Source organism: Muntiacus reevesi, chromosome 3 (assembly GCF_963930625.1).
Source record: "Muntiacus reevesi chromosome 3, mMunRee1.1, whole genome shotgun sequence".
Classification (NCBI taxonomy): Eukaryota; Metazoa; Chordata; class Mammalia; order Artiodactyla; family Cervidae; genus Muntiacus; species Muntiacus reevesi.
The window spans coordinates 157282554-157569841 of NC_089251.1; the positions used below are offsets into that span (position 1 = coordinate 157282554).

The 287288-nt window shown below is 52.7% G+C and overlaps 2 protein-coding genes across 3 annotated transcripts; one reads left to right on the plus strand and one right to left on the minus strand.

The window, feature by feature from the left end:
* Nucleotides 1-58539: 58539 nt before the first annotated feature.
* On the plus strand, nt 58540-62026 carry LOC136164141 (uncharacterized). The gene is made up of 4 exons (XM_065928939.1): nt 58540-59281; nt 59328-59738; nt 59809-60530; nt 61922-62026. The coding sequence occupies exons 1-4, from the start codon at nt 58540-58542 to the stop codon at nt 62024-62026; spliced, it is 1980 nt and encodes a 659-aa protein (XP_065785011.1).
* A 35-nt stretch (nt 62027-62061) lies between these two features.
* Nucleotides 62062-216065, minus strand: SMOC2 (SPARC related modular calcium binding 2). 2 transcript variants are annotated; one of them, XM_065930971.1, is made up of 13 exons: nt 215777-216065; nt 168426-168597; nt 158536-158642; nt 157438-157537; nt 144681-144728; nt 141669-141719; nt 140153-140227; nt 107936-108122; nt 100384-100466; nt 71386-71485; nt 69313-69587; nt 65920-65957; nt 62062-63560 (listed from the first exon to the last, which is right to left on the minus strand). In XM_065930971.1, exons 1-13 carry the CDS (start codon nt 215858-215860, stop codon nt 63543-63545), a joined length of 1338 nt encoding a protein of 445 aa, XP_065787043.1. In that variant the 5' UTR covers nt 215861-216065; the 3' UTR covers nt 62062-63542. The 2 variants fall into 2 exon arrangements, with proteins under 2 accessions (XP_065787043.1, XP_065787042.1); XM_065930970.1 differs by having other exon boundaries at nt 141669-141752.
* Nucleotides 216066-287288: the final 71223 nt, after the last annotated feature.

Sequence of the window (287288 nt, forward strand, 5' to 3'; positions counted from 1 at the left end):
AAGTGCTGCACTCAATATGCCAGCAAATTTGGAAAACTCAGCAGTGGCCACAGGACTGGGAAAGGTCAGTTTTCATTCCAATCTCAAAGAAAGGCAATGCCAAAGAATGCTCAAACTATCACATAATTGCACTCATCTCACACGCTAGCAAAGTAATGCTCAAAATTAAATCCCCTAATATCTAAAAGAGATGACACTTCATGACCAAGTGTTTCTTCCCAGTGGAATGTACACAAATGGACACACTAGTGTAATCATCGCTGAGATCAGTAGACACAATATTTCTTCTAAACTACGAAGTTTCCCTGTGCCCGTTTCCAGTTGGGTCCACCTCCAGTGGAAACAAGTTTTAGGACTTTTGTACCATAGATGAGTTAAGTCTGATCTTGAGCTTTGTATAAGCTCAATAGGTACCCTTTTATGTCTAGGTTCTTTTAAATAATTATATGTTTGTCTCAATAGATTCAGAAAAAGCTTTTGACAAAATTCAATCCATTCATGATAAAAATCCCTCAACAAAATAAAACCAACTATGAGAAACCTACAGTCTAACATTTTTATTATCATTATTGTTAAAAAATAACCTTTATTCAGCAAAATTGACTGTGTGTATCATCCTGTGTTTTGGCAAATGCTACTGCCATCTCATTGGAACTGACTCACTGGAAAAGACCCTGATGCTGGGAAAGATTGAAGGCAGGAGGAGAAGGGGACGACAGAGGATGAGATGGTTGGGTGGCATCACCTACTTGATGGACATGAGTTTGAGTAAACTCCGGGAGTTGGTGATGGACAGGGAGGCCTGGCGTGCTGCAGTCCATGGGGTTGCAAAATCACTCACGACTGAGTGACTGGACTGGACTGAACTGAACTGACTACTGCCATCTTGGTACCATCATAACCACATTTAGCAATTCAGTACCCAATGATTTCTTATTACATTGTAAGTTTAATAATATAGATGTATTACTTATAGAAACCTCAGCAAACACAAACTTGAATGTAAGGAAACAGTGCCAGTATTATGTAAAAGCTTTACATAAAAGCCAGCGGAAGACCTGCAACTCTGATGATGTGTATTTTGTAATGGATACACTGCATATACCAATGGTGAGGCACTGTGTGTTTTCTTCTTAGGATCAGGAAGACAAGGATATCCTTTCTCATCATTTTTATTCAACATTATTCTGAAAACCTTCCTATTGAAATAAGGCAGCGAGAAAATATAAAAGCACAAAGATTAAAAAGAAAGATGAAAAAGTTTTATTTGAAGAAGATAACATTGTTTATCTGCAAATCAGTTACTAGAATGAAACAATTTCTAGGGAGTAAAATGCAATTATATTTTATATATACTACAGTGAAACTATTGAAATATAAAATGAAATGAACTCCATTTACAGTATCATAAAACATAAATAATGAGGAGTGCTTACTCCTTGGCAGGAAAGTTATGACCAACCTAGACAGCGTATTAAAAAGCAGAGACATTACTTTACCAACAAAGGTCCATCTTGTCAAGTCTATGGCTTTCCAGTAGTCATGTATAGATATGAGAGTTGGACTATAAAGAAAGCTGAGGGCCGAATAATTGATGCTTTTGAACTGTGGTGTTGGAGAAGACTCTTGGGAGTCCCTTGGACTGCAAGGAGATCCAACCAGTCCTAAACGAAATCAGTCCTGAGTGTTCATTGGAAGGACTGATGCTAAAGCTAAAACTCCAATACTTTGGCCACCTGATGTGAAGAGCTGACTCATTTGAAAAGACCTTGATGCTGGGAAAGATTGAGAGCAGGAGGAGAAGGGGACGACAGAGGATGAAATGGTTGGATGGCATCACCAACTCAATGGAGATGAGTTTGAGTAAACTCTGGGAGTTGGTGATGGACAGGGAGGCCTGGCGTGCTGTGGTCCATGGTGTCACGAAGAGTCAGACGTGACTGAGTGACTGAACTGAACTGAACTAAATTGAACATTTAGTGAAATACATGCAAATCATTTATATTGACAATTTTTAAGCAATGCTGAAAGAAATTAGAAGAGAACTAAATAAAAGGACAAACATGCTATGTTCATGGATTTTCAAACTCAATATCATTAAGATTTCAATTGTCTCCAAATTGATCTACAGGTTTAACTCAATCCCAGGCAAATCCTGATGGACTCAGAAACTGATGAGTTGATTCTCAAACTTATTTAGAAATTTAAAGGACTTAAAATAGTCAAAGCAACTTCAAAAAGAACAAAATTGGAAGTCTCACATTAAGTGATTTCATAACTTACTACAGAGTTCCTAAATTTGAGACAATGAAACTTAAAGAAGCTCAAAGAGAAGAGAACTCAGTCAACAAATTGTATTTCACCATCTGGATGAACATGGAGAAAATTAACCACAACCCCATCCTTAGAGCCCTACAGCAGGAATTCAGGATGAGTCATAAAAGCTAAAACTGTAAATCTTCCAGAAGAAAACAGAAATATATTTTTATCCTTCAAATTAGAGAAGGTTTCTTAGAATGGATTTAAAAAGCACTACATGTAAAAGTCAGTCAATTGGACTTCACCAAAACAAAAAACTCCTACCCTGAATGGTATAATTAAGAAAACAAAAAAGCAAGCCAAAGACTGGGAGAAAATATTTGTAAGGCATATATCTGACAAAGGTCTCATGTTCAGTACATGCAATGAGTTTCCACAAACAGATAATAAAAAAGACCCTAATAAAATGAGCAAAAGCCTTGGACACTTCTCAAAGGAAGATGTAGAATTTGCCAATAAACCCTTGAAAAGGGGTTCAGCATTACTCATCATCAGAGAAATATCAATTAAAATCACCACATGACACCATTCCACTAACCTCAGCATGGCTAAAATTTAAAATTTTGAGAGACCAAATGCTAGCAAGGTTGTAATTAACGGGAATTCCTATGGACTGCTGATGGAAGTCTAAAATGGTTGCACCACATTTTGGAAAGCCTGCAAAAACTTCACTTGTTATCTTTTTATTTCCCTTAAAAAATATCTGTCCATAAAAAATCTTACACAAAATGTGATTCATAATAGCTCCAAACTATAAACAACCCAACATCCATCCAATAGATAAGCAAGTTGTGGTATATTACACGATGGAACATGACTCAGCAATAAAAACTATTAACTGGTTCTCAACTTCTTGTTTGAATCTCTAGAACATTATACTGAGTGGAAGGAGGCAGAAACAGAATAGTTTATATTGGATGCTTCCATTTGTGTGAAGTTCAAAAGCAAGGAAACCTAACCTACAGTGATGGCACTCAGGATTGTGGATGATTATGGAGGATGGGGATGGGCTTCAATTTAAGAATAAGAATCTTCTGGGGTGACTGACAGGTTCCATATGTTGATTGGAATGGCGATTACAAATGAAGGCATCATTTCCCTGTATGCAATTGTATCTCACAAGTTGAAGAATAATACTGACAGAGCGTTTCTACTTAAATTGGACAAACACTTCTTTTATGATCTGAAGTAAAAAACATAATGGAAAAACACTAGGCAAAGAAATATGACCTAGTAGAAAAGGAAGAAAAAAGTTCAAGATTTTTCACAACAATTTGGGAAACTTATTTTGCAGGAAAAAATCACACTGCGATGATTCATGACTTCACTTTTATTACCGCCACATTGAACATTACAGAAAGAATAACATTTTAACAGAAACAAAACGTTCACCATATGCAGCTGCCCCACAGAATGACCCCGAAGCGTCGGGGTGGTTTGACCTTTGATGCTTTAGTTGACCTGAAATTCCCACCACGATTTATGAACAAACCCATAGGCTTGAGGTTTTCCAGCTCCTCCGTCCTGCAATTCAACTGCCCTGTTTAATGGCATCAACCTCTTTCTACACTCGTAAGAGGATTTATGGTGTCTGTCTGCTGATATTTAAGCCCTGCTAGTTCCTGAGTCTGCTTTATCTGAAATGAGAGGCATGCTAGCTGCTGCCCACCTACTAAATGGGAGAATTCCATCCCGTATGTTTATGGACAGTCTGTGCCCACACTGCACAGCATTTTCTTAGCTTCCATTTCCATCCATCTTCATGTTGGCTCAGGCCCTGTGGAGTCTGGGACCTAATGTTCAGCCTTCGCTCAGTGACGGGGATCTTACCTCTGCCTGCTGGTCTGTTCAGGTAGACCGCCGAGTTATGCCTCTTCTGTCCCCAGTGACTGGCTCCAGCCTCAGTGAGTAGGTCTCATCCTCAGCCCCGGGCCCCCGGCCTGAGCTGGGACCCGAACCCCCACTCAGGGCATCGTTGGTACCATGGCCGGCTGTGTCCCCGCCCTGACTCTTGCCTGCGGAGAGCGGCCACAGCCATTCACCTCCTCCCTTCTCACTCTCTCTGTGCTGGGCCACGGCGAGCTGGAGTTTCCGCTTCTGGTTTCTTCCCAGGCGTGCTTTCCCACCTTTCCCATAATCTGGGGGAGCTAATACCCTAGCCTTTCGAAACTGAGGCTGCCTGAACTATTAACATGTTGCCCACATCCCGGTAGGGGGCTTGAGGGAGTGTAGCAGGTGGGGAAGCGAAGAGAGGAGTCTGGCTTTTCCAGTCACCGTCAGAGACATCCTCGGGTTCCCATCTGCATCATCAGCCCCAGCTGAGCCACCAGAGACCCCGTTCTCAGGGGTCCCTCTGCGGGGAGCCTGTTTCCGCAGGCGAGTGTACACACACGAACAGTCCTGAGTTCCCCTGGGATGCACTGGCTGTGAAGGGTCCTCCGAGCTCCTCGTCACGTCGCTCAGGGCCGGTACCTGACGGGTGCTGCTTCATCACGCTCGTCGGAGATGGAGACTCAGACCTCCTTAGTGGGCGCCGGCCAGCCACGGCGGTCCCGGCTGGGCTCGGACAGGCCTGGGGTACCCTATGGGAGCCCACGCCCTGGGTGGGGAAGGGCGGGACCAGCCCAGCAGGAAATCTTCCCTGCCCCTCGTAGCAACAGCCACGGAAGTGTCCCAGGCTCTCACAGGTGATCTGTGGGCGCCAAAGGCAGCAGCTCCGGGTGTTACGGCAACTGGAAACGAGCAGCAGCTGGTGGGAACCTGGGGCGACGGGATCTCCTGGGACGCGGGCGCAGGAGAGAGGCCACCCTGGCGTCATGAACACCTGCCAGGAGGGATGGAAACTGATCCAAGGGGCCGGAGGGATGTGAGGGTAGACATGGCAGATTCTAACCCTCAGGTGTGATGTGTAAGGCTTTTGCTTTTGTTTTCGTCTTGCTATCACCTAGGAATAACAGAGCTGAGGGGCGGGGGGGTTGATATTTAACCTTTGACAAAAGAGAAAATCTCAAAAATCTGAGTGCAGATTTTTTTTTTTTAAACGCAACTTACAAATGGAACCAAAGGATTATTTCATTTAGAGAAATATCTGGGATAATGGTTACAAAAATGAATGAGGTGATTAGTGCTTATCTACAGATATCCAGACGTAACTTCATAAACATGAAAAATCAAGTGCCACATGGAGTTTTTTTTAATTACATTACATAGAATCCATCTTTCACTGACTATTTCTATGTTGATTGAATTATTAAGATTAATAAATCTTACATGAAGCTGCAATTCTCAGATAGTATGCAATCCAAGACAACAAATAGTGGTTAAATTATAGATGCCAATTTTGACATATAAGGAGTCACGAACGAATTTTATATATTTGATTTAGAAAATAAAACATGATTTGAACATTCAAACTGTCTGTAGAATTTTTTAAGCTGCTTAATAATCTTCAGTAACAATCTTTGTCCTTATCTTTTTTATCTCAAGATAATAAGATTTGAACTTGAGCTTATAGTAACTGTTATGAACTATCAAATGAGATATATATGTTAAACTCGGAGAGATTAAAGGAAAGTGTTACTTTCATCTAAGAGTAAGGATTCAGCGTGTAGCGGTGTTTGAGATGATTCTTTGAGAGGGTGGCTGAGGCGAAAGTTACAGAGCAGAAGTCACTTTGGGAGGGTGGAGCTCAAACTTGGAAGTCAAAGGATGCTGTGAGCAAGGATGTGTGTGTTTGGGGGACAGAAGCGCAGAGTGGACAAGCAAGCGTGATCTGGCAATCGTGAGGGATATACCTGTGTGCTGGAAAACCTTGGATTCGAAGTATAGGCACTTAAGCGTCATATGGTAAACCAACATCTTAAGAAGCAGGTAAGCCATCTCCAGACTCTCTTACCTGTCTGCTGGCCTCACGCAAAGAACTCAGAAGCTGTGAGGCTAGAGAACCACACAGCGGAAAAAGTCAGGATGCCAAGCACCGCATTAATAAAAGATCCCACCAGGGCGGGAAAGAACTCTGAACTGCCAATTCACTATTACCAACTTTTTGTGACAACAAAATTTTATTACTGCAGCTGCCATTACCCAACCCAACATAACACAGTGTTGCCTCACGCTCACAAGAGGGCTGCCTCAGCTCCAGGCTTCTACACGTTACCCACGGGGAGATGGAGGATGGGACAAAAGGCTGAAATGGACCTGCTACCTGAGTCTCCCCTGCTTAAACAGGTCTCTTGGGAGGACCAGACCAGTCATCACTGAGGAAACTGATTACATGGGCGCCACATGCTGCAGGAAATTTTTCAGCCTGACACGTTACCTCCCCAGATTCAAGATTTGGTTGGATATAGACCAGAAAACTGACAGTGTTAGCATAAAAACTAACATATTTACCGTTGTTTTCCCATCACCCCCTCAAGACCCAGGAAGGAAATAGTGTGAGTAAATCACAAAGGTAGGTTGAAGTCGTTGGCTGAGACGCAATGAAGACAGGCAGTCAGAGGGTGGGTGTCTTGCCCAGCGCAGCGAAGTGGCGATTTGGGGCGCTGTTTCCCTGATTAGACTAAGAGCAACAGGAGGTCAGGGGCTCTGCTTGGCTAGGCTCCTCACTTTTTCCTCCCTCCCAACAGCTACTAAGTTTGAGAGAAATAAAGAATGAATATGTAATGAGCAAATAGCTGGTGAATGGAGAGGAAATACAGATGCAAAAGACACTGTGAATCACAGCTGCGTGAGTGGGCTGAGGAACTGGAGCGATGACCGTGGTGCACACGCCCGGCCTGCATGACTCTCTCGGCTCTTTCAGTTACTCAGGACGGGGCGCCCCAAAGGAGAAGCAGGCCCCCGGACACAGCGGACGGGCATCACCAGCCCTTCTGCAGTTCTGTCTCCTGTCTGTCTTTTTCTCTGCAGCTCGGCTAAGCGGCCTCGTCTCTGAGCCCAGCCCAGTCCCAGAGATGTCTACACCGTCACACTCAGCACTGGATCAGCACCCGGCTGGGTCTCCAGACTTCAGCCCGGCAGGCAACTGATCTTCAGACAGGAGGAGTCTAGAGAGAAGACTGAGGTCTTCAACTGACATCTCTCGCCTCCAGCTGACTGTGGAGATAGAAGGGTACAAGATCACCAAGGAGAGAAGGAACATGGTCACAGCCTTGGCCACGTGCAGGGTGGTGGATTAGAAGCAGTCCTCCGCCTCCGTGCCCGCTGCATGGCCATGGTCAGCTGTGAGCCACAGTTAGCTGAAGCCAAATGAAATACAACTTAAAATTCAGCTTCTCTGGTGCACCGGACACATTTCAGATGCTCAGTCTGTCAGCACGGGTGTGAAGCATCTCTACCATCCCCGAAGGTCTGCTGTAGAGTCCTGGCTTCACAGACACCAGAGGCCAAGCCGCTTCCTGCATGCGTGGATACTGTCCGAGTCAAGAAGGATGAGCTCAGGATTGGGCTCTGGGATTTCAGGGGTATTTTCTAGTTCCTCCAACAGGAGACACCTTGAGAATCCCTCTTCTCACCCTATACCGTAAACAAGCAGTTGTTGAATGGCCCTTGCAGGGGCCTTCAAACAGAACCAATGCAGAATTCTCAAGAACAACAAATTCAATCAAGGCAGTATTCCCATGAGCTGCAACCTCAAACTTGTTTTTAAAAAAGGAATTTTGCTTTCTTTTAAATTTGGGTTTGATTTTCAGTGGAGTCACAGTATCTCTGCAGCAGGAGATCTAACCTACTCACTTCCAAGGAAAAACTACCGAGTCACTGAGCCCTGAGTCATTGCCAGTCTGAACTTGGCTGATTCAGAGCTGCGCTCCTGTTTTTCCTCCCAGGGTGTGAGCTGTACGTTCCGAAGGGGCTGTGTATCTTCTGTGTGTCTTCAGGTAAGACATGTCTGGTTTGCTCCACTCCTGGACGCCACACAGAGGAGTTCACACTGCCCGGTCTCTGGTCATCAGCCTCCACTTCGGCCAAAGCTGCGAAATGTCCTTGATGGCCGTCCCCCCGGGCCCGGGAGCCCCCCGGTCACAAGCAGCGACTCTGCTGGCTCCTCTCATCTCTCGGAGGGCTAGAGCGGGTCTGGCCCCTGCAGCAGGACTGTCTCGGCTCCTCTGCCTGGACCCCTGTGTCGCCCCTTCTGTGCTGAGGGCACCCAGGGGGACGGAGGGGCCTCCCTGAGCCCTGCTTCCCGCTGTCCTGTCCTGGGGGCCTCTGTCCCCCACGCTCACGACCAGGGCTCCGCCGCTGACCGCAGCAGGGGTGGGAGGCAGGACAGAGGGGCCGGGCCGCTGCTCAGCCTCTCAGCCTGGTCCGAGCGCTCTCGCTGCCCCGGAGGCCTCCGCTTCCTCCTGCTCCTCTGCTCCAGGAAGACCGACCTCCGAGGACAGCAGGGCAGTCTGCCTTTGTGACCCGCATGACCTGCACGCTGCCCTGAGCTGCGTTCCCAGGTTCACCATGAGTCTCTTGGGATTTCAGTCATCACCTGCCATGGTTCTCAAAAGCCTGTGTTGGAACCCAAGGGTAAGAATCTGACTCTCAGTTTTGGAGGCAGTCATCCTGTGTCCTGCCTTCAGTGAACGCTTCCCGAGACCTCGGCGGCAGCCACGGACCAATCCAGGGAAAAGGCGATGGAGGGAGCGGAGGGGTCCGGGGAGCAGATGGCGCTGGGACGTGGACTTAATCAGGTTCATGCCGACCCCCTCTGCTGCAGACGCCAGGCTACTAGTGATCTCTCTGCAGGCAGATTTGTGCAATAGCACTTTGCCTTGTAGCCTCTGGAATAACCGGCATATTTTGTAATTCTCTTAGATTATGGGGATCTCTGATGCTCTCTGTTCTGACCAGAAAATTCTCCTAACAGTTGAGTGACCTGCTCTGCTTTTCTCTGGGTAGTTCTTCAATTTAGGCTAGAAAAGAAATGTCAGGGGCTTCCTTGGTGGTCCAGGGGTTAAGACTTACCCTTCCAATTCAACAGGTACAGCTTCGATCCCTGGTTGGGGACCTCAGATCCCACGTGCCTAGTGGCAAAAAAAATCAAAGCATAAAACAGAAACAATATTGCAACTAATTCCCTAAAGACTTTAAAAATGGTCCACATAAGAAGGAAATCTTAAAAAGAAATTTCAGATGAGATTCAAGATATAAGGTAATTATGGGTTCAAGAGATTCAACAATGTAAATTGTTGACACCCTCATATGGGTTTCAGTTTCACAAATAATAGCATCATTTTGTACTCTACATATTCTCCACCATTTCACCCATATTTTCTTTATTGAGAGTCTAGTTTAGCAACTTCAAAAATGCTGACAAATCAGTACTGAGAGTGAGAATTGAATGCATAGAAATTCATATATATCCATACCCACAAAGACAGAATTGTTCGGATTCCTCTCATAACAAACTGCTACCAAAATCATAATCAAAGCCTAGTAAATGTCAGGCTTGCTATGTTGCTATATATCTTTCCAACCTGGCTTTAGTCAAGATAAACAAGAATTATTGCTCAGATGACTTCTCAGAATCTTCAGACTTGGTAGAAATGACAAACATGACTAATATATTAAGAGCGTATTTGCACAGAGTGAGAAACTCTTTTTGAATCAAGAGCATCACTTGTTCCTCATGTCATAGTCGGCTAGCTCTCATGAACAGTGTAGAGAGGTGGGTTATTGTACACATTTCAGCTCTGGGCTGTGGGGAAAGGAAGCAAAGTGAGCTTTCTTTAATAACTGGCATAGATTTCACAGTTTCCAAAAGCAAAATAACTGATGCATAAACATTTTCAAAATAGGGTTTTTGTGTTTTTTTTCCAGCAGCGTGATGCGAATCATCGGGCAAACCACACCATCTTCTCCTCCATGGCCACATGAAGTCAAAGCACCTTCAGGGCAGACTCGCAGGTCATTCTTGCTTCCCTCAAAATAAACAAGGAGTCTTAGTTTTATTTTCTCTAAGTGGTGATCGCAAAGTCCTTGTCCAGATGTTCCCCTTTGTAAGAATTAAAATGGAAAAATTTGATAAAAGCATATAAAGACTCTTGAGTATTCCCATTTGCTGTTTTTATTATTAAAATATCATTAAAAACAGCAAAGTGGATATAAAATAGCCAAATGCTCTTATCGTCTCCATAGCTATGAATAAATGCTTTATTCAAGTTGATGTTTTGAGGACATAAATTAACTGCATTTTGATAACAAAGATAGTTGGCTTTCTCTTCTCAGAGTGTATTTAGTGGATCATAAATTACCTGTTCTTTCTTCATCAGAAGAGAGTAAACTATTGTTACAACTTTCTTCATTTCTTTTGGGTTTATATGTTAGAGGTCAAATCATGAACTTATAAAACATGACCTGAGGTGCTAAGGGGGCCTGTGAAGATTTTAAATGGAATCCACTATAAACGAAGATACAATAAAACTCCATTTTACCCATGTGTCAACAGTTAAAAGCTCTCATCTATATTCTCTTTAAATTTCTATGTATATTTCATCTTTATAATGCTTTTTTCTTTTGTGTAAGTTTTAGGAATTTGGAAACTGGATTTTCAAAAAGACATAAAGAATATGTGCTAATAAAATGCCTTCAGTCAATAAGGGGAACCTCATTTCATATAGTTAATAGCTCTAGTCTACACACATAGCAGATTTGTTCTCATTTCAGATACACAATAAACCATATTCATAAAGCTCTTGGAACCTTACCATCACTAGTTGTGACCCATGAAGAAATAAAATCCTCCAAGGCAGGTAGGACCACTCGTACAGTGGCAGCAGAAGGCATTTGGGGCCACACAAATCCTAAGTATAATATTATAGACACATTTTCCAGTCTAGTTCAGTATTAAGCCTTCATTTCACCCCAAGACGTTAATAAGTTAAAACTGAGAAATGCCATGATTATCACAGAATTTCGAGAATGAAGCAATTGGTTTCATGATCATCTTTAAATGAGCTCCCAAGGTCCCTGACTTTCAGGAGTGTAACGGGCAATTTCTTCAGCCATCCGATTATATTCCATCACTCACCTTACAGTGTTTTCATTTGTTGGTCATCGCCACAGACGATGAGCCAGAGGGGATAAAAAAAGAAGCGACTGAGTCGTTTACTTGCCTCAAAATCAAACCAAATATTTGTTTGAGGTTCCAAATATTTAGATAACGTACCCACTAATTTTTATTTTACTTCATGTTTTGCACATCCTTTTCCAGAGCCGAAATGCCCTTTCCTCCACTTTATTTATTGATTTAAATGTCTTATGTAAAAGTAAACAGAAACAGATGAATTTTTTTTTTAAAGAAAACACTTTGGTTCTTATGTGCCCAGTGAAAAGCTTTATTTTTCTCACCTTTCAAATATTTTTCTGTATATTTAGTTTTCAGCATCCCAAGTAGGTTGCACGGTTTGTTTGAGTTTATTCTGTTTGTGGTTCACTGAATTTTTGAATATATAAATTTTTGTCTTGAACAATATTTGGGAAGGTTTTAGTTGTTATTCTTTCAAATAATTTTTCTCCAAACATCACTCTTTCTGCGCCCTCTGGCTCTCCAGGGCTGTGAGTGTGAGGACTTTGAGATTATTCCACAGCCTCCTTAGACTCTGTTCATTTTCTCCAATTGTCTTTTCCTCTGTCATTCTGATGAAATGATTTCTATTCATTGAAATTTAAGTTCACTGACTTTTCACTCTACCTCCTATGTTCTACAAGCAAACCCATCCATGGGATTATTCAATGTTATCTATTGCATTTCTTAGTTCTAAAATTTCCATTTCATAGCTTCTCGTTTTCTCCTGAGAACTTCACTTGTATTCATTTCAAGAGTGTTTACCTTGATCTCAAGGAGCATGGTTATAGTAATTGCCTTAAAGTCTTTCTCTGATAATTCCAACATCTGGGTCACATTGAAATTGGCATCTGTTTATAATCTTTTCCTCTGAGTGTTGGTCTTAATTTTCTGGTTCATTGTACTTCATATAATTTGGGACTGTATCCTGGACATTTTTAATACTACACTATGAAATTTTGAATCCTGTTAAAATCTTCTGGAAAATATTAAATTTTGTTGCTGTTGTTTTCACAGGAAATCCACTCAGTTATCCTTCCCAGCTCCGGGGCCCCACTGGGCTTTCCTTTAGGGTTAGAGTTGCTTGTGAAGGTCTATTCATTCAGTACAGCAGAGACAAGAGAAGGAAAAATAAATAATAAGGATTTTTCATACTCTTCAAATACTGGGTCCTTTTTTGTCAAGTTTAAGTCCTTTGGCCAGAAAGACAAGCTTTCTCTTAGATTTTTAGAGTCTCATGTCGTCATTACCGTCAGAGCGCAAGGAATTGAACTACCAAACAAGAGGGCCAGGAGGAAACAGTGATAACCAAAGAAAAAACAACAAAAGGGGTCTTTTCCCACATTCAGTGCAGGGAATCCTCTTCCTGGTCCTTGGAATTTGTCCTTTTTGTTTGTCTCAAAAATGCATTGTTTGTTTCTGCTGGACAGTCCCTAACCCAGGTAGCCTTCAGGGCAAAGTCGGGAGCTAAAAGAGGAAACTCAGCCAGCAGGGCTTCTTAAATCCTGACTTTTCTCCTTAGAGGCATGGCCATTGTTAACATCCAGAACCCTGGGGCAGTTGCTTCTGTTTTAATTGGTATTTGTATGGTAATTAGGGCTTCTCTGATGGCTCAAGGTAAAGAATCAGTCTACAGTAGAGGAGACCAGTGTTTGAAGGCTGGATTGGGAAGATCCTCTGGAGAAGGAAATGAAAACCCTCTGCAGTATTCTTGCCTGGAGAATCCCATGGACAGAGGAGCCCTGCGGGCTGCAGTCGATGGGATCGCACAGAGTCAGACATGAGAGATCGAGAGAACAGCAGCAGTGGTGACCGGTATGAGAGGCAGGGTGCTGGGTGCTGGCTCCCCGGGAAGCAGCAGAGGTTAACTTGCTGGAGACATTTCAGGTCTTCATGCTCCATAAACTGATTGTATGAGTCGGATGAGATCTGACTGCTTCCAGCTAGGGGTGTGCATTGCGAGAAGACCCAGTTTAGATGTTAGATCCTGGAGAAGATTAGTAGGGAAGTCCAAAACTAACACTCCTCCAACTCCGGAACTTGACAAGGCGTGTGCAGATGGGGTAGCTGAGAGTAGAAAGCATTTAACCACAGACCTGCTCAGGAGATGCCAGGGAGCTTAGTGTTTTCAGAGCAAATGTAAACGTGAAGCAGGCAGGCTGCAGGGTGCTGGCTCCCCGGGAAGCAGCAGAGGTCAACTTTTCTCATATTTTGAACCGCTCATGTAAGGATTATGTCTTGATAATGAATTGCAGTCAGGATTAAGTAATTTATTTATTATTATAATGATTATCAATCTGTGAATCTGCTTAAGATTGACCCAAGTTTTAATTAAATAACATCCATTCCATTTAATTCAAATTCAAAACAGTGACTCTACCTCATTTAAAAAGTATCTAAGAAACTTGAATTTAATTACCAGATGTAGATAACAGCACCTATTTTTTAATGAAGCAATCACTCAGAAATCTGAGGGAAAAAGTAGATCATTTGATTCAGAGTTGAATAAAAAGCCAGATAAAAGTATAAAAGTCTTCAAAACTATGGGAAGATGATAAAAATTATACTTCTTTTCAGATCATGTAAAATGAAAAGCTCCTTTTAGCAAAAATTGCAAACATTTTTTGTAGCAAAGCAATAACAATGATTTTTCTTTTCAAAATGTAAAATGATTGCACTTTATAATAGAAGAGAAAGCCATTCCCTTTGTTATGCCCGATGTCCGAATCCCCGAGCGGGAAGAGAGAAGGCTTCCAAGGCAATGCAACTCGCAAAAAAAGGGAAGTTTATTACTGACTCGAGCCATGGCCTTCTGCCTCTGCCATCACAGTGGTGCAGGGTCAGAAAAATCCCTGAGCCCAAGCTGTTACACAAATTTATAAGACATGCATAATCAATTAGTAGCTGGCTTAAGCGGATTGGTTACATGTTTACAAAGCAATTCTATTGGTACAGACTTTCGCGGGCTTTCTCAAACCTGGGCTTTCGCGGGCTTTTCAGCTTTCCCTTTGTCTCTTACTGGGCGCATATTGATTGGCTGGCTTCAGGTTACCTGATGGGGGTAGGGAATCTTACCATTTCGGGGAAAGCTAAAACTTAGGTCCAGGCTGCCTGTCATGGAATTAACCCTGGCAGCCTCACACCTTCTCCAGGGGATATTTCCAATCCAGGAATTGAACCCAGGTCTCCTGCATTGCAGGCAGATTCTTTCCCCTCTGAGCTAGGGAAGCCTCCTTATAACAGAAGGGAAAGAACAAACAGATCGATATTTAACATGATAAAGTTTTAACTTGATTCCTAACACAGAGGAACCTCTACGGCCCTGTGTCACTGCTGGTTTGGCTGCAGCAGGTGTTACAGAATCGTGTAGGGAACTGTGTTTGTCATCAAAGCCGTGGGCTCCATGGCACACCTGCCCCCATGGTAGACAAGGGTGAAGACGGAATCTGTGAGGCCAAACGAAACACAGAGCTATTCGTGTTACAAACACAACATAGAACACAATCCCGTTCATACGGGTAGCAAACCAGGGGTCAGGATCTGCAATCAGTATTCCAGATCCAAACTCACTGAATTGAAAAATGCATATTTTAATTGGTCTGTGTGACAAAATAAAGCCAAGAAATGCTAAATCTAGTCAATGTTAAAAAATTACCATTCATGGTTAAAATCTATTCTTTCTGCTTTTAGCTTTTTTTCCCGCAAATGAAACAAGATGATAGTGGACTGGAGTAAATCTCTTTTAAAAGTTTCCTTGGCAAATACATCAAAATGTGCAATTGGCAACTGCATGTTTCCAATTTCAAATTTATTAGAAAATTCTGAGTTCGTGAAAATTCTAACCATATAATGTATTTCAAACTAAGACTGATCTCAGTTGACAGCATGTCTTTTTAGTTATCAAAATGCAAATGCCATAACATTATTTCCACTGTATTCTGTAAGTAGAAACTCAACTACACACACATTCTTCTGTACTATGAGTCGGACATTTACAACTGCAGCCCATTCCTGCACTCCTGGGATGACCTTCAAACTTGCCAGAGGAAGAGCTCAAAACCCCTGCACTGGCTTTAAATCACGATCACGTTTTCCAGAGAAATATTTTTAGCTTCTTCCAAAAGATAATGATCACTTTCTTAGTAGAACCGTCTTCTCCACTTAAAAGAATGCCACGTAACCACTGAAATTCCTAATCAGAAGATCAGAACCTTAAATCCACGTATCCATTTCTGAAGGAAATGTGGATTCATTAAAAAATCCTTATAATGACCTAGATTTCTTTCTAAAAGGCAGATCTGATAGGTCCTTGAATCAGCATGTCATTAGACTTGTAACCCTGGCTTTCCCCCCATTGCCTTAAGTATGAAAACACTGCAGAATTCTCCGCAGTGACAGAACCCGGTGTGACCGGGTCACCAGCAGAGGACGGACTCCCAGCCCGGCCTGCGGTGGGCTGTACGTGGCCCCAAGCTCACTGGTGAGGAACCACGGCCCCCCAGTTCCTCCAAGACTTTGCCTTCATTGTGCTGCTACTTTTTAAATCAATTGAGAATCTAATAAAGACATGGACAACATATTCGGACTCTAAAGGAAAATTTTAGAATCGCTGAGTGTATTTATGGCTTCCCAGGTGGCGCGAGTAGTAAAGAACCTTCCCGCTAACGCAGGAGACATAAGAGATGCGGGTTCGATCCCCGGGTGGGGAAGATCCCTGGAGGAGGAAATGGCACCCCACTCCAGTATTTTTGCCTGGAGAATCCTGTGGACAGAGGAGCCTGGTGGGCTACAGTCCACAGGGTCACAAAGAGTCAGACACGATTAAAGCAACTTAGCATACACATGCACCCAGGCACAGCGTATTTTAACTTCAGAGTGAATGCGTCTGCTAATGCTGATTGCAAGCCTGTAACTTGTGAGAACTGAACAGCTGAGAACTGTCTGCTGGCAGGAGTTGGGGTTTCTGAGGGCTGTGGGGGTGTCTGGGGGGCCTCCTGGACCTGCAAGCTGATTCTGAAACCACTGCCGCTGGACTTCGGTCTTTGTAATTCGTCACAGTGGGTCTCCCACCTATCCAGAGGACTTTGCGTTTTCAAAGGATGTACTCAGAGAAGTTTCTGGTGTAAAAATGGAGAAATGAATTTAATTTCTTTTTTTTTTCCCCCAAAGCTTGCTCATCTTCATTCAGCCACATCCATTTTGCTTTTGGGCTTCCATGGAATGTAGGTTGAACTGGAAAATATTTGTGGTCAGTACAAATATGATTTTATTGGCATAATAAACAAGACGTCCACCAGGAATGCTTTGGAGCCGTCAGTGTTTAAACTGCTCTTCACCAGGCTTTTGCCTACTTGAATTTTATCTTCCTTCTCAGCCCCTCCTGACACGTTTGGCTCGAAACCCCGGGTTCCTTTCCATCAGTGAAGTTCCTCCTCTCCTTGTAGTAGGTATTTGCTCATTTAGATTACAGGTGGTGCAGTGGTAAAGAATCCGCCTGCTGAGACAGGAAGCAAAAGAGACGTGGGTTTTATCCCTGGGCTAGTGAGATCACCTGGAGGAGGGAATGGCCACCCCCTCCAGTATCCTTGCCTGGAGAATCCTGTGGACAGAGGAGCCTCGTGGGCTGCAGTCCACGGGGTCACAAAGAGGCGGACACGCCGAGTCCCTGCGCACGCGAGCACACACATTTGGATGAGACAGCTGATGGCAAGCCAGATCTGAGTATCACCTTAGAGAACACAGCAGCTGAGACGTTCTCCTGCACGGGCGTCTGTCCGCTGCGCGGTCACGCGTGCAGAGTCGTTCATCTTCTTGCAGGCGTGCAGTGCCATCCCAGCCTCCCCGTGGACCAGAGCCGGGCTCCGGGGGACGCAGGCCTGGGTGCCGCTCTGGGTGGAGAAGGTGGGTCTGTAAGGAGATCTGAGTGTCTATGGTCACCCTGCATGGGCAGAAGGCCAGAAGGCCTTGCACTGGGGCTTGGTAGGCGGGGGGAGCATGAAGCCAGGGAAAGGAGAAATTCACAGAGTTCTCTGTGCAACTTTCTCCTGCCCCTGCTTGAAGCTTCATGGCGATATACGTAACCATTGAGGTTTACTGATTGGTGCAAAGCAGGAGGACAGGGAACTTCGCACTGGGGTGTGATTGGTGGGGACAGGCCTGGAGGGCCCCCAGTCATAGCAGCCGGGCGGTTGGAGCTGAATCCCCTCCGGTTCTGAGGGGCTGGAAGAACGTGGTGAAGCTGTGGTTAGTGATGGACGGGACGACATTGGCTGCAGGCTCCCGCGAGGCCGGATCCTCCTGCCCAAGTGGTTCTCCCTCAGGAGGCTGCTGTCCTTTCTGCTGCTCATGGGGCCCATCCCTTAGGGAATCCCCCGATCCCGCTGGTCCAGGAGACACCTTGCTTCTCTCATCAATCTGAGTCCCTGGGTTGGTGGTAGGATAGCTGACAGGGGTCAATGAACTATCTCATCAACAGCGCCAGACGTGCTGCGAATTGAACTGTGCTCCCAAAACCTGTGTTCCAGTTCAGCCCCCAGGACCTGGGGCTGTGGAAGCAGGGTCTTTGCAGAGGTCAGACGAGGTCGCTGGGGTGGGCAGGCCTCTGGCACACCCAGTGTCCTTATAGGAAGAGGAGATCAGAACACAGACAGGCACGGGGGGATGACGCTGGGTGAAGAGCAGGCAGGGCTGGAGTGACGGGCCGCCGGAAGAGGGCCACGCAGGGCCGCTGGAAGCTGGCAGGGCAGGAGGAGGGAGGGAATGGACGCCTCGGGGTCAGACCCCTCACCTCCTGAGCTGCAAGGGGGCAAACCCCTGTCATCCTGAGCCACTCAGTTATGGTATTTCTTACAGCAGCCCCAGGAAACCGGTACAGGACGTGAACATCGGATAGACGTCTGGAGGGATGGGGCCGGAACTGCCCTGCGTCCTCCTCTCCACTCACCCACACGGCTTCCACGCTCCACGCCGAGTCACTGTATTCATCTGGAATAATTTTCAAATGCTGAAGTTACTGGCAGTTTGCTACATTTTGTTGTGTTGTTCAGTCGCCAAGTCATCCGGCTCTGTGACCCCATGGACTGCAGCACGCCAGGCTTCCCCGTCCTTCACTATCTCCCGGAGCTTACTCAAACTCATGTCCATTGATTCCATGATGCCATCCAACCATCTCATCCTCTGTCGTCCCCTTCTCCTCCTGCCTTCAATCTTTCCCAGCATCAGGGTCTTTTCAAATGAGTCAGCTCTTCGCATCAGGTGGTCAAAGTATTGGAGCTTCAGCTTCAGCATCAGTCCTTCCAATGAGTATTCAGGGTTGATTTCCTATAGGATTAAGTCATTTTTTTGTTCTAAATGTGCATTAAAAAGTATGTGGACTTTTTCTCACTTGGTAGAATAAAATGTGTGTGTCTAAGCACATTCCAGACGGTTGAAATTCTTCTAGTAACAGCACTATTTGTGACTGTCATGTAATATCCAACCAAAGATCTTTTAAAACAAATAACTGGAGATGTTTATTGAACTAGTAGAGTTTGGGATCTTTTCCTTCTCATGTGAAGTACATCTTTGATAGGATTGGCACTTTAGACCCCCCTGCACCCTGACCCCGGTTGCGTCAACGAGACTGCAGATTTCTTGACTGAAGCCTCTGGACTCCAGCGTGCACTGATCTAGGTGATTAAGAAATTGTTTTCCCCTTAGTGTTAGACTGGGGCTTCCCTGGCGGCCTAGACAGTCAAGAATGGTGTGATCCCTGGGTCAGGAAGATGCCCTGGAGAAGGGAAGGGCAGCCCACTCCAGTACTCTTGCTTGGGAAATCCCACGGACAGAGTGGCCTGGCGGGCTACAGTCCATGGAGTCGCGAAGCATCAGACACGACTGAGCAACTAACCCACTCAGCGAAGACTAGAGTCTGCACAAGTGTTTCTCACTGACTGTCACTTATTTTGAGTTATAAAAGGCAGACTTATCTTTTGAGCCCATGTATTTCAATGGAGGTTTCTAGAATGCTGTGTTTTGTGGGAGCTCAGAGAGCACTGAGCCAGGATGCGTCTGGTTCTCGTTCTGAAGGTGATCGGCAGGAGATGCTAACTTCTCTGCCTCTTCTTTAAACCAGGAAAACAGCAACCATGAAATTTCTCCTTTCTCGTCTTAAGAAATCCCTGTTAAAATAAACACACCTCCAAACCCTGCAAACACACAGAACACCAGAAATCCCCAGGAGGGATGGGTAAGTCAGGTTCCTACCAGAGACAGAGGAGAACTGAGCTGTCCGTCAAGGTCAGAAGAGGCGGGACCCGGCGGGCTCTGGGCCTGGTGGCCGAGACCCAGGTGTGCGTGGCGCTGGGGAGGAGCGGTGCCCAAGGGAAGCGCTGAGAGCAGGCCCTCCCCTGGGAAGCGGGGCGCGACCGAGAGGCCCCTCCCACACCGCAGCCTCGGTCGCTGGTCGCAGCCTCGCTCGGGGCAGCTCCTCGGCCTCGGACGCAGGCGACTGTCTCTGGAGCGGCTGTGCTGCGGCTCCTGTCAGACAGCAGTGTTCTGGGTCCCTGCCTCCTCCTACAGGTTCTGGCCTCTATCTAGTTCTGACCAAGGAGGTGGGTGCGATGGTCTCTTCTGCACTTCTTTGCAGAAGAGGAATTCTGCTTAATGTGTCTCCTATGTTTATAACCTTTTAAGATGATTGTAAAATCATCTCATCGGATCTAACCAATTCCAGAGGTGATTTCAAAATATCCTGCAGTATTTTGTTTCGCGTTTATCTCAGTTCGGCTGGTGACAAAAGCAGCCACAGCCGTCCGAACGCCCCAGAAAGCGGCTCATTTCCTGCTGAGCTTCTGGTCACCTAGCTTGCTTTCCCGTGACTGTTTTAACCACCCCCTCTCCTTCCTGCCTTTTCAGCACGTCTTTCTGATGATCATCGGCTTTGTCACAAGGAGAGACAGCATCACAGAAGCTGCACTCGTCAAGGATGGCCCGGGCGGAGATTCTCAAGGACGACACGCCTAAACATCCGTGAAGTGTGTTTTTAAACACCTGGAGAGGTGAGGCCGGAGGAGACAACTTTGTGTTTCTAACTGGTCTCTGGGTCCTTCCCCACAGGACGCCCCACAGACTCGGAGCGGACTGCGCAGTGACCACAGGTGACTGCGAATTCTCAGTGTGGTTTGCAATTACAGCTCTTAGGAGCGGACGGCACTGGGGGGCTCAGAGCCTTATGATCCCCCCTGAAAACGAGGGGTGACAGAGCTGCTACTCCCGCCCACCCCGCCCAACAGCAAGGCACTCAGCATCCTTTACACTCCCTGGGGAGGGAGGACACGCACGTCCTGTTTTGTTGGAGCCAGAGCCAGAGAAGGAGAAAGCGTGAAGACAGCCCCGGGAGTGAGAACTAGCGTGCCTTTTGTAAACTGACCGGCAGCTTGTGCCGCTCAGGAACCCCTTCTGGCCAAGCCCACCACCTGCTGCTCTGAAGAGCTGCCCTGCACAGCCCCACTCGCCCCGGCTGGATGGGAATGAGGACGTGCTGACTGGTGACCCCGCCTCGGTCCCTTCCAGGTGGAGCCAGGCTCGTCCTGGCTGGGCAGGTGGAGCCCCCCTGCCCCTCCTCAGGGGCGGCCCTGACCGCCCACCACCCTGCCCCACAGCCGTCTGCAGAGCCCCTCCACCCCTTCTATTTAGTTCAAGCCTCAGGCCCGGGTCCAACTCTCGGAGCCTCTGAGCCCATGCAGGGCAGGCTGACCCCTGGGCCCCATCTCTGGGGCTGTGTTTGCGTGAGAAATGAGAAAACTCACCCTCTCGGCACAGCCTGAAGCTCTTCTCCAAGTGATCCTGCCGTAAGCCCAGGCCCTCACCCCTCCCAGCGCCGAGGGGGGCATCCATCAGGAGCAAGCCTCGTGCCCTTCACAGGGTCACCAGACCCCTGGGGCGGGGGTCTGCCTCCGTGAGCCAGGAGGGGCTGTCAGCTTGAGGTGAGACCAGGCGCCGGCATCTCTGACTCTCATTTTCTAACAAGCTCAATGGCTGTACTTGAGGGGACAGTTGTATTGAGACGACAGACACTTGCAGGGGCGTTTAAAGAAGAGATAGAAACCTGGCCCCCGGCGGAGCATCATGTGGCTCCCCCACGTCTCATTTCCAAGCTGCTCCCCGGGCCGGGCCCTCCCCTCCCAGGACCCCAGGTCAGCTGGACCCCACTGCCTGGTCACCACCCACAGTTGGCCTTGACTGACTATACACAGAAGAAGAAATATTAAGGGAGCAGGGGAAAAGGGTGACCGAAATGGATGTGTTTGCTTTCTTCCACTTAAATCATATTGGGTTGAGGAGAAGCAATTATGGAAAACAGCAGGGAAGCGAGTTTTTCTTGTAACCGTTCCCATGGTTCTCCGAATCCCCCCCAGAGGATCTGGCGGTCCCCACAGAGGCACAGAAGCTGCTAAAATCCCGGGTGGTCTGGGTCCAGCCTCGTGGCCCCCAGCGTTCTGAGAGTGACTGCATGTGTGGCTGTTACCAGCACAATTTGGGGTTTATGTAGTGTGGTTTAATTCACAAAAGAAAATTCCTTTAATCAGGCAACAGGAATGCTGTCCTGCTCAGAGTGCACCAGGGGCCCCTCTGATGAGCCCGGTCGTGTCTGGGGGGGTGGTGGACCCCTTTCCAGGCCTGCCGTAGACTGGAGATGCTGCCGTGGCCACCATCCCTTCATGCCTTCGCTGTGGGCCAGTCCCCTGGGGACCCGCTTCCAGCGGGAACCTGCACCTGCATGGGGCCCCCACCAGTGCCCCCACGGGTCCCCAACAAGCAGAGCCGGTCTCCTTCACGTGGGATCAAAAGCGCTGCCTCAGCTCCCCCCACAAGTGCTGGGAGGCAAGGGGGGTCTGCCTGGGGTCAGCGAGGGGTGGGGTGCTAGACCTGCCCCTCCGGGGGTGCCCGTGGGCGCAGGCCCCTGGCCACAGGGCAGCGGTCAGTGTCAGCTGCCCCTGGGGACCTGTATCAGGTTGCTGGTGCCTGTCGGAAACACGCCCGATGGACGAAGACGCCCCTGGCTCCTGGGCCGTGAGGGCGACTTACCAGCATGCTGATGGCCTCTGAAAGGGGCCGCCTGCTTTGTGCTTGTCGCAGGTGTGCTCCAGACAGGTGCTGCCCCGCAGGGGTCCTCGGGGGGCGACCTGTGCCCTCCGGAGGGAAGGCTGCCCGGACGGTCCTGCAAAGTCAAGGCAGGGGCGGGACACGCACGGTTCCAGGCGACTCTCTGTCGTTTCCACAAAGAAAACGATTTCTCCAAAACCTTTGGTTGGTAGGATAAAGGCAATGACCTACTTTTCTGGTAGGTAAAGAATAATGATGATAATACAATAAACAGCAGACAGGAGTAACAGTGGCTTCAGGACTGGGGTTCACACAGTATTTGAAAGCAGTGGCGGACAGCAGAGGGAAGCGGGTGGGAGGATCCTGCAGGAAGGTCCACTCTCCCCAGAGCCATCCATCCGAGGTCTCGAAGGCACGAGGACATCTAACTGCCACCCACTGGTCCAGGAAGAGTTCCCTGGTTGTCAAGATTACGTCCATGTTAATTAATCTCTCAAAGACGGGTTTAGTAAAAGAGATTAGAAGTTTGCACTATTTTGTTTAAGAAGCTGAAGTTTTAATAGACAAAAGCCCAACATTTTAGACTCGCTCCTGTTTGGATCTGCCTTAGGGACTAGGCTTAGCGCACGCAGGAGGCAGGGCAGGGTGTGGGGAGACGCACTCGGGCCGGGCCTGGGACCCCAGCCCCGGACACGCACCTGCCCTCCAGGGGCTGCTTCCGCGGTGCTCTCAATGGACGCACGTGTTGCAACACTTTGGGCCCAAACGAGTGTCCAGCGGAGGAGGACGTGCTCCTTTGGTTCCCTCCCTGCCTCCCCAGGCTTTGTCCATCTCTGCGGAATGTCCACACCTGAGAGCCTGACCCTGTGGGACATCTCAGCTGTCAACGCCCTCTGTCTGCCCAAGAAGGGGGCCTGGAGATTAGGAGGTTATCTCAGCGTCCCCGTCAGTCGTGGACACTTGGAAGCAATTACACGACCAGCACGGTCAGGGAAGGGGGTTGTGAAAAGTGTGCTGGTGGCAGGCAAGGCTGTGTGGGCCCCTGGGGGAGGCAAGGGGACCCCAATGCCTCCCCGTTGCAGAAGGACCCCGATGGGCAGCAGTGGGTGACGCCTGTGGACCCTGACCTGCGACTGACCAGCTTTCTGACCGACTCTGAAAGGGGACACAGCCCGGGGGTCCCCGCTGCATCCTGTGTGTGCCGGGGCAGCTTCCTCCCCTGAACCTCAGCGTGTGCACTCCTGCAGGACACGCCCCGGGGACACTCCTGCGCCCTTTCCCCCCGTGTGACCCCAGAGGGCTGGCCTCAAGCCTCACCTGCATCAAAGGGGCCTGAGGACTGTGCTCAAAACAGGATCCAAGGTATTTCCCCTGAAGCTTCTGAGTGACGTCTGCACCCAGAGATGGACAGGCCTCCCAGCACAACTGCCGCCCCAGAGCCCCGCAGGGAAGGGTGCCGCGCCGGCAGCCAGAGGAGAACCCTGGGTCCACCGTGCTGTACTAAGAGCCAGGAGAAGGTGCCTGCTCACCCAGGGACTGGGACCCCGAAGTGGCGGGGCTTGCAGCCCGAGCGTCTGGGGTGGGAACCGGAGACCATGAACCAGGCCGTGCGTTCTCCCTGGAGGTCGGAGGCCAGCGGCCCAGCCTGCTGCTTCCTCCCTCACCCCTGCAGTTCTGGGCAGTATCAGCGGCTCCGAGGCCCCCGTGGACACCTGACCCCGTCTCTGCTCCATCTTCACGTGGTGTCTCCCTGTCCCGGCCTCCACACCTCTGTTTGCAAGGACGGGGGCTCAGTGGGTTGTGCACTTAGCTGCTCAGTCATGCCCAGCTCTCTTCTGCCCCGTGGACCGTAGTCCAGCAGGTTCCTCTGTCCACGGGATTCTCCAGGAAGAATTCTGGAGTGGCTTGGCATCTCCTTCTCTAGGGGTCTTCCCAACTCAGAGGTTGAACCTGCATCTTCTGCGTTGGCAGGCAACTTCTTTGCCACGGAGCCACCTGGGAACCCCGTTTTGGGCTATGGCCGCCCTAACAACCTCACCCTAACTTGACTCCCTCTGCAAAGGCCCCATTTCCAAATAAGGCCGTGTTTCTGGGCTCTGAGGCTCCCGCCGCCACACGCCTTTCTGGGAGACGGATCTGTATCCCAGCACGTGTGCAATGGTCCTGCCCTCCAGCCACGGTCTCAGCAAGCCTCCCGAGTCCTGCACATGCCTGTCCCAGAGCAGTCTGAGCTTCTGTTAAAAACAAGGAAAAATATCACAGAAGGAAGCACGTTTGTTCTGCAACGTTTTACCTCAAATCTCATAAAGGACAAAACGATGCAAAGGAGCTGAAATGCTCCGTTTAGCAGTGATTTGTGTGAGATTTTGAGTTCAAACTTTTGTGCAAGAACATCTGACTTGTGGCCTTTGACCCCATAACACTTTCAGGATTCGAGAAAATGACCATCAGTTTTGGGGAATTGTGCAGAGTCGGCCACAGCACTCCCTGTATTAAAAGAAACAGAAACTTACGAGCTCGACAGCGGAACGGGCCGCCCTATTACGGGGTAACCACAGATGGCGCGGTACTGCTCATGACGCAGCACTGAGAGAAAAACAAACAGTCCTAACGTGTGTCTGCAGAGTCGTCTGCAGCGAATAAACACACGCACGTAAGACCTGAAAGAAAGCTCACCGAGACGCCAACCCTAGTGCTCTCTGGGTGGCGCAAACATAAGCCATTTAAATTTCTTCCATGCACCCTCCTGTATTTCCTTAATTCTCTACAGTAAATAGAAATTATATTTATATAGAACAAAAAGGCAGGAAACATTATTTCAAAATAAATACCGGTTATTTTCTGACAGCCACAAAGGATGGGGAGCCAATCAGAACAGCTTTGCCTTTGATGGCTCTTCAGGACACGCCCATTCTGGGACCGCCTGGGAACAGAAGGGCCCCGATCCCACGCAGGGGAAGCCAAGTTGGGAAAACTCAGCAGGAAAGGGACTCTGGAGCCATCTTGAAGCACTTTTTCGTTGCGTTTAAGGGTCGCCTGAGGGCCGTGAGCCTTGGGGCTGAGTGACAGCGGCGTCTCCTGCGGCAGAGGTGACAGCGCGGTCCCGGAGCCCTGCCTGCCTTTCAGGACCCTCATCTCAGAGCCGGCCTGCGGGTGCCACGCTGTGTGCGTCTCCCTGCGCGCACGGAAGGCAGAGCGCACGGGGGCGCGTGGAGCAGCCGGGGCGCCTGGAGAGGCGTGCTCAGCCGTGGGACCGGCGTCCACACCCTCTGTCCAGCCGGCTCTCCCCTCCCTCAGTGCTGCCCCAGCTCCGGGACGACACGCCAGCTTCAGCGAGCAGCTGGAACATCCCCATGAGCCCCGGAGCCCGAGCGCGTCCCAGAGCGTCTGGGGCACCTCAGTCCACAGGGGCCCGCTGACCTCTCCAGCGCCGAAGTCCACGGGGCTCTGTCATTTTCTCACTGAAGGGCTTCCGTCCCCTCAACGCAGAACGCAGAGACTGGAGCTGGGCCTGGGGGGGGCGGAGGGAGGGCAGGAAGGCCGGCTTTCGTCGGGGGGTCAGGGTCTGCGTGACAGTGAGACCCTCCCTGCCCCAGCCCCCATCACTCCATAAAAAGGAAACACTCCAACTCTGATCCCCAGCAATCCGGCCACTCACCACTGTAAAAAAGGATTGTATATACAAGTAGACAACTGAACTATCTTGACAATGTGGGCAAATAAATCTTGGTTGTTTTGAATTCCAGGCTTGTTCTTCAACTTCGTACAGAAAGGTGGTTTTCTGAGATTCAAGGGCTGACAGTGCTGCATCTAAGGGCCAAGAGAATGTTGTCTCTGGCCCTTTTCTACCAAAATGTATTTTTCATTCACTTTTTTTTTTTACTTGTCCCATTATAATTTAGAAGTATTCTCAAACACCCCTAAATCAATAGAGTTAAAACAAAATCAAAACTTCAAAGTGAAAACCAGGGTTCTCAGTTTTAAAAACAGAATTTTATATGCCTCCTTCATGTTTCACATTTGATTTAAAATAACAATGTCACACAAGGAAGTTACAAGGTCTGGAACCTCAGCTCCTGGGGTTCTGCTCTTGGACACAGCTCTCTGCGAGTCTGCGACGGCTGGCATGGGGCACACCATGCACGGTGTGGGGAAAGAGAGTAAACTTGTTTGACGCTCCCTCCTCGTCATCTCCATCGTCAATGCCATTAACAAGTGCCAACCACTTACCACCTGAGCCTCACACTTTCTGCGTAAACGCAGACGCTTAGAAAGGTGAATTAGGGCGGCGAGGTTCTGCAGCCACTGAGACCTGGCCTGTCTCTCCATAACCTAGAACTGAGCCCCTCGACAACGGTCACCCTGCTGGACGTCACCCACTCGCGGCCAGGAAGCCTCCTCCTGCCCAGCGGTGTGCTGTGAGCACAAGGACCAAGCCAAGCAGGCCCACCGCTGCTCGCGGAGGTGATTCTGTGCAGTCAGGCGCTCACTGGGCACGGTCCTAGCACCGCTTGGACTGTGAGTAATGGTTGAAAACTGCTCCTCCAAATCCTGACGCCTCCCTGGGGACGCTGCAGGCCTGGGCTGCTCGGGGTGGGGGGCAGAGAACACGTGGGGGCATCCAGCCCCACCCCCTCTTCAAGCACTCCCTCCTTGGGCTTTCTCCCTGGATTTAGCTTGGAGAGAGGATATCGTGGCTAAGATGTTTGAGAAACACTGGGACTGATGGTTTTCAGAGTTGTTTTTTATTTTGGGATTTGATCATCGTGTAGTTGGTTTCTTAGATGTCCAGCAGCACAGGTTTAACATTCTGCCAACCACAAACACCCACGCTGTTCTTTAGTCCGCCACGTGGCCGTGAAGGGTCCGCGGTGGACGTCGCTCTGATCTCGGTGACACGGCAGGAGGGCTCGGAGGCAGAAGGGACACACTTGGCAGTGGACCTCGCAGGGACCGGGGCGGACAGTGGTGACTGAGGTCTTGGTTGCCTGGAAGAGCCTAGAGGGAAGAAAAAAAATGTTTCCCTCTAGAAAACTGTGCAGACGGAAAATGCAAAGCTTCGGGTGGTCTTTGAAACGAAAAGGCCTGCAACGAGCAGAGCAGGGAGAGACTAGAAATGGGCAGGAATCCACGGCTCTGGCCAGAGGCTCGTCCGCTCACCAGGGACGACGGGCCTCGGTGGAACTGTTTTCCTCCGGCCTCTGCAGCCTGGTTGGTGCCCGCAGACTCTCCTCTTCCTGCTTCCAAGGCAGGTCCCTGCGGACCCCTTGGCCCCAGTCTCTCTCACCCAGCGCTCTCCTCCTCCTGGCGGCGTGGTACCGCTCCCACCCGCACGGGCAGCTCCTCCCCAAGGGACGTGACGCCGCCTCTGGATGCACGGTGTGTGTTCCGCCCTGAACTACCCGGGGGTGGCCACGAGCTGGGCTGAGTGCAAAAGGAGGAGGAGGCCTGTCCTCTCCAGCAGACGCGTCACAGGAAAGTCTTTAGGCCGTCAAGGCCCCTGAAGGTCCCAGGGCATCTGTCCCAGCCGGCTCAAGGACTCTCTCCCAAGGCCACACCTGTATCTGTCTGCCTCACATCCCGCAGGAGACTGGCGCCTGGCACTCGAGTCGTTGCCTGGAAGACACACGCAGGAGCGCAAGTCCAGGCATCCATTGGGCAGATTGGAGTCAGGCCCCTCCCCGAGCCACGGCCGGGCCACCTTGCCTCTGGGACGCACTGTCCCCAGCTGTGAGCTCCCCCAGCCCCAGGTTTCCTGGAGCGCAGTTGCCCACACAGGGAAGAAGCTGCTAGACAACAACACATGTTACCTGCTCTGTCCTTGTGGTCCAAGTCCCTCCCGATACCCAGGAACATCACATAGCTCCACAGAGCCGCGTCTGTTTGCAGACACTGGAAAAACGTTTGGAACATAGAGCTTTACCTGTTCTGAAATTTCAGAAACATATTTATCTCCAAACCTGGTGTCTTCAAAGTCTCATTTCCATGAGAACTTGCAAGCGTGGACCTTGTCCCCTCTTGTACCTCTTCTCCCCCGGGTGTCCCATGTCCTGGGGGGCTGCGGGGACCAAGCAGATGGGATGGCTGTGGACCTCTGACATGTGTCCTGGGGAACGGTTTCCTCCCCTCAGAAAACCGCAGCATCTGAGTGCTGAAGCCTGGACCTTCTCCAAGACATCGCGAGGGCGGGCGGCTGTGCCCGGCTCCCTCCTGGGCCAGGCCCGCCCGCGGAGCCCTGCAGGCAGAGCCACCCTGGCCAACCCGCCCTCTGCCCGAGCCCTGCTCACGCCCGTCCTACTGAGAGACCACGAGGCCCGCGCACCCCAGCAGGGCTCCCCCTGCGGCCTTGGGACTCCGTCTGCCTCCCACACCCCGTCAGCCACCCTGGACCCTGGTGGAGCCAGGCTCGCCCTGCCCCAGGGCCTTTGCACAGGTCGTCCTGGGGCCTGGAGCAGGTCTCTACCAGGACCAGGAGCTGCAGGGAACGCGGCATGGCTACCCGGGCAGGCGTGGGGGTGCGGGGAGCGGGGCCAGCCCTGGTGCTTCCGTAACCAGCACCCTGCCCCCGCGTCCCTGCCTTCGCTGCTGGTTCTCACCGGCACCAACGCATCTTGTCTGGGACGTTGTCGGTCCTTCATTTCCAGCGTGTAAGCTCCTGAGGGGAGGAGAGCCTCACCGCCTCCCCACTGCCCAGGGCGGGAGTGGAGCGTGTGGGCCAGGAATCCGCTGACTCAGCAGAACCCTCACCGCCCCCACGCGCCCCTCACCAACCCCACCCACTGTGGCTTCCAGCCCACCAGAAACTTGTCTTCCTGTGGCGTACAGACTCACAGAGGAGGCACAGCCAGAGAGGTCCTAGAATTCAGGGGTACCTGATATCTTTATAACCAATAACGAGTAGACGCTTTTCATTACACAAGGAAAATGTATAAACTGCAAGAGTCTGCGCTGCAGATGCAGGCGACGCCAGCCGAACAGCTCTGAGCGGCAGGAGCCAGGACCCTGACGTCCGAGCCTCGCTGTCTTTGAGGAAAGGGCTGACTTGTTTCTTTAACGTCAGATGATCCCATGGATCTTGGTCAAAGCCGTGATTCAACAGCTGACCTTCAGGGTGTCTGGACTATTCAGAAGGACACTATTTTTTTGTACCAGCCCTCTTTTCCAAGTTTATTTTTATTTCAAAATTTTAAATTATTAAAAGCGATCTAATTGCTGGATTTCATGTCTCGCCTCACGGGGTTTGCTGATTCAAGACTAACTTTTCCTGCCTCCCCAGCCGTTCAGCTTAGAGAGCGTTTGGCGCCTCTGGAGAGACAAGAATTTTTCCTAGACAAGGTTTTTATGGTTTCATTTTGTAACATTTAACTACATGCTTGATGAAGAAACCACAAAACCTCATGAACCTACACGCAATAATGTCAGATGAAATCGCTGATTTTGTTCTGGGCTTCAATATTGCCAGATGACTTCAGTCAAAACCATGCAAATTAAGACAAAAGCTAACCCGGGGACCAAATGGAGGGTTTGGAGACCCCACCGACTGGTGTGGGGCTCCTCCCGCCACCGCCCGGGACCCAGGCTGACACGGCCGCGCTGGCACCCCCTTCCCAGAGACGAGCCGGTTCCCGGCCACCGTGTGGCCCAGTGGAGTCGCAGGCTGTGCTGTGAGGTTAACAGAGATCTTGGTTTCATAAATACTCTGAAAAGATGAAAAACCCAGCAGGCGGCCTTCCCAGGCCCAGCCAGTCTCCCACCCAACACCCCCGCAAGGCTGGCCCAGATTCGCTGGGGGTGAGGCCGCAGCGGAGGAGCCGCCCCGACACTCTTCTCAGATACGTGGTGGACACCTTCCAAATGCCACAGCCTCGGTGGAAAGGTCACCTTTGAGGATGAAAACTTCGCTTACTGTCCCTGTGAGGAAATGGAACTTGGAGGGCATTCTGGTCTCCAAACAAGTCAGCAGACAGGTTTCTGAGCAAAGGCTCCAGCCCGACGCAGAGGCGGTCATTAGACCAGTGACCCTGGAAGGACTCGGGGCCCAGGGCGAGAAGGGGGGTGCAGACGCGCGTCACCTGTGACCCGGGCGTGGACGGTCCACCTGAGACGCTCCCGTTGCTGCAGGAGGCGGGCCCTGCGGGGAGGAGCCCTACCGCCCCCATGCTGGGGGCTCTGGCTAGATCCCCCATCTCACCCCTCCTTGGCTCCCCCACCTCCATACCCCTGAGCCCCTGGGAGAGTTCCTGAAATCTCACTTCCCCTTGAGGCTCAGACTCGAGTTCCTCCCATGAAAGTCACCTATCAGCTTCACTCTCTTACCCTGAGCTCAACAACCAGCTCCTTGGTGCCTGACCCTTCCCAGAGCCCTTCCCGCCGGCTGCCCGGTCTTCCCGCCTGTCCTCCTGGGGACCCTCCTCATTACCAAGGACAGAGGGAGGGGGCAGGAGGGCAAGTGAGGACAACTGATCTGAGACTGACTGGACACACGGGCGTGGGCTGTCCGCCTTTGACACGAGATGGTCAGCTGTCTGTCTCTGCTTTAGTGGGCTTGAAAGGGAAAAGGAAAGTGGCTCAGTCGTGTCTGACTCCTTGTGACCCCTTGGACTATACAGTCCATGGAACTCTCCAGGCCAGAATACTGGAGTGGGTAGCCCTTCCCTTCAGCAGATCTTCCCAACCTGGGAATCGAACCCAGGTCTCCTGCATTGGAGGCAGATTCTTTCCCATCTGAGCTACCAGAGAGGCCCAAGAATCCTGGAGTGGGTAGCCTATCCCTTCTCCAGTGGATCTCCCCAACCCAGGAATTGAACCAGGGTCTCCTGCATTGCAGGCAGATTCTTTACTAGCTGAACCACTGACCCCCAAAACCTGCAGCCTGTGCTGGGACCCGGGACTTCAAAGCACAGACAATCAGGAGGCAACTGTCAGACCAAAGGCAGACTTAACTCCAGCTGAGCCCAGCTGGAGCCCACCTGGAGCCCCCAGGAAGAAAGCCCTCCTGCCACTTGGACCAGATCACAGTGGGAGAAGCTGGCAGGGCAGAGGGTGAGGGTGGGATGGTTCATCCTCTCAGTGAGTCAACCTGCCCATTGACAGGTGGCGGGGGCCTGAGAGCCAATGAGAAAGCAGGGTCCCCGAGGCGCCTCCTGAGGACCCTTCTCCTGAGGTCATCAGGGTCTGCTTCCAAGCCACCCTTCGGGTCTTCTCAGCCCCACCCCGGAGCACCCGGGCCGCATATAGCTGTCCTGACAGGTCCTCTTGAGTGATGGCTCCTGTGTGCAGACCCAGGGAGGCCCTTCCGCTGTCCTGTCAGAGGCACCGGGATCTGGGTTCACTGATGGGGAAGATCCTGGGTGTCAGAAACACACATGCACACACACACATGAAATTACAAACACACACATGAGCACACACACGAGCACATATGCATGCACACACCACACACACATGCACGCACTCTACACACACACATGAAACTACAAACACACATACACGAACGCGCACACAGGCACATATGTATACACTACACACACACATAGATGCACACACACAAGACCACACATGCACATACACAAGTACACACTACACATCACACACCCATACATGCGCACACACACAAATGCACACATGCCCACACATGTACGTGCACACTCACATGTGCACACGTACACACAGAGACATACACACATGAACATGTGTGCGTGCCCCACATGCATGTACACACATGCACACCCACACTGACACATACACAGACACATACATGAACATGCGTGCACACACGTGCACACACACGCTGCTCAGCAGAGCTGCCCCTGAATGCTGCCCACTCCTGCGTTGCCCCCGTGCCGTGCGGGTCCTTCTCAAACCTCTGCACTCCTTGGTTTTCCAGGAAAACACTTGGTCCCAAGATCACCGGCCGCTCTCTCGCCAGCCCTCCGCTCCCACCTCCTGTCCCAGTCAGTCCCCTGAGAGGATGCCACACACAGGGGGCTTGCCAACAGCGGACATGGATTTCTCACGGTCCTGTGGACTGGACGTCTGAGAACACTGTGTGGGGAGATGGAGGCAGGAACCCCTCCTGGTTCATAGACCCGAGCCCCCAGGTGGCGGAAGGGGCCGGGGAGCTGCGCATGGTCCCCGTGAAAGGGCCCTGACGCCATCTGTGGGGCTTCCCCCTCCCAGCCTCGCCACCTCGTTCACGGACCATCACCCAGGGGTAGGGTTTCAGCACAGAGGCCCCCCCGCCCTGCTCTGCCGCCTGTGTGTTTCCCGAAGCCCTCGGCCAGGACTCCCTCCTTATGACGGCTCACTCCTCTCACTGCTCCAGCCTTAGCCTCAGGCTTCACAGCATCACAACACGCCATCTGTGCTCTATGGAACCGCTGTTAACTTTCTGATTTTGAACTGATTGTGCTTTGTTTTTGTGAAACAGCAATGATATGAACTTATGACAAAACAATAAGCCTAAAATAATGCACAAAAAATAGCATGAAATAGTGATGTCAAACACATGTCCGCTGTCCTAATAAACGTCAAAAAAGAAGCTGCAAAGAACAAGATGCGCAGTAATTTCATCTCATAATTGCAAAAGTGCTGCCAAGGTTCTGGTCCAAAAATAATGTAACAGTCGGCCTTGCTGACCCTGTTTATCACAAATACCTATTTGTAGAGTTCTTCTGACAGCCCACCATTGACCAGCATGACTTCTTTCCTATAGCAAAAATATTAAATCACAAATATAATTCCAGAGAGGCATGTAATAGATAAACAAAGAAGCCATAGTAAATGAAATTAGAGTATGATTTAAGTAGCTGGTATTATGATGAATTTAAATGATGGGTATAGTTTAGCAAGGGTTCCTACTAAATATATACCTAGAAATATGCTAATACTCTAGACATTAAACATTAAAAAATTTAAAAAGCATTTAACGTGTACTCTAATTTTTTCAATTACTTTATTATTTTTTATATTGAAGTATAGCTGATGTGCAATATTATGTAAGTTACAGGTGTACAATATAGTGATTCACAAATTCTTAAGGATGCTCCATTTATAGTTACCGCAATATATTGGCTATATTCTCTGTGTCGTACACTATATCCTCGTAGCTTATTTTACACGTAGCAATTGGTACCTCTAATCCCCAAACCCTGTCTTGCCCCTCCTCCTGCCCCTCTCCACAAGTGACACCGGATTGTTCTCTGTGTCTGTGGGTTTGTTCCTTTTTTGCTATGTTCACTAGTTGCTGTACTTTTTAGAATCCACATGTAGACAATTCCATACAGTATTTGTCTGTCTGACTCGTTTCACTTAGAATAACACCCTCCAAGCCCATCCATGTTGCTACAAATGGCATTACTTCATTCTTTTCTATGGCTGAGGAATATTCCACTGTGTGTGTGTCTATGCACCACACCTTCTTCACCCATTCACCTTCTGATGGACTCTTAGGTTGCTTCTCTATCTTGGTTACTGTAAATGATGCTGCTCTGAGCATTTGGACGGATATATCTTTTTAAGAGTATTTTTGTTTCTTTTGGATATACGCAACCAGGAGGGGCGTGGCTAGATCATGTTAGCTCTATTTGCAGATTTTTCAGAAACCTCAATGCTGCCTTCCGCAGTGGCCGCACGAGCTCACCTTCCCACCAACAGTGGGTGAGGGCTCCCGTTCATCCACATCCTCGCCAGCGTTTGCTATTTATGGTCTCTGTGATGATCGTTATTCTCACAGGTGTGAGAGGATGCCTCGTTGTGGTTTGACCTGAGTCTCCCTGGTGATTAGCGATGTTGAGTGTATTCTCACACGCCTGTTGGCCCATCTGTATGTCTTCTCTGGGAAAATGTCCATTCAAATTTTCTGCCCATTTAAAAAAATTTTTTATGCTGAGCTGTTTATCCACTTTGGATATTAACCCCTTCTTGGTCATAAGATTCACAAATACTTTTTATGTATAATCTAATTTCTAAAAGTCAATATTTTAAACCCCAGCCGTAACAGCTAAATTGGATGTCTCCAATCTCTACTTTTTCTCATCATCACCCAAGACCATTCCAGCATTTAGTTACTAAGTCTCAGCATTGACAAAAAAGGAAATTTCCAGAAAAGTGCATAGCATGAGATGTGTTTACTTATCTCCTTAATTTTGCTGAAATTATAATGCCATTTTACTCATTTTACTACAGAAAAGTTCCCTCTTCCAAATTCCTCACTGGGAGAGAAGCCATACATATACCTTATTTATATCCTGCAAGCGTCGTCATGAAAGGAAACTTGTCCTGGAAGCAAGCAGGGTCTTTGAGATGAGTCTCACGTGACTTTGGTTACTTCTGATCTCCTCCCCACCACATTTTGCAAAGATTTGAGAGTAAGCTTGGAAGAAACACGTTTCCTACAACAAAGCCTGACGTTTACATGTCTTCATGCACCTGCTCTGTTGCTGTTGTTCAGTCACCCAGTCATGTCTGACTCTTTACGACCCCATGAACTGCAGCATGCCAGGTCTCCCTGTCCTCACCATCTCCCAGAGTTTGCCCAAGTTCATGTTCATTGCATCAATGGTGATGCTGTCCAGCCATCTCATCCTTTGACTCCCTCTTCTCCTTCTGCCCTCAATCTTTCCCAGCATCAGGGACTTACCTGCTCTACTTCTTGTTAAGTCATCTTCCAGGTACCAAGACGGGGTCCCATCCAGAGAGATGTCAAGGCAATAGCCACCAGCAGGCATGTGTGCTCAGACACACAGGTCAGCGGTGAAATCTCACTTCTATCCCAGAGGGTAAGCTGACTTTTATTTATAAAATGGTTGCCTTGAAGGGTACAAAAGGGTTAAAATCTTCATCCTACTTCTAGGAATTCAAGGTGGAGGAGGTTTTATTTCCTCTGGGTAAAGACTCCCCAGGTGGCTCAGCAATAAAGAAGTCGCCTGCCAAGCAGGTTCGATCCCTGGGAAGGAAAGACGCCCTGGAGGAGGAAATGGCAGCCCACTCCAGTATTCTTGCCTGAAGAATCCCATGGACAGAGGAGCCTGGTGGGCTACAGTCCATGGGGTCGCAAAGAGTCAGACATGACTGAGTGACCAAACCACAAAGACAAACAAGAAATCTCTAAACACAATCGTGCAACTTCATGACCTAAGAAACACCTGCATTCCACATGCAGAATCTCATGTGTCCCCCACTCACCTGTTTGAAGATGCTGGGTAAGTTTGCAAATCATTGAAATCATAGTTCATATCACAACTAAGGATCAGGAAACTCCTCCAGTGGAAGCATTAACAAAACTCCTTGTGATGGCACATACGTATATGAAACTCTGCTATCCACTCAAACCTATTACTTTGGATCTTTTTTAAAATGGCAAATACAGAATTCCCTTTATAAAGTTCTGTGTGCAAATGCAACTGGAGAAAATTTGCAAGTTAGTAAGACCTAATAAAAGCCCTTAATGAAATCACCACTTCATGTCTCAAAAGTATAATAGCAACTCTTAATATAAACTCTGTTCATAAGAATCTATCAGAAAATTATTGCCCACAGCGAGCAGCAGAACACAGGAATGTGAGTTCAAACAGACCCACAAATCACTTCCGACATACTTGCACTGTGTCTGCGAAGATTTATTCGAGACTCGGGTTGAAGGTCCCAGGACACAAGGACAGACTTAGCATGAGAAGGCCCTCATGACAGAATATGCAGTGACACCCAGAACTGCCCAAGCTGTTCCCCTTAAGGGCGCTTGGGGACCCTGACTTCCAAGGAATGGGGGTGGGTGGGCACAGCCCCGGGGCCCCCATCCCGGCCTGGAGAGACGATTCCAGACTCTGAGTATCTGTGGCAAGCCAGCTCTGTGCCGTGATCTGACGACGTGCCTCCTTGGACCTGCTCACCTGCTCTCTGCCTCCTGTAAGCGCAGACGGTGCGTTTTCTGCATTGTCCTGGGCGTCTGCCTTCTCAACACATCGGTCAGGATGAAATGAGGTCATTTAACGGGCTTGGGGGCATATTCAGAGAAGAACAAGACCGAGGGTTTGATGCACTTCTCACCGTGGACACCCTGCTCCTGGTCCCTAGGAGCACCCTCCTGGGTCATCGGGCTGAGAGCTCAGCACTGACCTTGACCTTCGTACACTGGACCTGGAGCAACCGGAAACTTACAAAGCGAGTGATGCTTTAGCTCTTGCTCACCAGCATCAGTCTTTGCTGAGGATCCAGGTTTGACTAGATGAGTAAATGTTCTCCACAGACGCGCAGAGGGTTTTATGAAGCCTTAAATACCCAAGAGCTGCTGCCTGTGCGTCAAGCAGGAGAGTCCCCCAGAGCAATCTCCTGAAAATGCAAACTGCGGTTCCCGTCCTCCAGCTCCTGGGCTTCAGGTTCCCTGCCCGTGTGTCCACTCGCCTTCCTGAGGACTCTGGGAAGAAGTGATGTTCACACTCTCTGCATCCAGAAACACACGTCTAGAAATGCTGAGGAACCATCCTGGGGCCGCTGTTGATGACCTATGATTATCATAGCCAAGGTTCAGTCCCAAGTTGGTCCTTTCAGGGTTTCTTGGTGACAACACAGAGCTGCCTGTGACCATTTGTGATGCTATTTTTAGTTTGCTTGTTCACCTTTTAGAAACAAACCATGGTCAGAATAAAACAGTCCTTTTCTTAGTAGCATTATGCAGTAGCATTTTGTGTCACTTACTATGTGCTGTGCTTAGCCGTGTCCGACTCTTTGCGAACCCATGGGCTGAAGTCCGCCAAGCTCCTTTTGTCCATGGGGATTCTCCAGGCAAGGACACTGAAGTGGGTTGTCATGCCCTCCTCCAGAGGCCACTTACTATAATGCAGGGACAGCCTGATGGTGATTAAAATGCGAAGTTTACAATGAGAAGAAAGGTCTCCTCTGCCCTGGTCATCCGGGGCAGAGGAAGAGTGGCTTTTCAGTCTAGTCACGTGGGTTTGGTTACCAGGACTGCTTACCTGCCTTGGGACAGGATATAACTTTGCATTCCTTACAGAACCCTACAGCTTTCTCATCTGCAACAGGCAGATTCATTTTGGGGGTACGTCCAGAATGAGGTACCACAGGCCTACTCGTCACAGTGCCCATGCTGGGTTCCCGTCGCTGTCCTCAGCTGCCCTCTGGGATTTCTGCAGCCAGAAAGAACCTGTCATCCTTGCTTTCTTTGGCATTCTCACCCTGGCTGATGGGTGTTTACAGAGGTTCTGAAATGTAGTTGAGCGGGGAGATAGGCGGTTAGAGTGCTGGGGTGCAGTTTTTTGGGCAAAGACATGCTAATTTGGACCAAGAAATTCCAGGGACTGTACTTTCCCTCCAGACACACAAGAACCCAAAACTGTGCTTCCTCCTTCTTGCCTGCAGGGTCCACAGCCAGGGGAGGAGCAGGCTGGGTCCCCAGGCTGCCCTCCCCACTGAACAGAAAGCAGCGCACCTCTGTCATGGGTCCCGGGGACCTAGGTTAGATGTGTGAGTGCTCCCTGGAGGGGAGGGGGAGGGGCGTGGGGAGGACGGGTGGGAGACATGGGGGAGGGGCGGGGAGTGATGGGGGAGGGTGGGGGAGGGGACGTGGGGGAGGGGTGGGAGGAGGGGTGGTGGGGGAGGGGAGGGGTGGGGGACGGGTGGGAGGAGGGGTGGTGGGGGAGGGGAGGGGAGGGGTGGGGGAGGGGTGGGAGGAGGGGAGGGAAGGGGGGAGGGGAGTGGTGGTGGGGGAGGGGACCTTAGCAGAGAACCCCCAGGGAGCCTCAAGGAGGTTCCTAAAGGGCCTTTGGCAAAAGAGCCAGGGACAGGGAACACTTGACATCCGCTTCCTTCTTTCTAAATGTCACGGCTGTGCTCGAGGGGGTCACTGCAGGACGGGTCACAAGGCGGCGTTTGTGGCTCCTGCGCCGAGACCTAAGACAGCGAGGTGCCACACAGGGGCTCCTGGGCTCCGTCCACCTGGGCGGACGTCGGCGGCGGGGAGAGACGAGGCCAGGCCGCCTCACGCGAGAACACGCCGCCTCACGCGAGAACACGCCGCCTCACGGAGAACACGCCGCCTCACGCGAGAACACGCCGCCTCACGCGAGAACACGCCGCCTCACGCGAGAACACGCCGCCTCACGCGAGAACACGCCGCCAGGCCTCTCCTGGCCTCGCGGAGAGGGAGGAAGGTGAGGGCCTTCAGCGCAGGCCCAGTCCTCGTCGCAGGGGCCGGCCGGGACTGGCCAACGGCGGCATTTCAGAGTCGCGGCCGCTGGGCTGGTGCCACGTGGGCCGCTCGGTTTCAACCTCAGTGGGGATATTTACAGAAACGGGCGAGCGCTGAAACCCGGGGTGTGCGCGTGTGTGCGCGGGGGCAGGGGGTCCCTGTTGACCCGACCAGCCCCCAGTGCAGCCGAGGAAGCTGCGGTCCTGCCCGGCGCGGAAGGCCCGGCCCGCCACCCCCGCGGGCTCTGCCCCAGCCCCGCCTGACTCTGGAGGTGGGGGCGTGAGCGACTGCTTCGCACACTGAAGCCTATTGCCCTGTGCTTTATCGCTCAGCTATTTCAGAAATAAACATCCCAAACCCAAATCGTTCTACTCTAGAGTGAAACGTCCGTCTTCACGGTGGACAGAGGGGCGGGGGTGGGCCTGTTGGTGGGCCGGGCTCCACTGCTCGCAATCCCCAGGGAGGGTCCCAGTTCAGTACTGGTTAAAGCCCAGTGCTCGGACCATTCTTAAAGATGCTGACGTCTTAAAAATGGCAGCATAAAGTGACTTATCTCTTGGTTATTCCCACAGTGCCCTGGCTTCTCATCCTTAAAATAGTTCTGTGCGTCCAGTAATCTCTCCCACACGCTCCTGACGATGACCTCGTGGCTGAGCAGGGCTCCCCTGCGTTTCCCTCCCTTTGGGGCTCCCAGGCCGAGGCGGGAGAAGCAGGAGCCGAGCCAGCGGCCGCAGGGGGCTCTGTCTAGGGAGGCTGAGGACCAGCCCTGCTCTTGCAGGAGCTCCAAATAAACCCTCTCCTTGAAAACCAAGCAGCGCGGTGAGGCAACCTGCCCCGGCTCCCCGAAAGCCAAGAGCGGAACAAAAGGGTGCATTGATTCGAGCCCAGAGCCTGCTGAGTGTGCAAGAAGGCCACCTGGCCACACCCCAGCGTCTCCCCAGAGCCCCCCGAGCCAGCAAAGTCAACGCTGGGAGATAGTCAAGTGCATTCAGATTCCTGGGGCGTTGTCAAGGGCCGAGTGGGCCGCGAGTCCCGGAGTTTCCAGCCCCAGGGAAACACTGAGCTTGTGTTCATCTCCTGGTGCAAAAGCACAGCCATGGCAGCTCACACCCACCAAGGCTTATTCTCCAGAATGAACAGGAAGGAGGTGCCCTACTCAGCGTGAACGGGCCTTCTGCTGAATTTTGGGTGCCCTTTGCTGTTTTACAAAGTAACTGCCTTCATGACAGTAACCCGGCCCTCACTGCCTTGCAACGAGGCTACTTCACTGTGAGACCTTGGCTTAAAGAGGTTAGAACACTTGTTCAGGTCGCTCTGACTGCAATGAGGGTCTCAGATTTCAACCCTGACAGTGGCCTTAAACAGAGAGAGGAACGCTCTTGCCCAAAATTGCAGCGATGAATTTACCAAGGGAATCATTGTGTTGCCTCCAAGTTCTATCATTCATCTGGTTGGTGCCCGCCAGGATCAACAAGGCCAGCTGACTCCTTCGAGAGGCCCAAGTTTCCTCTGAAGAAGCAGGTTATATTTTAGGGAATCTCCTCATGAGAAAAAGCATTTAGAAAAAGAAACCAGACTCCAAGTAAAATTGGAAATGAAATACTGGGGCATAAAGCACTGCATGACAGAGTTAATCCCCCTACGGCACTTAGAGCTCCTAAAATGTGATTAGAAACAAGACAAATGGCCCCGAAAATAACGGGCATTCTTTGTCCTTTGTTTGACCAATAGGCAGCCAGAAAAGCGGGTCCCAGGAGCCAGGCTGGCAAGAGCTGGGGAGTGTCTCTCCATAACTGGAAGATGGATGAGCTGTGAGGAATACCATGCAGCTACATTCACGGTTCCAGTGACGGCAGACTCACACAGAGACAGGGACCCTGCGTGCCCGCTGATGGTGACCCTTCTGTAACAAACAGACCGGAAGACCATGGGAGCTGCCGTCAGGGGCTGTCAGCTCTGCAGTAAACCGCGCTTGAACATCTCCAGAGTTTGCAGGAATTCTCCTTTTTGGTGGGTGCGTGCATGCTAAGTCACTCAGTTAGATTGACTCCTTGTGGCCCCATGGACTGTATGTAGCCTGCCAGGCTCCTCCGACCATGGAATTTCCCAAGCAAGGATACTGGAGAGGAGTGCCATTTCCTACTCCATGGATCTTCCTGACCCAAGGGTCGAACCCGTGTCTCTTGTGTCTCTTGCATCGGCAGGCGGTTCTTTAATGCTCTGCCACCCGAGAGGCCCAAGCAGCAGATCATTTTGTTTTTTTGGTCATGCATTGCAGCACGTAGGCTCTTAATTCCCTGGCCAGGGATCGAATCCTTGCCCCTTGCATTGGAAGCCTGAAGTCCTAACCGCTGGACTTCTGTGTGTGATTCTGTAGTATTTCATCACATGGACGGATTCATGTCAGCACGGCCCTAATCAAGATGCTCACAACAAAGCGCACAGCTCATCTTTTAGGGGGGTTGTGTCCATGTTTCCCAACTAGGGAGACATCAAGGAAAACAAACCTCAGAGTGAAGCACGAATCTGACCCCCATGGAACCAGAAGGGGCTGGAGTCCGTTTCTGAGCACCAGCAAGTGGGTGGCGGGTCGGGGCAAGGAGGCAGGAGGGAGAAAGAGGAGACACGGACCTTCTTCCACCTCATTGTTTACCTGAAATCAGTACCTTTCCTTACTTAAAAATACTGAAACCCAGGAACTATATTCAATACCTTGGAATAACCTATAATGGAAAATAGTCAAAAATACATACATATTTATATAGATATATATGTATAGCTGAATCACTTTCTTGTACACCTGAAAAACGACATTGTAAACCAGCTACACTTCAATTTAAAAAAAAATGGAAACCCAACAAATAAGAAGTCAAACGAAGAGCAATTATTGAAAGGAATGAAAATTTCCACATGGGATCACAAGGCCGAAGGTGGAGGGGTCATGGGAACTGCCCAGAGCCTCGGGAACCTACCACGTGGGGCTTCTCCCACGCTGGGCATCTCAGCAGAAAGTCTCTGGGGCCCTGAATTCAGAATTCCAGAGTGTTCCAGGAAGGCATCTGTACTGCAGAGAGAAACAAGAAGAGGAAGCTGTTTTCTCGGGGGGCTGCTCTGAAGACAGGGCTGTCCCACACCCCCCCCCCCAATGAGCCCGCCGCCTCCGGGCCCCCAGGCTGAGAGAGTCCAGGACACCAGCTCACGCTGTGTCTGCAGGGTCTGTGCATTAGTCTGCAAAAGCAGGCTGTTTCCCTTTGTTCTGATCCAGCCGTTTGTCTTCCAGTTGGGTCTGTAGGGGGCTATTCCTCTGGGGAGGCAGAATTGGTAATTTAGCCAAAAGTCCTGCCGGTTCCTCCCTCAGCTCTCGAATTTCCTTCCCAAAACCTGCTGACCCCTCTGGAGGAGCCCAAGCAGGTGCTCACCTGAGACAGAGGATCCGGTGTGGCTACAGGGGTACCTCACCGACACGCACGAGCCGTAATTGCAGCATCTTGAACTGAATTGAACTGGGCATTAACTAGGTGCATGAGAAATTATTTCATTTTTCAGTGAGACAAGATCGATACAGTGACTTACCCAAGTTAATTAATCACTGGCAGAAAAAGACTGAAGTGACCTCCCCCACAATTTATCTTCCTCTGCAGGTTCCTTCTATATGTGGACTCTGGGATAACTACAGTGCTTATGTGAAAAACACATAGAGAAGAAAAATATATTTAAGAGACCAAGTGTTTGCAGGGCAACAGAATGAAAGCAGTTTTGTAAGTAATAATTTTATTTAAAAGTTGTAATTATAAAAAAAAAAGTTGTAATTATTTATTAAAATTCATATTAATAGCATTTCTAGAGTAGTTCTTAATATCTGAAACTCATTTCAATGAACAATATTTCTATTGTGCATAGGATGTACAATAGGATTGTGCAAATGATGGTTCCTAATATTACCATCAGTACTTGGTCTCTTTGGTTCTCCGCTACACCTCACTTTTAAATCCTATTTCTTGCCAGCCAGCTGTCTGCCTCCAAGCAAAGCAGGATGCTTCCCTGTCCCCCACTGGCCTCTGGGGGTCCTACATGCAAGGAAGAGCGCAGTTGTCCTGAGACCCCCGGGAGCAGAGCAGGGCCGGGTCCCAGATCACACCTGCCATGGCCCCGGCCCAGGCCCGCAGGGACCATGGACAAGGTCCGTGGACAGAGTTCCTACAAGACATGCAAATCCAGTCTGCTGACTCAGGGCGCATTTTAGTCACATCTGAGCCAGACTGAGCTCAGAAAGACAGGCTCGGGGAGAGAGCCAGGCCCCTTCTGACAGTCTGAGTATCCAGTGCGCAGACGACAGTGTGTGAAACCTGAGAACGGCGTTAACTGCGGCCTCTCGCTACACGCTGCCCACCAGTGGCCTTGCCCGCTTTTCCCATTAAAGTGTGTCTCAGCCCACCGTATAATCCTGTGCATTCACCTAGAGCACAGAGGTCTCAGGAAATGAAGAAAAAGCAAAATAAAGAAAATGCATGCAAAGATCTTTTGAGTAAAAGACTGTTAATAAACATCAGTGGTTAACATGTCTATGTAATCTCTCATTCTTTTGAACTAAACTTTTTCTTAAACAGTGATAAGGAATTCTATTAGGTGAAACTGATGGTGACTAGTGAAGGACAGACAGGAAATGCTCCCCGACTGTGAAGCCGACTTCATGCTCCTCTTTGCAGCTCCAGGAGGTTTCAGTATGATTTTCATTAATGAAAAAAGAGACATTAATATTAATAGGTAATATTTATCGATGCTGATGATTGACAGTCATTCTATATTTCCCTCTCTTTATGGGACAGTTATAAAGGAACATTTCTGAAACCAGAGGACAGAAGGGGTTAATGTTACTGTAAAATTGCTTTATATATATATATATATATATATACACATACTGTATCTATATTATATATATATATATACCATTTCCACCCTCTGGGTGCAAAGATTTTCATTCTTCGAAAAATGTAAAAAGAAAATCCCCTTTCTTTCCCTCATGTCAACTCTTGTGCTGCAGAAAATTTTCTACTAAAAACTGCAAACATAGGTCCCCCACATGTGCCCCTGGTGAGGTGACCAGCCCCATTCTGAGGCAGGAAGGCAGTCTGTGGTCTGCCCAGGAGACAGTTACAGGGCTTCTATTTCTGTAGATGTGACTTTCAGAGAACCTACTCAGACGCGTTTCCATATTCAGGAAACAGCACGAACAATGTGTACTCAGAGGCGGCCTCACTCACGAACCGTATCCACACTCCCTCCGTGGGCTGGCCGAGCCCTCCCCGCCACGGCTCGGGGACCGGGAGCCTGGAGGACACAGAGGTCCGGCAGGCTCTGACCCGGGTCCCTGTGCAGCACCAGCTGCAGGCTGAGAGAAGCAGAGGATCTCCAGAGACCATGAACGGGGCTCAGCAACAGGACGGCAGCAGGGACGCCCCTCTGCTGCACCCCTCGGGGGCGACGGTTCTCTGACTAGGAGACAAGCCTGCGTACCAAGGGGAGGAGCTCTCGAGGGGAGGGAGGCAGGGGCTGTGGGAGATGAGACGCAGACAGAATCTCAAAGCACAGGCCCCCCTTACATCCTGAAGGCCAGTTTGAAAACAACTCGAAAACCACTTGGTAGCTTTAAATTTTTTTTTTTTTTTTTTTTTTTTGGTAAATGATCTGAAAAGGATTTAAAAACACATGTGTTTAAGATCCTCAAAGAGGCACAGCAGGAAAGGGCATAGCCTAGAATGCATAGGAGCCCCAGACGAGAGGACATATCTGCATCCAGGTGTGCACCCAACACCTGAAGAAGCAGGCATCTGCAGCAGGCAGAGGAGCTGGGTTTGCACAGCTCCCAGGAGGATGCATCCAGCCTAGAGCTTTCCTCAAGTATCTTTCAGTAGAGCCGCTTGAATGAGGGCATTTTCCAGGGGGAAAACCCTGAACTTAGTCCCTGCAAACTGGGGTTGAAATCATTACTACTGCAGGCACCTAGCAAGAAGAAAACTGGCCCAGAAGTAGTGAGACAGCTGAAGAAAGCAAGCTGAGCAAAGTGACAGCTGGAACCTCTTGGCAAAGCTGTTGTTGTGTGTGTTATTTGCAGAATATGTTAGCTGTGAGTGAGTTGCTATTCCCTTCTCCAGGGGATCTTCCCAGTCCAGGGATTGAACCCAGGTCTCTTGCATTGCAGGCAGATTCTTTACCATCTGAGTCATGAGGGAAGACCTTATTCGCAAGGGCAGAACTTAGGTGTCAGCAGGGCCACCTCCCTGGAAGGTTCCAGGCCCTCTGCCGCTCTGGTGACCCAGGTGCCCTTCCATCGCCCCGTGGGGCTCAGCCTGTGTCTTCCTGTGGTCCTCCCACTGCGTCCATGCCGTAAGCACATGGGAAACCAGTCATACTGTGTCGGGCCATGCGATCACTTCATGCTGACTGCCTCTGTTAAAAGCTGCTGTCCATATGATCCAAATATTCACAAATGATAGAAGGAAAATCTTTCCACTTTCCTAAGTACTGAGGGTTAGGAATTCAATATTCCATTTTGGTAGGAAGGACACAGTTCTACCCCCATTATCCCCCTTCATGTACTTCATGCTTTGCCTTATATTTTACTTTATCCAATGTTATCATTGTCAAAGCAGAGCTTTGTTATCACTTTCCTTCCACTTAGTTTCAAGCTAGTTTGTGTTTCTTTATCTTATTAATGGTCCCCATGAGCAGCATAAAGCTGTATTTTTCATTCAAATTTTATAAAAACGCTATTCAATATTTCAAAAAAAAACTTTCATGTGTTATATGAGGTAAGACAGCTCCATTTATATTTATTGGGATTACCAGTGCAATTGGAATCATTTTATCCCGCACTTTACACTTGCCTTCTTGCTCCTTCTTCCAGCTTGCTTTGGGATGGGGAGTTTGTTGTTCTAGATGCTCCTGACAACACCACATCCCCTTGTTTGCCTCGGTTGCTTTAATCACCACATCTATACCCATCTCCCACCTTGAGGGTTTCACCCTGTGTGTCTTTGATTCCTCGACTTCATCTGAAGCTTTTATTTATTTTATGTGTATGTTCTACTTGCACTGATACCCTAAGGTATCCATCCTTTCCTAATGCACTAGATGTGTTTTATAAGCTGTAAAAAAGTTTTATATTGGACTACCTTGACTGAGGAAGAAATGAACCTTTGACAGAAGGAAAAGTATCCCATAAACATTTATTAAACCTAAATTAGCCACACTAATTTGTCAGGAAATGATAAAAGAGCCTGCCACATCACTTTTCAGTCTTTATCTATCAGCAGCTTTAGCCACTACCTTTGAGAATCTTAATGTACCTTCTCTAACTGGAAATATGAAGTCATGTAAAACTGGTTTATGTGTCCACAATTCAAATTTTCAGGATTCATTTTGGCCCGAGTTAGGTAACATCAAGCGGTAAATAATTTTTAAGAACTAAACACTCTCTAAACACTGCTTTATTTGCATGGCCTACAGGGCATTCAGTAAATGCAATAACTATTTTTCTCCCTAAATGTTTTCATGATGTTTTAAATACTTTGGATTTACTAAATACTTGAACACATTTGGTTAATCAGTATCTCTCTGCCCCTTAATCTCTAAATGCAAGTGGGCTTTAGAGGAAATTATGACTCATATGTTTCTAATTCCTATATTCGTACTGAAACTTATCTAAATGTTGCTTTGTAATACTTATCTGATGTTCAAGAGTTTTTGAACTTTTAACTGTTTTCCCAAAGTCAAGACCTTATGTTTGGAAAAACAATTAGCTGGAAACCCTACATATTTCAACTCTGAACTCATAAGGTTTGCAAGGACTTTTATACATGAGGAAATGTTATTCTCTGCAAATAGCTGGGGATTAAATCATTGAATTCCATTTTTCCTCGTGGGAGTAGGTAGGGACCAAGGGGATGCAGTGGGAGGGGAAGGTGTGGCAGGTTTTTGCTAAGACTGGGACAGAATTTCAGGAGATGGGAGTGTGAAGCTGGGGGCCCTCTGTCTGGGCCTCTGGGCCCTGGGGTGGTGGCCGGTGGGGTCCAGGGGGGTCCAGGTGGGGTCCGGTGTGGGGGAGTCCAGTGGGGCTGGGCTCGGGAGTGGCCAGGACGGTTTCATTTCTTTAGTTCGGTCTGATCTGGGTGCATCGGGTCTCAGCTGTGGCACGTGGGGTCTTTCTCTGCAGAGCCTGGGCTTCTCTCGAGGGTGGCTCTCGGGCTCAGCAGCTTGCAGCCTGACTGCTCGGTGTCCCGTGGGATCCCAGTTCTCTGACCAGAGACGGAACCTGCGTCCCCTGCAGTGCAACGCGCATCCTTAGCCCCTGGACCACCGCAGAAGTCCCTGGACCGGGGCCCTGACTGGGTCTCTGCAGCACCACGGCCCTTCCAAACAGTCTTCGTGTTGGGTTTGAAGGGCAGGTGCTGCTTTTCAAGATGTAAGCGGTCTGGATAAACGAAGGCTTGGAGGAGTATTACAGACTCTTCTTACAGGAGAGGTGTGTTTCTAGTTCCTTCCCAGCCGTGGAGAAGGGCAGCAGGCTCAGGGGCTAGGAGGACTTGAAAAGCTTTCTTTTCAGTTGCCCTTGAACTAGAATTCCTCAGGGAGGCCTGGGCTTTGGAGGAGAAAATTAATGCAATAAACAGCATTTATAAAGGTGCCTCACACACAGAGAGGGGCTTTTCCTCTTCCTCTTTATCTCTCCCACGCACACACACGCACACACACGTCTTACTTCATGTAAAGAATCAGGCAGCTTCCTCTCCCCGATCCCCACGGGGTCCTGTTCGGCCTCCGTGTCTGTCTCCTCTGCACGCTGCGCTCACCGCCCTTCCAGGTGAGCCGCTGAGGAGCTCTGTCCGCAGAGGTGATGGCTGATGGTCACCCGGTCTCCCAGGTGGCTTGTCCACGTTACCCTGGACACCCAGAGCAGGCGGCCACAGGAGAGACAACGGGATGAATCCTAGACCCCCGGTGCGTAGCTCTGTGAACCTGGGTGAGTAAACCACACACACAAGCTCTGTCTCTCCTGATTTGAAAAATGCTCTTAATAACCCTTATCTGCTCCGTTTCAGGGTTGATTTTGCTGAATTTTTGCAAAAGGAAATCATAGACTCCAGGGCTCTGCCAACGCCAGGTGACACCGCACTTTCGTCACCGGAGGCGCCCCTCCCGCCGCCGGGCCCCTGCCCCCCACCCCCCACGTCACCCCACTGGACGGACGGAGGTAGAGGTCTCTCTGCAGCTTCAAAGGGCGCCTGGAGTCAGACCTGCCTGAGGATACGTGGCCCCCACACTGTAGGTGAAGCGTTTGCTCTTAACTGACCCGTGTAAACTCGCCGGTTTCTGGAAATTGGTCTCAGAGGCAGGGTTACTCCTCTCCTGCCAGGATGTGCCTGGGGCTTGGTGATTGCCCCATTGGGGCGGCTCTGGACGGACCTGAGCACAAGCTCCCGCCCCCGCCTCGCACAGACTGAAGGCGGGAGGAGAAGGGGACGACAGAGGATGAGACGGTTGGGTGGCATCACCGACTCAATGCACATGAGTTTGAGCAAGCTCCGGGAGTTGGTGATGGACAGGGAGGCCTGGAAGCCTGGTGTGCTTCAGTCCACGGGGTCACAAAGAGTCAGACACGACTGAGTGACTGAACTGAACTGAATACACAAATACACACACATATACACACAGATACACAGACATAAACACACAGAGACACACATATATGCACACATCCATCCATGCACACACTATCCGTCTCTTTCTCTGCACGACTGTGACTGGTGCAGAGAGTAAGAAACAGGTCGAATCTCCACTGAGGGACCGCCTGCTCCAGGTCGCAACCTGGACAAGACGGGGGCCCCCTTGCTGGGTTGATCTTGATGGGTTCACAGCAGAGACTTGATGCATATGTGAGGACCAAACATGAGGACAAAGCGTAGACCTCACGCTCGCCTGTGGCTCCTCACGCAGGCCAGGAGCAGGACGGGGGTCAGGTGTGTACCTGAGGACCCGCGGAGGGCTCTTGTCAAATGCTCTCAAAACCACCCACTTTGAGTTGCAGGGAGTGGTCTCTGCTCCACCCGTGCCCTCCCCAGGCTCGGGCTTACCCTGCAGGAGCCGCAGGTTCACCTCTCTCTCGAGGGGCTGGAACATCATGGGCCGCCCTGCAGCAGAGAAGCAGGAAGGCCCGGACGTGTGGGAGCCGTGGGCTCCTGGGGACCCGTCCCTGTTCAGACGTGTCGGCCTTGGCTGGGGCTGGGGACACAGGACTCCAGTCAACGGCAGCTGCTTCGCTGACCTCTGGGAGCCCGGTCACAGCACACCCTGCTTTGCAACGTGGGAGAGCGGGACACAAACATGTAGGAGACCCGAAGGAGTGGCAAACCCCAGGGTGGATGGGTCAGGAGTCCAGGGCGGACCGGGGCCCTGGCTTGGTGATGCCTGACGCTCCCTGGAGATGAAGGTTGTGCGCGGGGCGGGCAGCTGGGCGAGAAGGAGCTTCTCTGCTCTGGCAGGAGCCCCTGGCCTGAGCCCCCTCCTGCTCTCTGACCTCACTTACATCCTTGGACAGAAAGCAGACCCTGCCCCGGCCCCTCCTGGCTGACCCGGCCGATGCCCCACCCAGCTCAGAAGCGCAGGCTCTATTCTTCACGAAGACCTTCAAAAGTTATTCTGTCACTTCAACTCTGAGCACCGTTTTCTGATGGAGATATAATTGTTCTGTATGTAACTGCACACAGCACTTAACTACATACACCCTGAGCCTGACCTAAGTACATGGCAGACCCAGACACTTTTTATGGGTGAATCCCCAGAGACATTCCCTAACTGGGCAACATTCCCTAACAGACCCTTCCCACCACCAAATCCTTTCACCTCTTTAAAAGAAACTAATGCGACCTTGACTCCTGCCATCTGATGGGAATTCTGTAGCCCAAGCAGAGAGTGAGTACAAGAAACCAGTTCAGAAGTGAGCGCTTTAGCTGTGTTTGCCTTCAGCCTAGCTAACCTCTCTGGCGCCCAGCTTTCTGCACGACTTGTCCTTGCCTCTTACGTAAATGCTTCAGTATAATGTCAAGGCAACAGAGAGTCCGACATTACTATTTCACTGCTGGCTCTGTAGCCGGGCATGAGAGCATTTGAACATGAAAAGAGACCTAAGAAAAATATACATTAATGCTCATGTGATAATCTAAGCCGTATGCTTCACGTTTTACATACATGATTGATGCTAACCCAAAGCAAAGTTCCATTTAAAACAATTGCAGCTGTCAATGAGCACTCATTTCACATTTGCATGTTTTAAAGGATTCCAGGGCAGTGGAATATGGAACTCATTGTCTTATAACCATTTTCTCTTGTGATCCCGTAATGCCGTGTAGCTTTTGAAATAGCCACAAGAATGAGTTTGCCCCGGGATGAGTCACCCTGGCCTTCAGGCTCACGCTCAGCCGATTGTTTTATGTTGGAGATATTACTGAGTCACGATGGAATTACATAAATTATATCTGGGGACGCCTCCGAGGACCACAGGATAGTCAGAGTTTGAGCTTGATTATTGTCCCCGGAGGGGAGGGGAAGGAAGGCCGTTACAAATCCGTGATGAGCTGATGCTCTTGACGGAGCCCCCCGTTTAACCAGAGACAGACGGCTTCGCTCGAGTCAGGCGGGATGAGGACTCCATCCACACGAGATGCTAGGTGCCCTGGATCCCAGCGAGGCCAAGCGTTTCTGGCCACGCAGGGTGGGCAGAGCCACAGGCAGAGAGCCGGGTCCCCAGGCCCAGGGAGCAGGTCCCGAGGGGGCCCAACATGCGTCCCCAGGGAGTCACGGCTCCTGGACTGACCGGACACGTGCCTCTGACCATCTCCCTGGAAACCAGACCAAACTCGGCCGAGAAAGCAGGGCCTGTCTTCGCCTTTCTTCCCAGGATCCCGCCAGCTCAGCTCTGACCTGACTTCCTAACCTATCACCACGATGAAACCAGAAGGAACCTACAAGGCTCCTCAACTGAGATGAGATAGCGCAGAGAGAGGGAACTAGAGTTTCATCAGGGAAGAATTTTGCTGGGATGCTGTCAAACGATGGGCCTCTCAGACCTCAGTCTCTGAGTGGTTGGTTGGTTCTGAAGGAAGGCAGGAGTCGGACAGGCCGGGGAATGAAGGCAAGAGAAACATCATTGACTCAGACAACATCTTGCCCCGGAGGCACCGGGACCCTTGATTGTCAGGGACCCCAAGCACAGTAGGCTGTCCGTGATGTGGCTGGCTGTTCAGATGCAACAAGGCTCCAGCGAAAGGACTTCTAACAGGGTCTATTTGGTAGAAACGAGTTATGTAGAACCTTCTGCTTTTAGGAAATAACTACTTTTTTAGCTCTGTTGCTGTTGTTTAGTTGCTAAGATGTGCCTGACTCTTTGTGACCCTGTAGACTGCAGCACACCGGGCTTCCCTTTTCTTCACCATCTCCTGGAGTTTGTGCAAACTCATATTCATTGAGTCAGTGATTCCATCCAACCATCTCATCCTCTGTTGCCCCATTCTCCTCCTGCCTTCAATCTTTCCCAGCATCAGGGTCTTTTCTAGTGAGTCAACTGTTCCCATCAGGTGGCCAAAAATTGGAGCTTTAGCTTCAGCATCAGTCCTTCCAAAGAACACTCAGAACTGATTTCCTTTAGGATGGACCGGTTGGATCTCCTTGCAGTCCAGGGGACTCTGAAGAGTCTCTCCAGCACCACAGTTCGAAAGTATCTACAGATCGAAGACTTCTGGGAATCACGACTGAAAAAAAAAGAAGATTAAAATGCACAATTTGCTCTTTCCTTCACCATTGAAATGTTTACAAATTAAATAAATAAAGCCACTCTATCAGGCAAACCTTTAAAAAGTCTATTGTCATAGGGAATGAAAATTTTAAAATGTGTTATGAAATTAGGTTTTGCTTAAAACCTTTGGACATAAAACTTACAGGGAGAAATTCATCAGGGGTACGGTTCAGATTTCCTCATTCGGTTGAAATCTGCCATTGACCTGAAGATAAATGTTGGTTTCTCCTCCAGTGTTTCGTGGAGCGTTCCCGGTCCTGCGTGGGGACCTTTAATGTAAACAGTTTGTCTCTGTGGAAGGGAAGGGCTGAGGCGCATCAGTCCGGGGGTCTCGAGTGCTCAGGACGGCGTGCCGGGCAGTGAGGGGTTTGATCCGGGTGCCGGTTCCGGTCACACACCTGGCCTGATGTGGTCTGCTGTCCACACTCCGGTCCACTCCCCATCAAGATTGCCCACTGGCGCTTCCTTCTGTCCTTGTCATGACCCGCAGACCCCGCTCACCCCACTGCTTCAGTTTGCACCCGCTGCGTCTTCACCTGACCCTCCCAGGCTCACTTACTCCTCTCACTTCTCGATGAGCTGACCTCCACATGGTCCACTTAGGGAACCCGCCATGGGGGGACTGTCTGGGTCCCCTCTCCCAGGTTCCCATGTCGGAGACTTCACCCCAGCGTGACAGCATTGGAGGGGTCTCAGCTAACTACAGTGCTGTCAGGACTGAACTGGATTGCAGGACAGCCACGTGGGGTCCCGGGCGTTTACTGGTGAAGCCCCACATGCCTGGTGTCGGGAGTGCTGTGAGTAATGACAGTGCAGACATTTTCTGGTTGTTTCATGTTTTCCTGCATCGTCTGTGATAAAACAGGGATGGATGAAGAGAACAGGGCAGAGTGGAGAAGCAGAACAGTCAGGTGACAGAAAGGGGGTGAGGCCGGTCAGATGGGCCCAGACTAGATGCAGAATCAAAGAGGCCTGCAGCTAAGGGGCGGGGCTGATGAAGTTTGTTTGTGAAAACAGGGAGACCATCCCAGGATGAAGAAGTGAGTGGGTGGGAAAGCAGTGAAAGGGGATAAGCATGATTTTTCATGGTAACACTTGGGCCACACGAGGCACCGTGCTCACCCATCAATCAGCCAGGCAAGTGGACAAGCTCCAGACACCCCCAGACACCCACTGAGTGCCCCCAACATGCCAGCCTCTGCTTTGGGAGCTGGAAACTCATGAGTGAGAGGGGAGGAAGCTCTGCCCTCCTTGACTTCTGATCAGGAGGCAGCTGAGGCCATGAGCGATAAACACACACGTCAGTAAATGTGCACTCTGTCCTGAGGAGTTGCTGCTCCAGCCCACGATGCTGCGGGGTGGGGGGGGGGGGGTTAGGGGAGGGGGTAATGTCACTGATCGCACACCCTCCTGAAGAGGAGACCCTCCTGAAGAGGAAACGCTCCAGGCCCATGATGCTAGGGGGTGTGTGTGTTGGGGAAGGGAGCGTCAGTGATTACACACCCTCCTGAGGAGGAGACGCTCCAGACCCGCGATGCTGGGCGGGTGGTGGGGTCACTGATCAGGGAGTTAAAATCATGAGCTTCTGGAGGAGGTGGCCGTTCACAAGACCAATGGCTCTGAAGGCCCCACGGTGGCCCCAGGGGGGTGGACATGAACCGAGGGTGATGTGGTGACCACAGGGATGTCCCCGCCCAGGAGCAGCGTGGTGGCTGGACCAGAGTGGCTTCACCCAGGTGGGAGGAACTGTCTTGGGCTCCCCCGCCAGAGGGGCTGAGGGCTTGCCTCTCTGACCGGGTCTGAGGAGGTGTGGACGGTGCTCACGGCTGGTGGGAAGAAAGCTTCCCGGCCCAGGCCAGCCAGTCCCAGGCCAGCCAGACCTGGCCTCACAAACTGAGCCAACCCTGAGAAAGCCATGTTTCCTGGGTCCCGTTCTGATCGTCCGGTGGAGACCCAGGGGGAGAGGGGAGGACACGCACCGGGGCTTGGAGGGAGGAACTCCCCGGACCGCCTGCTGGGGCCTCAGGCCAGAGGGCCGACTGGCCACAGGGCTCTCCTGCCTGTCCCCCTGTCCTGCCCTAGAGTGACTGACAGCGCCCTCACTGAGCTGGGAGCTCTGTTCCCTGGACGTTCCCCAGACAGAGCTCTGGGGGCCTCAGAGATCAGGACCAGAGGAGGGGCCGGGGTGAAATGGGCTCTTCTCAGCTGGGAGCCCTGTGAGTGGAGAAGAGGGTCTGCCATCACGGGAGGGAGCCAGGCGGCAGGGAGGGGACAGGGGGCCCAGAGCCGGCAGGGGGAGGGCAGGACCCCCCACCCACCCACCCCGCCACCAGCAGAGAGAAGGACGTTGGCCCGGGGGCCCAAGCGTGGGGAAGAGAAAGGCCCGTTATGGCCTTGGGGTGAGGAAGTGGCCAGCTGGACTTGTGAAGGGCGCGCTGGGTGTCAGGGAAGGTGGGGGCTGGAGGGGTTGAAGGTGGGTCCAGATTTCCTCCTGGAGGAAATCGAGGTGGAGGAGACACTGACGGGCCCAGCGTCATCGGAGGGGGACGCCACGTGGACTGATTTTCTCATCCCCAGGTACACCTCCCTGCCTGGGCCCCGGCACAGGCCCAAGACATCCGGGTTCGCTCAGCTCCGGGGTTCCACCTGGCAGGGCTCACAGAGCATGCTGCAGACGCTGGGGACGTTTGTAGGTGGGCGGTCCTGAGGACAAACCAGAGTCTCTGCCCTGAGCTGAGAGGAGAGCTAGAGTTCGAGTGAGGACAGACAGAAGAAGTCTGGATGGGCGTGGCAGGACCAGAAGGCCATTCCCGTGGTTCCCTCGATCCAAGAGGAGCAGAAGCTGTGAAAGTGGACTTGAGGGCTTGGGAGCCACCCGTAGGGATGGCGGGGTCTCCGAAACATCTGCAGCAGAACTAACCAAGGAGGAGACAGGCGTGAAGGGGCCTGGGCGGAGGGGACTGGGATGTGGCGGTCGAGGAAGGCGTGCAGTGACTGGGAAGCAGCTGGCATCTCCAGGAGTCTCAAGGTGGGACGGATGGCAGAAAATCAGGGCCTTCCTACCAGAGGAGGGAGTGGAGGGGGGCGTGTAGACAGGACAGCACTGGCCCTGCCCTCGGAGAGGTTGCCCTGTAGTCTCCTGGGTCAGACATTAAAGCTCTTCTTTTCCGGGGAGGATGCTGATGCTCAGAGCTGCCGGGAATCCTGCCCAAGCGCACAAACTCCTAGAGCAAAGCGCGAGTTCAACTCGCCCACCCTCCCCAGGTCAGCGGCCCCTCACGGGAAGGCCTTGGGCTCCCGCTGCTCCTTCTAGAAAAGGGCACGATTCACCCTGAGCACTGGGCACACACGAACGGAGCTCCGCTCTGCCCCACGTGCGGCTCTAGAAACGCGACAGAGAAGAGGACATCACGACTGACGAGAGAGAGGCAGGCGGAGGACACCGGGCCGCGGGTCCCCCCGGGAGCGCCGGACAGGACCCTCAGGTCCGAAACCAGGAGAGGTCGTGTGGCCACGGTCCGCCTCGGGCTCAGATGCGTGGGTCTGGCTCTAAAGAGGAAGCTTCCGAGTCACACGTGGCTTAATGGATTGACCATGCATCCAGTCTGTAATCAGATAAGGGTCTTCTGGGCCCGCGGCCAGAGCATAGCCACCTATGGGCTTTTCAGCAGCCTGGAGGTGACCGGGTGGCCAGCTGGGACTAGTGAAAGGGCTCCCTCTCCAGGTTTTAATTATGTGATCGATCTTCATTTTAAAGTCAACATGTGTTTTATCAACAAGATGGAACACAGTCTCCATGCCCCACTCTCCCAAGAAGAAACTCTGGAAAATGTACATGTTTGGCATTTGAGAAAAAGATGAGTTAGTCTACATTTTTTCAGTCATGAAAACCTAAACAACATGAAAAATAGCAAGCCCGCTTCAAATTTAGTAAATGACATGTTTGTGTCTGAGTTAGAATATGAAAAATAGAAAAATCAAAAGACGAGAGTTGTTGTTAACTAAGAGAAGATTATGTGAAGAAGAAGATAAGTGAAGACAATGGAAATAAACTTACTGAGAAGGAAACATTAATCATGAAGGAGGTTTTTATTTGATGTGAACTGTGACCTACAGACAATTCTTTGCTGAATCTGAGGTTTTCAAATGGTGGCCATCGTGACCTGATTTAATTTCGTAAGTGATGTTATTACAAATATGATCTATGGTGCCTAGAACTATATCCTGTACTTGGCATGTGGATTTTCAAACTTAAAAGGAGAAATAACAGATGGACGTGTTCATCTCAAAATTTACAAGTAAAGGAATTCTCAACAACCCTTAGGGAGCTACAGTGAATTACCCTTAACTCCGCAACACAAATGCAAATAAAAACAGCACATTTGGAAATGATTGGTTTCGGGTTTGGGGGAGAAGGTGGAATTGTTCACATTTGGGTGACGGAAGAGTCAAACTGATTTACCAGTGCGGAGATTCTTTTCTGAGGTTAGACTTTGTGGTGTGGCAGAGGCTGGTGATGGTGACGGGACTTGGAGGCACCGCAAAGAGAGTGCATCACTCCTCGCACGCTGCGGGGCCGGGGGTGGGCGCGGATCTCTGAAAAGCTTCATCACCAAAGTTGCCAACTATATCCTGCTCATATTTTCCTTTCCCTGGAACATGTCTTGAGAGTAGAAATAATGACAGGAGATAACTCATTTCTCAAGATTTCATTGGATACACATATCTTCCAGGCAAATACATGAGAAAAAGTAAAAAATAACTGGCAGGAGAGTTAGAGAGAAAGGGATGAAATGGCAGACAGACTCTTACATCAAACCTATTGATTATTCAACATGTCGCTGGCATAACGGGACAGTTTTCATCCAACCCAGCAGGAGTCGCTGGGCCTTTCTCGTGATCCCTCCGTGCTGTGGTGAACAGACCTGCCCTCGTCACCGGCTCTGCTTCGAGGAGCTGAAGGGACAGACACGAGCACACTTAGGCAGGTTCCATCTCCCAGGGGCAGCGTTTCCGGTTTGTTCCAGATCAGAAAATGTCAAGGACTGTGGGGTCACCAGAAGGAATAGCCTTTCCTTACGGGTATGAACATCAGCGTTGCTATTAATACATTCTGCTTTCATTTTATTCCTCTTTCCCAAGCTGGGGGCGGGGGGACTTGCATTTAAGGCTCAGGGAGCTTAGAGTCGGGCTTCCCAGGTGGCGCTAGTGGAAAAGAACCACCTGCCAATGCAGGAGACGTAAGAGATGTGGGTTCGACCCCTGGGTCGGGAAGATGCCTTGGAGGAGGGCATGGCGACCCACACCAATATTCCTGCCTGGGAAAACCACAGGCTGCGGAGCCTAGCAGGCTACAGTCCGTGGGGTTGCAAAGAGCCAGAAACGACTCAGGTGGCTGAGCACACACACACACGAGTGATAGAGTCAGTGTCAGAAAGCCTGGAAGTCGTTGGCAGAAGCCACTCCAGGTCACATGCGCTCCGCTCAGGTTCAGCACCACCAGCCACTCTTAATCCCTTTTCAAAACACACTTAAATGATTTATTTTATCTTACTTCTAGAAATATATTTCTTTTATTATAATTGGGCTCAGTTAATAACATTGCTCACCAAATTAGAAAGACCATTTAGATGAAAAAGCAGAGTTGGACACATTTAAAGTAATGAAACAGTTTTCTGGTCTAATATTCAGAGCATCATGAATATGCAAATTTAAGCTGAAACATTCAAGGTGGTTTCCCCAGGGCACACTTACAAGATCTTAAGAAGGAGTAAAATGACACTTCTCTGAACTACAACAGCCACAGTAGACTGGAAAGGCAACATGTGGGCCGTCTGGTTGGGAGTATAAAAATCCATCTTTTTAAACAAAGAAACAATCTATTGACTGAGCATAACTTCAACTGACGGAAATCAAATCTTTGTTTTGAAGGTAAAATATTAATAACAAAGTGTGTGAAATCTTTCCACTATGAAACACACATGAATTGAATTAACTGGTCAAGTTTATCAGAACTTAGCAAGCATTCACTTGTCCAGAGAAAATAAGCAGAAAGGGGGCATTTATTTCACATAAACTATGTAAGGTGGAGTCAACACCGCGAGCCGCTCAGGGTCAGAGGGCAGACGGGGCCTGTGGAACACTCCCTCCCGCCCCCGGCAGCCACCCTTCCATCCCATCCTGGACAGCAAGCGTCTAGCTCAAACTCTGAAGAAGAGATGCAAAGAAGAGATGCCAGTGGCCAAGGAAACTCAGCAGCTGTCAACTAAATGGGACTCGAGTCAAATAAAACACAAAACGTGCTGCATGCCTCTGCCCTCAGTCGTGTCCAGTCCCTGGTGAAAATACTCACTCTCTGGCCGGTGCCCGGGACGAGAACTTGCTCTACAGAGAGCAGAGCAGGCCCAAGGGGCCCGGGAGGCTGAGGCTGGGGACCTGCTCGGAGCCCAAGGGCGGTTCACAGATGCGAGCAGACAGGCCACAAGATGAGGTTTGAAATGTGCTCAAGCAGTGGGGTAAATCACACCGTGCTTCAACCACGGCCACGCAGAGACACACCCCCAACGGCCCCTCACCCTGGAGCAGGGGTGAGGCACGGGCAGGCCCAGCAGAGCCCCGCCAGCCCAGCCAACGTGCAGAGGGTGATAAGGATAGACGAGGGTAGGGCAGACTGTGGAGTTTTGGGGTGGTTTGCCTTTGGCTTTGTAGTAAAAAAGTAGCTATTGCTTTTTAGAATGAAGAAATACAAAAATGCCCAAGCATCTAATTAATCAAGAATGCTTTACAAATTTTGGCCACTGTGGTATGTGCTGTGCTCAGGTCACTCAGAGAGCCACACACAAAGAGTCTTATCCAACTCTTTGCGACCTCTGAACTGTAGCCTGCCAGCTCCTCTGTCCATGGGATTTTCCAGGCAAGGATACTGGAGTGGGATGCCATTTCCTTCTCCAAGGCTTTGTGGTAGTATATGGTATTAGGGAGAAAACCATCATCATAATAGTCACCACCACCACCATCATAGCCATCACCATGATCACCATCATGATCATCACCCTGATCACCATCATCACCGTCATCATAACTGCCACCATCAACACCATCACCATTATCATCACAGTCAGCATCACCACCATCATCACCCTGATCACCATCACCCTGATCACCACCACCATCACCATGATCACCATCACTATTATCATCACAGTCAGCATCACCACCACCACCATCAACACCATCACCATCATCACCATTATCACCACAGTCAACATCACTACCATCATCACCCTGATCACCATCACCATCACCACCATCACCATCATCATGATCACCATGACTATTATCATCACAGTCAGCATCACCACCATCATCACCTTGATCACCATCACCATCATAGCCATCACCATCATCACGATCACCATCATCATCACCACCCTAATCACCATCACCACCACCATCATAACCACCACCATGATCACCATCACCATCATCACCATCATCACCACCATCACCATGATCACCATCATCACCATCACCATCATCACAGTCAGCATCACCATCAGCACCATCATCATCACCACCCTGATCACCCTCACCACCACCATCACCACCACCACCATGATCACCATCACTATTATCATCACAGTCAGCATCACCACCACCACCATCAACACCATCACCATCATCACCATTATCACCACAGTCAGCATCACTACCATCATCACCCTGATCACCATCACCCATCACCCTGATCACCATGACTATTATCATCACAGTCAGCATCACCACCATCATCACCTTGATCACCGTCACCATCATAGCCATCATCATCACCACCATCACCATCATCATGATCACCATGACTATTATCATCACAGTCAACATCACCACCATCATCACCTTGATCACCATCACCATCATAGCCATCACCATCATCTCGATCACCATCATCATCACCACCCTAATCACCATCACCACCACCATCATAACCACCACCATGATCACCATCACCATCATCACCATCATCACCACCATCACCATGATCACCACCATCACCATCACCATCATCACAGTCAGCATCACCATCAGCACCATCATCACCACCACCCTGATCACCCTCACCACCACCATCACCACCACCACCATGATCACCATCACTATTATCATCACAGTCAGCATCACCACCACCACCATCAACACCATCACCATCATCACCATTATCACCACAGTCAGCATCACTACCATCATCACCCTGATCACCATCACCCATCACCCTGATCACCATGACTATTATCATCACAGTCAGCATCACCACCATCATCACCCTGATCACCATCACCCTGATCACCACCACCATCACCACCATCACCATGATCACCATCACTATTATCATCACAGTCAGCATCACCACCACCACCATCAACACCATCACCATTATCATCACAGTCAGCATCACCACCATCATCACCCTGATCACCATCACCCTGATCACCACCACCATCACCATGATCACCATCACTATTATCATCACAGTCAGCATCACCACCACCACCATCAACACTATCACCATCATCACCATTATCACCACAGTCAGCATCACTACCATCATCACCCTGATCACCATCACCCTGATCATCATGACTATTATCATCACAGTCAGCATCACCACCATCATCACCTTGATCACCATCACCACCATCACCATCATCATGATCACCATGACTATTATCATCACAGTCAGCATCACCACCATCATCAACTTGATCACCATCACCATCATAGCCATCACCATCATCTCGATCACCATCATCATCACCACCCTAATCACCATCACCACCACCATCATAACCACCACCATGATCGCCATCACCATCATCACCACGATCACCACGATCACCATCATCACCATCACCATCATCACAGTCAGCATCACCATCAGCACCATCATCACCACCACCCTGATCACCCTCACCATCACCACCAACACCATCATCCCCCTGACCACCATCACCATTATCGTCACAGTCAGCAGAAGCAGCACCACCATCATCCTCCTCCTCCTTCCCACCATTTTCACTACCACCATCACCACAGGCCCACGAGCTTCTTACTTTTCCCCCTTACTTTCTCTCCAGTTTGGCTCTGTTGTTTATGTGATCTGGGGTCTACTTGGCAGCTTATGATGATGTCAGTCATTTCTTCACATGAGTTACAAAAATGCTGACAACTTCCATCTTGATAACTTTAGAAAATCCTGGTTGTGACTTTCATGGGCGTGATTTATGAGTTGGTCAGTGCACTTCTAAATAATCTTCCACTTGGAGGTTTTTGACAAGGAGGCAGGGGAGCATTTTTCAACATGAGAAGGCGGGGAGGGCTTTGGGGGAGGGAGGCATCTATCACTAAAAACAGCTGCACCAGGTACGTAAGGGAAACAATTTCTGTTTTTCATTTAAAGTCTTAATAGTTAGCAATAAGAACCATCTGCCCCAGCCCTGGCGTGTTGGCCCACTGCCTCCATGGCTCCGGCGTCCCTCCAGCCTACCTGCCTCTGTTCAGGCTCAAAGCCTCCTTGGACACTGGTCATCTCCTACCTGCTCCAGAACCAGGCCAAGTCCCTCCCCTTCAAGGAGTGCTTCCTGGAAGCTTCCTCTTAACTCCTTTCCAGTAGCATCTTGATTGCACAATTGAAGTGCTAAGGTGGAGTTTTACAAAGACGACACTTTTCTGTGCAGAGAAAGAAAGTGCGGGTGAGGGGAGGTTTACCAGGAAGGAACAGAGTCCTTCCTAGAGGCAGCGAGGCCAGCCAAGACGCTGCTGTGGAGATCACACCATGATGGACCATAGTTAACAGGGTTGAATGGCGTATTTGAAAACTACTCAGAAAGTAGATCTTGAAAGTTTTCATCACTAGGGGGAAAAAACAACATTGTTTTGGTACCTATGCGAGAGGCTGGATGCTATCTAAATTTACTGTGACAGCCATTTCATGGTATATGGAAGGGAAATCATCATGCTGTGTATCTTACCCCCTTCACAGCCCTGTGTGTGAGTCACATCTCAGCAAAACCGAGGGAGGCAGCCCCCACCGCAGTGGGAGACGCAGACAGCCTGACCGAGGATGGGACGCTGGGGCCAGAGGTTGGGGCCGGGCACCCACGGTCTGCCAGGGTTTCTGGAGCTGTGAAGTGAGCAGCATTAGCTTTAGCAGACAAGAACATTTCTGTCTCTTCTGTGGTCCAGCCAGCACCCAGCAGGACAGGAAGTCCTCCAGCCCTCAGCTCCTCGTGAGTGGACGGCCCTTCCCGTCACGAGGATGAACATGTGTGTCCTTTGCACCAGCCCGCACCCTTCACACATGGGTGCCTGTGCCTTCACCAGGGTGCACGTCGCCGCTGGTCATCTTGTCTGACAGCAGGAGACCGTAACCGCCAAAGGCTCTTACCCCGAGTCCCACGGCCAGAGGGGCAGTGCCCGGGTCCACCTCCCCCCAGCCCAGCATCCCTTTCTTGGCTCCTGACGGCAGACACCCTTAGAATGAAACAAGAGGCTGACTACGGTTTCGATAGCATATTTTATTTTAATCTAAGAAAAATGATTAAATTCAAAGTTCAGAAATATAAAAGATTATCCAATAAATTTAGGATCATAGCTGTTTCTTAAACAATGGTGACACACACGGGGGGCTGCTTTTGTGGCTCCAAGGTTTCACTTAGACTTTCCCGCAATTTAAAGGAGACGCCGCAGGAAACGTCTTCATGAAAATTGTCGAGACAGATGGACAGGCTGTGTGTTGGGGGATCTGGGGCCGGGAAGATTTTTTTCCAAACCTAAAGCTCGAGCTGAGGCAGTGTCGCAGTCTGTCACTCCACTCCACTCCGTGGAGCCCGTGGGCACGTCACGGAGGCGGGGCTCCAGCCCTGACGGGGGCAGCCGGCTCTCCCAAGGCCCGGCCCCGCTGCCCCCGTGGGGCCTTCAACTGCCCCCCACCCCTGTCCAGCCCCACTCGGGTGAATTTCCCAGCGACCAGTTCTCGAGCCCTGGATGCCTCCAGGAAAGAAGGGAAGCGGGGGCACCCGCAGGACTTTTTCCCCGGCCGCCAGGACCAGCGCCCAGCTCAGCCTCGCCTGGCCACTCCTTCTTTAAGGAGGTTGCTCGTAACTTGCTCAGGTGAAAGCTTTCCCTTCCTGGGCGTCCGGGGTAGACCATGGACGGATGGACAGGGGCCAGGTGTACGAGGAGAAGAAGGCTGACAAGCGTGTTTGGCTGGCTGGGTCAGATCATGATTAAATTTACTTTTCTGAACATCGGGCCCCTCCACGCTGCCTCGGGAAGGCAGACAGAATTCTCTAGCATTTACAGCGTGGATAATCTGAGCCCAAGGCAAAACTCAAACAGAAGCTCGCAATGGAAAAGCAGGCATCCCACAAAGAGTTTGAAATATCTCCTCTTTTACCAGGGCTCTATGGATAAAGCCTGCGCTAGTGGTTGGATAACTCATTGCATGCGCAGGCACTCGGGAAGGAAAACCAACAAGCTAGCACAAAACCCCAAGAATCGAACAAACCCGGGACGGGGGCAGCAGTCGGTTACAGAGGCCTACGGAGCCGTGGCGCTTCCAACACGGATCCAGCGATGCCGCCGGGAGAGCAGATCCCTCGCAAAGCAGCCTGGCGGGCCTACCAGAAGGCGCCCTTCGGGGAGGTGCAGGTCGGAGCCAGGGCGCCTCGGCCAAGGCTTCTGTCGGTTAACACGCGTAGGATGAAGACACTAAGCTTAAACCCACTCAAAATACATCTCCACCAGCTACAGATTTTGAAGGTCAAAGAAGGACACATACATTGTATGTGAGTAATTTTCTGAAGCCAGCCCTTCCATTTTCACAGATCAAAGCCGTCTGTTTAAATATCTCATTTCTACAAAGTGAATTTACAGTTAAAGTACAAAGTGCAAATACTATGTGTTTGTTTTGTTTTTTTTTAATTGCTTTTTGGTGAGGGAGTCGGCCACGTGTCTAGGACCTGCTGTGGAGTCATTTAGCCTTGCTTCCTTGGCTGAAAAAAAAAAGACAAAAAAGAGATGTATTAAGACATTTGGAGCACTCATTTCTGAAAACGAAGGCTTGCCTCCCAGGAATAAAATAAATCCAACTCATAAGAACAAAGGGAAGCAACATTTTATGCAGAAGTGAAAAGAGAGAGCACTTCACTTGGGATTGCTGTAGCTGCTAAGTCGCTAAGTCGTGTCCGACTCTTTTGTGACCCCATGGACTGCAGACCACCAGGCTCCTCTGTCCATGGCATTTCCCAGGCAAGAACACTGGAACGGCTTGCCATTCCCTTCTCCAGAGTATCTTCCTGACCTAGGAGTCGAACCTATGCTTCCTGTATTGGCAGGCAGATTCTTTACCACTGCCTGACCCACCAGGGAAGCCCCACTTGAGATGTAAGAATTAATTAAAATAAATAAAAGTATTTTGGGCACTTCTTAACCTCTAGCACTTTTCTTTCATTCAATGTTCAGAAATATAAGAAAAAATATATCAGTTGGGAAGTTAGCATTTATTTCATGTACTGTAAGTAGCTTCAATATATTAAACATTCTGCAGAATCTCCAATCACCATGGATTTATCATGCAAATGTATTTTTAATACTCTAATTTATGCTTCAGATTTTATAGAGGCATAGCTGCTTTTGGACAATTTTATTTTCATCCTTTTCATTCATTATTCGATTTCTAAGAAGAAATGCAACTGAAAGGTTTGCTTACTAAGTTCCTGGAATTCTGCACTCTGCCAATTAAAAATCATACAGAATGAAAAGGAGAAGCAGTGTATGACCTTCTTGGTTTATTTTTCCACATAGACCCATTTCAACCAGCACATGTCAGTTCTATTTAAAATAATGACATTTAAATATTGAGGAGACTTCTGGGTTGGCTTTTATCCCCTGCTAAATATAGGAACAGGCGGCAAGAAGAGATATTGCATCTCCCACATTAAGTAAACGAGACATTCTATTTTAATTAGTTGTGGAGAAAGATAAACCATCACCACGTTTAATCAGAGAATAAAACTGGTCAGATCTGCTGGAGGAGAAGTGGCACTAATGTTTTACATCCATATCGCTTGACGGCAGGGTTCCGATCACTGATGATCGTGATGGAAACTGTGGAAGACACCCAGAAAAGCAGTTCACTTTTTTTTAAATTAAATATGAGCTTCATGCATCCTCTGAGATGCCCTTTATTTCCTGTTCTTGTATTTGGTTATTCACACAGTGAAAGCCTTTGGTGGTCGGACTCTTGATTCTTTCACGCAGTCTGCAAGGTCTTCAGTTGCTTTAATCATGCCAGCGGCAGCAGGGCCTCACCCAGGATCACGGTTTGCAGTGACAAACAGAACTAGCTGGGGAGACCGCGCCGGATTCCTTTTCCAGGGAAAAGCCTCAGGAGTGAGGCTTGTGCCTGGAGCAGAGTTTATTTCAGACCGAGGCAGCGCATGTGTGCCCGTCACCATTGTTATCTCAGGAAAAAAGTCATGTGGAAGTCTTGGGAAGTCAGCCAGGTAATTGCTTTCAGACCAGCCCTGCTCTAAAGCCCAAGTGATTTGCCCTGGGATTTAAAAAGTTGTAACCATAAACACTTGCTCAACAAAGAAGACCAACCGTATTACACATCTTTCCTAATGAAATGGTTTTAAGTTACATCCAAGGTGTGCCCTGGAGGTCTCCACTTCAAACCCACAACAGATACAGGGGCTGGTCTTAGGAAACAGGGACCTGACATCAGAGAGGTGAAGACAAAATACACAGCAAGGTGGCGAGTGGTCTGGAGAAAGGAGGGTGTGGCCCTGGCTTCAGGGAGGAGGAAGGAACCGAAGAGACTCCAGGCCCGAGAGGGCTGTGGTTGGGATGGCACGGTCACCTCCTCTAACTGCAGATGAGACCCAGCCTCAGGAGAGCAGAGGGGGGTCTATGAGCACACACGGCAAGAAGCTGAGTCCCTTCCGAGGTGGCGCTTGGCGGAAAATGGAGCTGCTCCGTCCTGAAGCCTCCCTCACCAAACACAAGCAATAAATCACAGGTGCAGATCCCGGAGAGCTGTTTGAATATATATACACATACATACTCCCACAAAACAGGGGGACTCAGAAATCTTTCTCAAAATAATAAAGAACTGAAATTTCAAGTAGTAAAATAAGCAATTAGGGCAAAATCGTGAAGCTGATAATTCAGCAAGTTGGTGATTTCTGACAGAAGCTTGCCGCGCCCTCTGAGGCCTCACAGGGGTACTGACAGGGTGAGTTGCTCCTTTCTTGGAAGGCGCTTCACTTTCCAAATGAAAAGAACTTCAACTGTTATTACCTACAATTAAGCAGCCAGTTATTACAGCTACAGTGCAAACATACTCACCTGTCTATTGGAAGTGCTTTCAGCGTTACCTCTAGGGGCTAGCAGGGGAAAAAGAGAGAGAGAGAGAGATTAGAAACCAAATACACGTCATTAGTAAAAGGTTAAGTAGACTTTTTCAGGAAGCGATCCCTGTGACTACAGGGACGAGGCATCCGCCAGCAAACTTTGAGAAAACAGGCTTTACACACATGCTCAGCATGGAGCGTAAATAATGGATCGTAAAAGCCAGTATATAAACAATTCCCAACAACGCAGACACTCTAGCCCAACTTCAGAAGACTGTTCCCTTTTGCCCCCAGATTCCACAGGCGTGTCCACTCGCCGCGGAGAGCGCCTTCCTCCGCTTCCCAAGCTCCGCCAGGGAGAGGTGATCCAGGCGCCGGGGCGTCCAATAGGTAATGCCGGCGCTCTGAAAGCTTTGGGTTTTATATTTAAATCACGAGAATCATTTAACTGGTTGGCTCAAAATAGCTATTCCCAGATCCTGCTTGGCTCCACCTCTTGGCTTGAGCCTCTTTCAGGACAGGGGCCCGGGACCTCACCTGTGGAGACACTTTCCTGCCCCCACACCTCCACTTGGAATTCCAGTCTCCCCGCGTCACCTCCTTAGCAAGCAGCACCCGTTATAGTGGATTTTCCCCATTTATTTCATTCCTTGTTTCCACACTAAATGTAAGCCCTAGAAGTACATGGATTTTTGTCTGTTTCATTTACTGTGATTTTGCCAATGCTTTGAGCAGGGAGCCCCTGATAAATGTCTTCTGAATGAGTCAGTAGGTGGAGGGCAGCACCCCTAACCCCAAATGCCTTGATTAATTGTTAATGACCATCCATTCAATTAATAAACTAAAAAGCAAAATTATTTCAGGTTCAAACCTCTTCTCTTGCTATATTCAAGCAATCAGAAACAGAGCATGATCAGTTGAAACACAAATGTATTAAACAAATTGGAAAAATATCGAGTGAGTAGTAGCTAAATGTACTGTTTCTTTCACTTGTAGGTTTGAATGATTCAAGGATCTGGATAATAGCTGCTGCCACTCTCCACTTTGTTTGGCCTGTGATGACAACTTTATAGAGAAAGCAGGCGTTGGGCCATTGGTTCAAATTTAGAGAATATTAAACTGATACTTTGAATCTATTCTAACCAACTGGGCTGTCAACAATTGCCAGATTTTTCTTGGTTTCTTTTACAGTAAATAGTCTACTGAGCATTGGAGGTAGCCACAGATTAAAGTTAAGTTACAGCAAGAAAAGTTAACATTTCTATGAGTCTAGAACTTTGCTGTATAGATGAACAGAATATAAATTTCATTAATGACCCTGGGTGAAATATTCCACTCAAGACAGAGTAGGGAAAAACTCCATGAAGGAGTTTTTTAAAAATACATAAAGGGCAAAAAAATAACCTGCTAATTAATTTGAGTGAAACGGAATGTACATCATTAAAATAAGTAAGAAGCCATGCCACATCAATGAAAACAGTTTTCAGTGAAAAAAGGAGCGTGTACCTCCCAGCTCCCAGTGTGAAGTTTAGCGATGGAGGGTGGGTGGGGGTGGGGGTGATGTCATGGTATCAGATGATACTGGTCACTTCCAGGTGACCCTGGACATTGAGATGTGGCTGCAAGGCAAAACGCCTGAGAGGATACAGCCAGCAGGGCAATGTGGGTGAAAAACAATTTGGTCAAAAATGAGCATTTCCTAATTGCTGATGTTCTGTACAATTGTCATTTTCTGTACAAGAATCATGAAGACATGATGTCATCTTTTGTGAATTTTTTCCTGAACCCTTGGAAACTATTTTTTCTATGTTCTATCTTTTCTCAATATTTTTCAGGATTTTTTCATTTTTGCATTTTTTTGTAATAGCGAAAATTGAGACCATGCTCCCAATAATATGTCTTGGTTGCAAAAATTTAAATGCAAAATCTTGTTTAATTGCTTAAAGCAAAAATGAATGTGATTAAGTATACATATTATGACCCCGTTTGTAGTGACAACCAGAGTGCATAAATATGCACGCATTTGCTGTTCAGTCGTGGTCACGATGCCAACGACTGTATGCATATATGAACAGAAAGAGTGTTTGGAAAGCTATAGATCTGGTCTGATTTTTGTCTCAAAATAAAAGATCACATGTTATGCATGTTCTTTATTTGATTTCTCATATTTTTTAGGATAAAAAATGTATTGTTAGGTAGTGAGCAAAAAAAAAGGAAACAAACTGGTAACAGCTTGGGTATTTAGAAATAATCCTTCCTGAATATTTATGCTTCTTTGACTTTTCCCTATTTCAAAAGACACAGGATAGGAAAAAATAAACAATAATAAAATTGAAGAAAACTAACAGTAGGAAAAATCTAAGAGAAATTCAGCACACAAAAAAAGAAAAGAGCTGCAAATCAGCTAATTTTTTATCCAAATCTCCAATGCTCATGTTTTAACAAATTGTCATTTTTACTACATTAGATTATTTGGGGGAGATCAGGGGCCATCAGTCCTCATAGCTCAGTTAGTAAAGAATTTGCCTGCAAGGAGAAGACCTGGGTTCGATTCCTGGGTGGGGAAGAGTCCCTGGAGAAGGCAGTGGCAACCCACTCCAGTGTTCTTGCCTGGAGAATCCCATGGACAGAGGAGCCTGGCGGGCTACAGTCCATGGGGTCACAAGAGTCGGACCCAACTTAGCAACTAAACCACCACCACAGGGGCCAGTCCCAGTTGAGCTACAAATACAGGGAGGTGTACAGACCACCATCTACCGATGCTCCAGACTCTGCTCTCAGAGTTGCTTCACGTTTCAAATGTGCTGCAAGTTCGGCAACAGGAAGATGGGATCGTAAGGCAGCAGCGGTGGGAGAGGCCCCGTGGACCCCACCCGGCCCCAGGGACCAAGGTGTTGGCTGGTGGTCCAGCGCTCAGAACAGCGCTCGGGGTCCAGAAGACGCTCGCCCAGCCGGCAGCACAGCTGAAACTGTTTCAACCACGGAAACGACCGTTTGGAAACAGGAATGATTGAGCGGCTAATAATCAGGCTGAAGCTTTGGTCGGGGGCCATGCCTGGGGTCCCCAAGTGGCTCCCAGGGGTCCCCAGTTTGCTCTTCAGCATCAGAAGGCGGCCACTTGGGGAGGGCAGGCTCCCCACCCCTCCCGAGGACAGAGGAGTTAAGACGTGTCTCCAGACACCACTGAGCTCTCTCCTTTCCAAGCCGGCTCCCCTCTGACCACTCCCCGACCGCCTGCCAGCATTTCCGTGAGCAGGGGACCTAGGGTCAGATGGCACGTCACACTTGCCTCCACCCCCAGACTGTTGGGACCGTTTCTCTGTCTTAACTCTCAGCAGAGGTGTGGAGAGTGGACGGGAGCGGCTGCAAAGTAAGGAGCAGGGCTTACTGTGGCGCTTCCTCGTGTCCGCCTTGCCTTCCTCTCTGGTAGCGCCCAGGCAGCCCATCAGCTCTTGCAGGGAGATGGACTTGTCGTTGTTTACGTCGCAGTACTCCACAAACTTCTTCACGCATTTCTTGGGTTTGGACTTCTTCCGAAGAAATCTCTTGAAGGGCTTGATTTCCTTTTTGCCGATGTCCCCGCTGTTGTTTTTATCCAGCAGTTTGAAATACCAGTGGACCACTCGCTCCTCCAGCGTGTGGCTGGGGTCAGGTTCTGAGAGCCTGGAAGACATGTGGGTGGTCAGGACCCCCGCCTCGGTACTGGTCTGTCCAGAAAGGCATCCCCGCCCAGCTCTGAATTTCCCCGATAAGGGACCTGCTTGTCACCTTCTCCTTCCTGAGGCATAGGGCTGCCTGACTTTGCCCTTCAATATAAGAATGATTTTTTTAAAACAACTTAAAAAAGAGATTTGGCAAACATTTTCAAGTTGGTTTCAAACTTGCAAGTGGCACGGTGAGTTTGTACGGGCCGGTCGCACACCAGGGATTGGCAGGTCTTGAGGACCATGCCCCGCGGAGTGCCACTCGGATCACGGATGCCCATCTCCACTGCCTGCACCCTGAGGGTTTCTACTCCTCCAACTGTGCTCCTGGGCAGGCCGTTGATGTCACAGGTAAGCTAAAGGGTAAAAACTGACGTGGATCCTAAAGTGGTAACCAGACATCTTACCCTGGATTGAAAAAGAAAATTTGGCATTTTAAGATATAAGTTAAAAACTCTTCCAGAAGTTCTGCGTTCAAGGCTGATCGTGGAAACCCTGATCTTATGACGTGGTTTCTCACTAAGCGGACGATGCCGGCAGGCACTCAGGGAAGCCCTGGTCCTGCTTCCTCGGCCGGCTGTCAATCTCCGTGTTGCTATGAGCGTCAAGAGTGAGTCAAACACCAGACGTTCCCGGGTATCAGGGCTTTCTGAGACTGTTGACTGTTTCTCAAACTTTCAGAGGACTTTCTAGGATGGAAATTCACTCACTGCTCTCAACTGTAGTCTTAGAGAGAAGAGCAATCTTTATGAGAATATAAGATGCCAATTTGAACTTTGGGTGGTTTCGTACAGTTTAACTTTCTACTGAATTCATAGCGCTGCCCTTTATTCTTCCCCATTCTGACTCTTAAGCAGAGACAGAGAGAGAGACCCAGAGAGGGGGGCTTTGAGTCAAGGGGACCAGAAATCTTAGATCAGCTAGAGGAGATGGAATAATCAAGGTTTGGGGAGGAAGGCCAGTGATCTAAGAAAATACTGACTGTGAGGTTCCCAATCAGAAAACGTGCTTTGAGATAAAGAGACTGATGATTACTAACAGGGGAGAGCCAGTGCTTGAGACACTGCGTCCATTAAACCCTGGACATGACCCTCCTGTGGGCAGGCAGTCACCCACAGGCGCAGGTCAGCTTTGGGGACTCGACCGAGTCTCAGGAAGTGGAGCTCAAAGCCTCAGCCCCAGAGCCAAGTGCATCCTCCGAGCACTCAGGGCAAGCCCCCTGAGGTTCAGAGGTCAGACTGAGCAGTGATAATGCAATTAACACCCCTGAATCGCAGCCCCGGAAAGGGTTGAGAGCGCGAATGTTGCATCATAAATATTTTACTAAAGAAATCCTATTTCAAGAATTTAAATCAAACAATTTAATGGGATGTATTTATAAAATCCAGTCACTGGCTCTGAAACACCATTCTGAAGCAGGGAGCCCTCTTGGCCGGGTTCTCCCAGGCCCCCCTCTCCCCCGGCCAGCGTCGGCGCCCTCCGCCTGATGGAACCTGGGGAAACCCCAGGGCCTTGGCCTGGTCCCACGCCGGCAACATCCTCACAGGACTGATCGCATCACAGGAAAACCTGCTAAGCAAACCTCCTCCAGGTGAGGACCTCACGCTTGGGGAGGGGTCTCCTCCGCCCCGGGCTCTGCTGTGACTGCTAAGCTGACCCCCGAGACTCCAGTGGCTGGACTCTGCCCTCCAGTTTCCGAGAGCCCCCGACCACCAGCTCCGTCCTAGCCCCCTGCTCCAAGGTCAAGGGCAACGCACCTGCTGGGGGAGGAGGGGTCGGAGACCGCATGGACCATGTCCGTGGACAGCGCGTCCAGCACACTCGTCAGAAACTCGTTCTTTTTGGCACCAGGACAACCTGAGAAAAAAAAAGAGAAAAAAAACAAGTACAGACATCTGTTCACATTTCCCAGAACTCACAGAGTACAGCAGACTTCCCTGTGGTGGAGAGAAGGGCTGGTTTAGGACCCAGAGGTCTGGGGGTCAGGCACATTACGTCAGCGAGCTCACTGGAACACCTGCAAGTAGGCTGCAGCCCACACAAGCTGATTTTAAACCCCAGCTTCTGAAAACTAGTCTCTAAGATTTCTTGAATTATTTCACGACACCAAGAGATGGGCATTACCATCTCACTGGCCCCCAAAGCGGCAGTCCCCGGCAGGTGGCATCACTGCCCCCGTTAGGCAGGAAGCCGAGGCTGGGAACCACCCCAGGCTCACAGGACTGGGGCAGGACTCGCTGGCGTCCGGTCGGATGAACCTGAGACGGAAGCTGGCTCGTGGCCTCGAGTGATTCTGCAGAGGAGTTCACCTGAAGCTTGACATTCCACAACGCTCTTCACCTCTGAGAGGTCACTGAACGGTCCCCAAGTCCCCTCCACCCTCAGCGTTTCGGGATGAAGAGGTGCAGCTGGGCACGCCTTTCCTGGGCTCGGAGAAGCAGGAGGAAGCCTCTGACCGGACTGGACAGCAGTGCTGAGTGTGGCAGCCAAGTCACTCAAGACCCGCGTGTTTACACAGTCGGAGAGCTCGGGGTTTCACAAACCTCTTTTTGACACTTGAGTTTTTGTTATTATTATTCAAGCACATGTTAATTGCCTGTAGCAGGAATCCATTTACGCTGGTTTCCACTTCGTTAAATACACATATCAGAAAACAGATGCGAATCCCGAAGGGGCAGGGGAGGGTGAAAAAAGAGCTGTGTTGTTCCCCTGTGAATACAATTAGCAAAGGAGATTGCGATCTACAGGGGAAACCCCCAGGGAGACCGCTACTTTTCAAGGAAAAAATAAAATATCACATTAACCACTCCCTGGGGAGGGAGCAGCAGACCTGCGGCTGCAAGCGCGTCTGGGACGGTCATCTGACACAGTGGTCATCGCCCGCTCTAGGACAGGCAGCATCCTCGGCACAGCGCGTCTGGGACAGTTATCTGACGTGGTCATCGCCCACTCCAGGGCAGGCAGTGCCCTCGGCACAGCGCATCTGGGACGGTCATCTGACGTGGTGGTCATCGCCTGCTCCAGGGCGGGCAGCGCCCTCGGCACAACGCATCTGGGACGGTCATCTGACGTGGTGGTCATCGCCCACTCCAGGGCGGGCAGCGCCCTCGGCACAGCGCGTTTGGGACGGTCATCTGACGTGGTGGTCATCGCCTGCTCCAGGGCAGGCAGCGCCCTCAGCACGGCGGGTCTGGGACGGTCATCTGATGTGGTGGTCATCGCCTGCTCCAAGGCAGGCAACACTCTCAGCATAGCGCGTCTGGGATGGTCATCTGACGTGGTGGTCATCGCCCGCTCCTGGGCAGGGCAGCGCCCTCGGCACAGTGCGTCTGGGACGGTCATCTGACGTGGTGGTCATCGCCTGCTCCGGGGCAGGCAGCGCCCTTGGCACAGCGGGTCTGGGACGGTCATCTGATGTGGTGGTCATCGCCTGCTCCAAGGCAGGCAACACCCTCGGCATAGCGCGTCTGGGATGGTCATCTGACGTGGTGGTCATCGCCCGCTCCAGGGCGGGCAGCGCCCTCGGCACAGCGCTGGGCTCCCCCAGAGCAGCCTGTCTATGGCTGAGAGGACAGAGGACAGCAAGCAGGCCTGAGGGTGCTGAGCTCCAGGCGCTCTGCCGGGCAGGCTGGTCCCCACCCGGGGAAGGCAGGACTGTCCCAGAGGGTGTGCACCGCCCACCCCAGGCAGCTGCCCCCCCAGGAATCCCCACACCCCGCTGGCATCCGGACACCAGAGACGGATGTGGGTCAGTGTCTGGGGAAAGCCGAACCGAGGCCACCGCTCGTGGCTGGACGGCTGTAAGGACGAACGATGCCGGCCTTTTGGGTGGTGAGTATGACTTCAGTGGGGATCAACTCCGGTTACATTTGTTGCCAATTTAATCATATCCCCCAAATGAGGTAAAGGTTTTTAATCAGAAAATGAGATATATTCATCATGAAACAGAAGACTAATCACATCTAAAAGATTCAGAAAGCCTTAAGGCACATAACAATTAACACTGAAAGTTTAATCTACTTCTAAACTAAGAAATATTAAGTCAATGCTGCTATTAGCATTTTTTTTTACCATGGTGTAAATTACAGACTTTAAAGTGCAGGTATCTTCCTGCTAAGGATTATATTGTGCAGTTGAGAGGTCACTTCAGTCCAACAAAAGAATACCTTTCATGTTTGTTTGCAAAGACACTAAACTTCACCTGAGTAAAGAAAAAGACAAAAGGCGCCAAGAAATGGAGCTACTGCTCCCGAGACGATTCCCGCCCACGCTGCGTGGACAGGACACGAGCTTTAGTGTGAACGGCTGAGAATCGCACACGCGACGCCGACTTGTGATGGACGCCCCGACGACAGAGCTGTGCTTCCTCCACACGCCGTGCTCAGACCCAGGCGGAGGCCTGGGACTCGGCGGTGAGCAACCCTCAGATCCAGCAGACCCCGGCGCGCAGGTCCACATCCTCCCCTGATGGGGAGACAGACGCCGGGCGACCTCACACTCAGAGACCTGCGGCTGCTGGTTTCAAGGACAGCCCCTCATGAAACAGAAACAGCTGCACCATCTCTGAATGCGTGTGTGAACAAATAAGGCCGGGGCAGCACCCACTGCAGTCAGCATCCTGGGAAAACAGTCCCCACACAGAGGATGAGATGGCTGGATGCCATCGTCGGCTCAATGGACGCGAGTTTGAGTGAACTGCGGGAGACGGTGAAGGACAGGGAAGCCTTGCGTGCTGCAGCCCATGGGGTCACACAGAGTCAGACACGACTTAGCAAATGGACAACAATGATAACACGTCAGGGCCAGGCGGTACCGAAGGCTGGGAGACCGAATGTGTGAGGGGGAAGGACCACAGGCTTCACCTCCTGCCTGCACCTCAGCCCCCAGCTTTCCCCAGCTCTCCTGGGAGGACGCCTCCTCCTGGGAGGGAACCCAGGAGTCCCGGGCCTGCTCATCTTCCACGATGTTTGTAAAAATGAGAAAAAATTCGAAGGAAAAATGCAGAGCACGCACAATTAAGAAGTGGCTTCTGGTTATATGAGAAGTGACAGCGGTACCAGGAACTGGTCTGGGCCTCCCGAGAAGCCTCCGAGCTGGGGGACGGAGGGAGCGGGCCCCCGGCTGTCGGGTTTCCCAGGAAGCACAGAGCATCCCTAGCCTCCCTCATGCTCGCCCCCTCGGGCCGCGGGCCGCAGTGAGCACCGCAGAGCTCCGCGTCCTGCCTGCAGACCACGCGTTGTGGCCAGCAGCCTCCGAGCCCTGGGCCCAGCTCAGCGGGTCGCTCACCTGGGGACAGCGGGTGCCCACTCGAGGGGGCCCAGCCTCCCCCGCAGCAGCTCACCTCCATTCCCTCTGCCCACAGGGCCTGGCACGGCCCCCAGTGCCCGTAAACCTCGTGCTGGGGAAACGGCGGCCAGCAGGCTCCGTGACGGGACCCAGAGTCACCGCGTATTTGTGTCCACCCGCAGGCTCACACCCTGCTGGACGTGGAGCAGGCCCGGAGGGCTTGGGTCGGGGCGGCTCAGGGCAGGGACAACCCCGCACCAGGACCTTCCACAGAGACCTGACCGCCCGTTAAAGAGACGCTTGCAGAGGGGGGAGCCAGATGGCCCTTCTCCAAGTTGGAAGCAGAAGGGCTGCAACCATTTATTTACACATCCAAGGCAAAATCCAGCATCCTGCTTGGCTTGGAAATGCTCAGTTGATTTCATTTATCTGTGAAATCCAAGGAAAATACTTGGCATCCTGTCGGAGTCCTGTGCAGACACTCGGGTTCTAATCCCGGCCTGACCCGTGTGAGCAGGTGGCCGCGTCCCAGCCTCAGTCCCCGGGCCCAGCGAGCTCCTCAGCAGTGAGCCGGTGGCTGCTGCCCCCCAGACACAGGCTCTGTGTGGCCCCAGGGAACCTGGTTCACAGCTGATGCCTTAAAAACTACTTCACTTGTTAACTCCTGAAATGAATGCGTTCTGCCCTGTCTATGAGACATCTTTATTTTTAAAAATAGATGTTTTTGGTGTAGAAATCACTAACTTCAGCAACTTGACTGTTTCATCTTTCCCCTTTTTCTTGCAAACACAGATGGAAACATTTCCGGGGCTGAGACCTCGACCACGTTGGGAAACTCCACGTGGTAACTGGCATCTGCTGCTCTCCCGTCACCCAGCACACTCAGGACCGCCCTCGAGAGGAGAGCCAACACCGAGACAGGGAAGGCGGCCTGGCCATGTCCTCACTGGATGGTGTTGTACACAGTACACAGCGTTGGACCGTGTCAGCCAGCACCGTGCCTAACCGAGGTCCACACGTTGCCCAGCAGGTGAGGTCTGGGGGCTGCGGGTCAGGGGAAGCGGGGCTGAGGGTCCACGGCTGACCGGGTGACAAGACGCGGTGAAGGGTTAGGGGACAGTGAGAGACATCAATCAGGCACTGAGTGGGCTTAAAAGCTTCGCCTGGCGGGTTTATTATTCGAAATGTCTGTGAAACTAACATGGGTGAGAAACAGCGTGAAAGGGAAACAAGAAGCCGTCCTCTGATTTTTGGACCCCTCTGAGGAGCTGTGTGTGCACCTGCACGCGTGTCCATCCCACTGTAATTATCTGCTTCCCTGTTCATAGCTTTAACTCCTCAAGTTTTGGAAGTCTGCTTTCTCCCAAACTTTTAAGAATTTATCACACAAATTTTCAGGGAAGCCTAGTTTTGTGCGATCTCCCAGAGTGACATGAACACATTTGACCTGCAGGGTGTGGGTCAGAAGCGAGAGCTGCCATCTGCCGCCTCCAAAGGTTGTGAGAAACTGGAATTAAGTTGCACCTGTTCCTCTAGAAACGTGACGACAAACACTGATAACTGTCTCTGAGCAGATTAAACCCACTCTTGCCTGAAGACTAACACAATCTACAAATTGCTAACCTATGTGGATTTTCACTTCAGTTCAGTTCAGCCGCTCAGTCGTGTCTGACTCTTGGCGACCCCATGGACTGCAGCACGCCAGGCCTCCCTGTCCATCACCAACTCCCAGAGTTTGCTCAAACCCATGTCCATCGAGTCAGTGATGCCATCCAGCCATCTCATCCTCTGTTGTCTTCTTCTCCTCCCACCTTCAGTCTGCAGATTTTAAATCCCTTAATTTCACGTACAATATTTTGGACCACATAAAAGCAGCTGAGTGGTTCGTAATTTCTTTCTCAATTACCTTTGCCTGAAAGTGAACGCAACACAGAATGAATCATGCTATTCTTTTTTCCTGTGTGTTACTGGCAGGTGGGGGGAGCTGCAACAAGCTCCCTGCACAAACCTCGTACCCCGGAGCTGGAACATCACCTCCGTCCCTGTGTGCAGAGGAAGCGGGTTTGTTCCCTGGAGGGAGACTCCTCCTGCAGATGGGCAGGAGAAAGCGAGGCATAGGATCAGACCATCTTCGGCGGGTCAGTCATAGAGGTGGGAGATAGGATGGCGGGACACTTGTCCTTACAGTTTAACCCACAGCAGAGCTGTGGAGGAGAGAAGGGGAGGTCTGCAGACTCTGGCACCGCATGGAGGCCCTGAGATCCGGGACTCGGCAGGGAGACAGTCTGCATCCAGGAATGTTAGGGATTCTCCGCTCTGCAGGCTCCGACAGCGCAGCCTCTGAGGTCTGCCCTGACCTCCACCCGCCCTAGAGCCCACAGGCCTGCGCTTCCACTCAGCCAGAACGCCAGGCTCCTTCCTAGTCCAGGCTTTCCTCAGCTAGACGCGGAGCTGGCGTGCTGTTTCCCACACACTGACGCGCCCCAAACATGTACAACAAGCCCATCTCAGGCCCTGGGGTCCCAGCATCCAACCTGGGGGTCCAGGGTCCAGAAGGGGTCCCCGCACCTGGAGTTCCTGCAACTTCACTGACCCCACTTCCCACCCCCACACTCCCACCTCAGGACCACCTGCCTTAATTTAATAAGTGCCTTTTTCTTAATTTTTAACTTTGTATGCAGTTCAAATGTTAAAGACATTAAACAGAGGTAATCAGAAAAGTTTCTTAAAGCATGCTTAAAATGTACCTGCGGCTAATAAAAAGTACAGAAAGCGTATCTTTATAGACATCTCCACCAGCTGGGAATTGAGTGTCACGGTCGAGATGACGGTGTTCGGACGTCCCTGGCGGTCCAGTGGTTAGGGGGCTGCCTGTCATGCGGGGGCCTCGGCCTCCACCCCCGCTCCAGGGTGGTCGGTCTGCTGCAGAGCGACCGAGCCTGTGCGCTGCGACCACTGAGGCCGTGAGCCTGAGACGCCGCCGCGGTGAGAACTCAGCACCGCAACCAGAGAGGGGCCCCTGCTCGCCACAGCGCGAGGAGGCTGGGGGACAGCGACAGAGCCCAAGCACAGCCGGAAACGAACAACAACAGGATTTACAAAAAAAGAGGAAGGGGGGGGCACCAGGAGGCCCCGCGCTGCGGGAGAGACACGCTCGGGATGCCTCCTCATACGTGTTTGGGCTTCCCTGGCGGCTCAGGGGTGAAGAATCCGCCTGCAATGTGGGAGACCTCAGCTCGATCCCTGGGTTGGGAAGATCCCCTGGGGGCGGGCCTGACAACCCACTCCAGGACTCTTTCCTGGAGAGTCCCATGGACAGAGGAGCCTGGTGGGCTGCAGTCCACGGGGTCGCAAAGAGTCGGACACCACGGAGCGACTGAGCGCGCACACACGTTCATACTTTAGGACACCGATGCGGGACACAGTGAGTTCACTCTCACAAAAGGCCCTAAAGGAAAAGCACAAACGTTTCCAACCTTAAGACCAAAAGCAAAAAAAATCACTACTCCTGTGTATTAGCTCTAGCTTTTCATCTTTTCTAATATTCACTTATTTTATATATTTATTTTCATAGGTTCTACAAACTTTTTTTATTCTAAACAAAGAGGATTTTAGGATTGAGGCTGTGCTTTGATTACTTAACATTCAATAACGCGCTGGTCAGCATCAGAGCTTGGCTGAAGCCCACGCCTAAGGGACCCCGGGAGTTGCTCTCCTGGAGACGTGGTCAGAGGAGGTCGGGCTCGGAGAGGCCTCCCCCGGTGCTCTCATGCCTGAGGCTCCTTGGCTGGACGTGCCGCACTCGGGCCTTCGGTTTTAGTTCTCCTTTGGGTGGGTCGTCTGAGCCCAGCACGTGCGCCAGGAACTGGCACTAGCTGATACGCTCAGTGGGATATGTACTCGAGAGACGGTGGGTGTCCCGCGTCCGCTACGCTTCTCAAGGACAACAGCACGTCCTCAGACATCTGCGTGGTGACTGTTAGCCACACCTTCTGTGAGAAGCGCCGCTTTTACCCTCAAGGAGCTTATAAAATAAAGCGCTGCTGACGAGAGAGGAGGGCTGACGGTGCCAGAAGTAGGAACCTGCTTGCGGGAGGCACGGGCTCTCCTCGGCTCCCACGCTGGGGACAGTCCCCAGGGAGCTAAGAAACAGGAGCGTCTGAGGACACACGTCCCCGTGATAGCGAGCTGTGCTGACCCGCAGGAGCTGTTCCCAGGATGAGGGTCGCGGGTGATGGTCCCCGATCCACAGGCCTCATCCTCCCCTCCCCATCTCCTCGGACTTTGCCTGGCTCTTCTCCTGAGCACAAGGTCTGGAACGACCCCTGACCGTGAAATGGGTGCATGAAGCATCTTTAAAACCATGGAGGAGTCACAGTGACTGTCTTCTCTCAAAGCCTGGCACACCGGCCCTTCTTCCCACCCTTGCTCCTGCACCAGACGTGACGTGAGGCTGTGTGGGCGCCTCCCCCCACTCAGCTCGACGAGACCAACCACGGGGCCAGGGCGGGGAGAGAGCACGTCCTTACCCAGAGAGGGGCTCCCGAGGAGACGGGGCCGGGTCCACGTGGTGCCAGCCACCCTCTGGAGGGGCTCCGACCGCCAGGCTCAGCTCAGCGCCCCAGCGTCTGTCGGAGAACCGAGGTCACCATGCCCGGGGATCGCGTGTGTCTATTTACGACTCAGGAGGGAGCGGTGATGCGGTGCTTGGTACAGAAGCATCGCTTCCCGCTTTTGGACACACGCCTTTCTTTATGCACTGCCCGCTCTCCACCGGTGGACCCATCGGTGCAGGCAGGTACTGCTGAGAGCATTTCTGAACTGTTCCCTGAGACAACGGCCGCCTTCCTGCGGGGGCTGAGCCAGGGCTGGAAGGACAGCTGCTGACTGGCAAGTGTTCTCGGGCTGGGAACGCAGCAACAGGGACAAGGTTCTTTCTGTAGCCCCAGGGATGACGGCCACGTGCCCGGCAGGCACGCGCATGGCATCACCCAGAGCGGCACCCACCCAGACCCGCGGGATCTAAGGCGACATCCTGTGAATGAGGAACGGCGGATGGAATCTCGGCTGCATAAGCAGACCGAAGCCTGGCTAATCCAGGCGACCCAGGGATGCAGGGACGTCTCTGCCCCTGGAGCTCGGCATGAAACACCAGTGGAGGCAGCGCCCCTCACACCGCAGCCCAGCATTCACCCAGCCTGGCCAGAGGAAGGAGCAAGCGGGCGGCCTGGGTCCAGCGACCTGCAGGCCAGGAGGCTTGGACTGGGCCCAGGCGTCCAGACACAGCCTCCCCTCCAGGGGAGAAAGCTTCCTTCCCAGACTCCCGGTTCATCTCTCTTCGATGCATTTCTCTACAGCTCAGCCCTCTCACACCCTTTATGAGGAACTGAAGAAAGAACCAGGCTAGACAGCCAGGTAGACAGCCTGCGTGTTCACACCACAAACCCGTAAAAAGCCCTTCACCTCCGTCATAAAAAATAAGCCTCTGCTCTACGACGTGCTTGTAAATTACACTTTAAAGCACCCATGACCTTGATTGGATTTCAAATGAGGTTGCCTTTTGCTACACTTTTAAGACATTGAGAGTGAGCCAGTGTTTTCATAGCCATCCCAGAGCGTTCGGTCAAAGGCGATTTCTGCCACCTCCCTAACTGCCAATCCACGCCTGGGTCCCTGCAGCAGAGAAGGAGCCTGGACTTGGAGGTCCGCACCCTGCCCTTCACGTCTGCAGAGGCTCTGCGCCTGCCCTGGCTTCCCTCCCTTCCTGCTGCCGGGTCAGACCCCTCATCACAGCAAAGCCTGCTGAAGAGGGGGAGAGGGAGGGGAGGGGAGAGGGGAGGGGAGAGGGGAGATGAGGCAGGGGAGGAGAAAGCGAGGGTCAGGGCCACACGCACAGAGTGTGGGAGAACCCCAGCACGCAACAACAGTAACCGCAAAACGACGTGATGGTCCACAATGCAGACGAGGAAACAGGAGGTGAAGGGCCCGGCCAAGGATGCCCAGTGGCCCACCAGCCAGTCTCTGGGCCCCCTGGGTTTTAATCGAATGCATGAGGCGATCACCTCCTCGGAGCCCCAACATGGAAGCACAGCTTTTGAGATGACAGAGTGGGGCAGCGTGCCGCCTGGGGGGGGAGTGGGCCGCAGCCGCCCCCGCTCACAGTCCCAGCCCCACCCCTGCATCAGGCAGCAAATGGAAAAGGGGCCTGCGCCATCTCCACACCCTTGTGATTCAGGGGAAATGTAACCCAGGCATGAGGGATAAGAGGTAGACGTCACCCCACCTCCGGGGAAGCGCCCTCCTCAGCCACTGTGCCAGTCACGGGCCTGCAGACCCTCTGCTCTGCCGAGGCGGAAAGTGGACGCCTCCAGGAATCTGCTCGAACGTCTGCATCTCAGGACCAAGCCAAGTCCCAGTTTTAATCAGTTTCGATGCAAAGGCTAGCGTGAACCTTCACAGATAACACAGTAAGAAAAGCTGCCTCGATGATTTTTCTAAACATTCTTCCCTACAGAATGGAAGCAGTTATGTCCTTGGCAGAATTTGGGCAAGTCACCAAAGGCCGGGTCTTGCAGAAACAGAAGGTCGGGTCACATTTTGGAAGTGACTCAAGCAACATGTCTTGGGTTTTGTTTTTTTTTTTTTTCCATGTCCAGACCTGCCACTCAGAGCCAAAAATGGAGAATTCAGTCGACAATTTGATGAATGAGACAAGAAATTATGGCTGAATCTAAACAAAGAAAACTCTATACTGAAAGCGTCCGCTTCTGAAACCTTTCTAGGGTGAGGGCGCCAAGCCCCCGGGACCCCACGGTCGGCCTGGCGGGTCCACCCGGGTCCAGCTCAGAGTACACGTGCACGAACAAAAACACACGAGTCATTTTCTCCTTTAAAGAAAAAAGTTTGCTTCTTCCTTGTATCACTTCAACTCTTTGCCTGAATTTCAAATTCTTTTCTTTGTTTGAGTCACAAATAGCCTGACTGATAACAAGACAACATTCTGGACTTCAGAGCTGTTTTGAGGTTAGTACTAAAGGTTACAGACCCCACATGATTTGCTGCCCGATCCTGCACTGTCTTCCTGGCGTCCCCTCCGCCAGGATGGGGCAGGCTGGGGCCCAGGACCACGCTGACTGCAACCGTCCCTCCGATGGAGATTCGCCACTTTCCTCACCAGCCCTGCAGCTCCAAGACTGACCTCTGCTTCACTCTCTGTGCTCAGGGCCCCCACGCCCACCGCAGCCCTCTAAAGCCTCAAGTCTGCCCAGGACCCTCCACGCCAGAATCCTCAGCCTTCCTTCAAGAACCTGACAACAACTAAGAAAGAATAACCGCAAATTAAACCTACTTGAGCACCACTGCCACAGAGATGCTTTAAAAACATGCTTCATCCACGTCTGAGTCAGTGACTGGCGCCGTTTGAAACTGTGGCCCCAACAACGTGGGGTCTCCTGGCTTGACGGCGTGGTGAAGCTGGGTCTAGGGAGTGGACATAGAGTCCAGAGAGGGCTGCGCTTACGAACTTGCATTTCCATCAGAAAATGTGTAATAATGTCCTTCACAGGAGCATCGTTTCTCTTGGGACTAAAGCCTGCACTCCCCTAGGCATCCATGTGGACCATCCCAGAGGGGCTAGTGGGCTTGGTCGGCGGAAGCTGGTGGAGCTGGTGGAGCTGGAAGTCCCTGTCTGGGTGGCGGGGGGCGGGGGTGGACCGGCAGCTGCCCTGAAGCTCCGCCTCAGCGAGCAGAGCGGGCAAGCCAGTCTCGGTTTGTGCGGCTGCGTCGGGGCTGGCGGGTCACATACCACATGCCAGCGGGTCCTGGCGGAGGCAGCGCCCCAGCGAGGGCTGCGTCCTCGGGTCAGCGCGTCCTCAGGGGCCCGGGGCTCGGTGCCAAATGTCCACTCCACAGAGCAGTGCTCCCACATCCAAACGCTTGGACTTACTCTTGCGTACTTCCTGGAACAATTTGGAGCAAAAGCCCTGGGCATTTCTCACCAAAAGCTGTCTCTGCACCTGTGAACACTCTGTGTGGAAGAGTCCTGCTTTCAAAGCTGCCTTAAAACAGATGAAGTCACACCTTCTCCTGTGTTAGTCGCTCAGTCGTGTCTGGCTCTTTGCAACCCCATGGGCTGCAGGCCACCAGGCTCCTCCAAAAACAGAGGGTGGGGGTGCGGTGGGGGTGGGGGGTTAACACAAAACACTAATGAGGATAGAGAATGAAGGTTTACAAAATGAAAGGCTGGCATGGGGGCTGGAAGTCCCTCGAGCACCAAGGCACCCCTGAAAGGTGTCCCGGGACACAGGGGGCTGCAGGGCTCTGGGCTCCGGACCCCTGCCCCTCACAGGACTCCAGCCTGCTGGGGCCACGCCCAGTGCCATCAGCTCTGCCTGGGAGGAGGCCCCTTTGAGTGACCCCCGCCACCGCCGAGAGCCTGGACACCATCGGAAGAGCTGGGTCACACCCTCCTGGAGGCTCAGCACCGCCTGTGCTGTTGGAGACAGCTCTGCAGTCTGGAATGTAGACCCTCCCCGTGGGAGCCCGCTGGGCACTGCCTCCTTGGTCCCCACAGGAGCAAAATAAATAAATGAATAAAGAAAAAGCAACCCCCAGAGACAGAGACAGATTGGGAAAGGGGGAGGAAAGGTGAGAGGGAGGAACAGGTTAAGGAATCCTCTGTGTGGTGACCGGGGGGAAACAAGGGCATGCAGATGAAGTAGAAACACAGTGTTGTGCACGCGGGTTCGGCTCAGCTGCTCAGTCGTGTCCAACTCTTTGCGACCCCGTGAACCCCAGCACACCAGGCCTCCCTGTCCATCACCAACTCCCAGAGTCCACCCAAACCCATGTCCATCGAGTTCGTGATGCCATCCAGTCATCTCATCCTCTGCCGTCCCCTTCTCCTCCTGCCACAAATCCCTCCCAGCATCAGGGTCTTTTCCAATGAGTCAGTTCTTCACATCAGGTGGCCAAAGTATTGGAGCCTCAGCATCAGTCCTTCTAATGAACACCCAGGACTGATCTCTTTTAGGATGGACTGATTGGATCTCCTTGCAGTCCAAGGGACTCTCAAGAGTCTTCTCCAACATCACAGTTCAAAAGCATCAATCCTTCAGCACTCAGCTTTCTTTATGGTCCAACTCTCACATCCACACATGACTACTGGAAAAACCATAGCCTTGACTAGACAGACCTTTGCTGACAAAGAAATGTCTCTGCTTTTTAATATGCTGTCTAGGTTGGTCATAACTTTCCATCCAAAGAGTAAGCATCTTTTAATTTCTGCAATCACCGTCTGCAGTGATCTGCAGTGATCGTGGAGTCCAAAAAAATAAAGTCAGCCACTGTTTCCACTGTTTCCCCATCTATTTGCCATGAAGTGATGAGACCAGATGCCATGATCTTAGTTTTCTGAAGGTTGAGCTTTAGGGCAACTTTTTCCACTCTCCTCTTTCACTTTCATCAAAAGGCTTTTTAATTCTTCTTCACTTTCTGCCATAAGGGTGGTGTCATCTGCATATCTGAGGTTATTGATATTTCTCCCAGCAATCTTAATTCCAGCTTGTGCTTCCTCCAGCCCAGCGTTTCTCATGATGGACTCTGCATATAAGTTAATAAGCAGGGTGACAATATACAGCCTTGATGTACTCCTTTTCCTATTTGGAACCAGTCTGTTGTTCCATGTCCAGTTCTAACTGTTGCTTCCTGACCTGCATACAGGTTTCTCAAGAGGCAGGTCAGGTGGTCTGGTATTGCCATCTGTTTCATAATTTTCCACAGTTTATTGTGATCCACACAGTCAAAGGCTTTGGCGTAGTCAATAAAGCAGAAATAGATGTTTTTCAGGAACTTTCTTGTTTTTTCGATGATCCAGCGGATGTTGGCAATTTGATCTCTGGTTCCTCTGCCCTTTCTAAAACCAGCTTGAACATCTGGAAGTTCATGGTTCACGTACTGTTGAAGCCTGGCTTGGAGAATTTTGAGCATTACTTTACTAGCATGTGAGATGAGTGCAATTGTGTGGTAGTTTGAACAATCTTTGGGAATGCCTTTCTTTGGGATTGGAATGAAAACTGACCTTTTCCAGTCCTGTGGCCACTGCTGAGTTTTCCAAATTTGCTGGCATATTGACTGCAGCACTTTCACAGCATCATCTTCGAGGATTTGAAATAGCTCAACTGGAATTCCATCACCTCCACTAGCTTTGTTTGTAGTGATGCTTTCTAAGGCCAACTTGACTTCACATTCCAGGATGTCTGGCTCTAGGTGAGTGATCACACCATCATGATTATCTGGGTCGTGAAGATCTTTTTTGTACAGTTCTTCTGTATATTCTTGCCACCTCTTCTTAATATCTTCTGCTTCTGTTAGATCCATACCAATTCTGTCTTTTATTGAGCCCAACTTTGCATGAAATGTTCCCTTGATATCTCTAATTTTCTTGAAGAGATCTCTAGTCTTTCCCATTCTGTTGTTTTCCTCTATTTCTTTGCATTGTTCACTGAGGAAGGCTTTCTTATCTCTCCTTGCTATTCTTTGGAACTCTGCATTCAAATGGGTGTATCTTTCCTCCTTTGCTTTTCACTTCTCTTCTTTTCACAGCTATTTGTAAGGCCTCCTCAGACACCCATTTTGCTTTTTCGCATTTCTTTTTCTTGAGGATGGTCCTGATCCCTGTCTCCTGTACAATGTCATGAACCTCCGTCCATAGTTCATCGGGCACTCTGTCTATCAGATCTAGTCCCTTAAATCTATTTCTCACTTCCACTGTATAGTTATAAGGGATTTGATTTAGGTCATACCTGAATGGTCTAGTGGTTTTCCCCACTTTCTTCAATTTAAGTCTGAATTTGCCAATAAGGAGTTCATGTTCTGACCCACAGTCAGCTCCTGGTCTTGTTTTTGCTGACCCTATAGAGCTTCTCCATCTTTGGCTGCAAAGAATATAATCAGTCTGATTTCAGTGTTGACCATCTGGTGATGTCCATGTGTAGAGTCTTCTCTTGTGTTGTTGGAAGAGGGTGTTTGCTATGACCAGTGTGTTCTCTTGGCAAAACTCTATTAGCCTTTGCCCTGCTTCATTCTGTACTCCAAGGCCAAATCTGCCTGTTACTCCAGGTGTTTCTTGACTTCCTACTTTTGCATTCCAGTCCCCTATAATGAAAAGGACATCTTTTTTTGTGTGTTAGTTCTAGAAGATCTTGCAGGTCTTCATAGAACACTTCAACTTTAGCTTATTCAGCATTATTGGTCAGGGCATAGACTTGGATTACTGTGTTATTGAATGGTTTGCCTTGGAAACGAAGAGAGATCATTCTTTCATTTTTGAGATTGCATTCAAGTACTGCATTTTGGACTCTTTTGTTGACTATGATGGCTCCTGCCCACAGTAGTAGATATAGTGGTCATCTGAGTTAAGTTCACCCATTCCAGTCCATCTTAGTTGGCTGATTCCTAGAATGTCGACATTCACTCTGGCCATCTCCTGTTTGACCACTTCCAATTTGCCTTGATTCATGGACCTAACATTCCAGGTTCCTATGCAATATTGCTCTTTACATCATCGGCCCTTGCTTCTATCACCAGTCCCATCCTCAACTGGGTGTTGTTTTTGGTTTAGCTCCATCCCTTCATTCTTTCTGGAGTTATTTCTCCACTGATCTCTAGTAGCATATTGGGCACCTACTGACCTGGGGAGTTCATCTCTCAGCATCCTATCTTTTTGCCTTTTGGATACATGAGCTTACATGATCTGATCGTCCAGTGGGAACTCTTGATATTTTCCTTCAATTAAAAAGAAATAAAATCACAATCCTTTTTGGTGAGAGCTAACTGGGAGATGTCCATTACAGCCTGGGCAGGAAGGGGGTAGGGCTCAGGGACCTCCCATCCACACGTCAGCCTACAGGGTCACTGAGAGGAATGTACAAACTGTGTGCATTTTTCTTAGATTTTGATAAAGATTGAGCTCTTCCCAGACACTGGGGGCCTGGAGTGTATCTCTCCTTGGAGTCTGGTTACATGAGGAGCTATTTGCCTTGAGAATCACATGAACTAAGAAGCCTCATGATAGCACAGACTGGAGAGAAGGAGGCCCCTTCTACGGAGGCGGGGGCTGGCTTCCCCTCCAGAGGCAGCTGGCTCCACACACTCACAGACAACCGGGCAAGATGGACCTGCGTCTTAAGGGCCATATTGTCAGCCTAACACGGATGTTTAAGCAGGTATAGCCCGAGTCTCCTTCAGCCATCATCCTCAGTGCCAGAAGAGACCCTGATTCAGAGGGACATGGACCCTCCAAGATAAAATGGCTGGAAAATACATGCTTACATACCTGCTGGACGTAAGCAGCTCTGAAAGTTTGCTAACTATATGCCAGTAAGTGATCACTTATAGTCATAGAGGGTTGACCCAGAGCCTGTCTTTGGGGGCGACGATTAGAGAGTAGGGACCTTGCCTTCTACTCCCCAAGTGACGCAGATTGCAGTAGGACTTTGCAGCCAACAGAGATGAGACCCGAGAGGTTGCAGGCGTGTTTGTGGGAATGTCATGGCTAAGCTCCCCTGGTAACCATGCTGACATTGACTCCTGCCTAAAATGCACAAAAATGCAGCTGCATCCCAGGCTCCAGACCGTCCCAAGTGTTCCGAGCTCGGCCTGCAGAAATCTTGCACACGTGGCCAATTCCTTCCAAAGAGGAAACATCACAGAGGCCAACAGCAGGGTTCAGACACTTCTGTCTCCAGCTCCCCAAGCCACAGGGCCTCGACCCCACCCCGAGGAGCCAACGGTGAGTCTGGTCCAGGCCGTGAGCAGAGCATCGTGCTGCCGGGGCCACGGCCTGGGCGGAGCTGGGGACGGGCTGGTGGCGCCCACATTTAAGGAGAAGAGATGCCTCCAGCGTCTGATGCCCTCCTAAGCAGTTAGGACCTCGTCTCTAAGGCATCAGGACCTCTTCGTGTCCCACACTCAGGACTGGAAGTCGGTCAGGCAGAGGGGTTTCTGCACCCACCAACACCACGATTGTTGATGCTTCATTTCCTTTGCATGGAAGCGCTCAGCTCAGCAGGTCAAAAGCTGGGTTAGTACCCTCACCATGACTGGGATGGTGTGCGACAGGACAGTGATGGTGTAAACACAGGGTCCACTTCCTCCTCACAGGGTGCCCGCCTTCCCCAGTGAGGAAGCCCAGAGGCTTCTGCTTGTTTCTTCTCGGCTTCGAGCTGCTTCCTGACGGTGCAGCAGGCACTCTGCATGGGGCGGGTGGGCACGAGGTCATGTCCACCTGCCGGACCCAGGAGTCCTGGGCCACCTGCTCCCAGCCCGCCTTTGCTGTGCAGACACCCTCGCAGAGTCCAGGAGGCACATGACACTTTCCAGGAGATGATGCATGAAATCTAACAGCAAACTGAGGCCAAGGCACTTACTTTTACTAAGAGAAAAGAGCCTGAAAATAAGACCATCAAAGCCCGATACCAAGATGGAAGAAATGAAGCCTAAGAACACAGGCGTGTGAGCAGCACCGACTTTTAGTCCAGAGCTTACACTGGCCGGGCCTCCTGCAGGCCCCTTCCCCCAGAGCACACAGCGGGGACCACTCCCAGCTCACCCTCAGCCCCGGCACCCCACGTCCTACTTCCTGTCTCTGCCAGGCTGGAAACAGACCTTGGGCTGGGGTGTCCTGGTGAATCACCTGCAGCATCACCCTCCCCACGCATCTTCATCTCCAGCTCCATTCCAGATGCCTGAGCCAAACGGAGGAGGGGCAGAGCGACCCTTCGCATCTCCCGGGACCCTGGGGCCCAGGCATCCGGCGGCTCTGGGAGCAGACCCTGTGCAGGAACCTCTGGGCAGAACAGTGGGAGTCCTACTTCACAGGATGTAAGGGACCAGGAGTAGACAGGGAGTCCACCCATTCCTGTTAACTCTGCTAAATCACGCCTCATCAGACCGGGCACGGACGGTGTCCACGGTGGGTAAGCATGTCTGTGTGTCTGTCTGTGTTCCATGACCAAGGACAATAACTCTGTAACAGCTCTCTGTGGTTCCCTTAACAGTAAATCACTGAGGGTCCAATATAGCCCATCGTAGAATGACAGCCACACTATAAAGAACTTTGATCCAATAGGATTCATGTAAAGGTGCGTGTGTAACTCTGACTGGCATCAACACGATTCTCTAGCTGAAGTAGTTGTCACCTGCCTAGTGTAGGCATCACTGTGGCAACACCTAAATGATACAGGCCCGGTTTATTTAACATCAACATGAAAAGACCCTGATGCTGAGAAAGACTGAAGGCAGGAGGAGAAGTGGATGACAGAGGATGAGATCGTTGGATGGTATCACTGACTTGATGGACATGAGTTTGAGCAGACTCCAGGAGTTGGTGATGGACAGGGAGGCCTGGCGTGCTGCAGTCCATGGGGTCACAAAGAGTTGGACACAACTGAGCGAGCGAACTCAACTGACTGTCATCTATAAAGAGCAAAGAAAACCCCTTACTCAGGGCTGAAGTAAAGACTAATTGAAGCTCTCTGTGTCGAGATTCAAGATGGATGCCTTGTAGGTTTTCGACAAGTTCCCTGCAATTCAAAGGCCGCTGTGCTTCTTGGAGCTGCTGGTCCTTCGCCTGGGGCACCTCGGACCTGTCATTCACAACCTGTCCGTGCTTTTTTAAAGAAGAACTGAACTCCCCACATGGGCGAACCTTCTGCAGGATCTAGTCCACACTCCTCAGTGACACGTGGTCCCATCTCGCCGAGCCTCCCACCCACCTTCTCCTTTTACAGCTCAGGGACCTCCGTGTGCCACGAGTCTCTACTAGCTTCTTTGGTTTCACATATTCAGAGAGTTTATACAGACAAGCCCCGGATGCTAGAGGCAGCAGATAATTAAAGAGATCATTTCACCCACATTCACTAATGTGAAACTAGAGCCAAGTCACCGTCGGATAGATGCTCTAGGAATCCAAATCTTCTCCTTAGAGGGGGCTTCCAGAAAGGACTGTGTTTTGGGCATCTGCTGAGGGGGCTGGCGGGAATCTCAGGCCCATGTCGAGCAGGTCCTGCTTTGTCAGAGGTGAGGGAGGCATGCGTGGGCCCTAGAGAGATGGCCTTTCACAGCCGACAGTCCCCCTCCACCAGGGCACAGAAGCAGCCCGCTCTGCGCCCCAGCTTCCTGGTAGGGGAGACCCCTGGCAGAGCTCTTGACATGGCACCAGCCTCATGCAGGGGGACGGCTCTGGGTCAGTGGTGGGGAGACAGGCACTGCAGCAGCTCTCTGGACACGGGGCAGCCTCCTCACCTCCACCGAGTTCAGTGGCAAGAGGTCAGTCGGACATAATGCAGAAGCAGAGTCTAGGGCTGGGCTTTTGGGGAGTGGGATGTGCAAGGGGAGTCGGTTCACTCAACAGTAAAGAGTGAGGCAGCAGATGACAGGGCCTGACTGGGAAAAGGGGGGTGCTACCAGGAACGGGGGTGTGCAAGGCTATCTGTCTTTCTGGTTCCTCATGTTGCTCCTTTCTTCTCTTCAAGACTTTTTATCCACTAGAGAAACTATAAAAAACAAAATTCCTATTCTGTTGCATTTGAATAAACAAATTTATCCCTCTGCAAGTTAGCAAGTGGGGATCATTTAAAAGAGTAAAATGCTAAACAAAACATTGACTTCGCTTTTTAGAGTCTATCAAAGGGTGCTCCCAAAACTACTGCTTCATGACCGATGATGTGTGTTTCTCAGGAGATTCTATTTATTTATTTATTTTTCAGAAATCTAACACTTTCCAGATTTAAGGAATCTCTGATGATGATACTATTCTGTATCAGTCATCAGATTCTGAGATGTGTGATTTTTAAGAGGAGGGTGCCTCAGACTCTCTTGAAATAAGGACATTATACATTTTAAATATGTTAGCTGATTTAATAAGCAAAAGCACAGAGAAAAGATGGATAAGCAGGATGAGAACTCAAAATGCAAAACCTCTTCTGCTGGAAACCACACCTGAAAAATCTGCCTCAGGGATTTCTTAAAGTTAACTAACAACCAAAGAGCAGTCTATTTATTGTTTGATCAAAGGGAGAAATCCTTGATTTTTCTGGGGCAAAAAAAAAAAAGTTGCTCTTGATTCAACAGATCAGAAGAGAGCTAAGAAAAAATTAAATCTTCCTGGGGAAAACATTCTAGACGTTTCTGTGTCCTGCTAGTATTCATTATAAACAGGTTTGGGGATGTTTCCCACCATCATTGGTCATCGGGGAGTGTACACGCCGGCCGATGTACAGCTTATGTACTTGAGCCCCGTGGTCCCCGGTGGACCAATTAAATTCTCAGGGAATGAAGTTATCAGGAAGAACAGAGTTGAGTTCTACCATGGCTAGGCCATTCTCTCCATCCAGCCTCTATTCCTAGAGGAAGAACTGTGTCTGGCCAGGACCCAATGGGCAGTTGGATTTGGCCGGTCTCCACTCCCCACGCCCCTCACGGCCTCCGCAGGGGGTCGCTTTCCACTCTCACCCCACGGCATCGTCGTCGTGCGGTGTTGGGACCACCACACTCTGCCAAGCGAGCCCTAACCCGAATGGCCGTACCCAGGGTGCAGGCGCGATATTCCCGGCACAGAATCCGGAAGAGGGCTTTCAGAGTGGCACGGTGATGTTTCCAGATATAAAGGGAAACTTCTGTCTGTCACGCAGGAGTCTCCACTTCCCTAGTTTTTCTAACTGCTACAGCATTGCTTTCTTGTTTAAGAGCATCCATCCTGGGGTCGTAAAACTGCAGCTTTTGCCCCCGGAGTGCTGCCTCTGGGTCCTGAGGAGCCGAAGGCCGCAGAGTGTCTGGCCTCAGCCAGCGGCTCCATAGGCTTGAGTTTGTAAAGAAGGAATTCAGTGTTAGGAGAGGAAGATAAAGCAGAGAAGCTACAGTGCGGTTGCCATGTTGGGATCTCAAGAGCGGGAGAACAGGAGGATAACGGGATGAGCAGAGCGGTTCCGAAACAGGCTGGAGTACCAACCACGGAGGAGCGCGGCAGGAGGTCTGAGCCGCTTGTCTGGCGGAGAGGAGGGCCCAGGACCGCTTTCTCTGAGGCCATGTGCCAGCCAGGCCAGGAGTCTGCAGGCTGAAGGCCAACACCAGCCACTCGGGACCCCACGGCCCGTCTAAGACCAAGATCAAATCAAGGAGTGTGGGGGGCGCTGAGAAAAGACCAGGAGAACAGCGCGTTTACCGTGAAGGGCACAGACACTCAGGAAAGGTCGAGTGACAGGTGCCTCTCTGGCTTCAGGAGCTCCCCAACACGGAGACGGTGGGAAGAGCCACTCGCTACGGAGAACCGGAGGGACCCCAGGCAGGCGGGACCTTCTAGCCCAGAGCCGTGGGACACCCGCCCCGTCCTCTCCTAAAGCGCAGTTTAAGTGACCCTGAATTCTGGGAGGACATTGATCTGGCTGTGGCAGAGTCTATGAGGACAACCTAAATTAACGCTGAGTTGACCAAAGGGTTCGTTCAGGTTTTTCTGTAAGATGTGGTGGGAAAAAAATGGAATGAACTTTTTGGCCAACCCAATAAAAGGGAGTTCAGGCCAATTAAAGTCAATTTTATTATTCTTTCAAGTATATACCGTACTTGGGAGGTTTGTAAAATGGTTATTTGAGACAAAATACTGTAATAAAGAGACAGGAATTATTTTTCATAGGATAATTGTTTAGCCACAAATTTAACATATTTGATGGTGTTTGAGAACAGTTTGTCCTCTTGAGTTATTTAAACTGTCTCTGAAATACGCCTAACAGTATTAATTTGTCTGGCAGATGATTTTTCACGATTAATACAGATCTAAACTCCTCTCCCTCTCTCTTCAGCATAGTCATAACTCCCAAAGTGACAGAGGCAAGGCTTTACTATGCTATAACCAGCGTTAGTTCTCCTTGCCATCTTAAACAACGTTATTAAATTGGCTATTTAGACTTTAAAAACATATATGGTTTTAAAGGAAACAGTGAAAGCAGGACAAGTGAGATTTCCTCTAAAACATCTCTGGGTGTGTAATGCCGGAGCGGGGTGTTTGCCATGACCTGCACCGCAAGCTTTCCTCCCTTCCATCTTTCGAGTCAGGTGACAGGTCCACCTAACTCAAGACTTTAAAACAAGCTAGCCTACCTTTTTCCCAACATTGGTGAGTTAACGTTACCCACCGACCCTCCTTTACTGTGTCTGTCTCGCTATCTTACCTGCATTTTCCGTGTTTCTTGCATCGTGCACGACGCCCCTGCGCTCAGAGCCACACGCTTACCCAAGTCCCTCATCTCCTACAGCTGTGCTGTCTTCAGTGCCTCATCAGTTTCCCATTTCTACATCTTTTTTTCACCTTTTCCCGGTGGCTCCACTGGTAAAGAATCGGCCTCCAATGCGGGAGACCTGGGTTCGATTCCTGGGTTGGGAAGATCCCCTGGAGAAGGGGAAGGGTACCCACGCCAGTACTCTGGCCTGGAGAATGCCATGGACTGTATAGTCCCTGGGGTCACAAAGCCAGACACAACTGAGTGACTTCCACTTTCACTTTCCCCAGCCCCAAGGCCTCATTTGCTGACACCCCGCCCCGACGATGACCGTGTTCTCTGGACGTTCACGTGGCTCCCCAACACTGGAAGCGGGTGCGATGCAAGAAGTGCCTTAGTAGCCAGCAGCCAGCTCCAGGCAGGCCCAGGGCGAGACCCACAGCGGGAGCCCATGCGCGAAGCTCACGAAGATGCCCAAGATGGAGACAGCTCACGGAGTCAGGTGCAGTCGCTCAGTCCATGGCCAAGAACACACTTTCACAGATACTCAGAGAACAGGCTGAGTGGCAGAACCTGCCCACTTTCCTGGTTAAGAGGTAAATGGGTGGACTAGCTGTACTGGAACCCCAGGTCCTTGTGTCTGTGGACACACCGCCCCTGGCAGCTCACAGGCTGCTCCCGGCGATGAGGGGGCGGAGAGCGACTTCTCCCACAGCCTCGTGGACTTCTAGAAGCACACACCCAGTTTGGGGCAGATGCTTCTCTCAGGTTGAGATGTGCGTTTCATGGTGGGGAAGCAGGAAGTTTGGGTGGGCTAAAGCCGGCTGGGCCTCCTCCCGGGGACCTGATCCAGTGACGACAGCCCACACGATGAGGGGGACACCTGGCCGGCCTGGGAGCCCCAGGAGGCTCCTGCTGCTGGTGTGGATGGGGCTCAGAAATCTGCTTAGAGCCTGCCTGGGGACCAGGCCGGATGGGGTCCATGCGCCTGGCAACAGCTGAGAGAATTCCAAGTCAAGAGCAGCGGCCCTCCCGCCCACGGTAGGCACAGGACGGGCGTGCAGACCGCGTTAGTGAGTGAGGCAGAGACGGCATTTAAAGGACTATGGAAAGAAAGAAGCAGTCCCTCCACTTGCCTGCCCCTTTTAAACCACACTGTTATCCAACACTGAAGATTTTCACCGGGTCAGACCTCTCACCCCAAGCCCAGGGCAGGTACAACCTGAAGCTTAAGGACAGACGCTCTTCAGGGTTTATTCAGCAGAATCAAGAAATAACCTCTACACTCACTTTTCTCCAATCGCTGCCAAAGGCTTAATAAACGGAAAAAGGGCCCGGCCGTCTTGTAAGTCACTTAACATTTGCAGTGACCTTTATTGTTCTTTCCTCCGAATGTTAAAACACGCCTTTGCTTCCTCATCTTGTCTTTATTTGTTCTGGTTCTATCATGGATGAGTAATCACCGCAATTTCCTCCAAGCCTCCTCCAATTTCTCCTCATTCTCTTAAAAAAGAAATGGACAAAAATATCAACGGAGCTAAATATTCTAATAAAAATCTCACTAAGACTTCCGCCAAGTGTCGCACAACTGTCGCTCCCCATTCCTTGCCTTTTGGGTGCCTTCTGCTCATCCCAGCATCTGATCTCCAGCCTTTATTTTAAGAAACAGTGAGTAGAGCATTCGTTTCACACTCCGTCGCTCGTGTCTGACCAGGTCTTTCCCAGTTCCTGGTGAGCGATCCAGTGTAACATCCGAGATGGAGCCCCGGTCCCCCTCATCTCGGGATTCCTGTGTCATGAATCCTGAGGGTGGAAATGACTTGTGTGCTTTCAAGTGAGTTTGTATTTGCAACATCCTTTCCTCAGTAAAATTGGACTTAACGGTCCATTTCTTTGTCACGCTTTCTACAAAGTGCAATTTTCTTCTAAAGGATTAGTCATCTTATTCAGCTACAAAGTTGATATTTTAAATTTCATATTTAGTCATCAACCTCAACCAGTCAATTCATCAACCATCAACTGGTCAAAACATAAACTAATGGAGCTCAGTCCCTGTGCCAGGCTGCTCAGAACAGTCCCGTCCATGTCCAAAATTCGACCCACGCTTGAACAGAGTGAACCAGCAATGATGCTCAGCTGTAAAGTCATCAGAGAGCTCCTAAGAACAAAACACTGTTTAAACGCCTCTCCTGCACAGGGCACACCTGCCCTCACCTTCATGCAGCTTCGTCCCGGCCCAGTCCAGGGAGGCAGACGGCCGGAAGCCTCCCAGAGGTGGGCCCAGGAGTGGACAGCCCCCGGGAGAGCCCACTTTGGGCACAGAGCCTCTGCGGGGTCCTCAGACAGAGTGTTCCATCCCAACGCAGCGAAAGCAGAGCCGGGCCGTGGAGTCGGCGCTTTAAGCTGGCATTTCCAGGGGGTGGAACACTGGCACCGTCTACTGTCTGCAGAAGAGCCCCAGAGGCCCATCGGCCTGGGGGGAGAGGGAGTCCCGCTCCCTGAGAGCCTGGCGAGCTCAGCACAGGTGCCAATCAGAATGAGTTACCTCTGGGAAAGTGTGCTAGGCCGAGGGAAGTGTTATTTTATGCTGCCTCAGGTAATGAAAATTAACTTTAAAAAGGTTTAGAATCTGATAAAATATTGCTTGAGAAATTCAAGTGGTGCTTTGAGGGTTTCTCATCCAAGCAGTCAATCCTAAAATAAATCAGCCCTGAATATTCATTGGAAGGACTGATGCTGAAGCTGAAACTCCAGTACTCTGGCCACCTGATGTGAAGAACTGAGTAATTGGCAAAGACCCTGATGCTGGGAAAGATTGAAGGCAAGAGGAGAAGGGGACGGCAGAGGATGAGATGGTTGGATGGCATCACTTACTCAACGGACATGAGTTTGAGTAAGCTCTGGGAGTTGGTGATGGACAGGGAGGCCTGGCGTGCTGCAGTCCACGGGGTCACAAAAAGTCGGACATGACTGAGTGAGTGGACAACAGCAACAGAAGTGAAGCTCTGCTGTCCCTGCGATCGCTGAGGCCATGAGAAAAGAGGCTTCTGTGGCCGCTGACTTCCACAGGCTCTGTGCCGTGGCCTCGCTCAAGCTCAGAGAGCCTTTTAGGCTAGGAGGGGCCGTGGTCTCCGCTGGGCTGACCTGGGTGCCAGCGCTGAGGTGGGGGCAGTGACGGCTCTGGTTTGGGGGATGAAGCAGGAACGTGAGGAGGCCACTTTCAGGCACCAGAAAACCTAAGACCTTCTCAGTCACTCACCATCCTCTGACCTGAAGCCCCTGAGAGGCAGCAGAGCGGCCCTGGATGGATGGAGGAAAGAGAGGCAGGGCGGGGAGTGAGGTCCTCCCCGGACTCACCTGCCCTCAGAGCTCTCTCTGCCTCCCCTCCAGCTTTGAGCTCTTCCTCATTGATTGCCTATAAAGACTTGACTGCGTTGTACCATTACGATAACTAACAAAACCAGCGACTGCCCATCAGAAGAGATTCAGTGAAGCAAAAAGCCAGAGGAGAAAGGAAGCCTGATGAGCCTGTTAAAATTGTCTCAGAGAGGCAATAAGCCAAACAAAATGTGTTTAAATGTAAAAGACACAAAAGGTCTGATCAGCACCAGTTAGAGAAAGTCATAGGCTCTAAGCTACAAAGTAACTTATTTTGATTTTTTTTATAACAAAATCTCCTTCATCTATCTTTCCTCCCAACTGCCTCCAGGGGCTGGTTCCTCAACACAGACGGGGAACCCAGGTCTGAGGATGGGGGACCCAGGTCTGAAGCTGAGGACTTTCCAGGAGCCAAAAGCAGGCACCTCTCTGCCCACTGAGGCCTCTGCCTGTATCTCTGCAATGGGCCTGTGAGTGGCATCCACTGGCCTTTAGCTGTCATGTCTGGCTGTGTGTCTCTGCCAAGGAGAGAAGACAGGTGAGTTCTCCCCCTGGACAGAGAGCCCGAGGTTGAATCAGAACAATGAGCTCCATGTATGAGGTCAACCCCTCCACACTAGAAATCCCACTCACTGAAGACATACTCTGTGCCTTAAAGTCAGCAACACCACTGGGTACATAGAAGTCTTCCAGTGTCACTCAATACAGAAGAGTCAAAAGGCTCAGAACAAGAAAAGAAATGGGCTTCCCAGGTGGCTCAGAGGTATTGACTCCGCCTGCCAATGCAGGAGACGTGGGTTCGATCCCTGGGTCAGCAAGATGCCCTGGAGAAGGAAATGGCAGCCCAGGCCAGTGTTCCTGACTGGGAAATCCCAAGGACAGCGGAGCCCGGTAGGCTACAGTCCACAAGGCTGCAAAGAGTCAGACATGACCTAGCGATTAAACAACAACAACAAAGGAAAAGAAACCCGCCTAGCGGACTTAATTTGCAAACTCTTTTCCAGGTGCCCAGGGAGGTGTGCTGGCTGGGGGGGGGATCCTGGGGTCCAGCCCCCATCTCAGGAGGATCATGTGGGGCACTGGGTGGAGCCTGCAACTCGACACCTGCGAAGCAGCATTGGATGCCCCGGACCCCGTGGGAACACTTGGCGGGGGCATCAGAGGGCAGTGGTCTCCCCGGGGAGCCAGGTCCTGCACGGAGGGCCAGGCCCACAGGAGGGCTGATGGGCAGCGTCCTGGGTTCAGAGACACCCCGCAGCTGTGAGCAGGTGATCGGCAGAGCCCCGAGGACCGGGAGAGGGTGAGGGGCACGGGCCGGCCAGGAGCCAGGCAGATAGGTTATTCCAAATACCAGCAAGATGAAGAGCCACCAGTGCAGAGCAGGCAGGATAGGCTTGCAGGGAAAGGTGTGGTCTAACGCCTTCGGGGGAGTCTCTGGCGAGAGTTTGACTCCTCTCAGACAAGACAGGCAGTCGTGAGAGCGGTGTTACAGGGTCGGAGAATAACCGCCGAGAGCCAAACCACGGCCCAGCTCTCAGGAACTGGCCCCTCAGGCTGGACCGTGGTGCCCCCACGGACCAAGCGCTGGCCCCCCAAGATTAAGTGACCACTTCCCACCGTTGGTGTGAGCCTGGAGTCCACGCTCTCTCCTACACGGCGTGTGGACGAACACTTGGCAGTCGGCAAACCCCCGAACAAGTGAGCTGTGTGTGAGGACACCATCAGCCTGGCTGGGAAAGTGAGTGACCGTCACTGGCTGAAACTTAATAAAGCTGCTTAAAAGGAAAACCATGCCTTTTAAGAAGAAAACGCATCGGCACTGGACTCAGAAGTGTCTGCCTGCCCACCATGGTGCTGTGTTATTTTGGATACCGTCTTCCCCTCTTGACAAGAACAGCCTCCATCCAGGAGTTATTTTAAGACCTACTTGTTTTTCCCTAATAAGGATAATTATCTTCAAAAAAGCAAAATGATTAAGTGGTCATGAATGGTGCACTCCCAAACATCCACGATTGCAAAATAAGCTGACCTTTTCAGAATTTGCGTAAAAGGACTTGCGTGCCCAGGACTGGGGCTTCAGGGCAGGCCTGGGAGGGCACCTTTGTGGTGGCAGCCTGCCTGCCCCCCTCCTTTCGACAGACGGGTGTGGTGTCCACAGCTCTGACGAGCACCCCTTCCCGCGGTTCTCCCTGAAGGGCTAGGTGTCCTTTCTCTAGGTGGCCCGTCTGACCTCCACACAAGCCCGCAGTGACGTCATGTGGTGTTTCCCAACGTTGAGGGTCAGCGGTCCCCAGAGGACCAATGACCGCTCCGGCCTTTCAACCCGGAGTTCAGCCCGGTTCCAGGTACCAGAGTCCCCAGGCACAGCCCCCAAGAGGGGATGGGAGGGGCAGGTTCCGTCTGTCCTGTGAGTTAAGGAAGGTCTAGGTCTCTAACTAATGAAGACCAGAGCCTGACCGCACATTCATTAAGGGCAATGACATTATGAGGGCAAAAAACATACACAGCTTGAGATAGAAGTAAGGCAGCTTCAGATTATCGAAAAGAAAAATGAGCACCTCGGAGACAAACAGCAGATGCCTGAAGTTTCAGCGTCGGGGCTAAGACGGGCCAAAGGGCGAGCAGTCACATGATGAATGTGCTAAATTCATTCTTCCCTCTTAAGAAAACATGCCGCCCACTGGTGCTAAACCAGATTTCAGACACCAGTGCGCACTCCTCCTAAGGCCAAGACACGTATACATAAGGCATCACTCTGGGGATCTTCTTCAAGCCTGTTTGCATTTTCACCTCTAGGGTCTCTTTTTCCTGCCCTTTCTCGCCGTCCCCCCTTCCCGCCCCAAGATCCAGAAAGCTTCCTGATTCATGAACATGCACCCCAGCGACAACTCACGCAGAGCTGTGATGTCAGCGGTCCCTCCACCCGCACTGGAAGGAAGGTGTGAGGTGGGAAGTGGCGCAGACCTGAGGCCAGCGGCTCGGAGTCAGCACCGGGCAGCCGGCAGGGTGGCTCTGACATGGAGCAGACCAGGCCCCACCTCCCCGCTCCCTCTGTGTCCAGCGCCTTTGTTCCAGGCGTCGTTGGCAGGGTACGGAGGTGGTCGGAAGACCCTTCCATCTTATCTGCCTCTTCTCACAAGCAGAGAAACATCTCTGACTTTCAGAATCTAAAACCCTCTTTACAGATTCAATGATAGTACTCATCAAGCAAAGACCAGAGAATTTTTCTAAATAGCAAGCTATCTAGACCCTGTGTAAGACCCAGATCCAGCATGCACACGAAAGGAAAGGTGCTGGAGAAAAGATTTTCATGGCCTCTGAGGCTTTGACTGGACAGACAATCTGGAGGCATTTAAAAGGGAAAAAAGAAGATGAAAATGAAACAAAACAGCAACCAACTTCGCAGCATCCTATCGATGCCACTGAACCCACCCCCGAAGCAGGAGTTGGGTCTCTCATTCCACGATCTCATCAGGTGAGCCGCACGGCAGCAACCCAGCCAGGAGGCTATGCCCCTCGGCCAAGCTCAAGGGCACTTTGACACCTGTAAGACCCCCGTCCAGGTGGGACTTCAATTTAACAGTTGACGTCATCCTTCTTGGTGTCCCATAGACACTCACAGGCTTTTTGATGAAAGAGAACAGCCATAAAACATTTCAGTGAATGCTATTTGTAATAGTTACAAGGTTAAACTCACTGCCTCTCTTAATTTGAGATCATTCTTCACAACCAAACTTGCTTGAGCTCCTTTCCCCCCAGACCTACAGGAAAGCGCAAGGCAGCAGTCGTCGAGCCCGGCCCAGCCCTGGGCCCACTCACCTTGGAGCTGGCGGCTCTTGTACAGGTCCCGCGTTCTGGCCGGATGAGCTCTGGCTGTGTTGTCGCATTTTGGCTGCTCGTACCTGGGAGGAGGGGAGGAGAGAGACCAGCTGGTTTGAGGCGGACTTGCCTCGGGTTGCTGCTCGCTCACACAGCAGGCTTCCTGGGCCCTGGAACACACGGGGCGTCCGGCCATCACGTTGCAGTGTCTGGGATGGACCTTTGGTGACCTTGCAACAACTTAACATTTTCTTCACAGTCGTAAGGACATGCATGACACCTCGGGCTCTGTCTCTCCATCCAGTCTCTGCAACACGTCTTGTGCAAGGGACACCCCCACCCAGGACCAGGCAGGGAGGGGTCAGAGGAGGGGGAAATGCCAGCATTGGCACTAAAGTGGGGATAGGGGGCACGGCCGCGCACCCGCACCCTGGAGAGAGCAGAGCCGCAAAGAGAACCTCAGGACTCCAGACAGATGCATCACTCAAGGACCAGCAGGTCCCCAGCCTTGCTCACGAAGCTGCAAAAGGTTGCCTCCCTCCGTGTTCAAACAGTAAAAGAAAGAGCTCTGTTCCGGCCCCTCAGAGCTGACAGGAACTGGGGGCCCTGACGCCAGGCCCGCGGACAGGGTGGCTGCGGGTTACTTCACGTCAGGGAGCAGGCACTCCGGGGACCCCAGAAAGCACCACGACTCTGGCCTGACCTGGCCAGGTGGACAGCTCGCGAGCATCCCCCAAGCATCCCCCGCGGGGCCGCCCTCCAGGCTCTTGATAAACGCCCCCGAGGGGGAGGCACGGGCAGAGCCAGGCCAGCCAGCTCGTGGGGATGCTGACAGTCCCCGAGGGCACCTGTGAGGACCTGTCCTCCAGGCACCTGAGGCAGCCGCGGGGCTCAGGAAGGCTTCCCGGAAAGCGTGAACAAGTCAGAGTCAGACTGCGGTGTGCGGGGTGGGATAGTCGGGATCTGGGGGCCACGGACTCTCAGGGAGCCAACAAGACCCCTCGGCCCTCAGCCCCTCCTGCAGCCCGGTTTCCTTTCCAAGCTCTCAGAAGGAGATACGAGACCATGCTCACTTCACAGGGATATTTCTGACTCTTATTTTCCATATTCCTTGTCCTCCCACCCAAGAAAATGAAAGAATGAGGTTTCTCTCCAAAGGGAGAGCTTCTCAGAGGCCCTGCCTGGGGCCCAGGGAGCCAGCTGGCCGTGAGGGTCGTGTCCAGCCTGGCTGAAACAGAGGCAGGGCCCCGTGGGCTCCTCCAGCCCTCAGACTCTGAGTGGCCTCTTTGATACCAGAAAACCTAACACCCCACTCACGCAAACTTAATATGCCTTTTCAAAAAGTTGTTTTTGAAATAAAGCATTCCCAACACACTTTGGAAAACAGTTACATTATCACATTGTCACCAAAAGCCATTAACACACATTCTTTGAAATGCAGTGGGGTTCAGTGCAGTTGGCACTGAGGTCACATCACAGGAAAGTGAACGGGGGTGAAGGGACCTGTTACCCACCTGGCGCCCCCTCTCCTGCCTGGGGCTGCGACAGGCAGGTGAGGAGCCAGAAATTCACCAGGGGAACGATCGAGAAAGAACTTTCATAACTGAGAGATGCCTGAGGGCTCACTGTTACGCCTGTTCAATCTGGGGAAACAACCATGCTCAAGACTGAACAACCGCTGTTTCAGACTCCAGGTGAGTATCCGTGAGGCTTGGGAGGTTGGCATTGGTACCCACGCTAGAGCTGACACCTTCACAGCCAGCAGCCCATGAAATGTCAGCTCCAGGGAAAGAAGGACACGCCAGGTCCCAGCTCCTGACCAAGCAGGCAGAGCTGGGGCCAGGACTCCCAGGGAGGTGGACCGGCATCCACTCCTGGGATGTCTCGCCTGCAAGAACCTCAGGCACGGGCTGCTCTGTGTGTTAGGAAGTTGACTTTTAATACGAACCGTGTCCAGCCTGTGAAAGGCTCAGAGCCAACACGCGATGATAAGAAACCACATCACCGCCAACTCCATTCTGAATCTTGAACCTCGAAGCAGCCTGGGAACTAGCCACACTGCACAGTCATCCTGGTTTTGCTCCAAATTTGGGCAGGAGGGTTTAAGAATCCTAGCACTTGTGCTTATATTAAAACATGTATGTTTAAAGGGCAGCATTCCACTCCTTTTAGAAGAATACTGCTCAATCATCTCTGACTCTTTGCAACCCCATGGACTGCAGCACGCCAGGCCTCCCTGTCCATCACCAACTCCTGGAGTTTACTCAAACTCATGTCCATAGAGTTGGTAATACCATCCAACCATCTCATCCTCTGTTGTCCCCTTTGCCTCCTGCCTTCAATCTTTCCCAGCATCAGGTTCTTTTCCAATGAGTCAGTTCTCACCAGGTGGCCGAAGTACTGGAGCTTCAGCTTCAGCATCAGCCCTTCCAATGAATATTCAGGGTTGATTTCCTTTAGGATTCACTGGTTTGATCTCCTTTCTGTCCAAGGGACTCTCTAGAGTCTTCTCCAAAACCACAGTTCAAAAGCATCAATTCTTCAGCACTCAGCTTTCTTTATAGTCCAACTCTCACATCCATACCTGACTACTGGAAAAACCATAGCTTTGTCCATAGGGACCTTTGTCGGCAAAGTAATGTCTCTGCTTTTTAATATGCTGTTTGTCATAGCTTTTCTTCTAAGGAACAAACGTCTTTTAATTTGCAGAAACGACAATCTCAAGAAACAGAATCAATGCCTTTGAAGACTCAGATAAAACCTTTTAAGTTGTGTTGACATCCGTAACCACCCTTTTCAATGGTGTTTATTTTAACTTATTTTATGTAAAAGAAGAACATCTCTTGATTGTCTGGTTGCCCATCAGACCCCAGGCTCTCTGCCAGGGAGAAATTCGATTTCATGTTCACACAGCCAGTGAGACGTGTGGGCCTGCGGGCCTGGAACAGGGGCCCTTGGGCAGGTAAGAACCACCATCAGCCGGATGCCAGGTGGACAAACCCTCATCATCTGTCAAGAAAGTGGAAGAGAAATCCCTTGGTTCTGGGCGCTAATGTAGCAGCTGGCAGTCAGCCTGGTCCATGCTTAACCTGATAGCTCACGCCAGCTCTCCCCACCATCAGTCAGCGACCAGGTGGGAACCCACCCTTCCTCCCAGATCTTATCCCACCACGTGCGGCCTGGGCTCACATGGAGGCCCAGGATCCAGCTCATGGGGGCTCAGGATCCAGCTCACAGGGGCCTGGGATCCAGCTCATGGGGGCTCAGGATCCAGCTTACGGGGGCCCAGGATCCAGCTCACAGGGGCTCGGGATCCAGCTCATGGGGGCTCAGGATCCAGCTCACAGGGGCCCGGGATCCAGCTCACAGGGGCCCGGGATCCAGCTCATGGGGGCTCAGGATCCAGCTCACAGGGGCCTGGGATATAGCTCACAGGGGCTCGGGATCCAGCTCATGGGGCCTCGGGCTTCTGCCTGCCGGGATCTGGACATCTCAGCCAAGAGGTCAGTTTTCACTCAAAAAGGCAGAGGGGCCAGGAGGTGCATCAGAGCCTGGTCGGACTCATGGTTCTCCCTGATGACCATCCCATCTGGAAATCCTGCCCTGTAGCTTCTCTCCGCTCTGTGTGTTTACTGTCCTTGGCACAGGCCTGTAACAAAATGTGTCCTTTGTAATGTAGTTACCTGGCAGGATGACACAAGGAAAGAACTAGCTTATAAAGACAGTGCACTTTATGGTTTCTTACTGTTTGATTTTTAAATTATTCTTCCCCATTAGAAAACACAGAGAATGACTGGTGGGAGGGGGACGTGAGCTGTCTACCCAAAAATAAATCACAACTAATCTCCCTGGAATGGCTTATTTCAGAAAGCCACAAGAAAATAGCATTTATGCAACCGACAGGATTTAAATAGCAATACAGACGACTTTCTGTGACCCTGCTGCCCTTCACAGGAGAAGCAGGGCTGTGAAAGGGCTGGGGGCGCTCACATAGGATCAGATATGCCTTAAAGTTGATGATTTTGACTGACTTCCCAGCATGCAAACTCCCTAGAAATCAGTTTAACCCAAATCCATTTTTCTTGCTAGTGATGGGTTTAACCATAGTCATGTGATCCAATTATGGCCAATAATCCATGAATTAAATCAGCTAGTGGACTTTTAGGAAAGGTGATTCGGCTCCTGAGAGAGATGGGCTGTGTGTCCTCTGAGACTGTGGTGTCTGAATGAGATGCCTGGATCCCTGAAGCCATCTTGTGACCATGAGGGGCATCTGTCTAAGGGCAGTCACAACACAATGAGGACGCGAGAGGAAACTTTTGGGAGACTCCATGTCCTCGGTGGTGTCAGCAAGTCACAGCATCCACTGAAAGGAGATTCTTCCGACTCTGCACCTCTTCTTTAGATTACACTGTCCCTCGCTGTTTACGCCCATTTGTAAGATTTATCGCTACTAGAAATGAAGAGCTTCCTAATTGATACAGCCCCTCTTGTGGCCAAAACTGAACTAGATCCTGGCTCTGAGACTTGCAATGTGGGGGCCACATTCACTCCCTCCAGGCTGCCGCTTTACCCCAAAGACAGCATCAGCTTGCTCCTCAATCCCTCAGGACCTGACTCCGACATCAACATTTTGGGGAGCCCCTAGTCACTCCATGGAAGTTACACCCCAACATGCCCTCTCTCCATTTCCTGTGTTTTCTTCCAGCACAGCTGTCGTGGGCCAGCACATTGCTCACATTCAGCTCATCTGCTCACGTGCTCTGCTTATCGTCTCTTTACCTCCATCAGAACAGAGGCTCCGTGAAGCCCAGATTTTGGTCTCTTTTGTCCCCTGTTTGTCCCCAGCCCCTAGGGTGGCACCTGCAACGTCGAGGGATTCAAATGTCTGGTGACAAGAAAGTGAATGAATACAGGGAGGGGGTGTCTCTCAGAGGTTTAAGGGGTGATACAGGGAGGGGGGCGTCTCTCAGAGTTAAGGGGTGATACAGGGAGGGGGGCATCTCTCAGAGGTTTAAGGGGTGATACAGGGAGGGGGCGTCTCTCAGAGGTCTAAAGGGTGATACAGGGAGGAGGCGTCTCTCAGAGGTTTAAGGGGTGATACAGGGAGGGGGAGTCTCTCAGAGTGTTAAGGGGTGATACAGGGAGGAGGCGTCTCTCAGAGGTTTAAGGGGTGATACAGGGAGGGGGCGTCTCTCAGGGTTTAAGGGGTGATACAGGGAGGAGGCATCTCTCAGAGGTCTAAGGGGTGATACAGGGAGGGGGGCGTCTCTCAGAGGTCTAAAGGGTGATACAGGGAGGAGGCATCTCTCAGAGGTTTAAGGGGTGATACAGGGAGGAGGCGTCTCTCAGAGCTGTAAGAGATTGCACCCCTTCTGCGCTGAACTCTGTCACAAGTACAACCCGCGCTGTGTGGCCTTGGGTGCCCGGGGGTGGCCCGGTCTATGCCTGGGTGCTGAGTGTGGGGGCCTGGTCTGGCCAGGTAGAGTGAGGGGAGGTACACCGAGGAACCACAGGGAAGGCCTCCTAAGGGGTCAAGAAAAGCCACACGGTGTTGTCAGGGCCACGTGATGGAAGCCGGGACGGAAGTGAGACACAGAGAGAGCTAGTGAATTGAAGATGGAGAGAGGAGGGGACAGAAAACAGGCGGGCAGGGCCTGTGGACCACCGCAGCCATCACGGGGGGAGCCCCATGGGGACATGTGGGTGCTGACACCCCCAGCAGGACACAGAGCCCGCATGGGGCCCCGCTCTGCTCAGTCACGTCACCGCCTCAATCCTGACAGTGGCAGGGTCATGACAGCCAACGTCGGGGAGAATAAATGAATGAATGCACAAACAGGAGAAAACTCACACCTCAAATCTGAAGCATCTCCTCCCCAGGGTCTAATTTAAATCTGCTTCTTGAAATTCAGAGAAGAGGGAGTCCCTCGCTCCTGCAGGCAAACATAGGGGAAATGAGGACGCGGCGCTGGGCTCTGATAGCGTCTGGGCAGAATGCAATCAGGATGGATGCAGGGCCGGGGCTGGTCTCTGGTGTTTCCTGTCCAATCGTAAGGTAAGTGTTCACAGGTTCTGAGGGGCAATGTGCTGAAGCTGACCTCACCCTCTGGGCCCATCTGCACAGGCCTGGCCTTGACAGGGCCAGGATTCCACTGGCCGACGCGAAGGGAACTTCCAGCGGCCCATGCAGCCCAGCCTGGGGAACAAACCCCTCAACTTAACGCACCGTCCACAAGCCAGAGTGTGAAGGGTGTGGAGACATCACTCCCCAAGACAGGTTTCTCAGAAAAGAGCTCTCCCTGCAACATGCACGTGCTCAGGAATCAAAGAAGCAATTTCACACAAAACCATGGGAAGAAGTGTGTTCTCTTCAGGTTTGAAACCATCTCCTACAATTGCCGCGGAGGGAACCCTAACCCCTCTCCTGCACACCCTTGTCGGGGCCAGCTGTGTGTGGCACAGCCTCCTGCCCAGCGGCCCGGGGTCCGCATCCCCATGGCAGGGCCCCCACGGAGCCTGGCCTCTCTGATGAATCAGACGGGGCTCCAGGTGTGCCTGGACCTTTCCATCAGGAGACAGCAGCTGCTCACCATCCCTCCAGCTCCCAGAATCTGTGTGGTGTTTCCCCGTCCACACACGTGGCAGTCACCCTTGAGAAACTGGGGAAGTGTCTTAGGAGACATCAGAGTGCTCATGCCTTGGGGCTGCAGAGGGAACCAGGGCTTAAACTGGGCCACATGTGAGAGATACTATTTCCCTGTATGTAGAAGCTATTTTTACAGGCTTCCCTGGTGGCTCAGAGAATAAAGAATCTTCCTGCAATGCAGGAGACCCAGGTTCAATCCCTGGGTCAGGAAGATCCCCTGGAGAAGGGAACGGCAACCCACTCCAGTGTTCTTGCCTGGAAAATCCTATGGACAGAGGAGCCTGGCAGGCTATAGTCCATGGGGTCGCAAGAGTCAGACATGGCTGAGCAACTAACACATAGAAACTATTTCTATACCAATTTATGAGAAATCAAAGGTCAAGTCATATAACCAACAGCTGCAAAAACACCATCACTCACATGTACACCATTCCCAGGAACAGGGAGCAGGTCTACTCCTGGTGCTGTTCTGAAATCACTTGCTTTGCTCTAAACTCACACAAAACATGAGTGAATAGGTTGGTTTTTGTTTCAAACCCTTGACCTCAGCACTCTTTCTTTTTTAGTGGTAATTTCAGGATACATATACCTTTGGACTCCAGACATCTGGGCAGCCAGTCCCTTCACCAAAACCGGGGACTAAAGAGACTGAGGCGATGAGGGATACACTCTTGGCACCGCCCAGCCAGCCCGGACGTCACAGCCATCCTCCGCGATCGCAGGCTGTGTGAACAAGGGTGGGATCACACTCTGCCTAAAACATCCAGCTCCGGTCCCATCAGGGGGACGGTCTTCCCCGGCCTTGCACCCACAGGTGTTAATGTGTGCTGAGAAGCAAGGGTGAGGCCGGGCCTCGGGGCCTCGAGTCCACAGCGGGTGGGAAGCCTGCGTCCCAGAGCTTACCTGGTGGACGTGCCAGGGATGGGGCGGCCGGTGTCCACTAGGACGCACCAGCAGTAGCCCGTGGACGGGTGACACTGCACCGGCTTGTAGAGGCCACCATGGGCGCACTCGGGGATGACCACGTTGTCGTTCTTGGGCTGCCTGGCCTCCTCCAGGGCCGACTGCTGCTCCTGGTCGCACGAGGACACTGCAGTGAGGAGGAGACGGGAGTGAGTGCCCGGGAAACGGGTGGGGCCGACCCGGGAGTGCGGGGCCAGCCAGGAGGGTCCCCGCGCTGCTGTGGCCAGCAGGGTGGACACCTTCCACAGGGGATCTGATGTCTCTGGGCTCCCAAGGCCATGGATGGGACCCGGACCCCAGTGACAGTCACGGCCCTCTGCTCTGGATCCTCAGATGGAGGGAAGGGCTGGGGGCACCCAGTCCAGGGCAACTGAGTCCCCCCAGGTGGGTCCCAGGTGAACATCCCCCACCAACGTGCCCTGCCTGAGGGCTGCCTGAGGCCAAGTCTGGAGCGTGATCAGCCCCAGAGGGCTGTAGGCTCCGCTGCAGTGTTTCCTAAACAGGCTGCATGCCCAGAAATCGATCGAGAGGAAGAAGAGGTGCTCCTAGTCAGGGCAGCGTCATGGGGGCCATGGGGGAGCTCTGAAGCTCATCCACAGGAAAGCTAAACACTCAGAATTCTAAGAACAAGCATTCTGTCTTCCTATGTTAATAGGTTCAGTTTCTTTTTTGCATTTAGACGTGAGCTTAACTTAGATCCAGGGAATGCCTGGTGGCTCAGCCTACAATGCAGGAGATGCGGTTTCAATCCCTGGGTTAGGAAGATCCTCTGGAGTAGGAAATGGCACCCCACTCCAGTGTTCTCGCCTGGAGAATCCCAGGGATTGGTCGCACAGAGTCAGACACGACTGAAGTGACTTAGCAGTAGCAGCGGAGCAACTAACACTTGCCCTTCACTTCATATGGCTTATATATGTAATATACATCTTCTTTATCCATTCATCTGGTGATGGATGGTTAGCTTGCTTCTAAGTCTTGGTTACTGTGAATAACCCTACAGTAAACATTAGGGTGCAGATATCTCTCTAAGACCCTGACTTCCTTTCCTTTGATGGATATATATCTGGCCTTATCTTCTATTATATGAGCTGCATCCCCTGGAGAAGGAAATGGCAACCCACTCCAGTGTTCTTGCCTGGAGAACCCCAGGGACAGAGGAGCCTGGCAGGCTACAGGCCATAGGGTCAGAAAGAGTCAGACACGACTGAGCAACTAAACAACCACCACTGATTTAGACCCATCTTCCGCCCCGAATAGACGGAGAATGTCTGAGAAGCATTAAAGGAGCCCATTCCGCTTAGTGATCCTCAGAGGGTAATGAACTTGAGTAAAATAAAATAAAAGGTGAAGAACACTTTATCCCTCACTAGAAATCCACACGAGGTTTGAAATGTAATCCAGAGAACACTCAGCACAAAACATTCTAAATGTTCCTGTTCTGCCAGATACCTGGCATCAAGAATTCAAACCAGTGAACTAAGCCTCCCCCTCACTCCTGGAAAAGAAGTCCAATTGTGGGCACTTGTTTCCAGCTCTGTCCTTGGGATGGGCATCTCTGAGCTCGGCCTCAAAGGCAGTCATCTGGAACAGACCACACAAGCCCACACCCTGGGATCCAGGGTGACTGCAGGTCAAGGTTTTATCCCAGGACAGGCTCTCCTCACCTGAGCTGTCTTTTGGGATTGAAAATGGTCTCTTTTACTTTCATATTTCTCCATAAAAGGGAAAAGAAAACAAGCAATATATTGGACGGATATATTTTAAATAAAATCTTTAGAGCAATTTTCTGCCTAGAAAGTAACTTTCCACAGATTATGTCTTAACCCGCTTTGAAATGAAATAACTACAGTTGACAGAAATTTTGTGACTGTCAAGGTAACACCGAACAGGTGTGAAAGCTTCCCAAAGCTGGGAAGGAGTGTGCTTCTGGAAGCATGCTGCCACGGCCAGAGGCAGGGGCCTGGTACTCAGCAGGAAGGTCCCTGGCCCAGGTGATGACACAGGGCTGCTGTCAAGACAAAAGAGGTGCAACACGCAGTGTGGCCCGAAGACCCGGCCTCATAAATGCTAGCTCTCACTTTCACTGTTTCTCCAGCTCTTAAAATGTCTGGCATATCACAGGCATGCCATAAATCTATTGTGAGATAACTCACAGTGATGACGTTATTAGTGAGAGAACCGCCTAGATTTTTCTTACTCTAGTAAGTCCATTTGCACCATGAGGACAGTCACACACGTGTACTGTCGTGACCAGTTCATCTGCAGACTGTATCAGCAGATGCTGCTGTGGTTGGACCACAGCACCGCTGCCCACGTCCACAGGTGAAGGTCACCTGCGGGTCCCCCCTTGCTCCTGCTCAGAGGCACGCATGGAGCTTCCTGCCAGGCTGACCTCAGCCTCCTGGCGATGGACAAGAAAGCTGGGGGCTGTATGGCCATGAGTCCAAGTTGATGTTCTGTAGGATGATCGCAAAGTCCGGGGTGGTTCTGCATCTCACAGGTGTTCTACATCATTTAATGAAGAAGAGGGAGGAGGGAAGACAGGGGCCCTTGAACGAGGACTTGCATTTCTGCTCCTAATAGCAAGCACCCTGGCCCCCGAGACAGAGAAGACTCCGGTCCCCAGCGTCAGTGGAGGAGGCCCAGGCGCTACCCCGGCCACACCCATGGTCCTCAAGGCAGCGTGTGGTTTGTGAGCATCTGGGCCACAGGGGCCATGGGGAACCTGAGCTATCGGCCGCCCCCTGCCCCCAAGGCACCCAGGTAGCTCCATTAAATTCCCTGTGACTTTGACTACCCGGAGGTGGATATTTTCGAGGGGAGGGTCTGTAAGTTAAGAGTCTTAACGGGCAGAGTTATGAGTGTGAAGCAGGTCAGCATCAGAATGCGGCTCTGGTTTCCACCGAGCATCCCTCTGCACTGTTCAGCACACTCGGCGCACATTGGTGGACCGGCGTCTCACTAGGCACCGCTCCAGGTGCTGACCTGTCCACGCGGGAGATGCTAATCTAATTTCAGCTCATCGCTAATACATACAAATAATGAATGCCGCTGCGTTTCTTACAACAGCTACACCTAGTTTCTTAAAAATGTCATCCTGATTGTTTCCTATAGTCCCTTACTTTTCTGTAGATTCTAGACTTTGCCCAGCAAATGTTGTATTGTTCAGTTGCCCAGCCGTATCTGACTCTTTGCGACCCCAAGGACTGCAGGACGCCAGGCCTCCCTGTCCCTCACCAACTCCCAGAGTTTGCCCAAGTTCAAGTTCATTGCAAATAGATAGATACATAAATCAAATGCACCCCTGTGTTACACGGTTATCTTAACAAGGCGTTGGCTCCAACTGTAACTGGGAAGCTGGCGTGAGATCAAAATGACAATGACTCATATTGCTTTCTAAAGTGACAGATGCGCTACTTTAGATCAGATCCAGGCAGGAACCAAGAAGGAGGCAGGCTGAGCCACATGTTTCCAGAGGCAACTGGGTCCTGCTCTTAGCAGTCCTCGGAGTGGCTGACCCCTTCCTAACTCGAGCCCCACACTCAGGAGACTTAGCTGACGCAAGGGCTTCTGTTCCAGAAAGCTCTCCTGGAAAACACATTGCTTACTTTAACATTCACTTGGCCCTTTTTCAGAAGTTTTATTAGTGAACAGAATTTATGGTGTGATTATCTGGGCACAAAATGCGTTTCATGCTCCATCCAAGGACATGCTGTATCTATAGAAAGGGTTCTGGAAAATTCTTGAAATGGCCCTTTTGAGGATTTTACATCATATTTGAAGGCTCATCGTAAGCAAAGTAGAATTGATTAAATTGATCACCTCTTAAAATTTGCTGAGAACGTTGTAAAATATGGATGATATTATTGCCAAGTCAGAAGAGATTCCTGTTTGTTTATATAAACATCCTGGCTGAAGTTACAATTGTTAACTTATGCAATTTTATTTGGTAAACCTGGCGTTGTGTGGGGAATTCAGTTTCTCTTATGGGAGGAATGCAATTTTACATTTTAGGGCCATGTGGAAGGAAGTAGATCTTCTTTAGTCAAATTCACGATGGCCCAAGGGAACCGAAACTAAAGGGTGTCCCATCTCGCTGTTTAAAAATCGCCCTCCTCACTGCAACAGCCGAGCTCCGCCCCTTCTGGTTCCACAGGGGCCACACAGGATGGCAACGGGAAGATGCTCCTGGGGAAAATGCTCCTGGGGGGGTCCTCTCAGCACAGATGCCCCTGCTCTGTGCAGGACGTTAACTGCGTCGACAGAAGGAGAAGGAGAGCTGGCAGAGGGACACAAACCAGCTGTGCGTCATGGCACTGGGAGCTCGCAGTCCCGAGAACCAAGGATCAGGACTCCTAGCGCACAAGGCCCAGCCACGTTTTGGAAAATCATCAGTGAGGACCCCCACACAGGAGGAAAACAGTCAGTGAGGGCCCACACACAGGAGGAAAGGAGGACTCACCACACAGGAGGAAAGGAGGACTCACAGGAGGAAAGGAGGACTCACAGGAGAAAAGGAGGACTCATAGCACAGGTGGAAAGGAGGACTCACAGGAGGAAAGGAGGACTCAGCACAGGAGGAAAGGAGGACTCAGCACAGGAGGAAAGGAGGACTCACAGGAGGAAAGGAGGACTCACAGGAGAAAAGGAGGACTCATAGCACAGGTGGAAAGGAGGACTCACAGGAGGAAAGGAGGACTCAGCACAGGAGGAAAGGAGGACTCACCACACAGGAGGAAAGGAGGACTCACCACACAGGAGGAAAGGAGGACTCACAGGAGGAAAGGAGGACTCAGCACAGGAGGAAAGGAAGACTCAGTACAGGAGGAAAGGAGGACTCACAGCACAGGAGGAAAGGAGGACTCACAGGAGGAAAGGAGGACTCACAGCACAGGAGGAAAGGAGGACTCACAGCCCAGGAGGAAAGGAGGACTCAGCACAGGAGGAAAGGAGGACTCACAGCACAGGAGGAAAGGAGGACTCACAGGAGGAAAGGAGGACTCAGCACAGGAGGAAAGGAGGACTCACAGCATAGGAGGAAAGGGCACAGAATGGGGGGATTTTTAGAGAAACTAGAAATGGAGAGGACAGAATAATGATGGAGGAAATAGGAAAGAAGGAAGGAGAGACGGTCAAAAGGAACTGGTAGCATAAAGGCGGGGACTGGCTTCAGACCACGAGACAGTGTGTGTGAAGGCAGAGACGCCAGCTGCCTGCCGATGGCTCAGGGTCACAAAGAGGACCAAAGCTGCAGTTTACAATAGTGACCTCACTAAAAGTTAGGTTTGAATCCATGCCAAAGAATGCCCACCAATGGATGAAAATGAATTTTGAGATTCTGGAAATAATTCAGCATGAAAACAAAATAACCAGTGCTCACAAACTTCAAATTATAACAAACATTTTAATGGGTTAGATGCAAATATCTATGCTTTCTTTCCTGTTCAGACAAGATCGGATGTGTTCAGGATGGTATGGCCATAGATGTCTTTCCTATTCAGAAGGGCTTTTGCTACACAAGTTTCTCTTACATTAAATGTTGAGGAGTTAATGCATGAAGGAAGAATAAAGAGATAAAAGTGAATGCAGTGTAGAAGAAACTTTAGAGAATTCAAAGAAAGGTAAGATGATGGATCTGGTGAGCAAAACCGCTCAGAGAGAGGCCCCCTTTGAGGAGTTTGTCATGCCAAAGGAAAGGCTGAGAGATTATTAGAACTGACGATTGGGTAGGAGAAAGATTTTTTTTTTTCCCTAATGAAAGAAGCCTGAAACATACTTTGAGGAGAAAGAAAAGAAAAGGATGAAAAAAAAAGGAAAAGAAAAAGATGTTACAATGAATGAGGTTCTCATTCCTGGAGAATTAGAAATTGAATAGAAAACACGTGAGACCTGTAGACTTCTGCAGCATCCTGTCTTACGGGCAAAGGTCAAGTTCTGGACTAGGAGACAGACTCCGGTTGCTCTCTAGCCTTGAATTACTAGCCTTATGAGGGCCAGCAGAATTCTCACCTCACAGGCTCCATACCCCATGCCACGACCGCCTCGCTTGCCTCTCGATCACCGCGGATGCTGGAGTAAGGCCTGCTGAGTGACAGGCTTCTGGGAGACTCTAAGGCGTTACTAACAATGAGCAAAAGTTTAACATAGCCCATCCAAAAGCAACAACAGAAACTTAGACACAGAAGCACCAAGAGTAAAAGGTCCTGCAAAGAGCCAGAGTCGTAACCCAAAAGAAAATTTTATGTGTATTTAATATCATAAACATTTTTAAACCACATCTTTTCTCTATAACTTCTCATCTCATTAATACAACACCCAGGCTTATGCTACATTGTCATACTCACCTGAACTATCAAGTCAAGGTGTATAACAAAGCCTCGGGTAACAGATGAGAATTTAAATGGATCAGACTTCAGCTGCAGATTCTGCACATCTTGTGTCTGGTAATAGAGAGGTCTGCTCAAATTTTCAAGTTATACATGTAATTCATCACGCCACCAGATCTCAACATTCTCTACAAGAGGATAGCTTTCCATCTGGTGTGCTAAATCCATTCTCACCTGAGCCCTGGTTTTGCAGACACATCTGGACGGCTGTCTTCTTGCTCCAGCTTAACTAGCCTTCTGATGGTACTGTGACGGCACAGACATGTGTGAACTCTTGACTTCGATCATGGTGACTGTGCTGTACTTTCTTCTGTGGCAAATTTGACTTAAGCTTCTCTAGTTCCAAGCAGTTCTGTTTGTGCCTTCTCTAATGCCACAAACTTGCTGACGCTTTCGGTTTTGATATCCATCTCCTGGGTTCCTCATCATATTTTGAGCAGACTTCTGAGATGCACTTAGCCCTTTGGAAATAGTCTGCCTCAGTATTTTTTCATGCATATATTAGGCTAGAAACACGAGCACAATTCCAATTTGCTTGTATCAGTTCTAATAACTCATATAAGGACTCTGTATTTTTAGAAAGCTAATTCTGTAAATTTGGTAGAATGTCCATTAAAATTAGTTTATTTTCCAAACTAGCAGATTTTAGTGACTTAGAAAATATTTGGAAGATTATTCAAATAATCTGACAACCAAAGGGAATTAGATGGCAACAAGTAGCCACCAGACATTTATGGACTTAAAGGGGAGAAAAAAAACTCTTAAATGAAGATGTCTTTAAACAGAGGATGCTTGATTTTAATATGATGAAGCCTGAAGCATTTTTATAGGAAGCAATAACAAACCATACCCATTCTAAAAGCATGATCTTCAGATTTGGCTGTATTTCAGAAGGATGCCCACTGCAGGTATTGGTTTTGTAGTCAGTTTCCCCGCTTATGGGCTTCTCATTAATATTCAGAGTTTCATGCTTCACTTTCCAACAGGTACGAAGTTTTGAGAAGCTTCAACATACTGAAATACTTGAACCTGTCTGTGTTCCAACCCCCGTGACCATCACCTGGACACAGGACTCTGCCACCGGAAGTTGCTCTGGGGTCCGCTCACCTCCTCTTGAATCTGTTTTCTTTGCTCTGCATGCTGTGCCAAGACCCCTCCCTCTGGCCACATTCTCTGCTACAGCTTCACTTCTGTTCTGTGTCGTAAGGAGAGTGTCACCAGCTGTAGGTCGGCTGTTCTCATCATTAGTTAAGGGACCTGGTCCCTTTCCTCACATGATAATCTGCTCTTGGAACAGTCTGCTTTCCCAGACGTGCCTCGTTTCTAGAGAATTATATAAAATTACTTCCCAGGAAGAGCAGCGCCTTAGGATGCCATCAGAAATCATTGCAGGTGTCGACAGCGTGCCCAGACGCGATGCTCACGTCCACTCATGTCTCATGGACACTGGCAGATGCTTTTCTCTTCTGACTCCCATCTCCTTATTTATTCCCAGGCAGAGTCATGCAGAGGCAACTGAGTGGATTTAATTTTCAAAGTCAAAGGGTTTTTATTTAATCCTCTGGTAATCCTTCCAGAAACAGGGCTGCAGAGTATGAAATGGAGATGAACAGACTGAGTCCCGCCCTCCTCACCTCCTGGCTTCAGGGAATCAATCACAGAAACAAGGAATTATCTGCCAAACACAACCACCCCAGGCTCCTGCCTCCCAAGGTGGTCAGAGGTGCAGACAGGATAACATATGGGCGTGTTTGCAGAGAAGGATGAAGTGTCTTGCAAATTTGAAGTGATTATTTAAAATACTAGAAACAATGCTCATAACTCTCTTAGACGTTGTAATAACATTTTACCCTGAGAGCAAAAGTTTTCAGGTACAGTAACACTATCTGGTTTTAGGCAAAGAAAATTAGGTTCTTTTCTATTACAGTGAACTAGTTCATCAATTAAGTGGCAAAACTCTCAGAAAATGGGGATTCGAAGAAAATCTTCTCTAACTGGTAAACAGCATACTTTTTTTTCTGTAGTTAACTACATGCTTAATGATACAAGACTGGATGCTATCACTCTAAGATGGAAAAGAATCTCATCTCGGCTACTTTTCACTATATCAGAGGTCCGGGGCAATGCCAAAAAGGTAAGGAAAACATAGGAATAAAGATTGGAAAGAAAATGTAAAACTGTTTTTAATCACACATGACAGAAATGTGCATGAATAAGGAATTGAAACACCCATAGAAAGAAACTGCTAGAAATAATAAGTGAATAGAGCAAGTGACATACAAAATCAGTGAAATTTCCATAGACTAGCATGGAGGATCAGAAGATAATGATTTTAAATGACATTTGCAATGACATTAAAACATAAAATAACCAAGAATAAATTTAGGAAAAGATGTGCAAGAGAAAACTAAAAGGCATTCCTGAGAAAAATAAAGAGAATATGCTTAAGTGGAGAGAAATGTACCACATTAATTGATTAGAGAACTCACTAATGTTATCACGTTAATCCTCCCCAAACTGATCTGTGAACTCAAAATAATTCCTATCAAAATTCTAGGAAGGTTTTTTGTAGAAATTGACATGTTAGTTCTAAAATGTATATGAAAATTCAAAAGACCTGAAATGTCCAAAGCTCTCTTCCAAAATAACAAACTTGGAGGACTAATGTCACCTTATTTGAAAAGTAATTGTAAAACTGCTTATCTAGACAGAATGCTATCCAAATAAGGATAATTAAACAGATTGAGGAGAAAGAATAAACTGTTCATAAATAGACACAGAAATCTATGCTCAAATGATATTTCACAAGGCACCAAAGCAATTCAACACAAAGGGAAAGTCTTTTCAAGGACGATTCTAAACAATGGGCTACCTACATGCCAATTTAAAAAGAAAGCCTAACTCACACCATACACAGACCTTTATTTGAAATAGATTGTTCTCAGATGCTCAGTCATGTCCAACTCTTTGAGACCCCATGAACTATAGCCAGTCAGGCTCCTCTGTCCATGGGATTCTCCAGGCAAGAACACTGGAGTAGGTTGCCATTTCCTCCTCCAGGGGATCTTCCCAATCCAGAGATTGGACTCATTTCTCTCCCCTCTCCTGTACTGCATGTGGATTCTTTACCACTAGCACCACCTGGGAAGTCCCTGAGATAGAGATCTAAGCAAAAAAGCTAAAAATATGTAGCCTTCACAGAAGATACAGTAGACCATCTTTGTGACATTAGGTTAGAGATGGAGTTTTAGAATAGACCGTTAGGTTAGAGATGGAGTTTTAGAATAGACACAGAAAACCCTACCCAAAAAAGAAATATCTGGTAAACTGGACATTATTGATATATTTTACAACTTATACTCACCAAAAGATACTGTTAATAAAGTGAGATGACAAAAGTCCAAGACAGGGAGAAAATGGCCCTAACACATACATCTGACAAAGATTCAGGGTATGTCAATGAACCCTGCAAATCAAAAAAAAAAAAAGACAAATAATCTAATATAAATGGGGCAAAGATTTGAACAGATGACTCAAGATGAATAATAAGCATGTGAGAAAATGCCTAGGCATCCTTGGTCACCAGGAAAATGCAGAGTAACCTCACAGGAGGTCCCGTGGTGGGCCCAGGAGAGGGGTCTTCTGACCCAGACCAGAAGCATGCAGGCTGGTGAGGACGCCCAGCCGAGGGCCCCCTCCTGCATCCCTCACCCCGTGTGACATCTGCTCCAGGGGTTCACTCGAGAGCAATCAGAACACACGTCCCCAAGGTGACGAGTGCAGAACGCATGGGGCAGCTTCACTCTTGTGAAATGAAAACGCCTTCTGGCACATCAATAAACAGGGTTGTCACAGTCATCAGTGACCTCTGGCCTCCAGATGTGAACAAGGGCTCCCCAAACTGCGATCCAGCAGATTCTGCCACCCCACCCCCACGGTGATTGCTGAGGAGCTGGGGGTACAGGAAGCCGTCATCTGCCACTCCTTGAGGTGAACAGAAGACAGGATGGGCCCCGATGGCTGAGGTTCACATGAAAGGAGTGAATTCAGCGAAACCAGAGGCTTGTGTCTTTCCACACACAGAATGCTAAAATTCTTAATGATATCTGATCTATAATGTTCAAACTGCCTGCTCCCTTTGTTGCAAACTTATATATAGCCTGAGTCCCCCTTCTGCCTCCTTGGAGCAGTTTTATCAGAGATACTGAGATTTAGTCTCCTGGACTTGGAGTTCTAAACATTCACACCATATAAACTAACTCTCTACTTTCAGGTTGTGACTATATTTTTTTAGTCAACACTCTCAAACATTAGCAACCAAAATAGCCACTTACTGGAAAAGGCACAGATCATGGTATATGTATACAACATACAATCCTTCATATAAGCTAGAGAAAAAAAATGGGTAACAATTACAGCCAACAAGAGTGAATCTCAAAGGTATTATAAGGAGTAAAAGAGGCAGAAATCAGGAGTTACAGGTGCTACCATTTCATTTATAGAAAATGCCAGCCCAGAGAAAGGATCCTTGAGTGATGGAAATTCAACAATAGTTTCCTCCCAGAAGACCCGACCCAGGAAGGGCCCAAGAGCATTCAGGGGGGAGCCTCCTGTCCGGGGGTGGGTGCTGCTGGCAGGGTGCGTGCTCCACAGCCTAGGTTTCTGTGTGGGCCGATCCCGGCAGACAGACACCTGAATGACATGGGAAAAGCCCTTTGACTAAGAGCAAAATAGGGATCCTAGTTGGTGTTCATTGCTTAGTTGTGCCCGAGTTTATGACATCCCATGGACTGTAGCCCGCCAGGCTCTGCTGTCCATGGGGTTCTCCAGGCAATAATCGGTGTGGGTTGCCATGCCATCCCCCTCCAGGGGATCTTCCCCACCCGGGAATCGAACCCAGGTCTCTTGTCTTCTGCATTGGCAGGCAGGTTCTATAACACTGGCGCCAGCTGAGAAGTCCCTTATATACATTACTATATATAAAAAGATAACCAACAGGGAGCCACTGCATAGCATTGGAAACTCTACTCAATGCTCCGTTATAACCTGAACGGGAAAAGAATCTGAAAAAGACGATATATGTATGTGTATACATATGTGTTTGTATAACTGAATCACTTCACTATACACCCAAAGCTAACACAGCATTGTTCATCAACAAAACTCCAATAATAATAACAATAACAATAACGACAAGGTAATAAGGGTCTCGGGCCTCTGAGCACCAACTTCCTGGGTAAAGACAAGTTTTCTGTGAGAACGGGAACGTGCAGAGTCTGCCTGGGTCCCATGTCCAGTGGGCACGAGTCTGCCCTGAGCATCTGAGCTGTGGGCAGCTTTCAGGCCAGTCTGCTGCGGACAGGACCGGTGGGTCCATCAGCCCCTGCCCCGCCCCCCAGCTTCCTGGGCCCAACCCTTGGGTCCTGCTCAAAGTTGTCTGCGGGCCGGGCTCCTGCCGGCTGCCCTGCACACTGTGGGGCCCGTGGGCCAGCTCGTTAGCCATCAGTGGCCTCTGCCCAGCCCAGTTACCATGGCAGTCCCAGCCTGGAGGCCCCAGAAACGCATCGCTTCCTCACCCAATGCTCACACCCATCCTCAAGGTGCTTCTGCCTCTCAACCCTCCCACTCAGGATAACTACGCCCTCATTTCAGGAACAAATGAGGCCGTGCTGGCCTGATCTGTCCTCTTTCCCCATTGCCAGGGGTTTGCAGCTTCTGCCACACTGGGAGGGGGTCCTCCCTGTTCTGTGACTTTGGGCTCAGAGATAGGAGCTACATGGTGTGTGAGGGTGTCTGCAGGCCAGAGGCAAGCTGGGGCTGGACATCTGGGTGTGTGTGGACTGTCTCCCTGGGCCACAGGTGTTGCCGGGAGAAGGGCATTCCTAGTGTCTTCACTCAGGCTGGGAGGATGAGACACGTACAGGGCAGAACCAGGCCGGCGTGCAGCCTGGAGCCTCCCCAGCGGAGCCCAGCCAAGATCAGCAGATGCCTGAGAAATGAACACTTCTCAGTGATGACAGCTTACACCCCGGGGCTATTTGTTATGACGCAGTAGCTGTCTGATACAACAGGCTTTCTGGTGTCAGCCTCAGAGGGCAAAATCAACATCATCCATTTTCTTTGCATTTCCTTATGGCATTTTCAGGATTGTCTCAAAAAATACTGCAGGTCGAACCACCGAGTATCTTGCTTCTCCAGGCATTTTGCTTCTGCCTTTGTGTGCAGACAATCAGCGGCACAGGTCCAGTTCTCAGCAGACGCCGTGGATGAGGGGCTGGGCTTCACACAAGGAAGCAGTTGCGGAAGGAGGATCCACGGCACGTGGTGGGCGGCAGGGCGGCAGGGCGGCAGGGGCCTGGAGTGGGGAAAGGGCTTGCCACAAGCAGCAGGAGCCTCGTAAGAGTGAGCGCAGGGTTGTGTGTGTGCTTTAAGAGCCCTGGTGGCCAAGCTCCCAGACGCAGGACCGGCCCAGGACTGCCTCTGGCCCCTACGAGGGACAGTGAGGGCTTGATCTGAGGCCCCCAGACACACCTGAGAGAAGATAACGAGCCTGACCGCTAGTAAAGCCAGGTAAAAATGCACAGGGAGTGGTTGGCTCGTGTTATGTTTGGCAGAAGCCCGTACAGTATTGTAAAGCAATTAGCTTCCAATAAACGAAATTAAAAAAAGAAAGAAAGAAAAGAAACACACACGAGACAATGACGACTCGCTGCCAAAGTGGAGGCGAGGCCCCTGCTCCCGCGGGCAGGGCCGTGGGCCCTCCAGAGGCTCTCACGGGGACGCACGTGCACCCCTTGTCAGGACCGTGAGCCGACAGGAAGACGGGCACCTCACGCTGCTTGTGCTAAAATGTACACGAATGCTGCTGGGGTTCACACAAGGACTCGGTTTTCCCCACGACAGACACCCTCTCGCGCTGTGTGATTACATACCACCTGCTGGTGGGTGCCAAAAGGTGAATGCGACATAGAATGGAGGTCTGTGAAGTGTTCTGAGGTTTATACAGGACTTCACATATAAAAACATTTTGGGGATGAAATAATAAACAACCTGCCAAGTAGGGCCCACTTATAAAGAGCATGAGCGTCTGACACACAGCAGAGGCTGGAGACTGACAATTATAACATTTAGTGGGTACTTATGCCTATCTGCTTTTCAGGTATTAATTCACTTAATCACACCACAATGGAAAAGATTGTATATATTCAGTTATATGTCATATAACTGTATACATATAACTGTATATATTCAGTTATAGAAAATATAACTGAATTGCTTTGCTGTAATTCCGTGAAGTGGGATCACTGTCATCATTTTGCAAATTCAGTCACGGAATCAGAGAAGGTGAATTATGCTCTCATCCATGCCGTCAGGATAACAAGCAGGAGAGAGTAGGTTTGAACTGAGCCATCCTGGCCCCAGAGTCCTGGTCTGAGGCCAGACCCAATCTCTTAGAATTGATTACTTAATTTATACACATGTTGTCTTCATCAGTCATAGAATTGTTTGTGGTTCTGGCCACCTGATGCAAACAGCCGACTGACTCATTGGAAAAGACCCTGATGCTGGGAAAGACTGAGGGCAGGAGGAGAAGGCAGTGACAGAGGATGAGACGGTTGGATGGCGTCGTCGACACAACAGACGTGAGCTTGAGCAAGTTCCAGGAAATAGTGAAGGATAGGGGAGCCTGGCATGCTGTGGTTCATGGGGTCGCAAAGAGTTGGACACGACTTAGTGACTGAATTAAAACACAGATGACCAAAGACAGAAATAAAATAAAGAGTTGTTCTTTTAGAGTTTGACTTCCTAGAAATGAAAGGCTGGATGGTGGAAGACCTTGATACTTAGAGTTCTGATAGAATATAACTATTCACACACCCATTTTCAGTAAAAAAGTCAAACTTACATGGAGCTAAGGTTTTGCCCACTGACTGCACACGTTTAAGATGGGTTGTATAGTTTAATTCCAATGGAAGAGTTTTAAGTTTAGCTTTTTAACCCTGGATTGTTGCCATAACGCTTACAGGCACCATGGGCATGGGACCCAGATTTCTGCACGTTCTCCTTCAATCCTGGTAACAGAATGGGGTATACACATCACTGTATGTATGTGACCAGTGAGGAAACACAGGCTCTGAAAGGCTTTCTGTCTCAGAACGGCAGAGCCAGGAAAAGCTGGTGAGAACTCACACCCACCCACGGCCCCCCGGCCCCCCGGCCCCCCGTCCTTGGAAGCCGCACACAAGGCCTGTCCAGGAACATCCAAAAAATGGTAAATAGGTAACATGGGAAGCCCACAGTCAAACACATATTTCCAAAAAATAAAGATTTGGATGCAATTCTTGGATACAATTTCTTTGGAAAGAAAACAGTGACGGGTGTCCATTCTAGTTGATTGCTTCCCACATTTATTCCCATAGTAACAGACCTAAGTAACCATTTCCAGCCTGAACATGAGACCCAGACCTCAGTGGTGGTAGTGGGGGGTGGGCAACAAGTGTGGTGAGTCCCAGCGAAGACCACCCACCCCAGAATGACCTCAGAGCCCCTGATGGTGACCAGTCGCAAATCACACTCCTTCCTGCCTAGCCTCGCTCTGCATCTTCTAGATTGTTCTATGAGTGACGATCACATTAGCCTACTCTTCCCTCCACTTGGACCCTGAATCTCCTGATGCTTCCTGGAACCACCCCCTACACACACAGCACTGCTCTGGCCTCCGTGAGTGTCAGCAAGGCCCCACACGGGAGCATTTCCTGCCTGCCCACGGACCCGGGACCCAGGTCAGCCCTGGGCACAGACGCCCCCTCTCTGAGACAGCATCACCCGGTCCTTTCCTCACTCACGGAACCCTTAGCCGTCAGCGAGGGATGACGCATCATGGTGCCAAAAGCACGCTCTAAAAATACCACCTTCTTCCCCTTTAAATTCTGTAAAATTAGGAGACATAACAAAAGGACACTAAGAAAAGCAGGCTGACTTTACATTTGGATGCCTTACAAGAGGAATCAGAGCAAGCTCCATTTCCCAGAAAAGTTCCACGTTAAGACCAGTAATTTAAGCTAATACAGCTGATTACAAACCTATTTCAAAATACACGGTGTCCACTCGGGCCAATATACAGAGGTGGCCAAATTTCTCCAAATTAGTTTTCTTTGCACGTCCAAAAAAAAAAAAAATAGTGGGTTTTACAAAACTGAGATGAGAAAAAAGAGAACACAACAGCAGCAATCTGACCCAAAGACACTGCCTCTGCTCCGCCGCCCACCCTGGTGCCCTGGACACGCCGCGGCCCGGGAAGAACGCAGCCGGGCTCCAGGTCTCACCAACTGGGAGGCTTGGGTTGACCCTTCCACGTCCGTCTCCCTGTCTCCAGGGTGCGGACGGCGGCCCCCACAGGGACTGGCCTGGGAGCTGGAGTCAGTGAGGCGCACACAGCCCTGCCCCAGGGCCCCCTCCAGGTTGGCACCCTTTCTCCCTGGGGGCCGGATGGACAAGTGAGGACCAGCCGGAGCAGAGACGCCTGCTTGGAGGCAGGTCTCCAAACCGCGTCGCAGCCACACAGCCCCAAATAGAGAAAAGACTGAGGCAGTGGGGTCAGTGGTGACCACGGCGGGACTCTGGGGGCCACATCCCAGTCCTGGCTCAGCTCCCAGCAGCACGCTCCGCTGCAAGATGCTCATTACAGAAGCTTGTGGGTGGGTGGGGGGTTGAGGGGGTGGGGACTCTGTGCTTTCCGTCAACCTGGAACTGCTATAAAAATAAAGTATATTAGATACAAAATACATCCCAATGTATGTGAGTGTTGAATTCTAACAACAGGCATTGGCTCCCCCTCAGTCTTTGATGGGCTGCTCACTTATGTCCCCAGATCTGGTCCCCAGCTGAATTGAGGCCCCCATCCATTCTGGGCCTCCCTGGTGGCTCAGATGGCAAAGAATTCACCTTCAATTCGGGAGACCGGGATTTGATCCATCCCTGGGTCAGGAAGATCCCCTGGAGAAGTAAACGGCTGCCCACTCCAGTATTCTTTCCTTGGACAGGATAGCCTGGTGGGGGCCACAGTCAGACATGACTGAGCGACTTACTCTTTCACTTCATTCATTCCGCTTTCTCACTATCATTTTGTTGGTTCAAAACTCTAAATCCTTATCTTGAGTGACATCTAAAGTGTTACAAGTCACCATAGCAAACTCATAAGCATTTAATACTGACTTAAGCATCTATTAGACATCCAAGGCTTTACAAAGTATAAAAAGGCATCATAAGGAAATAGCAGGCAGTGATTTTAAAGACATGAAACGAAGAGAAATATCTTAAGTAATTTATTAGCCTCTGCTTCAACCCATAAGTCAACTTCCTATACAGTTTGGTTGTAACATATTACTATTTCAAAAATTAAAGTGATAGCTTTATATGAAATAGTCTAGTGATCATGAGAACACATAACATTGAAAACACTTAAAATTTAAAAACAACTCTCAAGTCAATGAAAAGTCTCTTTCCAACCAAGAATTTGAGAGACATTTTTCCTTTTTGTCCCTCTTCTAATTTTAAAAACTGACTTTGAAAATGAAGAAAGTATTTATCTTTCTCTTCATGTAGAGTCACACAAAAACAGAAAGACAAATTATTTCCAAGCTTCCAGCAAACGAAAACATGTCTTTCAGTTGAGACCAATATTGGAAAATGTATTGATACTTTTCAAGTTAAGTTCAAAAAATTATGAGCAGTAGAAGCGGGGGGTTAGAGAGAGTGTTTCTTGAATTCTTAGTCAAGGAGCACCCGTAAATAAAGGTGCTGGGCTTCTCCTCTCAGCTGGTGGGTTGTCCAGGCTTCTCTGCATGTCTCCCAGCAACTCACCTGATAGGTGTGTGTCCTCCGGCACAACTGAATGTGCCACCCACTACGATCTGCACAGTCCACTATATAAAACCTACACGTGTACAAAGTAAAGGCACGCATGCTAAGTTGCGTTAGTCGCGTCCGACTCTGTGGCCCCACGGACTGCAGCCCCCCAGGCTTCTCCGTCCATGGGAGCTCTTCAGGCAAGAATACTGGAGTGGCTTGCCATGCCCTCCTCCCAGGGATCTTCTCGACGGGGGATCGAACGCAGGTCTCCTGCATTGCAGGCGGGTTCTTTACCATTAGTGCCAACTGGAAGCCCATAGAGGCAGATCATCCATTACAACAGTCTACAAAGTCTTCCATGTTGCAATTACAGTGTCCATTAATGCATGAGAATCGCGTACTTCTTCAAAAGCTGTCAGCTGTATTTAAGCACCCAGGGCAGACTCAGGTGGTGCAGGGAACCCCGGAAACAAACATCCCTTTGAACAGAACTGACAGATGCCGAGAAGGCTTTGTAAAATACCTGAAATTTCTCCTTAGTTAACATAAGTTGCACTTGGCCATGGTTTTTTTTTCTTTCTTTTTTTAAGTTTAAAAGAATCACCAATTAAGAATACCCATTTTATGCAAATCAAAACTACCATGAGGTACCACCTCACTCTGATCAGTATGGCCATGTCAAAAAATTCACAAATAAGAAATGCTGGAGAGGGTGTGCAGAAAAGGGAACCCTTCTACATTGTCGGCGGGAATGTAAGTTGGTGCAGCCATTATGGAGAACACTGTGCAGGTTCCTTTAAAAACTACAAATAGAATTATTAATAACATACGATCCAATAATGCTGCTCCTGGGCATATACCCAGAGAAAACCACAATTCAAAAAGACGCGTGCATCCCTGTGGTCATAGCAGACCGCTTACAACAGCCAAGATGCAGTAAGCATCTTAAACGTCCACTGACGGATGAAGGGATAAAGCTGTGGTACACGTGTATGATAGAATACTACTCAGCCTGAAAAAATGCCATCTGCAGCAATGTGATGGATCTAGAGATTATCATACTGACTGAAGTAAGTCTGAAAAAGAAAGACAAACGCCACAGATACCACCCACATGAGGAATCTAAGCCGTGACACAAATGCAGACGTCTATGAAATAGAAACAGACGCACTGACATAGAGAAGGACCTGAGGTTGCTCGGGGGAGGGGCACAGCGGGAAGGACCGGGCATTCAGGACTAGCAGTGAAAAGGGCTACATGTAGAATGGAGGCAGCAAGGCCCTACTGCAGAGCACAAGGAACTATATCCAACATCTTGCAATAAGTCATAATGAGAAAGAAGATGAAAAACAATACGTATATATATATAACCGAATCACTTTGCTATAGAGCAGAAACTAGCACAACATTGTAAATCAATCATGTAACAAGATTTTTAACAAAGAAGAATACCCATTTTATATAAGATATTTGCAGCCACAAAAGCAATACTGAGTTTGAGGGAAATTCTCAATATTGTCTGCAGCCAACATTTGATGCACTGGAATAAACTTCATTCTAGCTAAACACAGGAACTTTTGTCAAAGGTCGAAGAGAAACTACCCAGCTTCTGTCAGAACCCCGTTTTTTCAATCAACTCAGTCGTCCAGTCATGTCCGACTCTTTGCAACCCCATGGACTGCAGCACGCCAGGCTTCCCTGTCCATCACCAGCTCCTGGAGCCTGCTGAAACTCATGCCCATTGAGTCAGTGATGGATTCCATCCAAACGTCTCATCCTCTGTAGTCCCCTCTCCTCTTGCCCTCAATATTTAACAGCATCAGGGTCTTTTCCAGTGAATCAGTTCCTCACATCGGGTGGCCACAGTATTGGAGTTTCAGCTATAGCATCAGTCCTTCCTATAATATTCAGGACTGATTTCCTTTATGATCGACTGGTTGAATCTCCTTGCAGTTCAAGGGACTCTCAAGAGTCTTCCCTGACACCACAGTTCAAAAGCATCAATTCTTCGGCACTCAGCTTTCTTTATAGTCCAACACTCACATCCATACATGACCACTATGGAAAAACCATAGCCTTGGCCAGATGGACCTTTGTTGGCAGAGTAATGTCTCTGCTTCTTAATATGCTGTCTAGGTTTGTCATAGCTTTCCTTCCAAGGAGCAAGTGTCATTTCTTTACCAATGACGATAATCACTCCTGCTGTAAGGGGACGTCTCGGGAGGAAGATCCCTGGAGCCAGGGTGATGCAGGAGAGAAGACACAGATGGGCCTGAGGTGTCCATGGAGTGGATGCACAGCCTCCCCGGCCACACGGAGTCCGTCCCCTCACAGGCTCTTTCAGTGCCAAACACCCGAACCCCAGCACACCGCAGTCACCCTACCCTGTATGCCACGGGCTGAACTGGGCTCCTCCCCACCTCACAGGGGCAAGCCCTACCCTCCATGTGCCCGTATTTGGAGGCAGGGGTTTTAAGAAGGCGATCAAGGTTGCATGAGGTCATAACGGTCATGGGACTGGAGTCCTTATGAGAAGAAGAGACGCCAGGACGGTGTGAACCTGGAGGAGAGGCCACGTGAGGACACAGAGAGAATGCAGCGTCTGCAGGTCAGGACGGGCCTTCTCCCCAGGACCCACCTGGGCCCAGACTCCCAGCCTCCAGAACCGGAAACAAACGCCCCGCAGCCCATGATGCTCTGTCATGACAGCCTTTGCAGAGAAACACACGGGGTAAAACGTGACCTTTGAGGAAAGCCCGAGGGCCTTTCTCTACTGAAGATCAGCCAAAGAAAGACTGAGAACAAGCAAGTGTGTTTACTGACAGGAAAGGTGACCAGGCAAAATACAGGACACCAGGTTAGATGAGAAGTTCAGATAAATAGCAGTTGTTTTAGTATAATTATGTCCCAAGCATACTTATTTTCTTCTTTTATAACATTTTCTCTTCACTTCCTCTTTTCCCCAAGCATACTTGCTATAATGTAACTTTTGAGCCAATTTGAGCTTAAAGGAAAAAGTTCAAGGAAGAGGAAAGAACTTTTCCAGCAGGATTAACTCCAAATTCCACCCTCAAGGTTCAGGATAGACAATGGAAGAGAGCTGTATTTTTGCAGGAAGACCACAGCTCTGGGGGCATGAGGACCTCTGTGAGCCTCTGATGGTGCTGCAGCCCCGTCTTCCCCAAAAAGGGGGCCTCCACTCTGGGTGACAAACGGGGATCTTAATCAAGCAAAACTTCCTTAGATAAGGCATCAAAGTCATGAGCAACAAAAGAAAAACAGACAAGTTGAACTTCACCAAAATTAAAAACCCTTGCAATTCAAAGGACATCATCAAAAAAGTAAAAAGGTAACTCACAGGATGGGACAAAAATATTTGCAAATTGCATATCAGATAAGGGATCTGTATCTAGAATACACAAAGCCTAATAACTCCAGAACTAAAAGGCAAATAGCCAAATAAAATGAGCACAGAATCTGAACAGACATATCTCCAAATAAAATACACAGATAACCAGCAGGCACATGAAAAGGTGCTAAACATCATCAGTCATCAGAGAAATGCAAAGCAGAAATAGGAGACACGACTTCACGCTCACCAAGATGACTTCAGTCAACAAACAAGCAAAACAAGAAAGTAACAGGTCCCAGAGAAGATGTGGAGAAATCAGCGCCCACTGCATCCCTGATGAGAATGCAAACCATTACAACTATTTTGGAAACAGGTCTGCAGTCCCATAAAAGCATTAAACGTCACTTTATGGTGTGATCCAGCAATTCAACTACCGGGTTTGAACCAAAGAGAAGTGAAACCATACGTCCACACAGAAACTTGTGCAGGAAATGTCCATAGCAGCTGACAAATGGAAACCACCCAAATGTCCATCAATCAGGTGATGAAACAAAGCGCGGTCCGCACATACAACGGAACATTATTGAGACATGAAAAGGGATGAGACCCTGATACGCACACTACCGCCTGTATACTACTATGAGACCCGTGCTAAGTGAAAGAAGCCAGTCAGAGAAGACTACACGTGTGAGGCTCCACACACCTGAGATGAGAGGACAAGTCCATCTGCGGAGGTTGAAGCGGGTTTCTGCTTATGAGGGCAGAGGGTTGTCAGTGGGGGCTTGCTGCTAATGAATGTGGGGTTTGGGGGTCTGGAGTGATGAAAGTGTCCCAAAATTAGCTTGCGGTGGTTTTACAAAGACTTCTGAATTGTACACCAAATGGGTGAACTGTATGGTAGGCGAATCCCATCTGAACAGAGCTGCCTAAAGGCCACCCAGGGCATGGAGCAAGGATGGGCAGAGACATCGTCGGAGGCCACAGGAGCGCCAGCCGCCTGGAGGCCAGCAGAGGCGATGCGAGGGACACGGCCTTCTGAGGGGTGACCCAGGGCTCCGCTGGGGCGTTCCCAATAGAGGCGGCTCTCCCTTTGGAAAGTGCCATGTTGAGAAAGCTGCAGAGCAGAAACATAAGAGGGGAGGCCTGGAGACCACGAGGGTCCAGGCAGTGACCCCAGCCATGCAAGGCGCCGATGACTCTGCGGGCCTGGCTCGGCAGGCTGGGCGGAAGCGGAAGGCACACCGAGAACGCGGAGCCCGCAGCGCGGCCCAAGGGCTGGACGGGGTGTGGGGGGTGCTCACAGCGCGGAGGAGGCCCGACATGCTCCTGGCCTTGCACTCAGGTGCCTTTGAGAAACAGGGATTTGCTTTATGTTTGTGCATAATTGCAAGCAGAAACTTAAAGGTGGCCAAAACCTCAACTCCTTGCGACCCCATGGACTGTGGCCCACCAGGCTCCTCTGTCCATGGGATTCTCCAGGCAAGAACACTGGAGAGGGTTGCCATGCCCTCCTCTAGGGGATCTTCCCAACCCAGGGATCGAATCCAGGTCTCCCGCATTGCAGGCAGATTCTTTACCATCTGACCTACCAGGGAAGCCTGGAGGTCTATAATTATAAGCAAGAACTTAAAGATGGCCAAAACTTTATTGGTAATAGTTAAGATGTGTTTGCAGTGCGACTCTAATTTTCACATGAAAATCAGCAGAGAAGCTGCTCAGAATGCAGCTTCAGAAGCCCCACGCTGAGACACAGATACTCTGACGAGCCTGAGACAGCGGCATGCGTTTTAATCAGGGTTAGACCCCAGGCGCCCTGGGGAGGCAGGGAACCGGGAAGGACAGGGCGCGGCGTGCCGCGCCTGCCGGGAGCGAACACGGGGCTGGCTGGGCAGACGGGACCCCAGCACGCAATCACGGCGAGCAAAAGGCCAGCGGGGTAATGTCAGCACTCAGTCGTGTCCAACTCTGTGAGCCCATGGACTATAGCCCGCCAGGCTCCTCTGTCCATGGGATTCTCCAGGCAAGAACGCTGGAGTGGGTTGTCATTTCCTTCTCCAGGGGATCGTCCGGACTCAGGGGTCAAACCCAGGTCTCCTGCGTTGCAGGCAGATACTTTAGCATTTGAGCTACAGGGAAAGCAAAACACCAACATGTATATAAATAACATGAACACACACACACGTGTGTGATGTGTGTGTGTGTGTGTGTGTGTGTGTGTGTGTGTGTAACCATACAAATAGCACAAAAGGGAACATGAACCAGTGAGACCTCAACGCAGGACATAATCGGGCAGTGCAGTTACAATCCTATTTGCAGTTTTCCTAACGGCTGTGTTTAGGGCTCAGCCAGGGCCGCTAAACAGAGGTCGCAGGCCCAGAGACCGGCCTCCCTGCAGTGGGGCGGATGGGAAAGGAGGAAGCAGGTGCAAGGTCAGGCTGGGCCTCTGAGAGGGTCTGTCCTCTGCCTGATCCTCCCCCTCCTGAAACGGACCCACAGGCTGAGCCCGGGACAGGGCTGGGTCCCTGCACGGCTGAGCAGGGGGATGGCTACTGAACAGAACAGCGAGCTTCTGAGCGTCTTGTCCAGACACGGAATTGTGGTGCCTTGCTGCCAACACTGACACCCACGCTTCCTGATAAATCTGGCTTGTCCTCCAGAAGCTGATGTCCTCATGATAAGCATGTGAAGTAAGCCAAAGTGTTAGGCAAACCTCCTGGATCTGCTGTTCAGGTAAGTTTTTGCAGTCTTCATACATCTGGGACAAGAGGGGCTGGGATAAAATGATTCATTTTTCACTTCCTCAGGGATCTAAGTAGTTGGAGAAAATTCTAATAATAGCTTCACGCCTACATCTCAGCACACAGAACCTTAGTGTTCCTTTGATACTTCGTGCTTTGATGTAGTTGTTGTTGTCTGTCGTTGCTCGGCCCTAAGTCGTATCCAACTCTTTGTGACCCCGTGAACTGCAACATGCCAGGTTTCCCAGTCCTTCAGAACTATCTTCCAGAGTTTGCTCAAACTCATTTCCATTGAGCTAATAATGCCATCCAACCATCTCATCCTCTGTTGTCCCCTTCTCCTCCTGCCTTCAGTCTTTCCCAGCATCAGGGTCTTTTCCAATGAGTCAGTTTTTGCATCAGATGGCTAAAGTACTGGAGCTTCAGCTTCAGCATCAGTCCTTCCAAGGAATATTCAGGGTTGATTTCTTTTACGATTGACTGGTTTGATCTCCTTGCAGTCCAAGGGACTCTCAAGAGTCTTCTCCGACACCACCATTTGAGAGCATTGATTCCTCAGTCCTCAGCCTTCTCTACGGTCCAACTCTCACATCCGTACATAACTACTGGAAAAGCCATAGCTTTGACTCGATGGACCTTTGTCAGGAACGTGATGTGTCTGCTTTTTGATACACTGTCTAAGTTTGTCATAGCTTTTCTTCCAAGGACTACCATCCCACAGCCTCCAGAATGAAAGATCACAGTCACAGAAAGTTAACCAAAATGATCACATGGCTCACAGCCTTGTGGAACTCAGTGAAGCGATGAGCCATGCCATGTCGGGCCACCCAGGACAGACGGGCCATGATGGAGCTTTCTAGCAAAACGTTGTCCACTGGAGAAGGAAATGGCAAACCAATTCAGTAGTCTTACCTCGAGAGCCCCGTGAACAATATGAAAAGGCTTTAATGTAGATATTTTATTAAACACATAACTAAATGAGATCTTCCTAAACGACTTCTTGATCTGTTTTTTCATCTGAAACACAATAGCCTGATGTATCCTGGGTTTAGGCACTAATGTGATTTTCAGACAAAACCACAGGAACGCTTTCAGACCACTGCTTATCTAAGACAGAAATGCAGGAGGCAGGCACACTAAAGGAAAAAGATGATAACCATAAAGATGAATGAAGGTAGGGGAAAGGGTTGCATCTGCTAAAAACAGAGACACATTTTAGATAAAAACAATTACTTAACACATGCTTAACTGTGTACAGACACTTGCACATGTGAAATGAAAACGCCTCCTGGCATATCAATAAACAGAGTTGTCACAGCCATCAGTGACCTCTGGCCTCCAAATGTGAACGAGGGCTCCCAAACCCACGATGCCGCAGGTTCCATCACCCGCCATGGTGATGGCTGAGGAGCTGGGGGAATGCAAGAAGCAAAGAAGCAGCCATCTGCACCCTTTAAGGTGAAGAGGAGCAGGATCGGCCCCAGACAGCTGAGGTGCGCGTGAAAGGAGTGCATTCAGTGACCCCAGAGGCTTGCCCCTCCCATCACAGAATGCTAAATTGCTTCACTTGGTAATCGATCTTTGCAGTTCAGATGGCCTGCTCCCTTTGGGGCAGACTTGTATACAGGCTGACTTCCCCTCCTGCATCCTTGAAGAAGTTTTCTCAGAGCTACTGAGATGCCGTCTCCCGGGCTCAGAGTCCTAAACGTTCCCACCAGATTAAATAACTCCCTACTTTCAGGTTGTAATTTTCAGTCAATACACACACACACACATACCACGGCACCGCCAGGAAGAATCAAAGCCTTAGCGGCAGGATTAACAATTCTCAAACTCCCCGGCCGCCCAGCCACTCACAGAGGTCGCTGTAACTGGCCGTACGTCTTCTTGGCCAAGAGCCGGCTGTCTGTCGGCAGTTTAGACGGCAGGGATGGCAAGACGAGACCTGTTGGTTGGCAGAATGTTCTTCCGCCGCCCTCGAGGGTGCAGCAAGAAGGCTAGTTTGGGTTTAACTGTGAGAGTCGTTTTCAAAAGGACCCTCCCGTGTTCACGAGCCGCGTCGACCCTGATTTAGTCTCTGGTCCTTCTGATGCGAGGATCATAGCAACCCCTCACCTGTTAGGTTTCTACTCATGAGCGTGAAGAACAAGAAGGGACATTGCATTTGGTTCACGCAGCTAACCAAACAGTAATGGACACAAGCCCACAAGCCTTCCTTCAGTGCTCTTAACCCATCATATGCTTTCTAGCACCTGAATTCTCCAAACTGGGAATCCTGCAACCTCTGGAGTGAACACACACACACACACACACACACACACCTCTCAAGAAATGCCCTCTTGCTATTTGCAAAGACCAGGCCTGACCTCACAAGTGAACAACTAGAGAGCAACCCCAGTCCTGTTTACAGGCAGGACTCAGATGGCCCCAGCGGTCAACCCAGAGCCCCCGGACATGCCCCGATACCCGTGAGGTCTGCTCACCGTTACCGTGGAGACGAGATGCTGACTGATACTCAGAGAGCTTCACCAGGTTCGCGGGGCCGTGTGGGAACCCAGCTCAGCCATGCCCTTCCCAAGGCAGGCCCCGGGGGCTCGGAGCAGCAGTAGTGGCTGTAACTCGAGTTAGAAGGAGGTCGGACACCCGGGGGCTCGGGACACGGGATGGCCAGGCCCAGGCAGCTCAGTTCACCGAGTCCCGGTGCAGCACGCGGGCATCCGTGTCCCAGGGGACGAGGAGGCGGCCTCGGCCTCGTGTGTGGGGCTCCGGGGTGGAGACGTGCTGCCTCCCCAGTTCTCACACCCGCGGTCCGTCCACCTGGCCAGAGTCACCTGCCGTCACATCCCTCCCCAGGGGACAGCCTGGCCGGAGGAGGACGGCCAGCATTGTCCAGATGTCTCCATGGGCAGACAGGCTTCCCAACCCGCAGTCAGCCACAGAGGCGCCTTGGGAAAGGGGGCCCAGAGCCGCAGCGCAGGGAAGGGGCTGGCTCGGTGCACAGTCAGGCCCGGGCTAGGCCCCTCCCGGCCACGCGGAGACGTTGCAAAGCGTGCTTACCCCGAAGGCGGGGGGCAGTGGGCGGTATTATTCAATCGCACAGCACTTGCCTGGAACAAAACAAGCTTTCCCAAAATTGTATTCAATAGCTATGGATCTACAGAGGACACCATTTAACATCAGGCCTCATTGATTCAATGATGGATTAAATCTCATTTATACAGAGAGAATAGATAAGCTGAATGCCCCCCCCCTTTTTTTTTCACACAGTGAGAGGACAAAGGCCTGTATGTGTATAAGGCTGGTATGTGTTGTCAGCCGGCTGAGAAACAATTTGCACACTTTCATTAATGTTTTCTGTACTTATGTTGAAATCTTGCAACCTGATTATTTAACCAGCGTTTCAATACTGACATGTAAGAATTAAATGTGATTGGAGTTAAAATCCCCCCTTATAGTTAGGAAACTTGGATAAATCTTCATGTACATTTTAGTAGCTTACCTATTAATAATACTTGTAAGTAACACACTTTTAGACTTCACCTTGAAAAGGAGCTACTTGATTTATTTTAGTATCTTAATATCTTCAAATGACTGACACTTTATAACTTAAGAATGTAGTTGGCATCTTGATGTTTTGTAAGGTCATGCTTGAAGAATGGGGTAGAAAGGGAAATGAGGAAATAATGTTTTAAAACTTACAAAGGAAGAGAAATATAATTGGTGTTCTTTTCCCCCAGGGAATGCAATTTACCATGATTTAAAGCAGAATCAAAAGATAATCATCTTTTGGCCATAATTTTAATATGCGCAATAAAACAAAAATTATCAACCCTGAATAAAACAGAAAAATGTTTCCACGGAGGGGGTCCCATAAAACTATGGAACATCTTGAGATACAGAACCTCTCTTGGATGGAAAACAGAGCTGTTTTTAATGGTTTAGGAAGGGAGAAATATTTTTCTTCCAAGTGGGAGGAGGGTTTCAGAGATGACAAAAACTAGGGCCTCTAGTTTTGCTCCAGCTCACATGCAAAACTTACAAAGACCACAAATGAGAAGACGGCTAAAGCCGCGACTTCTTTATCAGAGCGGCCCCGCGGCCTGCGTGTGTCCTGCCGGGTCTGTGGCCAACACAGCGCCCTGGGGCTCAGGGTGCCACCTCCGGAGGTCTTGGGGGGCAGCTCCTTGGCTCAGGCTCGGGTTCGGAAGAGCCGCGGGCAGAGAGAGAAAGCAGACATGCTCCCTCTGCCAACCTGGGATTTGCAATAAATAATGAAGCCAAATGCCCGCCACTCCATGCGGGCACTCTCTGCCCTGCGGGAAGCATCACCCGCTCTAAGTCACTGGGAGTGGACGCTGGCGCCCTCAGCCAGGCTGAGCCCTGCGGGGGCACCGAGATCGTGTCGGTGGTCATGGCCTGAGCGAGGTGGGGGAACAGCTTGGCCTTCCTGAGCCGCAGCATGCATGCATGCGAGCTCAGCTCTCTGTGTACAACCCTGCGCCCCACCGACTCTAGCCCACCAGGCTCCCCTGTCCACTCCAGGCAAGAACACTGGAGTGGGCTGCTGTGCCCTCCTCCAGGGGATCTTCCCAACCCAGGTCTCTTGCGTCCCCTGCATTGGCGGGTGTGTTCCCTACCCTGAGCCACCTGGGAAGACCCCCAAACCACAGGCTGACTTCTAAAGTGAATAGATGAGGGGTTCCAGTGCCAACAGGTGCTCCTGGGGGCCCTGGCACACAGTGCGCTCAGGGCAGAGCCCGCCCTGGCCCTTAGAGCTCCTGTCTCCAGGCAGCTGTCGGAGATGAGGGGCTGGACAGGAGGCAGGGAGATGAGGGCCTGGACAGGAGGCAGGGAGATGAGGGGCTGGACAGGAGGCAGGGAGATGAGGGCCTGGACAGGAGGCAGGGAGATGAGGGCCTGGACAGGAGGCAGGGAGATGAGGGCCTGGATAGGAGGCAGGGAGATGTGGGGCTGAATAGCAGGCAGGGAGATGAGGGCCTGGACAGGAAGCAGCGTCAGGAGCGCCTCCTCTCCCAGGGCAGGCAGACTCGGGGCGCCCCGCCCTGCATGCTGCCTGGGGGCCCGGGCGCCCTGTGACCTGCCGCACGGCAGGGTCCACATGGGGGACAGGCCGGTGCTGTGAATTATTCATGTAAAGTAAATAAGGAGAAGATAGAGCACCCTCGGCTCCTTCCCGACGGAAAAGATAAACAGAGTCTGCCCCCACTTGCCGCCCCCGCAGGCCATCCTGGGGGGCCTGCTGGGTGAGCCCTTCGAGGGGGACGGGGAACCTCCTTGACTCAAAGCCACTCATCTGGAAGTAACTCCTATCCACAAAATGCCTCCCAGCAACAACGGGCCTGGCCAAGAGACGGGCGCCGGGGCCCACTGGAGAGGCAGGGAGCCGTCAGGCTGGACGCGGGGACCTCTGGGCGGGACGCCGACGCGGCTGGGCGGCAGCGAGCAGAGGAGGCGGGCTGCAGGGACCCCATCCGTCTAAAAGGGGCCGCGCCGGGTCAGGGGGCCGCCTCCCCTCTCCGCCGGGCTGAGGGAGGGGCCCCGCCGCCCCCACCCTGCGCTGGGGATCTGGGGGCGTCTCAACTCAGGCTGTGGGGCACCCGGTCACAAGGGCAGGTCTACACCGCGCAACAGCCCGGAGCAGACGGGAGGGACGCTGAGCACGCGCCGGGAGGGAGGGTGCCGCTGCGTGCAGGGGGGGCGGGAGGCACGTGCGGGGGGCGGGGTGCAGGTGGACACGTGCGGGGTGGGGGGGTAGACACGTGTTGGGGGCGTAGACACGTGCGGGGGGCAGATGGACACGTGCGGGGCGGGGGCGGGGGTGGGGCAGGTGGACACGCGCGGGCGGGCAGATAGACGTGAGCGGATGGGGCGGGTGGACATGTGCAGGTAGGCGCGTGCTAGGAGCAGGGACGAGGTCTGCGCGCCCAGCGCTGGGGTCCAAGGAGACCCAGGGGTGACCGAGGGCCGAGAATGTTTGAACAGCAGAGAGCGCAGCCCCAGGAGCAGGACAGGGAATGAGTGCAGGTGAGGCAGCGCAGGCTGAGGCCGAGGCGGGGAAGAACGGTCTTGGAGGCAAAGAGCAAGGAGGTGAGAAGCGGGGAGGCGGGGGGGACCAGAGCGCCAGCAGGCCCCGGTGGAGACCCCTGTGTCCCGCCCAGCCCAGCCTTCTCTGCGCCGGGCCCTCCTGTGACGACGGCTTTCATCTCAGGGCTCCAGGGCCGCACAGGCGCGCCGGGACCAGGGCCAGACGCGAGGCCGGGACCACCCGCACACGTCCCCGCGGGCGCGGGAGGCGTCCTGCCCCGCGGTACAGTGGCTGGGGCAGGCCGGGGCAGGCCAGGGCAGGCGGGGGCAGGCGGGGGCAGGCGGGAGCAGGCCGGACGGCCCTCGGTCCGGCGCTCAGGGGCCCTGCCAGCATCCGGTGCCTTGCATGTGACCGCGTCCTCCTCTGAGGACCGAGGCAGCACACGCAGCGGCCCGCTGGCTCCTGCCCCGAGCAGGATGCGGGCGCAGCCACGCGTGTGAGGTGCGTGCCCACGGGGAGCCCAAGAGATGGTAGCGCCTCTATCATTGTCACTACCGCTCCAACCAACAAAAAAAGGGCACTGCGCTTCAATATTCTAGACCGGTTTACAGGGAAATCAGGCAGAAATCCAGGAAGCAGCTAATGTACCACAGGGAAAGAGTGTTGGCTTAATAAATAGAGACATAAGTTCATTTTAAATAATTAAACAATATGTCACAATATCTCTTATTTCGTAAAACTTTGTAATCAATCTTTGTAACTTCTATAAGTAGAATGATAAAATTGAGTATGAGAAGGTGATTCAAGAGCATGAAGAAATATATGGACACTCCCAATTATATATTAACAGAAAGAAATTGAGTAATGCATTCCCAAGTAAAGCACACTTTTACGTTTGATTCACTTACTCATGTACCTTGGGTTGAAAAATGAAAGTGATACTTTCCCTGCAAAACGAGCCAACAGAGGAATATTTCATTTATGCTTATATTGAATTTCAATTACTAAAAGTTCAGAGAAACTGCATGTTACTTAGACTAAATCAATTTTTCAGTTATTAATGCATTTGTTTATTTTTTGATTCACTTGTTCTTTAATCGCTAAGTCGTGTCTGACTCTTTGCAACCCCATGGACTGTAGCCCGCCAGACTCCTCTGTCCACAGGATTTTCCAGGCAAGAATACAGGAGTGGGTAGCCATTCCCTTCTCCAGGGGATCTTCACCACCCAGGGATTGAACCCGAGTCTCCCGCATTGGCAGGTGGATTCTTCACCACTGAGCCACATGGGAAACGCCTTGATTCACTTAGCTTTAGATAAAAAAGCGATGATAACATCAAAGTGGCCATGGAACACATGAATAAACATCTACTGAGGCCTACACGAGCAAACTTCCGCAGGCTCGGAGCACTTTGCTTCCTCTGTTAAAAGGTCCCTCCCCAGAACGACTCACGTTATGCCCCGAACCACGGTGACCACATCCGCAGGGCAGCCCCCACCCTGGGTGGCTGCGCTCCTGTGTTTGGTAATGCAGGTATTATTCTGTCATTTTAGTTTTAACTCTGGGAGCAGAAACAGTACTTTTAACTGATGTAGAGAAACATTGGAGAAAAAAAGCAAAACATTTTCTATAAAGGAATGAAAACAGTACAGAGAAGCAACACAGATTTTTAAAAACATGGAATAACAAAGAGTCACAAATTATTTGTTAAGTAAATGTGTCCCCTTCTACCAAAGAAGATTATCAGTAGAAGTATCTTTTAAGTTAAACACAAATGAAACGCTTCTGACACTGAAATCTCAATGACAATGGTGGTCATTACATAAAACCTATGACTGTTTGCTATTTCATCACTAAAGTTAATAAAGTAAATACATATTTAACATCTTAAAATACCACCTAGGGCTGACTTTATTCAGACCCTCATTGAGAACACGTTCCTGGACACTGGGATATTAGACACAGATATAATCCCATAATTTCATGCCCTGTGACTATAAATCAATGTCATTGTTTTGTGTTCTATACATTTAGGCTGATTTAAATCAAATTATAGTGTAGGATAACTTATGTAAACTAGAATTTCCTGAAACATTCTCTTCAGTCCCACTAAATACTGAACGTCTGCAGTGTTTTTACTAGCTAATTATGATTGACAGGTCACATAAGCTTGAAAATCTGGTAACCGTAGGTGATGGGTGAAACACAAATGCACTTGTTCTATGAATTTAAGTGGAACTAACTCTGTCAAACCCCAAACAGCTTCCCACTGACAATTAAAATTGCTTTTTTTTAATGTACATTTCAAATGACACTTTTACATTTGTTTCTCAAATTAAGTACTTTCACACTAATTCTCCCAGAGAGGATTTCAGGATCCACCAGTAAATCTGAAGCTTTCAATGTTTGAATTAATTTCCCATGCACTGATCTATATGCACAGAAGCAAACCAAAGTAGATAACCTTTGGAAATAGAGTGACAAGATTGTACAAAACCAACTCATTTTCTAAAGTTTGTAAGAGAAATGTACAGGTTAATGTCTCTATGCAATAGGAAAACACATTAATTTCTGAGAAAAAGCTTAAAAATTCTATAATATGTTCTACAACTTAGCAAATTTAATAAAACACCCAAATTTGAACTATATTCTGATGGGCAAACCACAGCATTATTTGCATGACTCATTGGTGAGTAGAGAGAAATATGTGCTATGCAGGTTACTTCCAGAAAACAAGGCCACTTTCTGGGTCTGTTAACTCAGCCATACAGGTCCCCCTTTTACCTGAGTTCTTATTGGTTTTGTTCTGTCGACTTTTAACTTGTTCAGTCCAAAGTGTGGGGTACCGTGATGCAACATCTATTGAACCAAAATAAAACAATAGTTATTTTAATTCATCATGAAAATACAAAGTCTCTCAAAGATTTCAGCAGGCAACCTAAAAGCCCAAAAAAGTAAGCATGATCAGTAAACACACATTATACATCGAAAAAATGTAAAATATTTATGTGCATGAAACAAAGGGAAATGAAAATGTGCGTTCTGAAAAGCTTCAGCAAATGTCTTTTCTTTCTTTCTTCATCTGAAAGGTCAAACAAAAGCTATGTGAGTCCATACAGTTTCCACTAGAAAGAAAGAGGTTTTAGCGAAAAGCCCCAAAGTACAAAAACACACCCTTGTGTGGTGAAGATCGATGCTTGGGTAACACACAGGTCTCCACTCAGGTGAAGGATGCAACGTGCTGTGCTGTTCTAGCCACTAGGTCATGTCCGACTCTGAGACCCCATGGACCGTAGCCCGCCAGGCTCCTCTGTCCATGGGATTCTCCAGGCAAGAACACTGGAGTGGGTTGCCATTCCCTTCTCAAGGGGATCTTCCTGACCCAGGGATTGAACCCCTCATCTCCTGCACTGCAGGCCGATTCATTACCGTCGAGCCACCAGTGAAGCCCGAAAGATTCAATACGAATCTTTACATACGAATTGTATGTAAAATACAATTTTGCCTACAACATCTGGGAACAAACCTGTGGTAGTAATAGTAACAGATGCAACTTGCATTTGAGTAATTTTAGCATTTACAGTGCGGTCTGGATACCACTCGCCTGAGAACCATGCTGAGGCCCACCAGCTGGCCAGAGGCACCCTCGTCACCTGCGGGCTCTGTGATCTCAGACAACTGTCGTCTATGAGATGGGGCTCCAAGGGCTTGGTGAGCTCTGGTGATAGAGCGCATGGCATCCAGTGCCAGACAGAAGTCAGTTATCATGACTGTCACTGTTGCTGTTTGCAAAGCACTTCTGAGCTCCGATTTATGTATTATGTACGCTCCTTACACTTGGCCTTCAGGCCTGATCCCTTTTGCCCCGAGAATGGGTGACACAGAGGCAAACAGCTACAACAGTGTGTTCAAGGCCAGAAGTAGGAAAGCCATCGTTCCCATGACGCAAACTTAATGAGCCTGAGACGCATCTTTGCCACTTTACAAGGCTGGTCTCAGGCACCACATGTGTGATAATCACATGATGTGGAGCATAAGCAGGGAAACCGCGTATGTTTTTGCAGCTTTGGAAATACATCCTTCATGTTATCCAGATGACAAAATGTCAGCTCAGAGATTTCGCCTCTGCATGTGCTGTGTGAAAGTCCCACGGCACACGCGGAGGCCCTCAGCAGGGACACGAGGCCTTGCAAATAAAGCTGGAAAAGGCAAACCCAGCCCGTCCCAGGCGAGTCTGAGCACAAGGCCGTGACGCGCCCCCAGGCCCGCAGCACCCACCCGGCTCCCCGTGGGCACTCACCTTCCTCGTCTCCTTGAGCCTGAGTCTCCAGCGCTGGAGCTGAGGCATCATCTGAATTCAGAACGGAAAAGATTTGCAAGGAGACTACAATTATGAGAGTAAGTGAAGTAAGTGTGCATAGAGGCTGGACCCTCCGGATAGCATACACCCCACGATCCACCAAACCACAACCCAGCATGCGGCACCCGGAGACGCAAAAGAACAGACACGCGTGGCGCCAAACAACCCCGCGGGGTGGGGGAGACGTCGGGTGGGAACCTTGGGAGCCCCCTGAGTGGGTGAGGGGCGGGCGGCGGCAATGGGGGTATGGGGGGGCCTGACTCCTGCCCTGCCCTGGGTTTCTGAATGGAAGGCTGGGCCAGAGACCAGAGCCTGGATGGCGCCCCGCGGGTCTCTCGGCACCCAGGCCTCCTGCAAGGCGGGGGCGGGGGTCGTGGGACAGGGGGAAGCGCCTGAGTTCAGAGGGAGGGCCCTGAGTCAGCAAACTCTGTACCGTTTGCTGAGGACCTTATCCCAAGGACACAGTCTTCACTGAATTAGTTGAGAAGTACCCTTTGGGTGCTCTGGTAACCAAGCCCCTACAGGCCCCAGGGCAAGGAGCCCCCAGCCAGCAACGCCCTAACAGTGCACACTGGGGGGTGCTCCTGAGAACCGTCCTGGTGTTTTCCCCCAGGCTTGTCTCCTGGTGTGATTTTGTTTTTTAATAGCTTCAGGATCACAATTGGTCGAGTGGTAACAGGAGGGGCGGCCATGTGGCTGATCTAGTGGACTCTGACCCATCAGGGCCCCAGCAACCCAAAGAGGGAGACCGAGGCTTCCCATAAGTTCTTTCCAGGGAAAAACCAAAAGAGAGCATTTTAAAAGTTCTTTAACAATGTCTTGAGAAAAAATCTCGCCATCTGTCAAAATACTGACTAGATGTAGCTTGATTTGAAATATCCAAGTCTAATAATGATAGCAGCAATAAACTCAGAGTATTTTGCTACTGAATATTCTGTAATCTTCTTCCAAGAATAAAATGGGGAACATATTTAAAACATATTTAACATATTTGAGAGTCTTAACAGAACATAAGTGAGAAAATGTCTTTGCATACTGAAGGTCCTCTGGAATGACAGCCATCAAGGACAGTGAATGTCCGTCAAGGCCACAATTAATATCCATCAAGGACACAGTTAAAGCTGTACATTTTAGCTGAGTCCTGAGCACGTCACCCCTTAGGGGCCAGCAGCCCTAATCCCTGGGTCCGGACCAGTCTGAGTTCTCAGCCGAGAATCAAGGCGAGAAGGGCTTGTCCTTGAGGGACAAGGATGGGTGCCTTCCATCCCCCACCCCTAATGCCAACACCAGAGGCCCCCACATCCCTGCCTCAGCCCTCAGCCCCCTGCCGCATGACCCTCCGCACCCACCATCCTGCTTAGGCCCCCCCGAGAGCCTGTCCTGGTGTAAGGAGCCTCCGCACCTACTGGGCTCAGCTTCAGACAACGATGTAAAGTCATGGACAGCTCAGTGCCCTTCACTCTGCCTCCAGGACAGCTTGTCAAATATCTCACTTCCCTGATAAACCAGCTCTGCTACTTATTTCTGGTATTTCCCCTGACAGGCATATCTATAGATCAAGGGGCTTCGGTAGAAGCAATGTGTTCTTTCCTTAAATCCATTTCTGAGCCCACAGGCCAATTCCCGAGGGATTAAAAAAATACACCCACAGTGGAATTGACCTGTATCACTATGAGCAGGATTGAGGGAGCCCCCGAAATTGTATTTCTCTCTGCCATTCTTTCAGTATTTGATTATTGTTTCTAACCATGAACATTTACACTTCCCCTTCTCTGAGATACAGCAGCATGCCCCCAGCATCTCAGAGACTCAACCCCAACACTGTGCAATCACACCTCCTTCCTTCCTAAACAGAAACCCTCTCCCTAACTGCCTAAGATGGGAGCATGTGTGCTGAGTCATTTCAATCGTGTCCAGCTCTTTGCCGTCCATGGACCGCAGCCGTCCAGACTTCTCTGTCCACGGGATTTCCTAGGCAAGAATCCTGGAGGGGGTTGCCATGGCCTCCCCCAGGGGATCTTCCCTCTTCAGGGACTGAACCCACATCTCTTATGTCTCCTGAATTGGCAGGCAGGTTCTTTACCACTAGCCTGGGAAGTGGTAGCCCAAGATGATAATACATTATTTTTATTTCATCTTAAAAATAAATTCTGAATTCACAGATTGATATCAGATGAAAACAGAAAACGTGTCACTGGGACTGACAGGTAACGGCTGAAAAGTGAAAGTGGAAGTCGCTCAGTCGTGTCTGACTGTTTGCGACCCCGTGGACTATAGTCCATGGGATTCTCCAGGCCAGAATACTGGAGTGGGTAGACTTTCCCTTCTCCAGGGGATCTTCCCAACCCAGGGATGGAACCCAGGTCTCCTGCACTGCAGGTGACTTCTTCACCAGCTGAGCCCCAGGGAAGCCCATGCCAGCTGAGGAAAGGGCAAAGGCCGTGGGCAGCAGAGATGGACCTGCAGGGTGATTTCCAAAGGAAACGCTCGCTATTCCTTCTGGTTCTCGTGGGCACTGATCCCAGAAGAGATGACTGTCATAGATGGAAAAAGCCCCCTTCTTTCTTACGAGGAGCAGCGGACATGTCCCGATCAGTGCCCCCCTCAGCTGCTATGCTAGAGCCCCGCGCCAGCCCCGGAGTCCCCCGCCCAGGTGTGGACCCGAGATGATGCTAACTCCATCCTCAAGAGGTCCCAACACCAGCCCCGAGAAGCCCTGACGTGGACGCAAGTGGGTCCCCCAGCGGGCCTCGCGCCCGGCACCTGAAGTTCCCAGCAACCGCGAGGGCTGAATAAGCATTTGCTGAATAGATAATAATTAACAGATTGCTTCAGCTCTCATATACCACCGTCACTGATATACGCTGACGTTTTAACTTGAGAGGCTCTGTTAAGGCATAGATCAGATTCGCTGTCAAAAAACCCCAAGGAAGTTCATTTTAAGATAGTTACCTGTTTTTCCTGTGCCTTCCCGCTGGGGAACCTTTTCATTTACGGAACCTAAAAGGGGACAATAGGGGGTGGAATTATTCTTGGCTTTCAGACGGTTACCACTAACTGTTAACGCAGATATTTTATTCCATCTTGATTAATTTGCAGGGCTTTGTCACTTTCTAGTTAACGTATACAAGCTACCCAGTCACCCCCTGGGTGACTCTGTCATCTGAAACCACAGCCCAAAACTAGGAAACTTGATATTAGCTCCTCCTTCTGGGGCTGCCTGGCTCATGATGCATGTGAGACCCTCTAGGTATGAAATACAGCAGCTTCTTCACCTGAAAAATATCATAAGAACCTTTTTAACATACATCATGTGGGGGTAGTAGAGTGAAATAGATTTTTTAAAAACTTTTAAAAGGCACTAAGAAGTTCTGCAACTAAAGATCAATAAAAAAACCCTAGCTTTAGCTGAATTCTGACTTATGGAAAACTGAGGAACCATTTTTTCATAAGGGGAGAACAGGAAATAGCACGTTAACTCAGTAACTTGTAACAGCATGTTAACAATTATGTTGCCCCAAAAGGTTCATGTTATGAGTAGGGACGCTGTCCTATCTTCCTCATTAGATGGACACTGTTATGGCAGCAAGATTTTCACCTCATCGTCGTTACACCTACTCCAAGGAAGAAAGAAGTTCTGTCCCACATTCATCTGGAGAGTATCTACCCATCCACCTCAGAACATTCCACCCGGCAGTCATTCAGAATTACCTTAGTCGTATGCGAGGCTAGACTATGCAGATAAAACATCTCATGGAGTAAAACTTGAAATTCATTGTTTGTTTTTTCAATTTGGAATCTGACGTGCAGATCCGCATTTATGCTAAAGATAGAAACTTTAGGACAGTGGTCTTGGAAGCACGACGGTTCTGCAGGGGGATGCAGAGCAGCTGGCTGTGGGCAGAGGCCCTGAAGGACAGGGCAGAACTCAGGGGCACAGCTCACCCCCCCAAACACTGACGGAAGAGGCGCTGCGGGGTCGGCCCCACACTCTCAGCCGAGCGGGGTCGGCCCCACACTCTCAGCAGGTTTGCGGAAGCAGCAGGACTCCCCAGCGAGCTCTCACAGGGCCTGAGTGGGTCTGCTGGAGCCACAGCCCCCTCCCGTCCAGGCTGCTCCTCCGGAACGCCTGGACCACAGGCCCTGGGAAATGCAGCCTGGTTGATAGATGAAAAGGAGCAGGATCTTCCTGGCCCACCAGCCACCACTTCCCAGCGGTGGCGGGTGCTGCACAGTGGAACATCACCTGCTTTCCAGGGGCAAACCACAGGGCTTTCCCTCTGGTGAGAATCCCCAGAGACACAAAGCGGGCTCCCTGTGTGGCCTCTCAGAGCTTCCAGGATCCCGCTTTGCCCGGTTCTCCCTTCGTACCCTCTCTCTACACATCCAGATTTGTTAACAGGCTTAAGTTTCTTAGTCATCCGTTTATTTTTATCATGTGTTTCTGCAGTCCATGGCTCAAAAAATGTTCTTTTGTGCTGACTGAGAAATGACAGTATTTCGATAATATTTCTGGATACAACTATGTAGGTTTGACTATTCTGAGCTAAATGCGAACATCCCAAATAATAATTGGAAGTCCCGCCCCCACCCCCAGGGAGTGTCTCCATTGAATTAAGATAATATTTTTGTAATCTAGGGCCTGAAGTCTCCAAGCTGCTGGTTCATAATGTGGTGGGCGTCTGAGGTCTGAAGGCAACATTTAGAAAGTATAGATCCCCTCCCTCAGGCGTCCTGTCTCTCTCTGAACCAACCAGTCTCATGGCTTTCTCATCAGCCACCCCTCCAGATTCAAACAGTGTTCACTTAAATCCACGTGAAGTTAATTCTACCTTGCTCTTAAGAGGTGGAAATAATTTTTACACAGCACCAAGCGTCCCTTGATAATCCACTCCAAGTATTTTGTTGCACAGGACTTGGGGGTGAGGCCAGCGGGGCACTGATTTCCCGTCCAGCTGCCTCCGGACAGAAAGACCTCCCCGCCCTCCCCACCCCGGCTCCCCGGTACCCTGTCCTCCAGGACCCGGGGCCAGCTGAACATCGCGCTCCTCATGGCAAAGCCGCAATGCAAAGTGGAATCCAGGAACCCAGAACCACAAAGCCACTCTTTCCTTCCACTACGTTTTTCTGGAGGTAAGAATTTGCTGAAGAATTTGCAGGTGACATTCCAGGATGGAAGTGCAGCAAAAGGGGCCTAGAAATATGAGTGTGGACGGCAGTAAACAGCTCTGCAGACCACGACTGGTTGGCTGAACCTTCAGAGAGAAAGACTCTGCCCCTCAGACTCCTATTTCAAAGGGCATCTTTGAATTCCTTCCATTTGTGACATCTCATCCCATTTAAACGCTATTTTAAAAGGGTGACTTTTTTAGCAATTACTGTATGCATTTCTGGTGGAGAAAACCACAGAAACACAACGTGAGGAGCTGTCGATGGTTCAGGAAAAGAATAATGAGCCTGTAGTCCCCGAGCCCTTGGTTCAAATCCAGCTACGCTCAGCAACGCCAGCGTGCTGCCAAAACAGCCCGAGGAGGTGCAGCGTTTGCTGAGAGTTGGTGGTCTAAGACAGCTCCTTTCACAAGCACCAAATGCACTTTGGAAATGACTAAGGGCGGAGGGTCTGTGATGTGTGCGGCCGGAGGAGCCGTCAGAGGGTTTAATGAGGTCAGCGCACTGCAGGCGGGCACTTGTTTAGCAGTCGATTGATGGTCCTTCAGAGCGGAGTTAAACAAGCTGCATGATTTATCCCTTTCTGGACTCTCAGGAGCAGAGTCACAGCGTCACGTGGCTTTGCTGCAGCCAGAGAGAGGGGGAGAGGAAGAAAGGGGGGAGCAAGGAAGGAAGGAGGGGAGAAAAAGAAAGGGAGAAAAATGAAAGAATGAGCAAAAGAAGGAAAGAAAGAGGAAGAGAAAGGGAGAAAGGAACGTAGGGGGGGAGGGGAGGAGAGGGGGAGGGGGAGGGGATGGGGGGACGGGGACAGGCAGGGAGGGCGACCAGAAGAGTCGAGAGGCTCGGCTCCCCTTCCCTTCCCTTCTGGACGAGCACTTCTCTTCCCGCTGGGACTGCTGACCCTGGACTCTTGGGAGCAGAGGTCCTTGAAGCTCTTCACCTAAGCACGGTCTCACCGTCCTTCTAGGCCCTTCCTCCAGAGTGGGAACTCCTGGCTTGCCCCAGGCAGCGTCTGGCTGCCCTCCTCATACTTTCCGGGCAGGATTCCATGCAGGTGATGAGAATGATCATGGGAGAGAGGGAGGCAGGGCGTTGCGGGAAGCAGGAAGCGTGTGGGAGACGGACGGACCTCACCTCCCACCAGCTCTGTGCCTGGCAGGTGTGCCTGCCTGCCCGATGCTGAGTCTCCTCATCTCTGAAAGGGCAGCGTGGGGATGACCTGCCTCTCGGGCGGCCAGAAGCCCGCAGAGAAACCAACACACAGCAGAGGGCTCCGTGAGTGCTCCCTTAAAATATCCCAGGACACTCAGGTGTCTGTGTGCTGTTTTCCTCCCGAAGCCTCTCTCTCCACGTGTGGACATCCTGCGCATCAAGAGGGTGACAGCCGCTCACAGCAAAGGGCAGCCCTATCTCCGCTCAGAGTGAGTGGCCAAAATGTGCCGCCACTGGCAGGACACCCGTGTGAACTGGCCTCTCTGTGGCCGCTTTCATTCATTGGCTCATTCAACATGCTCAGCAGATATGGCACAAAAAGTCCCATTTCCTTTGGAGTGAAAGGCATTAGAAATCACTCACATGACCTGTGTCCATGGTGGATGTCTGCACAGTTCCTGTTGTGTGCTGGTCATCATTCTACGAACTTCACACACACTAAGTCCTCTCATGCCAACAGCAACCCTGAAGCGGGTACCCCCGTTAGGCCCGTTAGATGAGGACGCTGAGACCGCGAGAGGGGCCTAACAGCCCAAGGTCACTGAGCAGTAAAGGCAGAGCTGGGGGCCGTGCCCGCAGTGTTAGCCCACGGAGGAGCTGACGTGGTCTGAGCAGTCGGGGCGGACCTCCTGGAGAAAAAGGGAAGGAGGAAGGCACGAGGCAGAGAGGACAGAGAGGCACACGCCACGTGCCCGGGAGGAGAGGGTCCCAGGGCACAGCCGGTGCCCAGAAGCGTCTCTACCACGTCCGTGTCCTTCTGCGCATCCTCTGTCTGCGAGGACACGGCAGGCAGGCGGCTGTCCGCACCGCGGCCTCTCAGACACCAGCGTGGGGACGGTCTGAGCCCAGCCTGAAGGGTCATACACCTTCGGGCGCTCTGACAGCTCTGTTGGCCCCAGGCCCGCTCGCCCACTCCCAGCTGTGGACGGGCGCAGGGCCTGGAGCGCAGAGGCAGGAACATGCAGGGGAGGAGCAGGCGCTGGACACCGAGGCGGCGTCAGAGTCAGAGTCCCTGGAAAGCAGCTTGCCTCCTGCAGGCCTTTTGTGGGGTGCTGGGGGCCACCATGCAGTCAGACCAACATGCACGATGACAGCCGCCAGGGTGACGTCTGACAGGTCACTGTGGCTCCGTCCCCCCAGTGACCTCCCAGAGCGGGTGGGGGTGCAGCTCAGTGAACGCTTGGGTCAAAGCAGCGGAGGAGCCGGGAAACCTGACCACCGCCTTCCAGCTGCCTGTGAGACAGCGTCAGCGCAGCCTCAGGGCTGAGGGCTGCCCTGGCCTTGCCCGACTGGACCCCACCAGCCAAGTAAGGGGAGACACTGTTCCGTGACCCCCCACCCCACTTTTCAGATGCCTTCAATGTCCTCTCACATCCTCACCAGCTTTCTCCCTTGGCAGAAGTCGCCCACGAAGCCCGAGTTTCACTCCCTAGAGCCCCTGATACAAGGGCCTGCTCTCCAGAGTCTAAACCCTCGAGGACAGACTCCAGGGACCCAGCTGTCACCCGGGGTCACCTGGGGTCACCCTCCAAGGCCAGAGGCGGGGAAGGGCTCCGAGAAGGTGGACCTAGCCAGGCAGTGGGTGAGCAGCCTGGCCTAGAGGGCAGCAAAGGCAGCGTGAGCTGGAATGGGTGCCAGGGCCCTGGTCCCTCTGCCAACCCTGAAGTGGGCATCCCCGGGGACGGAGCGTCCTGTGGAGCTCACCCCGCATGCCAGCCCGGGTCAAAGGTGCGTGCCTCTCTGGGGCCAACGCAGGGGCTCCTGGGCCAGGACACTGCAGACCGCCCACCGTCCCCGCGCCAGGGACCCGGTGCCCCCGGGTGAGCTCTGCCCACTGCTGGGGGAGCCCCTGCAGCCACCCCCACCTTCTCAGCATCACCTGCTGGCCTGAAGTGCACCTTCCCTCCCAGACGCCTGAGGGACTCGGGGCGACCCTCCTGCTCAGCGCAGGTCACGCCCTGGTGGGGGGACCACGGCAGGGCCCAGGGGACCGGCCAGGCCTCCCTGAGGAGAGCCGAGCCAGGCCCTACGTCCCTCGGCCAGGGCTGGGGGCGGGTCACGGCAAGGTCGGGCTCTCGGGCAGGCGCCCCGCTGCCCAGGAGACCAGCGTCCTCACCTGGAAACTGGTCAAGAAGGCAGGACTTCGGACTCCGCTCCAGACCCCCTGGATCAGAAATTCTGTCATCCAGCTCTTTGTGGACTGAAACCTGGGTTCCAGAGCTCCGAGGAGAAGGGCTTGGCCTGGGCGCTCTGCAGTTGTCGGTGTTAACAGTATTGTTATTAACGGATTCTTCCCGTTTCCATAACTTGTCTTGGTCTTGTCTGTCAAGGCCCAGCGGCTCCCTCGACCTGCCGCAGCGTCTCCTGTTGTCTTGTTTCTACGCTTCTGTGGACGCAGAGTGCAAACGAAGCCGGCCCGTTTCCCCACAGCGAGCCTCTGAGAAGCTGACGGGCGGGAGGGAGGCCTAGCCCATCCCGAAGGGGAGAGGCTGCGGGGCTGCGCTCCCCATCGCGGGTCTTCCCTCTCCCCTGGGGATGCTGCCTTTGACTAGCTGGGCTTCCCGGTGAGACAGCCTCAGATAAACGGGACGCTGCGCTCAGCTCTGAGCTGAGTGCCCTGACGCCCGCCATCTGAGAGTGCCCTTCTCAAGATGGTGAGAGAGGAAATATGGAGATCACAGTTAAAAAAAATTAGAGATTATTTCTGATTTAGCTTCCATCAGGGTCCACTTTAATGCCTGAATGCTACATGCTTCACTGGCCAGGGAAAACAAGCATTAGTATCATTCCTGCGAAAAGGTAATTCATGGTCAATAGTTTCATAAACCTTTCCAACATTTGACCATTGATATTTAAAAGGTGCTGTTTTTAAAAAAGTACTGTTTGTGTAAAAAAAAAAAAGAAAAAGCAGGAATATACATATATTTTTTAAATTCAGAGATATGGTATACCTCTGGAAGAGATAACCCACTGTTTCTTTGTATAGAGTTATAGAGCCTGGAACCAGTGAATTCTAAAAGACTTTTAGTTTAACTTATAAAGTTTACTTAAGTATTAAAAAAATATAAGAAATCCATTTATGGCCTAAGTGTGAAGAGGACAGCTTATAGAGAACTCTTAACGTAATGAAGGATGTGACGATAAATGAGCCACCAAATTAAGTGTATACTGAAATATTCAATACAATAATACAGCAGATTATTATACAAACCAACCATCAGACACCACTAAGTACATTTTTCCAGAGAGGAAAAATAATAATACCAAAATGTTGCCCATCAGGTAGATAAATAAGGCAAAAGCAGCCTAAACTGGAAAGGAAAAGACAGACAGATGGACACCCCCAGCACCAGCAGCAGGCGTGGCCCGGCCGACGCGTTGCCCCAGCAGAGCTGCCTCCAGGCAGGTGCCGGGCAGACACTCAGCCGGAGGTCCTCAGGCTGACTCTCAGACCGGCTTCTCAGTCTTCTGTGGCACAACAGCCACGCACTGTGCTCTTTCCCTTGAACGCTTGACTTAATTTTTAAAACATTTTTTCAGTGTTCTGAAATTTCCACAGTCTGGAACTTTTATCGGAAATTTTGCGTAGCTCATGTTGTCTATATCAAATTGCTATTTTTCTTCTCATCTTGGACGTTAATTTCCTAATACTTCAAAAATCATCATAACAGTAGGTGTTGGAAGGTAAAATAATGTATATTTTTCTCTGAAATATGGCTTCATTAGTGAAATGTACACTGGGGCTGGCAGCAAAGCCCGCCCACCCCTGGGGCTCTCGTCCACTTGAAAAGCGGGCCCCCCCCCCAGTCCATTTTCTACTTCTTATTACGGATGTTTGTTTTCACATTTCCTTGCCAATAGCTATTGAAATATTTTATTTTGACAACTATCATTTTTCAGGAAGAGAATTGTTAAGCCTGAAGAAAAAGCCATTTTGAGGGAAAAAAAAAATATTCTCTCTGATCTGTAACCTTTTCCATTCAGCAAGCAACTTAATGTGCACTTGAATTCTCGTAAAGAGACACTTCAGAAGCACAGCTGTGTTGTTGATTTCAATATTGGGGAATTCAATTGTTCTGGATGTTTCTTTCAAGTTCCTTAGCTAGGCAGGGCCCTTAATTTAGTGCCAGGGAAATTCATTCATGAAAAAAAAGAAAAAAAACAACCCAGCTTCTCTTTATAAAGTGAAAACTTTTGGAAATCAAAAAGATACTCATACAAACATGCAGTTCTACCATTTCAGGTAGAGGCCAAAACTTTAGGCTTGATGGGAAAGCCCAAAGACTGTACTGCAATTCATGTAAATAATACATAGAAAAGCTATTCAATCTACTCCAAGGTTATCTGTTATAAGCGGGTCTTCCAGAAGCCACATTTTTTCCAAAAGCCGGTCTGAGAAGCAGCGGTCAGCATGCATGTGAGCAGGGCAAACTCACAGGCGGCTTTCCATCATTAAAACCCTACACTTGAAGGAAAAACTCCTCAAACATTCCTCGGGGCCATGGCCTGTTGAACAAGATTTCCACTTCCCAGGAGATACTGTCCCTACAACTGACTCAGCTTAAAGAGGGGTGGGCAGTGGGGAAGGCAGACTCGCCAGCCCCGTCACGGGTGCTTCCCGTCTCTTCCACAACCCGCGGGGGCTTACTTCAAACACACACCTCAGGCTGAGCTACACGGGGAGATCCTTTGGCTATTGTAACACGAAGAGCTCCTACGTGTAGGCTCACCTTCCAGCGTCTTTAGCTGCTTTGTACTCCTGCCAGGAGTAAGCTCTTGGCCCGGGTGCGCTGTTACAGAGGAAGATGAGATTAAAACCCCTGAAGCGATTTCCAAATAATCGAGAAGGAGCAAGCTACAAACATCCTCCCTCGGAAAGAAGCCCTTTGTTTTAAGCTCATCTCCTGCCCCCACCAATGTGTGTCTTCAAACCTTCAGAAGGAAGAACAAGAGAAAACTCCTACAGAGTAACTACAGGTCAGCTGTGCCCACGTGGAGACCCAGAGACCCAGCCCCGCAGCAGCACCAAGGATGGAGGAAGACTCGGTGGGTTCCCTGGGGGTGGTCGTGACCTTTCTGAGCATCCCTGGAGCAAGTGACGCCCCCCAGCACCGGTCCTGCAGACCCAGGGGCTAACCAGCAGGGCTGGGAGAACCGTCTCCAAGCCTCAAGCAGGACCACCTGCTGTCAGGCCAGGCGAGGCTGGGGGTGCGTCTGGACGCAGCTCAAAGAGCAGCCTTCGGTCCTGAATGCCTCTCAGGGTCACCGGCTGCTGGCCCAGAAGAAGGGAAGGCCTTCCGCCCTCCTCATGTTCCCCGCCCAACTCAGGAGCAAACATAGCACAGGACAGGCGGTTATTGTTCAGTCGCTCAGTCGTGTCCGATGCTTTGCGACCCCACGAACGTAGCCCGCCAGGCTCCTCTGTCCATGGGCTTCTCTAGGCAGGAATACTGGACTGGGTTGTCATTTCCTTCTCCATGGGATCTTGCTGACCCAGGGACCGAACCTGAACTGCAGGCAGATTCTTTACCATCTGAGCCACCAGGGAAGCCCGTCCGACACTTCACGACCCTATAAACTGCAGCACGCCAGGCCTCCCTGTTCATCACCATCTCCCGGAGCTTGCTCAAACTCATGTCCATCGTGTCGGTGATGCCATCCAACCATCTCATCCTCTGTTGTCCCCTTCTCCTCCTGCCTTCAGTCTTTCCCAGCATCAGGGTCTTTTCCAGTGACTCAGCTCTTCACATCAGTTGGCCAAAGCTTTAAGTACTGGAACTTCAGCTTCAGCATCAGTCCTTCCAATGACTATTCAGGGTTGATTTCCTTTAGGAGGGACTGGTTTGATCTCCTAGCTGATAAGCACTGGGAGAGAAACCGTTCTGCCCCTTTCCTGTGCCGGCCAACACGCCCTTCTTTTCCACCACCTCCTGTAGACGTCTCCCCCCAGCCTCGTTCTTCTGGATGGTGAGTCATCCCCTCCTTGAGTGCCTGCAGCTTCTGCACAGAACTCCCAGGCCCCCAACAGGGGTGTCAGCAGAGCTCTGAGCAGAGGTGGGCGCCTGGCCCAGCAAACACTTGCTGAACGCTGCTCGCGAAGATGGTCATCAATAAGAAATGAGGAGTGGGCTTCCAGGCAGGGAGGTGGAGTGAGTGTTCTCTGAAGGACAAGACCCATGGGAAGGACCACCACGACTCGCTGAAGGGACAGCTCTGATCACGTCCTCAGGGGTCTCACCCCGTGAACGGCTCCGTCCCCAGGAAGCAGGTGTCCACAGGGGCCAAAGGGGCTGATTTCTCTCCAGGGAAGCCCTCTGCCTCCTGCAGCTTGAGTTGCATTGACAGTCATGAGTCCACAGCCAGAAGGAAAGACAAGGCTGGTCGTCCACTCCTGAAAATCTGTGCAATTATCCATCAGCTCCTGACTGACAGCAGGCAAGGAAGTGAGCCGACTTGATGGAAGCTTATGAAGGTGGGTGAGGGGTCCCAGGGTCACGAGGAGTCACTGTGGCTGGAGGGAGTAGCTCCTTCCCTGCATTCAGAGCCTCCCAGGAGGCCGGTGAGCAGCTCCCTGGTCGATACTAATGAGCCCAAGCACCTCTTCCTCTGCTCACCGGTACTTTTTGTTTTGAAGGTCAGTCGTGTCTGACTTTGTGACCCCATGGACTACATAGTCCATGGAATTTTCTAGGTCAGAATACTGGAGTGGGTAGCTTTCCCCGTCTCCAGGGGATCTTCCCACCCAGGGATCGAACCCAGGTCTCCCGCACTGCAGGTGGATTCTTTACCAACTGAGTGATGGTCCTTAGGGTTTCCTCGTTTATCAAATGCTGACTATTCAAGACTTCTGACTTTTTCTGCTAGATTGACTCATTATTCCAGTTTTCTTATTGATTCATAGGAATCTGGGGGCTTTGCATTAATGACTTAGAGACACACAACTGTGAAATAAAAGAATCCTTGATTTGAAGGTCTTTCGGGGAGGAGTGGGCCCCTCTGCCCCACCACAATCAGCCATGAGTGGGCCTTCCCCGCCACCCACAGGCTGCCGCCACATCTGTTTGCACCAGTTCGTGGCGCACACACGCATTCTCAGCGACCGCTAGTGCTTCCTGCTGCTTTAATGCCTTTTTCTGGTCATTAAATTCCTAGAGGAAGTGCTTCTATGCTAAAGCGTGGTATGAACTCCAGGGCCAAAGACCACTGTTGAATGCTGGCATTTACCTGATTATAATAAACTGGACAGAAATGACATCTTCCCTCCACAGAGCGCGCCAGGCATGCCAACCAGAGCCGCTGTCAGCCGGGGAGGAACGAGGATGCTCCCGGGGTGTGCGGATGGAGCCTGACCAGTGGGCACGCACGGTGTCAGTCTCAGCTAAGTGACGCCCATCACCACATTCTTCCACGTGATTGGCGAGGAGGCATCACCAGTTGGGAGGAAGCCCTGCTGCATCATGCAAAAGCCCTCATAAACTGTGCGTGTGTGTGTGCAATCCCAGCTCCCAAAACTCCCCTGCACGGCCTCCACACGTGCTCTGAGCACAGGCACCTGCTTCCCCCGCCCACGTTTCTGCAGAAGAAAAGCATGCATACAGCTGGGGATTAATAGAATTTTTTCATAACTCTGGCCAAGCTGTAAAACCAAGTCACAAAAGTGAAAAGGAAGGTGCTCCTACAAGGAGGAACCAGGTCTCCAAGGAGCCTACCCCACCCACACCTCAGAGACACCCCCTCCCTGCCCCCGGGGTATTTTCCACGCAATAAACACCAGATTCGAAGCAAAATGGAAGAATCTTACTTCCATACCCATCCCTTGAACCAAAAAATCCACATGGACAGTGAAAAAAAATGGAACATTTCTACACAGTAAAATGTGGCTGCTACCTGGTTGGAAAAATCAATGGGAGTAAACAGTAGGGTGTTTTGATTCTAGAAATGAAGTATTAAAGGGAAATCATAAGAAACCCAGCCAACTTTGCTCATGGTTTTCTAAGAAAGGGCTTTCAGACACTACTTAATTTTTCAAAAGGTGTCAGTAACATCACAGAAACAGGTAAGTCTTCTGCTTTCTCCTTCATAAAATAAGGCTCAACGTGACTCAAAATGCTGGTACCTGGTGGAAATGAAATAAGCATTTGCAAGCATCTTTCAGACTGAGGGACACAGAGGCCAACTCATTACGCTAATTTTTTTTCTCTTTCATTTATTCCATGAGTTTGTAAAAGAATTATTAGGTGCAAATGTTAGCTCACTAAAAACATATTTTCAGCAATTTTTAGGTATTGGATGACAAAACAGTTTTAAAAATAAATATATTTTAATTCCACATTATGCACATCCTCTGGCTTTTAAGTGATGACCAGTCACTTGAAATATTAGGTTTTGTGTTACTGTTAATTGTGTGTGTCATCATGGTGGAGCAGTTATGAGTCCTGACCAGTGACTTGGCTCCTGGTATAAACATCTGAACCGTGGGCAGAATTTCTAATTATAAGATGCCTGCTCTTCAAACAGAAAAGAGGCCTGAAAGTAAACTCTACGTACAAATGCCTAAATATTGTCTGTAAAAATTCAGGAAGATGTTTTGTATTGTTACATAACATGTGCTTTTCCTTAGTAAATTTAATCCAGTGTAGTTGTGACACATAGATCATGAAATGTCTTGGGAAATGGTCTGACAGGTCTCCGTCACCAATTAATCAAAACTCAAGCTGCAGACCATTTTCAAATAAAAATGATCTGAATCATTTATAACATTTTGGTAAAATATTAATGGAAAACAGGCCCTTTTATAGATTATTCTCCCACCAGTATTATTACCTTCGGTACATCAAGTCCACTTATGAGTAATAAAATAACACAAACAAACCATCTGGAAAGGGATCTGTGAAGAATGATCTGCTTTTTCTTTGCAATCATATACATACAAACCCAGAAACGCTCGCTTCTTTCAGCCAACGAAAACATTTGGTCATTTCTGCTGTTGACCACAGTCCTCGCGGCCACTCCTAAAAATTACGAGTCCCGAATTGCCGTAACCTATGGTGGTTCAGAACTAGATCTTCCATTCGTTTAAGCTTTCTTGAAAACAAAGGCCTCATAATATTTTGGGCTTTGTCCAGTGACGCAAATGTATCCCGATATTCCCCATAATCCCACCTAAACTGATTTCCTCTGTGGTTATAAGCAGACATTAATAAGACTGCCAGCACAGGGCCAGCAGCGTCGGCGGCAGGCTCGCCGCACACGGGGCGTTAGTATGACCGCCAGCACAGGGCCAGCAGCAGCGGCGGCAGGCTCGCCGCGCACGGGGCCTTAGACCTACCGGGACAGCGGGGCGTCTTGTGGGCCACGGCGGTGCCGCTGACGGGCCTCCCGTTGGGCGTCACGCACCAGCAGTACCCCGTGTAGCTGTGGCACTGGACCTGCGGGGGAAGGACAGACGGGGCGGTCAGTGCCTGCGGGGGCGCCCGGGGCTTCCTGAGGGCTGCGTCTGGACACCTGGCAAGGGGCCCCGTGGTGCCCTGGACCTGGATCTGGGGGAGGAAAGGAGCCGGGGGTGTTTGCCCCGGACGCTGCAGGTGCCGGCCCGTGGCTGCTCAGTGTCTGAGCCCCCACCAGCCCTCCTCTTACGAGAGGGGGTCCAAGGCCCTGAGCAGCCAGGACGCCTGCTCCCAGCCTGCCCATCGGCCCGAGGCGGAGCTGGGGACAGGAGACATGTCTGGCTGCCAGTGAGATGCTCTGTCCCTCCCCCGAGCCAGCCTGAGTGGGCTCCACCCACATCTCCAACCTCGTCTGTCTCTCCCTCTCCTCCCCGAGTCTTCCAAAGGCCAAGAGATTGCTGTAAAAAACGCACAGAATTCACATTATTGGAAGAAATCTAGAGTGAAAGTCGCTCAGTCGTGTCTGACTCTCTGCGACCCCATGGACTGTACAGTTCATGGAATTCTACAGGCCAGAGCACTGGAGTGGATAGCCATTCCCTTCTCCAGGGAATCTTCCCAACCCAGGGATGGAACCCAGGTCTCCCGCACTGCGGGCTGATTCTTTACCAGCTGAGCCCCCAGGGAAGCCTATACTATTGGCTGGCTCGTGGCAGATCCTAGCTTGTTTGCTTTTTTTCCTATCAGAAGCTAATACGTCAGTCAGCAGGGCATCTCAGGAATTCATTTCCTTTAATACAAAATGACAGTGATAATATTGACCTGTTCCTGGTGACCCCAGGAAAGGCAGACGGTACGTGTGACCCTGACCTGGGATCTGGCGTGTGCCCCTGCAGAAACGACATCACACTGCGGCTGGGATCTCTGCCATGAGCTGGCCGGTGAGACCCCATCCGCTCCCCAGGACAGGAGCGCCTGCTCCGAGGAGGGAGCCAGCGCCCTGAGGGGGAAGGGAGGAGCCGTCCCCGGGGAGGCCCCACCTGGCTGTAGGTGCCGTCATCGTTGCACTCCGGGATGAACACCTGCTGCAGCTCCCGGCGGGCCTGCTCCTGGGTGTACTTCCTCTCGGCCACGCACCTGGACACGTCTGTGGGGAGGCACAGGGCAGAGCGGCGGTCAGGCCCCTGGGGACGCCCAGCAGAGGCAGCACGTGGGTGGCTGAGCTGCAGGGGCCTCACGGGGCGGGCGGCTGCAGGCGGGCACCTGTCAGGGCGCCAGGGTCCCCGAGGGGAGGCCAGACCCAGCGGGAAGAGTGGGGTGTCCTCCCCGTCCAGGGAGCCAGGAGGCCGAGGCTCCAAAAAGCCACCGGGCTTGACTGTGGTGAAAAGCAGACTCTACTTCCTGGGCAGCGGAAGTCGGGTGGTACCCCCACGGGCCACGGACAAGACTCCGGGACCCAAGGACCTCCTCCGGAGCGCACGGCCAGGCCGTGTGACACGTGGGGGCCACGTCTGAGAGCTACGGTGAGAATCAGCCCAGGGACGCTGGCCCGGGCATGGGAGGGCAGGCCCCCCGGGGGCACAGACCGTCTGGCCCATGGCTGCAGCCCAGGGGCCAGCCCCGTCTGCGTCCACCCTTGTCCACCCCACAGGCTCTTCCTCCGCATCTGAGTTTCTTATGATCTCAGAGCGACACCAGCTCCTGTGCTTCCAACCTCGAGTGGAAAATCAAACAATAAGTCAGATTAAAGGGTCAAATATCTTTATCAGGCCTCCTGGCTCACTGAGCACAGACTTCCACACACTCACAGTGAGATATCCAGTATGATGGCTGGATAGAAAACACGAGGTTCCTCCTGTGCATTGGGAGGATACCCCAGGACCCCATAAACTAGCAGAAAAGGGAAGGACTGGGCAGCCCCCGCCCAGCTCCGGACGCAGGCGTCAGGAAACGCAGCCTCCAAGACGCGCTGTGGGGACTGGGTCTTGGTGAGGAAGGCAGTACCCACTCACCTGCTCCATCCGAGCTGGGCACCAGAGCCTGCTCGCCCCTGACGCTCGTCTCGGAAGCCTGGCGCGAGTTACAGGGGGCTGGGCTGAGCCCCAGGAAGGGCCCATCTTCCCAAAACCGCAGGCTGGCTGAGTCTGTGTCCACCGTGGAGAAGGCCGCCCCCGGGGCCTCCCGCCCGGGGCCCGCACCCCGCGCACAGGGCTTACGCCAGAGTTACGCCAGCCCACGTAACTCACTTGAATCTCACAAGTTGAAAAGAATGGCTTTCCCCATTTTTCTTAAGTGTTTCCAGATTTAAATTACAAGTTGTCTAGGTCTGCAAGGCCCTCTGGACGCTGAGATACTGCTTCAAACGTGTCCACCGCCCAGCATTTTTAGCGGGTGACTCTCCGCTTGCCTGGGAGTGAAATCTCCTGGCTACAACGAGACGCCGTCTGGGCCCCAGCTCGGGGCTCAGGCTCCTGCCCCGCGGTGCCGGGTCTGGGCACAGATGCTGCCGCTGGGGGCCCTCATCTAGGACCCCGAGCAAGCGCCGCCGGGGCGCCCCCCGGCAAAATGGGCCTGTGCGCTGGGGGGCGCATCCATGCGGGCTCAGGCCTCATGTCGTGATCTGCATTCTTGCCAGCACTCAGCAACATGTGGTTTTAATGCAGCCTATGTTTTTGCTGAGGAGAAAACACTGCTGTGCTGGACTTCTGTCCTCATTTTTTTAGTATAACCTGTGGTTTGACTGTCTAAAAGGAAAAGTGATATGCGTTCCCAGCCTGCAAGCTCTCCACGAGGGTCCAGACAAGTTACAGATTACTCCCAACAGCTGAACTCTCGCGGACCACAGCAAAAACACATACATCGACCAAAGAACCCTCCGGTCTCCGATGCCAGCTTCGAAAGCTTGTGTGTTTGCCACTGATCGGGGAGTTCTCAAACCTCTCACGTGGACAGAGCGTTAAGTTCCGGTTTATGCCAGCACATGGCCGACGGCCCAGGCATGGGGAGCCAGGACTGTGCAGCAGGAAATGCAGGGCCCATCCCCGAGAGCAAGCCTCGATCTGCCCACCAAACCAGGGCGCCCCTTGCCCGGACCACCTGCCCGCCCCGCCGCATCCCGGACATCTAAGGCAGGCGCAGCGGTTGCTCTCTTGAGAAGGGTCTCAACAGCAGCCCAGTGCTTCTATCCTACTGAAGTGTGGGGCCAACTCCGTGGTGTGTGTTGTCTCATTTTGCTCACCGCCTTCTCTCAGTTGCAAGGTAACAGAGATTCCTTTTCCAAGGGGACCACAAGCGTGTCTATGCGTCAGGGTACACTGGTCACAGAGATGCGGCACTTGCTCTAAGCCAGAAATAAACAGCCACGTTTTATAGCGGTCATTTCTAATGATGCTGTCCTTTGAACAGGAAGCAAATCATTTCCTACTTTGCTAAAATCACTCAAGATCAGATTAAGCGATTATGGGAAGAGACAAATTTGCTGCCCGTTTCATGCAGAAGAATTTTGGAGAACAGTCACAAGGACCCAAGGAGGCTTGGCCAGAATGAGACGTTTACAGGCAGCCCTGAGCTGGACTGCCCCGAGCCTCAGTGCTCTTCTTGGGGGGTCCCTATCCATCACACACACAGGACGATGCTGAAACATGACCCTGAAGAAAGGGGATCGTGTTCCCTTTAACTCTTCCTAGGTGAGTCCTCACCCCAGAGAGAGGCCCCCAGCCAGCTCCTTACTGAGGAAGAAACTCAAGGGGATATGGAATTACTTACAGTCCATCTATGAAATCTATGGAGAGGCTACACTGAGTAATTTTCTGGTCAACAGACCTGCTGACTCTGGACCTAGCAGGGTGACTACGTGTGGTGGTTTTGAGCATGGGGGGGTCAACCTTCTGGGGACACAGAGTTCTCTCCGCTGGGCCCCCGTGGCCAGCACGGGGCCTGCACGGACCAGGCCGGGGTCGGAACAAACAAGGCCGACGAGGAAGCCAGCTCACTGTTGGTAGCAGCCGCAGAATGCTAGCCCGAGGGTTACTGGCTTCTTACTTTATTGGCAGCGAATGAAGCAGATCTTGTATTTCAAAAGTTGTAGTACTTTACCAACCTGTCATTTTGAAGGCCAGACTCAGAGAAACTGAGAACTCTGCCGCGGCGTTCTTTGCATAAATGATGCGGAGCGCCGGGCTGCGGCACAGGACCAGCTGGACGCCGCGGAGGCTCCTCGTCTGCCCACCTGCCGCCGGCCAGCGGGCAACACTGAAGCAGGCGCTCACGCCACCCCTCGACCAGAGGGCGCGGCTCGGAGTCGAGGAGAAAGGGGCTGAGTGTCTGTTTTAAATACTTATTATCATTGTAAACGGACAAAGACAGAAACAAATTAGATAGCAGAACCCAGGGTGCATAATTGGGGTGGCCAAGATAAAGTGCAAACTACAGCACAAACATATGAAAGTGTTCAGACGTTTCTGACAATGCTTATCCAGGAAACAACCGATCAGAACCGGCTCTGTGATGGCTGACCACCGTGACCATCCGTGCATCACGCCAGCTCCCCGTGAAAGTGGCCTCTGGGTCCTTTTGTGTGAAGTTTGGCCTTGACCTTTGCAGGAAGGGGACGGCTGAGGCCGCGCTGTGCCCGCCCAGCTCCCCCGAAGAACTCTTGGAGGACACAGGTGTTGCTAAAGCAAACAGGGAAGGTTTTCTTTTTTTCACAATATTTCACAAAGTTCTGTTGTATTTCTGATCCTGGTTTGAACATGAGAGCAACGGCCCCACCTCTTGTGTCTGCTTTCATCAAGAGGGTGCGTCTAACATCAGAGCTGGGAGAACACCGTGGAAGGTTAAGGCCAACAAGCCTGGGGAGGGTTTCTGCAAGGGACAAGCGCTAGCATGATTAAACCGTCCTGGAACCACACGTGTAACAGGCATCTCAGAGCCTGCCTGTAGGTGCAGAGTCTGATGAGACGTGTCAGGAAGCAAGGACACAGGCCTAGCCAAAAGGACCTGGCAGAGGAGACACACACACACACACATGCACACACACACGTACATGTGTTCCTACAGGACACACATGCAAGCTCCCCACACGGAGGTGCACGCCCACTACACACATGTATGTGAACCTGGGCACACAGGCACACACCTCACACGCCTGCAGACTCCCCCATGGAAGGCTCTTTCTGCTGAAGAAAATGCTGGCAGGTCAACACTGGCTTCAGTTCAGTTCAGTCGCTCAGTCACGTCCAACTCTTTGCAACCCCATGGACTTCAGCACGCCAGGCCTCGCTGTCCATCACCAACTCCCGGAGCTCACTCAAACTCATGTCCATTGAGTCAGTGATGCCATCCAACCATCTCATCCTCTGTCATCCCCTTCTCCTCCTGCCCTCAGTCTTTCCCAGCATCAGGGTCTTTTCCAATGAGTCAGCTCTTTGCATCAGGTGGGCAAAGGATTGGAGTTTCAGCTTCAGCATCAGTCCTTCCAATGAACACCCAGAACTGATCTCCTTTAGGATGGACTGGGTGAATCTCCTTGCAGTCCAAGGGACTCTTAAGAGTCTTCTCCAACACCACAGTTCAAAAGCATCAATTCTTCAGCACTCAGCTTTCTTCACAGTCCAACTCTCACATCCATACCTGACCACTGGGAAAACCATAACTTTGACTAGATGGACCTTTGTTGGCAAAGTAATGTCTCTGCTTTTTAATATGCTGCCTAGGTTGGTCATAACTTTTCTTCCAAGGAGCAAGCGTCTTTTCATTTCATGACTGTAGTCACCATCTGCAGTGATTCTGGAGCCCCCCCAAAATAAAATCAGCCACTGTTTCCACTGTTTCCCCATCTATTTGCCATGATGTGATGGGACCGGATGCCATGATCTTAGTTTTCTGAATGTTGAGTTTTAACCTAACTTTTTCACTCTCCTCCTTCACTTTCATCAAGAGGCTATTTAGTTTTTCTTTGCTTTCTACCATAAGGGTGGTGTCATCTGCATATCTGAGGTTATTGATATTTCTCCTGGCAATCTTGATTCCAGCTTGTGTTTCCTCCTGCCCAGCGTTTCTCATGATGTACTCTGCATATAAGTTAAATAAGCAGGGTGACAATATACAGCGTTGACGTACTCCTTTTCCTATATGGAACAAGTCTGTTGTTCCATGTCCAGTTCTAACTGTTGCTTCTTGACCTGCATACAGATTTCTCAAGAGGCAGGTCAGGTGATCTGGTATTCCCATCTCTTTCAGAATTTTCCACAGTTTATTGTGATCCACACAGTCAAAGGCTTTGGCATAGTCAATAAAGCAGAAATAGATGTTCTTCTGGAACTCTCTTGCTTTTTCGATGATCCAGCCGATGTTGGCAATTTGATCTCTGGTTTCTCTGCCTTTTCTAAAACCAGCTTGAACACACTTACAGCAACCAAGCTGCACCCTGGTCCTGGGCAGTGTCGCCGGGTAACAGAGCCTCCCTGGGAGTAGACGGAACTTCAGAGACCCTACCTGACTCCCGGGCAGCTCATCTGAAGCCTGGGCAAGCGGCCGGTGACGCAGCTTCCAGCCCGTTTCTTAGCTCTCCAAATACAAGCGAGGGCTGCTGACCACCACACGCCCATGATCAGGAAAGCCTTCAGAGAGATAGACTTCCCCATGTTTGCCTGAGCCAACCCTCTGCTTCAGAGACGAGAAGTCAGCTGCAGCTCTCCAGCCTGGCCTCTTCGTCCTGGTTGCGTGGTTCTCTGACCTCTGGGAGCTCAGGGGGTGCAGAGGCCAGAACCTCGCCCCCCAGCCCTATCCCTGCCCATGTGGAGACCCACAGTGGCTCCTGCCCTGGACCGGGGAGGGGAGGGAGGCAGGCGGGGCCACGCCAGTCCTGCTGGGCTGCGTGCCTACACCGCCCTCAGGCTTTACATCCTGCGTTTTAATAAAATTACAGTAAAAGCGCACAGAGCACTTCAGAGAGGGTGCTACCGAGCCCTCAGCACCGAGAGAGGCTGACGGGCGCTCTCGGGCCTCGCAGAAATCCGCTGAAAATCCTCAGTGCTTTCAGGGGCGACAGCCCCGCTGACCATATGCATGCGTCATGCCTTTCATGGAATGTCCAGAAACAGAGCTGCAGCCTGAGCTCTCCCTGCAGGACCAGCAGAGTCCACAGCCTGCCCAGGCTGGCAGGGCGTCCCCCACAAGTGGCCCGGGTCATGTGGGTGAATGCAGGTGGTCCCGTGGACCCAGGGCCCGGCCTGGCCTGAGCACACTGAGGTGACACTCATCATAGCAGCCCGGCTGGGACAAAGGGCCCATAAGCAACCCCAAGTCTTCTAGGCTGATGGTCACTATTCGGCCAGAGTGAACGCCCAGGTATGTATCACTCAGCTTTTCACAGGGAGAGAGTGAGGGGTCCGGAAGTCATCCCAACTGTGATGGGGTCCATCCACACAACTCTGCAGACCTCTGTGCTCATGTGCTGATGACACTCACGCCCGCGGAGACCCCAACACGGGCAGCGGTCACTCTGCGACGACCACTGTGAGATGCGGGCAGTGAAGAAGGAGGAGAAATCCCAGGCACCGCTTTGCGGCAGTCTTCTTCTTACACATCCGTCACTCAAAAGACCTGGGTCTTAGAATCTCCAGGGAGCTGCTTTTGTCAGAATCCTTTATGACTGTTTCCAGAAATCTCAGAATAATTCCAAGATCTCCTGGCATTTGACTTTTCTTTTTCTTCTTTCTTCTGTTTTTTAAATTTAATGCCAGAGATTTGCTTGAAAAGAAAGGCAGTCCCAATGGTCTTAGATCAAAAGAAAAACATTAATGAGTTTGCTGGGTTCTAAAAATTGAAACTCCACAAATTTCAAAGAAAATATGAGAAAAACCTATTTGTGTAAACCACCGCACTTCTGTGCAAGGTCAGGAGAGCATAATAAGAAATGCAAAAAACATTTTCCTCCAACTTAACCAAATACTGAAATATTTCAATTGTTTCCAAACTAGAACATCTGAAAGAGACTGGCCCATGAAGCTGTCACCCATCACATACGTGGAAATGTCTTCAGAACTCGCAGCTTCACACTCACCAATGTGATACTTGATTCACCAGCCAATTTCAACACCAGGAACAATTTAGGGCAAACGCGGATGGGTCTTTGCATTCCTTGCGGTGGAAGGACCTTTCGGCCTGCTTCTCCACCTCTCAACGTCAGAGCGGAACGCGCCTGAGCTGGGCTGGTGTGGAGTCTGGCCAGCGCTCCTGGGCAGAGCCCGCTGCCATCAGGATGCCCATCCCGCCCACCAGCACCAGGCCCCTCCTATTCACACTGAACCCTCACCATGTGGCCTGGGGCAGGCTGGGGGTGTTAGACGCTGGACTTCAGGCGACAGGACGGGGAAGCGACCTGAGAGGCAAGCCAGCCGGTAGGAGGGGGCCCATCCCATCTGGGGAGGTCTGGCTCCCGCTCCTAGCCCAGCTCCAGGGAAAGGCTGATTATGCAGGAAAAGTGGAAACCCCTTCTCTGTGGCCCCCTGCGGACCAGATTCAGATCGCCAGACCCAGAGACGGGGGCTGAGAGCAGACGCCTCAGAGCCCCAGGCCTGCCCCCCAGGTCTACAATGTCAATACAATAAAGCCCGTTTGTCCAACTGTGCTGGACAACTAACAGCGTCTCTTTAAAGTAACTGCATATATTTGCTACCCCCCGTCGCTGAAGCACCAAATGAACTTGATCTTGAAGTTTATAGGTATCTTCACATTCTCTTTATTTTAATCCTTTTGATTTGAATTAAACTTGATTTAAGGAGACAAGTTCTGTTTTTACCTTCATTGTTGTTCAGTCGCTAAGTCATGTCCAATTCTTTGAGACCCCATGGACTGCAGCACGCGAGGCTTCCCTGTCCTTCACTGTCTCCCAGAGTTTGCCCAAATTCATGTCCACTGAATCAAAGATGTTATCTAATCATCACATCCTCTGCTGCCCCTTCTCCTCCTGCCTTCAATCTTTCCCAGCATCAGGGTCTTTTCCAGCAAGTCAGCTCTTCTCATCAGGTGGCCAAAGAATGGGAGCTTCAGCAACAGTCTTTCCAATGAACATCCAGGGTTGATTTCCTTTAAGATTGACTGGTTTGACCTTGCAGTCCAAGGGACTCTCAAGAGTCTTCTCCAACAACACAGTTCAAAAGCATCAATTCTTCAGCGCTCAGGCTTCTTTATGGTCCAACTCTCACATCCATACGTGACCACTGGAAAAAGCATACCTTTGACTATATGGGCCTTTGTCAACAAAGTGATGTCTGCTTTTTAATACGCTGTCTAGGTTTGTCATAGCTTTCCTTCCAAGGAGCAAGCTTCTTTCAACTTCATGGCTGCAATCACAGCAGTAGTTTTTAACCTTCTTCTCCCTTATCTCATTTTTTGTCATAAATTACGGCATGAAATTTCTTCAGTGAGGTGTGAGAATTCCAACCAAGGAGTTATCCAGAAAAGTTAGGCTGGATCCAAACACAAGAGAGCTAAAAATGACGTTACTGAAAGGCCATCTGTGTTTAATGCCAACATGGCCTCCTGTCCAAAAACGATGCAAGGTGGACCCTGCCGAGCTCCAGGTGCGAAGTTTGGGAGAGTCCACCCTGACAGACGGACCCAGACAGACAGACGGACAGATGGGCCTCTGGCCTCAGTGTGATTAATGCCTCTCAGATGCCCATGGAGACCACGGCCAACACAGAGGTTTAATGTGGCAGCTTTCTCACGGTCCTCCAGCTGAGGGTCTGACAGGAGTTGTCTCCAAGAGGATATCTGATGGGGTGTCTAAAGGAACAGGGCACCAAAGAGGAACATAAAACTCAAACCTCACGCCACAGCACCTGTCCTCACGAGCTAAGCCAGCACAGGCCACTGCTTCTAGAAGCTTCTCTGCAGGGGGGATCCCCTGACACTTGAGTCTACTCTTGGGTCACTTCCCATTTCTCAGCGCGGACACATGAGCTGTGTGACGGCCATCAAGGCATAAAGTTAGCTCCACGTTCCTCACAGAGTGACGAGTTTAGGGCATACTAATCGAACGCCAGGAGGAAGCTGGGTGCTGGGCTGCCCCACGCCCGCGGGCAGAGGGCCCCATGAGGTGCCAGCAGGAGCGGCACCCAGGCCCGGGGAACAGGCAGCTCCGTCTCTGTCACGGCGAGAAGTGAGTCGGGCCTGGCCCCAGGCCGGGTGGCCCTGTGAAAGGAGCGGCCGCTCACTCGGAGCCTGGCCGAGTGCGGGCCGAGGCAGCGGCTTCCCTTCATTTGAGCAGTTGTGGAGCTAAGAGCTAGACACCGCAGGACGTGGTCTCACGCGGGTTTTAGCCTGTGTGGTCTTTTCTCCTAGATAATAAGAAAAAGAAAGTCAAATCTCTTTCTGAAAACGACTCTATTTGTGTTTGAAACGTGTTTTGCTGAGTCAAACCTTTCATTAACGCGGGAAACGTTTCAATGTTTTGCTCTAAGCCTGCTTGTTAGCTCCAAATCCGCTTCTTAAATCAGGAAAACTGAAAATTACAAGTGTAAAATCAGTGCCAACAAAGAAGAAAAAAAAAATCCCTGAAAACAGCACAGGTGCTATTATACACGCCCCACATGTTAGACAGTGAAACAAGAAAGGGTTGAAAGAACCACTTTAAAAAACGGGGGCAAGAAAGAATAATTTTAGGAGACTCTGGAAACATTCTGTGAAACCTGGATGAATTTGTGTTGTGATGTGTGATGTCATAAAACATTCTAAGAAAAAAAGAACATTCAACAAGAACATAGTGATTCAAAAACAACTCTCACCGCTACACGCCCTGATAAAGATTCACGAGCAGAAACCCCTGACTTTTTGCACAGGAAAACTTGGCCAGGTGAAGACAAAGCATATAAACGTGCATTTCAGGGCTTGGCTCTCGAACAAGTGATGGAAGGAAACTTACCTTTGCAGTTGCCTCGATAAGCAATTTCTAGCTGGGGGTCTTTGCACTTGGCGCGTTGAAACTCGCAGCGGGATAGGAAGGTCCTCCCGTCTGAGGCGCACAGTGGCTTCTGGGCGGAGCCCCCGCAGTCCAAGCTGCAGTCTTTGTCCTTGTCTTGGTCAACTCTCAAAAACTTGGAGGAGAAAAGAGAAAAGAAGCCAGACGTCTCAAGGAGTGTTCTGGGGAAAGCAGGAGGCTATCTAGGCCACTTGGTGTTGAGGGAGTGTCCCAGAAACACGGCGGGAAGCCCGGAAGCCTCTGACCTCCGGGGTCTCAGACATCCAGGTAACTGGTCATTCCCTGCTCTGCTCAACATCCAGTGGCTGAACCTCTGAACGCTCCACCACTGGCCTGGGACACCGTCCAGCTCTGCCCTGGGACACACGTGTTCTGTTTACCTCTAACTGTCTGAATAGCGATGCTTTTCTTTGAGTCTGTGAATTCAGCGCCTGGTTGACCCCTCCATTCACTACGTTTTGCCATCAGCTTGGAAGTCACATGAGTCTGGAGCCCCCTGTCTTTCTGGAATTGGGAGGGGGGGGAGGCTCTCCCTGCTGGAAAGCGCCACGCAATCTCATCCACACCCAGGCACCGCTTCGTGTGGAAGGTCAGTTTCTGAGAAAGTGTCCTGGCTCCACGGGGCCCTGGGGGCTCTCTGGAGGACCCAGGGCTGCAGGTCGCTGCAGGCACAGAGCCGCTGCCCGGGGGCCCCTCCCGGGTCCCTATCCATGCCTTGGCTCCTCTGATGACCTGGACACAGAGCTTCAGGGCTCGGGGTCTCCCAGAGGGGCTCAGGTCTGGCCGCCAGCCTCCCACACCCGCCCCCACACAGTGGATGGTGTCCCCTGCCCCCTCAACTTCCCAACCCCCCACACGCCCCCACCCCAGTCCTGCCTAGTCCTCCTCACCCCAGACACAACAAGCATGAAGGCGACCCCAACGCTGCTTTGGGTTAGAGGACGTGGTGACTGGAGCATCGCCTGCCCCGCTCAGACCTCGGCTCTGACTAACGGAGCACCACTGAGCCCTTAGAGGAAAGAAGGCCCCGCTGAGATGCGGCACTTCTCCACACTCCACGGTGCGGGCGGAGCCCTGGGCGCTGCGGCCGCTTGAGCGGTTGATCCAGCAGGTTTGCCCCGTAATACTCGGCTCTGCTCACGGCAACCCCTCCCCGGGTCAAGTCGGAGCCGGAGGGAAGTGGGAACGCAGTTCAGCAGAAGCTCAGCTCAGAAGCTCAACTCAGCAGAAGCTCAGCAAAACCTCATCGGCCTGCTTTCTCGTCAGGAAGAAACAGAGAGAAAAGTCTCAAACTCAGGGCGCCTCATCCCTTGAGAAGATAGATACCCAAACTCGCCCCTTTCATCTCCGAGTGTCCTGCTTGGTGACACGTGAAGACCAACCGATGCCGAAGCTGAGGTGAAATCAGGGGGAAGGAAGGGCCCCGGGTTTGGGGGTCAGCTTCCCCAGGGAACCACATCCCTCCTGGGGTCCAGGTGGGGTCCTGGGAAGAAGGGCAGCCAGGGCACTGTGGCTGGGAGCCGGCGGGCTGCCACTTCTCTACCTGAACCTCTGGGAGCTGATGAGGGGCCGTTTGCACGGTTTCTGGATGAAGGCTCCAGCCACCAGGCCGTGCTCAGCATCGGAGCATCACGGCTTTGTCCAGTGGGGCTCCAGGGGTGAGAGGGGCAGACTTACTCTGCTCTAATGTTTCCTGTGAATAAGGTCACTTGTTGAAATGATCTGTGCTTATTTTAACCAAGAGGCAAGTGAAAAGAGATCATTGCCTTTCCAAGATTTTGCACACACAAAAAGTTATTTTCCTTAAATACAGCAACTACAGAAGATTTCTGTGTGGATCACAACAAACTGTGGAAAATTCTGAAAGAAGTGGGAATAGCAGACCACCTTACCTGCCTCCTGAGAAACCTTTATGCTGGTCAAGAAGCAACAGTTAGAACCAGACATGGAACAATAGACTGGCTCTAAATTGGGAAAGGAGTACATCAAGGCTGTATACTATCACCCTGCTTATTTAATTTATATGCAGAGTACCTCAAGTGAAAAGCTAGGCTGGATGAATCACAAGCTGGAATCAAGATTGCCAGGAGAAATATCAATAGCCTCAGATATGCAGATGACACCACCCTTATGGCAGAAAGTGAAGAACTAAAGAGCCTCTTGATGAAAGTGAAAGAGGAGAATTAAAAAGCTGGTTTGAAACTCAACATTCAAAAAATGAAGATAGTGGCATCCAGTCCCCTCATTTTATGGCAAATAGGTGGGGAAACAATGGATACAGTGACAGACCTTATTTTCTTTGGGCTCCAAAATCACTGTGGACAGTGACTGCAGCCATGAAATTAAAAGATACTTGCTCCTTGGAAGGAAGCTATGACAAACCTAGATAGCATTTTAAAAAGCAGAGACATCACTTTAATGACAAAGGTCTATCTAGTTAAAGCTATGGTTTTTCCAGTAGTCATGTATGGATGTGAGAGATGGACCATAAAGAAGGCTCAGTGCTAAAGAATTGATGCTTTCAAACTATGATGCTAGAGAAGACTCTTAAGAGTCCTTTGGACTGCAAGGAGATCCAACTAAAGGAAATCAGTCCTGAATATTCATTGGAAGGACTGATGCTGAAGGACTGATGCTGAAGGACTGATTGGAAGGACTGATGCTGAAGCTGAAACTCCAATACTTGGCCACCTGATGTGAAGAACTGACTCATTGGATAAGACCCTGATACTGGGAAAGATTGAAGGCAGGAGCAGAAGAGATGACAGAGGATGAGATGGTTGGATGGCATCACTGACCCAATGGACATGAACTTGGGCAAACTCTGAGAGATGGTGAGGGAAAGGAGGGCCTGGCGTGCTGCAGTCCATGGGGTCAAAGAGAGTCAGACACGACTGAACAGAAAAAAAGCACAGAAGCACGCTGAATGAATTCTGTCACTGCGGAATTTCAACCTCTTTTTCTTTTCACTCTCTCTGTTCAGTCCTGGAGACAGGACCTCCACGTGAAGGATCCCGTCGCATGAAATGCTGCTTGTCTTTCAAAGCTGCCTCATTCCGCTCCTCACAAGCATCTAGTTTTCACAGACTTGCTGCTATGACTCACAGCTGGCTGGGACCAGAGCAGTTTTGTGCAAGAGCAAGAGAGACTGGGAGAGGGGCCACAGAGGAGCAAAGCTGACGGTGAAACATCCCGGGACCCTCCCAGGCCAGGCCCACACGGGAGCCCGCCCAGAAGGAGCGCCCTTCAATTTCAGATGAAAACAGGGAATAACCTAAATCCTGCTAATTTTTACGTATAAGAGGTGCTCTATTTGTATTTCCTGAAACCATAAGACGAGGAAATGCAGATGGCTTAGGGAAGACACCGTAATTACCATTCCCTCTAAATGGAGGGCAACAGCCTCTCTCTTCTCATTTTTGAAAAAGTCGAGCTTTCAGGCCTTTGGGATTTGACTGTAATTCTTGGTAATTTAATGGTGTGGAACAAACAATAGACCTGTTCTTTCTCATAAATGAGAGAACTCATACTTTCTCCCCATTTCTCCCCCTCCCCCGTTTTACCAGCAGTTAAATTCCAGGAGAGTCAGTGCACAGAGGAACGTGACCTTTTCAAGGAGCTGGATTCTTTACTAAACAAAGCCCAGAGAGGAAAATAAAATATTCCCCTTCTAAAGAATTTAGTGTTCACTAACGGACGTGGTTGAGGGTCTTCACACTAGCTCCGATAAAAGGCACTTTGTCCAGTTTAGAGGGACTCTGTTACACCTTCAGCACCGCTCTGGCAGCAACGACTCAGGGTCCCGGGCCCGTCTCTCTTCCGTTCAGGACGCAGTGCAGTCGGCACGTGTTGGGGGGGCCACTAAGGGGCTGCACGTGCATATCTGCCTGCAGGTCAAGGGGCTGCGGCATTAGAAAAAGTAGGTCAAGTGTACACAGATTAAAGCCATGATCCATATTCTGCTTAATAAATGAATGGCTTTAAACCAGAGGAAAAATGGGAACAAAGTGAAACCATTTTAGAAACGGATTAAACTCTTAATACGGACAAATTTTTTCCCATACAATATTGATATATTGATGGAAGATGCCATTTGTATGAGATAACACATGGCACGGGTTAAATTAAGAAAAACATCTCTGAATTACATAATCATGCAGCTGGAAGATTCCCCAAAGCAAGAACTTTCTAAATAATGAGCCACCGGAAAGCGAACACAGCTTCCAAGTAAGCATGCTTGCTCGATGCCAGGATGAGGCCCACACAGCAGGGAGGGGAGACACGGCAGAGCCCGTGGGGCGTCTGGGGTGCAGGAGGATCTGGGGGGCTCGAGGGAGGAAGTGACCTTAAACCACCAAGGAAGGAGGCGGGGAGAACTCCAAACACACAGCCTGAGTTAAAGAGCAGCTTCACTTTAGAGCCCGAGCTGTCTCAGATCTCAGGAGGGTGCTCCCTACTTTCTAGCGGAATAGAGAACCGAACCCATGACTCGAAGCTGGACAAGCGTTTTCCAGCCCTGAGCCTGCAGCTGAGACGCTCCAGGGAAGCACGGCTGCTGCGGGGTGTTCTCTGCCCAGAGACGGCCACCCCTCACTCATTCATTCTCTCCCTCACTCACTCATTCACTTATTCCTCATCCACTTGCTGGAACTAACATGCACCAATCCACGCATGTTTAAAAAACACTCTACTTCAGTATTTTAATAGTCCTTGCCTCTATTTCCCACAGGGGTCAAGCCTCGTATTTCTCATAGGAAAGAGTCAGGTCCATCTTGAATTGAAGATGATTGTGATTGCTCAGTGAGTGTTAGGGGACAGCCCTCTGTCAGGCGTTTTCCTGGACTTTGCAAGGGTTCAGAGGAGGGCCTGGCCTCGCGGAGATTAAGGTCCAGAGGGCAGCAAACACAGCACACAAGGATTCACCACCCGGCTCGGCCAGGGAACACCCGTCCTGTCGTGCGGGACGATGCAGGACCGGCAGGCCTCGCGAGGAGAGTGTGAGCATCTGAGAGCCATGAGATGGGCTGCTGACTCCTGGGTGGGGACCTGAAGACTCTCACCCAAGAGAGCCTCTGAGACGACGGGAAAGGAAGACAGCGGTGTGGAGTCCAAGCGCACAGACCCAGGGGAGCAAACCAAGAGCGTGATGTCAGGGGGGTCTGACGGGGGCCGTGCTGAGACTGGCCTGCAGACCAAGCTGGGAGGGACTGGGGCCCCCTTTCCTGCGACCACAACATTCCCAAGTCTGCGTTCTGCTCGCTGAACACAGATGACGCCAGCGGAGTCTGGCAAAATGACCCCCACGCTGTGACAGCCCTCCAGGCCGTGGTCATTAACTGGCAATTAGCATGGATGCCGTGAACCCACGAAAAGTGGATTCTGTGGCAGCCGGGCGCTACTCGGGACCTTCGGCATACTGTCGGAACCACCAGCACGGCAGCAGGCGCCGTGCGCTTATCTGCGAAGTGGGAGTAAGAGCACTTTCTCTGCTGACCTTTGCAGTAGCCGTGTGAGTAACTAAAACAACGAGGCTCGCGCTGTGCCTGAGAAGGACGAAGTGAACTGCAGGGTGAGGAGGGCGTCGGTCTCCACGTGTGCACGGCCCTGCCGGGAGCCGCCCGGCCACGGCCGATGGATCACCAGGAGGCACTGGGCGGCACGGAGCCAGCGGGATGGGCTTTTACTAGATCCCCCCTTTTCTGATTTGAAAAACAAGCCGGCAACGTAGGTGAAAACAATAGACTGTGGGTCTTGCAAAGGGGGATCTGTCTTAATACGCCTAAGACGCTGAGTGAAACAGTGACGGATATAGCACAGTATTGATAACAGGTGTCACCAGCATCATTTGGGGTCTCTTGATGGCTTTTCATTGTATTCACGGGGCATCTGCAAGAATTTAAAAACCAAGGGCAAACGATCGTAATGAATTCCTTTTTTTTTTTTTTTTTTTAGTTTTTATGCCTAGATCTATGTTGTAAACCCAACAGAGAGAGAGAAAATGGTCAACGCTCTGCACTGATAAATGCCGGTGTGTCTGGGGGCCGGTCGGCACTGCAGCGCAGAGTGGGCAAAGGAAGCTGCCTGGAGACAGGCAGCTGGCTGTGTGATTGGGACAGTCGTCCTCTTAGCCAAGCAATCCTTGGCTTCTTCATTTGTGAAATGAAGATGATGGTAACACTAAGGCTTATTTCATCATTGTTATTGTGAAAATAAGACGAAGGATGTGGATGGCGACGTGCTTGGAAAAGACACAAAGATGTGACCTTCAGGAAGCCCTCCCAGGCAGACACTCAACCCCAGGGCATCTTTACTTTGGGCCACGTTCCGATCATCAAAGCTTCAAGTATGAGCACTGAGAGACCCTCCCGTTTACGGTCATTTTCAAAAAGAAAATTAGGAGCATGAAGTCGAGAGGGAGGTAACTCAGGTGTCGAGAGAAGGGGGCAAGGTTTGCAGGAAGATGCAGGCAGTGAGGGCAGGTGGGCTCCACACTCAGGGTCCATGGGGAGGGGGTGCACGTGCGCGGAGATGGGACCCAGGAGACGAGCTGGCGTGGGGGCTGCAGGAACCCTGCCCGAAGACAAACACAGGGGCGCCGCCCGCCGCGCGTGGACACGAACACAGCCCCACGGGGACTGAGAACTCCCAGAGTGGCGGTCCCTGAAGCCTGGCTGAGAAACAGGAGTTCCCGACGCTCTGGGATGAGCAGGAACGGCAAGGGCTGACCCACCGAGGAGGAAACGGGAGGTGGGCGGGCCGGTGCTACTGTTTGCTCTATTTCCAGCTCTGCGTTCCTGTCTTGTTTGAGAGGACATAAGACTTTTCTAAGTTTTTATAGAGTCCTTGTGGGCTTCTGACCCCCGGACCCAGGCCCTCTCTGATCCCCCCAGCTCAGGCACCCTCCACACGGTGAGGGTTGGTTCCTGACCCCACAGCTAGGGACGGGCGGAAGTTCCGCTCCACGCTCTGCTCTGCAAATCTCTTTTCTCAAAGCCTGTCTTTTTTATCTACTTTCTTTCCCTGCCTCCACATTAATATTTATTTCAATGATAAAAACAGATATCTTTGCTTCTTGTTAGTACTTCTTGGAGATAAGAAACTCTTGGGTTTTGATTGTTCCAGATTTGTGTTTATTTGAGAGTCAGTAGGAACTCTGTTACTCTCAGAAAGAAAGAAAGTGAAGTCACTCAGTCGTGTCCGACTCTTTGCAACCCCATGAACTGTAGCCCACCAGGCTCCTCCGTCCATGGGATTCTCCAGGCAAGAATACTGGAGTGGGTTGCCATGTCTTTCTCCAGAAGATCTCCCCTACCCAGGGACTGAACCCAGGTCTCCTGCATTGTAGGCAGACGCTTTACCATCTGAGCCACCAGGGAAGTCCTGGTGTTACTCTCAAACATCTACCTGTATTTTATTAAGAAGAGGTTGAGAGTCTCAAAATAAAACACAGGTAGATGGTGTTACGTGAGCGCAAGGATGATCTCTGATTCTCACTTGAAAGCTCCTGACTCGACATTCAACCCCACTCCGGAGGCTCAGAGACGAGTTGTTTGCACAAAGGCCTTAAAACCTCCGCTCCTACAAGCCTGGCCTGTGTCCCCGGGACATCACCACACGCAGTGATGTGAAGATGTGTGCAGGGTCTCGGCGGACCCCAGGCCAGCACTCTCTTCATGAGTTCAGTGAGAGTGAAGTGCCAGTTCTCAACGGCATCCCGGTAAGAATAACGCGTAGACCGAAGGGACGCTTCTCAGCTCCTTGTTCTCCTCTGGCTGCGGCTCTGAGACAGGACAAACTTGGGAGTGCAAGAGCGTTACAGCGGACGCTCGGCCACTGCTTACGAGCACCTGGGGCCTCTCGGATAGCGATAAATGTGTTCATCCACGAGGCCCGAGCCCAGCACCGCGTCTGGCCTACAGCTGGCACTCAATAAACGCTCACTGTCTGCGTAGCTGTGGTAACATGACCAAGCGGGACTCACTGAGGCGTGACCAGGGCCCGCGGCAGGGTCAGAAGGTGTCTGAGCAACCAGACATGGGGAGGGATACGGGGCTCAGACATTTAAGCATTAGGAAGACGTCTGAATGCAGGCGTGCATGCCATGAGTGTGTTGCAGCAGACACACCTGCTCTATGACCTGAAACGTCCATCTCTCGTCACCAGCCTGGTGTGGGATGCCTCCTTCCCATGTGCCCAAGGTGCTTCCAGATCAAAGCATACGAGAGGTCATTCATACACCCTGCCTGTGTCTAAGAGCAAAAGGATAAATTAGCCTAGAAAACAAGTATTACGCTCACGTCTGACTCCATTTTCCAAACCCTCAGCCCGGCACACTGGGTCAGTTCTGTGTCCACCAATTCGCTGTCCGCTAGGCCGCCGGTCAACCCTGGGGGATCCCCGGTGTCCACCTCAGGGACCATCTGGGTACATCCGTGCACGCGGATGGGGCGTGGGGACAAAGGCCCACGGGCGGCGACCGCGCCCTGCGCACCAGCCCTCTGAGAGGGGCCAGCAGACGGCCTGGCCCGCACGAGGCCAGAGGACAGGCGGAGATGGAGAAGGCGGCCCCAGAGGTGCCGTGCCCTGCGCTCTGTCGTCAGGGGGAGCTCATAAACGCCCCGACAGCCTCACCCGCTCCGGCCACCAAGTGGACAGCAGACGGCACCTCCATCCGCCCTCCGTCGCCCAGGAGACCAGCACACTCACTGATGAAGTGACATTTCCAGAGGCCTTCAGCCAAGGCTTCTTTTTTAAGGTTCCTACTCATTTTAAAGCATTTAGAGCAAATTACGCTAAAGTACATGGTAAGGCTATTAAGGAGACCTGCGCAGCGGGGGAAACGCATCCCAAAGCAGAGGCACCAGAGAGCTTGCTCCCGAGCCAAACCTCAGGAGGCCGCGCGCCGCACGGCAGGATGGTCCCCGCGGAGGCCGGGGCGGGCGGAGGAGGCAGGAGCGAAGGGGCAGCCCGCCGCGGGCAGCAGGTGAGAGGCCCGTCTGCCTGAGAAGCGGCGGGGAGACCGCTCCCCGGGCGGGGAAGCAGGCTCACCCCAGGTCTCGGGTGCGCTCACGCGGCCCCGATGTCTTCAAGTGAGAATGAGACCAGCCAGAACTCGGGTTCAAGCTGGCATCCAAGCCCGGAGAGACCTTCCCAGCACCCGAAACATCGTCTGCGCCCTCATCACACCCCGACCTCGTCCCTCCTCCTGTGAGCCTGGTCTGGCCTTTCCTGGGGCAACGCGAGTGCCCAGGAGACGAGTTGAAAGCAAGGGTGTTTGGCTGCAGGCTGGGGTCATGAGAAGCCAGTGCTCACAGGTCTGGGTCCTGCTGAATCCACATGGGTCCAAGCACAAAGCAGCTTCCTCACAAGGACTGGCTGCGTGAAGGGAAGGGAATGACCCCTGAGAGCCCGCGTGTCCAGACCCGAGCTCCCCGCCACCACTGGGGTGCACGCTCCACGAGGGGCCAGGCAGGGAGGCTTGCCGGGGGAAGGAGGAGCCGAGAAGAAACCCTCCCCCTTTCCAGGTTCACCTCCGCACACCTACACAACCACCACCATAGGAGAAAGAAATCCGCGGAAGGAAGTCTGAAGCCCTTTCTCTGTGGAAATGAGCCAAGCGCCTTTGTCCACATGACCTGGGGCCAGGGCAGAGGCTGGCCCCCTGGATAGGATGCTGTCAGGGCCTGGAGGCTGGGCAGGCAGAGTTCAGGGGTCACCGATGAAGAGACCGAGGGTCCAAGAGGACACAAGCTCGGGTGCATCACTGACCAAAGAAGAGACTGAGGCTCCCAGGGGAGGTCACCAGCTCATCCAAGATGCAGCTAGAGCCAAACTCAAGACTTTGGGCCTGGGTCTGCTCTTCACTACAATCCTAAGGGCTGGAAACCCGCCTGGGGGCCATGGCTGCGCCTTCCCGCCCCAGGGCACACACCCAAAAGCTTCACTCTTCACCCACGCACGGCCTGGTCTTGACAAGCAGCCTTGGAAAGATGCACAGAAGAGGGGCTGGGGGCACAGGAGTCCCCCTCTCCTGCCCTCTCGTCTCTTTCCCAGGTCTCCCCCTTCTCCCAGCCTGCGGGGGACTCAGGGATGCCTCACGTCAGCATCCACACAAACGGAAAGCTGCCTACGCACCCATCACCTTGGTTTACATGTTAAGCAGATTCTTCACATTTTTAAGAGTCCATGTTTACGTTAGGAGATAGCCGAGGCCTGGAGCCTTGGAGCAGAATTCTCCGAAATGGACCCTCTTCATCTCCAGGCGCTGGCACCTCGCTGCTCAGCGTTATCATCATCCCTGAGCTGGAGCACTATCTCGGCGACAGGCAGAAACAGGCTGCTGGCGCTCCTGCGGTCCATCACCGACGCCCGTGCTGGGCTGCCTCACCTCCTTCCAGGGGCCAAGGCGGAGAGACAGCTCCGCACCCTGGTCACCCAGACACAAGGTGCTTCACCCCTGGACTTGGGAGGGGGGTCAGGTAGCTCATGAAACCACCAGCCACACGCAGCTACTTGCATTGAGTTCAAGTGAAATGAAACAGAAAACGCAGCTGCTTGGCTGCATCGAGCTCTCAGCCCCCCGGGCTTGGAGCCGGGCCCTGGGCAGCGAGAGGACACGCTTCTGTCATCACCCGCGGCTCTTAGACGCTGCTCTGGAAGCAACGATGAAGGGTAATTAATCTCCTGAACCAGCTCCCTAAACCCCAATTTCTAAATGACCGGTTGCAAAAAGAGACGTCAATATCCATTCCAGGCTACATTACTAATGAAACAAATATGAAACGCTGAGAAATGAATCACCTTTTGAAAAGGTTATCCTGAAATTCACACCTGTAATTACAGAGGAAGGAGAAACACTTTAATGACAGGAGGAAGAGAAAGTTGGAGGGAAGAGAGGTCCTGCTGAGGGAGAGGAGAGGTCCTGAGATGGAGGTAAAGAGCAGGGGGTCAACGTCAGGGCAAGGGGACAGGCCGGCCGGCGGTGGGCGTGGGCAGTGGCCTGAGCTTCCCCACCTTTCGGTGCACAAGTTATTGCTCAGCAAACCCAAACCAGGGAAGCCGTGACGGTGGGGAGGGGTAAGGGTGGAAGGGGAGGGGGAGCGAGAGGGGCCCCATCGTCCGGCAGGCGGGTCTGCTGCGAGCATGCGCAGGGACGCAGGGGGAGGCAGGGGCTCCAGAGAAAGAGACCACGCTCTGTCCAGGAGGTCTTGCGGCCTTTTCTGAACGGGTGTCCCCAGCAGACACTTTACCCCGTGGCAGTGCCTGCTCTGCTTCCCACGAGGTGCTCAGAGCATCACACACTTTACAGAGGCTTAAACGTTACAAGGAGACAGGATGACAAACTGGGGGATTTCAGAGGAGATCTCAGAGCGCTAGGAGGGACCCTGGCCATGCTGAGCGCCCTGCAGGATGAGGCCGCCAGCGGGTGCCCGACAGAGCGAAGGACGCACGAGAAGGGCGCTGTCCTGGCTGCCTCCCCTGGGGCCACTACAGCCGAGGCTGCACCCACGGCCTCCCATCAGGGCAGGGACCACAGGACGGGGGGCCCAGGTAACAGGGTTGGGGGCAGCGCTGCTTTCCCTTCGTGGCAGCGTCCTGACTCAGGTTGTTTCGTAAGAACAGAAGCCCCTGCCTAAGGGGTCTGCAGCACACACACAGGCCCCGCCCATCCACACACAAGCCCCACCCATCCACACAGGCCCCACCCATCTACACACAGGCCCCACCCATCCACACAGGCTCCGCCCAACCACACACAAGCCCCGCCCACCCACATGTAGGTCCCGCCCATCCACACACAGGCCCTGCCCATCCACACAGTCTCCGCCCATCCACGCAAGCCCCTCCCATCTATACACAAGCCCCCTCATCCACACAGACCCCACCCATCCACACACAGGTGCCGCCCATCCACACCCAGGCTCCGCTCATCTACACACAGGCCCTACCCATCCACGCAGACTCCGCCCATCCATGCAAGCCCCTCCCATCTACACACAAGCCCCGCCCATCCACATAGGCCCCACCCACCCTCACAGGTCCTTTCCATCCACACAGACTCCGCCCATCCACACAAGCCCCTCCCATCTACACACAAAGCCCACCCGTCCACACAGGCCTGGCTCACCAGCAGTGGGCTTTGGGATCCTGGCACTGGCACCCACATTCTGACTGCGCCGACCCCTCTCCTCCAGGCCTGCAGGCTCAGACGCTCAGGGAAGGCAGAGATCTAGGCCCTGGCCTCCCCAGGCCCCGCCTCTCAGACTGGCCCTGTTCTGGGGTGGCTGCCCCAGCTTCGGCACCACTGTCCTGGGGGAGTTATCACAGAACACCAGCGTCAGCAAAGTCCACCTGTCCGTGTGTGTCTGCTCCATGTCCTAGAGGGCCCTGCCCCCGAAAGCAGGCTCAACTCGGAGCCCAACAAGTCGGGAAGTTAAGTCGCTCAGTCGTGTCCGACTCTTTGCAACACCATGGACTGTAGCCTGCCAGGCTCCTCTGTCCATGGGATTCTCCAGGCAAGAATACTGGAGTGGGTTGCCATTTCCTTCTCCAGGGGATCTTCCGGACCTAGGGATCGAACCCAGGTCTCCCACATTGCAGGCAGACACTTTAGCCTCTGAACCACCAGGGAGCAAGTCGGAGGCACTGCTAACTACCAATGATCTTGCGAGGTTTTCCTGTCTTCTTGACAGTGAAGATGTGCCGAGGAGACGTCGTCCGCATGTTCACTGACCTGGAAGGGCTCAGATGCCTTCTCTGACCTGGTAGAGCGCTCCAGGGAATGTCCAGAGAGATGCTGCCTAGGTGTTCAATTCAGGGGGGAAATGTAGAGGAAGAAAAGACCTACCCCCTGCGTTTAGGTATTTGCCAAGTAAATTAGCACTTGTATACCTAAACTCTAATTAGGACAGCCACGGGACCAGTGCCTGCTCCCCAGTGTCCAGCTGTCTTGATCCAGACCCTGAGTTTGACCGTTTCATAAAGAATGCATTCACTCAGAATGCTCAAGAGGAAAAACTACTCTTCTTAACATCTGGTAGAACTATTGAGCAAACCTGCCAAGATTTCGACCAGTATGTCTGGAATAATGCCAAACCAAGAAAACAATGAGGTTTATAATGGAAATAGAGACAAAACTTTAATTTAGGATTGTTCCAAAGGCATGAGATGATTCTATACTCCTAATATTCTGAAGTTACTGTGTCCATGGCTGTTGACATGCAAAATTCCAGAAAGTGGCTACTGCACAAAATCAAATTCCTCCAGGAGTTCGCGTCAGAAAACACCACAGGGCAAAAACCAATGAAAATGACAACAGCACAAAGACGGTTCAAAACCAGAAGATGTGTTGCATGGAAGAGCCAGCTGAAATAGATTTTCTTAGCTGACATTTAGCTAGAAAAAGGAAACTAGGATTTATATATTTTTTGAAAAAAAGAAATTATGTCCACATTGTCAACTTGCTCATCTAAAGCTAATTTTGACTAGCCAGGATTTAATATACTTAGAATTTTTACATTAATTTACCAAACTACCATCATTTTACATTTAGTACTATTATAGGACCACATCTTACCACAATGGGGTCCATGCTGGGGACCCCTTGGCCTTTGTATACAGAATGTCACTGTCACTTTCTGAATAGCTTTCTTTGGTTCTGGAAAACTATCACTGACTTTAAAGTTTGTGTGTGTGTGTGTGTGTGTGTGCAATCGTATCCAGCTCTTTGTGCACTGTTTATCAAATATTTCCCTTCATCACTGTGCAAGGCTATATGACATCTTACACAAGGTAAGATTATAAATTGGTGGGAGTTGGATTTTTTAACACCTGTACCAATAAAGATGAAAGTTCAAGCCAGTTGTCTTTCAAATAGGTCACTTCTGAGCACATATGAACATCCCACCAGTTGAGTCCTCTTTTAAATTTGTGAATTCTTCCTTGAATCTCCCTCCTTACCAAGTTAGAAAGGACTCAGGAAGATTTCATGCCAAAATACAGACAATTTTCTCCTAAATAATCTCACTGGATCCTGACAAGCCCTCGACAGGCTAATCATGAAACCCTCCCTCACTGAGCAGCTGGCAACAGTGCTCCGGAGAAAGCCTTTCAGATGCTGTTTCATGGAGGACGTCGGCACGGAGCAGGGGCAGAGCCCACGGGCCTCTTGCACGCCGCACGTGTCGTCCTCTAGAAGCGCTGTCCCTCACACTGTCGCTGGCCCCACGGCCATAGTCACCTGGAAACCGGGATAGAAGCTCATGCAGATGAACCAGCGCTGCTATTTGGTGACATCATCCCTCACTGCGGTTGTAACCGTGAAACGGGGAAACTGACGCCCAGGCTTGCATTTTGGCCATGCGGTTTCATCCCCAGCAGTGACGTGCCACAGACCTAGGCATCACAAGAGGGAAACTGCCAGGTTTGGATTAATCATATTTGATCAGCCTGTCACTAGAGAACCTGACCGTTACGGCCACTGCTGGTGGTGGGGATGTGGGGTCTCCCGTGACGTCTCTGATAGCTCCTGTTAGATACTTCTCTAAAATAAAAGGTGAACTAAGGGGGAAAATGGAAGTCTGGTGAATTAAAAATAAACATCACACGTGTGTGTGTGTTGATGTGTGTTTACATCTTTAAGAAGATTGATTCCAAGCCAAGAGTGTTCTCACGCGAAATGTCAAATTGGAGATTTCCTTTTAAATACAATTGAGTTTTTCAGTTTAGACAGGGAAGGTTCCTTATCGTTGTCTGCACAAGAAATGCTCTCTTTGAATACAACTTTTCATGCACAAGGGAAAAAATGGGTAACATTATTTTGTCTAAATAAATTCACTGGTAGTTTCAGAAGCAAATTCAATATTAGAATCAATTAAAATATAAAGAAATTGATCAATTAAAAGAGATTCAGTAAATTAGAAAACTGGCTTCTAAAGTGAGGAAATTAGGTTTATCAAAGAAAGAACAGAGGGAGAATATGTGAGTGGCCCTAAAATAGTGAAAACTTGTCTCAATTTCCTAACAAAATAAAATCACAATTAAGAAAACTCAAACAGCATTTCTGCATCTGTGTCCATAAGATAAGATTAAAACATTCCTGCAGGTCATATGTGTAGATATTTTTACACAAGTGTGGGATTATTGTTTTGGTTTAAGTTTTCATTAAGCATTTTACTGTTATTAGTAATAATAATTTTAATCTTCAGATGTTCACCTGGAGTTCTGTCTGACCCTGATGGACGTCGTCCATAAGTATTTTAGGATTAACTGACCTTGGTTTGAAAGAAGGGCCCTGTCATCACAAGATTCTAAACCAAAGGAGCCTCCACCTTCCAGAACCTTCCCCACCTCCCAGAACCTTTTCATTCCTGGTCTCAGAAACATCTTTTCCTAGTTACTGCCCTTTATTCTCATCTCACTCTTCAAACCTTTTGGAAACTAGCTTTTGCACTTCATCTAAGTATCTAACTTCACACACACAAATTCACTTATGATTTTAATAAAATAAAATTTTCTGTTCAGCATTGTCTGTCTCAGGCCTCTGGAATTCAGATTCATCCAACTTCAACTGGACTCGGATCAAAACCCCTGCATTACTCAGATACATGATAGGAGAAATATTTGCAATGAATTGGACTGACCCACTGTAAATTATACGAGATGATCCAGAAATATTTCCTGTTGTCAGGGGTGAACTGCCAAGAATGACACAGGGTCAGACTTTATATGGGAAGGCACGCTCCCTGCTCTAAGTGGTCCGTGAACACGCTCGCGCGGAGGCGGCAGGCCCCCCGCCACATGGCTCCAGTCCCAGATGAGGCTGTGGCCGCGACACGTGAGCCCGAGGTGCGTGGATGTGGGGTGGGAGGCGCTGCCTCTCCAGCAGGGCGGAACCAGCCCTGCGCAACTTGGCATCCAGGTTTACCGACCTGCCGTCTCAAAGCTTTTCTAGGCCGCCACCTGGTTACCCACCTGACCGTTCTCCCTGGTTCAATGCAGATTTCAGCATTTGTAAAACAGGGGCTTGCATTGAGTGATTTCTCGGGCCCCATCAAGCTCACCAGACTGCCCCCCATAAACCAGAGGGGTGGTGGGCTTGAGGGGTGGGCATCAGCTCCCCACGGAGCCCATCTCTGGTCCACAGCAGTGGCTTCCGTTCATGTTCTATGACCTTCCAAGGCTGCGTCCCTGGTTCCCGCCCCCGCCCCAATATATTTTACTCTAACAGAGCCTTCCTGGACGGACTGAGATGACTTGGCTGAGAACCTGGATCCTGGTCACTTCCCCCTACAAGGACATCCAGAAAGCTAAGACTGTCGCCTCGGCAAAGCTGGTGGCTTGAAGGAGGGTATTATTGCAGTATTATTGTGGGTTGAATGGCGTTCCTTCCTCTTGAAAAATACGTTCAATCTGAACTCCTGGCACTTGTGAATATGACTGTTTTTAGAAACAAGGGCTGTGCGCAGTGATCAATTTAAGATGAGGCTGTACTCAATGAAAATAAGAGTGGGCTTCAGATCCAACCACTGATGTCACAGGTTGAACTGTGGCCCCCTAGAGTTCATGTGAGATGCTAACTCCCATCCCCTTAAAGTCCAACCCTATTTGGAAATAATGTCATTAGCTAAGTTCATGGAGTCATGCAGAAGGAAAGGGAGCCTTTAATCCAAAATGACTGGGTGTCCTTATGAGACGGGAAACTTGGATACAGACACGCACACGGGGTTGCCACCTAACGCCAGGGGCACAGGCTGAGGAGCAGCGAGGAGCCAGTGAGCCCCCAGAGCCGGCAGGCCCAGGCCAGGCTCTGCCTCCAGCCGCCAAGGAACCAAGCCTACAGACCCCTTAACCCCGGACTCGCAGCCTCAAGAATGTGAGACAATAAACTCTGTTCTTTAAGCCACTCGGTTTATGGCAATTTGTCATGACAGCCCTGGGACGCTAATACAGATTGGTTGCCGGGCAATAATAAGGGAGTGAAATAATAAAATGATAAACTAACTGTTGATATCATCATATTAAGAATCCCTCAATCAAAATGACTGTAAAATGTTCCCGCTGTGCTTATAAAAGATACATAGAAATTACTTCAAAAAACACTCAGAAGGGAAAAGAGCCCCATCTATATGCAGACTGTGCCCCACGTGCATGTATATCCTTTGATCATGTGGCAGTTTTTAAATCACCTCTATACTTTATCCTTTTATATATGATACAGCCAGGTGCGTGAGGAGCTCAACAAAAGCTAAAAGGCCCTCTCCAGTAGCACACCTTGCAGACAGGTTTCTGTACTCTGAATATTTTAAAGATAACTTTTGCCCTCAGCCTGATAAGAGGTAATCAGTTTGAATAAATTATAAAGCTAACGATGGATCACTCAGGTCTGCTCTAAGGCCACTCAAGGGGACCCTGCAGAGGTCAGAACCGAGCGGAGGGGATGGAGCAGGGAGGTGAAGGGCCCCAGAGGGGAGCACAGGTCAGCCAGACCACGGAAGCCCGGCCTCCTTGCCCAGAGACCGCCCTGGAGCAGAAGGTGACTCAGCGGATGGGGCCACCTTCAGGCTCCTCCAGCAGAAGAGGACAAGTCAGAGAGCAATGGCAATGGCTCTGCTACATGCAGCGGCAATCAATGAGTGGGCAAGGAGGAGGTGGGCAGGCGTGCCCAGGAAGGGCCAGGCTGGGCACCGCTGCTCGGGGACAGCTCTGACACCCCCAAAGCCCCTCACAGCCTGGCGCAAGGACGAGGGCTCCCGCAGGGGGGATGTGCCCTCAGGGGCTGGAGGGGTGCAGGCTAAGGGTCTCGGGCTCTGGCCGTCAGCGTGCTCTGACCTCCTCAGCCTTTGAGCCAGCTGGGTCTTCCTGTGCAGTGCATAAAGAATAAAGAAGATAAACAGTCCCTCTGCAGCCCTGCAGCTCCCGGGCCTAGCTATCACCAGGTCCAGAGAGCACCAGGACCTCACAGCCGGACACCCTGGACGAGGGCCTGCACGCGGCCACGCCCGAGGGTGGGGGGACTAATGCTCTTGTTTACACTTCTCTTCCAGGAAAGGCAGCTCGCTCAAGGCTGAGGTCTCACCCCTGGACCTGACTCTGTGATGAAAAGCTACAAGATGTGGATTTGGATGGCAGAGACTTGGAACCAGGACTATTTTTTCTGTAAAACACTGCAGAACCACAGGAGAATGTGGGTGAACTCAGAAGGGAACTGGATAGGTTTTCACGGACGGGCCTCCAAATGCTGTTACCGATGCGTGGTGAATCACGATGGGTTTGGATGTGCACAGCCAACACAGCTCAGGGGAAGGAGCCACGGGAGACGGATTTGAGAGAAAACAGCCCTTTCAGGCCTAACAACGTGCCAGTCAAACTGCGGACTGTGGCCGCACGGGCACTCCATCTTTGGAGAAGGAGCCGAGCAAAGACACAATGCAGGTCTTTTCCTTAAGTTGCCTTTTTCTTCTCTTTTACTCCACGGCACAGACAGTGGGGCAGTAAGGTTTCCCACCGTGCAGAAGACGAGCAGAGCCACAGGACGTAAAATCTATGAACTGTGCCCCAAGGGGCTGGAGATCACGGCACTGACGCTTGGTTTCTGCTGTTTGGTGGTTTTATGACTTTGGGGACACAACCCTTCATTAATCGGTTCTGTTCAGTTGTTAGTGAGTGAGCTGGAAACGGCTGGACCAGAGACAGCAGGGAAACGGTGCCCACAGGAAGACGTAAGAAGGTTAGATGACTCCATGGACTACACAGTCCATGGAATTCTCCAGGCAGGAATACTGGAGTGGGTAGCCTCTCCCTTCTCCAGGGGGTCTTCCCAACCCAGGGATTGAACCCAGTTCTCCTGCATTGCAGGTGGATTCTTTACCAGCTGAGCCACCAGGGAAGCATGTAAGGTTGGGGGGGATAAACTAGGAGGTTGGGACCTGCATGCACATGCTACTCTCCTCTCCTCATGTCCCTGCGCTTTGGGTCCCCACTGGCCTGAAGCCTCGGCTTGGGGACTGGAGGGGCACCTCTTGGATGTGATCCCCAGCATCCATCAACGGATGGGCATACTTTGCTTCACAGGCTTTATAGGCCAGCAGAGGCATGGCAGGCCTGAGATCCACTCAGCAAAGCCTCACAAATCCGCACATGCTCAGTGATCTTGGGGGAGAAACTGGGAGAAGTTGGGCTGGTGACACATTGCCCGGAGTCGGGAGAAGATCCAGGAGGGGTGGGCGTGATTGTGCCTTCAGAACACGCATCGCTGGAGTGTTGTCTGGGAGCCCTGGGATGTGTTCTGGCTGTCATCAGGGGTAGACATCCCAAAAGAGCACAGGTGCTTGTGGACAGGTCTTTAGAACATCACAGGAAAGGACTTCCTGCCTCTGTGTGTGTACCTGTGTGCCTGTGTGTGCATGCGTGCCTGCCTCCCCTCCCACCTCCTTTACAGACACACAGGCACACACATACACACACACACACACACACTCATGCATCCACCAGCTGCCATCCAGCTGCAAAGAGCCAGGGTTCACAGACAATACGCAAAGCCACTCTCCATCATTCCTTATTCCTTCATCTTTTTCCTTTTGGGTCTTGAGGTGTCACAAACAAAGAGAGTGGGCTCGGTTATAAGCCCAAAGCTTCCAGACGTGCTTGTCCATGCAGCAGTAGGAAAAAGAAGTTAGTAAATAAACATCAACTGGTCACACATTCTGGGGAGAGAAACCGATGACTGGAAGTGCATCTAAGCACACGTCCAGTAATAAGGACCCAGGGATGCATTTACAGGCTCCACAGGCTGGAAAGGTGAAGCGCGGTGAGTTGGAGGCTGAGGGGAGGAGGGGCGGGTGGCTGTGGTCAGTGATCCAGACCCAGCAACACATGTGCTTGAGGTTTGGCCATCGATCCGAGCGATTCCATTTCATCTTGGAGCTGGAGCATCCACAGGAAAGAAGGTTCTTCAGGGTCTGGGCGCATCTGCTCCCCGTCCACAAGAGGCTTTGAAAAGCGCAGAACCGCAGGAAAACGAAACTGCCGAGCCTCAGCTTTTAAAGGGAACCAACCTTAATTGCGACTCAGAGTCTAATTTAGTTCAACTTCGGTTAAAGGTTTGGAGTCATCGGTATTATTGCAAACAAAAGTCTATAATGAACACAGATTCTCAGATCAAAAACCAAGGAAAATGAAGTTGCTGGTTCTGAACTTTCCAAGGCTGCTGGGCAGTTCCAGCAGCCAGTCCCAGCGAGGCCGAGTGTTCCACAAACACAGGAAGCCTGGCTAGTTCCATACTGTGTATTAGAGGCCTTTAAAATCCCGAAGCCCAGCAATCCCACATCCAAAGTGCAAGTGAAGAAAAATACCAGAAACGCACACAATATGAAGGCACAGTACTGCTCGCAGCAATGTTAACAGCAAAACAAACCTGAAGGAAATAAAATCTCCAACAACAGAGGTTTGGATAAACAAATCACTCTAACACCATACAACAGAAAAGTGCTAATCCATTGAAAATCATATAAAGGGTGTAGAAAACATCTTAAACAAAGTTATTTAAAATGAAAATGTAGAGTACAATCCCAAGTTTATATACACACGCACATATGTATGTACCCACATCCAGGGCGCGTGCATGCACGCGCGCGCACACACACACACACACACACACACACACACACACAGAGTAGATGAAAGAATGCAAAATGCCAGGACTGCGAAGTTTCACCAGCGTCTAATCTCCAGGCAACAATATCACAGGAGACTGGGACATTCCTCATCCTCCTTCACTTTCAGATTCCTACAGTGGACCTCAGCTAACTTTTTTAAAAAATCATGCTTTATAGATTTTAAATTTATACAACACTTAAAACCTACTGAAAATGTATAACCATCACCCAGACAGATATGTATCAACAGTAAAGAAAGAAAAAAGCATGAATTATTAAAAGTTATACACAAGCGTTAGTCATGTCTGACTCTTTACAACCCTATGGACTGCAGCCTGCCAGGCTCCTCTGTCCATGGGATTCTCCAGGCAAGCATACTGGAGTGGGTTGCCATTCCCTTCTCCAGAGGATCTTCCTGACCCAGGGATCAAACCCACGTCTCCTGCATTGCAGGCTGTCTGAGCCCCCAGAGAAGCCCATGAAAAGCAACAGCACAAAGTAAATACCCCCAAACATCTAACAGAACAGAAACATGTGCTCTGTGCCCCTCAGACAAGTTTGGGTATCACTTTGTCATCTAATGAGTGACCACACATAAGGGAAACTGTGGGTCGAAAACAAATTTCCATCATGACTACCAACACCATGTCTGTTTTGATGCCCCCAAATCTGAAACACAGACAAGAGCCTCATGTATTTCCAGCTGCCCTCTGCACAGTCTAGAAACAAAACAGGACAGAGCTTAGGACAGAATTACCTAAAAGCCTGGACTTTTCCTACATCCACAACATTAAACAACAATCCCTTCCACAGGGCACTGCTGGGAGGTTTAAGCAAGGCACGTGAAGGCCCCACATCCACAGTCACTCAGCAGACACCGGTACTCCCGTCCCTAGACGCCCCACGGCCACCCTGTCCCAAACCTGCCCTTCTTCTCCCGGTCACCTGGCCAAGGGCTCAGGAGGACCTCTGAGTCCCTGGAGGGACCTGACACCTTCAGCCCACCCCTCCCAGCCGGCCCGTCTCCCTCCGGCCTTTCCCCACCCCTCCGGTCAGTACAGGCAGACGTCCTTTTACCATGCCCTGTGGACACGTTGATCTTTATAAATTGAGGGTTTGGGGCAACCCTGCCTGGGGCATGCCTGTCGGTGTCATCCATCCAACAAGCTTCTCTCACTCTGCGTGACTGCATCACAACTTGGCAATTCTCCCCATTTTTCACATTCTTTTGTTATTATGATACTTGTTCAGTTCAATTCAGTTGCTCAGTCATGTCCAACTCTTTGAGGCCCCATGGACTGCACATGCCAGGCTTCCCTGTCCATCACCAACACCCAGAGCCTGCCCAAACTCATGTCCATCGAGTCAGTGATGCCATCCAATCATCTTATCCTCTGTCTCCTTCTTCTCCTCCTGCCCTCAGTCTTTCCCAGCATCAGCGTCTTTTCCAGTGAGTCAGTTCTTCGCATCAGGTGGTCAAAGTATTGGAGCATCAGTTTCAGCATCAGTCCTTCCAGTGAATATTCAGGACTGATTTCCTTTAGGATTGACTGACTAGATCTCCTTGCAGTCTAAGGGACTCTCAAGAGTCTTCTCCAACACCACAATTCAAAAGCACCAATTCATCAGCGCTCAGCTTTCTTTTGATGATACTTGATGGGGTTTTTGAAATCTGTGATCTTTGATGTTGCTACTGAGACCCACTGAGGCTTAGATGATGGTTCCTATCTTTTTGGCAATAAAGAATTCCAATTACAGTACACACACTGCCTTTTTTGAGGGGATGTGATTGCACATCTAATAGACTACAGTGTAGGGTCAACGTCACTTTCGTCTGCTCCAAGAAACAGATCCTGCGTGTGCCTCGCTTTATCACGATGCTGGCTTTACTGCTGTGCCTGGACCCACACTGCGGCATCTCCCGGGTGTGTCTTCACCTCCTCCTGGCCCAGCTGCTGTGTGTGTGTGTGTGTGTGTGTGTGTTTGCCATTCAAATACAAAGACGCGCTCAGACACAGACACGAACACACACACTCACTGGTGCACTCCCCCTGTTCCAGGACCGCTCTGCCGCCCTGAGCATCAGGTCCCCGACCCCCGTGTGGTCCCTTCCTCACAGCTTGGCCCTCTTCCACAGCTCACAGAGTCTGGCCGTCCGAGCCCAGGGGCCACTGCACACAGAAGGGGCATCAGCGTTGTGCCCTCCTCAAGAGAAGCACGGGGGCCTGGGCTGTCCTCTCACCTGGCGGAGGAGCCAAGGGGGTGGCGCTGAGCCCCCAGACTCATTGAGGAGACCACAGCCACATGAAGGGCCAGGATACAGGACAGGGGCCCGTGGCAACCGAGGGTCCCTGCCTCTGAACGCTGCAGGTGAGTGCAGGCCCCAGCCTGTCGGCCGCCCTGACACCCCCCAGCGGCCCCACCACCAGAACGTGGCAGCACCCGACTGTGGTCAGGCTGAGGCATCAAGACTGGATCATAACCACACACCCCAGAAGATGGAGCGTCCTGCCACCCTGGGCAACAGCTGCTGGGGAGCTGAAGCTTCTCTGGGTGTGTGAGTCTCTGCCCGCCCAGATGCCCCCGGAACACCCGCCTGCCCGCAACGCTTACAGGACAGAGGAGACCCTCAGGGCAGAACGGAGGCGAGGGGACAGCTTCCCAGAACCACTCACGGGCCAGTCTGGATCCCGAGTGCGAGGGGAGGGCGTCCCCGCCCGCCCTGCAGCCGCAGTGAAGAAGGAAAGGTGGGGAACGGCCTTGTTCTAAGACACGGACCTCCTGCAAGCAGGCCCCACGCAAGCCTTGGAGGGAAGGAGGCCCGCAACCCGCTGCCTCTCGAGGCCTGATGTCTGAAATCTAATTTGGCGAGAGGCTTCTGCGGTTACTAACAGTTCAGGATGCCCTGAGGCAACATCCAGGGAGGCGAAATCTTCCATGCAGGTTAACAGCAGGCAGGCCGACCATCAACAGCCCTCCCCCAGAATTCTGCCGTGTGAGTCACGGACCTTTAAAGCTCCTAACGCTTACTTGTAAAGGTGGAGATCACAGTATTGTTATAAAATGAAACAGACTCCGCAGAGTGTGTTGTGTGATGAACTCTCAGCATCTCACATTTGGTATTTCTTCTTTTTTGATGTTTTGGTAAAAATTATCCCGGAAGTGCCGCAAACGGCCACGGAGATATTTCAGTAAGCCGCATGTTCCTGGCATCTGGGCTGGAGATGCATCGGTTAAGGTTGCATTCAAAAATAAAAGGTCAGAGAAACACTTTATCTGGAGCAGAAATATCTTTCAAGATTTGGCATTCCCTGTTCAACATAAAACGAAGTCATCTCATAGGTGGCCCAGGCTAAAAATTGGATTTTTTTTGAAACAATAAACTACACAGATATGGCAAAACAGGTAGCTGGCAGGTCTCTTTTTCATGAAAAAGAAAGGATGCCACACGCGGGGAAGGGCAGGAGCCTTATTTCTAGATTTCCTATAGAACTAACGGAGTCGGTGATTCTCAGCCTTTGGTTTCCTTAAGGATCATCTGAGATTCTGCTTTCAAAACAGCCTGTCTCCACCCCTGCAGGTCTCGACTCCAGGGAGCAGGAGGGATGAGAATCCACATTTTTTATCGGGCACAGTGGGTGGTTCTGCTGGAACTTCGCCTTAACTCACACCATGAGAAACTCTGCACCAAATCACACACACAGTCACTAAGGAAGGCCAATTCTGAGAAAATGAATATATCCAAAACTCCGTATGTATTTTCTATGAGCAGATCAAGCTCAGAGAAAATTATTGTTTCTAATTTAGTCCTTCAGCCCAAACACAAGGAAAAAAGACATAGGCACAATTTCATTGAATGAACTGGAAATTTCCATTCAATGTTCTTGAAGAGATGAGAAAGCCTTCCGTCCTAATGAGACTGCAAATTGGGATCCTGGCGGCACTCACTTGTGGTCAAGGCTCTTTGTCTGTGAAAGGTCACCGAACCGACAGCGAAGCCGGCGGGGACGGAAAGCTCCGCCGATTTTTACCACAAAGGCGAGCGATTTGGCTGCTGGCGCTGCCGGAATTTGCACAGTGCTCCGAACTGCCAGTTTGTTGATTTCAGGACACCATTGACAAACAGAAAGATTTAGAAAATTGCTTCTGTATTCAAACCCTGACCCTTCGAATCCTGCCGCGCCTCCATGCCCACCCAACCAGATCTTCATGTTTATATAAACTCGTGACCCGGGATCTGTTTACAAAACACGCTCAATTACCCCTCACAAAACCCGCCTGCTGTCAGTTTTGCCAGACTTGCCTCCTGGGGGATGCTCTGCTCAGGGATCTCTGGGAGAATAAGGCAGCGAGACAAACCCTGGAAGACACGGCTCTTGTTTGGGGATGAAGGTCCCCCTACCAGGCGGACAGAGGAGAGTCGGCCCCCCGGCGAAGGGGAGGAAGCCCTGGGGAGAGGGGCTGCCCTGCCCCACGCTGGTCCTGGCACAGGAGCCCACCAGGGACCATGGGCAGACCCACATGCTGCTGGAGCAAAAAGCCACCATGATCATTACCGTTGTCTAGGACCGCAGCTTCCTTCTGAGACATGGGAACGTGAACTTACCAGTAAAAATACTCAACTTGTTAAAATATGAATGCACACTTGGGAAGCAGTGAGCCTGTGAGGCAGAAGTGAGCGTTGCAGTTGTCTCTGTTTATTCAATCATGTCCGACTCTTTGCCACCCCATGGACTGCAGAACTCCAGGCTCCCCTGTCCTTCACCATTTTCCAGAGTTTTCTCAAATTCATGTTCACTGAGTCGGTGATACCATCTAACCATCTCATCCTCTGTCATCCCCTTCTCCTCCCACCTTCAATCTTTCCCCAAATCAGAGTCTTTTCTAATGAGTCAGCGCCTCACATCAGGTGGCCAAAGAATTCAGCTTCAGCATCAGTCCTTCCAATGAATATTCAGGGTTGATCTCCTTTAGGATGGACTGGTCTGATTTCCTTGCAGTTCAAGGGACTCCCAAGAGTCTTCTCCAGCACCACAGTTTGAAAGCATCAATTCTTTGGCACTCAGCTTTCTTTGTGGTCCAACTCTCACATCCATGCAGTTAGAAAACTTCCTTATCATCGTGGTGCTCCCTCCCTGTAGGACCTGGGCTCCCAGACCTCCCAGAGCCATGGCAGGACCTGCAGAGTCTGGGGTGTGAACGCCCTGGAGGTTCTCATGTATTTGCCTGGAGACAAACACAGGTAAGTCCACCAGGCATTTGTCCCCAGCTTCTTCCTTCAGTGCTACTGTACTGATTCAAGAAGTGTCTTAGTTAAGCCAAGGGATGACAACGGCTGCAAAACTACCAGTTTCCTGCATGGTTTTCAGGGATAACTATTAATGAAATACATCTATTATGCAAAAAACAATTAGCCGTGCTTTCTCAGAAACACAGAGGAATTCACAATGTGTTGCTTGTCGTTTCATTGCATATACAGCAAATCCTTTCACAAAGCAGGGGTTATGTTGAATTTAAGAGAAGTCTAAATGAGAATAATCCCATGTTCAGCAGATCAAAAAAGGAAAGCATCCCTGGTCCACAGGCGAGGCTGGAATAAGCTCCGCAGAGCATCTGACAGTAGGACTGCTGTTGGCAGCGGTGCTGAGCTGAGCCCACCTTCCACAGGACTCACAGGGGCCAGAGGGAAGTTCTGCTCGGTTTGCTGGCTTTGGCTCTGGGCTGACGCTGCAGCCGCTGGGGGCTGCGGGAGCCTCATCCCGAAGAGCCCATCCTCGGGACAGAGGCCCAAAGCGCATTCAGAACACGTGCACGGGGCCGAGACACATGCTTTCTCCTCAGGACGCTGGGTCCCCGACTCCGACTGAGAAAAGTGCTCTCATGGTCCCCGGTCCACAGGCGGTGACCTGACCGTCCTGTCCACCCTTCCCTCTGGGGCCACCCGGAGATCCCTAAGCCCTTCCCCAGTCGATGCCACAGGCCCAAAATCTGCCCCAGGCTGTAGGCCTCAGGTGGCATCCGCTCTCCCGGGCTCTCCAAATTCATCGCATGCCATATCGGGTTTCACAAAACACGCCATCTGAACGCAGAACTTCGAGGTGAGACAAGAGGGCAGGTTTTAAAGCTCACACGGCCAGCAGGTCACCGGTCACCAGCAGCTGAGCGACCCTCTGCCTGAGGCCGCGGTGACCACAGACCCCTCCCCAGCTGCCAGCTGGCAGCCTCTGAATTCGGACAACAGGGCACATCTCTCCACCGGGAGCCCCAAACTGCTGGGGACTCAAAAGAGCCCAGAGGTTAAGAGCAACTCCTTCTGTCTGGAACCCAGAAAGTGAGAGCTGCCGGCTGCTGCCTGCTTTTCCCAAGTAAAGAGCACGTGAACCCAGGGGGAGCGTACACCACCCCGCAGGGTGCGGGGAAGCTTCAGCAGAAAGCTCGCTTCTCTGCAGATTAAACGAAGCGGCAGGAGACTGGAAACCGGCCGCTTCCCTTCCCACGACGGGGGTCATTTCCCTCCCGTGACGGGGCTGGCCAGTGCTGATGGGGGCTCCCAGAGACGACGAGGCCAGCCCCAGGGGCGGGCTTTCCCGAGGCCTGTGGAGCCCTCACCGTCCTCAGAATGCGATCCTTCAACCCACCCCTGCCAGCCATGTGCAACCATGCCCGCCAGCCATGGCAACCCACTCCAGCCACGTGCCCGCCAGGTCCTGAGGACCTGAGTGCGGGAAGGCGGCCAGTCCGCCTCAGGCTCCTACAGGGACCTCAGGGTTCTGGGGGCTGATTTGGAATTTTTCTCTCTGGTACTTTTATATTCTTTATTCTTTACCCAAATGATTTTTGTTAACACAAAGTTGTCCAAGAAATACCTTGGACAGGAGATACCTCAATGGCAGCAGCTCATAGGGTCGCAAAAAGTCAGACATGACTTAGCAACAATAGAATGGAATAGTCATTCACAAAACTGATTACATCTGAGCCAGTCACATCCCCAAGTGCTATCTTCCTTCTGGAGGAGTTGTCTGTGGCTCCACAGGGACCATCATACACCCAGGTGGCCGGGATGCCCCACGGGTGGGCTCCCCTGGTGGGTTTCAGAGTACAACAGGACAGTTAATCTTGGAGAAAAGAATGAGAGCAGGGCCAGCCCCCAGCGCTGTTTTCAAAGTGGAAATAGGCGTGAAATCCCAGGGACAAGCCGATGCCCCGCAGAACCCCACCCCAGCTCCGCTGCAGGAATCCCCCCCGGCCTCCCGCTGCCCCTCGGAGACGCCAGCTGAGCACGCAGCCTGTGGCCCCCGCCCCGGCCCCACTGAGCCCTGCGGTCACCTGAGAAGTGCTAGGAGACACGACTCTCCCCGCTGGCGCTTGCCCTGAGCGCAGGATATCATCCAGAAGGACCTTAATCTCCTTCATCCCTGTCCAGACACCTCACTGCACTTCACCAAGTTTGCCTCCTTCTGGGGCCGCCTTCCTTCCCCAGGCCCTCACACTCCTTCAGAGCCTCACAGCAAATGCCTTCAACCATCCGCAGGCATCACGTGCGGAAAGCACGCTAGCAGGCTTGAGGAACCTCTCAAAGCACCCAGAGCCACGGCGTTTCTCTGAGGACCGTCAGGGCCCACTTCTCCTGTGTGTAGAATGCAGAACGGCCAGCAGAGCCCCTCGAGCGCCGACCCTGCGTCGTTCTGCTGAGAATCGCGGCTTCATTGGCTTCGAGGTCTACACAGCTAACGTCTCTACTTAGTGGAGTGAGTGGAGGAGGAGATGGCACCCCACCCAGTACTCTTGCCTGGAGAATCCCATGGACAGAGGAGCCTGCTAGGCTGCAGTCCACGGGGTCGCATAGAGTCGGACATGACTGAGCGACTTCACTTTCACCTCTCACTTTCACGCATTGGAGAAGGAAATGGCAACCCACTCCAGTGTTCTTGCCTGGAGAATCCCCGGGACAGAGGAGCCTAGTGGGCTGCTCTCTGTGGGGTCGCACAGAGTCGGACACGACTGAAGTGACTTAGCAGCAGCAGCAGCAGTGAAATGAGACCAGCCTCAAGGTAAATACAGCTGGGAAAGGGGCGTGTTACTTAACGTTATGCAGACCACCTCCCCTGCATCTTGATACTTTCCGTTTCCCAGTTTGGGTCAGTGGAGTGTTTTAAGGGCAGAGAAGCTAGGACCCAGGCGGGCTGGGAGGGGGTGGGTAACTCCCTGATGACACAAGGCCTTGGAGAAAGAGTCCACCGGCGCTCGTGTCCACTTTCCTGCAGGAAGCAGGCTCAAAGAGCACCCTTAGATAAACGGGGAACTTCACACCAGGTGGCTTCTTCGTATCAGAGGCACCATACAAAGGTCTCCTGTAACTTGCAGGTAACTCACCACAACGCTGTCTGAATGTGGCCACTGTAGAAATGGAGGAGGAACGGCAACCTGCTCCAGTAGTTTTGCCTGGAAACCCCACGGAAGAGGAGCCTGGCGGGCTGCAGTCTACGGGGTCGCCAAGAGCCCGACAGGGCAGCAGACACACACACGCGGCAGGAACACGGCCCTCCCACTTGCCCGTCACCCACCCGGCCTTTCCCAGGGCTCTTCCCGCTCCTGGGCCCCCACAGGGTCACGTGGCCACACAGGCTGTGTGGACAGGACACGCAGGGAGCCCCTGAGCTGAGGCTGTGTCCACGCTGGGCCGCCTGCCTTTTCCTCCGTGTCCTCTGACCCGCCATCCACTCCTCCACCCTCCCGTCCCTGGGGGCGCTGGAGTCGGCCACCAGAGCCCCATTGGGGGTCGGCAGAGGGGCCCCATGTGTGCCCAGCGTGGTAACTGGACGGGGCAGGTGAGGCCTGGGCCACGAGGGACCCGCTGGGAGGAGGACAGGGCCCACCCCCGAGCAGACAGCTTGGGTAGCCCAGAAGCTCAGACCAAGGCCACCCGGGCAAAGCCTGAAGCAGGGGAGGCCATGCCCTCCACGCGGAGGACCAGTCAATCTACAGACACCTGCGCGTCCAGGACTCGTCACGAAGCCAGGCTTCCCGAGGACAACCTGCTGCAGGTTGGCCGGCAGGTCCTCCGGGACACGTCAGACACCGGATCCCCGTGGGGCCCAAGAAGCAGGTACCGTGACGGGCTCCGAGGACCCGAGTCTCCGAGGCAACAGAGAGGGGCCCCCAGCTAAGGGGCAATCAGAGGGCGAGCGGGCGGGGCAGGCGCTGCTCAGGCCTCGTGATCCACTGGACAAGACCTGCCACAGGATCGACTGGAAGGGAAGCCATGCAAAGGGGAGAGAAGGAGGGGTGGGCGGCGGTCAGTGGAACCACGTTCCCGAGAAACAAACACGTCCCTCAATGCCCACCGTGCTCTGGGTCCAGGACATCACAGCTGCAAGCAGCAGCACCCGAAAAGCCCAGGATGGCCCGAGCGCCCTGTGAACACCCGGACAGTGGGCGCCACAGGCCAGGGGGCCGTGTGTCCAGCAGTTCGGTCTCACTGCCCACTGGGCGCGTCTGTTTGCTGATTTACCAAGCGGAATGATGACAACTACAGGGCTCCAAGACGGTCCTGCAGCATCAAAGACGCAGACGCTACAGCAGCCAAGGTTCTGCCACAGCCAAGATTGCAGTTACCACCCAGCACGCTTTCAGCTGCCCCAACCCTCAACCTGGGTTCTCACCAAGCCTCAGAGAAAGCGTCAGAGACTTGAGACAAGGGCCAAACGAAAAGCCCCCCGATGAAACCTCAGCTTGCCTCCGGCGGAGGGCAGACACCTAGAAGTCACCCGCACACCTCCTTCTTAGGTCTTCTCTAAAAGTTGGTGCTTTTGAACTGTGGTGCTGGAGAAGACTCTTGAGAGTCCCCTGGACAGCAAGGAGATCAAGCCAGTCCATCCTAAAGGAAATCAACCCTGTGTATTCACTGGAAGGACTGATGCTGAAGCTGAAACTCCAGTACTTTGGCCACCTGAAGTGGAGAGCCACCTAAATGGAAAAGATGTTGATGCTGGGAAAGGTGAAGGCAGGAGGAGAAGGAGATGACAGAGGATGAGATGGTTGGATGGCCTCACTGACTCAATGGTCAAGAATTTGAGCAAGCTCCGGAAGATGCTGAAGGACAGGGGAGCCTGGCGGGCTGCGGTCCATGGGGTTGCAAAGAGTTGGACACGACTTAGCAACTGAACAAAAAGTGCCCAAGACCTTACACAAAAGATTCTTTAAAATTCACAGTGGGCCCAACACCATCGGAGGTGAGGTGAAACTTTCCTTGCCCTCTCAACCACACCCACGTAAGGCATCCTAGGGACACACGCAGGGCTCGTAGTGTCAGAACCAGGGTCCAGGGGCTCCTTTGGGCCCTCTTCACATCAGGGCACAAGTCGCTACTAAGTCACATGACTAATGTGACTTAGGCCAAAGAAGAGCCACCACGACATTCACACTATTTTGCGTCTTTAAACAGTAGAGTCACTGTCCGGGGGCTTCCCTAGTGGATCAGCAGTGAAGGCTCTGCCTGCCAGTGCAGGAGACCCGGGTTCAATCCCTGGGAAGGGAAGATCCCCTGGAGAGGGAAGGGGCAACCCACTCCAGTATTGCCTGGAGAATCCCATGGACAGAGGAGCCTGGCGGGCTGCAGTCCGTGGGGTCGCAGAGCCGGACAGGACTGAGCGCAGCCCAGGTACAGGTAGTGTCTCTGTCTATTAACATGTTTCCCCCAAAATCAGTTCTTCATAGCATGATGCAAGATGCCAGGAAGATTTAGATGTGGACATTCTTTTTGTTAAAATCCAGCATTAAATTCCAGCCAGCAGGGGAGGGTGGCAGAAATTGGGTGACGCTGAGTCCAAACACCTGGGCTGCCTTCCTGGCTGTGTGCAGGTATGAATGTGAAGGGACTCTGATTCCTCCTTATAAAGTGAGGAAGCTGACAATCAAACCCTACAAGCTCCTTTAAACCCCACCCCCCATCTCCTACAACAGAGATCCCGTCACTTCCTCCTGAGCCACTGCTTGAGGGTCTGGAGTTTAAGGGCTGGCTTCACCTGAGGAGTCAGTCCTACGGTTTTCCATCACATGCCTCCCCTCGCATGTAAGCGCGTAGCCTTGTAAGTCTGGGCCAAGAGGTAAAGGCACCTGAGAAAACCTTCTGTGTTATCAGTCAATCAGGGTAAATTTTATCTTATTTACACTTAATTAAAAGAGTCTGTTAAGTTCAAAATCTCAGTGAGAGATGCAGGGATCAATCAAGACAATAAAAACCAAACACCTGCTACTTGAAAGCGACTGTGACTCAGAGGCCGGGAAACAAAGGGAGAGTCGGGCAGACCCCCCGCAGTCAGGGCCGCGCCTGCCAGACACCCTCAGGCCCTCCCCAGCAGCAAACACCTCCCCTCGGGGCCAGCCACAGGCGCACGGCGCCCACCGCCCTCCCTGCGGCCGGCCGACTCGGGGCTATTCCCAGAACTCGTCACCTAAGGATCCTCTGGGGAACACGCCCTGTAGACACTGAAGCACGCTTCCTGCCTGCGGCCGAGACCTCTGGTCCAGGGACCCCGCGGCCTTGGTGACCTCCCTGGAGTGAGCCCACAGCACTGAGTGTCCAGCCAGGCTCAAGTCTTTGCCTGAGAGCCTCATTCAGAGAACCTGAGCTCAGAGGATCCTCCTGCCTTACCCAGCCCACCAGGCCTGCCAGATGACTCTGGGCACTTGACTTAATCACCTCTGTCCCAAGTTCCTCATCTGCAAAATGGGACCAACCAAGTGTCTACCGCACTTAGACTGCAGCCATGAAATTAAAAGACGCTTGCTCCTTGGAAGAAAAGCTATGACCAACCTAGACAGCATATTAAAAAGCAGAGACATTACTTTGCCAACAAAGGTCCATCTAGTCAAAGCTATGGTTTTCCAGTGATCACGTATGGATTTGAGAGTTGGACCATAAAGAAAGCTGAACGCTGAAGAATTGATGCTTTTGAACTGTGGTGTTGGAGAAGACTCTTGAGAGTCCCTTGGACTGCTAGGAGATCCAACCAGTCCATCCTAAAGGAGATCAGTCCTGGGTGTTCATTGGAAGGACTGATGCTGAAGCTGAAGCTCCAATATTGTGGCCACCTGATGTGAAGAACTGACTCATTTGAAAAGACCCTGATGCTGGGAACGATTGAGGGCAGGAGGAGAAGGGGATGACAGAGGATGAGATGGCTGGATGGCATCACTGACTCAATGGACATGAATTTGAAAAAACTCAGGGAGATTATAAAGGACAGGGAGGCCTGGTGTGCTGCAGTCCACGGAGTTGCAGAGTCAGACACGACTGAGCGACTGAACTGAAGTACCCACCACAAGGAGAGCAAGCGGGGCGGGAGGCAGCACGGGGGACACTGTGAATGGGGCCCTGGATGCAGGAAGAGGCCCCCACCCTGCTCCCCATGCTACCACCACAGAGATGGAGCCCCCCACAAGCTCCCTAGAGCTCACCTGCTGCATCGTGCAAATCCCCAAGCTCCACGCGACAGGGAGCTCTGTTATAAACGAGATCATCATGCCTTGCTTACTGCAGGCCCCAGCTTCCCGCTCCTCAACATGGGGCGAGCCTGTCGGCTGATCCCGGGTCAGGAAGGCTTCCTCAGGGAGGAGCTGGGGTTTGCAGAGACAAGGGGCAGGAGCGAGCAGAGGATCTCAGGATGTGGGCTCACCGCAGGCTCATCGCGGGCTCGGGCGAGGCCACCAGAGAAGGAACCGCAGGCCGCGCCCGCCCTCAGAGCAGAGCGCGCGGGAGGTGCGCTCCTGGAGGACCCCGTCAGCCTGGGACCTCGCTTCACTCCCAGGAGCCGGACAGGATGCAGCCCCGGTCACCCCCGTCCTGCACACTGGGAGGCTGAGAACCGGCGGCTCACCCGATTGTCCATGAGCGGCAGGCGGAGTGTTGGCCCCAGACCCCGGACGCCAGGCAGGGAGCCCACCGTCCCTGGGGAGGCCGGCTCCATCCTCCTGCTGTGACCACGTGTCTCCTGAGGACCAGGGATGGGCGGTAAGGAGGCATCCTTCCTCACCGAGCCCCGACAGCCTGGTCTCGGGGCCACACCCTCAGGATTTCACCATCACGAGGTCCCACCAAGGCTCTTCGGAACAAGAGCCCTGCGTTGCCCTCAATCCCACGTCAGAGCATGTCCCGCGACAGGATGTCCCGGGTCCATCAGAGGACAGCACACCCGAGGGGAGGGAGCCAGGAGCCGTCACGGTAGCGACGCAGCAGGCGCGGGACGCTGCTCTTAGACAGAAGGGAAGAGAGAAGGCGAGACCGAGAGGGCAAAGGCCTCGCAAAGCAGCGTCTTCCCTCCGCCCGCCTGCTGTCCGGGCAAATCCCCGCAGGCCTCTAGGACACGCAGCTCCAGGCATGAGGCCCGCTGCCCTCCCCTCCCGCCGTGGCCCCGCTGGCTCCCAGAGGCGGCGGAAGACTCCCACCACAGGCGAGGCTGCCCCCCAGCCTCCTGCGCCTCTGCAAACCGCGTCTCTGCGTCACTTTGTGATTCAGGGTGAGACTGACCTTCAGGGAGGCTCACGGGAGGGCCGTGCTCACCGCCGACAACCCCCCAGGCTCACAGGACCTGCCCGCGTGGTGACTGAGGTTTTGTCTCCTGGGATCCGCTTAACCCAAGGTCACACGTGCTTCTGTTCAAGCGGTTGAGGCATCTGTTTCACCTGAAACCCCGATAAAAGGGCCTCAGGTGACGATGCTCGCGAGTGGGACAGGCACCCAGGCTGGGCTCCACCCTCCCGAGCTCCGTGCCGTGTACCCCATGAGGAAATGCCAAGGACGGGGAGGTTGACAGCAGGTTCTCGCGTGTCCACACGTGCCCGCCAGGTCTCCTCACGGGTCCTCCCACCTCAGTTCTGCGTCTCCTCACCCAAGCCCACGTCTCACAGGCAGAAACACAAAGATGACACGTGGTAACCTGACATCAAACAACACCCCTGGGACGTGAGCGCCCTGCATCTCGCCAGCCTGCCCCGCCCCAGCATCACGGCTGCACCACCAGCCCCCATCTCACCTGCACCAGCAGCCCCATCTCACCTGCACCACCAGCCCCCTTCACACCTGCACCAGCAGCCCCCTTCGCACCTGCACCCCCAGCCCCATCACACCTGCACCAGCCCCCCATCACACCTGCACCAGCCCTCAACACCTGCACCACCAGCCCCCTTCACACCTACACCCCCAGCCCCATCTCACCTGCACCACCAGCCCCCTTCACACCTACACCCCCAGCCCTCATCACACCTGCACCATCAACCCCATCACACCTGCACCCCCAGCCCCATCACACCTGCATCCCCAGCCCCATCACACCTGCACCATCAACCCCATCACACCTGCACCCCCAGCCCCATCACACCTGCACCAGCCCCATCACACCTGCACCACCAGCCCCATCACACCTGCACCAGCCCCCATCACACCTACACCCCCAGTCCCCATCACACCTGCACCACCAGCCCCATCACACCTGCACCCCCAGCCCCATCACACCTGCACCCCCAGCCCCATCACACCTGCACCAGCCCCCATCACACCTGCACCCCCAGCCCCATCACACCTGCACCCCCAGCCCCATCACACCTGCACCAGCCCCCATCACACCTGCACCCCCAGCCCCATCACACCTGCACCCCCAGCCCCATCACACCTGCACCAGCCCCCATCACACCTGCACCAGCCCCATCACACCTGCACCACCAGCCCCATCACACCTGCACCAGCCCCCATCACACCTACACCCCCAGTCCCCATCACACCTGCACCACCAGCCCCATCACACCTGCACCCCCAGCCCCATCACACCTGCACCCACAGCCCCATCACACCTGCACCAGCCCCCATCACACCTGCACCCCCAGCCCCATCACACCTGCACCATCAACCCCATCACACCTGCACCAGCCCCCATCACACCTACACCCCCAGCCCCATCACACCTGCACCAGCCCCCATCACACCTGCACCATCAACCCCATCACACCTGCACCCCCAGCCCCATCACACCTGCACCACCAGCCCCATCACACCTGTACCAGCCCCCATCACACCTGCACCCCCAGCCCCATCACACCTGCACCCCCAGCCCATCACACCTGCACCCCCAGCCCATCACACCTGCACCCCCAGCCCCATCACACCTGCACCCCCAGCCCCCATCACACCTGCACCACCAGCCCCATCACACCTGCACCCCCAGCCCCATCACACCTGCACCCCCAGCCCTCATCACACCTGCACCCCCAGCCCCATCACACCTGTACCCCCAGCCCCATCACACCTGTACCACCAGCCCCATCACACCTGCACCCCCAGCCCCATCACACCTGTACCACCAGCCCCATCACACCTGCACCACCAGCCCCCATCACACCTGCACCACCAGCCCCATCACACCTGCACCCTGTATCACTGCTGCCCCAGAGCCTGCCTGCCCCTCTGCCCTGAGACCCCAGGAGGCCTCCCGGCTGCCCAGCGCAGCCCCTCAGGGCCCTCCAAGCCCCCACAAGCCCCAAGGGGGCCCTCGGCCTCCCAGGCCCCAAGGAAGCCTCCTGTCCACTGGGTGAGCCTCTGCACAGGGCGCTCCAGGCCCCCAGACCCCCAGGGCTCAGCCTTCAGGGCCACATCTCCAACAGGGACGTCAGGATGACCGTCCCTGGTCCCGACCCCTGTCCACGGCTGTGTCTGCTGGACAACGGAACCCGTGATGGCCTCACAGTGACAGCGCCCAGCGGAGAGCCCAGCCCATCACTCCAGGCGCGTGCAGACACACCAAGAGCTGTGAGATACTTCATTTACCTGTTCTCCACTGGAGTCCCTCGGCCCCCAGGACGGGCACTAAGGGAGCCCCAAAGCCAGACTGACAGACGCTAGGGTGCCCCCTCCTCATCCTCAGGGCACCCCGGGGCGCCCCACCTGCTCATCTGCCCCCTGACCCCAGAAATCCCGAGACAGCGGGGGCGGCGTCCCGAGAGCGGGGCTCCCATGGCCGCGATGCACACGGGGCTGTCTCGAGTGCTCGGTGAGACCCAGACCCCCAGAAAGTGTTAAAGGAGAAAAGGGGGAAAAAAGGGATTAAAAAAGTCTGATCAAGATTTGGCTTTGAGCCAAGTCCTGGGTTGGCTCACATCCTTTCTCAGACCTTGCAGCTCCCGGAGCCCAGGCCTCTGCCCGTCCACCCTCTGCCCCGGCCCCGGCCCCTGGTGCGGAGGGGAGGCCGCCTGGCTGGGGCCCTGGGGCCAGGGGAGTGGCCACAGGCCAGAGGACAGGGCTGCAGAAAGGCTAAGGGGGCCAGACAGAGACAGAGGGAGAGAGAGAGACAGAGAGAGACAGAGACAGAGAGAGACAGAGACACAGAGAGACAGAGATTAGCCTCTAACTCGCCATTTCCTGACCAATGAAACTCTTTCATCCTTTCTTGTGTGACGTTTGGGGGAAGAACACGAAGGGCGAGGAAGCGCCCTGGAGCTCCGGGCTGAAGCGCCAACGCCCCAGGAAGGGAGGCTGGCCGGCCGCCCCCCAGGCCTCAGGCCGCGTCTGGGCGCACCCTCAGGAGCCCCCCACGTCCTGACCTCTGCACACGTGGGGGCCACAGGAGTGAGCCCAGGGACGGGACCCAGCATCGGGTGTGTCCACGCCGCACTGCCGTCTGGGGGCTGAGGGGCAATGCCCCCGCAGAGCCCCAGGAAGACCCCAGGGCCCAGGGCCGTTCACGAGGGGCCACGCTGAGGCCAGGCTGGGCCTGGGAATGAGCGGCAGGTTCTGGGGGGTCCCGGCCACCAAGGGGCCTCAGACCACAGGCGGGACCCCGCCTCCCGACCCGGAAGGTCGCAGAGCCTGGCCTGCCTTTGTCACATGAGAAAGAAGAAGGGAACCAAGCCTCAGAGAAAGGCGCAGGTGGAGGGACAGGGGAAGGCGCAGGGGGCCGAGTAGGACTTTCTACACCCCCCTCAGAGCCTTGGATGCAAAGAAATGTCAGTGGTTTCTGGCCAGAGATCAGAGGTCAGTAAGAACTCAGCTGAGGAGGGGGCAGGGCCTCACCTCCCGGGACCCGCCCCCCACAAAGCCGGGCTGCAGAACCTGCGGGGAAAAGGCTTGGTTGGAAGAGAGCCCTCGAAAGCCTGAGGACCAAGCGTCAATTTTCTGCAGCTGAAGTTCTTCCGGGTTAAGATCCCTCATAAGTGAACATGTGTAAGCATTTCCATTCCCAGAGGACACTGAAATGGGATATCAGCTTAGCCAACAAGTGAAGCCACTGCTTTAAATAAAACCGGCTTACTAAGTGAGCAGACTTTGCAGCAGAAAGGAGATCCCATCTGGTGGGCAGCCGGGCGCAGACAGCGGCGGGCACCTCCCCCCGGCTTCGGGTATTAAAACAGACCCGCCCCGGGCCAGGGCCCTCCTATCTGGCCCCTGGGTTACCGCTCTGAGTTCACCCTGCACACCCCAGACTCCCAAGTCAGGTTGCTGGAAACATCAGACAGAGACGCGCCGTGATTGCTAATGCCCTAACGCGGCGTCCCTGCGGCACGAGCTGCCTCCAAGCCTGGGCCTGACCCCAGGCCGCGTGGGCCACGGGGCTCGGTCCTCCAGCGCGTCCGCCGGGAGGGGCGGCTGCTCTCGGGCGCCGCCGTGTGGCCGGCGCGGGGACCTCCGCGCCCACGGCCGGAAGAGGCCCTTGGCCCGGAGCCGCACCTGCGTTTCCTGCGGGTGTAAACGGGTGTCAACAGCCGGAGAGATGCCAAGTGCGCGGAGAGAGGAATCCGGGACTCCACCTGGGTTTTATCTCCGGGTGAAAAGAAAGATCTCGTTTGGGCAGCTCCCTCCAGCAGATACACCTTTGAAGAAGGAAGACCTGAGCCCGTCACCGGTGGATCCTGCAAAGCCAGGACTGCGCCAACGTGTACGTTCAGGTCAGAGCCGACACTCGCTTTCCTCAGCCTCGGGCGCCGGCTTTCATTTAAATGCATCACCCACGAAAGGCACAGGGCGGCTCGGCGGGGCTGGTGCCAGCCCAGGAAACGGCTCTTCTCTGCTTTAAGAGGGAAGCGGGCAGAGTGTCGAGTCTGAACTCTCGGTCCTGGCGCTGCGTGCGCTCAGGCCGTGCTAGGATCGCAGGTGCGTGTGCCCCAGACCACAGGTCTGGGGGCGGAGGGCGGGCTGCCCGGTGGGGCCTCGCTGCCCGGGGCTCACAGCTGGTCCAGCACGCTCCGCCGCAGTGTCCGTTACTCTGTCAGAGGAAGTCACAGGTAGGTGGCCTTGGGAATCCTAGTCAGGGTTGGAGGCTTCCTAAGTCACTGATCCTCGGGAGGCGAGGGGCCTCGCTGGGGCTCTTTCCCACGCAGGGCCCGGGTGCTGCAGCTGGAGATGGCCCTGGGTCTCACCTCCTGGGAGCCCACCCCTCCGGGTCCCCCCACAGCTCCACTTACAGGACAGTGAGGACCGCCTAGATGTCCCAGAGCCAGAGGGGAGAGTTCCAACCTGCTAGTGGGGTCAGGATGCAAGCCTAGTTTCAACACCAATAGCATATAAAACACCACTTACGGGTTCTAGAAATTCCAAAAAACAGTGAGGGGGAGAAATTGGCTTAATGGAATCTCAGGTTCACAAAGTGACTTGGGCAAGCGGGTCAACCACACGCCAGACAGAGGTGTGCTCCTCGTCTGAGATCCTGCATCCAGTCCTGAGGGCGTGGACCAACCAGAGCTCAGAATGGAGCTTGGTTCAGAAAGCGGAGGGGAACACTCGGGGCCTTAGATGCCAGGGTAGGAAAGCAGGAGCAAGCAGACTCACGGGGGATGACGTCCAAACGTCCCTCATCCTCAGTCCTCCCGACACAGCAGGACAGAAGCGCTGGGGCCTGGGAGGAAGGGCCAGGTCAGAAAGATATGGAAGAGTTGGGGAGGGCGTCTGGCCTTCCCAGACCTAGAGATCATCTTGAAATACCTATGTTAACGGCCCAAGGAAAGCAGATGACATGAACTGTCGATTCATCAGCAGATGACAGTTTTAAAGATGATATGATTCCCAGCCTGCATCCAAACCAGGCCCTCCATCCAGTGCACTCAGGTCCAAGGAGAACCCTCCCCATGACAGATATTATTCCATTGTCAGTGGCATTAATATAGGCAGCAGAATTTCACACCATCTCTCTTTTGAATATTTAAAACTTTCCGTGTACCTGTTTATCCAAAACAAAGGTCTCCCTGGCCGAGACACTCCTTGGTGAGGCCCCTGACGTCACGGTCAGTGTAGCCCCACGGAAGAAAGGGGCCCCGCTCCCCTCCACCACCGAGAGGAGCACGTCTAAGGAAGGAGCGGACGGCCCGGCCTCGCGTGCAGCATCCTGACTGTGGTCCTGACCTGGCTCTGTCTGTCTGTCTGTGACTCAGCCACTTCACCGTGAAGAAGCTAACAGTCCCCTGAAACAGGTGCAGCAAACATTTACGTGGCGATCTCTGGGAAGGAGGCACGAGGGGGGCCCTCCCGTTTGTCTCTGCTCGATAGAGCTGAGAGCACTTCCTAGAAAGGATGCTGGGGACACACGCCTGGAGCCCTCACCCCAAAACCGGCCACGGAATCCCCAGACGCACTCACTCAGCCGTCTTAACCCTGGAGTCATCTCGAAACTGAAGGACAGTCACTTCTGTCTTTCAAAGGCCAATTTTTAAAATTAATTTTAAATGTACTATTGTTTGTTTTTTAATTCTTGACGACACAGACCCAAGTCCTCTGTGGACTCAGTTAATAGACAACTGAACACAGGCGATGCACTGTATCCTTCATTTGGACCTCCTGAACTGTTTTTAGGATGGGAAGCGTAAACGGAGTTTATCATCTTCTTTTGTAACTTCCGCTCCACACTGAGCAGCGATTCTCATCAATGGGGTGGGTGTATCTTGCAACTTGCACCACGTGACTTATGACAGGTCTGTATGCGACTCTGGCGTGTCACGTGGGGAGGGCAGCACCGTGATGTCCCACCAAGCAGGTGGCCCGGGGCGGCTCTGTGACCTTTCTCTGGGTTTGTACATTCTTCTCAACGTTATAAGAACAATTGTGGTAGAGCAAGCAAAGTACAGCCCTGCGGATGGAGTTCCCGTGAAGAGAGCCTGACCGGGGCCTGAACTAGTCCATTAGTAACCAGCACAGATTAACCAGATTCAAGGAGGAGAAGGCAAGTCCATGCCACGTTCTTCTGAAGATGAAGACGGGCCCCTAAAGTGCTTGATGAGAAAGAGGCAATGACGTGTAAACCCCAACACCAGCGCTCAGCCGTGAACACGCATCAGAGCAACAACGCCGGACGCACTTAGAGTCCTCACGAGGCTCCTCGGCCAGGCCAGGGGGAGCCAGGGAACCACGGCCTCACCGTCCTCGGCTGGAAAAGCAGCCCCCCAAAATTCATCACTCTGCCCACTCGGCCATGCGCTTCCCATCATTCCTCAGGGTTAAAAAAAAAATTCTTACCCACTTTTCATTGAAACAGAGAGATGGAGCTCCCGGGCAGGAGTGACAGGCCCACCGCCCAGCACTCAGCACTCACATCTGGATCAGACAAAGGCCAGTGAGACCTTCTTCCAAGGCCCCAGGTCCCCCTCATGAGCACTCCAGGGGGCCCTGGGCTGGGCCGGGAGGGTCTGTCTCCCCAGTCCACCGGGGGCTGGGATGGTCCAGAGCTGAGAAGGGCAGGCAGAGGCGTGCGAAGTCAGACTGACTTTCTCCGTCCCAAGAAGGGAATCACGTGTCTGCCACGCACTCATCTCATAGGGAGGATGGACCCTTTTGTTCCTGGAGCCTTGATGAGACCGAACAGAGTCAGTGACACATGAACGAAGCAAAACCTACCTCGGGCCGGGTCAGCCGGCAGACTAGAGCGCTTGGGGCCAGCCCGCTGATGACCCTGTTCTTTCAGCAGTGACGAAGCCCAACACACCTGAGAACATGGCAAACAGAAGGGGCCTGACAGATTCTGGCGCACGTCCTCAAGTGTCCTGAGCCGGGGGTCAAGCACATCACAGGTGACTGTGCCCATCTGAAGCCTCCGCGCTTTCTGAAGCTTCATGACTGTTCATCTGAAGCCTCTGTGCTTTCTGAAGCTTCATGGCTGTTCATCTGAAGCCTCTGTGCTTTCTGAAGCTTCATGGCTGTTCATCTGAAGCCTCCATGCTTTCTGAAGCTTCATGACTGTTCATCTGAAGCCTCCATGCTTTCTGAAGCTTCATGACTGTTCATCTGAAGCCTCCATGCTTTCTGAAGCTTCATGACTGTTCATCTGAAGCCTCTGTGCTTTCTGAAGCTTCATTATTATTGGAAAACTCTTTGCCAGCAACCTCAAATGTTAACAGCTGGCTTACCCCCCACAAAAATAAACATAAGCAAACCTGCCACGGGCGTGTGCTCACGGATGGGACGGGGCTCATCACACGGCGCAGGGGGTGAGGTGCCTACCGACCGCCGTGAGCCGGCCACAGGGCAGAGCGCGGCAGAGGAGACCTGGAGTTGCTCTTAGGGGAACGAGGGTGAGGGGAAGGAGCCAGAAGCTTCTCATCGACTCTCAGCTCAAACGGAAACAGTGACATGAAGGGCCGCAGGAGAAGCAAAGGAGTTAACTGTAATTTGGGCAGAGGCATGAGAGAGAGAGAGGAAAGGTGGTTGGGGAAAGAGGACAGTAAGAAGAACGCAGACGCTCGCGTTGAAGGAAGAACACGTTCCCAACTGTCTGGACACTTTGCCTCCCCTAAAATGCCAGCTTCGTTGGTTAATACCCCATTTTATGTCGGACATAATAAAAATCTGAATATAATTACAGTGTTAGAGTCATTCTGAAAGGGCCTCCTATTCTAATGAAAATTTTAATTAAATCTGGCCAGGTAGCACGAATTTCCATTTATAATGTCTTGTTTCGCAATGCTGACAATATAAATGAGAGTCACCATTTTACTGGGTTCTATTTATTTCTGTTTTATAACAAATCTCTGCTCTTTGGTTTTCAGCCTGGGACTACAAAACCGCATAAAATGCCTACTATTATCACTTCTAGAATAACCTCTTCTCAGCCCACACGGAATTAGGATTTCACTTTTTGAACCCCTTCCTTCCCTGGGCTTCAGTTATTAACAAATATTCAGTATATTAAGTGTCATTCAAACTCTCGAGATGCACAGAAATTAAGGGTCTTGTCCCATTGGCTTCCCTAGTGGCTCAGATGGTAAAGAACTGCCTGCAGTGCAAGAGACATGGGTTCCATCCCTGGGCCGGGAAGATCCCCTGGAGGAGGGCATGGCAGCCCACTCCAGTACTCTTGCCTGGAGGATCCCATGGACAGAGGAGCCTGGTGGGCTACGGTCTGTGGGGTCGCAAAGAGTCGGACACGACTGAGCAGCTAAACAACAATGTGTCCCATTACCAACACCATTGATTACGGAAACATAAATGAACTCAGAAAAACAGGACTGAATTTTTCTTCTCTAATGCCAGAATCCACCTGGAAATTCATCACGCTACATCCATGGCTTGTAAAAGTGTAAACAGTTTATCTTTTAATTAAAAATATATAAAATGTTACCCTTGCCCTCTATTCCAGTGTTACATTGCCAATCTTAATAACAGCCTCATTCCAAAATCCTAGACTCTCATGAAGGCTTATTTTGATATAGAATTACTTAGAAATCTGTTCTGCTCTGAACCATTGCAACCTATGTTGGTTACATCAATGCCCATTTACTGCACAATCTTGTTATAGCCTGAAGTTGCTTATAGTTTTATTTATGGTCTTGATTTCAAATCAGAATTAAAGTGACTCCTCCAGATGTTTGGGTTTTCAGTCGCCATGTAAATGGGCTTCTAGGTTGGAAAATTTTGATGATGTTTAGTTTCCTTTTCCTTAACCACCTCCGTGGTCCCTCTTCTGCTGATGAATGAAACGCAGCTTTCCCGGAGCAGCAAATGTGTTCAGAGCTTTTGCAGAGGGAGAAGAAAAAAGCCATAATCGCTCCCTGAGAGCTGAGCAGACAGTGAAACAGTGGGGAGCAGGACCGTCCACGGCCGCCCGGAGCTGGGGGGACTTCTGACCCGACGTCTCAGCACCATCAGCGACAGACTCGTTGGTGCCAACAGCGGCATATTCTCATGCGGCTGCTGTTGTTCGGTCCTCAGTGGTATTCGAGTCTTGGTGACCCATGGACTGTAGCACGCCAGGCTCCTCTGCCCTTAGAAGCCCCCACCCACCCCGACAGACAGCTCCTCACCATGTGCTGGAGGCCCGCCAGGGGAAGGGGGAGGTAGGGAGGGCCCAGCTGGACCGACCTTGCAGGTGACCCAGCAAATGGGGCAGGGAAGTCCGCACCCCCGCCCCCTCCACCGCCCAGGGAAGCCTCTGGAACAGAGCAGTGGCAAGGGGCCCAACAGGGCCTCTGGAATACGGGCACAGCAGAGCCTTGTGGGGTCGGCTGCTGGGAAGTCAAGGAGAAACATACATTGAGCAAAGAAAGCTCAGCTCGTGGGCAGGATCCGGGGTGCATCCTCACAGGGGGCCAGCAGCCACAAGAGAAGCCAGGCCACTGGCCTCTGCCTTCTCAGTGTGGGCAGAACTCCCCGCAGGCAGCTCTAAAATCAGTCCATGGGCTCCTCCCAGACACTCTGAGCAAGGGGCCACTGGGAGGGCGGTGCCCCCGCCCCGAAGCAAACACCCAGGTCCGGGTTTGTGAACTTCTGTCAAAGTTGGCACCACCGTGCCCGAGACAGAGCAGAACTGCGGTCATCTGGACCACGTGTGGGCAGGCGGCCGACACTGGACGGTGCTCCCTAGGCTCGGCCATGAGCAGGATGGAAACCGGACCGGATCCGGCCCTAGCAGAAAGAAGGGACAAGTGAGGATCCCAGCAGGGGTCAGACGCACCTCACACCACCGCCTATCGATGGGAAAAGCACACAGTTCGTGGAGGACCAGACAGCTATGCAAATCCTGAGTCACAGGAAGACACACAAAGGTGCCACTTCTAAAGAATGACTTTAATGGGGAAAAAAGGTAATTATTGAGCAAAGCAAATTCTCTCTGTCTTGAACACCAATTAGCAGAGAGGGTCAAACCCACCGACACACGGTGGAGACACGTCCCCCAACAAAGACCATCCTGATGGTCTCCCAGTGCAGGGAGCGGGGAGACAAAGGCATGACCCAGGGACACCGGTGACAAGCTTCTGACCCCCAAGAGGCGGGTGAGCCATCTGTTCCCACCTGAGGAGACAGAGGCACAGAACGGGCAGCCAGGCCAGCTTTCTCACTTGCTGGTCCAGCCTGGCACCCCACCTCAACAAAGCTCGTGCTCCCCCAGAGTGCAGCGCTGTGCTCCCCACACCACAGACAGAACCACCATGAGGCCAGCGTCCCCACTGCTGAGAGGCATGGCGCCCTGTGAAACCACGGCGTCAGGACCAGAGGCACAGCCGCCATCAGGAAGTGTGAGCTACAGAACAGGTGTGTGCCGGGTGTGGACACTGAGAGCCTCCCGGTTAATCCTGGCAACGAGCTAAACAGAAGGCATTGCTTGATCGCACTTTAGGGCAAGAACATTGGAGATTAAGACAGCTAAGTAATGTTCCTAGGACCACACATCCCGAAAACACCCGGTGATCACTCCCCATCCCCGAGGGACTGGCGCGGTCTCTCTGGTTTATTAAAGACCAGAGGGAAATTCTGCAGAGAGAAAGCCATCCCCCTGGAAACAGCGATCGCCACCCCCCCCAAACTGGAAATCAGTCTGAAAAGAGGTGAGCACCCCAGAAAAATTCAGCACCTCCAACATGCCCTCATGGCCCATCAGCCAGCTTCTTGATGTTCTTGATGAGGGGTGGGGCAGGGAGGGGAGCTTGCCAAGATATGTCAGGGCTTTACGCTTTTCTCCTGGAGGCTGAAGCCACATAGCATTTTATTTGCAAAAAATAGTTTTAAGGCAAAACGTTTCCCCGGGAAGGGCAGCCAAAGGGGGCTGGTAGCTGCACTGTATGTATCATTAGCTTCTGCACGGGATCCTCTGCAGCGGGCGTCACCAACACCCAAGAAATACTGAGCAGCCCTAGGAGGGCCATGAAGAAGGGCAACCTTCAAGCAAATGCTCAGCTTGTAAGAGTGGGGGAGAGAAAAGAGAAGAAAACCCACAGAGAGTCCAGCAGTTTCAATAACCAACACCCTATCCTGCCTTTCCACCCAGAGACCAGCAGATCCAGGAGGCCCCCTGAGGTGCCATCTGCTTTGGGCACTTTCAGAACAGCTGGGGCCGCGGAGACAGCCTGCTGCGAAAGAAGCGCCGGGTCTCAACCGGAGGCTTGGTCTCCACTTCTCTGGGGCCTGGGATGCCCTGCGGTGGGCGGCTGTTTACACAAGCGCGGGTCTAAGCCCGTCCTGTGTGTACAGATGGATAGAGGCATGGACGCACACGGCAGGTCTTGCTCCGCCGCCCCTCTGCGGAGATGAAAACCCCACACAGGCGGCTGAGCGTGTGGGAACCTCCTCGAGATCGGGTGGGCAGTGTCTAATCTACACGTCATTCGGGAGACACAAGGCAGCGACCAGAGCCGCCCCAGAAGAATCTTAGGTATGAACCGTGAACTCACTAACTCCTTCCCCCTGGCACTGCTCGAATAAGAAAAAAAAGGGGGGGCTCCGGCCGGCTTGAGCTTTGCTGAAAAGCAGACCCGACCACAGCCCAGCTCACCCGTTGGTATTTTCAATACAATAAACGCCTTCAGGACCATCCCAGGCACTTAGAAGCATCTCTCCACCAGAGGTGTTCTCTCTCCCTGCGTGTTTTCTCAAGCACTTGTTCAAAAACACATTTAAGTGGAATGTTTTCGTTTCTGCAGATTGCATTAATTATGGGTTTGCAAACACTGCAAGCCCACGAGGTCTGCCCCAGCCGGGGGCTGGGACACCCGGGCCGGGCCGGCGGCCGGCGGCTTGGCTCAGTCCCTGCGCGGCGCTTCGAGCTTGGCACCGCGCACCGGTGGCCGGGCCTCGCCGAGAAGTCGCCGCTAAGAAAGCAAAGCCGGCCGCGGTCAGCGCGGTGACCCTGGCGCTCGGCGCACCCTGCCCCGGGGGCCCAGGGCCGGGGAGCGCAGGACGCGGAGTCCCCTGGCCCTTCCAATGTCTGCCCGCTGGGACGAGGGGAAAGCAGTCTTCATTTGTCACGGCTTCTAAGCTCACGTCCCCCGGGAGGGTCGGGCCAACCCTGCGGGACCCAGGAGCCAGCCCCCTCCGCCGCCCCTCGCCCACCCGGCAAGCGCCGCGGGGTCCGCATCGCGCGGAGGCCGGGGCAGAGCCACCCTCGGACAGTCCACCGGGCGGCGCCCTGGTTCCCGGACCTGGTCTTCCGCGCGCGACCCTGTCCCTCGTGAGCGGGGCGGCGAGGGTCCCGCGGAGCACCCCTCGCCGGTCCGCCCGCGTCGAGGGGGCCCCAGAAGCCGCGCGCGCCCCGCGGACCGCCCAGGCCCCACCTGCTCGGGCCGCGCGGGCGGGAGGGTCACCTGCTCGCGGCGCCCGAGCGCGGCGGGCGGAGGGGCCCGCGGGGACGCGGCCGGCCCCGGGCAGGAGGCGGCGCGCCCGGGCGCCGCGGGCCCACTCACCGTTAGCGCCGAGAACTTCTGCGCGGGCGCCGGCGGGAGCAGCGCCGCGAGCAGCGGCAGCCAGCAGAGCCGCGGCAGCAGCATGGTGACCGTGCGCGGGCCGGCGCTCTCTGGCCCGGAGCGGGGCGCGCGGGCGGCACTCGGGCGCGGCTGCAGAGCCGGCGGAGGGGCTGCTCAGGTCCTCGTCCCCAGCGCTCCGGGCGGCCCGGACTCGACCAGCTGGCCCCGGCGGTCCTCCGCGTCCTGCGGCGGCCCCGGCTCCTGTCAAATAACTCCGGAGCTTCCCGGATCCTCCTCCGCCCGCCCTCCCAGCCCTCCCGTCCCCTCCCCCTGCCCCACCTCCAGCGCGGCCGCTGCGCCCCGCTCGCTCGGCTCCGACGCCCGCTCCGCCGAGCGGCCGCCCGGGGCACGGGTCTGACGGAGCTGGAGGAGGAGGGGGGCCCAGGGCAGTGTGGATGCTGCGTGCGCGCCTCCTTCCCTGCACACGCGCACCCGTGTGCACACACGGACACAGATGCACACAGGCGTGCACACTCGCGCGCGCGCGCCCTGGGACAGCAAGATATACCTCGCCCTCCCATCCCAGGGCGCTGATCCGCTCCTCGCAACACCGGTCCTGCGGGCCGATTCACCCCTTAGAGCTAACTCGAAGCCTAGGTCAGTCCCCAGACTCCCTTGGGTCTCCCGGACCCCTGGGCTCTAACGCCACCTCGTCCAGCCTAGAATTCGCCTCTCAGCTTTGCGGGTGGATTAGCTGGGCACCAGCACCGTCCAGAAGGCTCAAGGAGAGTGGCATCTTTGCACACCTTTACGCAGGTGCATCCACTCTGGGCTCTCGGGGGACCTAGAAATCCAGAGCCTGACTTGCAGGTTGCCGGGACCTGGGGCAAGTGTGACTGGCGGGAATGTGGCTGCTTTTAAACCCTTTCAGGCTTTGATGAAGCCAGCATAGCGGGTGTAGAGGGTGCAGACTCCTTGGTGGAGACTGATGGGAAACCAAGAGAATTTTGCACGCCCAGACTCTGGACAGTATCCATCGCAGACAACATTGCTGAAATAGTTTCTCCTTGGCTTACAACTTTACAGGAGAAAGCCCTGATTCTAGCTCACACAGAAAACCAAGGGAGTGAAGATTCTGGAGAACAACACTTCGATTGACTTGTCGGAGCACCAAGGAAAAGAAGAAAACAGAAAATCCAAATCTGACTTTTAATCCCATGTTTAATCCGAAGCTTTGGCAGAGTGTCGGGGGCTGTATCAGCAGGTTCCGGGCCTGACCGTTGAGACAAAGCCTGTGCCCTCCCAGCCACAGAGCCCCACGCTGAGGCGCTTTCAGGATGAAAGGCACAGACAGAGGGCCATGGAAAGGTGGGGAGGAAATGTGTGTCCCCTCGAAGGAGGGCTGCTCTGTGAGTTCTCGTTCAAATTCCAGAGCCCAGAAAATCTATTAAGTATTATACTTAAACACATTCCTTCTGGCTTGAGGGCTCAGAAAGAAACTATAATAAAGCCGGGACTGCTCTTGGGTCCGAGAAACAGGTGAGCAGAGCAGCTGCACATGGTTAAGTAACTAAGGAATGCTGTTAGGAAACGTTCATAAAAGTTGAGGGAAAATACAAAGTAAATACTGCGTACTGCTGATTCTAAGATCACCCAGAGAGGAAAATGTGCATCCGAAACTGACGTGAATCCTTCAGCATTCGCTGCCAAAAATGCTGCTTTCACTTCCTTCTTTACTGAGAGGACTGCAAGCTGATAGCTTAAATATTTATTTGTTGTTGTGCACTTTTCTGTAGAAGTCGAAAGATGGAAAACACATTCATTCATTGACCCGCACAACGTCCGGGGGAAGAACAAAAGCAGAAGGCAAACGGCTTAGCCAGAGAGCGCGAGCAGCAGGAACAGGACCAGACCCCGATGCCCAAACCTGCCCATCTGCCTTTACTCCTGCACCTCCTCCGAGGCAGAGACGCAGGGCGGGAGTGGGGGGAGCACCCTCAGCGTGCAAGGCTTGTGCTGGAGAATCTCTATGATTCCCTCCCGATCAACCCCAGACTCCTCGGGGAGTCCACACAGAGGAGTGAAATGTGTTGCCGGGACTGTGGGGTGAGACACAGCCTTTGACAGCTGCAGGTCTCAGCGCCCTGAGTGCCAACCTCTCGCTCCTAAGAGAAGCTGGCAGGAGAGCTGGGAGACAATCAGTTTCCATTTTTGCGGAGGAAAACAATACGCTTATTAAAAACACTGGGAAATAGTTATGTCTGTCTGTCATTCTTCCGTCTCTAAGAAAGTTATTCCTGGCATGGAGGCCAGATGGGTGCCGCGTTAGAAAGAGTACAGTTGCTTCGTCGAGAATTAAGACAGGAAACAACCAGCTCAGTGCTTTCCAGATAGTTCCTGCAGGACAGACAAGCCCACTGAGGAAGCCCCTTCTCTTGGAAATGCAGGGTTTTTTAAATTACTAAGTGGATAAGGGCCCACTCTAAATTGTGGATTATGTATCTGGAATTTAACTTTTTTGTCACTGAAGGATATGAAAGAGAAACTAATGACCCACTATTCTAGCCATCCTCACGTTTCCAAACCTGCTTTCCCCCTTAGGCCGCTAGCAAAATGCTCGATAAGGCACCCTGGCTTACTTTTCAATTTATTTCACTATGCTAAAACTGCCAAAGGCCTTTTTTCTTGTTGTAGGCATGATATACTTTGTTGTTGTTGTCCAGTTGCTGGGTCACATCCGACTCTGTGACCCCATGAACCGCAGCACACCAGGCTTCCCTGTCCTTGCCTAGCTCCCTGATCTTGCCCAAACTCACGTCCATTGAGTCAGTGATGCCATCCAACCATCCCATCCTCTGCCATCCCCTTCTTTCCTTGCCCTCAATCCTTCCCAGCAGTAGGCATGATATAATTTAATTATTACTTCTGGCTAATTTGTATTTGGCCAGAGACTTCTTGTCAGCTCATTTTCCCACCTCAATAGGCAAAGCATAAGCTCTTTAACCAAGTGTCCCTGTGAATTCTGTGTCTCCCAAATCTTACCAGGGGGTCGTCATCCCGAGGGTCCCCCGAGGGTGTCGGTGAGCCCTGGCCAGCGTGGGTGCCCTGGACATCGCGCCCCCTTCACCAGTCACCATCGGTCACTTATTAATATTTTCTCCCAGTTCCTACTTGACCCTGGCAGGAACAGTCTCTGAAGTTCACTTGCTCCACCCAGGTGACTTCTGCACCATCGTCCCCTCCCGTGTGTCTGTGCACCCTGCCAACCCTCAGACTTACTCCAGAGTTCACCCCCAGACCAGAGAATTGGCATTTCTGGTCGTTTCTGCCTCTCTGGTCTCTGCTTGGCCTCTTAGCCTGAATGGCCTGTGTCTTCCGTTAACATTGTTCCCTTCAGCCCAGGAATGACCCTCATGTCAGTCCCGGGCTTTTGGCCCAAGCGCCCAACTCAGAAACCCGAGCGCAGAGGAGTCAGAGCTGCCCATGTCCTGGCCCACTTAGACAGCGCCGGGCCAGCTGGCCTTGGCCGTGACCATCAGACTTGGCCAGCCGGACAGGTTCTGTTAAAGCGCAGACCGCGTGGACCCTCGTCTGTCTCAAGGCCCTCGACCCTGTTTGTAGACATTTAAGTGACAGATAATCTGAATGTGTCTTTGTTCTCAATAGAATCACAAGGACCCGTTTCTTCTGCCATCTCACAACGCCTTATGATACAGATTAGGACAATGCTTTCAAGGTACTTTATGGACATTTTTAATAGATTGGAATTTGCTGGGTGTTTGATACAAGGCATCTAATTAACTCAGTGGAAACTGCAAAGCTCATATTTCACAGATGACAAGCAATAAGGCCGAGATCCCTGGACAGGCCGAGGTTTACAGGAGCAGCAGGTGGTGGAGCGGGACCCTAACCCAGCCCTGACCCGACGTCCGCTCTGCCCCCCTCACCGCCCGCAGCTTTGAGCTGCAGGCACGCCATCACCGCCTTGCGCTGCTCGCTGCTCGGCGTGCTGCTTCCGATCCACCACCAGACGCGTTATGAGAGCACTTTGCGGTTGCTTTGGATTCACTGGTGATGCTTCAACCCTACTGCAGCACTTTCCAAGGCAAGGTTTAACGTTTTCAAAGGAAGTTCTGTTTCACAAAGCCAAATACAAGCTGGCTACTTTTATGGTGCAAACGTTCCCTCTAAAGCTGACAGGAGACCACTGCATTGTTCTGAAAGTATGTGTTTCTGTTGCCAGAGACAAACCCAGTCTAAGGGACCAGCCTCCCATCAGGTCAAACATGACAGAGCTGCCCTGAGGCAACATAGGTGTCTTGAAATAGGTTTGTGTCCATAACCTTCAGAAGCTACTTTTGCCTTTCTGTTCATGAAGCCACATTTATTAGTATATGAAACTTATAGAAGATAACAGTTACAGAGCTAAAACAATAATAATTTTAACAGCCCTTCTCACCCAAAAGTAATGATGGCAGGAGGTGTGAAAGAGGAGAGGGGCAGAGCTAACTTAATTAACAGATAACAGCCAAACTCTTCCGAACTCAGATGACCTAAACCACCTCTGGATTCTCCCTCCTCATTAACCACAATGCAGGCATCTTTCCCTCCTTTCTTTATGTGAGACCTGCCTTTAGGGGGCTGGAAAGGTTTATACACAGAAATATGACTTGCCAGGAACACTCCGAGCCTGGTGGACCACACAGATGTGAGTTACTCACAGATGTGTCACAGATGTGACAGAAAGCAACGTAAGAAGATACTCCAATAAAAACACCTTTCAATTACCTTCACAGCCACGCCCCCTCCCCTAGCCTCCTGCAAATGTCAGGATGACAATCCATTAAAGCACTCCTCCCCGCCCCCCCCCCCGCCCCATTCCTGATGGTCTAAGCTGAATATTAAAATGCAGCCACGCAAAGTTAGGAGAAGGAAGGAAATAACAAAAGCAGTGAAAATCAGTGAAACAGAGGCTATAAAGACCATATAAAAGATCAATGGAACTTAGAGCTGTCTCTTTGAAAAGATAGACTAAATGGACAAACCTTTATCTGGACCCGCCAAGAGAAAAAGAGAGAGGACTCAAACAAATCAGAAATAAAAAAGAAGTTACAACTAATACCATAGAAATACAAAGGGACGTAAGAGATTCCTATGATCAATCACAGATCAAATGGGACAGCCTAGGAGAAATGGGTAAAGACCTAGAAACACGCAACCCACAAAAGCTGAATCATTAAGAAATAGAAAATCTTACTCGCAAGGAAATTAAATCAGTAATCAAAAGCTTTCCAACAAACAAATGTCTAGAAGGACCAGCTTGCTTCTGTGGTGAATTCTATCAAAAGTTCAAAGAATTAATTAATTCTCATCAAACTCTTCCAAAAAATAGAACAGGGAGGAACACCTCCAAACTCATTTTCCCAGGCAAGCATCATTCTGATATGAAACCAGACAAGGATGCCACTGGAAAGAAAATTACAGGCCAGTGTCCCTGATGAATGTATTAAATAGATGTAAAAATTATAGATGTAAAAATTCAAAACAGAATGTTAGCAAACCTAATCCAACAATACATTAAAAGGATCATACAGCATGATCAAATGGGATTTATTCCAGGGATGCAAGGATGGTTCAACATCCATAAATCAATCAACACAATATGTCATTTTAACAAAATGAAAGGTAAAATTTATATGGTCATCTCAATAGATGTAGAAAATGCCTTTCCATTTATGATAAAAACTGTCAACAAAGTGGTTATTGAGGGATTGTGCCTCAGTATAATATGGGTCATGCATGACAAGCCCACAGCTAATATACTCAACGGTGAAAAGCTGAAAGCTTTTCCTCTAAGATCAAGAATAAGACAAAGATATCCACTCTCACCACTTTTATCCAACACAGTTCTGGAAATCTTGCCCACAGCAATTAGACAAGAAAAAGACAAGTGACCCCAATCGGAAAGGAAAAAGTAAAACTGCTGCTATTTGCAGATGACATAGTATTATATACAGAAAACCCTGAAGACGCCATCAAAAACTGTTAGAACTAGTAAGCGAGTTCAGTAAAGTTGTTGAATGCAAAATCAATACACAAAAAATGTCACATGTCTTTGCAGTAATAACAAACTATCAGAAAGAGAAACTAAGAAAACCCTCCCATTACAGTTGTATCAAAGACAATAAAGTATCTAGAAATAAACTTAAGCAAGGAGGTAAGAGATCTGTATGTTGAAAATAAGATTAAATGAAAGAAACTGAAGAAGATACACCTAATGGAAAGATATAATACGCTCAATGGGTTGGAAGAATTAATACTATTAAAAAGTTCATACACCCAAAGTAATATACAGATTCAACAGAATCCCTAACAAAATTCCAACAGTATTTTCCACAGAAATAGAACAACTCTAAATTTTGCACAGATCCATAGAAGACCCCAAATAGCCGAAGCAATCCTGAGAAAGAAGAACAAAACTAGAGACATCATACCGCTTGATTTCAGATAATATTACAAACCTATAGTGATTAAAACCACATGACATTGCATAGTCATAGATCTGACACACAGATCAATGGAACAGAATAGAGCCCAGAAATAAACCTATGCATATTCGAGTGATTAATTTACAACAAAGGACCTAAGAATATACAATGGGGAACAGAATGACTCTGGCCCCCCCTCTTATAGCATATACAAAAATTAGCTCAAAATGGATTAAAGACTTGAATACAAAGCCTGAAACCATAAAAATCCTATAAGAAAACAAAGATGGTAAGCTGTTTGACATCGGTCTTGTTGACAAGATGTTCAGCCCAAGAAAATGTGTCTTTTTGTTTCACGGGAGATGTCCCTCTTTCTCTCTCTCTATACACATGTGTATATATAATACTACATATAATATTAATTATATATAAAATATATAACATAAACATATATAATACTATTTATATAAAACATATGTAGTCAAAGTTATTTCCATGAAAACACATCATGATTTACTAGGAGAGAATGGAATCTCGACTATGTGGATTGAATCCATTACCTAGAAGGTGGTTCAACAATACCAGAGAAATCTGCTTTAATCAGACAATGCAATTAACATTACAATTTCTTGAGCATATGTTTAACTAAGGGAGAATCTGTAAGTGCTTGAACTTCTGAAAAGGATCATTTGAGGGCTGGTCAGCATGAAAGTATGGCTGAAACCATTTTGCCAAAATTTATTATTTGTTTATTATTTAGTGTTGGTGATCAGGAATGTTGGGGCTTCCCTGGCGGGATGTCAAGAATCCGCCTGCAATGCAGGAGACACAGGTTCGATCCCTGGGTCGGGAAGATCCCCCGGAGAAGGGCACGGCTCCCTACTCCAATATTCTTGCCTGGAGAATTCCACGGGCATCCGCATCATCAGGGGCAGTTTTCAGTCCTTTATTTATTTTTAGAATTATTTTGTCATTTTAAGAATTCGTCATCTTATTTTACAACGCTTCAGTGTTTTCCTACACTTCTAATTTATTTTCCACCCATAACGTGTTGAAATGTAGAAAACACAGTCGGGGGAGGCATGTGGTTATTTTTTCTGCCACTGTGACAGGAGAAAACGCTTCCGATGAAGTCACAGCACAGCGGTCTGACAAGCGGTCTAGAGTCGGTCCCCAGGAGACAGGCCAAAATGCACATCAGGGGTCTGCCCTCTGCTGTCAGAGGGGCGGTGATGACGGAGATGGGCTTGTTTTATGTCTAGGTTCACTGCTTTTGTTTGCCCACCAGGGCAAAAACAAAAACAGAAAAGAAACAAAAGAGGAGTCCAAACAGCAGCCCAGGTTCACTCAGTGACCGTGGTCGGGACTCCCTGCTCTCTCAGAAATTCCTCAGAGCAAGGACGGCAGAGTCTGAGGCCACAAAGCTAGGAGGGCCGGGAGGGCGGAGAAGGAGCCGGTGCTGAGAGATCGCAGAAGCGAGAGGGCAGCTGCGGGGATGACCCGCCCGCAGCAGAGGGAAAGGGCTGGGGAGTGCACGATGCCCCGGGGGCTGCAGCCTGCAGGGGACGCTCCGGCCCCAGGAGGGGAGGCAGGGCCTGGCCACGCAGGGGTGAGGGGCAGGGTCCCGCGGCAGGGCCGGAGGACCTCTGCCCCCGCCCCATCGGTCCCCGAGAGCCTGTCCGTCAGCAGGAGGGAGGCCTTCCAGAACCGTCTCCAGGAAGATGCTGACCACGGGCTCCCCCTGGGAAGAGGGCAGCGGCAGGGCGGGCCGGCCTCCCCGCACCCAGGACCGCGGCCGCCCGGGTCTCAGCCCAGCCCGTGCGCGGACAGGACCCCTGGGGGTCGGGCGGGGGCGGGCGCTATCCTGGAGAAGCCAAGGCCGAAAGCAAGCACGCGGGCGCGGCCTGGGTGGGCCTGGCCGGGGCTCAGCCTCCCAGCACCACTGGGGCCCACGCGCCCCAGGAGCCAGAGCTAGACCCTGGGCTTTTTCAGAGGAACTTCAAATAGGGGAAAATAAATCCATTGGGATGGTTTGGCCTAGCAGAGATGGAACGTGCCCTGGAAGGTCGAAAGGCGAAGGTGACGGACGGAAGTACGCAGGCCTGGAAATGGAGCGCCAGCGGGATCTCCCCAGCACGTCTCCGAAGGCACTTCCGCGGTCCTGGCGCCGGGGCCTGGGTCAGGGCCGGCGCCCCTCACCCCGCCCGCCGCCCCAGAGCTGCCCCTCCGCTCCCTGCCTGCTCGGCCCAGCTCACTGCAGCGCCAGCGTCCTTCCCGCTTTGGGGCTGCGACAGCCGCTGTGTCTCCGGGTCCAGCCGCACGTGAGCTTTCTCTGGGGGAGTTACCGAATTATAAATGGAGGGCTGAGAGGCAGATGCCGTGGAGGGTTACATGAAACACAGTCGCAGCGGGTGCTGCGCTGGAACTAACTTTGAAAGGTGGAGGGGATTTCTTTTTATTTTGCTTTATGATTTATTGAAGTATAGTTGATTTATAGTATAGTATAATGTTAGGTTCAGATGTACAGCGAAATGATTCAGTTATACACACACACACATATTATTCTTCAGATTCTTTTTCCTTATAGGTTATTACAAGATGGAACACAGTTCCCCGTGCAGCACTCGAGGTCCTTGTTGTTTCTGTTCTTCCGTCGCTAAGTTGTGCTGGAGTCTTTGCAACCCCATGGAGTGCAACACGCCAGGCTTCCCTGTCCTTCACTACCTCCCAGAGCGAGAGAGTTGCTCAGACTCACGTCCACTGAGGCGGAGATGCCATCCACCCATGTGATCCTCTGCCGTCCCCTTCTCCTCCTGCCCTCAATCTTTCCCAGCATCAGGGTCATTTCCCCTGAGTCAGCTCTTTGCATAGTGGCCAAAGTATTGGAGCTTCAGCTTCAACATCAGTCCTTGTTGTTTATTTGTTTTTTGCATATTAGTGTGTATACGTCAGTCCCTAGCTCCTAAACCACAAGGCCTCCCCTCGTCACTCAGATGGTAAAGAATCCGCCTGCAATGAGGGAGACCTGGATTCGATCCCTGAGTTGGAACGATTCCCTGGAGAAGGGAACGGCAACCCACTCTAGTCTTCTGGCCTGGAGAAGTCCATGGACTGTTTAGTCCAGGGGTCGCAAAGAGTCAGCATGATTGTATTTTTTTCCCAGCTCCTAATTTATCTCCCCTACCACGTTCCTGTTTGGTAACTAAGTCTGTTTACTGTGTCTGTGAGTCTACTTTCATTATATAAATTAGCTTATTTGTATCAGTTTTTTTATATTCCACATGTAAGTGATAGCACATGATCTTTGTCCTTCTCTGACTTACTTCACTTAGCATGATAATCTCTAGGTCCATCCGTGTTGCTTGAGATGGCATCATTCCGTCCATTTTTATGGCTGAGTAATATTCCAGTGTATATATACACCACATCTTTATTCTCTCATCTGTTGTTGGATACTTCAGTTGCTTCCATGTCTTGATATTGTGAATAGTGGTGCTATGAACATTGGGGTGCATACAGCTTCTCAAATTAGAGTTTTCATTTTTTTTCAGGTATATGCCCAGCACTGGGATTGCAGGATCATATGGCAGCTCTATTTTTAATTTTAGATAAGGAAACAGCTCAGCTCATGAAAGTGTGAGGTGATCAGGGTTCCATGAGCAGAATGGAAGAGCTCATGAGATGCTAGTGCCTTATAAAGTTTCATGTGCAAAGTTAGACCCAGTGGTGAGTCTTGTATTTCAGGGGAAAAATAATCTGTTTCTTATGCAAGCAGTAAAGAGTGACTGTGTGGGCAGACCTCCTTTTATTTTGCTCACTGTATGAAGCTTTGCAAACACTGCATTTTTACAAATTGGACGTTTGGGGCAACCCTGCAGCGAGCAAGTCCACAGGTGCCACTTTTCCAGCAAAATCTGCTGACTTTGCTGACAGTGTCACATTCTGCAACTCTCTCACTATTTCAGACATTTTCACTATTTCAGACATTTTCACCATTTTCTTGTTTACAATGGTGACCTACGGTCAATGATGCTCAATGTTCCTACTGGACTTGTTTTGGGATGCCAGGAGCCTCGATTATATGCGTGAACTTAGCTGGTGATGTTGTGTGTGTTCTGACTGCTCCACAGACGCCCCACCCCATCACCTGCGCCCTCCTCAGGCCTTCTTGCTCCCTGAGACATAACAGTATTGTAATCAGGGCAACGAACAGCCAGACAACGGCCTCTACGTGATCAAGGGTGAGGAAGAGTCATCAGTAAGGCCGACTTCACTCTCGTCTCATTGCACAAAATCGCTGCAGACACCCCCGCCGTCAGCATCCCCCGCTCTCATCAGCCAACAGCCTCAGCATCGAGGTGGAAAGATAGCAACTCAGTGAAGGCCCAGATGACAGTTCACATTTTTAGCAACAAACTATGTTTATGTTGACGCTTGTGCATTGTTTTTTAGACAAAATGCTGCTGCTAAGTCGCTTCATCGTGTCCGACTCTGTGCGACCCCATAGACGGCAGCCCACCAGGCTCCTCCGTCCCTGGGATTCTCCAGGCAAGAACACTGGAGTGGGCTCCCGTTTCTATTGCACCCTTAATAGACTACACTACTGGGTGAACATAACTTTTATTTATTTATTTTTGAGCATAACTTTTATATGAACTGGGAAACCAGACACTGTTTGTGATAGTTGCTTTAGTGCAACATTCAGGAACCAAAGCTTCCCTATCTCCAGGGTGTGCCTGTGTTAGATAGGATCCTCCAGGGAAACAGAAAATAAAAATATGTATACACACACACACAAGGGGAGAGAGAGAGCGACTGATTGATCTGAAGGTGTTGGCTGACTTGACTCTGGGTGTTGGAACATCTGAACTCTGCAGGGAAGACTGGCAGTCAGAGGCCCAGGAGAAGCAGCTGCTGCAGCCTGAGCCGAGTCTGGAGGAGAATTCCGCCCTCCTGGGGGAACCGCAGTCTTTTCTCTTAGTGTCTTCAACTGCTTAGACACGGCCCGCCCACATGGAAGGTCACCTACTTTATTCACAGTGGGATGTAAATGTTAATCTCATCTAAAAATGGCTTCACAGCAACACCTGAACAGATGTTTGCCCAAGCACGGGGCACTCTGGCCCAGCAAGTGGACCTGTAAAATTCACCATCCCGGTCCCTACACGTTCTCGAGGTGGGAGTGATGTCAACAGTGAAGTTGTAGCTCTGGCGTGTAGTGAAAGCGGCTCTTTAGGGAGAGAGTCAGAGTTTTCAGCAGCATCGTAAACCACCAGGGTGAAATGGCCACAGTATGGAGCTTTGGCAGCACGAGAGGTCCTGGCCCCGAGGGACACCCTGCCTCCCAAGACAGAGCAGATGAGAAAAGCTGGTCCGTAGCAGTCAGAGCGGAGTGTCCATTCCACGAAGAGTCTGCACGCTTCATTTTTAACTCCTGATGTTTCCTGCTCCTTAACAGGGTCCAGAGGGAGGATAGGGAATAAAAGGGTTTCATCCAGGGAGGGTCCCTGCGGGCCCCATCAGGGGGACTGGCAAAGAAAGCCTTGATAGATGACAATGAGGACTGGGATCTGAGCTTGCTCGTTGATGGCAGCACAGACTCTGCCTCAGTCCTGTATTTATAACTCACAGGTGGGGTTGGCTATAGTCGCAGAGAACAGTCAGTCTAAGTGCTAACATGCACTGCTCTAAGTGTGTAAAAGAGGAGGCCGCGAAACTCAGCTGGTGGTATGAGGTGGCACTTAGGGAGGCCCGGGGCAGTGCTGGCCAGAGCCTGGAACATCGTCCTCTCTTGGGGCGGGGTCAGGGGGCAGGCCAGGGCGGCCCTCTGGGAGCAGGGAGACTGTCTTTACCTGGATCTTGGTTCTGTGTGTGTTCATTCCATCACACTTTCAGCTGTGTGTTTATCTGTGTGTTAGTCACTCAGTCGTGTCTGACTCTTTGTGACCCCATGGACCGTAGCCTGCCAGGATCCTCTGTCCATTGGATTCTCCAGGACAGAATACTGGAGTGGGTTGCCATGCCCTCCTCCAGGGAATCTTACCAACCCAGGGATCGAACCCTGGTCTCCTGCATTGCAGGCAGATTGCTTACTGTCTGAGCCGAGTATGCATATGTGCATAATTTATCCCTGCCCTTTCATTCAAATTTCCCCACAGGCTTTGTGTTTCTGGCCCCAAAGCGACCTCTGTGTCTTGTCTGAAAGCCTCCTGTTTACTCCAAGACCCTGGGAGCCAGGCCTCGTCCGAGAGTCGCTCGGCAGCCAGCATGAGCCTTCTTTCCAAACACTCATGAGCGACAGCTTCAGCAGTCACGTGCGTGTGTGTGTGAGAGTCACACAGACGTTCGATCAGTCATTTCCACTTATCAACTGAAACGTTGTTTAGTCTGTAGATGTTTGTTGAAACGTATAATGAATAGGATGTTGCACTGGCGGCAATTCATCAAGCAGCAAAAAAGTTAGCTTGAGCCCCAAGATATTTACAAACCACAGATCGCATGAAGGACAGCGCCTGCAGCCAGAATATGCAGAGGCCTCGCGAAGCAACGGCTTACAAATCCCGTGAAAACATGATGGGAGCAGGGATGTCACCCAAGAGGACACAGCGGGCCAGTGCAAAGAAGCGCGTGGAAGGACGTGCCGTGTCCTCAGTCCACAGCGAGAGGCAGGTCAGAACCACCCGGGGACCGCGGTGCACCGTGCGGAGGGCTGAGTGACAGGCAGTGACGGGCCCCAGGCGCCCGGGGGTGGGGTGGTCCCTGCCGTGGGGCGGGGGCAGAGGGTGGACACGCTGGAAGGCCGCCCGTGGTGGGGGTGGCGATGAGAGCGGCCGGTCTGTCCCACGCCCCGTTGCTGCCCCGGCTCCGCAAGGCACAGGATCGCATCTGAGAGTCTCGCCCCTGAACACAGAAACGCCCTCCGTTATCCCGACGTGATGCCAGACGCTGTAAAGTCAGAGTCGCCTCGGCACAGCCCCTCCTCCGGGCGCTCCCCAGGCCCCCGCACCCTGCCTTTTGTCGCTTTAAAGTCCGCTGGAGACACATACACACCCCACATCCAAGCGGCTGGAGTCACACAGCCCCGATGCCCAAGCGACTGTGGGAACTTGCCGGCCCGGAGCGACCGCCCCGCCAGCTCCTCCATCCGCCCCTTTGCCCAGGCTGGGCCCCCCGCCCCGGGGCTTCCTCCTCTCCATCCCGAAGCCAGACTGACGCCCCCGGGGTGGACCCCACCCGGTGCTCTGAGGCCGTCAGGGGGTGACAGCTGATCTCCTTGCTCACCACGGGGCCTTGTTTCTGTCTGACTTCAGCTCTACTGTTTCACAGGCTCCACACTCACGCGGGGTGAGGCCCCACACCCCCGTGTTTTAGGAGTGCTGGTCCTCCGCGGAGGGTCACCGGCTCCTCCTCCCCTCTGTCTCGGGGTCACTCCCCCTCTCCCCGGACGCGTGTGTGGTCTCCGGCAGGGCCCGCGGTTGCAGACGCCGCGCTGAGACAGCTCCATCCACTCCGTGCCTCTCGGGGCCCCCCTCTGAGGACCTGGAGGGGGGCAGTCTGGTAGTCGGGGCGGGTGGGGGATCCTCAGTGACCAGGAAAGCCCAGAAATCACGGCTCAAAGAGCAAAGAGATCACGTCCGCGGGGCCTCTGTAACACTCATGCTGTGCGTGGATTGTGCACATTCAGAAATAAAATGTAAGACAATTTTATATCAGAAAGGGGGCTTCCCTGATAGCTCAGCTGGTAAAGAATCCACCTGCAATGCAGGAGACCCCAGTTCCATCCCTGGGTTGGGAAGATCTGCTGAAGGGATAGGCTACCCACTCCAGTATTCTTGGGCTTCCCTTCTGGCTCAGCTGGTAAAGAATCCACCTGCAATGTGGTAGACCTGGGTTTAATCCCTGGGTTGGGAAGATCCACTGGAGAAGGGAAAGGCCACCCACTCCAGTACTCTGGCCTGGAGAGTCTCTGGCAAAGAGTCAGACATGCCTGAGCGACGGTCACTCTCTGTATCGGAAGGTGGGGTCAGCGTCGGTGGTCGCTCTGCTCAGGGCTGCTGCGTGGCCTGGAGACTCGAGGGGGCAGCTGTCTGGGCCCACCGGCCGCAGAGGCCCCCAGCCCACAGGCCTGCTCCCTCCGGGTCTCCGCTGCACCCGCGATGCCGTCCCACCTCTGGGAGAAGGTGTTTGGAGACCACGTCCTTCCTCAGCAGCCTTCCTTTCTCCGGGCCCGGGGGTCGGCAGCGCCCGGATCTCAGCCTGTGTCTGGTCCGTCTGGACAGCGGGCCAGCATCCAGGCCCCTGGGAACCACGGGCAGAGTTGGCTCCGATTCAGAGCATTGGGGACTGTGGTGGCCCCAGCCCCTGAGAAGCCTCGCCCACCCGCAGGGCCCCAGCCGGCGGGCAGTGGACACAAGGGTGGCCAGCTCCGGATCCAGGGCTCCTGCCTGCTTGAGTCCCCGGCGGTGAGCGCACCCGGGGTTGAGAGCTGCAAACACTCACCAGGAGTCTGTAGGATGGATTCAGAGAGGGGCTGAGGGTCGCCAGTGAAGACCTAAGACCTGGGCTTCCAGGCGCTGGGGAGTCTGAGCAGCTTTACCCACTCCTGTCTCCTTGCCGCATCAGTCACACAGACATGCTGGAAGCCACAACGCCCGGGGCCTGCGCCCCCCACCTCTCAGGAGGCCCGCCAGCTTGTGGAGCCCAGGCTGACAGCCCAGGAATCCCGGGAGCTGGCCCCTGGACGCAGAGGGAGGCATTTTCACCTGGGCCCTGAGCCGCCTGGGCCGGCAGCCTCCCCCAGGAGCTGCCCCCAAGTGCGGGGTGACCCCTGGGAGATGCACGTCCCCTTCTAGGACCTGAGCATGATGCTTCCCATGGCCACTGTCTCTCCTCTCCCATCCCACATTCTCCTCCCCGCAGGCTCCGAGGCCCCTTCAGATGGCAGATGACATGAGAGTCCAGGAGATGCTGACTCTCCCTGAAACATGAGCCATCTGGTTGGGGTCAGCGTGGGCAGCGGGCACCCGGGCTCAGAGTGCATCCAGGGAAGGTGGACGCTGGGCCTGCTGGGCCAGACGTGGACGGGCTTTGTGTCCCGCCCAGCACAGTGAACGCATTCAGCAGAGGCCGGCAGCACAGCGCCCTGCTGGCCCGGCGGGGCCAGGTGCGTAATCTCGCCTTTCATCGGCACGGGAGAATTTTTGGCTCACTTTACACCTGTCTTGCCTCTTCTTCAGCCCACCTGGGATGTGTACAGCTTTTGACATGTCTTGAAGGAAGTTTGCTTTACAAGATGGAGGGGAATTGAGGAGGAGAAAGACAGGATTCATGAGAGCTCACTGTTCACCATGTTGTAGCCACGCGTTCCGGGAAACAAACTCACTCAGAAGGACAATGCAGATGGTGGAGTGCAGTTTATCACACCGGCGGCCCAAGGCAGAGTCTCCTCCTAGCCAAGGACCCCGACCAGATTTTGTGAAAACCTTATGTACCCTAAGTGTACTTGCTGAAACCCACCTCCCCAAATTTCTTGAAACTAGTCTGGACAAGGTAAAAGAGAGATACAATCAAAGTTAACCCGTGATTCATGTGTCACAAGACTAATAAACAGTGGACATTTATCAATAGGCCTGTGGTCATATCCCAATAAACATAATGGAATTTACGACTTGTTCTGTTACAGAGATAATCAGCATATTCTTTTAGGCAGCGGAGAGTCCAAGCACAAGTCTTGAGGCTCTTTTATCCGGGGGTCTGGTTTCCCATTGGTAGGCCACTTCCACAGACAGCGGGCACAGAGTTCAGAGTCCACGGGGAGGGTGACCGTGCATGCAGCCTAATGTCCGCAGCCGGGCCTAAGACGGAGTCCAGCTCTGTCGGTTTCCTCCTTCAGCCGGGGCTCCTGTGTCCGCAGGGCTGAGCTCGGGGATGGAGCCACGGGCATTGGGCTTCTGCTCCCCAGGGCTGCCGTCCACCTGCAGTGCCCACCCCCGTGTGCACCGGGGCCCTCGAACGCTCTGAGTCGACCGTTTCTGCCCGGGTCGCGGTGCCCCCGCTTCCAGAAATTCTAACATGGTCCCGAGGAAAACTTGATGAATGTCTTTGGCAACAGCCGTTTTCATAGAACTTAACAAAAGTAGAAGTTGAATGAATCCCTAGCAGTAGCTCAGCATCTCCTCCTCTAGGGACAGAGTGTGTGTGTGTGTGTGTGTGTGTGTGTGTGAAAGAGGAGAGCACGTGGAGAAATCTCCCCAAACGGTTCACTCCATTTTAGTATGTTCGTGGGCACGTGATTTTCATTTTTGCTGGGTGACTTCTCATTGGACACGATGTCCTCCTGGCCAGTTCAGCTCCCCCACACGCAGAAAGTCTGGCCCTCCCCACTTCCAGCCAGGCGCACTTCCCGATACTAGAGGCAGGCCCAGGGGCCCACAGGGAATGCAGATTGCAGGGCCCAGACCCCGGCATCGTCCAGAGAACGGACATCCATGGGGAGGACCCATGAGCCCGGACATGGACCCGGCAGCGTGGACCGTGAGCAGAGGCATCTCAGACTCGCCCTGCGAGTTCTTTCTTTGCTCTGGCTGTGAGGAAGCGCCCTGGCAAATCCCATGCTGCTTTAGGCCAACTTTTAAAATACCTGATAAATATCTAATGAAGCGCTCGTGTGCCAAAAAACCATTTGTGCTTTTATTATAAAGATGTATTTCTTCTTCACCAGGGCCTTGCCATGTAACTGCAAAGCTGGCTCTCTGGGCGGCTGCTGCCGAGCCGTCCGTCTGGTGGGCTGCCAGCAGCGATCCGGGGGCCGGGCAGGGGTCCAGGTGAGAGCGAGGGCGTCTGGGTCAGACTCGGTGCGGCGAGGAGAAGCGGAGAGCAGGGAGGAGAGGCAGGCCCGGGCATCCAACTTGGCGCCCCGCCATGCCTCCGACAACCCGCCCAGAGCCACACGCAGAGGCCAGCAGCCCCTGGGCCCAGGTGGGCCCAGGGGATCACACAGAGATCTAGGGTGGGGCAGGAGCCGGGCTTCGGGGAGGACAGGCAGCTTCGGCAGCAGCCGGCAGGCACGCAAAACGCCCTCCAGTTTGAACGCTGCAAGTGACACCAGTCTCCACCTCCTGCTCTGAAGTGAGGAGAGCCTCCCCAGCCCCCAGAGCCTGAGCCCCGGAGCAGCCCCAGGGGCCGCCTCCCCGCGAGTTCACGGTTCCCCTGTGCAGAGGCCGGGCCTGGGCCGAGGCCTGTGATCGGGGCAGGAGGCATGGTGGCCTCCTCCCCACTCTCCAGCTCTGATCACAGCTCACGGTTAGCCTTTCACAGTCCCGCCCGTCAAAGCCCCAGGACCTTCTAACTGTGCCGGGGTCTCATACCCAAGCCCTTGGTGGGGGGTCACCCCCTGGGCCCCCACCCCACCCAGGCCCACCTGGGGAAGCCCCCCGGGTCCCATCACATCGCCCACTGGGCTCGCTGGGGGGCTTCCTGGAAAAGCCCTGTTGTCCCTCTTCGGCTGTTGCCGCCCCCCACCCGCCGTTCCCGGTTCTGGCCTCAAGGGAAGGGGTGCCTGCCCCCTGCCCCGGGAGCCGGCTGCACATGCGGGAGGGCAGGCGGGAGCAGAGACCACGGGTCACTGATGGAGCTGTTTTGCTGTGCTGTTCTTTAATCACTCAGCTGTGTCCGATTCTTTTGTGACCCCATGGACTGCATCACGCTAGGCTCCTCTGTCCGTAGGATTTCCCAGGCAAGAATACTGGAAAGGACTGCTGTTTCATTCTACAGGGGATCTTCCCAACTCCAGGACTGAACCCATGTCTCCTGAATTGGCTGGCTGACTCTTTACCACTGAGCCACCAGAGAAGCCCCACTGATGGAGAAAGTGAAAGGCGCTCAGCCGTGTCCGACTCTTTGCGACCCCACTGACTACACAGCCCATGGAATTCTCCAGGCCAGAATCCTGGAGTGGGGAGCCTTTCCCTCCTCCAGGGGATCTTCCCCACCCAGGGATCAAAGCCAGGTCTCTCACATTGCGGGTGGATTCTTTACCAGCTGAGCTATCAGGGGAGCTCACTGGTGGAGAGGTCACTGCTAATCGATAGATAGATCTCCTTTCTATCTAGATAGATCTCGCAGGATGCCAGGTCCCCATGTCGCATGTGAGTTGGTTTGCGATCAGGATCACTGTTCAGCCCTGGGGGCAAGACACAAGGCCCAGAGACGAGTCTGAGTCTGATTAAAGCTCAGAGGGCCTGTGGACACACGAGAAAACATTTACATGACAACATGTCAGCAGCTGCAAACTGACATGGTTTAAAAAAAAAGACTCCTTACTTCGGGTGTGTGTGGACGAGCAGATCAGGCTGATGCTGGTGAATCGAGAGGGTTTTAAAGGAGCTGAACGTGCATCTGCGTCTTCCAGCAGCATGACTGGCAAAGCCAGAAGCAGAAAGCACCGCAGCCAAGATAAACACCAGCTCCCCACCCGCTGCGCGCCCCCTGCGTGCCCCTCGCGCTCCCCCTACGCCTCTAACCCCCGCCCCCCGCGCGCCCCCCAGGACCCCCGCGCCCTCACACGCAGACCCCCGCGCCCCCCTGTGTGCCCCGCGCCCCCCCCGCCTGCTCCCCGCGCCCACAACGACCCCCGCGCCCCACCCCCCGGGTTCACAGGACCCTTCTCCTCTGAGCGCATGCCCCGCCCCGCACGGAATAGAATTCTGTCCCGAAGTCGGGTTTACTCACAGACTTGCATTATAATCCTATATTCATGACTCATAATGTTCTGAAAACTTGTTGGCTGAGACCATTTAGCCTTTTTTTTTAACCTCCAAAGAGGTGATTTTGTGTGAATATTTAAGACCGAACAAAAACTGTGTTTTATTTTAGAGTCATGAGAGAGTATTTCTAAAAATAGTCTTCTTTGCCCTCCGACATAATTTCTAAGTGGTGAGACCAATTATTTAGATTTCATTAGCTTCTGGAGCAGGTCCGGGCTCTCCCTGCGACCGGCCTGCTTCATTTGTGGACACGGTCTGTATTTATATCCACCAAAGGGCTACCGATTTGTCATCTTCTCCCCAGAATGATGACACTGGTCCTCAAATATCAGAGCCCCTCCGACTTAAGAGGGTGAAGATGCCAGGAGTGAGAGCTGAACCCGCCGTTCGAAGGGCCTCGTGGGACGGTCAGCTGGGCCAGGCCTCCCCGAAGGTGGTCTGGTCCACGCATCCTCCGCTGTGCGGGATGGAGGGCCGACCGTCGGACCCGAGAGGCGTCTCAGGTCCATCACTGCGTCCCCTCTAGCACACGGAGCTCCCCGGGAGCTGGGGAGGGGCTGCCTGGCTGGGCAGCCCCAGAGGTGGAGCCCAAGTGCTGGAAGGCGAGGGTCCTCGGCCGAGGTGGGGGCGGGCCGGTGGGGGCGGGCCCCGGTGGGGGCGGGCCCGGTGGGGGAGGGCGTGGTGGGGGCGGGCCCGGTGGGGGCGGGCCGGTGGGGGAGGGCCCCGGTGGGGGAGGGCTGCACCCACGGCAGGCTTTCTCCTGCTCACACCTACCCCCTTGGAGATGGACTGAACTGTGTCCCCCCAAATCCACATGCCTGCACCCTGCCCCCCAGCGCAGCTGAACGTGGAGCTGGGTCTTCAGGCGGTCAGTAGGTCAGCTGAGGTCTCGGCCCAGCAGGCCTGAGTCCCTGTGAGAAGAGAGGAGATTCGGAGCCCCAGCACCGGGCCCTCCACACACAGGGCCATGTGAGGACACAGCCAGAAGGCAGCCGTCTGCGAGCCCGAGAGAAGGGCCCGCCAGAAACCACCCCTGCAGTCACGGGAAGCTCAGACCTCCCGTCTGCAGGATGTGGGAGGATACCGTCTGTCCTGGGAGCCGCCCGTCGGTGGAATTCTGCTGCGGAGTCAAGTGGAGACACTTTGTCCCCCTTAGGAGGACACGTGGCTTTCGTGAGCGGAGACCCTGGAGTCACAGACAGCCCGCCTCTGCAGCCACCTGTGTGCCCAGCTGTCCAGCACGTGACCTGGGGTCAGCTCTGAGGATGCGGCCAGCGTGGTTCTCTGCATTCTCCAGGATCCAGGCTGTGTCTGGTGTCATTCATCTTTCTGTCAAAATCCAGGAAAACCATGAAATCTCATCTCCCTGCATCCACAGAAGGAAGCATTTCTAAGCACTTTCCACAAAGAGAATCCCTGTGCGTGAAAGCAGAATCACTCAGTCGCGTCTGACTCTGTGTGGCCCCTGGACTGTGGCCCACCAGGCTCCTCCGTACACGGGATTTCCCAGGCAAGGATACTGGAGTGGGCTGCCATGCCCTTCTGCTGCTGCTGCTGCTAAGTTGCTTCAGTCATGTCCGACTCTGTGCGACCCCATAGACGGCAGCCTACCAGGCTCCCCCATCTCTGGGATTCTCCAGGCAAGAACACTGGAGTGGGTTGCCGTTTCCTTCTCCAGTGCATGAAAGTGAAAAGTGAAAGTGAACTCGCTCAGTCGTGTCCGACTCTTTGCGACCCCATGCACCGCAGCCTACCAGGCTCCTCCATCCCTGGGATTTTCCAGGCAAGAGTACTGGAGTGGGTGCCATTGCCTTCTCCCCATGCCGTTCTACTCCCTGTTAAAGGCAGAGGCAAGAGGCAGCAGAGCAATGCCATGTGTGGGACGGGGCACCTCTCGGTCTGAACCTTACAGGGGTGATTGGAGACCCGGAGCACCCTGTAAACATCTCCCTGGATTTGCCTGGGGGGGGGGCAGATCAGCACCTGGGATTCCTGGCTACCCCCACCCTCCCAGGAGACACAGAAGCAAGAGTCAGGCTGGAGCTGAGCGAGGCAGCAGGGAGATTTCCCTGTTCGCTCTCCTGGCTGAGGATCAGAACCACACAGCAGCTACCAGCGTATTTTTAGCTTTTCTCATAAATATTTGACTTAAATCTTTATTAAAATGCATATGATTCATTCCGTAATTATGGCTCAGTCTTTCTCAGTGAATCGTTTAGTGTTTAATAGTTTCTGGACGGAAAAAAGAACTTTCAGGTATAATCCGGCAGAGCCTGAAATAGAGAGACCTGAACCGCCGCGAAATCGCAACGCTCAGCCCAGCAGGGCTGGTAGAGCCCTGCCTCCTTCTGGGGTCCCTTCCTTCTTCACACAAAGATCAGAACTTGCAGCCCTCACTGTGGCCAAGGGGAAAAAACAGGTTTCCAAAGAGATCCACAGGTCCACAATAACCAGGAAGAAAACCCAGGTGGACCCTGTTCCCCCAGGTTCACAGTCTGATCGTCTCCAGGGACCCCTGTTCAGGGAGAGCAGGCCCAGCTCCAGACTGGAAAATACCCCGGCCTGCCGGCGGGAGGGTCATCCATGGTGGCGGGGGGACCCTAGGCTCCAGGGTCCCCACACGAGGGAGGCCACTCCGCCACCTCAACTCTCCAGCACCCGATTCCTCCCCAATTGCCCCGACATGAGCGAGGCTTCCCGGGGACACTGACCCAGCGGAGGCCTGGCTGCGTCACGGTGGTGACTGTCTGCGCCCCGAGGAGGACGCCGGAGGGGGAGGGCCAGAGGATGGACACAGGCCCGCAGCTGACCACGTGGGCCCTGCTGCTGTCGGTGGCCTGGGGGGCCAGCAGGGTTCTGAGCATTTCATCTGCACTGAAATGTGTTTCGTCTGCAAAACAGAATCACCATGAGCTGAGAAGCCTGAGCCAGCCTTTCATGAATGAGAGAACGCTCCTTCTCTTTGCACGGAGTCACACCCAGGGCCTTGGGCTCCAAACATATAGGCTTGGCCACCGGTTCGCAGTGGTAGAGAATCCTCCTGCTGAGGGAGGAGACGCAGGAAATGCGGGTTGGATCCCTGGGTCAGGAAGATGCCCCAGAGAAGGGAACGGCAACCCGCTCTAGCATTCCTGCCCGGAGAATCCCATGGACAGAGGAGCATGGCGGGCTGCAATCCACGGGGCCGCAAAGGGTCAGACTCGACTGAGTGCTCACACATGACCTGGGATGCAGGGCCCGCCTTCGCTGTTTCAATGCTTCAGTAAAGAGGGTGAGGAGGGAGGCCTGGCCCTGGGTGGAGTGTGGGATTCCTGATGCCCACGAGGATGGAGAATGAGTGCTGCAGCTTCTCCCGGGCTCACTGGGCGGCAGGCTGTCCGTCTCGCTCCTGCGAGGCTCCATAAACCCCCCCCCCCGCCCCCCGGGCCTGAGGAAGCTTGTGGGTGACTGTCTGGCTCAGACAGGAAGGCAGGGCTCCGAGCTGCCCAAGTGTAAACATGACTCCGCTCGGGAGACACGCAGGCAGGTTCGGCTCAGCAGTCAGCCACAGATGTGTTTTCAGGGAATGAGGAACAAGTTTTCTATTGTAGAAAACCGAAAATGTCACCCTTAATTCCAGCCTGATTCACTTGAGCAAATTTAGGCCCCCACATGGCCGCGCCTCCTCCCCGCAGGAAGCACCAAGGAGTCCTCGCCCACCCCAGCTGTCCTGGGGTCCCCTTCCCCGCATCCAGGGGCTCCCCAGCCCCATCCGGAGCCCCATGGAGGTTCTGAGATTGATGCCCACCCTGACTCCGCCTCATCGACCGTTCTCAGACCTACAGTCGGTGCTTCACCTTTTCAGTTTCCCTCTGAAATCAGCCAGAGCCCAGGGGTGCGCACACAGCAGGTCTCGAAGTGACATTCTCGGGTTTGGGAACCCAGTAAATGGCCGAGAAAAGAAACAGTGCCGTAGACAGCCCCGTGTTCTTGCAACTCTGAGTTTTTAAAAATTCTGCCAGTGACAATGAACACGGATTAAGAAAATTTTATCACATGCAAAAGGGCGCCAGACAGGAAGGAAACTTCCCTCCCTCCTTCTTGCCATGGCCCATTGCCTCGCGCCTTTTCTCCTTGAATGTCTAATCGGCTCACCAGACCCAACCTGCAATCTCCTCCACCCCACCTGCTGCTCCTCCCATGGATTAACTCACCTCATCTATGGACAGTTCCATCTGGACTAACCCACCTCATCCATGGACAGCTCCATCATGGGGAGAGCCCCATCATAGGCACAGCTCGACCATCTGTGGACAACTCCATTAATTCAGACAACCCCATCATTGAGGATAACCCCATTACTGGGGGACAGCTCCATTATCAGGGAGCAGTGCCATTACTGGCGACAGCTCCCTTGTCACGAACAATTCCACTCTTCGTGGACAACTCCATCATCCATGGACAGCTCCATCCTGCCCATTGTTTAAGTCGAGAACCTCAGAGTTCTCACACACTCCATTAGCTAGGACGCTCTCTTGACTCTGCCTTCACACTCTGTCCAGGCTCCAGCCATTGCTCACACCTTCACTGCCAGTTCAGCCTGAGCCACAGGCCCATCTAGAGTACGTCTCAGCTGCTGCTTCCCTCTGTGCCCCGTACCCAGTTTGTCTACACAGCAGGCAGAACAAGCTTATTTAAAAACACAAGTCACGTAATGTCAGTCCCTGATGAAACGCCCGAGTGACTCTAGTACTACCAGAAGAAAGCCTGCATCCTTGGTGCGCCTCAGGAGCCCGGGAGGGCTGCACCCTGGCCACCCGCCCCACCACGGCTCCTATCACCCACTGGTCTCTCTCATCCCTCTTCCTCCCTGGTGTATCCAATTATACAGATAGAATTCAGGAAACTTGTGGCTAATGGTGGAAAAAAACCCAGATCAGGATCGGGCTGAATTCATGGACCAGGGCCCAAAGAGCAGAGTTTGCACTCCACGACACAGCGCAGGGGCTCGCGGGGACTCTGAGAGTTTGATGGGTGAGTTGGCTACAGGAGGTGGTCCATAGCAAGCGAACTGGAGAAGCACGCTGGCCTTGGCTTCATGTAGAGAAAGGGATTCCAAGCAGGGGCAGAGGCTTTTGCTCTCTCTCTCTGGGGGTTCATAGCGGGGCACTCTAGGGGAAGTCTGCGAGTCAGTCCCTGGGCTAGAGTGTAAATGGACTATTAGTTGCTTGAGTAGGCGAACCAGCATGCACTCATTTCCTGTAACATCTTGAATGCATCGCAGAGGACAATGGTTTCCCTCTGCTCCCCCGCAGACACTTCTGACCCCAATCAGTCACCTGGAAAACGCATTTCACTGACCACAAGAGACGTAAGAGAGAAAATGAAGATAAATTAACGTGTCCATTTCTGTTCTTGGAAAAAACCCGGGGAGCTCGTGCCCGACGATGATGAATCTGCACTGGCCTAAGTAGGACACATCTGCTCGCGACTCGCAAGGCCGCCACGTCCGTCGATGGGCAGAGTGAACACACATTTGCGCCTCCACGGATCCAGCCGCCCAGGTTAGTGCTGTCAGACTAGCTCAGAAGGGGCCAGGTGTTGGCGGGAGGTGAGTGGGAGGATGGAGTAGCATCGTGGTCTGTGCTCCTCTGGCCATGCCTGCTCTCCGTCCATCCAAATTCCTTCTGCTCGGAGACCCAGCCCTCCGGGAATCAGTTATCAACTTCGCCAACGTCTTCTGTTTGTTCGGCTAAATCTGTTGCACATCCCGGGGCTTTTATTTAACAGGAAATATGCAGAGCCTGATCTCAACAGGACTGGAAAAGATCACTTGGAACGTTTCCCACGCCGAGGTCTGCAGCTCTATTTGAAGGGCCTTTATTGTGTCATTTATAACAAGGTCTATTTACCTTCCCTGAGTCCTCGCAGGCCCCCTGTTTTTCAATAGGTTCATTTCAGCCTGATGACACATGTGTTCCCTCCGATCTGTTTATCTTTATGTACAAGTCCGAGCCCATGATTACATTTTTATTTCCATGACTCTGCTGTCTGGGAATAATCACGTTGTCAAGAATTTCTTAAGCAGAAATCCCCCGAGGAGGAGATTGAGAGTCCGGTTATTGGACCTCAGATGAAAAGGGTTCGTCCGAGTTCCTTCTGCTCCCAGCTCGATCAGGCCTGAAGCTTCGGGTCTTTCACGGTAGAAAGCCAGCGTTCAGCCTGAGTCTCTGTGCCAACAGCCACCTTCCAGACCCGAGGCTTCCCCGGGGATAATCCCCCGCATTCCCTGGTACAGAACAGAATCAAGTCAGTTACATCCCTCATCTCAAGAAACACTTCTGAGTTAGTTACCACTTATCTTTTCAGAGGAGGCAACTGAAGAGTGGAGGGCGGTTGTGGGGTGAACGTGTGTCCCCCCAGATAAGAAGCCAGCCTTGACCCCGGCACGCGCCTCCCAGTGTGGCCTTCCCTGGATGCAGGGCATGTCGCAGGGGGTCCTGTCTAAAAAAGGCAGTCAGGGCCCTAATCTGACATGACTGTGTCCTTACACAGAGGAGCCTGCCCCGTGGAGGCTGGCCCAGTGCATCTTCCCTGGTCCTGCCCATCCCTGCATCTCAGACTCGCAGCCTCTGAACCTCGGGAGGACACATTTCTGCTGTCTGTTCCATCGGTCCTTCGAGGCACTTTGATGGGCAGCTGAACAAAGTCACAGGCAGGACGACGTGCCTGAGATCTCACGGGGCTCAGACGTGGCCGTGCACGCCGCTGCCCCGCTCAGGGCAGAGGGCCTCCGAGAGGCGACGCCCCTGGCCCGTGGGACCGGCCCTCCAGCCACTGCCAGCCGCTTCTGCTCGCTGCTGTGGACGGGGCTGACCCGGGCACCTCCAGACCCTGCCCCCTGCCCCCAGGGGGCACCTCCAGACCCTGACGGCTGCCCTGAGGCGTCTCCAGACCCTGACCGCTGCCCTGAGGCCAGGCCCGGGCTGTCCCTCGCCCAGGCTCCAGGGGAGACGTGTCCCGCCCGACAGCCCTGTTCTGGGAAGCTTGGGGTCACCCTGGGCCCCCCTCTGGGGGCTGCTCCCCATTTGCAGGCTACACGCAAGCCACAGCGTTTGGGGAGCAAAGGGAACTGATGGCCCCCCACTGAGAGGCTGGGAGGCAGAAAGGGTGTGGCGGGGCGCAGAGAAGGCCTCAGGGCCGCTGTCCTCCTCTCAGACGCTGGTCCCCTCCGGGCAGAAACGCAGGGGCGCGGGCGGGTGGGCAGGACCACAGTCAGGGGAGCCTGGGGCTGCAGCCTGTGCCCCTCCCTGCGCTCGGCGCCGCCCCCGTGCCCCCCGCGCCGCCCCCCTGTGCCCCCCGCCCTGCCCCCTGCGCCGCCCCCCTATGCCCTCCATGCCACCCCCCCGCGCCACCCCCCTGTGCCCCCCGCCCTGCCCCCTGCGCCGCCCCCCTGTGCCCTCCACGCCGCCCCCCGCGCCGCCCCCCTGTGCCCTCCGCGCCGTGCCCCCCCCGCCCCCTCGTGTCACCCTCCAGGCCCACGCTCCTCTCTGACCCCGCTGTGGTCACCTGCACCCCAACCACTGCCTGTATTTTCACCTGAACTGACCCTTTCTTCATAACCTTTGTGAGATCCACCGCGGCGTCCCCTCTGCTGCGTCTCCCCAGTAGACAGCGAGCCCCGGGGGGACGGGGCCATCTCTCTCCTCACCCGGAGCCTGAGCCGCGTCTACCCAGTAGACAGCGAGCCCCGGGGGACGGGGCCTTCTCTCTCCTCGCCCGGAGCCCGAGCCGCGTCTCCTGCACCAGGTAACAAACCGCTGGCAACACCCAGGCGGCATCTCACGGTCTCCGTGTCAGGAGGCCGGGAGGGCAGGTTGGTCCTCCAGGTCTCACCAGGATGAGGCCAGAGTGTGGCTGGACTCAGGTCACCTCGGAGGACCGAGCCTCCGGTCCATGCCCCTCAGGTGCTGGCAGAATCGGGGTCTTTTGCTGGTGGATCCTGAGGCCCTGAGTCTGCCCGCTGCCCCCATAGGGGGTTCATGCAGGGACCCATGCTTCCTTCCAGGCAGCTGGGCGGGTCTTCCCGGCACCCTGCACTCTGAGCTGCAGACCCTCCCTTGCCCTCTGGATGGACTCTCTCAATTCAGGACAGAACCACAGGGGTCCTGTCCATCACAGGGCACATCTGTGGTTCTGCCTTCACCCATGGAGCGGCTTATCCAGGAGGGGGCCCACCAGGTCATCTTACAATTTGCACACCAGTGTCTGTCAGGTGAGTGAATGTTTTTGGAATGAATGAAAGAATCAGTGATTGTTCTCAAGGGTGTGAACATCCTTTCTTCCTCAGGAAGAGTTAACCCCTAAGAAGCACACTTTAGGGCAGTGGTCTCGGCTCCAAAATCACGGCAGATGCTGACTGCAGCCATGCAATTAAAAGACGCTTGCTCCTTGGAACAAAAGCTATGATAAACCGAGACAGCATATTAAAAAGCAGAGATATTACTTTGCCAACAAAGGTCCATCTAGTCAAAAGTTATGGTTTTTCTAGTAGTCACGTATGGATGTGAGAGTTGGACGGTAAAGAAGCATGAGTGCCAAAGAATTGATGCTTTTGAGCTGTGCTTTGGAGAAGACTCTTGAGAGTCCCTTGGACTGCAAGGAGATCAACCCAGTCAATTCTAAAGGAAATCAACCCTGAATATTTATTGGAAGGACTGAAGCTGAAGCTGAAGCTCCAATACTTTGGCCACCTGATGCAAAGAGCCAACTCATTAGAAAAGACGCTGATGCTGAGAAAGACTGAAGGCAGGAGGAGAAGGAGATGACAGCATAAGACAGCTGGATGGCATCACCAGTTCAGGGGACATGAGTTTGAGCAAGCTCTGGGAGATGGTGAAGGACAGGGAAGCCTGGGGTGCTGCAGTCCATGGGGTCAGTAAGAGTCAGACACGACTTGGGGACTGAACGACGTCAGGGCAGCGGTTCTTAAATGTTATGGGGTCCATCACCGAGGAGACCTGTTAAAAACGCCATTTCTGGACCCCCGTCCCTGAGACTCTGAGAGCAGGTGGAGGCAGGCAGGGAGCTGCGACCCCACAGTGTCGTGAAGACCCAGGTGTCCCAAGGGGAGCACGGTGAGTGAGGGGCCTGGACTGGGGCCACAGAGACCCGATGCTCCGCGGAGCACAAGCAGCCTGTTGTCAGAGGGCGGTGCTCCCTTCCCACCCGAGATTGTCAGCGTATCTTTTAAATGACGGAATAATAATGCTACAAACTAGCTACCCTCAGACACAAAAGCTCAACCTTCCCCAAGACTGGAAATCCAGTTTCCACAAGGAGAGGAGACTGTGATCTCACCCCTCAGGTTGGACTTCAGCTGGAAGAGGGTCCGTCTTCCTCGTGACAGCCGCTGGTGCCTGCCGGGCGGTGCATTTCAGAGAGAGACGTGGCGGGGCTTTGCTGACCCCAGAGTCACATGGAGAAGAGTGTGGACCTGTTTGAAAACACACCCCTCATCTGACAATGAGGGACATGGAGACAGATGCTGGGCGGGGGGTGGGGGGGAGCTCAGAACCCCGGCATGTTTCTGACTGCGGCTCAGCCCTGAGATGTTGAACATGGTAGATCTGATGGAAGCATCACGTCTGATTCCAATTTATTTGCATTTACGTCCTCAATATTAAAGCTGTTTAATGTTGAAGAGGCCCCTTAATGGCCTTTTAATCCTTTTCTCTTCAAAGCAGAGCCTCGTGATTTGCCCAGAATGAGCAAACACAAAACATTAAAAAAAAAAAAAAAAATCCAAGTCTGGCCCCAAGCCAAGTCTGATGGTTACAGGAGATTACAGACGTGGCCGTGAGTCCCCAGGTCCAGTTTCCAGCAGAGCCCGAGAGACATAGGACGAGGACGGGCCGGAGTGCACCTTGCTGAAGGTCACCTGGGCCTGCCTGTGGGGAGGTCCCCGTGTGGAGGTGACGGCACATGCACACAGCCGCCTGCCTCAGGGTCCCCCCGTCCCCGGGCCCCACCAAATCCTGAGCCTCCCACCCGAAGCTTGTAGGACCTGGCTGCCCCTCCTCTCTCTGAGGTCAAGACCCACAGGGGTAGGATGAGCTGCTAAAAGGAAGGGCGGGGTCATCCACCTCAGTGGAACTGACTCCAATGTGTTCCTTTTTGTGGCTGAGTAATATTCCGCTGTGTATATGTACCACAACTGCTTTATCCATTCGTCTGTCCACCAGGGGCTCTGTATCCACCCAGAGAGGTGGGATGGGGAGGGAGATGGTGGGAGCTTCAAAAGGGAGGCGATGTGTGTATACCTGTGGCTGATTCATGTTGAGGTTTGAGAGAAAACAGCAAAAAAGTCTGTAAAGCAATTATTTATTCTTCAATAAAAGTAAACACATAAATTTTTTAAAGTTTTTTAAAAACAAGCACAGGTGTGTTTGGGGAGGCAGGCTGGCAGGAGATGGAGCCCGGTGGTGAGCCTGACCCCACGTGGTGCAGACCCACCCTGGAGGCCCCAGCGCCCCTCTGCTCACACCGTGAAGTGGGGTGCAGTCCTCAGCCTCAGCGAGCAGGCCTGGCCGGGCCATGTGCCCCCCACCATCCCCCGCTGTGGGCAGACGGCCAAGAGCTCCCCGCCCACCCGGCCTTCATGCCTGCATGTCTTCCTGGCAAACGGATAACCTGGGAGGGGGGTCCCAGGAAACAGTCCCTGGGGTTCAGGTAGAGCTGGACCAGGAGGGCAGGGGGCAGTGGGGGGTCCTGAACCCCAGCCTCTGGGAGCCCAGGCAGAAGATGCCCCAGGAGCCGCCCAGCAGGCGAGCTGGCCGGGCTCACAGACCGGGCCCTGGCAGACGGGGGTCGATCCCAGCCCCGCCAGCCCAGACGAGCGGCCCCAGCCTGATGGACAGCCCGACCCTGCTGCTGGAGACAGGGGCCGGGTGTCCTGCACGCCCCTCAGGAAGCGCACAGCCGGGAGGGAAATCCTCGCAAAGAGGATTACTGCGCAATTGTTGCTGGCGACCATTCTCTGATCCACCCAGCATGAGCTATAATGCATTAGAACGCTTTAAAGAATAGAAAAGCGACCGATCTTATCTCAAGGGCAGAGACCAAACTGGCTCGGATTTGTGTTGCTGACAAAGCCCACCTGCGATGGACGCCACGGAAGTCAGTGTGGCTGGACGTGCCCTGGGCGTGTGACCCTGTCACGGTCTGCCTGGACAGGACGTGGGTTTGTCTGGCTTTCAAGGGCTGGGTCTCTCAACTCAAACTCCCTTCTCGGGCGTCGCGCCCCGAGGCCACGTCAGCTCTCTGGCAGCTGGGCCAGGGCTCAGCCCGCCGCCCCGGGGCCCCTGGACTGGACTGGACACCCCGAGGCAGGGACGCGTGGCCCCAGTCCGTGCACCGCTGACCTGCGGCAGGAAGTGTTTGCGTTAGCCCTGAGTGGGCAGCCATCTTCGAAAACCTGGAGCGGGGTTTCTGCACTTCTTTTAGCCTCGGTCTTTGCTTGAAAAGAATCTAGCCCAGACGTGTGAACAAATGAGCAAAGGAGGCAAGGCCGCCTGCTCCCCCTGAGGGCCGGGCTCCCCACGGGCAAGGCCGCCTGATCCCCCTGAGGGCCGGGCTCCCCACGGGCAAGGCCGCCTGCTCCCCTTGAGGGCCGGGCTCCCCACGGGCAAGGCCGCCTGATCCCCCTGAGGGCCGGGCTCCCCGCGGGCAAGGCCGCCTGGTCCCCCTGAGGGCCGGGCTCCCCGCGGGCAAGGCCGCCTGTCCCCCTGAGGGCCGGGCTCCCCGCGGGCAAGGCCGCCTGTCCCCCTGAGGGCCGGGCTCCCCACGGGCAAGGCCTCCCTGTTCCCCTGAAGGCCGGGCTCCCCACGGGCAAGGCCGCCTGTCCCCCTGAGGGCCGGGCTCCCCGCGGGCAAGGCCGCCTGGTCCCCCTGAGGGCCGGGCTCCCCGCGGGCAAGGCCGCCTGGTCCCCCTGAGGGCCAGGCTCCCCGCGGGCAAGGCCACCTGGTCCCCCTGAGGGCCGGGCTCCCCGCGGGCAAGGCCGCCTGTCCCCCTGAGGGCCGGGCTCCCCGCGGGCAAGGCCGCCTGTTCCCCTGAGGGCCGGGCTCCCCGCGGGCAAGGCCGCCTGTTCCCCTGAGGGCCGGGCTCCCCGCGGGCAAGGCCGCCTATTCCCCTGAGGGCCGGGCTCCCCATGGGCAAGGCCTCCCTGTTCCCCATGAAGGCCGGGCTCCCCACGGGCAAGGCCTCCCTGTTCCCCCTGAAGCCCGGGCTCCCCACGGGCAAGGCCTCCCTGTTCCCCCTGAGGGCCAGGCTCCCCACGGGCAAGGCCTCCCTTGTTCCCCCTGAGAGCCGGGCTCCCCATGGGCAAGGCCGCCTGTCCCCCTGAGGGCCAGGCTCCCCATGGGCAAGGCCGCCTGTCCCCCTGAGGGCCGGGCTCCCCACAGGCAAGGCCTCCCTTGTTCCCCCTGAGAGCCAGGCTCCCCGCGGACAAGGCCGCCTGCTCCCCCTGAGGGCCAGGCTCCCCAAGGCCGCACAGACCCCGAGGACCCTCGGGTGGTGGAGACGCTCGCTGACCTCCAGGCAAAGCCTGTGCTTGGACAGTGTTAGGAAAGGCAGCTCCGTGCCCAGCAGCTCCCCTCACTGCCAGAGAACAGAGCCGGGCACGCTGCCGTCCGCTTGACTTCCTTTCTGCCGGGCTCCTTCACTTCAGGGTCCCTTGCCCATCGCTTGTCCAGAAAGGTGGAAGCGCCGGGAAACCCGGGGGACCTCTTCATCCACCACGTCGTCGGTGAGAACAGGGCCGTCTCCCCGGGCGTGGGAAGGAGGAAGCCCCGCCTCTGGGTGCCCGTTGCTTCCTCGGGGCTATGCTAAATTAGGTGTTTGCCTCCACGCACCTCCTCTTAGATTCTGGAAACCAAAGAAAGGCAGAAGCGGAGGGCAGGCCTGCAGAAAACCCCCCTGTTTGAGTCAGCTGTCCTTTCTCCCACCGCTCCCCTCCTAACAGGTGGGGGGCCAGGGAGCAGAGGCCCCCTCAGGCTGAAATCCACCCAGGTGTGCCCAGCGGACAGCTGTCCGGAAACACAGCCAGCCCACGGCAGAGCGTCCCAGCAAGCCTGCCCGACAGCCTCCGGGGGCGTCTGATCGAGGTTAGGAATCTGCCTGCCACCTGACCGAGTGTTGGCAGAGAAGCCCAGGGGCTCCGGTCAAGCCTGGGCTCTCTCATAAGCTGAAACCCGGAATCGCGCTGGTGCCAGAGACGGCTGCTGCCGTTGGCCAGGCCGCCTCCAGGGACACGTGTGCCCTGGCCTGCACGCTCACAGGTGTGTGCACACACGGGGCTCTCCGGCAGTTGCCCGTGAGGATTACAGCTCCTGGTCTCAGGGCCTGGAGTGGTGTGCCCCGGTCGGTTCCCAGCTGGGCCAGAAGACGGGCCCTGGGACTGTGGGGCAGACGGGCCGCACACCTGGCCGGGCACGCCCTCCTCGCCGCCTCGGCCAAAGGCCTCCGTGCACACAGATTGGCAGCCTGCTCACGGCCCGCTGCGTCTCGGGTCTGAGTCTGAACTGACCGAGCCGTTTCCTGCTGGCTGGGGGTGCAGGTAGATGATTTTCCCTCTCGGGAGTTCCTATCTCCCCAAGCATGGATCAGGAGACGCGCCAATTTCCCTGCATCCCCCACCCCGTGGAGCCTCCCTCCCCCAGCCCCGGCAGAGGGCTCAGAGCAGGCCCACCCCTGTTTATTCTCCACGGAGAGCTCACACAGAGGAGCTGTCAGGCCACAGACGACTTCGCTGTGTCCCCCGACGTCCCCTGAGGGCCGCCCTCCCGAGGCCATTCTGCAGTGACCCCACCTACGTTCATCAGACCCGCAACTGTGCGTGGACTCGGGGTACTGGACTGGCCCTTCGAGAGGAGCCTCTGTCGCCCACTGGGTTCTGCCCCCCTCCTCAGCGCCCCCGGGGGCACCTGTGACCACCCTCTCGGCACAGAAGGGTTCCTCTCGGCCTCCCCAAGCAGGGAACGTGGGGAGAAAACCACCGCTTTCATCACGACTATTTCAGGTTTAGACTTACAGACGTCCCAGTTGCTTCAGCGAGGCACTGGCCTCATCACTCACAGACACGCCTGGCCATGAACACCCACCTCTGGGGTCAGGGAGAGGCCCCCCGGTATGGGGACCACTGACGTGAGCCCTGACCCCGACCCCTGCTCACCCCTGCTTCTGTGCCGAAGCAGACCGTCCGGGGCCCCTGGCCTCTGCCACCTGAGTGTTCTGCGCTGGTTTTTGCATAACTCTGGCTTGATTAAAGCCCCAAATATATTTGTCCAACCACATCCCCTCTCATTTTTTAGCTACATTTATTTAAAGGGAAACAGAGGCCATGCACCCCTGACTCCTTGCTGCTCATCCAGGCCGGCTGCTGCTGGCTGCGGGGTGGGGGGCGGGGAGGGTCTCTGCAAGTCCCCGGGGTCCCCATGCCCCTCACAGCGACACAGGGGCCGTCTCCATGCCTGGCACCCTTGTGCCAGTGACCCGGGTCCGCGGGGACCACACGGGACGGCCCCTGGCATGTGGGCAGGGGACGTGGGGCTGAGACGCTGTTGCTGTTGTAACTCGGAGCCCAGGATTCGTTGGTGGTGTCAGGATCAGAAGAGCGGGTCTCCTCCGTCCGTGACGGACAGCAATCCCATATGAGGAGGCCTGCGTCCCGACTCTCACCGACCCACCGCCTCCTCCAGGTTCCGAGTTCTGAGCTCACCAGTGAGGTCTGCTGATGAAGAAGGAGAGACGCATTTTTATTAAAATTACTCATGTGGGCCGAGTACCTCGTATCTGACCCTGAGCTGTAGGGGTTCCCAGTGGAAACCGAAGCCTCTGAAGCAGGTTCTGCATTGTGGGGTGGCAGCCCCACCACCCTCCAAGGGCAGCGCCTGGAGACGTCCCCGGACGTGGTGCTGGGGTTTGGCAGCCTCGCAGAGAAGCACCTGCAGCTGGGGGTATAGACCCAGAGCAACGGACGGATCGGGTTTCTCTCTTTCTCAGGGGACCCTCAACCCAGCCCCGCATCCGACATCAGCTCTGGTCCAGCTCCACCCTGAGACCAAGAAGGAAACCAGCAGAGCCGCCCATCTGTGCAGAAGCGATCTGGTCACAGCCCGGCCGATGCGGTGACCGCTGACCTGGTCAACACGCCTGTTAGGGTGCCAGAGCAAACAGCAAGGTCCTGGCCGCTGTGGCTGCTGGTGACCTCACGTCGGGCCTGCTGTTTACAGAAGGGGGGGTGTCTGGAGCTGACGGGACCCCAGCAAGTGACTCACGCCTCCTTTATGGACCCGAGCTTCCCTGGAGTGAATGTGGCACAGTGTCAAGCAAGCACCCACGGTCTCACCCTGGAAGCAGGCAGCCTTCTAAACAGGGATCCTCAGACGACTCCAGGCAGCAAGGCCAGGGCCCAGCACAGCTGTGGGCGAGGCAGCCTGGGGTTCTGACGCCACGAGGGGATCCGGGGGAAGGTGTACAGTGGGGCGTGCTCAGCCGCACACACAGCACGCACCCCCTCCAGCTTAGACACTACAGACCGTGTGCCCTGGGCCGCGGGCAGGACAGGGACCCCCAAAGATGTTCACGCCCTCCTCCCTGGAAGCTTTGAAAGTCACCCAAAATGGCAAAAGGGACTTCTGCAGGCGTGATGAGTCTAGGATGTCCAGATGGGGAGATGGCCCTCGAGCATCCATCCCGAGGGTCCCTGTAAGAACCCGGCAGAGGGAGCCGTGACCACAGCCGTGACCACAGAAGGGAGGTGATGTGACGAGGAGAACGGGGCAGAGGCCAGGTGATGCTCTTGGCGGATGGAAGAGGCGCCACAAGTCAAGCGCTGCAGCAGGAAAAGGCTGGGGCGCCCCTGGGCTTCCCGAGGGGCCATCCCTATGCCCCACTCCAGCTGGTGAGACAGGCTTCAGGCCTGCCACCTCCTGAACCACAAGAGAACGAGTTCCTATGGTTTTAAGCAACCACATTGGTGCTGGTTTGTCCCAGCAGCAGCTGTAGATGCACCTACATCATAAAACGTCAGGGTTTGGGGCCAGGCACGCCGGGCTCTGCTCCCCTCGATGTGCCTGGCTTTGCCCTGTTCACAGGTCCCGTTGGGCAGGAGAGCCGCAGATGGTCCCCATGGGACGTGGCCTCAGGCCCCATCAGACAAGATTCAGTGCGAAGAGGGCACATTTCCTCATGTGCCTGTTAAAGAGCAAGAAACCTTTCCCAGGAAGTCGCCAGCGAACCCTCCTCACACCTCACTGTCCAGAGTCAATCCAGGTCAGGGGCACCTTCAGAAGTGGTCTAGGAGGGGCGCTCACCCTCCCTGGAGATTGTCATCCTTGGCTTGGAGCAGATCTCTCCGTGGGGGTCCCTTCTGTTCCCCGAGGACACTGGCCATGTCTGGAGACTGTGCTCCCTGAGTCCAGAGCACAGAATGTGTGACAGATCACAGGATGCCCCCAAATGGGGGCCACCTGGCCCGCAAGCCCAGAATTCCGAGGGTGAAAAGCCCCACCCAAGGCCAGTCAGGTGGACCCCAAAAGCTGAGGAGGGACCAGCCTCCTCCAGACTCACTGGTTCATCAGCATGGGGGGTGTTTCTGAGCAAATCCCCTTCTCTTTTGGGAAGCAGATGGGGGTCCAAGTGGGGGACCAGTGCAGAGGAGATGACAGCGTCGGCCATAGAACTGAGTCCTTCATCCTGGGGTCAGTTCTGGCTCTGATGCTGATGGGTCCAGGGGCCAAGGAAGGCGTCTGGAAGCAGACTTGGATGAAGCAACCTGCACATAACAGTCCCCGGGTCTGCAAGAGGCCAGGAGAAAATACGGGATCCTGAGCCCACTGCTGACCCCCAGACAGAGTGTTGGCTGGTCTCAGACATAGGGCAGGGTGACTTGCAAGAGAGGCTCAGCCCACTGAGTCCTGGCAGGATTTGGCAAAGTGCTGCATGAAACATGCTTACATGCTTAATTTGAGGACAAGAGAAAAATCTTAATTGGAAGGACTGATGCTGAAGCTGAAGCTCCAATACTTTAGCCAGCTGATGCAACGAGCTGATTCATTGGAAAAGACCCTGATGCTGGGAAAGATTGAGGACTGGAGGAAAAAGGGGCAACAGAGGACAAGGTGGTTGGATGACATCAGTGACTCGAGGGACATGAGTTTGAGCGAACTCTAGGAGATGGTGAAGGACAGGGACGTGCCGCAGAGAATCAGACATGATTCGGTGACTGAACAACGCTGGTCACAGTGGACACCCAGCAGAGAGTCTTCACCCACCTCCACCCATGGGCAAGTCCAGGGCCTGCCTGTGGGTGAAGACCGACCTGAAAGGCCGGGTGGGCTAGAGGGACCCTTCTCCCCAGGTCACGCTTTGTCGCTGCCTGTCTGGGGGTTCAGGGGTGAAAACCAGGTAAACGCTGAGGTCAAGAGAAGGCAGTGGGTGCTGGCCGAGGAGACCTGGACATCAGAGGGACCGGAGGACCACGTCGCCCACAGCATCCGGAGCACGGGAAGGCATCATCGGGAGGGGATACAAACCTACATTCGAGGACTCACTGATTCCTTCCTCAAACTTGGGGCTGCAGGTTGGCGCAAAGAACAGAAACGCTCACCAGAAACGCCAGGTGGTCAGAGCGACCTGGACTCGTCCGCCTCTGCCCCTCCTGGGACGTGGGTTTTCCGCCCGCCCAGCTCACGGGAGCCTTCAGGGGACGACCACCTGTGTCGGGGCAGTGCGGTGACCCTGGAGCGTTGGGCGGGGCACCGCGCCCCGCACACGCGGCCCTCTCTAAAGGGACGGGGGCCCCCAGGGCCTTGTTCTGAACCAAGTCCCGTGCCCTCGCTGCTTTTTATGTCAACCCTTTTAGAGTTTTCTTTGGGGATTAAATACATACTTTACTAAATCAACAGATTACTTAGCATCTTGTGGTATGAAAACACAAAACCAAAACAACAACAGCAGAAACCCCTGAGAGATGCCTTCATTTAAAAATGCATTTACCCATCTGCACGTGTGCGGGCCACTCGGCGGGGCTGCCTTTCACTTTAAACTGTACCGACTGGGAGATTATAAATGTCAGACTTTATGAGGCCCTGGAAAAAAAGATACATTAGCTTAGATATCCTAAATTATCAGTGCATGGACACCATTACCTTGATATTATGTTTACAAACAGACGTATGGAGAGGAAGGTTTTAGAAGAAGGGAAAACCACTCTTTTTAATTATTCCATCCATCGACCCACGTCTAGAAACAGAGGGGCAGAGAGTCTGGGGGCTGCACCAGACCTTTCACGGCCCACGGCTCTCACACACAGGCGAGGCGTTTTCGCGCTGACTCAGTCTGCGCGGGGCGGTGCCACATGGCGAGGGGCTCGGTCCTTGAAAGGGCTCAGGAGAGGCCAGGTGGGGAGGCGCCCACAGCTGGGTCTGGTTTGTACCACGTCACCCCAAGACAACTCCTCGTTTGCAACTTTAAAACGATTTAAAGGTGGTTAGCCTGACTTTGAAGACCCAAAACCAAGTTCACAACCGCATCTTATTACCGAGTGTCCATAGGTGAGGTTTCCCGCGTGGCTCGGTCGTAAAGAAACTGCCAATCCAGGAGACCTGGGTTCCACCCCTGGGTCAAGAGGATCCCCTGGAGGAGGGCGTGGCAACCCACTCCAGTGTTCTTGGCTGGAGGGTCCCACCAACAGAGGAGCCTGGGGGGGGGGGCGGGGGTACAGTCCAGGGGCCACGAAGAGCAGGACATGCCTGGAGACTAAAGAGCAGTGCCCGCAGGCCATTCTCATCAAGACCCTGCACGTGGGCCTGGGAAGCCCCCACGTCACTCTCGGTGTTCAAGCTCTGCCCCGGGTGCTGTCTCAGCTGGATGAGAGCTAACGCCCGAGGCCGCCCTTCCAGAACATGCTTCTAACACTTTCCGTCTCAGATTTTCCTCCGACATTGACTGCTAACTGTGTTACGACGGGGAGAAGGGGGCTGTGGATCCCGCGGCCTGTTTGTACCTGATTGGGGAGAAAGTGCTTGTGGTCTCTGTGAAGGGGAGGCAGGTGAGCCTGGGGGCCCAGCGGAGGCCCCTCCAGTGGCGGCCAGGCTAGGCCCTTCCAGGGGCGCCTGCTCCAGCAGACAGAGAGAGGGGGCTGGCTCTAGTCTTCACCAGGAGTGGGGAGCTCGGACGCCCATGGCCCCAGGTGCAACCCCTCAGGTCCTCAGGCCCTGCGAGGTGTTCAGAGACGTTCGCCGTCTTAGTTGGAACCATCCTACAAAGTGCGTACAACTGTGTTCACTTTGCAGACAAGAAGCCAAACCCTTCAGAGGTCAGAGGGGCGTCCCTGTTTCCACGTCTACACACACGATGGCCTGAGATCTGTGTCCGCCCTGACGGACCTGCGTCCAAAGCCCACAGCCCACACAGGGACCGGCTATGCCTGAGCACCTGGGCTACAGGTGGTCCACGCCCTGTCCCCCCCCAGGGAGCTGCAGGGGGTCCACGCCCTGTCCCCTCCCCCTGGAAGCAGCAGGAGATCCGCTTGGTGGCCTCAGCTTAGCGAGCAGCTTCCCTCACCCCGTGAAGGTCACTGTGCCGAGTGACTGAGGCTTTCCCCTCGACCGGTGGCGATCTGGCTGGAGGGAGGCTGGAGGGGGGCCTTCTCCCAGGGACGCGACCCCAAGGCCCCAAGAACTGGATGTTTCAGGGAGAGGACCCTGAGACCCCCGCCCCCGCTCCACGCAGCAGCTCCATGGTGCGCCGGCCCCTGGCAGGGGGGGCCCAGGAGGACTGCTGGGTGTCAGGCCTCGTTGCCGGCCGAGGAGGGACGAGCCCTGGGTGCCCTGAGCCAGAAGGCGGGACCAGCGGTGGTGGACAGAGGGGCCCGCCAGCCGCCGCAGCAGCCTGCCTCATGGGGCCCTCTCGTCAGTGTCCCCCACGCCGTCCCCTCTGGATAGAAGGAGGACGGGAAGCCCCCAGGGGTGGGAGGGTCGGGGCAGGCTCCCCAGCGGCCCCATCCTCGGGCTCCACGCGGTCCCACCCTGGCCGCGTGTCACCTGTGAAGCAGGCTGCAGCGGAGCGGACAGCCATGGGCAGAGCCCACGTGCTCCCCGGCCGCCCCTGGGCCCTCCAGCCTCCAGCCCGGTTCAGTTTCTGCTTCGGGTGAGGGCTTGAGCACTGATCTCACCCTTCGGGGCCCTCCCTCCGTCGGCCAGCAACTTCTGGGGACTAGGGGGCAGTGGGTCCTCAGCATGGCCCGGGGTCCCCTGCCATCCACCCCATGGCTGGTGCCCCCAGGACTGTTGAGGACACCCGAGTCTCTGGGCGTGAGCCATCTCTACCGCAACCCCTTCTGTGCGCCGGTCAGAGGTGGGCTTGGAGGGCCTCACGGGCGCTGGGCCCCTTCTTGGAGAACATGTGATAAAAGCAAGGCAGGAGGCTTATCTGCCAGCGGTTCTGCCTCCTCAGAGGCACGTGAAACTCAGGGGTGTGTGAGGCAGACCCTGCAGACCTGAGCCACGACGTAAAGAGACAGCGGCAGGGAAGGTGTCCCGAGTGGCTGCTTTGGGCTCGGTGACCCCCGCACAAGGGGACCCGACGGTGCCCCCCACCTCCTGCAGCGACCTGCCCGCCAGAACTCGGTCCAGATCAACCCGCGGGCCCATCTCAGCCTCAGCACCCTGACAGCGAAGACTGCTTCACCCGTCCACGTGCTCAGATCATAAGGGACAAAAGCCATCTTTTGGTTCCTGATGAAAGGGGCAAGTGGGACGCTGGGCTTTCCAGGTAAACATGCGTCTCACCGGTTGAAAAATGAGTTCCCCTCACGGGACAAGTCAACACAGGTGCCTCTAATTGCGGAGCAGGTGAGCCTGTTTCCTGCCACGCACAATCGCCCTTTTCATGCTCCTGGGGTCCGTCCAGCCCTGCTGAGCCCCCGCGGAAGCTCCCCGGGCTCCTCGGGTATCACATTTCCTTATCAATAACGGCCTCTGTGCCCCGTTTGTCTGGCTGCAGACACCTGTGGAGCAATAAAAGGCAGTTGCAATCGCTGCCAGGACGAGGCTCCCGGGAGCTCGGCCGTCGGGGATGGACCGTTGCTCAGATCAACAGCGTCGGGTCCGTAGGAGCAAACACCCACATCAAAGTGGCTGGATCCTCCAGGAAACCACAGAGGGGTCATAAAAGTGACGGGGGGTGAATAGGGCTTTGTTACCTGCTCAGGTGCGCGGGGCAGCCCTGAGAACCAGACCTGAGCGCGCCGGCGGTCCGGTGGGAGGGGGACTCCCGAAACCACGCTCCGGCCCAGCCTCCCGCCCACGGGGCAGCCCGGGGCTCAGAATGTGGCCTGGCTCCTTCCCCTGGGGTCCAGGCCACACTGCGCCCGGCCAAAGCCTGGCACGGTCCAGCCTGCAGAGGGCCCCAGTCTGAAGCCTGCTCGGATGCTCGGATGCGCGTGCACCTGTGTGCGTGCGCGCGCGTGTGTCCGCCTGTCCTCAGGGCACCAGGCGCGGCTGCCCCTTGGCCCTCGGCCCCCACCCCTCCCTCCCTCAGCTCTGCCCCAGGCGCCCCGTGGCCTCCGCACCCCAGCCGCCCCCCGCCCGCCTGCGATGGCCCCAGTCACTCCTCCCGGCACCTCCAAGCCCACGGAGCCCGGACACGGAGACCAGCCCTGCGGCCGGGCGGCCCCACCGGCTGCGCCCCTCGGAGGGCGGAGGAAGGGAACCCCAGCCCTGCAGACTGACTCCCCCGGGGTCCTCGCCGGGTGGACGCGGGCAGGACGCGCCCTGGGCAGCAGCGCCCTCTGGTGGCCGCTCCTCCTGGGGGCCCCCTCCGGACTCCGAGCCCCAAACCAAGTCTGAGCAGAGCGCAGCCCCGGGAAGGACACACAGCCTGCCCTCGGAATGGGGTGAACTGTGTGCCCAGAAAGCCGGGTCCCAGCCCGACCCCGGGACCGTGGGTGGGGCCTCGCTGGGAAATCGGGCCTCAGGAAGCCCACCCCCTCTCTGTTGGGAGTTCCCCACCAGAGTCAGGAAGTTTGAAGTCGGCTTGGGGTGAAGTGGGTGAAGCCACAACCGAGAAGGCGCAGGAGGGAGGGACGGGGGATGGGGGCGGGCGGGGGTCTCCAGGTGGAGAAGGGGACGGGCGGGCCCAGTGACAATGCGGGGGTCAGGGGTGGCCTCAAGCTGCAGGCACAGCTCAGGGCAGCACAAAGGACCCCCCTTCCCAAGGACCCCCCAAAGGCCGCTACTCCGGGGAGGAGGAGGTGGGGAGGCACTGGGACACCCCCCCCCTCCAGTGGGCACAGGCCCACCCTTCACAGGAAAGCTGAAAATGTCTGGTTTTCTATCTTTTGTGGGTTTCAGCGTCTTAAAGGGTGGATGCTGGAGGTAGAGGACAGGTCGTCCTTGTGAAGAAGGAATGCTTTTGAGCCAAACCAGCCCTCTATCCCAGGCTGAGAGGACAGTGGGGCAATGAGAAATCAATCTTCAAGATTAATGACACCTAACACCGCATTTAAAGAATCAAACAAAAGCAAACCCTGTGGTGTGCGTGATCGCGAAGGTTTAAGTAAAGACACGATCAGGATTGCTGGTTTTTCTCTTCATCTCCAGCCAGCAAGCCCCACCCGGCACCAGGCCTGCAGATTTAGAGACAGAGGTATGACACTTTTCGTTGGCAATAAGAAACGATAGCCTAAGTAGACTTGGAAGTCTGGCTTCTTGGCATCTGTGAGTCAGTGATATCCCGGCTGCCACCCCCAGCTCCGGCCAAGGCTCGCAAGTGTCACCAGCAACCTCGGAGCTGGGTCACGTCCGCCTGCCCCGGCCGCTGCGGGTCCGGGGGGACACGTTTAGCCGAGGTTCCAGTTGAGTCACATCTCGTCGGCACTTCCGTTCAGGGTACGCAGGGAGGTCTGTCCTGGCCTCCTTGGCGGGCTGCCATGACGCTCTCGGCCAAAGCTGAGCCCAGGGAAGGGCTGAAGTGAGGAACCCTGGCCTTGTGCCCATCTCAGGACCCCTGTGACGGTTCCTGCGCCCAAGTCCCCATTCTCCGGCTCCTCCCAGCAGAGCCTGCAGCACCCCGGGTGTTGGAGAAGCACCTTCTGCTGTGGCCCCTGGGAACCCTTGAGGCGAGACACAGAGACTGTGGGGATAAGATGGGCTGAACACAGAACATTTATGTTCATCGTAAGGGAGGTGATTTTCCCATCAAGCCCCATAAACACGGAACGCACCCCATCGTCTTGGCAGTAGGCTTTTCCTGAAGCAGGACCACTGCCGGAGGTCAGCCTCAGACTGGCCAGGTGATGCTCCCTGGGGAGTTGGGCTGGCCCCATTGGAGCGGGTCCCCTGCAGACCGCAGACCCGACCTTCAGTTATCAGGACTGCACAGTGGGCATCGTTCAAATATCCACTGCCTCATCTGTTAGCTTTAGAAGACAGCGCAGCAATGCAGGTGGCCGACCGAGGGAGGGGGGATGCTGGGACGTGGCCGGTCCACCCGCCTGGACGCGCTGGGCTCCGGGCCCCTTCCCTCCTGCTCTGGCGACGGGCAACACGCGGGTCCCAGCGTCACTCCTGCCCCTTCTCTTGGCACCAGACCCAGGGTCAGGCAGCCTGTGCTTTCTGCCAGAGTCGCCACTCCAAGCCCGCTTTGCAAAATAAGAGCTCAGCTGCCAGGTGTTTTCCCAGATCACAAAGTCCTCGCATCCCAGGAGCCACAGTCTGTGAACCCGAAGGGCTGAGAAGACCCCAGCCCATCCCCACTGCTGCCCGGGCGCCCCGTGCTCCTTGGGCCCTGCATGTGTGGGCTTCTCATCCAGATCTCGGGGTCGTGCTCCGATTGATGGAAGGGGGTCGGCAGGGCAGGCTCCTGAGGGGTCCTGGTCTTAGTTGGGCTGATGGGAGGGAGTGGGCAGGGCAGGCTCCAGACAGCCCCATAACCTCCCTTCTGCACCCCAGACCCCTGCTGACGGAGGTCTGTCCCCTGGTCCAGCGCCCCGGCCAGTGCGGGCTGCGTCTGCCCCCTGGTGGTGCCTAGTGGCACTGCACAGCCTCCTCCCTCCACCCTCAGCCCCAGGGCCGACAGAGGTTTCCAGACCCCGCCTCCCCCAGGGCACCTTGTGAGGATTCCTAGGGAGGCGACCACAGCGCCTCTTATACCAGTTCAGAGCACGGCAGCACAAAACCTCTGGGTCTACTCAACTGAAATAATTTAAAAAACGAAAACGTTTTCCATATTATCAACTTAATGCCAAGTAGCTGGCTTAAAACTCAACGTTCAAAAAACTAAGATCATGGCATCCGGTCCCATCACTTCATGGCAAATAGATGGGGAAACAATGGAAACAGTGACAGCCTTGATTTTCTTGGGCTCCAAAATCACTGCAGATGGTGACTGCAGCCATTAAATTAAAAGATGCCTGCTCCTTGGAAGAAAAGCTATGACAAACCCAGACAGTGTATTAAAAAGCAGAGACATCACTTTGCCAACAAAGGTCCATCAAGTCAAAGCTGTGGTTTTTCTAGTAGTCCTGTATGGATGTGAGAGCTGAACAATAAAAAAAGGTTGAGCACCAAAGAACTGATGCCTCCAAACTGTGGTGTTGGAGAAGACGCTTGAGAGTCCCTCGGACAGCAAGGATATCTAACCAGTCCATCCTAAAGGAAGTCAACCCTGAATATTCATTAGAAGGACTGATGCTGAAGCTGAAACTCCCATACTTTGGCCACCTGATGTGAAGAGCTGACTCATTTGAAAAGACCCTGATGCTGGAAAAGATTGAAGGCAGGAGAAGGGGACAACAGAGGATGAAATGGCTGGATGGCATCACCGACTCAATGGACATGAGTTTGAGTAAAGTCCGGGAGTTGGTGATGGGCAGGGAGGCCTGGCGTGCTGCAGTCCACGGGGTCGCAAAGAGTCAGACACGCCTGAGAGGCTGAACAACAACAATTAAACAGATGGTTACTGGAAAGATACAGCTTATGGGACTTCCATGGTGGTTCAGTGGCTAAGATTCCTGGCTCCCAATGCAGGGGCCTGGGTTCCATCCCTGCTCAGGGGACTAGATCCCACACGCTGCAACTAAGATCCTGGTGCAGCCAAGTAGATAAATAGATTAAAATATTTTTTAAAAGATACAGCTTATACTTACGTGCATCTTCTCATTGCACTGAAAATAGGTTTACCATGTTAATACACAAATTGCATAGTCATACTATTCATGGTTCAGTTACACATACTATATAAAGCAAAGAGAAATGAAAGTGTTAGTCGCTCGGTCGTGTCCAACATGGACTGTATCTCGCCAGCCTCCTCTGTCCATGGGATTTTTGCAGGCGAGAATCCTGGAGTGGGCAGCCTTTCCCTTCTCCAGCGGATCGTTCCGACCCAGGGATCAAACCCAGGTCTCCTGCATTGCAGGCAGGTTCTTTACCATCTGAGCCCCCAGGGAAGCCCTATAAAGCAAATGCTGATGTTAATTAACATAAAGCAAATGCTGGTACTAATTTTAAATTGTAGGAGAGCAAAATTGCCCCAACCCAGAAGGTGAAGGTGCACGTGTCTTTGCGCGAGGCCCGATGGACACGAGGTGCATGCGCGCGAGGCCGACTTCGGTTCCAAGTCGCCCCCTCGGGAGGGTCGGGAGGTGGGGCTTCCCTCCAGGGCGGAGGGCCGCTGCCCCAGCTTCCTGCTCTGGCTGGGCTGGGCGAGGGGCTTCTGCACCTGCGGGCCCCTTCCCGCTGTGGTGGGGGCGCTGGGGCAGCGGAGAGCGGCGGGGAGAAGGCGCCCTCCCGGGCTTTGCAAGCGCAGCAAGGAGCCGCTCCAAACACGTCTCTCCATTGACATGCCCGAGGAAGCCTCCGGCGCGCTCTTTCGCTCAGGGTGGACCCTGGGGCCCCCTCGCGGGCCGCCCGGGGCCGGGGAGGGCAGCCGGAGCCCAGAGCGGGCAGAGCGGCCTCTCCTCCCGCAGTGTGGGGACCAGGGGGCCTGGATGGACGGTGCACAGACGCGGAAACGGTCATTGCGGGGACCGGCAGGTGGAGACCCGTCCGCGTCGGGGAGAGGCCTGCAGGCCGGGAGGGCTCACCGGGGAAGACGGGGTGAGAGTGCAGGTTGGGGAGTGGGGTCGTGCCAAGCCCGGGGCCTGGGAGACGCAGGGCGGAGTCGCACACGGGCTTCCGCGCAGGCCGGGAGGCGCTCGGGCTGCGCAGGAGGACCCTCGCCCATCCCTCACCCCCGGCCGCGGAGGCTGAAAAGCCGGCAGCGGGAGGTGGCGGCGGCGGGCTGGGGGCCTCCGGGGAAGAGCGAGGCGGGGCGGTGATGGGAGGGGTGCGGCAGGCAGGCCCCAGCGCCCGTGGCGGCTCTCAGCGTCGCTCTCCGTGGGCACTCCGGCGCCGCCTGACGCGGTCCCCATGCCGCCGGCAGCGGGTCGCTTGCTGGCCCCATTCCCGCTGCTGCTCTCTCCTCGGCCCACAGCGCTGGTTCAGGGGGACAGGGGGCCGGAGGGGACCCGCACCCCCAGCAAAGATGCACTGAGCGTGCGGCTCTGTGGGTGTCCCGGGAGCCGGTCTGCTGACTCGGGCGAGCACCTGGGGAGGGCCTCCCGTGCTCCCAGGCCAGGCACACAGCTCACCGAAGTGACCCTCAGACCTCCGTGCGGGGCAGGTTTGGGAGCCGCTGTGCTCGGGCCGCCCCTCCCAGAGGGCCTGCGTGTCCCTGCCCCGGGAGAGCTCACCCCCGCGTGTCCCAGCCCCGGGAGAGACCCCCGCGTCCCTGCCCCCGGGAGAGACCCCCGTGTCCCTGCCTCCAGGACAGCTCACCGCCCCCATCATCACCACCAGCACTAGGAGGAGGGGGCTCAGTGCACTGGGAATAAAAGCCTGCCGGGACTCCTGTTCTCCCAGTTCTTCTTTAAACTCAAAGAGGAGACAGAAAGGACACAGGATGGCATCCCTTCTGTCCTGGGAGGGGTGGGAACAGGGTCAATCACAGCTGCCAGCAGATACAGCACCCTGTCTCCTACATCCGGGTCTCAGAGCTCTCTCTTGCAAAACATTTGTGACTCCGACTCATTTCGCGTGGCAGTTGCCAGAACCTTGCAGAAGTATGTGAAGAGGAGTTGCAAAATACTTGGAGATTCACCGTGAGCCAGCAAGTCTGCAAATAATTTTCAAGATGAAAAATGAAAATAATAATACTTCTTTGAGTAGGGGTGCGCTTTGAGTTAAGTATGATTCTCATGACACCAGGGGTTCACCTAGAGGCTCCAGCTAAGAGCAGAGCTGCCATGTGCCCGGGGTGGGGTTAATCTGGAATCCCGGAGAGCAAAGACTTGGTGAAGGCGTTAGTGACATTAAAGAGCTGCTCAGTTTCCCCGGGGCATGTGGGCATGCGTCACCCCGATGGCTCCCAGCCCCGGATGGAAGACGTAGGGGAAAGGGTGTCGAGAGCCATCACAGAGGTGGTTGCACTGAAGACCGTGAGGAAAGAAAGGGGCAGAGGAAGCCAGAGTTGGGACCCTCGTCTCTGCCCGACCCCTGTGCTCCCCAGGACGGTGCCAGGACCCGGTCACACAAGAAGCCAGGGTAGAGGGGGCCATGGAGGACAGTGGTCCCAACCCTGGTGTCGCTTTTGTAACAGTTTGGGGAGTTCCATGGCCTCCTGATGACCAAGCCACACTCCAGACCAAACGGACCAGCACCTCGGCCGCAGTCCCGCACCAGGATTTGTGAAGTCCGCTGGGTGTCCAGCACCGCCGGGGCTGCGAACAAGCTCGGCGACCTCGCAGGGACTTGTTCCTCCAGCGGTCAGGGTCTGGGGGCTTCTGCAGCCTGGAAGCTGCTGCGGTCCCTCGAGTCTCCATCCCAGCCTGCCTGTGGCCTGTCGGTGTCCACCCTCTCCTCGCTGCACTGTCCTCTCCACATGTCCCCACATCTGAGGACCCTGGGGTATCATGACACTAAGTCCTCATTCCAGACTCTGCCCGACTTCTCCCCTGCCCTGCCCGCCGCCTCGTGGTCAAGCTCCATCCTGGGACCACCTTCACTGGGGGGGCCAAGCCGTCCTTCACCAGATACAAGACTGGGGTTCTTTGTTTGTGCCTCGTGGCACAGCCAAGCCCAGTTACAGAGGTGAACATGGGCCTTGAAGCCTTGAGGCCAAAAGGAATGCAGTCCCAAAGAGACCCTGACGTCTGACCGTCATCTCCTCCACTCCGGGCCCGCAGGGGCCAGCCGCTGACTGCGATCATCCCACTCCGGGCCTGCTGTCCAGGCCTGGAGCCCCAGCGCCCCAGAAAAGAGCCTGATCATCTCTGTTCTCCCTCCTGAGTCCTACGCTGTCTCCCTGTCTCTGGCCCGAAGCAGAGGAAGCAGAGGTCCCTGATGAGCCCTCTCCCAGGACCGAGCCAGTCTCGGCTGTCATCTGACACAGGGTCACCGTCTCAGGCTGAGGCCCTGGCTTCAGGAACATTTCAGGGCCCTGAGCTCCCCAAGGAAGAAGCGGGTGCTTGCTTACAGAGGGGATTAAAGCCCCCTCCAGAAAGGCCCTTCAGGAGAGACGCGAGTCTTCCATGGGGCAGGCTCTGGCTTGGCCGGGACTGACCGCACCCTCCCGCCCCCGCCCGGGGTCCTTGCTGGCAGCATCCACACCAGGGGCATCTCAGCACAGAGCACCGTCCATCAGGTTTAGGGAGGACCTGCCCACAGGGAGCAGGGACCCAGCCACGGCCGCCTCCTTGCCACGCAGCCCAGGGGGCAGCTGTGACGGCGCCTCCTCCCTGCTCTTCTCTGTCTACGTGCCCGCCCACGGGGGGTCCTCCCCATCCCTGGATTCACCTCACACTCCAAGTGGGCCCATCTGAGTCCAGGGCCCAAGCTGCAGGCAGGGAGATGCCTGCTTCCGAAGGCCTGGGGAGACCCCCTGCGGGGAGCCCCGCACGAGGGAGTGGATTCATGCAGCCTCTGCTTTGACCTCCTGGGCACGGAAGAGTCCAGGCCAAGTCCCACAGCGGCCAGTTTGCTGCGCAGAAGGGGCGTGATGTGACCGCAGAGCCTCTGCCCCACTGAGCGTGCAAGCTGCTCCAGAGCAGATTCTTCTCTTGATAGGCCCGCTCCTCGCTCACCTGACTCTCCTTCCCAGGCTCTGGAGAACCTCCTCCTCCTGCCCCTGGAGGCTCGGGAGGGGAGACTCCCAGGCCCCCTCCCAGGTTGTGGAGGGGTCCTGCTGGTCCCATTGCCCTGCTCCTGGATCCAGCCAGACCTGCGTGCACCCCCAGGCTCGTATCTAACATGGGCTTGCAGCTCCTGGTTCAGGGCCCAGCTCCCAAGACCTGGGATCCCAGGGCCCAGTACCACCTCTGGAAGGCATTCCCCAGATGTGACTGTATTTCAAGCGTCCACAGTTTTTCCCGTGTACTTTTTAGCTCCGTTGTTTCCAGGGAAGTGCCGAGTCGTCTCCCTGTGCGGTTTCTGATTGTTGTGATCATAAACCACACCGCAGCGGACACCCTCCTTCCTGCGGTGACGGGCTGCCCCTCCCCCCGGTGAGGGCCTTGAACATGTCTTCTGCATCCCTCTGACTCACCGGTCGCCTTGTGAAGACGACAGGGCACTGGGGGCCTGGGAGACCCTCTCCCTGGCCCCGTCTGCCCTGGACACTGGTCTGACTGACCAGCTCTGCCGCCCCTGGGCTCTCAGCCACGTGAGCCATGCAGACTCAGACCCCAAGGGGACCAGGGGCTGTCCGCCCCGACTACCGACCCTCCCGCTGGTCTGAGTCCAGCGTGGGGCTGTCCGCCCACCACCGGACAGTTTTCATGGAAGCCAGACTGTTTTCAACACCACCAAGTACCTTAAACAAAGCCCGATTTCACATGCCAGAACTATGTTCGACAAACAAAACATATTTTTATTACATAAATAGAGAGCGCGTTCCAGAAAGTGTCAGGCTTGTCATCACCAACACCTGGATCCCATTTCCAATATTGGCTAAAATTTGAACCATCAACTTTGAGAATGAAAAAAAGCTTTATTTATTTTTTTTTTTACCCTGGAGAGTGGGGGTGGTTCTTGATCGTCCTCAAAGAATGTCTTTTAACACTACGCACATTTAGAAACATGTTTCTAAATCCTGGATCTTGAACAATAAAGAGCATTTTGAAAGTGTATGAGGACCCAAGGACCTCTCTCTCCACCCGCCCCACTCTCCGTGTATATATATATATAAATATATATATATATAATTTGCTATTAAATATGGTATGGATATGTGTATGATTCCCAGGAGGTTTAGTGGTAAAGAACCCACCTGCCAATGTAGGAGACACAGGAGACGCGGGTTTGATCCCTGGGTGGGGAAGATCCCCTGGAGAAGGAAATGGCAACGCACTCCAGTATTCTTGCCTGGAGAATCCCATGGACAGAGGAGCCTGGTGGGCTACATACAGTCTGTGGGGTCGCGAAGAGTCGGAAATCAACTGAACACACACAATGATTTATGCACATTTTATATATATAATGTGCATATATGAGCATACTGACCCTTTTCATGTGGGGAATATGAACTGGTAGCCTTGGCTCTCTGATTGGAAACGGCTGCGATTTTCTTAAACGACCCTGGAGATGCAGGGACAGCTGTGAGGTGGACACAGTGCTCCCCAGGCTCGAGGATGGGGGTGTGCTGGTATCACCAGCCCACCAGAGGAGGCTGAGACAGAGGCTTCCCTTTGTTAATAGAAAAGGGAGCCAAGGACTCCTGACACATCTCATCCTCCCAGGCACCAAGAGTAGAAATGAGGCCCCTCAGGCCAGCTCTGGGGAGCCGAGCCCTGAGCCAGGCGCTACAGCCCGTGTTAGACACGAGCCTTGGGGCGCACGCAGGTCTGGCTGGATCCAGAAGGAGACGTGCAGCAGGACCAGTCGTCAGGGATCGAGCAGCCTCCCTCGCAGGACACATGGCGTCTCTGCCCAGGAACCACCGAGGTATTGATGCGTGCAGGACGCTGGACTTGGTGGAGCCCACGCCTGGTTCCCCGCGGGGTCTTCACACACCCTGGTCTGAGGCCACGCCCGGCTGCGTGAGTAGCATCTCCAGGTGCAGAGCATCGATCTCCTGTTCGCAAACCATGTCACAGCCGGGCCTGGGGCCCCAGGGGAAGCCTCGGCTTAACAGCACCTTATAAATCACCTGCCGCCTCCTCTCCCCCGGACCAGATGTCCAGGCCTCAGGAAGATAGCCCCGGAGGGCCACTGCCGGCGGGGGCGGCGGGGGTGTGAATGTGCTTGTCTGTGAGTGAGCGTCCATGCGAGTGTGATTGTGAGTGTCCATGTGAGTGAGCGTCCATGCGAGTGTGATTGTGAGTGTCCATGTGAGTGTGCGTCTATGCGAGTGTGATTGTGAGTGTGTGTCTATGCGAGTGTGATTGTGAGTGTCCATGTGAGTGTGCGTCTATGGGAGTGTGATTGTGAGTGTCCATGTGAGTGTGCGTCTATGGGAGTGTGATTGTGAGTGTCCATGTGAGTGTGCGTCTATGCGAGTGTGATTGTGAGTGTCCATGTGAGTGTGCGTCTATGGGAGTGTGATTGTGAGTGTCCATGTGAGTGTGCGTCTATGGGAGTGTGATTGTGAGTGTCCATGTGAGTGTGCGTCTATGCGAGTGTGATTGTGAGTGTCCATGTGAGTGTGCGTCTATGGGAGTGTGATTGTGAGTGTCCATGTGAGTGTGCGTCTATGCGAGTGTGATTGTGAGTGTGCATCTATGGGAGTGTGATTGTGAGTGTGCGTCTATGGGAGTGTGATTGTGAGTGTCCATGTGAGTGTGTGTCTATGCGAGTATGATTGTGAGTGTCCATGTGAGTGTGCGTCTATGCGAGTGTGTGTGTATGTGAGTGTGTCTGTGTGAGTGTGTGTCTATCTGTGCATCTATGCGAGTGTGATTGTGAGTGTGCATCTATGCGAGTGTGATTGTGAGTGTCCATGTGAGTGTGCGTCTATGGGAGTGTGATTGTGAGTGTCCATCTATGGGAGTGTGATTGTGACTGTCCATGTGAGTGTGTGTCTATGGGAGTGTGATTGTGAGTGTCCATGTGAGTGTGCGTCTATGCGAGTGTGATTGTGAGTGTCCATGTGAGTGTGCGTCTATGCGAGTGTGATTGTGAGTGTCCATGTGAGTGTGTGTCTATGGGAGTGTGATTGTGAGTATCCATCTATGGGAGTGTGATTGTGAGTGTCCATGTGAGTGTGCATCTATGCAAGTGTGATTGTGAGTGTCCATGTGAGTGTGCGTCTATGCGAGTGTGATTATGAGTGTCCATGTGAGTGTGCGTCTATGCGAGTGTGGGGGCATTATGTGAGTGCGTGTGGGTCTACAGGTGTGTGTCCACACGCATTCTCCCCCCCACACACATTCCACTATATTTTCAAAAGAAATCAATGGGAAAATAAATCAAAACTTTAAGGGAAAGAACGTTATCTTTATGCAGCAGGATATAAGTGAGGTCTCTGTTTTACAGTTTATGGTGGGATGTATATAAACTTTTACATATAAAATCAAATCAAAAAGAAATCAGCAGACCCCCAAATTAAAAACAAGTGAAACTGATCATATAGCCAGTTGGTGTCATGAACATGGAAAAACTTACTATTGGTAACTTTAGTTCTTTTAGCAACCGTATCGAGAAACAATTGATATATATTAAGCTGCACTCACACAACTGGATGAATTTTGACCTATGGACCCACCCATGAAGCCACCATTACAGTTAAGATGCTGACCATGCGCCCTCAAACCTCTCTCCCGCAGCAGTTCCGGAGAAGGGCCAGAAAGCACCCGGGAGAACTCCGGGGCCGGGAAGGCACCCAGGCTCAGATCGCCGCCAGATCCGCGGGCATCTGACCGGAGCGAAGGCGGCGGCCGTGCTGAGCTTGAAGGGGGCGCGTCAGGGGGGCGTCCCATCCCCAGGGGTGGGACGGCGGGGCTGGGGGCTGTCGAGGGGGAGGGGCAGGAGGGGCAGAGGCTGGCCCCCAGAAGCTTCCAGAGCCTGGTTCTTTGAGTGACGGCCTGAGGGCAGTGAAGAGTGGGCGCTGACCTACCCTCGGTGTCCTCTGGAGGGGACAAGATCCCGGCACCTGCAAGACATGCTCTGCTTCCTGAAGACCCAGGACGAGGCGCCGGAACCGGCTGAGCCACGGTGCCCCCTCCCGGACCCTGCTCTCCAGTGCCCCGCTAGCGCTGGGGGAGGCGGGACAGGAGGAGCCCGAGGCGGGTGCGCGGGGCGAGCGACCCCAGGCGCCGCACCGGGCGTGCGCTAACTCGGTCACCGCTCGGAGCGGCTCTGGACCAGACACCCGTGAGCCCACGGCGCTCAGGGCTCCGCGGCGCAGTCCGGAGCTGGGGCGGGGCTGCTGTCAAAGCCTGACTCTGGAGCCCAGCCCAGCCTCTACCTGCAGGAAGGAAGGGTGCAGCCCGGGGTCCTGGGGAGACACCGGCCGGCCAGGAGCGGGGGGAAGGACTCCGGCAGGTGCAGGCAGCAGGCGCGGCCCCGCACTCGCCACCCGGAGGACGGGCCGACGGCCGTCAGCGGTGACCCTCAGCAGCTTGGAGCTTGCCGGGAGCCCCGGTTTGGGGCCGGGTTTGCAGAAGGAAGTGGGGGCTCTTCCGCGGAGTCCGGCAGCCCCTCGCGTGCCCACCAGGGGGCGCCCTGCCCACACAGAGGGGAGCTCGCCTGGCCGGGCGAGGCTCGTCCCCAGGAGTGCTCCCGGAAATCAAGGCTCAGCCTCGCGTCTCAGACGCATCTCCAGGCGCTTGCAGTTTCTTTGCCCTCCGATTTGCAAAGCGAGCCTGTCAGGGAGGCAGCATGGGGGGCTTGCCCTAGGTCTGTGGTCTTCCCGTCCCCCTCCATCAGAAGACAGCAGGAGCACCCTTGCCGAGGGGAGGACGAGTCCCGGGCACCAGCTCCTAACGCTGGGGGACCCGGGTGAGAGTCCTGGGCTGTCTCCGTGCCCGCTCGGGCCCCTCACTGAAGCCCGGTGTTCCAGACAGAGTGTCAGCACACAGTCTGACCACAGCTGTCGGCCTCCAGGAGAGGGAGACATTGAAAACTCCCAGGACGCCCCCTAGGCTGGAGATCAGCCACCTTCATTCTGCATCCCTGCTGGTCCTAATGGACGAGCTTCAGCAACCTGCCTTGGGAGGTGGCCTGAGGATTCCCTACAAAGGCCTCAGAAATGTTTATGTCCTTTTACCTGTTAGGTTCACTTTGAATCTAGCCCAAGAAAAAAGCCCCAAATGTGGAAAATTACACATAATAATGTTCATCAAAGTGCCATTCTCAACAGAAGTAGCTAAATAATCCCTTGCATGCATGCTAAGTTGCTTCAGTCATGTCCGACTCTTATGACCCTTGAACCATAGCCCGCCAGGCTTCTCTGCACATGGGATTCTCCAGGCAGGAATACTGGAGTGGGTTGCCATGCCCGCCTCCAGGGGATCTTCCCAACCTAGGGATTGAACCTGCATCTCTTATGTCTTCTGCATAAGCAGGGGGTTCCTTACCACACGCACCACCTGGGAAGCCCAAAATAACCCCTTTAGAATCCTTAAAAAATGTGTAAACCTCATCCAACCACATAATAGAATAATGTGCAGACATAAAGTTACGGTTCTGTATTATATGGAACTTCCCTGATAGCTCAGCTGGTAAAGAATCCACCTCCAATGTGGAAGACCTGGTTTGATCTCTGGGTTGGGAAGATGCCCTGGAGAAGGGAAAGGCTCCCCACTGCAGAATTCTGACCTAGATAATTCTGGCCTAAGACTGTATAGTCTATGGGGTCTCAAAGAGTTGGACACAACTGGTCGACTTTCATTTTCAGGATGTCTCAGGTTGTATTTGCAGTTATGACAAATACCCGGTGTATTTTAGGATAGATAGGAGGATAGAAGAAATTAAACCAAGATACTAGTGCAGTCATGTTCCAGTAATGAAAGTCTAATTCTTCTGTTCTGAGCCTCCTAAATTTGATGTGACATGTGATTTTATTTCATGATAAAAAAAAAATTTATAGAATTCATTTTTTTAAAAAATTAAATGCATTTTAGATTATGCTATTATGAGAATGTTAAAACAGAAAGTCAAAATCTACCAAGACCACTTTTGCACCTCCGATTTGGCTTGAGAAAAAGTCCTTACCAGAGGTGGTAATGTGCAGCCTGACAGCCGTGGCTAGTGACAGGATGGGGGTCTCAACCCTCAGTCCCGGCATGAGCGTGGGACCATCACTTGTCAGCAGAGTGATCTTGGGAAAATTATCTGATCTTTCCCTGCATCACTTTCTCCATCTGTCAAATGAGGGTGAAAACATCCCAGGACTTGCAGGGTTTTTGTCAGAATTCAAGTGAAATCACTGATGTTATAAAACATAATTACAGCTAAGGGGTATCACAGCAGTAATGTGAGTGTGTTCTCCGCTCCAGGGACACGTATTGACTCATTTGTCACCAGAAGTCTGTCTCATCAAACACTCGGAACATCAGCTCGTGTGCTGGGAGCTTAGGGTGTGAAGGTGCATCATCCTTCCTAAGAAACTTTACCACTGCGAACGCCAAGCAGAACCGGCAACTCTGGACAATCCAGGTGCTTTTCTCTGGGAAGACATGTGGATCCAGACGGTCAGATCATCAGCATCAACTTTAGAGGCACTGATGTCATATCATCGCTATTCTTGGGTGTTTCTTTATTTTTAAATGTGAGATTTTTAAAACTAATTCCTGGATTTTTCGGTAACCATCATTGTTTAATTAGAAAAGGAAACACTTTCCCCCTTGAAGAGAAAGAAAACCTCTGGAACTCTGTTTTATTTGTTTACACGCTCTGAGTAACAAGAAACACAGCAAAAACCCGCACGTGCAAGTGAATGCAGGAGGGGGACACGCTAAGCCCTTCAGCCCCTGTCACAGCCGCCGTCTCTGTGCTTTGTCCACAATTGGCTGATGGGCTCCCAGACGCCTGGGGGTCCCTTCTTGCCCCCTACTCTTTGTTCATTTCAAACACATTGAGAAACTGCGCTTGGTGTTCTGTCTGGACACGAGGCATTCAGCTCAGACCCCCACCAGGCAGCAGAAGGGAGCCGGGCTCGCAAGGCCTCTTGAATCAGAGGCGCGAGGTTTATGGCCGCACTCAGGACACGTGCGTGACCTGTCTGGTGGCACCAGGAGCTTCCTGATTGGCTGAAGGAGTCTCTGGAGAACGCCTTCCCATCCGTTCCTAGGACCGCGCTGCTGTATCTGAAAGTGCGTTAGCCCCCAGGGGCTTCCCTGGTGGATCACACGGTCAAGAACCTGCCTGCAATGCAGGAGACCCGGGTTGGAGCACTGGGTCAGGAAGATCCCCTGGAGGAGGACTTGGCAACCCGCTCCAGTATTCTTGCCTGGAGAATCCCGTGGACGGAGGAGCCTGGTGGGCTGCCGTCCACGGGGTCACAGAGTCGGACACAACTGAGCAACTAACGCTTCCCCTTCCAACCGCTCCTTGAGAAGCCCGGCTGCCCATGATAGTCGACAGAGTCTCGTTTACACGTCCTTCGTCACAGCCAAGTCACGTCAGTTTGATCAGTGAGAAAATGGAGGCGCCTACATCCCAGGAGGAGGAAAGAGAAGCCAGCATTTCTGTACGTTTTCAGTGTAAGAAAAGCGGCTGGTCCTCGGCACGGGGAAGGGCTTAGGGGACCCTGGACACCCGGTGTTCCTCATTCAACCTTGCCGCCCGCATCTCCAGGGGAAGAATCGATGCTGCCGACCCGAGTGGTCCGGTCAGATCGGAGTCCAGCCCAGCTTCACCCCGAGAAACAGTGTTATGGGATCATCACCCACCACCTGAATGCAGTGAGGTTTCTCCCCCGGCAAGCAGTGCAGGATGGAAACCAGAGGAGCTGTTCTCCACCCTGGTGAGCTGGCGGGGGGCAGGGGGGGGGGATGGGACCCTCCCTCACTGCCCCGTGGCCGGGAGAGACCAAACCCGTCAGAGCAAGGAGCTCCAGCACCTGCTCTGTGACAGCCAGGGGGCTGCAGTGCTGAGCCACCGTTACGGCATTTCACTAGGGTTTGCACAGACAGCCAAGAATTCACCTGCGATGCAGGAGACCTGGGTTCAATCCCTGGGCCAGGAAGATCCCCTAGAAAAGGAAATAGCAACCCACTCCAGTATTCTTGCCTGGCCCACTCCAATATTCTTGCCTGGAAAGTCCCATGGACAGAGGAGCCTGGCTGTCTTCAATCCATGATGTCACAAAAAGTCAGACACAACTGAGCAACTAGCACTGTCACTTTGCAACCAAACACGATGAATTTTTAGAGCAATTTGTCACTGATTAGATTTACTTATAAACAAGAATTCCTATGGGTGGACTTAACTGTGCCCTTGGCTCTCTAGAGCCCCAGGAGCTGAGTGCTGGGGGCCATGCCCCTTGCTGACCTCAGCTCCCACCCTGGGGTCAACAGCCAGACCACACCTGTGTCTGTTCAGCCTCTGAGCCCCAGAGTGGTTTTTTCATCTTAAAGGGGCTGAAAACAATCAAGAGAAAACATTTTATGACAAGTGAAAAGCAGATGAAATTCTAATGTCTGAGTGCATAAATCAAGTTTTTAGTTTCATCAGTAAGAACTGGTGGAAATCTGCTTTCTCTCCAGTTATCCCAGCACCGACAGGAGATGCGTGATTGTGTCTTGTCCACGAAGCCTAGGAAACTGTCTCTGACCCTGGTGGACTGAATACCCAGTCCTGTTCTAGAAGGTGAGCTTGCCCCACCCCCCAGACAGGCCACCCTCCCCTGGGATGGGCCCCTGACCCGGGAGTGGGGTGCATCACTGTGGAGACGTGGGCTGTTGCTATTCGGCGCTTGGCCAACAGGCCCAGGACTCACAGGCCCATAGCTTACTCCTGGACCAGTTCTGGTTCCGCCCATTACCTAAGGGAGGATGAGATAGTTCTGGTTCCGCCCGTTACCTAAGGGAGGAATGAGATAGTTCTGGTTCCGCCTGTTACCTAAGGGAGGATGAGATAGTTCTGGTTCCGCCCATTACCTAAGGGAGCTGCTCTGGGCAGGGCCCGTTTTCCTTCATGAGCAGGGTGAGCAGTGAAGGGGGCTGGCCAGGGCCGGGCGGGGACTCCAGAAAAACAAGCCAGATGGACACGCGCACAGCTGCTGTCCTGTCCCCCGGGCGAGTCCCTCCCTTCTCCAGCTCCAGACAGAAACAGGAGAGGAATTAGCACCGCCCTGGGGCCACATTGTTTTGGTGGAATGAAGTCTGTGATAAAATCTAACCCTGACTCTGTTTTTGTTTGTCTTATTTTCCCAGTTGTCAGGAAAAAAAAATAATAATAATTGTCTCAAATTGAATTCTTCTCCCATAACTTTTCCCATAAATCCTTGGCACGTGGTATCACTTGACACTGGTTGGGGATGTTCAGCCGCTCAGTCGTGTCCGACTCTTTGCGACCCCATGGACTGCAGCACGCCAGGCCTCTCTGTCCATCACCACCTCCCGGAGCTCGCTCAAACTCATGTCCATTGAGTCGGTGATGCCATCCAACCATCTCATCCTCTGTCATCCCCTTCTCCCAACTTCAATCTTTCCCAGCATCAGAGTCTTTGATGAGTCAGCTCTTCGCATCAGGTGGCCAAAGTATTGCAGCTGCAGCTTCAGCATCAGTCCTTTCAATGAATATTCAGGGTTGACTTCATTTAGGATGGACTGGTTTGACCTTGCAGTCCAAGGGACTCTCAAGCGACCTTTCCCTGGAGCCACCCCCAAAGTGGGGCCCCCGCCGTGGAGGACGGGAGCCCCCTCGACCCCAGGAGACCCCGGAGTGTGATGCTCTGGCCTGCTGAGCCAGCCTCTGTGTCAGAACTCCAGCCAAGCGGCTGGAACTCGGGCTAGAGTGTCCTCGAAGGTCCTGGGAGCCAACAGGCGCAGACAGGCGCCTCCCCTGGAAGGACAGGTTCCCACCTCAGCCCTTTTCTCAGAGATCAAAGAGACGGAAGTTCACGGTCAGCCGTCAGTGAGCGCAGGGGTGAGCAGCCCGCCTGGTGAGGTCCAAGGACAGGATTACACCGCCCAGAGACAGACGCCAAGTCCAAGGATGCGCTTTTAAGAGGCGTTTTGTTTTGTTTTGTTTTAAGAAATGAAAGATAGAGCACGTGAGGAAAGAAAATACAACGGCCAGAACTGACAGGTTGGATCTTCACAAGAACCAAAGAAAACATCCAAAATGTAATACGTGCCTGAAATTAGCAATGAAAGGAAAAGTTTGAACAGCATGTCATGTCCGTGGAGAACGACTTGATGAGCTCAGAATCACCTTCGCAGGCGCATGGGCACCACGTCAGGTGACGTCTCAAGTCACGAAAAGATGAACACACTTGGCTACATTAAACAGATCTTCTGCCTCTCAAAATACAGTGTGATGAGATGGAAAAACCAGCTACAAGCCTCAAGTTATTTGCAACCCACATACAACTCAGGGTTGGCCGCTAGAGCAGAGAAAGACCTGGGACATCAAATAGACAAGGACGAGCAACCCTCAGAGACACAGGGGAAAGACAGGAGGCGTGTTGCAGACGGTGAGCGTGAAGATCCAAAGTGTTATTGAAGAGAAACTTCACCCATTATTAACCAGGGAGACACCGTTCAAACCGCAATAAAATAAAATACCACACTCAGCAAAATGGCAAAAAGTGGCTGTGCTGGGGAGGACCCCTGACCGCAGACCCCTCCCCACCTGCAGGTGAGCTGGGAGGGGGTCCCACCCATGGGATTAACCCGCCATGCGGGTCGTGGGCGCGGACGCCCGCTGCCAACCTTGCGCCTGAGCAAAGCTCTCGCAGACACACCCGGAAGGCAGCACTGTCATGCGGGGGGCGTGTGTGGAGTGGAGAAATAAACTGCGGCTCATCACAAAATGAAGCGCGGCTGCGGCGGGCAGAACAGGGAGCCGGACAGGATGTGGGTGGAAACCAGCCACGGCAGAGCCGAGAAAGTGAAGTCCCTCGGTCGTGTCCGACTCTTTGCGACCCCAGGGACTGTAGCCCGCCAGTTTCCTCCGTCCCTGGGACTCTCTGAGCAAGAAAACTGGAGTGGGTTGCCATTTTCTTCTCCAGGGGATCTTCCCGACCCAGGGATCTAATCCGGGTCTCCCGCATTGCAGGCAGACGCTTTCCCATCCGAGCCACCAAGAAGCCCGCTGAGCTGCAGTCGTGGCCGTTACGGGTGCTCCGGGGGCGCCGCCTGTGTCAGCCCCCTGCTCAGCGCTGCTCGGAAAGGCGCAGTCGGTGTGTTTGCCACCTGCCTCCAGACACGTGCTCACAGCCCCCGTCTCCTCCCCCAGGAGCCAGCCCTGCCCCCAGCACCCGGCGCCCCTCCCTTTGGCTCTTCACATCCGACCCACAGGTGGGCTGGCAGGCCTTCCGTCTGCGGCCAGGACAGGCCTGGGTGATGGGGAAGCGGACCTCACAAGGTGAAGCCGACCCACGAGACAGCCCAGGACGTGGCTTAAACCGCCCCTCCTGCGGCGTCTCAGGCGTGAGGACCAGGCTGCGGCCCAGAAATCGCATTCTGAACACATCTCCTGGCTTGTTCCCTTGCAGCCCCTCGGAGGGCTCCAGAACTTTACTGACCCACAAACAGTGGCTGGAGATGAAGGGCTTCCCTTCCCCAACTCGGAGCCTTCATCTGCCCCCTCTTCGTTCGGGAACTGAACATCGTTCCTGATCACCTGCTTCCTTGGTATTTCAGACGGAAAAGCATCCGCCTGCAGTGCGGGAAACCCGGGTTTGACCCCGGGGTCCAGAAGATCCCCTGGAGAAGGAAATGGCAACCCACTCCAGTATTCTTGCCTGGAGAATCCCATGGACAGAGGAGCCTCGTAGGCTACAGTCCACGGGGGCGCCAAGAGTGGGACAGGACTGAGCGACCTCACTTTCTTCCTTTCCTGACCGCCTGCCTCGGGCAGGAGCGCCGAGCGCCCAGGTAACCGCTCTGACCCCAGGTGCTAAGTGCTAATTGCCCAGTCACGTCTGACTCTGTGACCCCCGCGGGCCGGGACCCTCCAGGCCCCTCTGCCCACAGGATGTCCCAGGCAGGGACTCTGCTGCGGGTCACCCTTGCTTTCTCCAGGGGAGAGCCCCAGCCCACATACCCAACCCGCGCCTCCTGCTCTGCCGGCAGATTCTTCTCCGCCTGAGCCACCAGCGAAGCAGAGCCCTAACCTGGGAGAACCTGAGGCCTGGTGCAGAGGCAGAGCAGACGAGGCCCCCAGGACAGCCCCCCCACACTGGGGACCCCAGGGTGCAGGCAGCGCCCGGCCCCACCCTCTCCAGGCCCCTCCCGGGATGAGGCCCGCTCCCAGCTCCGCAGGAACCAGTGTTCACGCCCCGGGGAGGGGTTCACCATCTGTTCACGCCCTGGATGAGGGGTCCCCGTCTGTTCACGCCCCCGGGGAGGGTCCCCGTCTGTTCACGCCCCCGGATGAGGGGTCCCCGTCTGTTCACGCCCCTGGCTGAGGGGTCCCCGTCTGTTCACGCCCCTGGCTGAGGGGTCCCCGTCTGTTCACGCCCTGGATGAGGGGTCCCCGTCTGTTCACGCCCCGGGGAGGGGCCCCGTCTGTTCACGCCCCCGGGGAGGGGTCCCTCATCTGTTCACGCTCCCGGGGAGGGTCCCCATCTGTTCACGCCCCGGGGGAGGGTCCCCGTCTGTTCACGCCCCCGGATGAGGGGTCCCCGTCTGTTCACGCCCCTGGCTGAGGGGTACCCCATCTGTTCACGCCCCGGATGAGGGGTCCCCGTCTGCTCAGAAGGACACGGGTCCAGGTTCTCGGGTCCCTGAGCCCAGGTGTGTGGGTCTGACCGTGATCCTCTGGAGGCCGGAGGGGCCGCGGGGCCGCCTGGATCCCCGCAGGGGGCTGTCCTCTGCTTGGTGGGAGCCCCCTCCCCGCCCCAAAGCCTCCTGGACGAGAGGACAGCTGGTCAACATCCGACAGGAGGGGTCAGGCTGCCCAGCACCCCCACCCCAGCCACACCTTCCCCCCAACCTTCCCGGAGACAGACGTCAGCCACACCCGCTCCCTCCTCCCGCGTCTCCAGCTTCGCACCAGCTGTCATCGCCGGCCGCCCTGCCCGGAAGGCCGCCCTTATTCAGCCTCCAGACTGAGGTGTCGGGACGCTTCCTCCTCCCTGCAGCCCCGTCCGCACGCAGAGCTCCTGCTGCAGGCCCTGCGCTTCTGAGCCGAGGCTTCCTCCCCTCAGGGCGCCCACGAGGGTCTCCAGGCCCCAGAGCGCGGGGAGCGGCCCGGCCTGGGGGGGGTCGCTGCAGAGCGGGGCCCGGCCGCTCCTCCTCGGGGCTGCTCGCATCAGCCCCAGAGGCCGCCTGTGGTCGGTGCTCCAGCGGCCCGTGGTGACCCGTTTTCAGAAGGTAGCCCGGATACGGAGTTCTTCTAAACGCTTTGTTCAGGCCCAGCCTTCCCCGCAGGCTCGGCGCTCACCCCACGTCTCCCAGGGTGGGCTCGTGGGGTCACTCACAGTGTCACCCAAAGCCTCCTCTCTTGAAGATCCTTCTGCTCAAACCAACTCCCCGATAGACCCCACTGGCTTCTGCAGACCCCGTAACCCGTGCTCTGAACGTGTGGATCCCGTAGCCTCCACCGACTCCACAGCTCCCGTTATGTTTCCCTCCGTGTTTTCACCTGCATTTGTGAGATAACTGTTAAAAGTGCCGGTCTGGTGACTGTCAAAGAGTAAACGCTCCAATGATCGATGGTGTCATGTCTCTTCCCTTCTAGAGCTTTCATCCTCTCAAGGACAGTCAGACCGCCCTCTATTGTTTTAACCTGGCTCTGACAGTTACTGAGCGCTTGCAGGGTGGAAGGGGCCCCGGTCTATCAAGTCATCTATGGCTGCTCCACAGGGCATTGAGGACCCAAGATGCCACCAGCAGAGAATTTAAATTAGCGCCGGTGAACGTGGCTTAACCCATGGAGTGCCTCTGGCTGCTTTGTGACAATACTGCTGGCCGAATTCCTTTTGGACCTTCAAACAGTTTCTGCACATTCTTGGTGAGGAAGAAAGCAGACCACCGTTCTCAAGGACCACCCGTCCACGCAGTTTTCTGCAGCTGCCTGGGGCTCGAATGTCGCCATCCCTGGTGGGCGTGGCGCTGAGGTGATGGGGCGCAGAGCTGTTGTAAATCAAGGTGCACGGGCTCTGCTCTGGCCTGTTCCTCAGACCGACAGGCAACAGCTTCATCTTGAAACAGAGCCATGAGCCATGACAATGGAAACTCCCTCTGAGGAGGCCCTGCCCAGAGTTTCATGTTTTACTTGATGAATAAAATCACACACCCTTTGCTAGAAAGCCTCTGGGTGCTTACACAACATTTTAAGACCACAACTGATAAGTCCATTGGCAGTTGAACTGCCCATTAAGTCAGTAACCCTGGGAGCTGAATCTCATCTCCCAGCAGGACTCTCTGGGCATCCGGTCGGTGATGTCCAGGGTTACCACGAGCACGGAGCGGCCACGTGAGCACCTCCCTGGGTTAACACGGATCCCTCCCCGCCCAAGGCCCGCGGTGGTCACCAGGCAGCTTGGAGCTGAGGGTCAGGGATCGAACTCATGAGCCGGCTTCTAACCTGGGGCAGAAACCCTCACAGGGGGGTTCGCCCACCCCCACACCCCTCCAGCATCACCTGAAGGACCGCAAACAAGGCCGGTTCACAGGCTCTGCCTGGCTCAGCAGCCTGATCAAGCTGGCTGAGGAAGAGGGTGGCCTGCATGAGTGGTTTCCGGAAGTGTCCTGGGAAATTCCACACACAGTCAGGAGGACAAGCCCTGGAGAAGCGGAGGGAGATGTGAGGAGCTCTTCTCCCGGAGAGGCGGAGGGAGCGCTGAGGCTCGGCCGGGTCTGGCCGGAGAGACGCCCTGTCTCGTCGGGGTGCCAAGCAGAGCACCCAGGGTTTCCCCAGAGAGAGTCCTGGGGCGCCAGCCGCTGCGGTCCCCGCAATTCTCACAGTTCACACCGTGCGGTGACCCCCCACCCCGCGCTGACTCTGGGGTCAGACCCGCGTCTGGGCGATGCGTCAGGGCTGACCCAGGCCTGGGTCAGTCACAGAAGTCAGTGTCTTCAGGGTGTCCGGGGAGGACCCGTGGACACTCCTGCGTGAGTCGCGGCAACACGCAGGCTGAGGTTCACAAAACGCAGCTGTTTTTCGGTGGGTGAGTCATGCCTGACTCTTCTCTGACCCCATGGATGTAGCCCACCAAGCTCGTAGTAAGCGTATAGCAAATTAAGAGAGAAATATAGCCTAAAAGTTAAGAAATCGTGCACAGCATTTAGTTTCCTTTAGTTCCTTGCCTTTCAGGATTATCTAATTGTTTCCTTAATTAATTTATATTTAATTAATATTTAAATATTAATCATATGCAATTGTACAATAGTATATAAATAATATATAGTATATAATAGTAAGTATATAAATAATATATAAATGTATATAATAATTATATTACATATATTTATACATATCTGATTTCGTAAAGCTATGATTTTTTAAATAACGAAAATTTTGAAAATAATAACACTTGGTTACCCAGATGGTGTGGTCGAGGCCGTGTCTCCACACAGCACAGACTTTCTGAGGGGCAATGGTTTCTCTCACTTTTTCTGTCTCTAACCTAAAGACACACACGGAGCTGAACAAATGTGCACCCGCCATCGAGCAGGTCCCAGCAAGCGTGTGGCGGGATTCAGGCCCGTGATCCAACAGAGAGCACCCCTTAAACCTCTGCCAGCCAGGGGAGGGTCACCGCGAGACACAGACACTTGAGGCTGTGAGGCTGTGCACGGGGCGGCCCGGGAGAGCGGTGGTCCCGCCTGCAGGGAAGGGCAGTCAGGCGAGGGGTCCAGTGCGGGGGAGGGAGCCTGGGGGGGTCTGAGCACCCCAGGGAGAAGAGTGCGCCTTCTCTCCTGGCAAGAGAGCATCGGGGCCAGGCCTCCCCCTGCAGACCGGCCCGGGGTGCTCGAGGCCGGGGGGCAGCCCAGCAGGTCCTGGGCGATCACACAAGCCAGGTGGGGGTTCACAAACAGATCCCTTCGCCTACACACAAAAGAAGACCACAGTACTGGCTCAGGCGTAAAGACTCCACCAGCCGACGCGGGACACATAAGAGACCTGGCTTCCATCCCTGGGTGGGGAAGATCCCCTGCAGGAGGAAATGGCAACCCACTCCAGTGCTCTTGCCTGGAGAATCCCGCGGACAGAGGAGCCTGGCGGGCTACAGTAATGGGGTCGCAAAGAGTCGGACACGACTGAAGTGACTCAGCACACACACAGCTGATGCCTACACCGATGGTGAAAGAGCGCGGTCCAGAGTTCCCCGTGCAAAGGCCAGGCTGTCAGAGCACGATGTGACCTCCTCTTTAACATAAAGTATCAGCCCCCGGAAAAGAGCATAAAAATCAGACCAAAAAATGGTGGTTGCATTAAGCTCTGGGAGTTGAGATTTGGGACTTCTTTCTTTTCTCCTTCTTTTGCTTATCAGTATTTTCCAAACAGTCTAGAATAAGTATGTATTAGTTTTGTACCAGCAAGGAAACAATAAGAGGGCTTTATTCCCTCAAATAAACTAAGTTAGGAACGTGTGGGAAACAAGCAAATCTGGTTCTTGTTCAGCTTCACCCCGGAAGCCCTGTCTCTTCACATCCCGGTAACATAACCAGCACAATTTCTGCCATTGGTTTATTTAATTCCAGGCCCGTGCGTCTCTGCAAACCCTGCCCAACCTCGGGGCTTGTGGACAGAGAGCCTTCTAGCGGCAGTAACAGTACACTCGAGGCTTCTCACTCTGGAGATTTTTTTAAATCTCCTGGTCAGCTATCGTTTGTGTCTCTCTTTTCTTAACAATTCTTTGTCATCTTACTGAATTTGCTTGAATTCTCCCCTTCCCTTCATTTCCTTTTTTTAAAAGTCTGCAATTTTTTCCTACGTACTATGCAAGTACTCTTCTGCCTATTTAAAACTCACTGTGTACAGCAGTATGTGATCAAATTACATGATATAGTCAGTGTTCAATCTTTTTAAGCTGAAAAACTCAACAGCTTCCCGTGGTTCAACCCAGCGGAAGACTCTTGTGTGATACTGTAACAGGATCTCAGAATCTGTTTGATTTTACTCCCATCCGGCTTCTTCCTGGGTGGAATTCTATTGTATATGGGGCAGATTCTGATCTACTCTAACACTGAGCCTGATTAATGTTTTACATGGAAAGCGTTGAGGTCATGGCTGCTGCAAAAGTTAAGTCTTTCTTCTCAATGGCTGTTTTTCTCCCTTCCTACCCGCTAAAGAGCCACTTGACAGGATTCTGACACGCTTTCTTCTCATCTGAAAGCATTTTATACCTGCCTATTTAGTTCCACTCTATTTATACTCTGAAACTACCATGGAGTTATTACAAACTTCATCAAAACTTTGAAGTATTTTAAGCATTTATTACAAAAAATATCACCTTGCATGTATACAATATAATAAGGAAGGAAAAGATTCATATTTCTCCAGCAATAACTAAGATTTCCAATAAAACTTCATTTTTGAAAAAAAAAAAAGCTGCATTTCTCAAAAGAAGATCCACAAGTGCCCCCCAAAGCCTCCCCTTTCATCCTTTTCCGATTTTCCTCCCAGGTAAATACACAGTAGCCTCAGCTTTCAAAGCAGGACGCTTTCTGATATTGCGGCTGGCTCCGGGGAACCCACACACAGGGAGGGAAGGCACTCGGCTCTCTGTCCCAGGAGAAGGTGCTCAGCCTTGGCCTGAGAGATGAGCCTTGTCTGAGCGGCTCCATGGCAGTCACCATTAATGTCCCTGTGTGAACGCAGACAGGCCTCTTTGCCCTCGTGGTCTGAATTCCTCAATCAGCAGGGTCACTGGAGCCGGACTCCATCGCGGGCAGGTCCAGAAGGTGAGCGCCTGGGGCAGGTCCAGACGCCTGGGCAGCTCCTCCGTCGCAGCAGGAACCTCAGGTGGTGACTCTCAGGCCTGGAGGTGGTGGTGGTGAGAATTCAGACACAGGTGACTGTAAACCAGAGCCACCCCTCACTCACTTCGCTCCCGGTTAGAGGGCTGTCCCTGCTTCCTGTAATTACATGATCTAAAGCACACGATAACCAGCAAAGAGTGTCTATCCAACAATTAAGCAATCGTTTCATTTAATCCCACACAAAACTGTTTAACAATCAGATGTGTACAATTACATAAACTCGCCCCCAAGTTTCCTATTTCGCGAAGATTAAAGTGTTCCCTTACTTTCCAGTCATCACGGAGAGCCTGGCTGTGAGTGATGCTGTGGTTTCTGCCAATCGGAAGGTGCAGGGACACGTGTGATGCTCTCCAGACTGTGGGCTGAGGGCATCACGGGGGGAGTGTTTGACTCGCGCCCGAGAGTGGACGGTCCATGGACGCCACGGACCAGTCTCAGCTAAACACGACGTCACCTTCGTGAATTCCGGCAGGCCTCTTCCCGCGCGCGGAAATCCCCATCCAAATCAGATACGCCTGTAACGGATCACCTCTTTCACTTAGGGTTTTCACTCTAAACAATCTTTTTTTGCCGACGATCTCAAATGTTACCGCGCTCTCACCCCAACATTGAGGGGCCCTAAGTTTGCTTTATTACTGTTGACCTTCTCTGCCCGAATCTTTTCTATAGGGCTCTTACACACCCATAATAAATATCCCAACTAAAGTTTGGACAAAATATTTGAACAGGAAAATACCAAAGAAGACCTACAGATACGTAAAATACATTTAAAAAACATTCACTCTCAATGTCAATCTAAGAATCATATAAAATTGGGGGAAAGCTTTAATGACACCTTGCATTGGCAAGACTTTTTCAGAGGGTGGGGAGGAATTAAGCACTTTACTTCAGGATGACTTAGACTAGAGAAAAATAACTGATTATATAATGTCCATCAACAGAGGGGTTGTAAAATACATTATTATATTGTCACAAAATGAGATATTAGGCACGAACATAGAAAAAGGAGAAAAAAGTGTTAAGTAAGAAAGATTAGATTTGCATTAAGGTTATATTTACACAGAAATCTGTGGGAGGATATAATATATTCAAAGCTGTGCACGATGGGGTAGGTTTATGACAAATGTTCTTCTTTTAATGATTTAACCGTCATCATGCATTTCTTTAATTATCAGCATAAAAATCAAGTTATTTCCACATGTGAAGGGAAAATATTTTTGATAGTGGCTACCCAAAAGTAAGGAGAATATGGTAGCTGCCCCATGAAATTATCTCCAGACTTCTGCTAATTAACACATTGTTGGCCTACCAAAAACCCACCTTGGGTGCGTGGACACACGTTATAACCTGGATACCAGGGTTTGAAAAGCGGTGGCATGTACTAATGATCCCTTTGTAGGACCCCCTGGAGATTTAGGACGTGAGGGACAGAGGACCAGAAGTAAACACTTTATAATAAACTCTGGACAACCAACATCTGTCTGTAGCACAAAAAGCAATTAGAAATACATAAAAGGTGACAGTAACCACCATTACCCAAATGATGGATGACCCTAGATGAGAAAGTCACCTTCGGTGTACCATTTACACGTAACAATGTGGACATTAGAGTCTCCTTTACGATGGAAAAATAAAACACAGTAAAACCGAAGTTACAAGCCAGCTTTATTTTCTCCAACTCAGTTCCACCCTCAGAAGGCTACAGATTTACAGAGTTAATCTTGGAACAAAAATGACTGCATTGCTAATTGGCCATAAGACACAGTGTCCTTCGTTGTTTTAACAGAGCCACACACACACAGACACGCAAACACATTCTACTTGCAGCGCTTACCCCACTATGTGCCAACACGCTGTCAAAAGCACTGTGAGGCTTTCTCACCACGTATCTGTCATCTCGGAGCTCTGATGAAACAGACACCCACCCAGGCGATCGTCACGGAAGGAGTTAGGACTAAAATATTGCTGAGATAATGCTCTTAAATTGTGAATTTAAAGAAGAGGGAAAGGAGGAATTAAGACATGACTTCAGTTTTGAAATAAGAAGCCGGACCAATGACAGAACACAGTGCAATAATCTGGCTCCTTGACATGTGACTTTCACGTTGCAGAAATTCACCAAGACTGTGCAGACAAGTCATACCACATCAAGTCAAAACGCCCGAGCCTGGATGAGTGATGTCATCCTATGAGGTTTATGGTGGCTTCAGGCGAGAGCCACATGGAATTTCAGCCCTGCCGTCTCTTGGTTGCTGATTGCAAGTGTTCTCAGGCCGTGCGTGTCGGCAGGGAGCCACCTCCCCGCATCCACATCTCGGGGAGCCCTCTCTCGGGGACGCTCACTGGAGCTTCACACCGCAGGCTGCCTGTTTGCTGCTCCATCTGGACGCAGGAATGGCAGGAACTACTGCTAAATAATTAAATCCACGTTTTACGTGGATTTTTCTGTGTCTCAAACCAGAGACAATGCTCAAGGTCCTTCACAAACACCCAGAGATACTGAAAACTTGCACAAATCTGAATTCAGACTTCGTCAGTCATCCTTCTAGCTTTTCGAAACCAAACAAAGCGTCATCAGGTAACAAACCTCCACCATGACAGACGCGGGTCTCATCAGATGAGCTCCATCACCAGCTGGGAGCCCAGGTGATGAACAGAACTCAGCGGTCCCCTCTCGTCCCAGGACCGAGTGCTGGCCCCACTGTGAATGTTCTACCAGTTTTCCCCGTGACCCACTGCGGCCTTGAAGGTGGACTGCGTTCACCTTTCCAAGCAGGCAGCTGGGATGGCTGTAGTCAGACATCAGTTATACAACATCTGGCATCTTCTCCTGACCCTGCAGGGGGCAACTCCCAGCGTTGTTCAGGGCAGAACTGCACACAGTGGTCCAGCCCAGGAACCATGGACCTGGAGCCGGTGAGGAACCTCCACCCTCTGAGCCCCAGATACACGGGGAGCTGACCAAGCAGCCTGCTGGTGGGAGGTCACAGGTCCCAATCTTCTTTATGAGATGATCTTATAGATAAAGGGAAACCTATCTGCTGATGGACATGCTGACGCAGAAGCTAACTGCTTAATCCCCAACTGCCCTTGGCAAGAATGTAATTATTGATTTCATATGGTTGGTTTAAGATGTGTAGAGGCCAGTGTGTATTCGCTACAACTCTATTGGCATCATTCTCTTTAATCAGAATAGACAAGCTGCTATAGTCTTCATCGAGCCCTGGGTAAGGAATACCTATATAGCTCTCTTCATTTTTAATATTTCTCTTAACTACTGTATGAATGTGGTGATAGAAGGTCTGAAGACACAACTACATTGGTAGCTTTTCTTTTATTGATCAAGAAGACTCATTACATTTTTAACTTTTAAATTTAATTACTGGAGAAGACTTTTGAGAGACCCTTGGACTGCAAAGAGATCAAACCAGTCATTCCCAAAGGAAATCAACCCTGAATGTTCATTGGAAGATGGATGGATGGAAAGACTCATCCACAGATGGAAAGACAGGCAGACAGACACACACATACCTAGATGGATGGATGCACAGAGAGATAGATGGTAGGTTTGTGAACGGCCATGCCTTAGAATACATGAAGAAGATTTAATCCAAGGGGGATTGAGTTGCTGTTATTGTTCAGTCACTAAGTCACGTCTAACTCTTTGTGACCCCATGGACTGCAGGAGGCCAGGCTTCCCTGTCCTTCACTGTGTCCCAGAGTTTGCTCAGATTCATGTTCCCTGAGTCAGACATTAGAAAATATTAAATTTTCTTTATGTATCTCTTGAAACTTATGTAATACTTTTGCAACAAAACTCAACAATGTAAAAATGTTATATCATATGAGGGATGATCTAAGAAAAGCATGATATCATTTTTTCCTCTCTCTCTCTTTTTTTTTCCGGCCAAACCACTCCAGCTTGTGGGATCTTAGCTCCCAGACCAGGGATCAAACCCAGGTCCTGGCAGTGAAAGCACAGAGTCAAAATCACTGGACCACCAGGGAATTCCCCAGATATAGTTCCAAAGTCTCCTTTCAGCTCAATGATGAACAAATTACCAAGAGTTTCTTCAGCAAATGTTACTAGGCAGCTACTTGGAGCCAGGCTAGCACCTAAAATACATCAGTTTAAAAATGAAGGTCTCTGTTCTCACCCAGCTTACAGTCTGGTGAGGGAAACAAACAAGAAACAAGGATCATAACAGACAAGCAAGTTAAAGAATGTGACAGGACAGAGTGCTGCAAAAAGGAGAAGTGCACGGTGAGCCCTGGGCCAGGCCCGGGCAAGCCTGACGGGAGCCTGACCTGAAAAAAGGCGTGAGTAGGGGAGGGGAGGCCACACGGACGTGGAGGCCGAGGCTTCAGGGGAGGCACGGCCTGTGCAAAGGCCCTGGGGAACCGAGGGGCCACAGGAGGCTGAGCTGGAGGGGGCGGGGCCGGGAGGGGTCAGGCGGAGGAGGGTGTGTGGGGGCGGGCCTTCCCAGCACCTCCAGCTCTCTTCCGTCTCTAACAGCTTGTAGGGTCGTGTGCACGTGCGTGTGAACACTGGCTCATCGCACAAACAAACTGACGAACAAGAGAACAAGTAACCCAGTGGAGAATGCCACCCAGAACCGCATCAAGCGGCTGAACGACCCCCAATTTTCTTCTGCTCCACAGCGACCCTGCTGGTTTGCAGCTGCGCTTTTTAAACACTCACAAATTTTAATTCAGTTTGTTATTTCTTGGTATCTTATACACATTTCCTTCATCCCTATTTAATTACAGTTAAATGATAATCTTTAAGATCTACATAAATGTATAATCATTGAATAAGTCTCATACATTCAGACCCTCCAGCACTCACAAAGGACAGGCCTGCCCCTCTGATCTGACTTCACTGTCACCCCAGGGGAGTGCAGGGGCTAAGGAAGGAGGTAACAGCTGACATTTGAGCCCCAGGAAACTCAGAGCAGGAGATGGAGTCCGGAGTCTGCAGCCTCGGGTCTCATGTCCTTCCCGGGCCAGGAACGAGGGAGATGCTCCCAAGAGCACTACGGACGCGAACGTCTCCCCTGCCCCGGCTCCCAGGACATTCAGAGAGTGAGGGGCCCTCGGGTCCCCTCATCACATCCCTAAATCCCAGAACAGCAGAGGCT

Excerpts from the sequence above, each read along its gene's own strand:
- LOC136164141 (XM_065928939.1), top strand. The coding sequence starts at position 58,540 with ATGATCACCATCATGATCATCACCCTGATCACCATCATCACCGTCATC. Across the intron at positions 59,739-59,808 it reads CACCATTATCACCACAGTCA|TCAGCATCACCACCATCATC; the intron begins GCATCACTACCA and ends TTATCATCACAG. Across the intron at positions 60,531-61,921 it reads CCATCACCATTATCGTCACA|CAGGAGACCGTAACCGCCAA; the intron begins GTCAGCAGAAGC and ends CTTGTCTGACAG.
- SMOC2 (XM_065930970.1), bottom strand. The coding sequence starts at position 215,860 with ATGCTGCTGCCGCGGCTCTGCTGGCTGCCGCTGCTCGCGGCGCTGCTC. Across the intron at positions 158,643-168,425 it reads TTATCGAGGCAACTGCAAAG|ACGTGTCCAGGTGCGTGGCC; the intron begins GTAAGTTTCCTT and ends GCCTCCCCACAG. Across the intron at positions 144,729-157,437 it reads CAAGACGCCCCGCTGTCCCG|GTTCCGTAAATGAAAAGGTT; the intron begins GTAGGTCTAAGG and ends GTCCCCTTTTAG.